This window comes from Amblyomma mixtum, chromosome 9, assembly GCF_055824585.1.
Source record: "Amblyomma mixtum isolate Tamu chromosome 9, ASM5582458v1, whole genome shotgun sequence".
Classification (NCBI taxonomy): Eukaryota; Metazoa; Arthropoda; class Arachnida; order Ixodida; family Ixodidae; genus Amblyomma; species Amblyomma mixtum.
In genome coordinates this window covers 100,241,245-100,481,838 of record NC_143020.1, presented here as the reverse complement: position 1 = coordinate 100,481,838, position 240,594 = coordinate 100,241,245, and the positions used below count along the sequence as shown (strand labels likewise).

At 46.2% G+C, this 240,594-nt stretch overlaps 9 protein-coding genes and 1 pseudogene across 9 annotated transcripts; 2 read left to right on the top strand and 8 right to left on the bottom strand.

The window, feature by feature from the left end:
* Positions 1 to 22,094: 22,094 nt before the first annotated feature.
* Positions 22,095 to 33,594, bottom strand: LOC149330349 (uncharacterized). Its single transcript, XM_089560243.1, has 4 exons — positions 33,513 to 33,594; positions 26,128 to 26,311; positions 23,274 to 23,415; positions 22,095 to 22,181 (listed from the first exon to the last, which is right to left on the bottom strand). Exons 1-4 carry the CDS (start codon positions 33,592 to 33,594, stop codon positions 22,095 to 22,097), a joined length of 495 nt encoding a protein of 164 aa, XP_089416369.1.
* On the bottom strand, positions 28,374 to 29,316 carry LOC149330350 (uncharacterized; annotated as a pseudogene).
* Positions 33,595 to 37,032: 3,438 nt separating the features above from the next.
* Positions 37,033 to 42,281, bottom strand: LOC149330348 (uncharacterized). Its single transcript, XM_089560948.1, has 4 exons — positions 42,200 to 42,281; positions 40,875 to 41,058; positions 37,987 to 38,128; positions 37,033 to 37,119 (listed from the first exon to the last, which is right to left on the bottom strand). Exons 1-4 carry the CDS (start codon positions 42,279 to 42,281, stop codon positions 37,033 to 37,035), a joined length of 495 nt encoding a protein of 164 aa, XP_089417074.1.
* Positions 42,282 to 45,695: 3,414 nt separating this feature from the next.
* LOC149330347 (uncharacterized) lies at positions 45,696 to 51,582 on the bottom strand. The gene is made up of 4 exons (XM_089560140.1): positions 51,501 to 51,582; positions 48,787 to 48,970; positions 46,731 to 46,872; positions 45,696 to 45,782 (listed from the first exon to the last, which is right to left on the bottom strand). Exons 1-4 carry the CDS (start codon positions 51,580 to 51,582, stop codon positions 45,696 to 45,698), a joined length of 495 nt encoding a protein of 164 aa, XP_089416266.1.
* Positions 51,583 to 62,828: 11,246 nt separating this feature from the next.
* LOC149330346 (uncharacterized) lies at positions 62,829 to 72,858 on the bottom strand. Its single transcript, XM_089559403.1, has 3 exons — positions 72,695 to 72,858; positions 63,941 to 64,082; positions 62,829 to 62,918 (listed from the first exon to the last, which is right to left on the bottom strand). The coding sequence occupies exons 1-3, from the start codon at positions 72,808 to 72,810 to the stop codon at positions 62,829 to 62,831; spliced, it is 348 nt and encodes a 115-aa protein (XP_089415529.1). The 5' UTR covers positions 72,811 to 72,858.
* Positions 72,859 to 82,783: 9,925 nt separating this feature from the next.
* Positions 82,784 to 88,729, bottom strand: LOC149330345 (uncharacterized). Its single transcript, XM_089559817.1, has 4 exons — positions 88,600 to 88,729; positions 85,472 to 85,655; positions 84,836 to 84,977; positions 82,784 to 82,880 (listed from the first exon to the last, which is right to left on the bottom strand). Exons 1-4 carry the CDS (start codon positions 88,685 to 88,687, stop codon positions 82,791 to 82,793), a joined length of 504 nt encoding a protein of 167 aa, XP_089415943.1. The 5' UTR covers positions 88,688 to 88,729; the 3' UTR covers positions 82,784 to 82,790.
* A 9,443-nt stretch (positions 88,730 to 98,172) lies between these two features.
* On the bottom strand, positions 98,173 to 143,234 carry LOC149330343 (ras-related and estrogen-regulated growth inhibitor-like). Its single transcript, XM_089560924.1, has 5 exons — positions 142,764 to 143,234; positions 123,615 to 123,671; positions 122,567 to 122,640; positions 109,728 to 110,006; positions 98,173 to 104,386 (listed from the first exon to the last, which is right to left on the bottom strand). The coding sequence occupies exons 1-5, from the start codon at positions 142,858 to 142,860 to the stop codon at positions 104,162 to 104,164; spliced, it is 732 nt and encodes a 243-aa protein (XP_089417050.1). The 5' UTR covers positions 142,861 to 143,234; the 3' UTR covers positions 98,173 to 104,161.
* Positions 114,962 to 118,793, top strand: LOC149330344 (uncharacterized). The gene has a single exon (XM_089561245.1). The coding sequence runs from the start codon at positions 114,962 to 114,964 to the stop codon at positions 118,406 to 118,408; it is 3,447 nt and encodes a 1,148-aa protein (XP_089417371.1). The 3' UTR covers positions 118,409 to 118,793.
* A 17,510-nt stretch (positions 143,235 to 160,744) lies between the features above and the next one.
* On the top strand, positions 160,745 to 179,099 carry Cdc37 (cell division cycle protein 37). Its single transcript, XM_089560923.1, has 11 exons — positions 160,745 to 160,898; positions 164,219 to 164,352; positions 166,578 to 166,725; positions 168,738 to 168,788; positions 169,603 to 169,668; positions 172,157 to 172,315; positions 174,570 to 174,685; positions 174,911 to 175,031; positions 175,361 to 175,429; positions 177,678 to 177,902; positions 178,654 to 179,099. Exons 1-10 carry the CDS (start codon positions 160,782 to 160,784, stop codon positions 177,861 to 177,863), a joined length of 1,167 nt encoding a protein of 388 aa, XP_089417049.1. The 5' UTR covers positions 160,745 to 160,781; the 3' UTR covers positions 177,864 to 177,902; positions 178,654 to 179,099.
* A 4,359-nt stretch (positions 179,100 to 183,458) lies between these two features.
* On the bottom strand, positions 183,459 to 236,811 carry MRP (Multidrug-Resistance like Protein 1). Its single transcript, XM_089560922.1, has 28 exons — positions 236,545 to 236,811; positions 223,529 to 223,705; positions 221,621 to 221,749; positions 220,947 to 221,117; positions 219,667 to 219,798; positions 217,873 to 218,078; positions 216,333 to 216,611; positions 213,848 to 214,022; positions 212,620 to 212,874; positions 211,478 to 211,681; positions 210,207 to 210,353; positions 209,897 to 209,978; positions 208,642 to 208,838; positions 207,487 to 207,663; positions 205,755 to 205,922; positions 204,059 to 204,300; positions 202,831 to 203,122; positions 200,179 to 200,395; positions 198,198 to 198,352; positions 197,180 to 197,335; positions 195,797 to 195,996; positions 195,067 to 195,193; positions 193,956 to 194,057; positions 193,661 to 193,807; positions 189,596 to 189,754; positions 188,825 to 188,991; positions 187,956 to 188,150; positions 183,459 to 186,334 (listed from the first exon to the last, which is right to left on the bottom strand). The coding sequence occupies exons 1-28, from the start codon at positions 236,581 to 236,583 to the stop codon at positions 186,223 to 186,225; spliced, it is 4,809 nt and encodes a 1,602-aa protein (XP_089417048.1). The 5' UTR covers positions 236,584 to 236,811; the 3' UTR covers positions 183,459 to 186,222.
* Between the last annotated feature and the right edge of the window lie 3,783 nt (positions 236,812 to 240,594).

Sequence of the window (240,594 nt, the reverse complement as noted above, 5' to 3'; positions counted from 1 at the left end):
CTGCAGTTGGTCAGGAATGTTCTACAGGTCACCGTCATCGTCTGCCTACATAGCCAACCATTTCGGACAAAACCATTTCTGAGCAGCAAACCGTTTGTTAACGCCGTTTTTTCATATCATGTAAGATTTCACTACAAAAATTAATATATACGCAGATCACCCGACCGCAGTCTTCTATTTTTTTTCTATCATCGTTTTTGATACTGTCAAAACGGTTCCCCATTCCTTTTTTGTGGCAGCCTTAATTGTTCGATGCGGGGGTAGCAAACATTTTAAAAAAGATTTCGCTGCATATAAGAAGAATGGACCATTACCTTCATTATTTCCATAGCAGTATCATACAGTTTTCCAGTTTTCAAAACTTTCGTCCGGAAATCTTGTACATGGCTAGGCCCACTGCAGGACAAAGACCTCTCCCACATACCTCTAACTAGCCCTGTTCTCAGCATGCTGCGGAGCCCTTTTCTTCGCAAACTTCTTTGATCGCATCTGCCATCCTGACTCTCCGCCGTGCCTCTACGTTTCCCTTGCCTTGTAATTATCTCTGTTGTCCTGGGAGATGATCTGTTTTCATTTCTTTTTCTTCATTTTAACTTAGACATTATTAATTCTTGTTTGTTCCTTGGCCCCGTCTCCTCTCTCCGTTTCTCTCAACGTTACTCGGAGCGGTTTCCTTCCCATAGCTCCCTACGCTGTCGTCAATTGATTTTCAAGAATCTTCGTTTATGTCCCGTTCCTGCATGGCTTACAAGCAAGATGCAACCTTTAAATGTTTTTCTTTTAGGGATGCTGGCAAACTGCTATTCATCTTTACGGATGATATTACATATATATAAAGCCCCAAACTGCATGCAGTCGCCGCCAAACAGCATTTCAAACCCACCCCACTGACGACAGTTTTTTCGCGCCGGGGAAAAAAAATGGCTGAGGCTTAGCTAAGGTTAAGCCTAGTCAGATGCGAAGCATATTGATGGCTAGGCTTGGTAATACATGTTCTTCAGTTGTTGTAGAACGCTGTCGCCGAGCCGCATATTGAGCACGCCGCTTAGCCAGACGTTCATCCCGCTCTTCATCGGTCTCTGTGGCACGCTGAAGCTTTCGCTTCTCGTTCAAATCAGCCCTGCTTCTAGGCGGCATCCCAACACCTGGCCGCCTCATAAGTGCCCGGAGAGCAAGGCAAGCTCAGCTTTATACCGCTCCTGTAGCGTCACGTGGTCAGCTGCAGCGCCTCTGATGTGGAGCCTCCACCGCCGCGGCCGACCGCGCGAGCCGGCAGCCTATCTCTCCTCTGCTGTGAGGTCATGTTGTCACGTAGTCAGCCGCCGCGCCTCTGATGTGGAGCCTTCACCGCCGCGGCCGACCGCGCGAGCCGGCAGCCCATCTCTCCTCTGCTGTGACGTCATGTTGTCACGTGGTGTCACATGGTCACGCTAAAGGTCAATGGTAGCTCCACCGCCGCGCTCGACGGGCTGTAGTGTAGCTCTAGTAATATGCTTCGCATAAAAAAGATCATAAAAGAATTTAGCCGGAAAAAGCAAGCATGTGAAAAGCAAGCATGTGAGGTTATCGCCTACATTCACTTTCGCCCTTATGGAAGTATGTGGCCTAATTGCCAGATTGCACGTAAACGTTTCGATGATTGCGCAAATAACCTATTTCTAGCAATTTCTTGGTAGCATTAATAGCGCCGAATTGCCAAAGTACTGCATTCCCAACAGATGGCACAGAATCCTTGCGGAGAAAAACAGAAAACAAGCCGCGTATTGCAAACTGGGGATGTTCTAGATCGAGATCAAAAATGGATTTCTGAATAAACTACGTAATGCCCGTTGACAACATTGGAATAATCACATAACTCCCTTCTTTATTTATTTATTTATTTATTTATTTATTTATTTATTTATTTATTTATTTATTTATTTATTTATTTCAGTATACTGCAAGCCAGAGTTGGCCCAAGCAGGAGGGGCATACAACTAAAAAAAAATTTCTATAAGAGCATCAGCTGCAACACCGCGAGTCAGTAAACAGGAGAATTTCTTTGGAGGAGAAATTCTAGAGGCCCGTGTACTGTGCGATGTCAGTGCACGTTAAAAAACACAAGGTGGTCGAAATTTCCGGAGCCCTCCACTACGGCGTCTCTCATAGCCTTAGTCGCTTTGGGACGTTAAACCTCATAAACCAAACCTAAATCAAACAAATCCAGAGTCATCAAACAAGATACTAGGAGCCATACAATAAATTCTCTAGCTCCTTCTCAAAATTCCTAGATTTACATAGACCCGAAGGAAGACCATTCCACTCCGCGACAGTATTCGGAAAAAAACTGTTCTTAGACCCACTAGTTCGTGCGAAAATTGGTGCTAATGACTGCTCATGTACATGACGTGTTCTCCTAGTGCTCGCCAGCTTCACACAATCAGGAAGATCTGCCTTCAGACCTGCCTTGAGACAGGTGCAATGGGCACCTGTCAAGGAGCACCGTAGTAGAGACAGGGCAGGAAGACGGTTGATTGTTAAGGAATTGTGTTGCCGACAAGAGCCAGTGAAAATCTAGAGACTGTCTAGTGTACCCAAGAATTACGAAGCGGGACCCAAAAGTCTATTAATGTTTCACTAACTGAATATAGCAATTACTATGAAATTTATTCCCAGGTAAAATAAAATGTAAAATGCATCAACCCTGTCTTGCTAAACCGAATGCCTGCCCCCTTCAAAACATTAAAGCGCATTCGAGTGTGTAAGATTCAGTGTGGTATCGGTGCAGCATCCTCTCGTTTGTTCATCATGAGAAGTAGCAGCCGAAGCTGCAAATATTAATACACTGCGGAACATAAGACTCTCGCAAGTAACTCCAGTTATCATTGTCTTGAGCCAGCAGAAGGAGCGGAACCAAGCTTAGCAAATATTCTGGGCTCACCACAAAACCTCCACTTTTGTTAGTGTTTGTTGCGAAAGTGCTGATACCCGAAAACATAAACTGGTCCCAGCACCAGAATCGCTCGCTCGTGTAGCTGCAAGGTTTTCTGAGCATCAAGCATGGTCTAATTTCTGGCCTGAGATTATATTATATATTGATTCCAGTTCATTTCATTTTTATTCTGTTCACCTCCTTCATTGGTTAGAGCAAAGCCACGATTCCGCTGCGGAACGAAAGGGCACTTAGTCAGGTGGATAAGAGCAATCAATAGAATTGTGAAAGGAGAACAGTTATATTCTAGCACCCAAGAATACTGGTTCACGTTTCTCCAAATAAAGTAAAAAGTTCCTATATTGCAGAGGCGCCGCTTCTCTTTGTGTATATTGGAGCTCGTGACCATTCAGGACGGTTTGTCCACCTTAAGAGAGTGCCTGTGTATTACACCTCCGACCACCTCTCTATTGTGTGCAAATTCCACACAAGCAGTTCGGGCTCTACGCCGTTTAGCCAGTCCCCTGGACAGTCGGCGACGTGTGCCGTATTGTGCAATCATGTCCATGCCTTTGTCCGAGTTATGTGCGCTCGACGCACTACGCACAATCTTTGGGAAGCTGACTGCCCCTTTTCCATCCACCACAGTTGATATACCTGCTTCCTACCCCCGGAGGTATACTCAGGAGATGCCGCATATGGTCTGAAAAAGAATTTCCTCACAGCTCCACACGTGCTTTGATTCCGCCGCGTGGATCCAACATTCCTGGCGGTTTAACACGCCGTGAGTAGGTGGCGTTGCAGAGAATCCAGGTGGGTGCCGCTCTGACGACTACGGCGAGGGCCTCCTGGACATCGCAGAATCCACTTCCGACCTGCCCCTTAGGCCCTGTTCTCCCGCTAAAGAGGCGATGGTAGAACAGTTCTTGCTAACTTGGATCGGACTTCGAGCGGCATGCAAGCCACAGCTCGTCAGCCAAGATTACTACCCTTGCCGACCACCGGTCACAAGTGTCTGGACACACGGGGCTTAACACCAGGCATTGTTGGCATTTGTCACCGTACACAGATCTGCAAATGTATAAGGGCACATTTGCCCTATTAAAGCCAAAAATAAAAATATAACGCATAAAATAGCAAGTTATCCTTCTGAAGACCGCGGGTCAATTGCACTCTAATCACGAATACGCCTATATAAGAGTAAAAAGGAGTAAACTGTGCTCTAGCGAGCACCCTTTTATGAAAGGGTGTGCGCTGAGGACAGTGAGGACTGGGTACTCTCTTTTTACTAATTTCTTTTTGGAGTGACAGTCGTAACCACGCCACGTTAATAACGCACTACAGTACAAACATTTTTATTTCAAAGTGAATTTAGCACAAATTCCTGTCGATGGCTTGCGCTGCTACTTTCAGGGCTTTCGCGCCCTGCCGAAGCAAGGCCCACAAAAGCCAGAAGCAAAACTTTCGCACTCATTGTCCCTACGAAGAGTTTCTTTCAGCCAATGCCTCCTCAACCCACACTCTTTTTTCCCAGTCGTCGTCAAACTCTGCAGCTGCACTTGCAACGGGGCATCGGCGTGGAACTATTTATACGACAGACATAACCCTTCCATACTTTACAGCCTGCGCTTGCTTTTTACTTAGTCCAGGCTTGGCACGTGCGTCCTGCACAGGACGGCATTGTTCTTGTCGCCGCTACACATACATGCAAAGAGCACCCACTCAGTACAGGTACGGGGTTAATGCTCAGAGAAGTTGCACTTATCTGTACTGGAATACGGCCTTCTGGAGCCTCCTCTCTTGACGCTATAGCAATGAGCGGCGCGGCGCCGTCCTCCAAAACGCAAAGCATGTTTGTGCGGGGATTCCTTCTGTTTTTCCTTTTAAATTTTCACATGACATGAATGACATCATTGGATCGAAAAGGAGCTATTTTAACTTGAAGCCCTTGTCAGCAATAGTCAAATCCTTTTTAAGGCGAAAGTCTTTAATGCCTCAGCGTTGTCGACAGAAGGTTGTCCGCAGAAGGTTGTCAGCAGTGGTGTCACGCTTTTTCTAGTCAGAAAAGAAAAGAAAAATGTTTGTGCACGATGGCATTCGATACAGTTTGACATTGAAAGCGCTCAAAAGGACAGGATGGCAGAGAAGAAGAGACATACAAAGCGCTTTGTATGTCTCTACTTTTTTGTCGTCCTTGTCCTTTTGAGCGCTTTCACTGTAAAAATGGCAAATTAACTCGCCCACTCAAGTCCATTATGGCATTCGAATCACCAATCTTCCATTCCGCTGCCGAGCGTGCTAATGGCCACGCTACTTCCTGCCAACGCATATGTAGGTCTCCTTGTCTATGACGCTGGAGAGTGTCTGCAGAAAGGCGTCGAATCAGACGGATGCTTCCCAAACGCCCTGCAGTGTCTCTGGCATTTCAGATTCACAAACAATTGTGTACTTAATTAACATCTTAACCACACATGAGTGACTCAAGCAGCAACACCGCGCTAAAGGCTTTCGCCTCACCGCAATTTAGGTCAACAACGTGCCCCCTGATTTTTTTTTTTATGGTAGACCACAAAGAAGAGAAAATCATCAGCGTCGTCTTGCCATGAGAGATGCTGGTTAGAGTTTCATTCAAGGTACATAAAAGCGAAACCGGAGTCTCGGCCTGCCCTGTCAAGAGGCATGTTGCGTCATACTGCTGAGCTGTTGGTGTGATGACGCTGAAGACGTAAGGTAAAGAGCACGACACAAGTACTCTAATGCGCTCTAAGCCCCGTATTAAATGCTCTGTCTAGGCTGTCTTCTCCAAATAACCTCGCACCGTCCAGCCCAGCTACTGACTATGATCTCATACCTGCCTGAGTGCTGTTTTACGACCATATGACGCCACATGAACTCACTGTGGGCACTGTCAGTGAGGGGTAACAATGTGATATGTGCAATGTGGACTCAAGAGCTACATGTTATGTGTTCCAACAAAAAAAGTAGTGGATGCCGCCAAGAGTTGCATGTCGCGTTTGTTGATTTGGGTGCATGTAAGCTTGCCGGTGTAGTCCGTACTATATGAACTGGCTGCCGAATCGCCGCGCAACGGAAGACAACGAGCTTACCTTGGAAAATGAAATTCTACGAATTGTTTTCTATATTTTTTCCTGGCAGGGCGGGAAAAACTCTAATGCAAGCGCAGAGATAGTTATGAGCCCTTAAATTTCATGCAGTTCGTTAGTAAGCGAACACTTATTAACAAGGAACCATGCGTAAAATCCGCCTGCAGAAGAATACGTCTGCGTTGGTCAGACAAACAATGTCATGGACTTTATTTTAACACAGCATTCGTTCATTCTTCCACAAAACCATGCACAATTCTGCTGGAAACAAGCGGTAATCAGTGACTTCTGGGCAGAGTTCAGTGCTACGTCTGTATCCGCAGAAGATAAGGAAAGCTCCACATGTCTCCATCATCGTCAGCCCAAGAGCCAACAATTCTCGATTAAACCATTTTTGAGCAGGAAACCACTTATGAAATCAATTTTTTTTTTCATATAACGAAAGATTTAACTATAACAATCATAATATCCACAGGTCGCCCGACGGCAGTCTAATATTTTTTTCTTTTTTTTAACGTTTAATATTTTTTAACTTTCCCCTATGGGAGCCTAAACTATTCGATGCGTTCGATGGAAACAATTTAAAAGAAACGTTTTTCTGCAGTTCAGCAGGACGCATTGTTGGGCAAATTGGTTCGTATTGCTTTAGAAAGATGGGATGCGCACATAGACAATCACAAGAAAGAATACGGGACGGGCGCAAGAAGCAGTTAAGAAGAATGGACCATTACCTTCATTATTTCCATAATTGTGTCTTACTACTTTCCAATTTTCAAAATGTTTGTCCGAAAATGTTGGGCATGACTAGGCGCCCTGTAAGACAAAGGCTTCTCCCATATACCTCTTACTAATCCTGTTCTCTTCCTGTTCTCTTCCGTATTCAACAGCCAGGAAGGCTGTTTAACACGCCTTAAGGAGGTGGCGTTGCGGACGCCTGGGGTGACGGCCTCCTGGACGACGCAGAATCTTCTTCCGACCTTCCCCTTAGGCCTTGTGCTCCCGCTGAAGAGGTGACGGTAGAACACTTCTTGATAACTTGGCCGGACTTTGAGCGGCCCGCATGCCACAGCTCGGAAGCCAGGATTACCACCCTTGCCGACCACCGGTCACAAGTGTCTGGACGCGCGGGCCCTAACACCAGGCATTGTTGGCATTTGTCACTGACACAGGTCTGCAAATGTATATATACCCAGGCAGCACGCCAGCATTGTACCAACAATGGCTCATTGTTGGAATACATTGGCATCAATATTGGGCTGGCATTGGCATAGGAGCACATTACTACATTTTCCAACCTTGGCCCATACTTCATACCAAGATTGTCCCATTGTTCAGCCATTCTGGCACTGCCAGTATGGGCATATCACTGGCCTATCCACTCATACTTCATTGGTCCTGCAAGTATCGGTCCAATGTTCAGCCATGCTGGTACTACCAATACGTACTGAATATCAGCTATTCCATTGATGTCCCATTGTTGATGCCAATATTAGTCCCATGGATAGCCATTTGGCCATACCAATATGTACTGAAAACCAGCTACTCCTTTCATATACTCCATTTATATCCCACTGTTGATGCCAAGATTGATATGTTCAGCCATTTGGCACTGTCAATGCAGACTAAGCACAGGCTTTTCCATTCATGACAGCGCATACAACCTGTCACATCAGTGGCTGAAAGATTGGCATGCCACTGCCCTTTTCTATTTACTACTCACCAGTAAAGCCTATGTTAATTTTTATCTTCAGTGGGCAACATTAATGCAAATGTTCACTCGTAAGCAACCACGCAAATATTCATAAAATGAGACAACCAAAGTATTCATGAAAAGAACATTTATTTTACGAAAAAGTCCAAATAGAATTAATCGTTAGGGGCTGGGAAGGGTGGTGGCAGGTGCTGTCGGATGGGTGATGGCCGGGGCTGTAGGGAGGGAGGGCCCTCGGGAAGTGGAAGAGGCCAGGGGATTGGGAGGCACACATGCAGGCACAGTGCAGGGGGCTGTCCCCGCACTCGCAGGTGGCGTGCTTGGTTGAAGGGGGGAGAAGACTTCGGCAAAGCGTCTCTTCCTTCCACCCGCTCTATCACATGAACCGGGCAGCTACCTGCGAATAAAACCTTGTGCCTCTGATGCATCAAATGCAGTTTTTCGCAAATGGCATCTGCACAGGAAAAGTGAACAAAGAAAATAGACATTATTTCCAAACACACAAAAATCATGTCCATCATTTTAGAAAAATGTAGAAAATTAATTCGAGGAAATTGCCAATGAGAAATGCTGTACTCAAGGGCTCCAGATTAATTTTGGCCACCTGGAGTTCTTAATTTAAGATGCACCGACATCGCTTAGCACACGTGCTTCTTTGCATTTAGCCTCCAGAGCAATGCAGCTACTATGGATGGTGTTTGATCCCTCACTTGGAATCAGTAGCTGAGCACCTGAGTCAGGAAGGACATCAGGTAAAAAATATAGTAAACAGATATATTATTACGTGCCTCATAAATCAAGGCAACATACAAAACCTTGACACAACTAAACAATCAAGTAAAGAATCACTAGAGGGGCCTCAATCCATTGGCACTGACTTCTCGTTGCGGTTGACCACCTTGCACCTGCTAAGTGGCATCATAGATGCCTATAAATAGAAGGCAAGTGACTGCAGCTTCTATTACACACCGCAGGTTCGAAGGGCATTTTCAGCTCCAATAAGCTTTCCAAACGATTAAAATAAAACTGTGAAAGCATGTTAATTAAAGGGAACATGAAAAACTATTTACTAAAGCTAGAATTTGTTGCCATCATTAAATACTTGTAAATGAAATCAAAACATAATTCTCTTTTCTATAAAAGGGAGATAATGCATCTGTCCAACTTCCATTTATGAACTGTGTTGCACTTCAACTGTCATGCACAACAATGAATTTTAACCTGACTCTAACTCTTTAACGTGGCTTGCAAGGCATGGGCTTTGTCAAGTTGCGACGACAGTCCACCGCTGTAATATATCGCACCTTGCGGAAATATTTTACACTGTAGTTCAAAAGGTGTACTGTCTTGTTCCCTTATTGCATCATCCTTTTGTTGATGCAACCATTCATGCTATATACACGACATTACCTTTACATTTACCACTTGAAAGCAACACAGTCACTCTACTTGAATTTGTCAAAGAGAGTACACATCACATTTCCTCAAGGCAAAGCTTTGATCAGCAGGCAACGGCACATAAACCAATCTAGGCGGTCTTAGAGGGCAGGTCTGGAAGTGGAAGGTATCAGAAACATTCCTTTCAACTGGACAACTCTGGCAGATCAATGCATCACTCTGGAGGAAGCACTTGTGACCATCACAAGGTGTACAACACATGTACTGATAGGGTTACGCATTACTTGCTTCTAGTCTAAGTGAGCATCATAGATGACCAAAGATATTTTGAATTACATAAACAATTATACCAGGTGTTTTCTGCAATATCCTGAAAACCGTGACACAGGACCAGAAGAAGTCACACACTTTTGGCAAACTTACAAATGATTCATTTTTGGCTCATCCATGTACTTGAAGCCATTTTCTCGCTCAAGCGCCGATGCAAATGAAAAAATCAAGTTCAATCATCTTTCCATCCAAGGCAAAAAACGGCAGTCTTTCACTATTATAAGGATAGATGGCTCGCTTATGCAGGATTGCTCTTTCTTTTTATTAAAAATGCTTCAACCAGTCCTCGCTCGGCAAGGACTTCCGTCTGCTAGTAATGAAACACGTACAAGCGCTAAAAACACGGACAGAGAAGAGACTTGGACAACACGAGCGCTTACTTTCAACTGAAGGTTTATTGATACACAAGCACAATTTTATACACCTTGCTGCATGACGTCAAACTGATAGCCCTGCCGACATCACGTGGCTGCTCCCAAAAACATTATTTCCTTTTTAGTCAGTGTGACAGATGGTGCGCTGACGCAGGATGGACCGGCTTTTCTAATCAAATCTGCCTCTATTATCTCTCTCACATCCTGACAACTATGTTTGGCCACAATCTTGCATGCGCTGAAGACAGGTTTACATGGTTTCTTATTCTTTACAGCACAATCATGACAATGTTCAGAAAGATTACCGTCTCTATAATTGCCTACCTTCCTCCTGTGTTCCAGTAATCTTTCGTTGAGACATCGGCCAGTTTGACCGATGTACCTAGAGCCACACGATAGAGGAATGTCATAGACCACACCAGAAACACATGGTACAAAAGGATCCCGGTGCTTGATACCGCATGGTTCTTTAGGCTTTAGAAAAGGATTAGTCAACTTGACTAGTTTTTCCAACTTCTCAGGCGCCGAGAACACTACTCTGACGTCACTGCGTTTCGCAATCTTCTTTAGGCGATGGGAGGTGTTGTGCAAATAGGGGATGACTACCGTTCTGTTTCCATTTGCTTCGATCTGGTTGTCTTTTCTCTTTACGGTTTTTAACATTCCTTCAGATACAGATACAATGAGGCTTGTCGGATACCCAGCTGACTGAAGACGCGTCACTTGCTTTTGGAAACCATGGCTCAGTGAATGGCAACACGATTTTTTTAGTGCATTATTTAGGCATTGCTTAGCGATTGCTCTCTTAACAAGTTTTGTATGAGATGAATGAAACGGTAAGAGGGGTTTGTTAGCTCTTGGATGGTACTCCCAACACGTAGATTTGTCAGTGAGAATTAGCTTCAAATCTAAAAACTGTAAAATACCATCTTTTGGAATTTCATGCGTCAGTACTAAAGGATTAAAACACTCACCAAAAAGGGCTAAAAGCTTACTGACAGTGGTCGAGAAATCACTGCACCCTTGTAATAAAATTAAAAAATCATCGACGTATCTAAAAACAGTCACATTGTTAAAAACCTTCAGGCGGTCAGAAACGACTCTGTCACAATGAGCTAAAACTGTATCGCTAAGAACTGGGGCAATACAAGAGCCTATACAAACCCCTTGCCACACACACACACTTCGAGCCGCCCAACCAAAACGGCCTTCCTCGACGAGGTGTGAAGTCAAGTCCTTTGGCCAAGTTCATCTACCGGACAACATGGATCGCATCCTCGGTCTTGGACCCAAGTTCGCCGTTGAGCCAAAGTTGAGTGCCCCGGAACAGTTGTCCCTTGTTCGACGTGTTTCACGTTCTGCTGATGTCAGTGAAGCCGAAAGGTGCATTTCGGAGGGGGTTGACGTGCTAAATCGCGGTAGGAGTGCAATTCCACGTGTTTCGCTAAGTCGTTTAGCTTCAAATTTGAGAAGGGATAATCTATCCGTTCTTCCTTCAGATAAAGAAGGTGGGTTTGTTGTGTTGGCAAGAGATCAGTTTGGAAAGAAGGCCATGGAAGCCGTACTGTCAGTCATGCAAAAGGCGCAAGCGGTATCTGGGAAGAAACTACGGTTGGCAGGCAAAGCTCTGTGTAAGAAACTTAACCTTGAAAGATTAGCGAAAAACATCGAAAAAAGCAATGCTGTTTTTTTGCAGTTCCTGTTCACCGCTAAAACACACAAAGTGGAGTGTCCCCTAAGGGTGATTGTATCAGAAAATGGCACGTGGCAAAAATCAGTCGCAGTCTTCCTGCAGAGCAAACTAAATCTTTTAACGATTGACGATCCCTTTCAAATTCGGTCCTCTGAAAAAGTTTTGGAGTTCTTGGAGGAGAATCATGACAAAGGTTTTCTGGCCTGCTCTTTTGACGTAAAGGATTTATACTATTCCGTGCCACAGGAAAAACTCCTCAGATGTGTGGAAGAGTGCATTGATTGTTTTGGGTCAATAGCTTTTCAAAACGCAGCAGGTTTGTCCGTAGAAGGTTTTCTGGAATTGCTTTCATTTTATCTCAGGTCAACTTACATTGAATGGAATGACCAGGTTTTCATTCAAAAGCAAGGGGTTTGTATAGGCTCTTGTATTGCCCCAGTTCTTAGCGATATAGTTTTAGCTCATTGTGACAGAGTCGTTTCTGACCGCCTGAAGGTTTTTAACAATGTGACTGTTTTTAGATACGTCGATGATTTTTTAAATTTTATTACAAGGGTGCAGTGATTTCTCGACCACTGTCAGTAAGCTTTTAGCCCTTTTTGGTGAGTGTTTTAATCCTTTAGTACTGACGCATGAAATTCCAAAAGATGGTATTTTACAGTTTTTAGATTTGAAGCTAATTCTCACTGACAAATCTACGTGTTGGGAGTACCATCCAAGAGCTAACAAATCCCTCTTACCGTTTCATTCATCTCATACAAAACTTTTTAAGAGAGCAATCGCTAAGCAATGCCTAAATAATGCACTAAAAAAATCGTGTTGCCATTCACTGAGCCATGGTTTCCAAAAGCAAGTGACGCGTCTTCAGTCAGCTGGGTATCCGACAAGCCTCATTGTATCTGTATCTGAAGGAATGTTAAAAACCGTAAAGAGAAAAGACAAGAACCAGATCGAAGCAAATGGAAACAGAACGGTAGTCATCCCCTATTTGCACAACACCTCCCATCGCCTAAAGAAGATTGCGAAACGCAGTGACATCAGAGTAGTGTTCTCGGCGCCTGAGAAGTTGGAAAAACTAGTCAAGTTGACTAATCCTTTTCTAAAGCCTAAAGAACCATGCGGTATCAAGCACCGGGATCCTTTTGTACCATGTGTTTCTGGTGTGGTCTATGACATTCCTCTATCGTGTGGCTCTAGGTACATCGGTCAAACTGGCCGATGTCTCAACGAAAGATTACTGGAACACAGGAGGAAGGTAGGCAATTATAGAGACGGTAATCTTTCTGAACATTGTCATGATTGTGCTGTAAAGAATAAGAAACCATGTAAACCTGTCTTCAGCGCATGCAAGATTGTGGCCAAACATAGTTGTCAGGATGTGAGAGAGATAATAGAGGCAGATTTGATTAGAAAAGCCGGTCCATCCTGCGTCAGCGCACCATCTGTCACACTGACTAAAAAGGAAATAATGTTTTTGGGAGCAGCCACGTGATGTCGGCAGGGCTATCAGTTTGACGTCATGCAGCAAGGTGTATAAAATTGTGCTTGTGTATCAATAAACCTTCAGTTGAAAGTAAGCGCTCGTGTTGTCCAAGTCTCTTCTCTGTCCCGTGTTTTTAGCGCTTGTACGTGTTTGCTATGAACCAACTAGCCCAAAGGTCTGTGCTCCTGTGCTAGTAATGCTCGTGTGGTGAAACAGTGGTAAACATTTGCTACAGTCCCTAACATGCAACGCCAGGTTGCTCCCTGTGCTCACATGCAATTTGTTTCCTGAGGCATTCATTCAGGCATTGCCCAGCCTGCTCGATGTATACTTTCCCACAGCACATGGGGTTGAATACACAAATCCCACCACACACTTTGTGAACCTCGTTTGGTGGTTGGTCTCGCATGCTTGTTCTCTGCACAGCCAGAGATGCGGGTGAAAAGACCAGATAGCTCATGAGGGGCTGAAAACACCATGTTGATACCAAATTTTTCGGACGCTCTTTACAGCCCATGGGAAATTTTATGGAAGAACAGGATCACCTCAGTGTTTCTTCTCATACTTCCATAAAATTTCCCATGGGTTGAAAGAGTGTCCGAAATTTTGGTATCCAGTTTGTGTTTTCAGCCTGCAAGAGCAACCACTAATTGGAGTTCACAGTGTGTGTAATGAGGGTTGTGTATTAAATCCATATGTCGAGTGGGAAAGTATACATCAGGCAGACTCGGCAATGCCTGAATGAACGTCGCAGATAACATGGCAAGAAGTTGCAAGCAGGCACCTGTAGCAACCTTGCTTTGTATGTGAAGGACTGTAGCAGATGCCAGCCTGTTTCACAGCACAAACATTATTAGCAGGGTTAAGTCAGGCATGAGCAAGAACTGCTTGAAACTCTTCTAACACATTATAAAAAAGAATAAGTGGTACAAACATTATTAGCAGGGGTAAGTCCAGGCATGAGCAAGAACTGCTTGAAACACTTCTAACAAATTATAAAAAAAGAATAAGTGGTTCTCTGTCCTTATCACAGAAAAAAAGTGGCGCTTTTTATCAGGAATGGAATGACGACTGGGCTTGTTTCAGTTGCATATGCGCTTGCAAAAATAAATCAGCTGTAAATTCGGCGGTAGTGTGTGTACCGTCTCATCGACCTGTGTCTCAGTTTTTGCTGTTTTTTTGCTAGAACACTGAATAACGTGTAACAAATTTGGTAAACGCTGTAAGTGATGGAAGGCATGTTGACAGGCTAGTAGGCTTTCCATCTTTAAACTTGGGAAAAAAAAGAGATGAGGAGACAACGGACAGGCGCCAACTTCCAACTATTTCTTGCTCGGGAAAAAAACACATAAAATTTATAGTCTCAGGCAACGCCCACATTTACACACCAAGTGCCTTATCGCAGCCCTGACTTATCGCCTAGCACGAACATTACTGCTCAGAAAATCGTACTCCGCCGCATACAACCTAACTGAAGTGTCACTCACGCACAAGGCTGCCTTTTTCTTTATGTGAAAGGCTTCCAATAAAAGCCTCGCCTGCTTGAATTTGCTTTTGCCCACAATCCTCGCCTTTTCCAGTCGAGGTGCACACTTGCACGTGTTGCACATCGTGCGGAATAGTTCCTTTCCGAAGGCAGAAGGCGTAGCGTCTTGCTTGGCACATGGCATTCACAATGGAGCACACCAAAAGCTGGCGCGTAGCACGGAGAGTAGACACACAGACACTTCTGCCTTCGGAAAGGAACTATTCCGCACGATGTAAGTCTACTATTTGGTGCTGTGAAGCCTTCTTGGGGACACGTTAAGCGGGTAGGCAAGATACTTAGATCTGAACTGTGGCGCCAGGTTCGTTTTTTTTCACGACTGGCTACATGTCATCTGCCGCAGTGAGTTTCCAGAGTGGCTTGCAGAGAAGAACTACGCTTTCTTCAAGCGGCAAGCTGCCCAGCGGACAGAGGACAAGTGGAGGGAGGTTCTAAAAGGTCTGCTCGGTGATGTTAACAAGAAAAAGGACAACAGCACGAGTCGCGTGGTGGTGTTAGGGGATGCAAATGTCCCAGACAGGTTGTTAGATGTGCCTGAGAGAGGACCAAAGTACGGCATTCAACCGGATGTGCCTGCCCATGAACTGCTCGCCACAAACAGGAACATTGCTGCGAAAGCAAAAGGTGAAAACCAAGAACGGTCTTTGTTGGAAGGAGTGGACTGCCTCAAAAAATCTGTTAAGATGGCTGTAACCAGTCGACTGGAACGTGATTCAGTCATGTTCCCTCTTTTTTTTAATAGGAATGAGCTGTGTCTCCTTCAGTCAGACAAAGATGGCAGGTTTGTGGTCATGAAAAAAGGACTTTACAATGAAAAAGCATTGCAAGCAGTAGACAAGAATTTTATAGCCAATAAAAAAGCAGCAGTGAGAGTTAAAACCAGGTTCATTAACTTTTGTAAGGACCTCCATCTGCCGAAGCTCGCTAGTGATATAGCGAAAAGCAAACGGAACTGTCTTTCCGTATTCTTTACTGCTAAAACCCACAAACCTGACATTCTGTTCCGCACTATAGTGAGCGAAAATGGTTCGTGGCAGCATAATGTTAGCGTTTCTTGCAAAGCAAGCTTAACTCTCTTAAACTGGACGACCCTTTTCGGGTAAAGAACTCGATAGATGTAGTTCATTGTTTTGAAACGCATCCAGAAATTCTATCTGCCTTTGCTGTAGACATAGAAGATTTGTTTTATTCCGTCCCGCATGCTGAGCTACTGGCGTCTGTTCTTTCGTGTGTTGAAGGTACAGGGGAAATGGACTTCCGGGATGCTGCTTGTATGTCTGTGGAAAACTTTTTGAATTTATTGGAGCAATATCTTAAGGTCACTTTTATCGTTTTTAATGAGCAACCCTACTTACAGAGAAAAGGCATATGTATAGGTTCCTGTGTCGCCCCTATTTTATGTGAAATTTTTTTAGTTGCTTTGGACAAGGAACTTGCACAATTATTGGTAGGAGGATCTGTTTCTAAAATTTTTAGATATGTTGACAATTTTCTTATCCTTTTATCCACTGGTTTTTACAATTCTTTTAAAGCTAATGTGTCCAGGATTTTAAGTGTTTTTAACTTCAAAGGGTGTGTCCTAGTTTTTACGCATGAGCTCCCAAGGGAGAGGAAACTACAATTTTTAGACCTAAGCTTGGCGTTCCGGGAGGACCATTTACGTTGGGGTTATTTTCCTCGTACTAGCAAGGAACTGCTGCCCTTCAATACGGCGCATTCAAAAATTGTGAAGCGCGCCATCGCCTCGTTATGCTTTGAGTCCTTGCTTTCGAAGTCCTGTCCGCACCAAATGCACGATAGCTTAAGAAATCAGTTTGGACACCTTTTGGCTGCTGGCTTCCCCTCGGTGGTGTTGACTGCTGTCGCTGAAACCCTCCTCCAAAAGACAAAACGCTGCACCAGTCCAAAGAATCTTGAAGAAAGGGGCCCTGCGGTAAAACCTGAAGTCATGCCTTATGTGCACAAACTGTCACGCAATTTGAAGAAGGTGGCTAACAGGTACAAGGTACCGCTTGTTTTTTCAGCCCCAAACAAGTTGAGCAAACTTGCACCCCGGATTTGTGGCACTGAGCGCCCTGGGTGCAGCATAAAACATCAGCGCACCTTTATACGCTGCACGGAAGGAGTGGTGTACGAGATACCCCTGACCTGTGGTATGTCCTATATAGGGCAAACGGGGAGGTGCATCAACAAACGCCTTGGGGAACATGACAAAAAGGTAGTGAATAACAAAGACAAATACGCCACTTTGGTGAGCCACGTTAACACGTGCAAGTGTGCACCTCGACTGGAAAAGGCGAGGATTGTGGGCAAAAGCAAATTCAAGCAGGCGAGGCTTTTATTGGAAGCCTTTCACATAGAGAAAAAGGCAGCCTTGTGCGTGAGTGACACTTCAGTTAGGTTGTATGCGGCTGAGTACGATTTTCTTAGCAATAATGTTCGTGCTAGGCGATAAGTTAGGGCTGCGATAAGGCACGTGGTGTGTAAATGTGGGCGTTACCTGAGACTATAAATGTATGTTGTTTTTTTTTTTTTCGAGCAAAAAATAGTTGGAACTTGGCGCTTGTCCATTGTCTCCTCGTCTCTTTCTTGTGTCGTGAAATCATTTGTGCCTAGGTGGGTTTTTCCCAAGTTTCAAGCTGTAAGCGATGATGCACGATATGAATAGTGCCAGCTTGCTGTGCTAAGGGCTGCCAAGTTATGAGATTACTCACTAGTGCATAAACCATAAATCCCTGAAAGAAAAGATTTCAGTCCTGCACCTTGTATTGCAGCACCCTATAAGAACCCACAAAGCCAAGGAAGCTGACCAGAGGTCACCTAAGCTTTAACAAAACTTCTGTTTGGGCTAGATGGTGCATAGCTTATTTTGAAACGAATTCAAGCGCACAACAACACGCACACAAGAGAGGAACAGGACAGGCGCTATCCTGTGTCTTTCCTCTCTTGTGTGCATGTTGTTGTGCGCTTGAATTCGTTTCAAAATAATCACCTAAGCTTCTTCGTTCGAAGAAGTACTCGATTTTAAGTCACGCATATTATTTGAATAAATATTTTACTGGTCCTGAAATCCCAACCTTTATAGAAAAGGTCCTTCTAATTATTTCACACTCATTTACCTCTGCAAACGTTCCATAGTGAGAGGGCTGCCGGGTGGATCACAGATGTTGAAACCAAGAAAGGCTCCAAGAAGGAGTCCCACTGCCTTGTCTAGACTTGTCCACTCCTCTCTGTCGACTGCAAGGGCAAGTAGGTGGATGTCGCCCATACCTGAGCCTGCATGGGAACAAAATTACTAGCACGTAATACTATTGAGTCAAAAGTTTTGCTGTGTAATTTCAAGACTAACACAAACTATGCATACGGCAAGCTTGGTGCCATAGGAAAGACATCAGAGATTATACTCGGTTCACCCTTAAGGTTACAGGGCAGCGAAGGCTCTCGGTCTGGGCTGATCTTTTGCTTTCGAATATGTATTCCTAGCAAGATGCTCGTTCTAGAAAATCGGGGCCCGCTTGCACGAAGCTATCACAGCTTGCTGCAGGCACAGCGGACCTCGGAGTTATCACGTCAAACTACGGCCAGTGCAGCAGGAACATAAAACAACCAGCGGGCCGACCGCCGCCGCCTCGCACGGCTGCAGCGTTAGGAGCCGGGGCGAGTACAGCCGACCGAAGAGCTGCAGGACAGTTCCGGACAGACGAAATAGGCGCGGCAGAGCGCGAAAGTAAACGATACAGGCGTGCTCGAGATGTCCCCGCAAAAAAACGAAGGAAAAGGCGAACGCACCTAATGCAGGTTTAAGCAATACGGCAGCGAACACGCGGGATCATCGCGATGCGGGCCGATCGAGCCCCTGCGGCTGTTCTAAAAACTGGAGGCAGGCCACGTCTTGAGCAATACGATGCGTGCGTGCTATACTTTTGGAACAGTAAAAGTTTTAAAACAGTGAGGACGATTTAATTCGAAAGCCAAATACGCACCGAAGGAGCACAATGGGGTAATAGCTGTCACATCACATATCTTACCAGCCGCGCGACCAGCAGTCTAGCAGACCGCGCAAAAGCACGACAGCGCGTTGTTTACAACAGCCACAAGCGCGCGATCGGCTCGCGTGTTCCCTTCACCTGAGTGTTGAAGCATACAAGGCCACCTCTCGCGTTAGGAAGGAGCGGGCTCACAGGGAACGCACAGAAGAAAGTTTGCATCGATGGTAACCCTTGTGTAGGAAAGCGGGCGAACACAGCGCGAGACGAATCCACGACGGGCTTGAGGCGAAAAACGTACAGGCGCGGACAAAAGTAAACGGAGCACGCAATTCTCTTCGAATATTTTTCACGCGTCACCTAATTAAAATTTCCAGCAGTGGTACGCGCATGCTGGTAGAGGAGGTTGGTGGGCTTTCTTGTAGACAAACAACGCTTCTTTATTACCAATGGAGAAAACGTGATTGCACTTCAAACGCACTAGCGTGCTCCGTTTACTTATGGCCGCGCCTGTACGTATGTACTGTACATACGCCGGCCGCCGCGGTGTGCACGCCACGACGGCTCGAACGAGACCCTCCGCGCTTGTGTCATACACCACGTTCCGAAAGGAAAATGTAAGCAAATATAGTAAACATGCAGTACACCTACCGTAATCAGGCGCACTTGGTTTGAGACAGCAGCCGCTTCCATGAATCCAAGCCTCGCCGTCTTCTCACCAACGCGGAAAAACAAAATGGCGCCAGAACACGAAAAAAAACAAGGTCCGCGCACACCGACGACGCCAAGATGGCACGAGGAGGCCAGAAATGCTTCACACGCAGAGTCCGCGCGACGCCAAACGCGACCGCATCGCGATAGGTCAACGGTCGTATGACGTTTGCGAAGAAGAGCTAATCAGAAGGCCGAGAATTTTGTTTATTTTTTTGTGCTCCTCGTTGCTCTGCCCTCTCCCCCCGATCCACGCCGAAGGAATGGTCTTTTCGGAATACGCCGCGGACCCGTGAAAATTGAGCAAAGGATGACCGTCAAAGTGACGGCTAGTTTTTACAGTGCAACTGTAAGAAAAGCGCATAAAACTAGGACGGCTGATAAGCTCCGTTTACATGAACGCGAGAGCAGCGCAACATGTCAACTTTCTCGTGCATCCCACTCATGTAAACAGGGAAAATGCGCCAGGAAAATGCACTAATCCCAGAGGCAGGGCGCAGATCGGCAAGTGCAAGTGGTGTGCTGGGGTGAATAGAAACAGGTGCTCGTAGCCGTAGGGCGCCTAGATGTGCGTGCGCTTCTCTCCGCTCTCCCCTCCCGCACATCGAGACACCCTCGTTTTGGGGCCCCCTCTTCCGCCCTGGGCGCCTACACAATACACTCTCGGAAGGAAAACAAAGCAGACCACGCTCAAGTTGTGACCGGCTGTCCCCCCCCCCCCCCCTCCCCCTACTTCCGCGTGCCGTGTGCTTACATGCGAGCATGGCGTCTCCCCTCCGCGAGGAAATTTCGGGAAAAGAAAATGCGTCACCAACTAGCCCCGCCGCTGGGAATTACGATGCGCTACTGCGGTATTTGTGTAAACGCGGAGCTCTTCTTAGAGAGCCTTCGTTCTCGCTCAACTAATTCTTTTTCAAGCTACAGGAGGGCTGTTGCCCCATTAATCTCCATATTTCAGAAAAAGCTTTCCAACATAGCTTCGTGACTTCAGAACGGGGATCAAGACTTTTTTTTTTGTTTATCTAACCCACCCTTTTTTCTGCTCCTAGACTGCTCTCAATGTCGTAGGCAGCGTCGAAAACGAAATATGCGCTTTAGTTCTATTAAATAGTCTCTTCTCTTCAGTACCGGTTGTAATCTGTGGGAAGCGCCGACGCGATCGCTCGCCTGAGAAGCACTTGACAGCCGGGTTGACATCGCGTAGGACCGGCGCTTCTCGCTAATTTTCCCGGCTTCCTCCGACATGCCCAGTACTTTATTTTAAACTACTTGATCCAGAAGTATGTTTGGCGACCGTTCGCGTTAACTGAAACGGCCTAACTTGTTACCCACAAGCTAGCGACGGCGACGACTGCTGCTGGCCGTAAAGCACGGCTCGGCAGCCCGAGTCACACCGCCGCTTCCCGTTCATCGTATGCGCGTCCTGCGATGTAAGCAATAGTTGATTTCATGTCACTGTTGTCAAAACTACACTCGTTGACCATTTGCATTCGCTAGAACTTGTGAATTCGTTCTTCACAACCACCGCAGTCACCGATCCAACCCTGCAGACTCGCTAGGCCTAGTCGTCGCGGAAGGGAACGGAGTCGTCGTCGACTGAAATTAATTTGTCAAGTGCTTATCGCTAGTGAGTGTCCAAGTGTGCACATGTGAAATATAGCCGTTCGTTTCGCTTATTTCCAATGCGGATAACGTATATGCGCACATGTATTCCCACCGTCACCTCATCAGCGTGTTTTCGCTTAGCCGCCGAACTCCCGAGGGCATGAAGGCTGACCGTCCGCCGATCGGATTCGTCGGTGTCGTTTAGCCAAAAAACTTGTCCCACTACAACAATATTAAAGTGAACTAGATAGTTCACTATAATCACATGCTGCTGTTCACCGTGATAGTGCCGTTGTCGGACTAGTGTGACCGTCGTCGTCGTTGTACACTGAAAACGAGCTGAGAATTTCGAATGCGTTTGGAAAGTGTCGTGTAGCACCGCGGGAGTCCATCGAGTTCGAATGCCATTCCAAGTCTCGACTGCCATTCCACTCAGATGTCATTCGAAAGTGCCCGTGTAGCACAGGTTTAGCCAAGGCGGGGAAAACACCCGAGAAATTGGTCCAAGACTGCCAACTTCTAGAAATGGCTGAGCCAAGGCAGGGAAAACGCCCGAGAAACTGGTCCAATACTTCCAACTTCTAAAAATGGCTGAGCCAAGGCAGGGAAAACGCCCGAGAATCTGGTCCAATACTGCCAACTTTTGAAAATGGCTGAGCCAAGGCGGGGAGAACATAGGCAACGCGGGGCCTTCATAGGACTGTAGTTTGCCAACTCAATTCCTACATTGGACCACTGTCATGTGCTGCTTGGGTAACTGTCCTATGCCGAAGGGCACATTTACCCAATTAAAACCAAAAAGTAAGAAAAACAACGCATGAAATAGCAAGTTATCCTTCTGAAGACCGCGGGTCAACTGCACTCTAAACACGAATACGCCTATATAAGAGTATAAAGGAGGAAACTGTCCTCTAGCGCGCCCCCTTTTATAAAAGGGTGTGCGCTGAGGACAGTGAGGACAGGTACTCCCTTTTTACTAATTTCTGTTTGGAGTGACAGTCGTAACCATGCCACGTTAGTAGCGCACTACAGTAGAAACATTTTTATTTTCCGGTGAATTTAACAAAAATTCCTGTCAGTGGCTTGCGCTGCTACTTTCAGGGCTTTCGCGTGCTTACCACAGCACCTGCAGAAGACAACGTCACGCACTGTTCCCAACTGTGGCTTTCTGTGTGGTGCCCATGCGCTGTTCGGGTGTGCAGAAGACTGACGGCTATCAGCGTTTCCTTACTGCTAGCTTCGCTACTTTTCGATGTTGACGTCAAACTGTATACATCCCAGCGATTGCCCATTGTTTGTGCCTTCAATTTTGACGTTTAAGGAGTCGGTCTGGAAAGCAAGAACAACAATAAAGAGAGGTTTCTCACATACTAAAGCACAACGACGGCGCTAAAAAAACAGTGCAGGTACTTTTAATAAACTACCAGATTATTCTGAAAGGTTCTTGCCTAAATCTTGCCGAAATCTTAAACACGAAAGCCCATGCAAAGTTTATTTTGTACTCGAGCTTTGAATTAAGTGCTGCATGTTTTCCTTGTACGTTATCCGCTAATCTTTGTGTTTATGCTTATCCATGTAGTTAATTACTTAATATTCAAGTTATAAACAACGATTGATTGATCGATCGATTGATTGATTGATTGATTGATTGATTGATTGATTGATTGATTGATTGATTGATTGATTGATTGATTGATTGATTGATTGATTGATTGATTGATTGATTGAGTGACTGACTGACTGACTGACTGACTGACTGACTGACTGACTGACTGACTGACTGACTGACTGACTCACTCACTCACTCACTCACTCACTCACTCACTGACTGTGACTGACTGACTGAGTGAGTGAGTGAGTGAGTGAGTGAGTGAGTGAGTGAGTGAGTGAGTGAGTGAGTGAGTGAGTGAGTGAGTGAGTGAGTGAGTGGACGAAAAAAATGTGCAAAAACAAGCGAATAAGGAAGTTTCTAGCTACCCCTCTGTACCCGAGTATTGGAATTTAACATCATACATGTCACTTAATGCGCCAAGCATCTCAAGAAAATTGGAAGGGACGTCTGCTATACTGCGCGTGCTATAGTCTGCAAGTGCTGTAAGTTTCATACCACAAGGACGCTCTCTTTTAATGGGGAACTTTTTCTAGCATTGAAAATGCAGCGGTACATGAGAGGGGATTGGTTGGTCGACATACATATGTCTTAGTAAGCGTACATGCCACTGAAGTCGCAAATTTAAATTAAATGCATTTTAACTTTCCCCCGAAGCTGTACCGCAGTTAGCAGTAGTCATCCCACATAAAAAAAATCCTCATTGTGTATACACTGCCACTGAACTCCAGCTGCAAACAAAAGTGGGAACCATGGCAGGTGACTGAATTTACGTGGGGCACAAAGGGGGACATCAGAACTTTACCACTCACTGTGATGAAGATTCCGGCCAGACTTGGTATCTTAACGTGCAGGCTGTTCGGATAGGTTCCCGGGGCTATGGGGCAGGTGTTATTCCAGGGAGCGGCGATCTGCGTCTCAATGTCCCCAGTGCCACCGCATACATCGTACGTACTGAAAGACGCGGGACACGAAAATTTAGGCGAGGATACTACGCTCTTCTACGAGAGGAAGCCGTGGAACGAAATGCTCCCAAGCTTTTTCGCCCTTTCATACCCAACAGTTACTGGCGGAACCATTTCTGAAAGCGAAAGAGTTTTTGAACGGATTTTTTACACATAGTTAATTATTTCATTAGAACAAACAATATATCCATGATCTCCCATCGGCAGGCTTCAATTTTTTTTTGCTATTAAAGGTTTTGCTGTCGTCGAAAACGTTCCCCATTGGTTTTATATGGCATGTCTTAGCTGCTCGAAGCGAGTGATAAAAAAGTTGGCGGAGAAATTTTGCTATAAATTGAAAGAATGGACCATACCTTCAATATTTTCATAAAAGTACCGTGCAATTCTTCAATATTCAAAATTTTTGCCCAAGAATGTTGCTCATGGCATAGGTGGGAAAAAGCATGGTTTTAAAAACCGCGTGAGTAAAAGTATTAATGCTTTATCACGCTGACGGCAGAAAGTAAATATACTGTGTTATTTCAATCAAATCAGGATTGCACTCCAAAGCTGAAATTGTTTTTTTTTAAGCATGTTTGCCATCAAACTCACCAGGGACATTTGTCATCTTGTGGTCCAACCAAAACTACCATTTAGCGCTCAAGAAGCACTAATTACGTGTGTGCTCATTGGCTGCAGTGTCGAGAAGATGCTCAGTATCAAATCGGGTTACTGAAATTCCGCCGCGGTGGCTCAGTGACTATGGTGCTCGGCTGCTGGCCCGAAAGACGCGGGTTCGATCCCGGCCGCGGCGGCTGAATTTCTTTGGAGGAGAAATTCGAGGCCCGTGTACTGTGCGATGTCATAGCACGTTAAAGAACCCTAGGCGGTCGAAATTTCCGGAGCCCTCCACTACGGCGTCTCTCATAGCCTTAGTCGCTTTGGGACGTTAAACCCCATAAACCAACCAATCAACTGAAATTCGCTTGCCACGCATTAAATGGGCACTAAGAACAGCTCCATCTAATTTCCGCTCATAGTAAAAACCAATTGTTTTATTCTTTGTGACCGCGTCGACATTTGTTTCACGACAAGTTGTCCATTCATGGCGGAGATTGAATTTGAACAGGAAACTTTTTTTTTCTAGGGTGGGGGGGGCTTGTTTCACACTCCTGACGTCAGTGATGCAAAGATCTCCGTGACTTGGCGCACTGATGCAGGCTGGTCAGTTATGCATAATTAATTATCAATGGACAGCACAAAACACGCCACAATGACCGCACAACACAAGTGCTGCCTTGGAACTAAGTTTTAACATTTTATTCGACGCACAGTCGCTTATACCACCGAATTCATTCTCACCATACCTTGACAACAGAACCGAAGAAGCAAGCGCCTATCACGGCACTTTTTCGGGGTTTTTTCCTACTTTCTAGTTTTAGCTGCTAAATGATCGCGGCAAGGCACTCTAATTTGAATTAAAATTTTATTTGGAAGTTAGCGCACTGTATTGTGCAGGCGTTGATTCTCGTTTTTTTTCTTGTGGCTATAAAATTAGCTATGGTAACTCCATAAGTGCAGCTGGAAAGTGAAAGACGTCGTAGCCTGTCAATGCAAACAACGGTCGTGACGTCATCATGGTTGTCTTGTAGACAGGGCCGCTGACAACTATACCTGTATTTCATTCTTGGCCTTTTCTAAATTATAAAAGCTCCGTTTTGAGACGCATTTTTTTCCTCTTTGCCATCAGAACGAGGTAATGTATAGGTAGACGTCGGCTTCAATTCATTCTCATCGTTCTTTTAAAGACTGCGCACGAAGAAGAGAGACAGATTCACCATCTTCATCAGCCTGACTACGCCCACTGTCCTTAGCCAGTTGCGGCCACTGTATCCCAGCAAACTTCTTGATCCCATCCGCCCACCTAACTATCTGCCGTCCCCTGCTACGCTTGCCTTCCTTGGAATCCACTCCGTTACCCTTAAGGACCAGGGGTTATCTTACCTTCGCATTACATGCCCTGCCGAAGCCCATTTTTTCCTCTTGATTTCGACTATGATGTCATTAACCCGCGTTTGTTCCCCCACCCACTCCGCCCGCTTCTGATCTCTTAAGGTTACACCCATCATTTTTTCTTTCCGTGGCTCGCTGCGTTGTCCTTAACTTAATCTGAACCCTCTTTGTTAGCCCCACGTTACTGACCTATAGGTGAGAACAGGTAACATACAGCTGTTGTATACTTTTGTCTTGAGGGATATTGGCAAACCGCCATTCATAATCTGAGAGAACCTGCCTTATGCTCTCGACTCAGTTCTTATTCTTCTAGTTATTTCCCTCTCATGATCCGGATCAGCTGTCACTAACTGCCCTAAGTAGACATATTCTCTTACCACTTCCAGCATCTCGCTACCAATTGTGAACTGATGTACCCTAGCTAGACTGTTTAACATTACTTTGATTTTGTGCATGTTAATTTTTAGACCCATCGTTCTGCTCTGCCTGCCTAACTCAATGACCATGCTTCCCTGTTCACGTCCTGAGTGACTTAGCGAGGCAATGTCACCAGCGAATCGCAGATTACTTTGGTATTCTCCATTAACTCTTATCCCAAACTGTTCCCAATTCAGGCCTCGGAATACCTCCCGTAAACAGATAGTGAATAGCATTGGCAAGATCGTGTCTCTCTGGCAAAAGAAGCTGGCGCAGACTTAATTTCACTCACCACGAACCGACTTCGAAGAGGCACGGCAGTTGCGTGCTTCCTGACGTCAAAGTGAAAATAAGTTGAGGACTTCCAGACACCTCTTCCTTCAGCTCGACAGTGTAGTTGAGGGTCACGGTCGAGCCAACCTTGACGTTGGACGCGGTTACGTTCTCGATGTCCAGGATCTTGCTTGCCGAACCAGCTGCAGGCAACAGTAACGTTAAAATTATGTGCTTTGTTTAACAAGCGGGTCGCACCAGTCGTTTCGTGAAGTTTTCGCGCAGTCCAGTTAGTTTCATATAAACTTTTATACTGCATTTTTTTCTACAGATGGCGTAAGTAGCGAACACAGCGCCTAAATAATTCTGCACGTGTCGTAGAGTTCAGCCGCTACCTTTGATTGCGCGGTGAGCGCAGAAGGCCTGGTTCCACGAAGAGCACCGGCAGTCAAACTCCGCCCTTTACAGAAAAAACACCCCTCAAAACGGAGCATGCAGTCCCCTAGTTGAAAATGCCGAAATTCTGCTCATCCTAGTTGACGGATAACTAACACTCTAATACCACAGGTAAAAAAAAAATTCATAGGGCACTTTGGCTCTCTAAAGTGCTGCAAGGCAAAAGCGTTGCCTGGCGCTCTGTTTTTTATTTACTTTTTTATATTTCATATTTTTATTTTTGCTCCTTGTTTTTCGTTTTTTTATTTTTATTTTCATATCCTATTTTATTTTGTTTTTATTTTTGCTTACTTTCTTATTTTTATTTTCCTTTTCTTGACTTTATTCCTTTTATTTTATTTATGAAACCTATGCATTCACTAGATGCGCCTTTATTCATGCTGGAACCTTGAGCCTTCGTGGCGTAGTGGTAGCGCCTTCTCTTCAAATGCCAAAGGCCCTGGTTCGATTCCGACCCTCGGCACAGTTTCTTTTTAAGCAGTGACGCCGAAAGGTGGACAAATCTGCCGACTCGTCTGTCGACACGGCTGCCGACGCGTCTGTCGACATTCCTGCCGACGCGTCTGTCGACACTCCTGCCGACGCGTCTGCTAACGACAGTATGAGGCATTAAAGGCTTTCGCCTTTAAATTCAGGGGGCACTTTGTTGACCTAAAGTGCGGTGAGGTGAAATCCTTAAGCGCAATGTTGCTGCTTGTGTCACTGGTGTGTGGTTAAGATGTTAAGCTTTGCCTCTAAGAGCGGAACGCGACAACGTCTTGCAACGTTGCCAGGGAGTGCACAGAACGCCATCGCCCGGTCGGCTCTACGCCTTGCTCGACGGTAAATTGGTTTTTGAGGAAAGGAAATGTATCTGTCTCGTATGTCTCGGTGGACACCTGAACCTCGGGAAGGAAGAAAGATAGGAGTGAACGAAGACACCGTATTTACTAGACGCGCCTTTGTTCATTCCAAACCATGGAACTGGCATGGCGGAGCCGCCTCTCCGTGCAAAGGCGCTCTTGGAGGCTTTGGAAAAAGGCACCCTTTCCTCAACCACATTCGGCGCGTAAACGGTAACAATGCGCCACTCAGTGCCTTTCAGACAAAAATCAAGCACAATGCACCGGCCAGACACACACGGAAAATAAGCCTGCACCTCTAGCCCCGGCATCTTCTTTACAGAAAGCACGCAGCCAGCCGATGTTCCCACTGCTTTACTGACGACAGCATAAAATCTAGTCGTGAAACGTCGCACCATGCTGTCGATTCCTTCGTTGTTGTCCACTTTCGTCTCCTGCACGGCCAATACATCTATCTCGCGCTCCGTAATAAGTCGGTACACCTGACCTTGTTTTTTTTTTCCTTGCCGCCCGGCCCCTCACATTCAATGTAGCGACTCTAAAGGCGGAGGCGGGAGCCATTTTTACGCAAGAGGAAGGAACCAACAGCATGGTGCTTACCTTCCACGTCTAGCGCGCAGCTAGACGCCACTGTTGCCGCCGGTATCATCCGGCGCAAGAACATCAGTCTTCTCGAGTAGTACCTTGCCTGCGGAGGAGTACCGTTTGTCAGCCGCATGGTTTGGGCGTGGCCGTAACGACGAACGCCGGGCTTGAGTCGTCTTTGCAGGGGGCTCCTCGACGCCGGGTGCTACCACTTTGTCCCCTTCGGGGCTGGCTTGGTCATGGGGACGCTTCGCCGGGGTGGTAACGGGGGGCGTGACGGCTTGTTGTGCGGGCGCCGGTATTCTCGTGGTGGTCCTCGTGCAGGTCCTTTCCCTCGACGACTACGGCCTCTGATGGGCACGCCCCGTTCTCTGACGTCTCGTTAGAGACGCCGAGCGAGCCTCCGGTCGGCTGTTGGCGCTCTGGTTCGTCGGCCGCTTTGGTGTCGTCACTGAGAGTCCCAGACGTCGCAAGCGTGGAAGCCGACTTGCCCGCCTCGTCCGTACCAGTGGCTGCTTCCTCCGCCTCGGCGATGTCCATGAGTTCCGCAGTGTCGTTCGCCTTTCCAAGCCCGGTAGCTGACGCGTAGGTACGGACGCAGTCCGCGTCCACGTGTCCGTAGCGCCTGCACAGGAAACACCTGGGCACCTTGCAATCGCGGCGAACGTGACCCGTGCCGTGGCAACGCAGGCACTGCATCGGTTGCCCAGGGACAACAACGAGGGCCAGCTCACCGGCTACTCGGACCTGGTGTGGCAAATCATCCACCTTAATTCCCAGCTTCAACTTCAGTAGCATGGTCCTGGTGGTCGAGCCTTTCTCCCTCAAGCCTTGGACACGCCAATGCTCCCGCGTCACCTCCGTCACGTTGCCGAACGCCGCGAAAGCAGTCCGGATGTCGTCGTCCGCCACACCGTGCAGCATCCAATGCAGGCGCAGCTTTACCTGCTGATCTTCAGGATCGAAAATAATGTACCGGCGCCCTTTCACTTGTAGCTCTTTGCAGGCAGCAAGTTTCTTCGCAGCTTCTGAGGTGCTCATCGTCACCGCCCACACGTGGTTAATCTGATACGCCCCCAACGCCACGACGTCGGAGAGCGCATCAGCGTTGGCCAGGGCATCCCGAAAATCTTCCACCCTGTAGGGCCTCGCTCTCACGTCTCCGTGAAGAAACACCGTGTTAAGAACAACACGTCCTGTAGGCAGGGTAGGCAAAACAATTTCGTAGTCCTGATCTGCGTCGGCAGCTAACCTGTTTCCGCGGCCAGCAAGTGCCGCTATCGCCGCTCCGCCGGAGCTCATGATCCTGCGTCCGTCACGCTCGGTGGCCGGAAGCTCATTGTATTAGGCGACTTCAATTGTGTTCTTAATGCGCGCGATAAGTCAAGCATCCGGGGGTTTCGAGACAGGAGCACTTAAGTGTTGATGCGAATGATCGAGAACGGAAACCTTGAGGATGTGGCTGAACTTACTGAGGGTGCGCGGACAGTGCAGTTCACTCATTTCCAGGGCTCAAGCCATGCACGGCTGGACCGCATTTACGCATCAGTCGACCTTGCCCCTGATTGCAACCATTATGAAGTTGTGGGAGTCTCCTTCTCAGACCACTGTTTAGTTGAGTGCTGCCTGGGAAGTGTGAACCGAAGCAAGGCATTTTCGCGGGAAATCTGGAAGCTAAACAACACGCTTCTTCACGACGAAATCTACTGCAGAGCAGTAAAGGATGAAATAGGGAAAATAAACCCGCGCCGCGCAAGAACCTGAAGATTTGGCAACAGTGGGAGCTAAGTAAAGAATCTTTGAAAATCAAAGCAATAGACAGGGCGACATGTATCCGTTATAAGAAAAAACAAGACGAAGCTGAGCTAAGGACACTGCTTCAAACGCTGATGAAGCAGGAATGCAAAGAACCTGGGAAATGGATAGAAGATGTCAGGAAAACAAAACAAAAGATAGAGCTTATGGAAGAACGGCGTTATCGCGGAGCACTAGTGAGGGCAAGGGCGGAAGACACAGCTGCTGGCGAAGCGCCATCGAAACGTGCTCTTGGTCTAGAAAAAGTGCGCGCTGAAAGAAATCACATCGATAAAATAGAATGGGGGGTATCTTATCGGCAGACACTGACCACATCAAAGAAGCCTTTAATGAATACTACCAGAGGCTTTTTTCATCGACTCCTGTAGACGCAGTAGCCTTTATGCATCAGTTTCTTGGTGCAATGCCACGGCTTGACGAAGAAAGCAAAAAGAAAATAGAACTAGCAATAACTCACAGCGAGGTAGAGCACGCGATAGATCAGTTAAACCTAGGAAAATCACCAGGACCAGATGGATTCAGTGCTGCATTTTATAAAGAATTTAAGCACGAAATTGCCCCAGTGCTGTGTACAATTTTCAATGAAGCCTATGAACTAAACGTATTGCCTCCGTCTTTTGGGATCTCCCATACAGTGCTCGTACCTAAAACGGATGATACAGAGAAATTACAATTGGTTACAGCGTATCGACCCATAGCACTCACTAATGTGGACTACAAAATTTTTATGAAGGTATTGGCGCGAAGACTACAGACAGTGATATCGGATATTGTTGGACCCCACCAGACATGTGGAATCAAAGAGCGCTCAATTTTTTCCAACATTCACAAAGCGCGCAGTGTGCTTGAAAGCTGTGAGGACATCAATGGGCGAGTAGCGATGCTTCAGATTGATCTTGAAAAGGCATTTGATTGTGTTTCCCATGAAATTTTGTTTACCGTTTTAGACCATGTGAACGTTGGTTCAGTTATCCGTAAGGGTGTAGCCCTGGCGTATCGAAACTGCACGACAAGACTGATTGTTAACAAGAGTCTGGGGGCCCCCATTAGCGCGCAGCGTTCGGTGCGTCAGGGCTGCCCCTCAGCCCTCTCTTGTTTTGTATTTACATCGAAACGCTGTGCATGAAAATCATATAAAACAATAGTATTAATGGCTTTAGGTTACAAGCAGCTGAAGTTAAGCTGCTGGCCTATGCAGATGACGTTGCAGTATTTACGGTTGATCAGGGGAGCATAAGTGAAGCTGTCGGGTGTGTACGCGCGTTCAGCGAAGTCACAGGTAGCGGGGTTAACTGGTCCAAGTGCCTTGGGCTCTGGCATGGATGGTGGCCATCCCACCCGGACCATTTCGCCAACGTGCCGTGGGCGACGACCCCGGGCAAGTATTTGGGCGTTCCGCTCATTGCTTATCGCGATAGCGAGGAGTATTGGAAAGAGCAAACTAAAGACGCACGTGACCGAGCTGGGAAATGGAAAGGCACCAGCCTTTCAATTTTCGCCAGAGCTACAGTCTGCAATCTTTTTTTTATTAGCAAACTCTGGTATGTGATGCAGGTTTTGCATTGCTCGCTTGTGAACGTTCAGAAGCTACACAGGATTTTTGCAGTTTTCATATGGGCGTCCGAATGGGAACGTTGTAGCAGAACGAACCTGTTCCGGCGGGTAAAAGACGGAGGGCTAGGGCTAGGGCACCTCTTTTTAAGGCAGCTGGTGAACCGTTTTTTGTTTTTTCGCGACGTCACAGACCCGTTCTTGCCCACTGTGTGCCAAGTGAAGCTGCGGCGATAGCTGCCGGAGTTTGTGGTATCCACAGAAGAGCTCTCTGGTGGAACTTTTGGTTACTACAAAGAGATTGTAGCAAGCGTTCGGTGGATTATTTGTGGAAAAGTAAAAGGAAAAAGTTGTACAATGATCTTTGTGATATTGTTTTCCCAGAGCCCATGTACAGTGGAGGCCCGGGAGGGGATGTTTTAAAAAGGGTGAAGGAAATGCAGGTGCCACCAGGAGTAAAGACTTTCTTTTTTAAGTTACACACCGGGACGTTACCAGTTAAAAAGTTTCTAGAGGGAAAGGATTTATTTTTACCGTGGGGATCGAACTGCTTAATTTGTAAACAGCCTGAAACAATAGACCATGTTTTTTTGCATTGCTGGGAAGGGGTTTATTTTTGGGACGTGTTACAAAGGACCATAAAGAAAGAGCTACCACTTGACGCGCACGGAATTCGCTATTTAAGCACTGATAATGAGGATGGGGCACCTTTTGATCTCATAACGGTCTTGGGCCTCCACTGAATATGGCGCTCCAGAATGGCAGGCTACCATTGTGACAAAGACGCACGACCGGCCCGAATTTATTTTCGGAAAAGCATGGACTGGTTTCTTGCAATCCAAAAAGCAGCTGCGGAGCCTCCCGAGTGAAGACTAGAGCCGTTGTGTATGTTGCAGGAATTTTAAGCTGACGAAGCCAGTCTCGTGCTGGCTGACCACGACAGGGTTGTATGTATATAGCGTTATGTGTAATTTTGTTGTGCAATGTCATGAGCCAAAGCCAGGCAATAAAGAAAAAAAAACTGCCATGGCGCAGTGGTAGCGTGCTCGTCTCGCACACCGGAGACCGGGGTTCGATTCCCGAGCTCGACCAATTTCTTATACTTGATTTTATTTAATTATATGGCCTGATTAGAAAGGTTAATTAGGCTAATTTGGTTATTAAGCAATTAACTAAACTCAGTCCCACTTACTTGGAGCATCACAATACGATCCCTTTAATTGGTTGCGTAGTTACTAGCCAAAGTACAATTGGCCCGGTTGAAATTCGCGCACTGGGATGTCACGACCGTTTCGACCAATTGAAAAGCGTGACATTTCTGTCGACAACTCCTGCTTACAACGATGAGGCATTAAAGGCTTTCGCCTTAATAGGAAACAGAGTGAAATTAAAGGTACTGCCTGTCCATCTTCAGCTCCTTTTCGCACTTCTTTCCGGTCTCAGTATAATCTCTCTCTCTCTCTCTACCTTCCTCGCACTACAAGTTTTGAGTGGGCGTTCTTTTTGGGTTCAGTTTGTTGTCTCCGCTAAACCTTAAGTCCTGCTGCAGCCCGTGCCAGCATTCTTTGTTATTGTGCAAGTTATTCTTGCGAGAGGAAACAACGCTTTTGTGGCTGCCCGCGTAAAGGTTAGGAAACACTCGACAAATGTCGAGAACACCTGCTTTTAATCACAATGAATGTAGCGAAAACGATCGGAATATTTAATTATTCCAAAGAAAGCGTACGGTCCTTTCCAAGCAATTCACCCTGAAAAGCCAGGCACTAGGCCAGGTCATGCCTTTTACCCAATGGAAGAAACCAGTGGGTAAAGGTCTGGAACGGCAGTCGAACCCTCCACCTTCCGAAACCGCGGCGGGTTATTATGAACCTACGACCTCTCGTATATCCGTAACAACGAACAGACTGTTCATTTGCAAAAGTCGTCTCTAACCCTCCTAAAAGCGTGGTTAAACGAGTGAATTAAGTGAAATAAATGAATTGGAGTAGCTGGTTCGATAAATTAACATAGTTTTGCAAAGCTCTTACATTTACCTTCAACGTGACATACAAAAACGGCAGAGCATACATAATGAACACGAACTCTACAATTTTTGTATTTTGAAATAAGTTTCTTGACTGTGCATCGCTCGAGAGGCAAAGCAATCGGAACGTACCAAAACACTCGTTGATGCTCGGAGTTTGAGTAGACGCCGACGCAAGGCCCACACAAGCCAGAAGCAAAGCTGCCACGATCATCGTCCTCACGAAGAGTTTCCTTCAGCCACAGTTTCCACAACCCAGACTCTTTTTTCCCAGTCTTCGTCAAACTCTGCAGCGTCAGTTCCAACGGGGCATCGGCGTGGAACTATTTATACCAGAGGCATAACTCTTCCACTCTTTGCAGCCTGCCCTTGCTTTTTACTTAGTTGTATTACCACGGACGTCCTACCCAGGACTTCATTGTTTTTGTCGCGGCTACCCGTACATGCCAAGGACAGCCGCCCAGTACTGGTAGGCGGTTAGTGCTCACAGAAGTAGAGCTTATCTGTGCTGGAATACGGCCTTCTGCGAGCTTATGCGCTCGCTGCTGGAATACGCGGCGTGGCGCCGTCCTCGAAGCTGCGAGGCATATTTGTGTTGTGGTTCTTTCTGTTTTTCCTTTTCAATGCTCACATGACCAGATGAGAAGGTCATTACAATGACAACAGTGGGACGGAAACGACCTATTTTAACTTGCGACCCACGTCAGTGATAGTCAAATCCTTTTTTATATATACAAGAGACCACAAAGAAGACAAAATCAACAACGGCATCATGCCATGAGAGATCTGGCTTGGGGTTTCAATCAAGGTTCATAAAAAGTAAAGCAACCTCTCTGCCTGCCCTCTCAGGAGCCATGTTGCGTCGTGCTGTTGAGCTGTCGGCGTGTTGACGTTGAAGACGTAATATAAAGAGCACAACATGAGTACACTCTAATGCGCTCTAAGCCCCGTTTTAAATGTAGTGTCCACGCTGTCTTCTCCAAATAACCACGCACCGTGCAGCCCAGTTACAGACTACCGTCTAATACCTGCCTGAGCGGTGTTTTACGACAATGTGACGAGTCATGAACTCACTGTGAGCACTGTAAGTGAGGGGTAACAATGAGATATGTGCCATGTGTTTTCAAGAGCTGCATGTTATATGTTCCAACAAAAAAAAGTAGTGTATGGCGCCAAGCGTTCCACATCGCGTTCGGTGATTTCTGTGCATGTCAGCTTGCCGGTGGAGTCCGTACGTTGTGAGCTCGCTGCCTGACCGCAGCGGAACGGAAGACAACGAGCTTATTTCGAAAAATAAAATTCCGCGAATTGATTTTTATGTTTTGTCCTGGGAGGGCGGGAAAAATTCGAATGCAAGTGCAGAGGTAGTCATGAGCCCTTAAATTTTATGCAGTTAGTTGGTAAGCAAACATTTATTAACAAAGAGCCATGCGTCAAATCAGCATGCCGAAGAATATGTCTGCATTGGTCAGACAAACAGTGCAATGGGATTTATTTCAATACAGCATTTATTGATTCTTCCGCACAACCATGTACGATTCAGGTGGAAGTAAGCGGTAAACAGCCATTACTGTGCAGAGTTAGTAGGAAAGATCTAAACGTCACAATTATCGTAAACCTACATACGAAACAATTCTGGACGAAAGTATTCCTCAGTACGAAACTATTTATGAATGCGATTTTTTCATGTAATGTAAGATCTCTCAATAACAATCGATATGTTCGCAATTTACCCGACTGCTGTCTTGTATTTCTTCTATTAACATATTTGTTCTCGTTAAAAGCTTTCCCCATTGCTTTTCTAACGCAGTCCTCACAGTTCCATGTGATCGATGGGAACGCTTTACAAGAAAGATTTCGCTACGTATAAGTTGAATGAACCTTTATTATTTCCATAGCAGTATATTACAATTTTCCAATTTTCAAAATTTTTATCCGGAAATGTTGTGCAGGGCTAGGCCCACTGCAAGACAAAGGCCTCTCTCAAATACCTCTAACTAATCCTGTGCTGTGCATCCTACGGTTCTTTGCAAACTTCTTTGAACTTATCTGCCATCCTGACTCTCCGGCGCGCCTCTACGTTCGCCATGTCTTGTAAATGTACATCGTCAAAGCAAGCATCCGAGGCTATCGACTAATCCATTTTCGTAGTTTGACAGTGGGTTCCGCATTTCATCAGCGTAACAACATTGCACTTATAGTTAAAGCTATCAAAAGAAACACACCCGAAAATGCCTAAGGTGGTTAGTAGAACTCAATATTATATACACAGGACTGAAGGTAACGTTTAGCCTTCCCTAGCTTCCCACCTCCCGGCCCTTCTCTTTGAGCTAGAAATTTTCTGTGGGAAAATGGCACACTTGAAAGCTTTTAAAAACATTGGTCAATTAGAGTCTAACTCTTCAGCACCCCCCCTCCCCCCTCCTACCTCCCACTGCTACAGGTTCTTCTAAAATGATATAAACCTGGCATCGTATGTCTAGTGGCCAAGATTCCTGGTTCACTGAGTCACGTTTCCCCAATCAAAGCAAAATTTCCTATATCACAGAGGCGACGCTTCCCTTAGTAAATATCATATTTTGTATCCATTCGCGAAGGTTTGTCCACTTTACAAAAACCGCCTCTGTACAGCATCACCGAACCGTTCTCTCCTCTATACACATTCCGCTCTAGCAGTTCGTGCTCTACGGCGTGTAGGCAGTAACCTGGACACCGTTGGCGATGTGTGTCGCAGTGTGCAATCATATCCATGCCCTTGCCCGAGTTGTGTGCTCTCGACGCACTAGGCACCATCTCACAGAAGGTGACAAATACGTCCCATTCACCGCAGTTGATATACCCGCTTCCTATCCCGGAGGTATCCTCAGGAAATGACGTATTGCCTGAAAAAGAATTTCTCCACAGCTCCGCACGTGCTTAAATTCCATCGCGTGTATCCAACCTTCCTGGCGGTTTAACGCATCGCGAGGAGGTGGCGATGCGGACGCCTGCGATGAGGGCCTCCTGGACATCGCAGAATCCTCTTCCGACCTCTACCGGCAGCCAAGAATACTACCCGTGCCGACCACAAGTTACAAGAGTCTGGACGCAGGGGCCCCAACACCAGGCATTGTTGGCATTTATAACCGACACAGGTCTGCAAATATATATATTTACATGTATATACAACTGTCTTATGCCGAAGGGAGCATTTGCCCAATTAAAATTAAAAAGTAAAAAAAAAATAGCGCATGAAATAGCAATCTATCCTTCTGAAGACCACGGGTCAGTTGCACTTTAAGCAAGAATACGCCTATATAGGAGAAAAAGGTAGTAAACTGTCTTCTAGCGCACACACTGGTATAGAAGGGTGTGCGCTAGAGGCAGTTTACTCCCTTTTAATTCCTTTCTGTTTGGAGTGAAGTAGCGGTAACCATGCCACGTTAGCAACGCGCTACAATAGAAACATTTTTTTTATTTTTCGATGAATTTAGCACAAATTCCTGTCGGTGACTTTCGCTGCTACTTTCAGTGCTTTCGCGTGCTTACCACAGCACCTGCAGAAGACAACGTCACGCACTCTTCCCAACTGTGGCTTTCTGTGTGGTGCGCATGCGCTGCTCCAGTGTGCAGAAGACTTTCGGCAAGCAGCACTTCCTTACTGCTCGGTTCACTACTTTTCGATGTTGATGTCAAACTGCACACACCCCAGCGATTGCCCATCGTTTTTGCCTTCGACTTTAACGTTTAAGGAGTTGGTCTGGAAAGCAAGGACAATAATAAAGAGAGGTTTCTCACTTACTAAAGCACATTGATGCTGCTAAATAAACAGAGCAAGTACTTTTAATATACTACCAGATTAATCTGAAAGGTTAACCAAAAATTGAGAATGATAGCGAAACCTTAAACGTTAAAGCCCATACAAAGTTTATTACTCGCACTTTGAATGAAGTTTTGAATGTTCTCCTTCTACGTAGTCCGCTATAAACTTTATGGTTATGCTTATCAGGTCAGTTAATTACTTAAATATCAAATTATAAACAAATAATTGATTGATTGATTGATTGATTGATTGATTGATTGATTGATTGATTGATTGATTGATTGATTGATTGATTGATTGATTGATTGATTGATTGATTGAAATGTTTAGATAGAATCGATTAAGGAAGGCAAACTACCCCTCTGTACTCCAGTGTTAGAAATTTATAATCTTACATGCCAATCCGCTAAGCATCTCAAGAAAATTCGAAGTTACGTCTGCTATACTGCGCATGCTATAGTCTACAAGTGCTGCAAGTGACATACCACAAGGATGCTCTCTTTTAATGATGGACTTTTTTTATCCGTCGTAATGCAGCGATACATGAGAGGGGATTGGTTGGTCGACTTACATATGTCTTAGTAAGCGTACGTGCTAGTGCCGTTGAAGTCGGAAATTTCAATTAAATACATTTTAGCTTTCCCCGATTCTGTACAGCAGTTAGAAGTAGTCATCCCACATGCAACTAAGTCTCGATGCTTGCACAGTGCCGCTGAACTCCAGCTACAAACGAAAGTGGGAATCACGGCAGGTGACTGAATTTACGTGGGACACAAAGGGGGACATCAGAACTTTACCACTTACTGTGATCAAGATTCCGGCCAGACTTGGTATCTTGACGTGCAAGCTGTTTGAATAGGTTCCCGGGGCTATGGGGCACTTGTTATTCCAGGGAGCTGCGATCTGCGTCTCAATGTTCCCAGTGCCACCGCATACATCGTACGTACTGCAAGAAACGGGGCAGGAAAATTTAAGGGTGAGGATACTACGCTCACCTAAGAGAGGAAGCCGTGGAACGAAATCCTTCCAAGTTTTTAGCCCTTTCATACCAACAGTTATTGGCAGAACCATTTTTCAACATTAAAAAGTTTTTGGAAGCAATTTTTCATTGTATTTTAATATTTCACTATAACAATCAATATAGGCCGCCGCGGTGGCTCAGTGGTTATGGTGCTCGGCTTCTGACCCGAAAGACGCGGGTTCGATCCCGGCCGCGGCGGTTGAATTTCTTTGGAGGAGAAATTCTAGAAGCCCGTGTACTGTGCGATGTCAGTGCACGCTAAAGAACCCCAGGTGGTCGAAATTTCCGGAGCCCTCCACTACGGCGTCTCTCATAGTCTTGGTTGCTTTGGGATGTTAAACACCACCAACCAAACCTAAAACAATCAATATATCCGCAACCTCCCGTCGGCGAGTTTGCATTTTTTTTACTTTTTAAGTTTTTGCTATCGTCAAAAGCGTTCCCAATTGGCTTTCAATATCACTCTTAGCTGCTCGAAGCGAATGATGGAAAAGTTTTGAGCAGAAATTTTGCTTCAAATCGAAACAATCGACCATTACCTTCAATATCTTCATAACAGTAATTTAAAATTTTCCAATGTTCAAAATTATTGCCCAAGAATGTTGCACATGGCATGAGCGGGATAGAGTATGGTGATAGAAAACGCGATATTAAAAGTATTAATGAAATATTACGCTGAAGGCAGAAAGTCCAGATACTCTCTTATTTCAATGGAAATAGGATTGCACTGAAAATCTGAAATTCTTTTTCTTTAAACAGTGTTTACTATCAAACTCGCCGAACACTTTTGTCACCTTATGGTGCAGTGATAACTGCCATTTAGCGCTCACAAGGCACTAATTACCTGTGTGCTCGTAGGCAGCTGTGGCGAGGATACACTCAGTATCAAATAGGGATCCTGAAACTGGCTTGGCACGTTTTAAATGGACACTAAGAACCGCTCCATCTAATTTCTGTGCATAGTACAACCAAATTTTTTGGTTTCTGTGACTGCGTTGATAATTGTTTCACGACAAGTTGTTCATTTATTGCGGAGAAGATTGAATTTGAACGCGAAACGTTTTTTCTTTCTAGGGTGAGGCACTAGTTTCCCTCTCGTGACGTCAGTGATAAAAAGATCTCCGTGACTTGGCGCACTGATGCAGGCTACTGGGTTATGCAAAATTAATTCTTAATAGAAAGTGCAGAATACGTCACAATGACCGCAACACAAGTGCTACCTTGGGACTAAGTTTAAGTTTTTATTTGAAGCAGAGTCACTTATACCACCAAATTCCTTCTCATCATACCTTGACAACAAAACCGAAGACGCAAGCGCCTATTATGGCACTATTTCGGGGTCTTTTCCTACTTTCTAGCTTTAGTTATTGAATGATCGCGACAAAGAACTGTACTTCGAATAATAAATTTTTGTTGGAAGTTAGCGTACTGTATTGTGCAGGCGTTGATTCTTTTTTTTTTCTTGGGGCTACGAAATTAACTATGGTAACTACATAATTGCAGCTGGAAAGCGAAAGGCGTCGTAGCTAAGCAGTACAAACAACGGTCGTGACGTCATCGTAGTTTTCTTGTAGACAAGGCCACTGACAACGACACCTGTATTTATTTCATTTTTGGCCTTTTCCAACTTGTAAATGCTCCGTTATCAGACACATTTCCGTATTTGCCATTAGAACGAGGTAATCCATAGAGAGATGTCGACTTCAATTCATCCTCCTCGTTCTTTTAAAGACTGCGCACGAACAAAAGAAAGCAGATTCATCATCATCAGCCTGACTACGCCCACTGCAGGGCAAACACATCTCTCATGCCTTTCTAATTAACCCTGTCCGTTGCCTGTTGCGGCCACCGTATCCCCGCAAACTTCTTAATCTCATCCGCCCACCTATACTTTCTGCCACCCCCTGCTACGCTTGCCTTCTCTTGGAATCCACTCCATTACCCTTAAGGATCAGCGGTTATCTTACCTTCGCATTACATGCCCTGCCCAAACCCATTTCTTCCTCTTGACTTCAACTAGGATGTCATTAACCGGTGGTTTTTCCCTCGCCCAGTCCGCCCGCTTCCATCTCTTAACGTTACACGTATCATTTTTCTTTCCATAGCTCGCTGCGTTGTTAACCTAAGCTGAACCCTTTTCGTTAACTTCCACGTTTCTGCCTCATTGATGAGTACTGGTAAGATCCAGCTGATATGTACTTTTCTCTTGAGCGATACTGGCAAACTGCCATTCATGATCTGAGAGAACCTGCCATATGCGGTCCACCGCATTCTTATCCTAATAGTTATTTCCCTCTCGTGATCAGGATCAGCGGTCACTACCTGCCCTAAGTGGACTATTCTCTTACTACTTCTTGCCCCTCGGTACCAATTGTGAACTGCTGTTCCCTTGCTAGACTGTGGAACATTACTGCGGTCTTCTGCATGTTAACTTTTAGACCGACCGTTCTGCTCTGCTCATCGATCATGCTTTCCTGTTCACGTCCTGAGTGACTTAGCGAGGGAATGTTATCAGCGAGTCGCACATTACTTTGGTATTCTCCACTAATTCTTATCCCTAACTGTTCCCAGTTCAGGCCTCGGAATACCTCCCGTATACAGATGGGGAATAGCTTTGGCGAGATTGTGTATCCCTGCCAAAAGAAGCAGGCGCAGACTTAATTTCACTCACCACGAACCGACATCGTTAAGGCACGGCAGTTTCGTGTTTCCTGACGTCATAGTAAAAATAAGTTGCTGACTTCCAGACACCTCTTCCTTCAACTCGACAGTGTAGTTGAGGGTGACGGTCGAGCCAACCTTGACGTTGGTCGCGGTCACATCGTGTACGTCCAGGATCTTGCTTGCCGAACCCGCTGCAAGCAACAGTAACGGGAAAATGATGTGCTTTGTTTCACAAGCGGATCGCGCCGGTCGTTTCATGAAGTTTTCGCGCAGTCCAGTTAGTTTTTTATGAACTTTTATACTGCATTTTTTTCCCGCTGATGGCGTAAGTAGTGAACCCAGAGCCTAAATAATTCGGCACGTGTCGTACAGTTCGGCCGCTGCCTCTGTTTGCGCTGTGAGTGCAGAACGCCCGATTGCATGCAGAGCTTCGACAGTCAAAATCAGTGCTTTACTGCAAAACCATAGGGTGCGGCCTACTACTTGAAAATGCCGAAATTCGGCTGCTCTTAATTTACCGCTAACTAGCACTCTCATCACAGGTAAAAAAAAAATTAAAAGAGAAAAGTGAAAGTATAAGTATTTTCTGCCCCTCTTCACATATTTTTCGCACTTCTATCCTGTCTCAGTATAACCTCTCTATCTGTCTTCTTCGCACTAAAAGGTTTGCATGGTCGTTTTTTGGGTTCATTTGTGTTGTCTCCGCTAAACCTTAGGTCCCGCTGCAGCCCGCGCCAACATTCTTTCTTATTGAGCAGATTATTCCGGCGAGAGGTAAATACGCTCTTGTGACTGCCCGCATAAAGATTAGGGGGGACACGCAAAATGTTGAGAACATTTGCCTTCTGTCACAACGAATCTAGTGAAAACGACCCGAATATTATTTAGCTTTTGTAAAGAAAGCGTAGACTACTTTCCAAACCATTCACCCTAAAAAGCCGATCACCAGACCCAGGTAATAGATTGTACCGAATGGAAGAAACCGGTTGGCAACCGGTCGGCAGCTGTAGTCGAACCCACCACCTCCCGAAACAAAGTGGGATATTTTGAACTACGACCTCTCATATATCCGTAATAACGAGCAGACTGTTCATTTGCAAAAGTCATCCCTAAACCTCCTAGCAGCGTGATTAAACGAGTGAATTAAGGGAAATAAATGAATTGGGCTCACTGGTTCGACAAACTAGCATTGTTTTGAGAAGATCTTATATTTACCTTCAACGTGACATAAAAAACGGCAGAGCGTAACGAACACGAAGTCTTCAACTTTTTGATATTGAAATACGTTTCTTGACTGCGCATCGTTCGAGGGGCAAAGAAACCGGAACGTACCAGAACACTCTTTGATGCTCGGAGTTTGAGTGGACGCCGACGCAAAGGCCACACAAGCGAGAAGCAAAGCTGCCGCAATCATCGTCTTCACGAGGAGTTTCTTTCAGCCAGTGCCTGCACAGCCCACACTCTTTTTTTCCCAGTCGTCGTCAAGCTCTGCAGCTGCAGTTGAAGTCGGGGCATCGGCGTGGAACTATTTATACCACAGACATAACTATTCCAACCCATTACAGCCTGCCCTTGCTTTTGACTTAGCGACATTGGCACGTGCGCCCTACACAGGACGACGTTAATTTCATCGTGGCTACACATACATCCCAAGGACATGCACCCAGTACAGGCATGGGGCTGATGTTCGCATAAATTGCACTTATCTGTACTGGAATACGGCCCTCTGGAGCCTATGCGCGCGGCGCTACAATACGTGGCGCAGCGCCGTCCTCCCAAGCTGCGAAGTATATTTGTGTAGTTGTTCCTTCTGTTTTTGCTTTTAAATGCTCACATGACCAGATGAGAAGGTCATTACAATGACAACGTTGCAACGAAACCAATCTATTTTAAATTGTGGCCTATGTGAGCAATAGTCAAATCCTTTTTTTATATATAAGACACCACAAAGAAGAGAAAATCATCAACGGCACCATGTCATGAGAGATCTTGGTTGGGGTTTCAATCAAGGTTCATAAAAAGCAAAGCGACGTCTCTGCCTCCCCTGTCAGGAGTCATGTTGCGTCATGCTGTTGAGCTGTCGGCATGTTGACGTTGAAGACGTAATATAAAGAGCACAACATGAGTATACTCTAATGCGCTCTAAGCCCCGTTTTAAATGTAGTGTTCACGCTGTCTTCTCCAAATAACCACGCACCGTGCAGCCCAGTTACAGACTACCGTCTAATACCTGCTGAGCAGTGTTTCACGACAATGTGACGACACATGAACTCATTGTGAGCACTGTCAGTGAGGGGCAACTATGAGATATGTGCCATGTGGATTCAAGAGCTGCACGTTGTATGTTCCAACAAAAAAAAAAAAGTAGTGTATGCGGCCAAGCGTTCCACGTAGCGCTTGTTGATTTCGGTGCATGTCAGCTTGTCGGTGGAGTCCGTACGTTGTGAGCTCGCTGTCGCACGTTGTGAGCTTGGAAGATAACGAGCTTATTTGGAAAAATGAAACTTCGCGAATTGTTTTCTATACTTTTTTCTGAGACGGCGGGAAAAACATGAATGCAAGTGCAGAGGTAGTTATGAGTCCTTAAATTTCATGCGGTTCGTTAGTAAGCGAACATTTATTAACAAAGAGCCATGCGTAAAATCAGTATGCAGAAGAGTACGTCTGCTTTGGTCAGACAAGTAATGCCATGGGCTTTATTTCAACACAGCATTCATTGATTCTTCCGCACAACTATGTACAATTCCGCACGAAGTAAGCGGTAAACAGCCACTTCTGGACAGAGTTAGTAGGAAAGCTCTACAGGTCACCATTATCGCAAGCCTACATACCCAACAATCCTGGACAAAAGTATTTTTGAGCAGGAAACCATTTATGAACGCAATTTTTTCACTGAATGTAAGATTTCAGTATAACAATCGATATGTTCACAGTTCACCCGACTGCAGTCCTGTATTTCTTCTATTAACGTATTTGTTCTCGTCAAAAGCTTTCCCCATTGCTTTTCTAAGACAGTCCTTACTGTTCCATGCGATCGATGGGAACACTTTATATGAAATATTTCGTCACATATAAGAAGAATGGACCATTACCTTCATTATTTCCATAGCAGTATATTACAATTTTCTAATTTTAAAAATTTTTATCCGGAAATGTTGTACATGCAAGACAAAGGCCTCTCTCATACACCTCTAACTAATCCTGTGCTGTGCATCCTACGGTTCTTCGCAAACTTGTTTGATCTCATCTGCCCTCCTTAGTCTCCGCGGGGCCTCTACGTTTCCCACGTATTGTAATCCTCTCTGTTGCCCTCGGGGATCATCTGTTACCTTCGCTTCGCATTACACGTTCTCTCCATGACCATTTCTTTTTCTTCACTTTAACTAAGACATTGCTACTTCTTGTTTTTTCAGTGGTCCCCTCTCCTATCTCCGTTTCCCTTAACGTTACTCGGAACTGTTTCCTTGCCATAGGTCTCTTCGTTGTCTTCAATTCATTTCTATGAATCTTCGATTACGTCCAATTCCTGCACATGGCTTACAAGCAAGATAAACCTTCAAATGTTTTTCTTTTAGGGATGCTGCTAAACTGCTGTTCATCTTTATGCATGATATCGCATATATATAATGCCCCAGACTGCATTCATTCACCGCTAAACAGCATTTCAGACCCATCCCAGCGGAAACGGTCTTTATCGCGGCGGCGAAAAAAATAATATGAAAGAATTTTGCCGGAAAGAACGCATAATGAACGTCGTCAAAGCAAGCATGTCAGGCTATCGCCTACGTTAATTTTCGAGCATATGAAAGCATGGGATATTGCACGTAAATGTAAAAGAAAATTTAAATGCAAATGTAAATGTAAATGTAATGTAATAGCGAAGGTACTGCACTCCCTAAACATGGCACAAAATCCTTGCGGCGAAAAACCCAAAAACCCGCCACGTTTTGCAAACTCTCGAAGTTTTAGATGGAGGTCAATAATGGATTTCTAAATCAACAACGTAACACCCGTTCACAAAATTAGAAAAGTGATATAACTTCCTTCTTTAAAACGTAATGGGCACCTGTCAAGGTGAAAATCCACAGACTGTCTAGTGCACCCCGGAATTACAAAGCTTGACCAAAGAGTGCATAATTGTTTCACTAACTCAACATAGCAATTACAATAAAATTTATTCCCAGGTAAAAATAATTTGCTAAAGGCACCTCAGGTAAACCCTCTCGTGTTAAAACCGCATGCCTGCCGACTTCAAACCATTAAAGCGTATTCGCGTGTGAATGATTCAGTGTAGTGCCACTGCAGCATCCCTGACGTTTGTTTAGCATCACAAGCAGCAGCCAAAACTGCAAATTTTAATACACTGCGTGACTTCAGACTGCTTCAAATACATCCAGTTATCATAGTCTTGAGCCAGCAGAAGCAGCGGAACCTAGCTCAGCAAATATTCAGGCCTAGTCACAAAACCTGCACTTATATTAGTGTCTGTTACGAAAGTGTCCTCTAGCGCGCACCAATTTATAAAAGGGTGTGCGCTAGAGGACAGTTTACTCCTTTTTAACTACTTTCTGTTTGTAGTGTGCAGTAGTAACCACGCCACATTAGTAACGCGCTACAATAGAAACATTTTTATTGTCCAATGAATTCAGGACGAATTCTTGTCGGTGACTTGCGCTGCTATATTCAGGGCTTTCGCACGCTTACCACAGCACCTGCAGAAGACAACGTCACGCACTGTTCCCAACTGTGGCTTTTTTGGTGGTGCGCATGCGCTGTTCGGGCGTGCAGAAGACTGGTGGCTAGCTGCATTTCCTTATTGCTCGCTTGGCTACTTTTCGATATCGATGTCAAACTCTACACACCCCAGCGTTTTGCCATTGTTTTTGCCTTCTATTTTGACGTGTATGCTGTCGGTCTGCAAAAAAATAACAAATATAGAAAGAGGTTCTTCACTTACTCAAGCACAGCGACAGTGCTAAAACCAAAAAAGGCGCTAAAACTTTTAACACACTACCATAGACTATTCTAAAAGGTTAATCGAAAATTTAACATGATACCGCAAGCTTAAACATGAGAGCCCATGCGGTAATTATTACTCTAAGAATCAGAATAAGAGGCAGTTTATTGTAATAAAAAAAGAAAATACAAGGTAGTTGAATTTATACAGAACGAGGTCCCGTAGTCAGTGGCTGCAGTTTTATATCACCAGTTGAGCGTTTTCTTTGAATACTTTCTGCTAATCCTTGAGATTATGCTTATCCAGTTAAATAACAGTCAAATTATAAACAATGATTGATTGATTGATTGATTGATTGATTGATTGATTGATTGATTGATTGATTGATTGATTGATTGATTGATTGATTGATTGATTGATTGATTGATCATAGTGTAGTTTTTTCTCAAATGTGTAGAGCAAAGCGCTTAAGGAAGGCTCCGGGTACCCCTCTGTACTCGTGTATTGGAAATTTAACATCTTGCATGTCACATTATGCGCCAAGCATCTCAAGAAACTTGAAGCGATGTCTGGTATACTGCACGTTCTATAGCCTGCAAATGCTGCAAGTACTATACTACAAAGAGGCTCTCTTATATGCCTGAATTATGTTAAGCATTGCAAATGTGGCGACACATTAGAGGAGGTTGGTTGGTCGATTGACCTATGTCTTAGTAAGCGTATGTGAAAGCGAACTCGGCAGTTTCAATTAAACTCAATTTCCCCTTTAAGCTGTCATGCCATGTAAAAGGAAGCCTAAATGCGTATACACTGCACTGAATGCCAGCTGTAAACGAATTTGGGAACCACGGCAGATGGCCGAATTCACGTGGGACACAAAAGGTGAGCAAGAACGTTACCACTCACTGTGATCAAGACTCCGGCCAAACTTGGTATCTGGGCGTCCAGACTGTTCGTATAGTTCCCCGCGGGTATGGGGCACTTGTTATTCCAGGAAGAGGCGATTTGCTTCTCAATTTTCCCGGTGCCTCCACATAATTTGTACGTACTGCAAGACGCAGGGCAGATAAATTTATTTAAAGATTTTACGCTCTTCTACGCCAAGAAGCTGTAGGAGGAAGAACTTCTGGGCTTCTTACCCTCAGAATGAGGGGACAATGTTAGGTGTTAAAAAAACGCGACGAAAAAGCTTTTACTCTTTTATTACGCTCTAGGCAGAAAGTCCATAAACGGCGTTAATTCAGTGGCATTGGTTATGCCCTCAAAAGCTGGAGTAAAAAAAAAAAACAATTTTTGCTTTTAAACTCACCGAAGTCTTTAGTCATCTGGTGCTCCAACCACAGCTGCCATTTAGCGTTCATAAAGCATTAAATTTGTGTGTCCTTATTGGCAGCGATGAGGGGTAAATAAATTCGTAAATTGGTTTTTTAAGGAAAGGAAATGGCGCAGTATCTGTCTCACATATCTCGGCGGACACCTGAATCACGCCGTAAGGGAAGGAAGGAAGGTAGGAGTGACAGAAGAAAGAGAGAAAGAGGTACCGTAGTGGAGGTCTCCGGAATAATTTCCACCACCTGGGGATCTTTAGCGTGCACTGACATCGCACAGCACACGGGCGCCTCTTGCGTTTCGCCTCCATCGAAACGCGGCCGCTGCGGTCGGGTTCGAACTCGGGTACTCCGGCTCGGTAGACGAGCGCCTTATCTATGAGCCACCGCGGTGGCCGATGAGGGGTAGATAATATCCAATTGGGATACTGAGATTAGCTTGGCACGAGGCCTCCCTGACAATTCTTAACTATGTGACCTCCTACAATACTAATTTCTTGCACTCAGCTTGCTTACATTCTTAATGCCCAATTAACTTGAGCTCGAACGTATTGTACTGACAAGTCCGTATAAATCCTGTGCTTAGTAAAAATGGATTGCTAAGTTCTTTTCAGCGATGTTCATGATTATACCGGGGCAAAACATCAATTTATTGCCGAGAAGACAATTTAAAAACGAAATTTTTTTGCGCCACTTGATTCAAACTCGTGACATCAATGAAAAAAAAAAGTCGCAGTGATTCCACGCCCTGATGCGGGCTGGTCTGTTATATATAGCTAATTCTACAATACAATGCACAAAGCATTTCACAGTTACCGCACAACACAAGTGCTGACTTCCAACTAAATTGTTAGTCGACGCACAATCACTTTATCGCTGGAAACCTCTTGTAGGGTTACAAAATAATCTCTAAACTTGTTCACACCAAACAGACATATTAAAACTTGCGTTTGGCGCATGATGGCCTTAGTTGCCTATGTGCCACAAAACCCAACATAACACACAACACTTTACCGCTTATAGCTTCCTCGCCATACCTAGACAACAGAACGTGAGAATTAAGCGCCTTTCATAGCTTTCTTTTCGGTTTTTTTTTCCGCTACTGTTGATTGAAAATTAAAGGGATTTGACTTCCTGTCAAATTCTCTGGCGGGTGCCAAAAACCTTAATTCTCTCTCTCTTCCTACTTTCCAGTTTTTCTTTCTAAATTATGGTGGCAAGGAACTATTCTTCAAATAAAATCTTGTTTGGAAGATAGTGTAGTGTATTGTGCTGGCGTCTAGTTATGTTTTTTTTCTTGTATCTGTAAAATTAGCTTAAGTAGCTCCGCAATCACTGTTTGAAAGAGTAAAGCGGCGTAGCCTGTCAGTACAAATAATTTTCGTGACTTCATTGTAGTTACTTGTGAACACGGAAACTTGCAACAATACGAGTATTTTCCTTCGTTCTTTTCCAGCTTTTCAAAAGTTCCGTTTTCAGATAAATTTGCCTCTTTACTATTTGAACTCTGAAATCTGTCATAGGTCGACTTAATTCGATTCGTCATTTTTGTTCATTTAAAGATTTCGTACGAAGAAAAACAAGCATATTCGTCTCTGGCATAAGAAGCAGGGCACGGACTTAATTTCACTCACCACGAGCCGACATTGCTGAGGCACGGCAACTTCGAGCTTCCTGACGTCATAGTGAACGCAAGTTGCGGATTTCCAGACACCTGTTCCTTCAACTGAACACTGTACTTGAGGGTCATGGTCGAGCCGACTTTGACGTTAGACGCGGTCACGTCGTCGATGACTAGAATGGTGCTCGCCGAACTCCCTGCAAGCAACAGTAACGGGATAATTATGAGCTTTGTTTCACGAGCAAATACCGCTGTTCGTTCCGTGAAGTTTCGCAAAATCCAGTTAGCTTTCAATAAACATTTAGGTACAGACCGCTGATCCTGATCATGAGAGGGAAATAACTAGAAGAATAAGAATGGGGTGGAACACATATGGTAGGTTCTCTCAGATCATGAATGGCAGTTTGCCAATATCCCTCAAGAGAAAAGTCTACAAGAGCTGTATCTTAGCGGTACTCAGTTATTGAGCAGAAAGGTGGAGGCTAACAAAGAGGGATCAGCTTAAGTTAAGGACAACGCAGACAGCTATGGAAAGAAAAATGATAGAAGTAACGTTGAGAGATCGGAAGCTGGCGGAGTTGGTGAGAGAACAAACGTGGGTTAATGACATCCTAGTTGAAATCAAGAGGAAGAAGCGGGCTTGGGCAGGGCATGTAATGCGAAGGCAAGATAACTGCTGGCCGTTAAGGGTGGATTCCAAGAGAAGGCAAACGTAGCAGGGGGCGGCAGAAAGTTAGGTGGGCGGATGGGATGAAGAAGTTTGCGGGGATACGGAGGCCGCAACTGGCGAAGGACAGGGTTAATTGGAGAGACATGGGAGAGGCCCTTGCCCTGCAGTGGGCGTAGTCAGGCTGACAATGATGATGATGAAACATTTAGCGCGAAAACCCTCATGCGCTAATCTACACCGACCAGGAATCTCGTCAGCGTATGTGCGTTCTTTCAAACTTGTGTCGTTTCTTAGCAACCCTAGTTAAATCCGAGCTTACTCAAGTAACTTCGGCAAGCTCGGGAAGTAGTGCAGGACCAACTCTGGATATATGGGCATTCATACACTAAAGATATCCCGCTATACGATTAAGGCGAAGCTTATGTGTATCCTCCAAAGAAAGAATGAACACCTGCTTTCGCACGTCTACTCGGTTTAACTACTTTAAACCCCTACAACTTTTATACTGCAATTTTTTTCCTACAAATAACGTAAGTAGTAAACACAGATCCTGAATAATTTTGTACGTGTCGTAGAGTTTGGCCACCACCTAACGTTTTCGCGGTGAGCGCACAACGCATGATTACATGTAGAGGTTCGCCGGTGATAATCCGTGGATTACTGCAAACGACCCCTCAAAACGTAGCATGCGGTCTCGTATTTTAAAATGCCCATAATCTGCTATTTCTAGCTGACCTCTAAGCAACATTCTGATCATCACAGCTAAAACATGAAAAGTGAGAAGTGAAAATAAAGGTACATTCTTTTCCACTTTAACTCTTTTTTGCACTTCTATCCAGTCTCAATATACCCTCTCTTTCTCTCTCCCTCGCGCTAGAAATATTGCATATGGCGTTTTCTGGTCTTCATTGCTATTGTCTCTGCTGTATCTTAATTCCCGCTGAAGCCCGTGCCAACATCTTTGTTATCGTGCAGATTATTCTTGCGAGAAGTAAAAAATGTTGGTTTGGTTTGGTTTATTGGGGTTTAACGTCCCGAAGCAGCTCAGGCTATGAGGGACGCCGTAGTGAAGGGCTCCGGAAATTTCGACCACCTGGGGTTCTTTAACGTGCACTGACATCGCAGAGCACACGGGCCTCTAGAATTTCGCCTTCATCGAAATTCAGCCGCCGCGGCCCGGGCCGAACCCGCGTCTTTCGGGCCAGCAGCCAAGCGCCGTAACCACTGAGCCACCGCGGCGGGGTGCACAAAGGTTAGGAAACATCTTCTTTCACAGTGAATGCAACCAAAACGACCTCGAATACTTACTTCTGAAGGAACCAGCGCACAAAACACAACGGACAAGAAAAAGGTGGTAAACGACGGACAGGAGCGCTCCTCAGCGCTCCTGTCCGTCGTGTACCACCTTTTTCTTGTCCGTTGTGTTTTGTGCGCTGGTTCCTTCAGAAGTATGTATTACCAACTAGCCCAACAACAAGTGTTGCTCGAATACTTAGCTATTGCAAAGTAGGCGCAAGCCACTACATTCCCATTCCGAGCTATTCACCCTTGAAATCCGATCACCAGTCCAAGCCATGGCTTGTACTCAATGGAAGAACCCGGTAGGCAACCGGCCAGCAGCGGCAGTCGAACCCGCCACCTCCCGAAACCAACGCGGGTTATTATGAAGTATGACCTCTCGTATATTCTTAACAACGAGCACACTGTTCATTTAGCAAAAGCCATCTCTAGGCCTCCAAAGAGCATGAATAAAGAAGTGAATTGTCAAACAAAATTGAATTAATTTGGCAGTCTGGTTGGATAAATTTGTTACCATAATCTCGCAAAGTTCTTATAATTTGCCTTATAACGTGACATACACAAAGGCAATCGAAAACTTACCCATTCAGTTTTGGGACTACCAGGAGTACTCCTCTTTCTAACCAAAAATTTTCGTTACATGCAGAACACGAACACAAACTTATTCCAACTTTTTGATTTTGAAATAATCTGCAGATGTTCAACCAGTCAGTCCCATGACTGCGTGTCTCTCGAGAAGAAAACAAGCCGGAACGTACCAGAGCACTCTTGGATGCTCGGAGTTTGAGTGGATGCGGACACAAGGCCCACAAAAGCTAGAAGCAAAGCTGTCGCAATCATCGTCCTCACGACAAGTTTCAGCTAGTGCTTCCGGAACCTAAACTCTTCTTCCCAGTCGTCGTCAAACTCTGCAGTTGTGGTTCGAACGGGGCATCGGTGGGGAACTATTTATACCACAGACATAGTTCCTCCACACTTCAGAGCCTGCCCTTGCTTCTGACTTTGCGGCAGAAGCACGTGCGTCCTACACAGGACGGCATTGATTTTGTCGCCGCTACCCATGCATGCCAAGGACGCCCACCCAGTACAGGCACGGGGTTAATGCTTACAGAAGTCGCACTTATCTGTACTAGAATACGGCCTTCCGGAGCCTATGAGCTCGCTGTTGCAATACGCTGCGCGGCGCCGTCCTCGAAGCTGCGATCCATATTTGTGTTTTGGTTCTTTCTGATTTTTCATTTAAATGTTCACATGACTATTCGAGAAGGTTGTTACAATGACACCCTTGGATCGAAAACGACCTACTTTAACTTGTGGCCCATGTCTGCGATAGTCAAATATTTTTTTTTTTCCTGAGAGGCCACGAAGAAGAGAAAATCGTCAACGGCGTAATGCTATGAGAGATGCTGGTTAGGGTTTTAATCAAGGTACATAGAAGCGAAAGCGACGTCTCTGCATGCCCTGTCAAGAGGCATGTAGTGTCATGCTGCTGAGCTGTTGGCATGATGATGTTCAAGACGCAAGATAACGAGCCTGACGCGAGTACTCTAAGGTACTTTAAGACCTGTATTAAATTGTTTTAAACCCTGTTTCAAACCAACTTATCCAACAACTCATCTTCCTGTTTTAAATGCTGTGTCCATGCTGTCTACTCCAAATAACCTCCCACCATCCAGACCAGCTGCAGACTAACGTCTAATACTTACCTAAGCGATGTTTTATGACCATATGACGTGTTATGCACTTATTGTGAGCACTGTCACCGAAAGGTCGCAGCCGGGGCTTGCCGAGCTTGCCCAGACGTGAACGCTGCAGCTTTCGCAATGATTTGCCCCAATTTTGGAGCCATAGTGACTTGTAAATTGCGCTGATCACACCACAGCCGGCTTGTCCGTATTGGGTGAAGATAAAGGGTCGACTGGCCTTTCCCAGCGTGCTTCTGTCTTCACATAGGGTGCGCGTTTCGCGTGGTGGCGCCTCTATCGCAATTAGTGTAAGGTGCCTCGATACCCTCGCCTCCACTTTCAGGCTTGGGCTGCTTTTGTGCCACCATGTGTGCCTGTTTTCGCCTCGCCGCGACATGTTAGGTCCCATTCGGTCTTCGCGTACTGCGCGCTATGCGTGTGGCGTGGTTCCTGTGCGGTGGGGTGGCGACTGCAATAATGCGACTCAACTGCAAAGAGACGGCAGATATTTTGTTTTGCTCGTTTGAGTAATGTTCTGGCTGCTTTACGCGTGCTTTATGCTTGTTTTATGCATGATGTATTAACTTGTACTACACGGCGGTCGAAATGACAATCGACAGTAAGTTTCCTACCCTGTATGCAGGATGCGCTGAGTATTGACCACAACTTATTTATTTTCCTTCGTATTCATAACTCAGAGCATTGGGCGACCGAATTGCTGCGTATCATACCACACTCAATGTTCAGACGTAACAGCTGCTCACAAGGACCTTAATTTCTCGGAAATAGCACGTGAGACAGCTAATCTCGGGCAGTTTATTATCGCAACTGCCTCCATTAGTGGCTTGTTCAACGAGATCATTTAGACAGCTCGATTCCTCTCCGGAGAGTGTTGACTGACTGTAGGTTGATGATAAGATGCCTATGTTGTGGAGTGGGGGCGTCTCGCTAATTCGTTGCTGATAATTCGTCATGTTACTCGAAGACGATGTTCATCACAAGGTTGATTTTGTTTTGTTTTCAAGGAACCATGAAACAAGGAGAAAACTGTGGCTGATCCACTGAGAAATCTGACTAAACAAGCCGCTTTAATCCAAGCGTTCTCGCATTCGGCATGAACAATCAATTAACTCACACTGATATCACGTGGCTTATAACTCATCGAATCAATTAATGAAAGGCAAGCACTTCTCAACCAGTGAGGTAGCCAACTACTATTTCTTATATGTGATTCTGGTATCCTTGTCATCTCCCATTCCGTGGAGGCACGCCGTCAATCTTTGCAGAAGCACTCGCCTTCCCAAGGGGGCAATATACTTTTTCACACTCGGCCCAGTTGGGCCAAAAAGGCCCAACTTCTGGCGTTTACACACGTGCGACGCTGCGGAGAGCAGGCAGATGTTATCCTGAATTGCCGCTACCATGTCTGGTGACAAAGGTCATCGTTTCCGGTGGCTGCCCTCCGGCGCTCCCGCCTGACGCATCGGATGTTATAAAGTAGAGGTGTCGGTAACACGTGTCGACCACCAGCTGGCCATGGAATAACAAGTGATGACCTACTGCAGCCTACGCTACCTTGTCGGCATCCTTCTCACCCTCAAGCTCAAACACGGGACGGGGGCATGTCCGCGAGTGAGAGAGTACGGGATCGTGCGCAAAGTCGAACTTTACAGGGCACTCCTTTGTTGGCACAGGCGCCCTCCATTTAGTACTTTAGGGAAGGAGAGCCCGATATAACTCGGCAACGAGTGCGGCCGAGAAACTCTGCCGTTTGCTTCTGACGCTGCACGAAATGTAAATAAACCTAGTCACGTTCTTTCACCCATCACCCAACTCCTTCACTCGATGGCACTCCTTTCCTGGTAGAACGGCCATCGACTTGACTGAGGTTCCGTCAAGCAGCGGCTCCCGAACCCAACCTCCAACAGGAGCTTTTGAGCTGTATATTAGCCTGTTTGAAATCGAAATAAAGAGGGAGAAGTAATCTGACCACAAATTGGCGGTGCTCGCCATTTACTTTGACATCGAATCCGACGGCCAAGAACAGTCTCCCGGGCAAAGTGTTTCCAAATAAAAACAAAAATCCATGCCAAGTGTACGTAGGCATGGGGAAGAAACGACAACGCACAGGCGTTCCCGAGTAATTCCCATTGCGGAGCAATGGATAAAAGCTTTTCGGAGTGTACGCCATCAGAAAGCATAGCGAAAGTATTTCTTATTGGTGAACGTTATGGTCTTGTATAACTACATCAAAACTAATTCACACTTCAAATTTTGCCTTGCTCTCGGACGGCAGATAATTTTTCTGCAGACTTTCCGCAGCTGTCAGCGCACTCTTCCTGTCCTGAACAAGAGGCGAAGCATGGGCGGACGAGAAATGGCGCTATCCGCTCAGCACTGAGTCAGCAATAAGATGCCGTTTGTTCACTACAAGAAATAAAGAAAAAAGAATGATCATCATCATCACCACCGTCATATCACCATCATCATCGTCGTCGTCGTCATCACCATCATCATCATCATCGTCGTCGTCGTCATCATCATCATGAATTTTTTTGGCCCAAGGGCATCGGTGGCCAAGGAGCGCCATGGCCGTAGGTATTTTTCTACTACGTAAGGTGGGGCCAAAGACCCATTTCCCTAGCATTTCACCCTGATTAAGCCAAGCACCACACCAGGGGAAAGACTGTACCCATTTTTGGCTACCCGACGGCACTGGGGATCGAAGCCCGCACCTCTCGCATGCGAAGCAGATGCTCAGGCCAATAGGCCACCGCTGCAGTAAAAAAAAAAAGAAAAATGTTCATGGGCGAGTCATATGACACAAGCCTCACATGCTTGCGACCTTGCCGCAAGTGTACCCGAATTTAAAGAAATCGTTTGAGACTGGAACTGAGGGCCGGTTTTGATTTTTTCATTTCTTTTGGCAAGTTCCACCGAAAAATCTTCAGAAGTTTTAGTTATTACAATCAAAAACTTCAAAAAAAAATAGGTGTTCATACAGTTTCTCTAACACGCCGTATGATAAACCCTGTCCGACACTCTACTTTCTGCACGAGCCGTTGATCGTGCATACCTTGTCCCTTGGGAAACGCGCGGTTCTACTTGTTTTCAAAGAGATGATTTGAATTTTATGTTTTTTAATTATTTTCTTGAGTTTCTACCCGTGTTACAGGTGAAATATACCTATTTTCATCTAGTACAATTCTTAGTACTTTTGCGCCTGACAACGGGTAAATAATCGCACAGGGCTTTCGTGGACATCCTACACCTAAGCAGTGAAATCAACAGCAACCAATTTCTCAATTAGCCTTGTTAGTCGCAACGCGTCATCTGCCTTTTCCGCTTTTAAATTATCCTAAACACAGGTTCACTCTTCAGACATCTACCAAAGGTGACAAATGCATAGAGTAAAGTTTAAAATAGGCTTTTGGAATAACTATTTAAGCGGAGCTTTTTGTGCGTATTAGTTTCGTCGGATGGCGTGTGATGCTCAGTTATCAATCATTTCCGAGCCTATAAAATGACTGACATTCTGGCGCCCTCTGCGTGTTGAATGGTTTGATGTACTAATGGGTCATTGCTCCGTTGCAACATTGGTTATGCCACGTGCACCGTTATGCATGTTTTCGCTTGTCCGCTGCCATCGACTCTTGCCCTTACGGTCTGTCTAAGCGAGCAACCCGCTTGGTATCATACTATCGATTTCATTGTCACTGTCCCAGCATTTCCTGGATGTCAGCGACATATCCGTCCATTGTTCTATACCACGTTCATGGAAGCGCATGCGTGGCACCTCGCCGAAAAACAAAGCACCTCTTCGCCGGCTATAGTGCCCCTATTTGACCTGCGCGTTTTTCCCTCATCGTAGGGAAAACAGGCCCATGTACTACGGGTACTGTGAGCCAGGCGCCGTGTTTATTTTCAGAGTCAGATAACTAGTAGGATATTTGGACATCTTGGAAAACCGCCCTTATAAAAATGGTCTATAGACAGACTATAGACTTCTTATTGACTCTGCTGACTTCCTATAGATATTGCTTTTTATCAATTCATACTCTATAGACTCTCCATAGACAAAAGTCTATTAAAATTGTATGGCCATAATTCTATAGATTGTCTATAGACTGTCTATGGCATTTGTATTGCCTATAGACTGTTCTCTAGGATTTGTCTACAGACAGTCTATAGACTTTATAGACAGAAGTCCATGGACAAACTACAGACTGTCTAAAACTTTTTTATAAGGGCGCATTGCTTCTCGAATGTGTTGGACACGTTGGAGTAACATCGTTCCAGTTTATTGTTATTGATCACTTCGAAATTGTCCGGCCATCTGCTTAGTTATCTGACGCGCAGATATCTGGGGTAACCAGTACGGCCAGCAGATAACAGGATAACAGGTGATAACAGGATAACAGAGGCCTAATTTCTCAAAACTGAATGTACAAGTTTATATGAGAAAGTGAAAAGCTTGAAGCACTTTTACTAAATCTGACTTGCCTGTTAGCTCGTTCACCGTTATATTCGACGAGTGTATGTTTTGTATTTTCCAAATAACTACAGTACGAAAGAAAAAGTATTGATAAGCTTAAATTCGAGAGCGGTCAACTTAGACACTGGCACCCTCTTTGTTCTCATCATAGGGGTACATTTTTTTAAGGCGGAAGCCTTTAATGCCTCATCGTTGTAAGCAGGAGCTGTCGACAGAGAATGTCACGCTTTTCAGTTGGTCGAAACGGTCGTCACGTCACAGTGCGCGAATTTCAATCGGGGCCAATTGTACTTTGGCTACTAACCATGCAACCAATTAAAGGGGTCGTATAGTGATGCTCCAAGTAAGTTTGAGATTAGTTAATTGCTTACTTAACTAATTAGTCTTAGTCTAATTAACCTTTCTAGTCCGACCAGATAAATAAATAAAACCAAGTAAGAAATTTGCCGAGCTTGGGAATCGAACCCCGGTCTCCGGAGTGCGAGTCGAGCACGCTTCCACTCCGCCATGCCAGCACGATGGTTTGGAATGAACAAAGGTGCGTCTAGTGAATACGATGTCTTCGTTCACTCCCATCTTCCTCCCTTCCCGTTACGGCGAGGTTTAGGTGTGCACCGAGGTATGAGAGACAGATACATTTCCTTTCCTCAAAAACCAATTTACCGACGAGCAAGGCGTATTTGTCCGCTTTTCAGATTGGTCCAAATTGTCGTGACGTCACCAGGCGCGAATTTTGACGGGTGTCCACCGAAATATGTGAGACAGTTACTGCGCAACTTCCTTTCCTCAAATACAATTTTCGACTAGTGTCTACTCAGATATGTGAGACAGTTAATGCGTAATTTCCTTTCCTCAAACACAATTTTCATTTTCTTCATTACGGCCCCTCTTTCTTCTTTCACTGACACTTCCTCCCTTCCTGTACGGTGCGGCTCAGGTGTCCACCGAGACGACAGAGAATTACAGCCCCATTTCCTTTCCTCAAAAAGCGTTGCGTTCAAAGGGCAACGCATCGCGCCGAACGGGTGGTGGCGTTCCGTGGACTCCCTGGCAGCGCTACAACACGCTGTCGCGTTCCACTTCTAAAGGCGAAGCTTAAGCGTCATTAATTGGCAGTTAATTAATGCACCAACAAAATGTGCAGTGAACAATCACGTAGCAGAATGCAGCACTCAGGCTTTCGCCTTTCAGCACTTTAGCCGCTAAAGTTCCTCGTAATTTTTTTTTCACCTGCAAATGTTCTGAGAAAGTGGCATAGCTTTACTGTGCAGCCGATCACTGCTCTCTGGTTGACAATAATTAATAATTACTTCACTGCTACAGGGTGCTTCCCATTGCTTTCTATAAACCACAATTACTTGCTAACAAACTCAAGGGCTTCTGAAATATCAGTGCGGTTGCAAGAGCAAACACACTGACTTCACGTCAGGGCTATTTTTTCTTTTTTTTTTTCAAATTCAGTACTTAAACCCACTTCACAAGCTCTCTCTTTCTAATCCCATGAAAGAAATTCCTCAGGTTTTCCTTCCTCAATATGCAATCTATTTGAAATTTAGTCACAGGATTTTACTTTTGTTCTAAACACTGCGCACTGTTTAAGTGATGTTCTGTTTTCTTTCCATTTATTTATAAAAACTGACAATCTTGTTTTCTTTCGGCTGAATTGTTTTGTTTTAAGCTAATTTTTTTTTATATTTCCGCACTGCTTAGCGCAGTGTAGTATGTATACGCATCTCTTTCACTCCTCTGTATTACCCACGCCTGAATGTGCGCCGGAAGCTTCCGATATTTATAATTACATGAACTCAGTGAACGCAGTGAACACGTGAATTTCGCACAGTATTGACACGAGGCTGAAAAAGAGGCCTTATTCGTCCTTTTGCGCATCCATAGGACTAGTGCTGTTCGCACTCAGAAAAGAACTGGAAAGATATGAGGCATCGTAAGCATTGACGCACAGGTAGCAAAGTGAAAAGGTGTTTCAAAAGAGTTTCAAAAGGCTGTGAACAAACATCCAGAGGTTTACAAAGCATCATAATTAGCCGCAATTTGGTGCCTACTACACACCCTCTAGATGACCGCTTCGTTTTTTTGCACATTAATAGTACCAGTGCTGTTCGCACTCAGAAATGAACTGAAAATATATGCGCCATGGCAGACATTTACATACACATAGCAAACTGAATAGGTCTCCGGCAAGAGTTACACGAGGCCGTGAAAAGATGCCCAGCGGTTTACAAAGCCCTAAGAGTTGCCACAATCTTGTGCCTACTACAGGCCCTTTGGAAGAAGTCATGTAGTAAAAACACTTGCACAAAATCCATCATTTTCGCAGCTAGCTCTCGGCTTTCTCCACAACTTTATTGCGAGACAGACCGGTGGAAGGAACAATTAATACAGAGATGTCAACTTCAGTACTGGAGTCTAAAATTTACATATAACGCATGAGTAGATCCGGTAGTTAAATCCAATCTCGAATGACAAGTGCTCTATAAGAATGTTCAGCAATGGTATTGTCATAAATGAGGTCAAGAGCTATACCTGAGATCTTGGCGAAATGTATCTAGATTACGCTTTTCATAAGGTACCTCAATTTATTTACCCGCAAGGTTGAAATGAATGTTGAGCGGCTATTGCCAAGTAGAACTTGGGTTGAACCAAGTTTCAATAACACTTTCTTTGATACTATTTTTCCTCCACAGTTGTTGTTCCCAGGATTTCATTTGATTTCTATTTGCGCCTTAAAGATAAGGGCAGGCTTAGGCAAAAAGAAAACTATTTTTCTCTCGTGAAGAATGTCGCCATTCCTGCAGCCCAAATGGGGCTGAAAATCAAACTGTTTAACCCGCTCTCAGTCATTGTTTTTTTTTTCAATAATTATACAAAAAAGGGGGTGCTTCTAGAGCGTATCTAATATACTTGCGTGGCCACGGTGAGCTGTAACAAGAAGAAGGAAGAAGCAAGAAGACCACACAGAAGAGCGCTCACTCGAAACTAAACTGGCTCTATGACGTATGCGACTCCTTTCTTTAAGTCTCTTAAGCCCAAACCACGCTTGAAAACGGAAGTTTGAAACCGAAACTTCAAAAATGTTTACTGGTGAGCATCGTTCACAATCGTTCATAATTAAATCAAAGGGTTCAGTCAGTATCCTAAACATCACGAAATAAGTTTGAAAACTAAAAAATAAGTGTAAGACTTTCATATAGCTACTTTCTCTGTCGTGGTTTCGGGATTGAAGTGCAAACCTTTACCCAACCTTGACTTAGCGAGAAAAAACTATGTTGGCAGCAATAATGAGTTGTAAGGTTGTAAGATGGCGGCTTACTAGTGCGGACCGCTTTGCTGGTTCAGTCCCAGGCTGCACACATGGAAGAAAAAACTCCTTCATGGCTGCACACCACACTGACAACTTTCAACTCCAAGTCCAGCATTCTTGGAGAAATAGTTTGGAATATTTAAATACTGTAAGGTACTGTTATGAAAATATTGATGTTAGTGGTATATTCTTCCGATGCGTATCAAAACTTTTATTTTAAAGTTTTTCCATCACTCGCATAGAGAAGTTAAAACTTCCATAGAAAACCATTGGGGAAAGATTTTGATGATCTCAAAAGCGTTAATAGCAAAAAAATGCAAGCCTGTAGAAAGGAGATTTGTTTGTATTGGCTGTTATATTGAAAACTTATGATATACGAAAATATCCCTACTGAAAGTTTTCATATGGCGAGTTCCATGATTCCATACGCTTCTGTAAGCAATTTTATGGAGTAAGTATAAAAAATAGGGTGTCGGTATGGGCTACAAGGTTCCACGCATGAAAAATTACGGACTCCATATGACGTTACGTACACAGAATGGAAATCACATGGAGATTATAAAGAATGCTTATAGACTCCGCGCAAACAAGGTATACAATTCTATATATTTTTCTATACCTCACGGACTCCATATTCTCATAATTCGATACGACCGGCTCATACGGAACATTTCAGTAGGGATGTGATGGCCAGAATATTTTTTTTTTTCTAGAACGGTCGCAGCACAGAAAACGTGGTGCGGAAAATGACCATCTGTTTTGCTACGCAGGTTAAAAGCGATTTTCAAGCATATATACATATGCTCTTGACAGCTAAGAATTGGATTTCCAACTTTATTAAGTGCATAATCATAGGGACGTCTGAGCAGACTGTCTTGATGATTTTGTTGCTGGGAGTGCAGGGGCGTAGCCAGGGGGGTGCTTATGAGGCTTCAACCCCCCCCCCCCCCGAAATTTTTTCGAACTGTCACCGACCTCAATATGGCCCAAGTATATATCGCGACTTCTGCTGTCATAGATTTCTTCTTGTTTTGATCGTCTCTCTTTCCGTGTGTAAAGTTTACTATCTGTTATTGCTCAAGATGTTTATTTGCCTTGTTTTACGCGTTATATACAGTGACTTTTGCTTAGATACGCAGATTTAATGGAGACATACGAGTATTTGAATACCTTGTTGCGAGGTTCTCTGTATACATAGTGGCTTTGTTTCCAGTGACACTTTTTTTGTCCTTTATCAAGTTGTATCTTCGCATTTCTAATACTCCATTTTATCTTCGCACTTCTAATGTATATTTTGCAGAACTCCTCGCTTATTCATTTGCTCGCTGTCCCGACTGAAATTTCGGCGCAATTACTCGCAATACATGACCGGGGACAGCTGCTGCTGTGCAGTACACTGAAGCGAAGGACAGCGTCATTGAGATTTTTTCCTGGCCGTCGCGTATGTACAGAAATGTAAAGGTTCTTGAACAACAAAGATTCATTAAAGGATTTGTCTTCAACTTGCTCATTTCATGGCCTTTACTATTTCATATCAGTGGCATGCACTGCTTCGCTGGTTTCGGACTGATATAGTTCTAGACTTCATATTATTTTTCTTTACTTATTAGATACGCAAAAACATGGAAGCATTGGTAGCAGTTATGTGTGCCATGATTTTTATGACATAAGAATACATTCTTTTATTTTAAAAATACATATTTCACTTGTCTAAACAGTGCGTAGCGTTATCTAATACACAGTGGCATTGTCAATATGCAGTTATTATTCTTGCGTTTGATCCCTCCACAAATTCTATAAGGAGGCGGTGCTGCAACATGAGCTCCCCCCCCCCCCCCCCCCTCCGAAGAAAATTTCTGGCTACGCCACTGTGGGAGTGTAGCGCTTCTCATTAGATATGTTGCCAGTCGCTCATGCACAACGCTACTTGTTCATTCTTACCTTCATTCTGTGCTAACCAAAGCACAGTTATGAGAAAGACAATATAAAGGCAACAGCCATTTTGCGGAGCCGCTTTGGTTGGCCTTTTCAAGAAAGAGGGATGACAACACATCTATACTAAGCAACATTTTATTGTGGATTCTTGACACGAAATAACTGAGTAAGTGGCGGAACGCAAAGTGACGGTAACTGTATTAGATTTATTCGAGGCACCAATTCATTCATTCTGTTCCGAGACCCAGCACCACTGTGGCGTTCGAAACTAATGTCATGTCAAGAACATTTAAAACGATGAAATCGCCAACACATAGAGTTCTCGAGGTTCCGAGATATTTCGCGCACAGACAGTTCGAAAGGTACTCCGCAATGTCTCCATGATCACGTGATACATAAGAATGCTGCGCACATTTTTTTATTGGTGACAGCGGGAAAGAGCTTATTACTAATTGGCTGTTTTATCTTAGTTGTATTGGTTATTTCGGATACAATGTATATCACAAAAAGCAATATGAGCCTGTTCTGGTTTTACACATGTGGCTTCTGACTACAAAAATCACACGATCAGGAATAGCGCAGGTCTTCTTCCGGCCTTATAATTCTTCTTAATCCATTTCTTGCCGCTGTAAATCCCTCCTTGGCTTCTTCTTCACTGGGCTTGCACAGTGACATCAAATTCCACGCACCCCAGAGTTTGATTATCAGTGAAGCCCTCAATTTTCACGTGGATTTTGTTATCCTAGAAATGAAGATGAAGAAACGAGTTTTGTTAATCATGTTGAATTAAAACGAAACTGTCAATCAGTATTAATGTACTCCCATACATTCCATATATGTTTACTAAGAAAGCATCAAAGAACGCAAAGTGGGAACGAAAAATAGAGCGATTTGAGAGGCGGTTATGTGTTATTAATATTGCAACTGTTGTGGTTGACGACGGTGGCGGCGATGATGCTGTAACCGTACGCTTTGAACATAACATAGAAATCGAGCTTTTCTCTTGGTTTTCCTTGTATACTGTATTGACCTAAGGGCGAATCTGACCCCTTAACACTGTTGGTATTAGACGCATTGTGCCAAATCGCACAAGTTCTTCATAGACACTTCCCTAATTTGATTTAAACATCCCTGAGTGATTAACTTTGTTGTCTTCCTTGTTGCTTTTACTATTGTCCTTCTTGTGAACGTTCACAAGGGGTGTAGTTGACTGCACGCCGCTGAACATTATACATTGTATTACTACGGTTGGCTTTTTAGCGTCCTTTGTATTCAGTCGTTATCATCTTCCCCTATCCCAGTGTGCTATTTTTATTAAATGCTTCAGCCCCAAAAACGTCAAGTTATTCTCTGCTTTTTCAACAATTCTCTTCAAACTTAGTGAAAACTTAGCGAACCATTTTTAGAGTTGTTCCTAGTGCTGCTGCTGCGACTGTTGTCGCTGTTTTTATGTCTGGTTTTTATTGGCTGTGGAGGTGGTTTTATTAAAGCGTTAGAGCACTGCTACTTCTACAGATTGGTGATTTTTTTCCTTGACGTCCGTGGTATCCAGCCTTTTATGTTTGCTTTCTATTGTTATTTTTACTTCAACCTCTAGCGAGGTGGGTTATTGTTGGACACTTCTCTAAACTTTATTAAGACATGATGAAAACATTGCTTTTTCTTGTTGTTTAAGTTGCTGTTGTCGCTCGTTAAATGTTCACCCCTATTGCACTGACTGCTGACATGTGCCAAGAGAATGAGCGCGACATCCCTTGCACTCACCTCAATGAAAAGGCTGGCCAAGCTCGGAATCTTTACGTCCAAATCTCCCGGATACGTTCCGGCTGATATGGGGCACTCGTTGTTCCATGCCGCGCCTACCTGTTGTTCTATCGGACCGTTGCCGTTGCACATCTTGTACGAGCTGTGATACCATGGGAGGAAAGCAAGGCAAATGGAATCATATGAATACTTACAGGGAACGTAAGCGCGAACAGCGAAGGGGTAGGAGGGGGGGGGGGGGGGGCAGGGAACAAGATATATCAACTGGACTAGGGTAAAACTGCTGGACATTTAAGGTCAGCTTGTGTCACTAGGTTGTCTCAAAAATTTGATTTCACTTCGCTAAGGCCGTCTTTCGGTGTGAAATGCAACCTAATCTCCTGTATTTATGGCGCAATAGAAATGAACACTTTGAATTGCCTTAGGCTCAGTGCTGGATGAAAACTTCCTAAGGAGGTATCTCGTCTACCACATCCCCAGCTTTAGTAGCTTATGTACAGACTACGGGATCAGAGTCGCTGACTGCACAATGCTGTAGTCGAGGCTACCCGACATTTTAAGAAGGCATTTGCTGCAATAATCTTGTTAATCTTGTTAGGCTTGTTAATGGTCTCATGTAGGCTAATGGGGTTTAACGTCCCAAAGCAACTCAGGCTATAAAAAAGAAAACATTCGACAGAAGTCTGTCTGGTTGGGAAATTTAATGTTAGGAGAAGGTAAGTGACGCCAACCAAGTAAAATACAGGAAAAACACGACGTTTCGGGACCGGCTCGGCCCCTTCTTCACGGTGTGACTACGGGCGAGCGCAGCTTGGCTTTTTAAGCCCCTGTGTGGAGGACCTGCGGGTCAATGGCCGCAGCCCATGGACGTAGGATGAGGGGAGAGTCCCCAGGGAACGATTAACATTCTCTCGTGTTTGCTGTATGTGCCACGACTCGAGTAGAAGCCTCCTGCGTGGGTTAGCTTCCGTTTCCAATACAATGGTGCTGTCGAAGTCAATTGGGTGGTCACACCCTTCACAGTGTTCGGCCACGGCGCTGCGTTGACGATTCATGTGACGGACGTCCGCTTTGTGTTGGTTCATCCTTTCCGCGAAGTTCTTCGTTTCCCCTATGTACGACGCCGGGCAGACGGAACACGGAATTTTGTACACGACGCCCTGGGCCTTTTCTCTGGGCTGCCGGTTTTTTGGGCGGGGGAGAAGGCGACCGATAGTGCTGGTCGGTTTGTGCGTTGTCAGCACCCCTTCTTTTCCGAGAATGCGACCGAGCGTCTCGCTCACGCCTCTCACGTAGGGGATGCAAACACGTTTCCGCTTCTGGCATGCGTCTGAGGAAATAATAGACCGGATTTTGTTTTGCCTTTCTTGCTTCCTGATAATGCGCCGGATGAATGAGCTTGGGTAGCCGTTCTTTTGGAGGTCAGAAATGACTCGGTTCTTCTCCTTCCTTTTATCTTCACTTGAGGAACATATGGAGTCGGCTCTCTTCAGTAATGACGTCACGACAGATGCTTTGTGCGGGATGGGATGGTTCGAATCGAAATGTAGGTACCGTCCTGTGTGGGTTGGCTTCCTGTGCACCGAGGACTGCAGGCCTTTGTCGTGCCTTGTAAGTAGGACATCCAGAAAAGGCAGGCTGCCCTGCTGTTCATGTTCAACAGTAAATTGTATGGCCGGTTCAACTGAATTTAGATGACTCTGGAGGTTTTCTATCTCTGAGGTTTTCACCACACAAAAGCAGTCGTCTACATAACGGAGGAATAACTTTGGCTTGGGATTAAAGGAGGAGAGGGCCCGGCTTTCGACGTCTTCCATGGTTAGGTTAGCCACTGTGACTGAAATTGATGCCCCCATAGCAGTTCCGGTTGTTTGCTTGAAAAATTCTCCGTTGTAGGTGAAAAAGGTACTGCGCAGACAGAGGTCGAGAAGGCGACATACCTCATCGACGTTGAGTGGAGTTCTCTCGTGCAGCGTTTGGTCGTTTTCGAGTGCGCGGCGAGCGACGGACACAGCAAGGGGAACCGGTACGCAGGTAAATAGCGACACCACGTCAAATGAGACTAGGCTTTCGTCTTCCTCCACGGTAAGGTTCGAGACAAGTTGGACGAAATGCCGCGAATTCTGTACATGCGTGGGTGTTCTGCCGGCGAGCGGCGCCAGTACCTTGTGCAGGTAGTCAGAGAGACGTCGCAGAGGAGACAGGGTGAAGTCTACAATTGGCCGAAGGGGGACGCCAGGTTTGTGAGTTTTAGGTAGCCCGTAAAAACCTGGAGCTGAGCCGTTTCTGGAGATGAGGCGGAGGTAAAGCCATTTGAAATCAGGATGCCGCTTGAACATCTCTGCCAGGGTTTTGTTGAGTGTTGCCTGAGTGTTTGAAGTCGGATCCTTGCGAACCTTCTCATACGCCCCACTGCTCAAAAGGGCTGACGCCTTCTCCTCGTAGTCGCGTCGGTCCATCACCACTGTAGAGTTGCCCTTGTCTGCCGGGAGTATGACGATGTCGGTGTCGTCCCTGAGACCGCGTAGGGCTTTTCGTTCCAGTTGAGACAGATTGCTCGGAAATTTGGGGGGTACCTTGGCGATGACACCAATCGCTTTCAGGCGGACCTCTTCCCTGACGTGCGGCTCCAGGTGCTGGACCGCATCTTCAACAGCCGCGACTAGTTTTGGGAGGGCGGGACCAGATGATATGTTGAATCCATGTCCTTTTGCGAGAACAGAGGATTCGGGCGGTGTTAAGCGACGGGAGGAGAGGTTCTTTACAAAGCCAGAGTTATGGGGGTCAGGCTGTTTCTTCTGCCGCTGCTGTAGGGCAAACAACTTCTTGTTTTGACACTCACGATGTTTGTTGGCTGCAGTGGAGGCCGCTTCCATGGCAAAGGCGTCCACCCGCGGGAAGAGCTCAGGCATCCTGTGTTCTAGTTGGCGGCGCGCGAAGAACCGGTCCAGCTCCTTTTTGCGGAGAACGGAATGGCACTCGTGTATCCGCGCACTTAATAACTGTTGCTCCGTTTTGGACACCAGCCGTAGGCCTTCTGCGGTGGTTACAGGGCGCTTTAGGCGAAGGCTCACGGGTATCACATCCTTTTCCTTGCAGGTCTTGTTGAAGTTTAGATGTGTCCGGAAGACAGCAATACTCTTGGTGATGTTGACGTATCGCTTCACTAGCTGCATGGTCTCGATGCCGAAGTCTTACTGAAGAGAGCCGACTCCATATGTTCCTCAAGTGAAGATAAAAGGAAGGAGAAGAACCGAGTCATTTCTGACCTCCAAAAGAACGGCTACCCAAGCTCATTCATCCGGCGCATTATCAGGAAGCAAGAAAGGCAAAACAAAATCCGGTCTATTATTTCCTCAGACGCATGCCAGAAGCGGAAACGTGTTTGCATCCCCTACGTGAGAGGCGTGAGCGAGACGCTCGGTCGCATTCTCGGAAAAGAAGGGGTGCTGACAACGCACAAACCGACCAGCACTATCGGTCGCCTTCTCCCCCGCCCAAAAAACCGGCAGCCCAGAGAAAAGGCCCAGGGCGTCGTGTACAAAATTCCGTGTTCCGTCTGCCCGGCGTCGTACATAGGGGAAACGAAGAACTTCGCGGAAAGGATGAACCAACACAAAGCGGACGTCCGTCACATGAATCGTCAACGCAGCGCCGTGGCCGAACACTGTGAAGGGTGTGACCACCCAATTGACTTCGACAGCACCATTGTATTGGAAACGGAAGCTAACCCACGCAGGAGGCTTCTACTCGAGTCGTGGCACATACAGCAAACACGAGAGAATGTTAATCGTTCCCTGGGGACTCTCCCCTCATCCTACGTCCATGGGCTGCGGCCATTGACCCGCAGGTCCTCCACACAGGGGCTTAAAAAGCCAAGCTGCGCTCGCCCGTAGTCACACCGTGAAGAAGGGGCCGAGCCGGTCCCGAAACGTCGTGTTTTTCCTGTATTTTACTTGGTTGGCGTCACTTACCTTCTCCTAACATTAAATTTCCCAACCAGACAGACTTCTGTCGAATGTTTTCTTTTGAGTCTATACGCCAAGACTTCGGCATCGAGACCATGCAGCTAGTGAAGCGATACGTCAACATCACCAAGAGTATTGCTGTCTTCCGGACACATCTAAACTTCAACAAGACCTGCAAGGAAAAGGATGTGATACCCGTGAGCCTTCGCCTAAAGCGCCCTGTAACCACCGCAGAAGGCCTACGGCTGGTGTCCAAAACGGAGCAACAGTTATTAAGTGCGCGGATACACGAGTGCCATTCCGTTCTCCGCAAAAAGGAGCTGGACCGGTTCTTCGCGCGCCGCCAACTAGAACACAGGATGCCTGAGCTCTTCCCGCGGGTGGACGCCTTTGCCATGGAAGCGGCCTCCACTGCAGCCAACAAACATCGTGAGTGTCAAAACAAGAAGTTGTTTGCCCTACAGCAGCGGCAGAAGAAACAGCCTGACCCCCATAACTCTGGCTTTGTAAAGAACCTCTCCTCCCGTCGCTTAACACCGCCCGAATCCTCTGTTCTCGCAAAAGGACATGGATTCAACATATCATCTGGTCCCGCCCTCCCAAAACTAGTCGCGGCTGTTGAAGATGCGGTCCAGCACCTGGAGCCGCACGTCAGGGAAGAGGTCCGCCTGAAAGCGATTGGTGTCATCGCCAAGGTACCCCCCAAATTTCCGAGCAATCTGTCTCAACTGGAACGAAAAGCCCTACGCGGTCTCAGGGACGACACCGACATCGTCATACTCCCGGCAGACAAGGGCAACTCTACAGTGGTGATGGACCGACGCGACTACGAGGAGAAGGCGTCAGCCCTTTTGAGCAGTGGGGCGTATGAGAAGGTTCGCAAGGATCCGACTTCAAACACTCAGGCAACACTCAACAAAACCCTGGCAGAGATGTTCAAGCGGCATCCTGATTTCAAATGGCTTTACCTCCGCCTCATCTCCAGAAACGGCTCAGCTCCAGGTTTTTTTACGGGCTACCTAAAACTCACAAACCTGGCGTCCCCCTTCGGCCAATTGTAGACTTCACCCTGTCTCCTCTGCGACGTCTCTCTGACTACCTGCACAAGGTACTGGCGCCGCTCGCCGGCAGAACACCCACGCATGTACAGAATTCGCGGCATTTCGTCCAACTTGTCTCGAACCTTACCGTGGAGGAAGACGAAAGCCTAGTCTCATTTGACGTGGTGTCGCTATTTACCTGCGTACCGGTTCCCCTTGCTGTGTCCGTCGCTCGCCGCGCACTCGAAAACGACCAAACGCTGCACGAGAGAACTCCACTCAACGTCGATGAGGTATGTCGCCTTCTCGACCTCTGTCTGCGCAGTACCTTTTTCACCTACAACGGAGAATTTTTCAAGCAAACAACCGGAACTGCTATGGGGGCATCAATTTCAGTCACAGTGGCTAACCTAACCATGGAAGACGTCGAAAGCCGGGCCCTCTCCTCCTTTAATCCCAAGCCAAAGTTATTCCTCCGTTATGTAGACGACTGCTTTTGTGTGGTGAAAACCTCAGAGATAGAAAACCTCCAGAGTCATCTAAATTCAGTTGAACCGGCCATACAATTTACTGTTGAACATGAACAGCAGGGCAGCCTGCCTTTTCTGGATGTCCTACTTACAAGGCACGACAAAGGCCTGCAGTCCTCGGTGCACAGGAAGCCAACCCACACAGGACGGTACCTACATTTCGATTCGAACCATCCCATCCCGCACAAAGCATCTGTCGTGACGTCATTACTGAAGAGAGCCGACTCCATATGTTCCTCAAGTGAAGATAAAAGGAAGGAGAAGAACCGAGTCATTTCTGACCTCCAAAAGAACGGCTACCCAAGCTCATTCATCCGGCGCATTATCAGGAAGCAAGAAAGGCAAAACAAAATCCGGTCTATTATTTCCTCAGACGCATGCCAGAAGCGGAAACGTGTTTGCATCCCCTACGTGAGAGGCGTGAGCGAGACGCTCGGTCGCATTCTCGGAAAAGAAGGGGTGCTGACAACGCACAAACCGACCAGCACTATCGGTCGCCTTCTCCCCCGCCCAAAAAACCGGCAGCCCAGAGAAAAGGCCCAGGGCGTCGTGTACAAAATTCCGTGTTCCGTCTGCCCGGCGTCGTACATAGGGGAAACGAAGAACTTCGCGGAAAGGATGAACCAACACAAAGCGGACGTCCGTCACATGAATCGTCAACGCAGCGCCGTGGCCGAACACTGTGAAGGGTGTGACCACCCAATTGACTTCGACAGCACCATTGTATTGGAAACGGAAGCTAACCCACGCAGGAGGCTTCTACTCGAGTCGTGGCACATACAGCAAACACGAGAGAATGTTAATCGTTCCCTGGGGACTCTCCCCTCATCCTACGTCCATGGGCTGCGGCCATTGACCCGCAGGTCCTCCACACAGGGGCTTAAAAAGCCAAGCTGCGCTCGCCCGTAGTCACACCGTGAAGAAGGGGCCGAGCCGGTCCCGAAACGTCGTGTTTTTCCTGTATTTTACTTGGTTGGCGTCACTTACCTTCTCCTAACTCAGGCTATGAGTGTCTCATATTTGTCCTCCGTTGTCCTTTGTTTTAGTGCTAATTTCTTTACATAATGCATCACCAAATAGCCCGACAGCACGCCCTTCTGAACTGTGTTTGCTGCAAAACCACTTAAAATGAGAAATTAGACCCTACTCCAGGATTACAAATATACATTAAAAGTGTACAATTTAATTAGGATATCAATTTTATACGCAGAATAGCGAAAAGCTATCTGGGTGAACAAAGATTCTGATTAGTAAACACGACAGGATGAAAATCCCGCCTGAAGCTGAGGCTTGCAGGCTATAGCCAAATGGTTTCAAATGAAGTTCAGGATGGCACCGCGAACTATTTAAAGATGGAAAGGAAAAAAAAAACAGGTGTAGCTTTAACACACACACAAAAAACATGAATTAAATAACATCCTAGAGTTAATCTTTCTCAGCTTAAATCAACGCGAGAAACTGATTGTCTTCAAGCTTGCTCTTATTCTCTCACAAAATAATCTATAGACTTTTTATACACTTCTTATAGACAATATTACCTTCTTGTAGATCTGTGGATAGCTCCTTTCATCTGCAGACAAAAGTCTACTAAAAGTGTATCGCCATAAATCTATACATTGTGTAAGACTGTCTGTATGATTTATATTTTTTATAGTCTAGTCTGCAGAATTTCTCTAAACACTTCCAGACGAACATCTATGAATGGTCTTTGTAATATATAAAAATATTTTTGTAAGGGGGGCTAGTTGGTGCATCATGAATGCAAGAATACGCACTGCCAAAAAAGCATGGACAGGAAAGGGCAATCGTCATGGATATCGACATGTACGTGTCTCTATAGTAATCTTCGGTCCAATTCTATTAGCACTATGTATTATTCCCTTCACAAGTAAAACCAGAGCCAGATGGAGGAACTGCATAGGTTTTAGAAATCGACGAGCTTCCAGAGGTCAAATGTGTGAAACTTGCAAGTAAAGCCTCCGAAGTCCTTTTCGGGCTAGCATATGAAATGGTGACATAATCGCTGGTTAAAATCGTGAAGTTCTTCAAGCTTCTTCAAAGCGCGCAGTGCCAAATAGGCGGGCGCATCATGACGTCATCATCGGTGCCGGTACATTTCCAATGCATAAACTATTGCTTGCAGCGGTAATTTGAAATCTTAACTTCCATGACGTCACACCAGGCACTCCTCACGCACTCCTTGGTGCTGTGAGGAGAAGCGTAAAATTTAATTGTTGATAACGTCACTGTTTTAAATTCTAGCGCAAAAACACTTGGCATGCTTTACCTACTTCCTATACAGATTTGATGGTTTGGTTTAGTTTATGGGGTTTAACGTCCCAAAGCGACTAAGGCTATGAGAGACGCCGTAGTGAAGGGCTCCGGAAATTTCGACCACCTGGGGTTCTTTAACGTGCACTGACATCGCACAGTACACGGGCCTCTAGAATTTCTCCCCCAAAGAAATTCCAGCCGCCGCGGCCGGGATCGAACCCGCGTCTTTCGGGCCAGCAGCCGAGCACCATAACCGCTGAGCCACCGCGGCGGCTATATACAGATTTGAATCCTTGAATAGCGCAAAACTATCAAAAGTTAGTGGGAACACATAGGCTCCACCTTAATGGTATGACGTGATAGCGTAATGTTTTAATTGCCATAAATGCAGACGATTATTCTCTAATTTTCATTAATAGATCCCTGGGAGTCCTCATGCCACTCCCTGGCACAGTGGTGCAGCGGTTAAGCGATGCGCCCCTGCCCTGCGATGGCAGGTGCTCCCAGCGGTGGCCCTTGTGCGACCCAGGTTTCTCTTCCCGAGCGACCAATCATTAATATAACTGCCACTTCCTATGGTGGGCCGTTTTCTCGCTATCCGATGGGCAGGTTGGGATGATGCCTTGAGGTCACGTGACCTAGGTGGCCCACCTGCCCCATAGGTTGCTCTCTAAAGACTACCTTCCAGAGCCGTGCCGTGCCCTTGATGTTTCGGTTACAACGCCTACGCCGACATCGCCAACACCGGATTTTCTGTGAAAGAGGCCGTTCACGCTATCGCGTTCAAAAGTGGCGTAGTAGCCCTTGAACGCGCACCGAAATCTCGACATACGAGTATTTTTACGTCTTTTCTCAATGAAAGTGTAGGTGCCACTACTGATATACGACAGCTGACCTAGGGCTGAGTAACCGAACGTCGCCACCACTGCGCACTATACTCACCATGATCCCACGTTGCTCACACACGGAAGGCTCGATCCACCCGACGACATAGTGAACGCCAGCTGGGGGTTGTTGTCCACATCTTGGCTCACGGTCAAAGTGTAGTTGAATTTCATCTCTTGGCCGACTACGGCGTTGGACACTGTAATGTTAGCGATAGACAGGATGTCGCTGTCCGAGTTGTCTGCAAGAAAAGATACGGACAAACATTCAGTATGGTTTAAGTGTGTTTTTTTTTTCGATGAAAGAGCAAATTTTAGTGACGTTATCCATCTACTGGGCTGATAACATTGCCATCCGTTACTTGATCTTCGCAGTGCTCTTGAATAACGTCAGCTTCCGAATATCTTCCCATATTCACGTGGTTATAAAGACGGGAGGGGAGGAGATGTTCAGAGATTGTAAACTTTACGAACCCTCTTTTCCCCTGAGTGAGAAGAGTCATTTCACCGGTTCGCATGCTACGAGGCGCCAATGGCAATTCATTTCTTTCTTTCTTCCCTCCTTTCTTCTTTCTTCTCTGATTTGCTCTACTTGCGCGTTTTATATGAAAGCTAAGGAAAAGAGACCGCCGCTCACCCCATTGGTATACGAGTGATCAGCACCAGCTGGTTCGCGCAATGTCCTATGAAGTGATCCCCTACAAAAATTTCATTAGACAATCTACAGACTGTCCATAGACTTTATCTATAAAGTCTTTAGACTCTCTATAGACCAATCTTATAGACTAGTGTCTAGTCAATACAGATCCTACGGGCAGTCTATAGGCATTTTATATATTCATACCCATACACTTTTCTAGACTTTCGTCTTTAGGCATTCTATTGCACAGACAAAACGAAATATTTATAAGAAGGAAATAGAGATTATAAGAAGTCTATAGACTGTCTATAGACCATTTTTATAAGAGATGATGCAGTCAGTAAAGAGTGTAATGGTGGTCGCCGTGGTGGTGATTTAGCAGTTACCCTTTAAATAGCATGAATGCATAGTATTGCGTTTCGCACCTGCGCATAGTGGCTTTAAATTGCTTTTTTTTAAGGATAGGAAATGAAGCAGTATCTGTCTCACATATCTCGGAGGACACCTCAACCGCGCCGTAAGGGAAGGAAGGAAGATGGGAGTGAAAGAAGAAAGAGAGAAAGTAGTACCTCCGGAATAATTTCGACCACCTGGGGATCTTTAACGTGCACTGACATCGCACAGCACACGGGCGCCTCTTGCGTTTTGCCTCCATCGAAACGCGGCCGCCGCGGTCGGGTTCGAACCCGCGTACTCTGGCTGGGTAGACGGGCGCCTTACCGCTGAGCCGCCGCTGTGGGTAGTGGCTTTCACCATTTCCATTTCTTGCATCCTGATTATACTGTATATCTATTGCTACTGGCTTTCACCATTTCCATTTCTTGCATCCTGATTATACTGTATATCTCTTGCTAGTGGCTATTCCTTATTAATAAAAATAGAAAATTAAAGGCAGAGATGATGTTAGCCGCGGCATCTGCTATCGAAGCCTGAAGCACCTAAGCTGCGGCCAGGGGGAATAAAAGGACAGGTCGAGGAAAATAAAGGAGGAGCGAGAGAATAAAGGATACGGGTTAGGAGCAGGGCGGTAATATACACTGTGCAGAAATACAGGATGCCTGCAATGCGCCGAAAGAAAGGCGTGCATATGAGTGCAATCGCTGTTACACCGCCAATCCCGTTGAGCTTGGGAACGCTGCACATGACTCGTGATGCTGTCGACAGCCTTAGGGTGGCATCGAGGGGGAAGTCCCCCGTTGAGACGTCGAGGGCGAATTGCTTGAGTTCCGTGATGTCAAAGTTGAAGTGTGCAGTAAGGATTACTGCCGAAGTGCGTTCTAATTCAGCTAGCGCATACTTCACGAATTTCAGGACCTTTTCCTGAAAGGCGACTCGAGACCTTTGGCGGAGGCATGCCGCGACTGCCCACCCCACCCGATTAGCAACAAGACGCCCGAGGTGCCTGTGCAAGGGATGGTCATGTGATCAATAGCGAGCGCGCTGTACCTGGCAATTACAAAAGTACCCCAAGACACGGGTCACGGAGCACAGGTACAAGGCACACAGAATGACACCGAATTCGTGAAACCGGGGTACAAAGCTAAGTCAGCCAAAGCTGCAAAAAAAAAAGAACGTCTCAGGACACTTAAGTTCCACCTTTAAGGAGTATAGACACCCAACTTTTGGCTGCGTGTTTTCTTGTTTATAAAGATGCGTAAGGCATTGTTATACATGGATACCACCTGGTATTCTCTTACAACCGCTGAATAATTTATAATCGAATTTCTTTCTTGTTATGTTTCCGTTTCGGTTTCAACAATCGAATGAGGACTGTGACGTCAAAGTGTGGTTATAGGTCACGTGGGGCATGAAAAACCGCAATGTAATCAATGTTTAAACATTCGTTGTCATTTTGGCTCTTAAGGAAGGCTGATTTCAGCACTATAATGAATTAAAACGATGAAGCAGCGATTATATCTGCGTTTTTCTATGCCTCACGTGACATAACAACACTGAAATCACAGCCATCGCTGGGCTGTTGGAAAGCCAAACCACACAGCAATATTCATAAAACAGTATTTTTGGGGTCAAACCTCGGGCTTACATTTAGTTCTGAGTACCAAACCTTTCCAATATTTCCGGGAAAAAAAACGGCTTTTTCTTCTTTTTTTTTCATCATTCAAAATTCACAGAAATGTTACATCTCTAAGAAAACCGCTTCGAATCTCGGCTCGACCACTTCCTCTTTAGGCGCAATTGCTTGCCTTTTTTCAGAATAATTACGTAATATGGTGGCGGAATGACACCACTACCCTATAGACCCATGAGGAATTGTGTAGTGTCATCATCACTGTTTTACTCTGTCATCGTTGTGGGCTGTTTAAATTACCCGTGTAAGGTCATGCGGTTGCGTCGTCACGACCTTCTCGGCCAATCAAATTTTCACCACACGACGCCAATTCCAACAAGTAGAACGCCGGCTTTTACGCTCCGCCCTCAGCGCTATCACGCTAAAATCTGGCAAGGTCGTGGTCATACCACTGCAGGAATTTTCGACAAAACGCATGAAGTTGAACAACTACTTCCCATTCCTCAGATAACTGCACAGGACCTGTTTCTCTCGCCCTCTCGACTCGCTGAGATGGCCTCGCGAAACCGCGATGGTGGCGCCATCTTTTGCCCCAATATGAATGTAGTACGTTTCTGCTGCTGTATTGTATAGCTCAGAAAGGAGAGGGCGCGTCACACCAAATGAAACTTAGGTGAAGCCAACGTTCATTAACGTTGGGTGAAGCCGAGGACCATGTAAAAGCGCCCAGTTGACGCGATGGGCTGCAAATCTAGGTTTCTTTTTTTATGATGGAGGGGGGCTACGAACCTTAGTCCACTAAAAAGCATTCGATGAATCCTTCCTTTCGAAGCGGGTATGCGTAGATAAACACCGACTTTCCGATCAGCATTCAGCCACCCTCTCGTCGTGAGAAGGCTGAGGGCTTTATTCGATTTGTTGGGAACCTTGCGCAGCCAAGGATGGTTGCAGAGGTTACCTGGCCGTCTTTAAAGCTTTTACCTTAAGTCACTTCTAAAATTTTTTTTTACATTTTTATTAGGTTACACAAATTAACTTTTTAGGCCCATTGCACCACCGCCGATTTACACTTTTGTACAACTTCCTATATAATACAATTTTCTTCACCCTGAGCTTGGCGCATGATAGCCTTAGTGGCTTATGCGTCGTTAAACTCAACTCAACTCAACTTTCCGATCAGCATGAATGCGGCTACTCTCTACTAGCACGACGTTCCTTTGCGAACGGAGGGCGTATGTTCGGCGTGCTAACTGTGAAATTTCGACCACCTGGGATTCTTTAACGTGCACTGACATCGCACAGTACACGGGCCTCTAGAATTTCTCCTCCAAAGAAATTCTAGCCGCCGCGACCGGGATCGAACCCGCGTCTTTTGGGTCAGCAGCCGAGCACCATAACCACTGAGCCACCGCGGCGGCGCGATGACTACAAGTGCAGAGAGGTATAAAGTATGCAAACTACGATATAGTAAATGTATGTTAAATGAAATTATTTACTTCCTTTCTATCAAAAATTAATTATAATACGCCGAACTTGAGGATTACAGTGTCACCCGTTTGTCCTTACTGGAAACTTGAAACCGGAAACATACCTACCTGAGCAAGACGTCACTGTTGGCGTTTGCGTAGACGCCGAGGCAAGTTGCAAGGCTGCATAGAGCACAGGTACTAAAATCATCATCGTGAAATGCAGGTACTGTTGCACCCCGACGTTCGAAAATTGAGGCAGTGCTTAGCTAAGGTTTCGTATAGAACTTGGTTTCAAAGGACGTGCGGGTAGCGTAATTTATAGCCAACACCATAGCCTTCGCTACGCATGTGTTTTGCTCCAAGCTACGTTCTCGTGACATTGAACCTTCGTTCAGAAAACCTTCAGAACAGAAAACCTTCGTTCCTTGTTACAGTGGTATACGTGTTCCACATTGATAAGCGCAGTGCTATGGCGGGCATCAACAGAGTGCCTCTGTACGTGCACATTTTTCAATGCTGCGCCTTGTCGTGTGCCCATGGCAGCACATATACGGCCCCTCTTCCATTGTGCGTATGGAAGACCTGTCCTTAGAAACCTTCCAGAACATATGTATGTGCAGAGAGGCAGCGGCACTGCATCGCAGCCAATTGTGGCCTCGTGTCAGAAAACTGCAGGGCTTCTCTTTAGCTACAAGGGCGCATGCGCCATAAAAGACGCTTTTTGAATGCTGGGCTAAAAAATGGGGCAAGGCGACAGGCTGAAGGCCGGAGCGGGATCACCGTTGCGAAGGCTTTCGGAAACATTTCCGCTGGTCAGATGAAAATGTTTGAAAATGTTATGACAATATTATTGGCTGGATGTGCAATTAAGTGGGACTGGTTTGAAAAGAAAATTTAAATTATGAGTAATTTGTACGGCAAATCATGATTGTTGAAGCAACTTGTGCTCCAAAAAGTGCGTGTCTAACTTATTGAAGCGCCTTCGAGTGACCTGAACACAGTATACGCTTAATTTATTGGTGTTGATGTGCATTTTGGAAAGCGTATGGTCGGGGCAAGCACAGTGGTGAGCACAAAAGGTTAGCACAGTGACTTATGACTACAAGGGCGGAGTCGCAATGCGGTCTCAACCACGCCGATAAAGTGCACAGTCGTCCCCACGTTTGTACTTAGAAGATAGCCGGCAGGACGCGACCTTTGTCAACTGTGTCGCTTCCCATGCGTCTGAGCGCTGCTGTACTCACTCGGGCGTTAGCCGGCTGTACAGTACGAATCACACTTAAAGGGAACACGGAAACGTGTGGTAGCCGAGCTTCGCTAAACGCTACCGCCGAGAGCCGGCGAGGATAGGTGATACCACGTACTACATATGGGCGGAAAGAGCAGATGGCTACGCTTAGTGCGCATGCCCCTTTGCCGTCCATTCTCGCCGGCTGTCGGCGGCATGTCGGCAGACGTGCTTGGCAGCGGACGCGGTGGTCAAGCGTTGCCGCGTTCCCTCTAAGTGTGACGCATACTGTACGTCTGGAGAACTCCACTTATAATGAAAAATGGCAACGGCCTGAAGCTCTCGTCTTCTGTATGGTCGTTAACCGCAGCGTCGCGCGTTGCCATTACGCCGCTGACGTGATCAGTCACTTGTGGTTGTAGCCAATCTTCTGTGTACAAAAGTTTACGGGATGCGGGATCGCGGGTATAAAATCTTATTTCCGCGTGCTCTAGCAAAGAAGGTCAGTGAAAACCGTAGCAGCATGAACGGAAATGTGTGCTACATCGACTGGAACAAATATCAACTGGCTGGCTAACGCGGCAAGATGGAATAAACCTTTTTCCTGGAGTACGCATCCAAGATAGCAGGGAGCGGCAGAGAGTTAGGTGGGCGGATGAGATTAAGAAGTTTGCGGGGATACGGTGTGCGCAGCTGGCAAAGGGCAGGGTCAGTTGGAAAGACATGGGAGAAGCCTTTGCGTTGCAGTGGACGTAGTCGGGCTGATGATGATGATGGTGATGATTCTCGAGCTAGAACACACGAACAACAGTGCCCTGGTTTCAGACAATATTTACAGGTGTCCGGCAAACACATAACAGCGAAGTGTCAACTCACTCCTCATAAACGGAGTTCTATGCGCCGTTGTTTCCACGGAAGAAACACAGTAGGAGCCCCGCTTGTTTTTTTTTTTTTTCACTGTCATCTTCACCGCAGAAATGCGGTAAACTGATGAGTAGCAACGAAAAAAATGTATTTCAATTTACTCGCTTCTATACATGAGCCATATTTTTTAAAAAAATGCTGATGTTGCAACCTTCGCGGCTGAATTACGTTGGAAACGGTGCATCGCGATTTCGCATCAACCAGCTGTAAGGTACCGCTTAAAGGCAGTTTTTTTGCTACCTGAATTGCGATGCAACATTATGAAATCACGTTGTACTAGCTTTAAGGCAATTTTTTTTGTTTCAAGGTGAACCAAAAGACTTCTAGAAGTAGTGTGCAATGAGAAAGCAGCTGAGGCATATTGAAAACAGCAGTCTTAACAATAGCTGTAGCAATTCTGTTCACAATCCCGCTGACAAAGCGGATGCTGCTGATTGGCAAACGTCACAACTGGAGCTCTTGAGAGCGACTTCTTAGGTGCAATTCGGGAAGTGGTACTGATATAAAGGAAAAAGGAAGGAGCAGTTGCCTCCTTTTGGCTCTCCTCACTGAACCCTGGCCTATCTCCCGTCGTGCGTATGTGCCATGTCACTAATGCAACAACAACAACAACAAATTTTGTGGTGCTATGTTTACTGAGGTAAACAACAACAACAGCCGATGTGACGGTCGCACTGGACAGCATAACCGATATGGGCTTTGCCAAGTGGTGCAAGAGATATGACAGGAAGGAAAAGAAAATCCGGGATGTGTTTCAGCCAGTAGTTGTTGCCACGTACAACTCATTTATGGATGGTGTTGGTTTACTTGGAGGGCTGATGGCATATTAGAGGATTTATCTGAAGCGATGGTGGTGGAAACAATTATGGAGATAGATAAGGCAAAGTTACCGAAGGCGAGTGGAGCCGTTATCACAGGGCTCCAGTGCTGAGCGCCGTGCAGCGGAGGACAGCGGCGTGATTTAAACGAGAAACGGCAGTGCTTCAAGCCAGCCAGGATTCATCTGTTGAAAATTTAAGTGTCACCATTGCACCAATAACAACCGTTTCACAAGTTTGCGCATGAATTTCAGCCGCAGCTCGTACAAGTAAAGGGAAACACTGCAGTAACCGAAAGCGACTTAATAGATGTGTTTTTGGCACATGACGCCTGTTTTCGCTCTTCGCCACAAACCTACAAAATGCACACCATGGCAGCAAACTGGCTGACAGTTTTTTAGTGAAATAGCACTACTTCACTAAAAATCCTGGAAAGCCGATGTCTGACTGAAGGCGCTCAAATACCTGAAAAAATAAAATAAATATTGCCGCCACTGGGAGTAGAACCCGCGGCGGCGCATACAGATCAGCTTCGCTGGCCACTGCAAAAACGCACTACGCTATCGCCACTCTTTTTTTTTCAACATGGTATTTATTACAATAAAGCGATGTTCTATGCGCATGAGCTATATACAAAAATTAAGAAGACAGTGGCACATCAACACTCATGAGAATCGAAGTACGAGAAAAGAGTCAATTTGACGCATAGGTAACACATCACAACACGACACATCTAGCAACAAACAACTAAAAAAAAGGTAATGAACAACACAGCACTAAGAGTGAGTGTTAATCCGGTTCAAACTCTGTCTGGACATACAATTCTTTTAGGTGTACAATCATTTTGCAGAAACAGTCTTTGCAGAAACAACAGATTCACAATCTTGGTCCAACATGTGTTTTCCACAGGCTCTGTAATCCAATTAAAAATAGCATATCTGACTTCGCCAACAAATGGCACTGCAGTGAGAAATCGTCTAGAATGCGGCATCAAAATTAGTCTCGTTTTCTAATATCAGTTTCTTGACGTCCCAGAAGAGTAATGCATCTGTGCAATTGATGAAGCAATGCTCAGTCGTTCAGTGATCGCCACAACCCATCCCGCATCGGGTTAAACTGCAACACTCTCGCACTTTACATTGTACGTCGTCGTCTCCATCAACTTCCATCAGTGCGCAAAAGTCACGAAAGGAAAGGAAACGCTCATAACTTGCTCGCTGGATCAGCAGACACCGCAAGCGCGCTTTCATGTACATGACATTGATGTCGACTGCAAATACCTGTTTTCGCACAATATGCCGTTAAGAACTTCTTGTTGGGCGAGTTGGTGCATACTGTTGTAGGTACGAATTGCGCACAAAAGACACACACAGGAAAAAAACAGACGAGGGAGACTGAAAGAGCGCAAACTATCAACTGGTGTTTATTGGATCCAGTGCCGCTTTATAGGCAGTGTGCACACGTGCCTACAAAGAGGGGAAAGAGAGGATAAGGAGGCAAATCAAACCCTGCGCGACAAACCATCAGAAACGCTCCAAAAAATTCTTTTCCGCGTTGTACAGTGTACACTGTACAACGCGGAAAAGAATTTTTTGGAGCGTTTCTGATGGTTTGTCGCGCATGGTTTGATTTGCCTCCTTATCCTCTCTTTCCCCTCTTTGTAGGCACGTGTGCACACTGCCTATAAAGCGGCACTGGATCCAATAAACACCAGTTGATAGTTTGCGCTCTTTCAGTCTCCCTCGTGTGTGTTTTTCCTGTGTGTGTCTTTTGTGCGCAATTCGTACCTACAGCACAATATGCCGTTCTTAGCAATTCTAAACCCCCAGCAATTTTTTCACATGCTTCTTGAACGCAAAGAATTCTCTGTACAAATCAATTTTTTTTCCTGGTGATTAAACACTCAGATCATGAGAGGTTAAATACAATGCTATCAAATAACCCCACTCACCAAGACCCGACACCACGGATGCACTGTTCATCTCAGTGGATACAGACTTTTCCGTATTCTTCGGCAATTCCGGTCTCATGCTAATTTTGATGTCGTGCACCAGTGTGTAACCACATTCTAATCTTCCATTAGAAAGCCTCTGGTTTGTGTACCATTCTCTACAGTCAAGGCGACTACAGTCAAGGCGAGAGTGGAATCCATACCATATCGAGTTAAATTTCATTTCAAACCTTCAAGTATCTGAGTCCTACCACTGATGTAGGCCAAATTGCACCCTAGGTAACCACAGCCTCGCCTGAAAGCCTTATTGCTTTGGACCCTTTAAGAGCCCACGTTGTCACAGAACAAAACGGCAAGGGTTCCCCTTACATTGCACCGATTTAAACCTGAAGGAGATCCGAAAGTTCTCCGCAATACTTTTTGGCAGAGACGGCACATTGCCAATTGCAGCTTTTTCTGGACGTTTGCCACAGTTTGCAGTTATTACTTTTCTTCAGAAAAATTTAGCACTTCATATCGCAATCATGGTGGTTTTTTTTTTCGCGATCATTAGCGAACGCAGTAAATAATAATTTTCGAAGCATTGAGCTTGGAAGCATGTACATACGTACTCGTGCAAATGTATTTTACTTATTTATTGATACCTCAATGGTCCCGTTGTGGGACAATATATGATGGCTAGGCTCTGAACATCCGGATTACCGCCACGCAGAAGACGCCGAAGAGCGGACTGTGCCGCTAGACGGAGCGCTCGCGCTAGGCCAGCTTCGAAAACCTCTTTCATGTACTGCTTATTGTTTCTCCTTAAAAATCCTGAACGCCTAATTTTGAGCACCTTTATTGCATAGGTTGTAGACATGTTATGAAGCTTGGATGACGCGGCATTTTTATTTTTATTTTAAGTCGCACGAACAAAATAGGTCCTAGGCGTGTACTTATTTTCAGTCATAGCCTTCATCAAAAAGCCACGCACCGCATTAGCGCGGAAAGGTAGTTCCAGTACAAAGCGCCAGAACCTCGCGAAGAACCTTTATTGCGTCGCAGAACAGACGAACAAAACCATGTTCTTGAGTCGGCTCCAATCAGTCCCTGTATTTAGTTTTTCTTAACCTGGACATCGAACTCAACACACAGCAGAGTCGTCCCGCCATTTTTGGCCTCAATTTTCACGTGGAAGTTTGGGTCCTGTAAAGAAATAGTAAATGGTTAGTCTCAACTTCTTATATCGAATAAGGACATATGCACAGCTTGCCTGGTCCCTAGAGTTCCTCTATAAGTATTTAGAGTCATGCGTTTGTTTCTCCTGCGCCGCTCCTGCCTCTATTGGCTAAACGGGATCACGTGGTTGAAAAGCTTCCATGTATTACGGAGACGCCAACTTATTTGCATCGTTTAGCACTAGACCGTTGCTGAGAGTTCGTTCGTGCGCCTACTGTTATCGTGCTTTGCGCCATTTTTTTTTTTTTGCCTGAGTGCACATGTCCGCCGAAAATGATGTTTTTTTATCAATAACACGCAATTTTATCGCAAATGTTCACCGATTGTAAAAAGAAAACATTTATAATTGACAGTGTTCACAACAGATGGCGCCACCCATCCGTCACATGGCGAGTGTTTTCGTAACTCATTGAGAAAGGCCTTGGTGCAGCCGACACAATACTAGAAAGCTGTGTCATTCAATGCAACAGACATATGCCCGGATTAGAGCAAGTTCGGCAGCCAAAATCGAGCGGATTCAGCGTGCACTTGCTCTGACCACTAGCTTGACCAATGTCTTGCTTGAACACCTGCCATTTACTTCCCAAGCAGCACAGGTAATCGACCCAATATTGGCTATGGATGGCTTCACTCTGGTCCTTTGTAGTACCGGCCTTTGCCAATACAATACAATACAATAGAAACCAATGGGTGCTATATAGCAATCTACAGAAGCCTATACAAATCAGATGATGTAGACCTATCGCATTTGCTTTTGGTTTCCAAGCTCTGCAATTTAGTTGGCACTCCGATCTCTCTACAATTGCTGAGTTAAGAGTAGCACAATTAAAGGCAGGCAGATGCCTTGACGTCGGTCCATGAAACCGATTTCGCTACTGTAACACTGAGTGGCGGATTCAGCTTCTGCCACGCTGCATGCAACTAGAGGGACACGGTATGTACTCTTATTAAGGCGAAAGCCTTTAATGCCTAATACTGTCGTGACCAAGACGTGTTAGCAAATGTGTCAGCGTTTCAGATTGGTCGAAATGATCGTGACGTCACTACGCGCTAATTTCAAACGGGGCCAGTTGTACTTGGGCTAATAACCTCGCGAACAACTAAACGGATGGCATAGTGATGCTCCAAGTAAGTGGGACTGAGTTTAGTTAACCAATTAGCCTATTAACCTTTCTAGCAGGACCAGATAAATAAATAAAACCGAGTAGGAAATTGGTCGAGTAAAGGAATCGAACCAGGGTCTCCGGAGTGCGAGACGATCACGCTAACCACTCCGCCTTGCCAGCTCGATGGTTTGGAATGAACAAAGGCGCGTCTAGTGAATACGGTCTTTTCGTTCACTCCCATCTTCCACCCTTCCCTTACGGCGTGGTTCAGGTGTCCACCGAGACATGCGAGACAGATACATTTCCTTTTCTCAAAAACCACTTCACCGTCGAGCAAGGCGTAGAGCCGAACGGGCTATGGCGTTCTGTGGACTCCCTGGCAGCGTTGCAAGACGCTGTCGCGTTCCACTCTTAGAGGCGAAGCTGAACATATTAACCCCACATCAGTGACACAAGCAGTAACACCGCGCTTAAGGCTTTCGCCTCCCGCGCTTTAGGTCAACAAAGTGCCCCCCTGAGTTTTTTTTTATTTGCGGTGTGACGGGTACTTCTGTGCGTGCAAAATGCAAAAACAAAGCTCATTCACTTATTTTTCGGTGCACGTTAAAACCCCCGTACAATGATTTGGAGGGCCTTGCGCTGCGCTCTACAGGGTTAATTGGAGAGATATGGGTGAGGCCTACGTCCTGCAGTGGGCGTACACAGGCTGTGATGATGATGATGACAGTGCGGTGCGCTACGTTGTCCGCAGGGTTGCTTTGACAGCTACAAATTTGGTAGGTAAATAACGAAAGTCAGAAGCTAGCCGCCAGATACCTCTATAAAGAACTTCGCTTCTCTCGGAATGTTGAGTTGCACGGAGTTTTCGGTGGTCCCTGCCGATGCTGGGCACTTGCTGTTCCACGGCTTGCCGATTTGCTTCTCGATTTCACTCCTGTCTCCGCAAAGATTGTACTCACTGCGATACAAACAAAAACTCAACAAGCATATTTTTGAAAATCTGGAAACATATCTTGCATGAAACACGCTGTATATGAAGGCAGCCAACAGTCACCGAAACCAAGTGGCACAGGAAAACATTGGCTCTTATTTTACGCTTTGTGGGCTTAATCAGTGGGATAATATTAGTGCAATTACTTTATCGCTGAGAGATAACCGGTTTGAAAGCAGAAGAAAAAGCAACCACATGCGACCGGCTGGATCCAAACCTACGACCTCCAAATTCTGCGTCCGGTGCTTCACCAACTGAGCTACGGCGGTAGCTTTGAGGGGCATGTAGTTGCACGCAACCTAACAAGGACTAACACAGGTGTAACCTAACCTAACCTACTACGTTTCTCCGCTGTGGACGAGGGTAGCGCTGGTAAACACTCTCAAGGTTTAGTTCTATTTTCTCTCCCTAAAATTTATTGAGTTCTATCCAGTGTCTCTTTAAGAAGTAACAGCACTCACCATGATCCGATGCCTTCATAGCAGGGCACCGTTCTGCGTCCAGACGTCATCAAGAATTTCACCATCGAATTCTCCGGCAGTTCTTCCTTCAGCTCCAGCGTGTAGTTGAAAGTTACCTCTTTGCCAGGCTGGAGGTCGCTCACAGTAAAGTCCTTGATTTTCGCAATGCTGCTCTCATCATTTCCTGCGGTCAGTATGACAGGAATAACGTCGTTACCATTTTGGTTGGCGCGTCGAGGAAGCAAGCTTCAAATATTTAAACGTTGATAGTTCATCGGCAGTCTCCTGCTTAGCTGGCCAAAACATCGCCTCTATGCACTTTCTTGGTTAGCGACCTATGGGAGACATCACCGATGATTGCGTCACAGATGATGGTCACGTGGCGAAGATCCCTCATACTCTTCTCTATACTGTAAAGTTCATTTTAAAGGAATAGAAACTGTGCCGTCATAACGAGCGTTTTATCGAAGTAATTTTATGTCGTTTACGCATAGGTCACACACATCACCCATAGCTTTCCATTAACAAAAAAAGACAAACCTGTGTGCGAAATGTATGGTGATGAGCTCACAGTTAATCACATTTTAATCTCTTTTTCGCACCTCGAAGAACTTAGAAAAAAATTTTACTGTATTTTGCAATGAACACATTCCATTTCATCCCGCATTGCTTTTAGCCGAGCAAGCACTCGTCGAGTTTTCACTTGTTTGTAAGTTTCTAAAGAAAGCCAATGTTTTAAATCTAATAAAATGTAACATCTATACACTTAATATAACAGATCATCTAATGTTGTGCTTGGCGTATGATATCTATAGTTGCTTATGCGCCATATATAAAACCCTATATAACAAACTATCCCTCATACTCAACTATTCTGGACAGAATAGTTAGCGGGAAACAGTTTATGAATACAGTTTTTTTATATAATGTAAGATTTCAGTATAACAATCAATAAATCCACCCACCGCCTGACTGCACACTTAAATTTGTTTTATTATTAGCATTCTTGATATCGTCAAAAGCGTTCTCCATTGGTTTTCTACGGCAATCCTAACCGCTCGATGCGGTCGATAGAAACATGTTTAAAGAAAGATTATGTCACATATCACAAAAATGGATCACTCCCTTCAATATTTTCATAAGAGCATCTTACCATTTGTCAATATTCAATATTTTTTCCCGATAATGTTGGACATGTTTCGTGTGAACAACGCCATCTCCGCGCAACAAGTCTTTACCTGCTTACGTTGTAAAATAAAAAAACGTCAAAGCAAAAGAGCGCAATATTTATCACCGTCCTTACATGAGCAGGAATAACAGCTTTAGCGAAAGTTGAAATTAATAATTCTAATATGCCCCGCCATGGTGGCTCACTGGTTACGGCGCTCGGCTGCTGGCCCAAAAGACGCGGGTGCGATCCTAGCCGCGGAGGTCGAATTCCGATTCAGGCGAAAGTCTAGAGGCGCGTGTACTGTGTGATGTAAGCGCACGTTAGAGAACCCCAAGTGGTCGAAATTTCCGATGCCCTTCACTACGGCGTCCCTCATAGCCTGAATCACTTTGAGACGTTAAACCCCAATAAAACAATGAACCAATAATTCTAATATGTAGCAATTAGCTAAATGCACCAAAATGTGGAGTTAGAGTACTTTACTAGTATAAAATTCAGCCGCACAACCTAAAAACACACCAAAGAATAGACGCATATTACACAACCCATCTACTGTGTGTTCTACGACATGCCTTTATCTACGAAGTTGGGTTTTATCCATGTGAATAGCATGTTTCTTAGAGCGAAAGCACTTCTTCACGAGGACTAACCGGCTCACCAAGTGTGTGTGAAGCTTGACCTTGAAGGTGACCTCGGTAAAGCCTAGCATAGCAGCAGCCCATGCAGAAATAAAAATTGCCGCGACTGAGTTCGAACCCGCGGTGGAGCGAACAGATCAGCTTTGCTGGCCACTGTACGAGAGCACTATGATATCAGCGCTTTCTTTTTCTTCTTTCTTGCGTGTAGAGCACTTACATATATATGCAACACTACCACATTACAATGGATAATAAAAGACGCCCGGCCCTCTTGGACGGTGCGTCCCTTAAAAACGCTTCAGGTTGACTAACTCATCCATTTCCGGTAGCCATTCAGCGGATCACCTTGGCTTTTCAACACTTGTTTGATGAAAACCACGTTTTCAATAAAGTACTCTCTCACGGGGCGAACATGTTCATCAGCATTTCTCACAGCCATACGCGTCTTCCATGTACTGTGCAAGCCCAAAAGAGTAACCTTATCGAAGGGTATCCCTCCTCCATCAGTAACCGGGAGGAAGCGGATGCCGCGAGGCGAAATTGTCAGCTGCTTTTATGCATAGCATATTGCAATCACTCAGTTCAGCCCTTGGGCGCAGCCGGGCAGCCACCAAACCACGTGCCGTGACGTCACGACAGCCTAAGGAAAAACCGTAGGTAAAGATGATGGCGATTCTTGGCGAGAATTGCAAACACAGTAAAATGAAGAAAAAAACAAAAAAGGAAAAAACAAAAAAGAAAAAAAGAAAACAAACAAAAAAAAACCGTTCAAAGGGGGCGCTCCTATCCATCCATCCATACGTCACGGAGGAAAAGCTGCTGAGAAAATCGAGTGCCGCCAAGCAATACCTCGCGCAAAAAGACCGTGCAATATGCAAGGCATTCTTGGCTTAACCAAGCTAAGCCTGGGCATCTTTTTAAGCGTGCGCTGTAGAATATCCCAGAGGAATATCGCGTCCCAACATTCGAGAAAAATGTGTTCTACGGTTTCAGGCTTTCGATAGAGTATACAGTTAACTTACCAGGGGACAAATATTCCCTTTTCCTCCAGCCACTGTTACTATGTTATCAGCGCAGTCGATCACGCCTCGTGTTAAACTGCAACACACGCTCGCGCTGTGCGTCTTATATTGGTGTTTTCATCAACTTCCATCTGACGGCGCGAACGGATCAGATCACTTTAACTTCGATCAGCTTAACGACTTAGCAAAGCAAAACTTTAACCCAACGAGGTTAAACACATGTTCTTGCATATCTACTCCATTTGGTTACCTTAAAACACTACCACTTTTTTCTTATTTCGTCTGTCATTAGCCTACCTGAACAAGGCTTCAAGTTCGGCCTTTGCACGGACGCAGAGGTCAGTTGCAGGAACGTAAGAAGGACTACTCCAGCGATGATCGCCATAGCTGTAGATCTGCTTATGGTTGCTCATACACATCAAGAGCCCCTAAAGCCTCACGGGACGCCCCAAGCACGCCATATATACCGCAGATTGTAGATTCAGCGCTGCTAGCATTGCATTGCGCAAAAGCATCGCGCAAAAGCCAGCGGATGCGAGACTGCACCACTTGTCTGACGCAATGACAGTTACGAACGATGTCTGTCGTGTAATGGCGACAGGTGTTCCCGACGCTGAATGCCTCGCTGTGACTCACAGCACGTTCACTTTTGATGTTCTACGCTTAATACGCAATTATTCGTTGCCAAGCTATGAAAACCATTAATCACGCCCTATGCAACGGTGATAAACGTGCTCGTCCAGCCGTTATCGTACTAGAAGATTGTGACCGAAAGAATGCAGAGCTAAATGTAACCGGAAGTTTGTTCTCGGACTAATTTTACTGCCGCCAAAAGAATGCAAAAGGACCTGCCAGCGTAAAGAGAATTGGATGGAAAAAATTAAGTTGAGACGGGTCTAACACGCAGTTTTATGCTGCTAAGTTTAAAACGCACACAATGCAAGCGTTTATGGGCAGCAATATTTTCCCTACCGAGACCAAATAGTGGGAGCTCTCAATAATCAAGCAAAGCCGTTTGCCAAAATGCTCTCCAAGGTTTAGTTTCTGTAAGACAAAAATTAGGAGGACAGTAGCCTCCTTAAGTGTATGGTGTGATAGCTTCCTGTGGTCCTATCTAATTACACACGTACTCATTATGATAATATATGTTCAGGCATAAAAATGAATAAGGAAAAGCAAGCCTCTCCTGTACCGCTTATGTATAGTGGGTATATTCTCATTGTCATAAAGTAGTAAGATGCCCATTAAGCCGCCGCGGTAGATCAGTGGTTATGGCCCTCGGCTGCTGACCCAAAAGACGCGGGTTCGATCCCGGTCACGGCGGTCGCATTTCGATGGAGGCAAAATGTGACCAGTGGTGTCATTGCGTATCATCAAGCCTGATTTATCTGCACCAAAAGCTAAGTCTAGAGCGTCTCTTGAGTCCTCACAAGTATTAGCCACATCCTGTGAACCACATTGCCTATCAGGTTTAGGTTTATGGGGTTTAACGTTCCAAAGCGACTAAGGCTATGAGAGTCGCCGTAGTGGAGGGCTCCGGAAATTTCGACCACCTGGGGTTCTTTAACGTGCACTGACATCGCACAGTACACGGGCCTCTAGAATTTCTCCTCCAAAGAAATTCAACCGCCGCTGCCGGGATCGAACCCGCGTCTTTCGGGTCAGAAGACGAGCACCATAACCACTAAGCCACCGCGGCGGCTCATTGCCTATCAGCTAATAATGCAATATCTCGAGCGTACATTATACCTTATATCCGCTACTATACGAACTTTCCGCCTATTTCTATGAGAGATTACATCCTAGATTACTTTCCTGCAGCCTTGAGCCAATATTACTGCATAAATCAAGAACAGCACGGCGATAACGGACAACTGTGCCCTAATCTTTTGCGGCCCTCAACAGTTATCGTGCTTCTTATCCGAAATCGATCTTTATTATCTCTGTAAATTTCCTTCAGCGATTCTATTATTTCATGACCGATATCTAAAACTCCGAGCATACTCCACGGGAGCTCTCTCCTTACGTTGTCTCACGCATCACTGATGTCCAGGAAGGCTGAATACAAAGGTGTGCTCTCCGCTCTAGCTATTTCTATGCATTATATTATCCCAGAGAGGCTGTCAGCTACGTGTGTAAGACTTCCGAAAACGTTCTGCAATTCTCGAAGTATTTAACTACATTTTAGCCCTGCCTTTAATTTAACTTTTCGGCTTCCATTTCTCTTTTCCAGCCTCTTGCTCGTTTATGTAACTGCTCTTTTTGTTAAATGTATTTATTGTTTGTTTTTCTTCTCGTTCTTCCCACTGACCACTGAGTGGGTGCCTTGTGCGTAACGCCATCTGTTGCCACATATTCGAACTTAAAATACGGATTGAGCGCTATGCCAGGCGTGCAGCAAACTTGGCGGCAGTCACATTCGCACTCCGGTCGGGAGTCCTTTTTCAAGTGCCCCGTTTACCGATATGGAAGTGAAGAACAACTTAAAACTTCTTTTTAGAAAAGCAAAGGCGCAGTAACTGTCTCAATTCTCGGTGGACACCTCCACCGCACCATGCGGGAAGTAAGGAAGGAAGGAGTGAAAGAGGGAATCGAGAAAGAGGTGTTGAATTGAGGTACCAGAATTCATTTCCATTTCCACCATTAGCGGTTCCTTACAGGGAGTCCACTGATAGTGAAAAAGTTACTGCGCATTTCCTTTGATCGTAACTAATTATCATATAATGACGGCCCACGATTTGTTCTGCGTGAGAGCTCGTGTAAACGCAGGCCTTACCATCCTTCTGTTCACCACTGCCGGGCGCACGGCTCAATGCGATCATGTGACACTCCAGAAAGAATAAACCGCTTGACTAATCACAAGCCCCTTAAGCGGCTGCTTAAAACAAAACGAAGATCCCGAGCCATGTGGATGCACAGTATTTGCACGACGGACTTGCACCAGATCGCAAACGGAAGGGCAATGTCTGCAAGGACACAGCGTACGAATTCTAAAGACGCTACGCATCAAGCACAACAACAGGTACAACATCAGCGTTCGTTCAACAGCATTTCAGGAGAACCAGATTCCGCATGCATTCGCAGCATTCCTTGTTTGAGCGAATGTTTCCGCTAGACAGTGGTGGTGGTGAAAAACTTTAATCAAAGAGAGCTTGAGGGTTTAAAAAAAAATAAATAACCCTGCTGCATGGTCGGTATCCTTAGTCCGGGACACCGCATGACGAGGCCCCGTCTCGCGCCCGCTTGACCAGAGCCCTTTGGGACTCCAGTGTGGAGCAGTTGAGGAGGGCAGTCTCCCATGCCTCTCGGGTGGGGGTGGGGGAGGGGGGAAGGTGAGGATTCTGAGTACATGCCCACACCATGTGAAAGATATCGCAGATCTCTCCACAGTGCGGGCAGCGCCCATCTGTGTTCGGATCGAAGTGTTTTGCTATTGCAGGACAGAGAAGGGTTCCTGTCTGCAGGCGCCGCAGAGTTCGCTCCTCCGCCTTACTCAGCCCCTTGGCAGGTGCCGGGTAGAGACGGTGGCTGTCGCAATAATAAATTAGGATTTCGCGGAACCGCAGAAGCGGTTTATGAGCTTCTGAGCCATGAGAGCTAGGATGAGGAGCCCGGTGTGTGAGCGCTCGGGCGGCCGCATCAGCGGCCTCATTGCCTCGTAGACCCTGGTGGCCAGGAGCCCAGATCACTTTTGTGCGAGTTGGATCGGCGAGAGCGCGTCTTAGAATTTGCGAGGCCAGAGGTGATATTTCGCCTGCAAGATAATGTTCACAGGCCCGGCGAGAGTCTGTAATAACCGTTTTCGATTTTGGATCGGCGGCAGCGAGAGCTATTGCGACTTCCTCCGCTCGTGTTGAATTTGGGGCCCGAAAAGATAGCCCATCGACATTCATTCCCCGGTGGACTACGGCAGCCGTGAAGAATCCCGCGGGCGACGGCCCTGTGATGTCCACGTAATAGACGCCCTCTTTATACCCATATTGCCTCTCAAGCGTGCGAACCCGCGCTTGTCGTCTGCCTTCATGTGAAGCCATGTCCATGTTACGCGGGAGCGGAGCGACCAAGAGCATGTGGCGCCACAGCACCGGGATGTTCTCCGTCCCCTCTGGTATGCATGTGTGTTGGATGTGTAAGCGGTTTAGCAGGCGGCGCCCAGGCACCGTCTGCGATAGCCGCGTATATTGGTTCACGAGGTGGGCCTCCCGCAACTCCTGATAGGAGTTTACCACTCCCAACGCCTTCAATTTGGCGTTGGAGGTAGCCACCGGAAGGTCCAGTGCTCGCTTTGTTGCCTTCCTGATGATGGCGTCAATGCGCTCGTCTTGTTGTTTGGTGGTGCGTAGGTACGGCACGGCGTAGAGGATCCGGCTGGTCACGAAGGCATAGGCGAGCCGTAGCGCGTCCCTGCCCCGCAGACCACCCCGCTTGTTGGAAACACGGCGGATCATGCGCCCTACCTGTTCACCTATGCTCTTGAGTTTCGCTATAGTAGAGTCCGGCCTAAGTTTGTTATTGATGAACAGACCCAGGATCCGGAGCTCCGCCACTTCTCTGATGGGACCGCCTGACAGAGATATGTGTAGAGACGTGTTGTCCTTGTGGTTTGTCCTGACGTGTAGAAGCTCTGATTTGGCGGGAGCACATTGGAGACCACAGTCGGCAGCATATGCTTCGACTATGGTGGCGGCCTGCTGAAGGCGGTCCTCTATCTCCCCAAGGCTCCCCTCGGTGGTCCAGATTGTAATGTCGTCTGCGTAGAGTGCGTGTTTTATGCCATCTACCTGAGCCAGTCGGCCGGGCAGGTGCATCATGGCGATGTTGAAAAGGAGCGGTGATAACACCGCCCCCTGTGGTGTACCTCGTGTACCCATAGAGTACGGGCCGTACTCCTCGTCCTCGATCCGGAGGAGTGCCTGACGCGCAGAGAGGAAGTCTCTGACATAGGCGAAGACCTTCACCCCGCAGTTAGTGGTGTTCAAGTTAGAGAGTATGGTCGCATGTTTAACATTGTCAAACGCCCCCTTAAGATCGAGGGCGAGAATGGCCTTGTCGTTTTGTTGCATGGCTGTGGGTCGTATTATGTCCCTGTGTAGTTGGAGTAGGACATCCTGTGCAGACATGTGCGGGCGGAATCCGAACATAGTGTCTGCAAAGAGGCCCTTACCCTCCATGTATGGAGAGAGGCGATCCCGAACCATCGTCTCCATGAGCTTTCCCACACACGAGGTTAATGAGATGGGTCTCAAGTTGTCCGTATTCACGGCTTTACCTGCTTTGGGGATCCGCTAGACAGTGTGCTAGCGAGAGCGCGCGCACATACGCGGCCGGTGAATAGAGGACGAGTTGGAACGGACGACGAGGAAGACTAAAATTTGAATCGTAAGAGCTTTTTTTTTTCCTCAAGATCTCTCAAAATTCGCGATTTTTGTTTTCACCGATTGCTCTATTTATATTTAAGAGCCGCTTGAGATAAACCTGTATTAGTTTTTTTTTTCTTTTTTTTTTCCTGTTTGGGTCTGCACCAAACCAATCCCCCACCGCGGGCATGTGCCAACGTTTTTGAGGCAACAACAACAACAACAACTCAAGGCTGACCGCGGACGAGATTCCAGGAACCAATTTTTGGTGCACCCGACACCGAGTCTAAAAGACGTGGACCCGAACGTTCAACACTGCATGTTGACGAAGCGCAGTCATTGCAGTTCGCGCTACATGTGGTCACCATGTTGTGGGTTTTTATGCGAAGCATACTACTTTAGCTACCACTTCAGCCCTTCACCGTGGTTATGCGCCTCCAAATCACGTGGTACATGACGTCACACCACGTGACACGATGACGTCACGACAGTAGAGAAACGGGGGCCCACCTCGCGCCGTCGCTGTGGTTGTGCGCCTCCAAATCACGTGATACATGACGTCACACCACGTGACACGATGACGTCACGACAGTGGAGAAACGGGGCTCCAACTTGTGCCGTCGCTGCGGTTGCACGCCGTGTGAATCACGTGGTATGGTGACGTCACACTCCCGCGCATTTCGAACGCGCGTTCACACTCGGTGTAGGTGAAACGCTCGCTCCACCGGGCAGGCGGACGCGGCTTCCGTGGAAATCCAGGCGCCCACCCAACGCGCGTCTCGGGGTTAGTCGGCGTTCCGCTGTAGCCATGCCGTTGTCTTCGTCGTTGCCCCCACGACGAAGGCTTCTAGTGGTTGTATTAAAATGACCAAGTATTCAACCAAGGAAAGCCATGTATTACCAAGCCTAGCCATCAATATGCTTCGCATCTGACCAGGGTTAACCAAGTTAAGCCTCAGCCATTTTTTTTTCTCGTTGCGAAAGCGGTTATCGTCGAGAGTTCAGATAACGCACAGTGTGTCGTGAGGCGCATCGCAGTGACTTACAACTTCCAGGAACACATGCCAGTGGTGGGGTGAGGCATGCCGCCACATGTGGCTGTGAAAAAGGGGCTCTCGTAGGCATACGCGGTTTGCCAGTTGCTTGGGAAACCTTCCGGGAATTTCCCGTCGCTCGCCTACGCACGCTAACCGTGACGCACTTCGTGACGCATTTCGCAAACCCTGTACTCATACTGTACCACAGGCTTTGTGAAAGGCAGGCGTGCCATACCCAAGAAGCCCAGGTAATCGGCCCGATATTGGAAATGTATTGGCAAAGTCGGGTCCTTTGTAGGACCGGCATGCCGTGACACATATGGTTTGGAAAGATGATGCGGAAAAAAGTGGTTGATATGTTCTTTTGAGAGGTAGTTTGCAGAGGAGAATTTCCGAGATGATACTGAGACGTGGCTCTGAGATGTGCCGTTATAGAAGCTCCTTTATTGCGAAATTGTTGATGCATTGTTTTTGTTTTTTTTCTGTCCTTCAATGATAAGGGGTTGGCCTTGTGGCCTGTGTAATATGCCTAAGTTCGGGGTCGGAACGGCGCTCACGCGAACTTCACACATGTTGTTCGCGGCCCTCGAGGTCATCACGAATTTATCGCAACTCGCTTATTGCCGGGCGCCGGGGGACCACATGGACGAGCCCACCGACGGAGCAGATGTTCAGGGCTTACTAACTCCCTGTCGACAAATACTACACGCAGCAAAAGTTGGACTTAGCTGATTTACCGCCGCCACACCCATCCTTATAAATCCGTGAAGCTCGCATTCCCCGCCGAATACAGTTTAATCTCCTACATACACCAGCCAAACTTTCTTTGTGCCGGTACACTTCCACACCTCAGTGCCCAAACTGTCCACACACATATGCAGACATAGAACACTGCCTTACACAGTGCCACGTAGCCTTCCAGTCCCCCGCCTATCCTTTCCCCCCACCCCCACCGTGGCCCATCTGGCTCGCCTCCCTGGATCTGAAGCTGCAACGTGCCCTCGTCACCTTGGCCCATGTCCTGTTAAACGCCTAACTTAAAGGCTGTTTTAATAAACGTGTTACATCACCGCCACCACCATGCACGGCAATCGTAGTCCTCTGTCGGTTTTCTAGAAAGCATTCCTTGTGTCGTGAATGTCCGCCGTGCTCTGCAGCTTCGGTGAAACTTGTTTGGATGACGCCTGAACGTGGTGCTGTAGCTGGCTGGAGAGACGTTCTCCGGGCCAGCCGAGACGAGCAGAAGGTCACAAACCCAACGAAGTTGTCGCAGAGGCAGCTTATCCTTCTGTCATCTCAAACGCGCGGGGATTACCTGACGAATGTTCCGTCGTTCCCCGACGAGTCTGAAGCTCGAAAAGTCTCCGTGCACAAGCGAGGGGTGGTCACACACACAGTGCCTCGTGTCGTGTACTCGTCTGTGGCAGACGTGCTTTCGCGCTTCATTCGCATGATTTTGCGGTCTGCGGTATGTGCAGTTAGCCCTAACTTGTTATACTGACGTATGTGACGGTAACGATGTGACTACGCAGTGCATGCAACTATGCTGACGAAGAAAGGAAGAAAATGTTTCGTGCCTGTGTGCAAATATGGCTACAAATCGTCGAATGTTTCTTAACGTGAGAACAAGTACCCGCATGTCGGCAAAAATTATCCGCCAACACTGCCTCAGTGTTCGACTTAAGAGCGTTAGCTACATGAGCTTCGAGTGATTACATCGGTGTGCTCAGCAAACATGGAGAAGGCCAAAGCCAAACATCCTTTCTAAAAGACAAGCAGCACCATCTACCTCATGGATTTTGCACTACTATTGTGATTTGCAGCCCCTTCGCTATATCCGGTATATATTTTTTCTTTTTTATATCAGTTAATAAATGTGATAACCGTGTACATCTCAACACCACGAATCGCTTTACATCATCCGGAACCCCCGGTGAGATGCATAAAAGCTGACGATGCATAACAAATCACACGGCGTGAGCCAGAAGCCAACCGCCTGGGCTTTGAACTTTTGACAAAGGCAGTGCCTGTCGTCCATGCCTGTGGGCTCATTATGCTCATTCTCGTTCGCCAGCGCCAAAGTAAGTGAAGGAGGACACCTTAACTTCCAAACGACGAGATTTAATTTTTTTTTTACTCCAAACCTATGATTGCATCCACCTGGGTAAACGCTGCCGCTTTTCCCTTCCCATATATAGCCACGAATGCGTGACGTGGCGCCACGCGATGCACCGTCCTCAGCTCAAGTCTAGACCTTAGTCGGTCCGTGGTGTAAACAACCCTTGAAGATCACATGGTCGGCTCGTTGCTTGCGCTTGTGTTTAGTACGTCATAGGAGAGGAAGAAGAATCTTCTACGACGAAAGGAAAGTGCTCTGTAACTGTCTTGCAGTGGCTAAACCGTTGAACCATGCCGTGAGAGAAGGAATGAAAGAGCGAAGCGAAAGATATGCAGGTACAGTATGTGTCATACTTAGAGGGAATATGACATAATAAATGGTTAAACCGGCTCTTAACTTCAGAAAAGTAGGTTTCCCTGGTAAGCAAAAAAAAAATTCAGGATGCACTTTTGCCCTCTAAAGTGCTGCAAGGCGAAAGCCTTTCCTGACGCTCTGTTTGGCATTGACTGCGAGACTGCTTGTGCTACACTAGCGCTTTATTTGACTACACGTTTTGACTACAAATTACAACTACACACGTTGACTGCCGACTTTGACTGCTTCTTCAGCACGACTCTCCCTCTGCTTCGATGAGTTCGGTTGTATCCATGGCTCTGTTCGCAGTAATGAGGTATGTAATGTGGTCACCCACGGACGCCTTACGCCCCTTGTCGGAGCGTACGACAACTATTTAATTAGTTGTCGTCTGATCCAAAAAGGGGCGTCAGGCATCCGTGGGTGACCTCATTACTGCGAATCCGCGCACTCTGACGTCATAACCAATTCACCCAACCGAAAAGCATGACACCTCTGCTGACAACCTTCTGTCGACCACGATAATGCATTAAAGGCTCCCTCCTTAAAAAGAGACCCAGAGAGCCAGACAGGAAACTGATGGCGCGCTCCTGCTTCGCGGTGAAGCCTACTTCTGTCCGAGGTGAAAGTAGGGTTAACTATTTCTCGCGCTCTCTCTAGATATGACACATGCTGTTCATACGGCACGCGATCTAGGGCACACAAATGAAGGTCAAAAGGTCATGTACCCACTGAGGAATTGGTAATCAAGATTTTCTCAGTGATGTCCTGTCTCACGTTCAAATTCACGTTTGGAGTCACAGTTGAGGATTTTTGTGGCAGAAATTAGCTCCCGCATGGTGTATAGAAGCTCTAAGAGCATGCAAGAATCCATTCCATGCAAATACTTCCATGAGGATTTTTTCATTCTATGAGGATTTCAGTTGGGTGTAAACCCGAGGAAGTCGTTACCGAGAAGTGCCCAAATATCTACTGTGGAAATGAACGAAAGAACACAGTGAAATAAGGCACTAGCCATTCTTTATTTTTGTTTTTTTTATATAGAGAAAGGGTTCCTTTCTTCATATTCGCAACGACAGGTGCCATCCATTCATCACGTTCGGTCGATCTGTGCGGATTGAAACATGGACAAATAGCAAAAAAAAAGAAACACACAAAGTTCAGACGACGTACAAGACACAGACGGATACACTGCGACGGCTACAAAGATGCTCAATGCACACAAAGGAGGTAATAACATTTTATAACTATTACATGCAACCAAGGCAAACCATTCCTTCGCAGCAAAAGGGAAACTGCGCCCTGTCAAACCTGCAGCATATTTATTCCTCAACAATTTGATGCTCCCTTCTGGCTTCATAGTGGTGTTTCATTTTGTAACGCGCCGGCAAATCTTTGCCTGGAATCTGCCGTGAATCATGGAATAAGTGAAAATTAATACAGTTAATAACTGAGTAACTAGTTACTTTGGCGTGCTTTCGTGGAAAGGTCGAGAAATTAGACACGTTTCTAACACTACAACTAGTATTTGATCATGACTGCAGGCTAGGAAATGCTTTTCATATTAGCTGGCTAGTTTTAAGCCTCATGGTATTAAGCTATCTTGTTTATCTCCTTTACACAAAGTGCCAATAGTTAAGAAACTCATCCAGACCTGCAAATTAAAGCCTTGGCCGAAGTCTAGAGCGATTGAGTACATATGCTGCAAGTTTCAATGCACCAATATATCTTTTTTTTTTTCATTTCAAAACAAAAAGCGCAGTTCCCAGTAAACCGTGGCTCATTTCCCGAACGCACCTACTGCTTTTTTCGCATAAGTAAAAAGATAGTTTAGCACACTGCCACGTTAAAAAGAAATTGTGTCAAAAATAATATAAGCAGGCTTCCTAATGCACATCACGTCTACATAATAAAACATTACATCTAGTGGATTGACACTACGTTAGAGAATGTATATCCAACTCTCCAGTTCATGTCCTGTGAATAGTGCAAAAATACGTCACGCATTACCACTCTATTCCTCCAAAAACACTCACGTGTGTTTGCAACTAAATGAATAGGCAATTAGCGCAAAAATAAAAAACAATTTAAAAATTTCAACATCACCAAAAATCCCATTGGAAGTTTTCTTCAACAAAGAAATTCCTGAATTTTACTCAAAGAAAGCCGCTACTATATCCAATGTTTCGCTGATGTAAGACACGACTAGCAAAACTTCGTAAAAGAGGAAAGAACCACTAAAGAATGGAAATGAAAAATGAAGATCAGTGTTGCCGACAGCACATCTTGCAAGGACACACCTTTAAGATACTACATTGCTTATATTTAGCACACCAAATTCGAAAATATGTTGCAATCATGCGAACCCCGTCGCAGTGTCATTGAACAAGATTACGTCAGGAAATGTTTTTGTTTGTATTGCCCAGGACAGCATGTATTGGCATGATGTGCTGCCTGCATAAAGATACACTTAACATTGTTTTGTCCGGTTTGACCGCACACAATACAAAAAGTGAAACAACACACCACCGTGTCACGTACACCAAGCGACAGCAAAACCGTGTCCTGTACAAATAAAATGGTGCATATATATTATTGTTTATACTCTAGCTTAAATAAGCGTGACTAGAGAACGACGTGCTCAACACAAACTAAACATCAAATCCCCTCGTTTCCGTCGCACGAGGGTTGGAAAAAGATACAAACACATATTTATGTACACATATACACACGCAGTGCAAATAACATTCACCTACGCATTGCACATGGCCAAATATGGGACAGAATATAGGTTTGTGTCTGAAAGCTACTCCGCATGCTTTATACGACGATGCAGAAAAAGATGGTGGAGTGATGTCAATCATTTACGGACACATAACTTATAGTCAAATGCCACCCTACATTGCGCCTCTACTGTCAGCAACTACAGAGGCAATTAGTCGAAACCTGGACCTTGCACTCGACAGCATAATGCTGCAGCAGCCACTGAGGCAGGTACGCCACAGCATGACATCTTCCCTCCTGTGACATCACTAGGCATCTGTTGCCCGACGACTGTACAACCGTGGCTCATTTTACCATCGTAGCCGACCTACATTCCATATGGCACTTTTCCCAGAGTAGCATAGTTAGAACACAATACGAGTGTAAGGCTAAATATATACACTTCCTTTTTGAAGAAAAGAAACAGAACCACATATTTGTGGAAGAATGCCACGTATTCTCTTGCGAAAGTTTCTTAACGAAGCTTACAATTCACAACTTATGAACATCCCATCATACCACGAGGCTACTCGAAAATGACTCTAACGCCCGTTATGTGCTCACGGGAAGTATGCCGACATATATTGTCCATGTGCAATGCGTGGGAGTGTAACTTATATGTATAAACACGATAGAAGGAAGTGCAATATAATGTTAAAAAGTGCATTCAGAAATACCGGTCATATTCTCGCGAGTGCCGTAGAGCATTGTATCGTGCACGACCTACCATATACTCCGTTTCACTTTTCTTTTTGGCAGTTTATTATACGGCGGTCCGCTGCAATGGATTATCTATAGATCACCACGTAAGTCGCACAAAATCTTGGGCTGGAGACACTCAAAGAACGCTCGATTTTACTGAGTCATTCGCTTAAAAGTATTGAGGTAAAAGAGGATATATGCACGCAAGTTCATGGAGCAACTGTTTTTTTTTTTCTTCAAACATAAAGAAAAAAACCTGCTCGTTGCATCGATGTGGGATGTGTAAAAAAATCGAGCTATGAGAACAACTAGTTCAGAAAATAAGTCGTGATGAAATCAAAGTTCGACAATTAATTACTTTACCACTTCCAGAACTTGCAGCGTACCGCTATATATGTCGTGAGCAGAACAGGATTGGCAGAAACAGCGTGAAAAATGCATTTTACAGCTCACATCGTGATCTGATTACACGCATGCATACAGGGAAAAGAATACGGCTAGCAATGCATTTCTGTGTCTCCCCCCCCGCACACAACACGGGCTGCAAACAGCCAGGAGAAGGCCCGCTGACAATTCATCTCAACTCACGGCACGATCATCCTCACAACACGTGACTAAAATCGCGAAGAAAGCAGCGCGAATCGCACCCGACAGAAACCTGTGAGCATAGACATCTCTCACGCTCTACTACGGTAAATTGCATGCATGGCTTGTGAGCGAACAACACCTATAGGTTACGACGGCAGTGCTAGAGTCCACTGCCGTCACAAAGCCACACTACCTCGGCACGCTTTACATCACATTGCTTTGCTGCATTAGAACGTCAGGTACAATCTCGAGATTGTTTAAGTGATGCAGAGTGGGTGGATGGTAACATGTTGAGCACGAGTCACGGCCGCTGTGCTGAAGTGTGCAATCCCTACAAATCTATAGCGAGCGCTGGCTACTTAGATTTAAAACGGAGTTACACGACAGAGTTATCATGAGAGCTAGCATGCACGAATGATCGCCCTGTAACGCTCTTAATACTCCCGATTAGTTTAGGCACACCTAAATGCATGCTAGACGTTCAGTCCCGTCTAGCGACAATGACATTCACTCACCAAACCCTTTACCGCTTTGGACAGCCATTGTTTCTACATAGTTCGAGCATAGTTGCATGAACTCGTTTTCTTCACAGTGCCGCGGCCAGAATACACAACGTCCCTATGTGTGACGTATCTACCATGACATCAGATTTATTTTTCTTTCTTTTCAAGGACTCCACCCTCATGAAAGTATGTAATCTATAGTTTCGCTAGACTTTATCGTATAGAGTAGATTCAGCCTACAGCATAATGTTCGATATTTTGAGCTCTTGAGACACTTGCATATGTATACTGAACAAAGTTCTCCGCTTAACCATATGTATGACTGCAAGTAGGAAATGTTCAAAGTGAGTGACTGGAGTGTGAGAAACACTTGGGTGTGAAGGGCATCCCGGCAAAGGACATTATACAATGCTTATTGCCCACTGTCTTGCCGTTCATTACGAACCTCCTGTGGTTTCTAACAGTGACTGCTAACACTTGCCGCTCGCCACTTCTCGACAGCTATCGAACTCTTCGTTAACTAGTGTGTATCACGTTCAAGTCGCGTCTGAAGAAAGAAGCTGCATAACTCGGTGAAGTGCATAAGCCTAACGTCACAGCTCCGATTTGTTGGACAGACGTCCGATAAATGCATGTCGCTTTTGGACAGAACGGTTTCTAATTAGTTCGATGTTCGTAACGCGCTATTTCAAGGATTCCTATTGGATGTGATGCACATATACGGTGATCACTGGCATAAGTACGCTGTCCAGTCCAGTCCTGGTGAACAAAAAATATGTATTGCCAAACAATGCCATGCGCAGCATGATCAGCATAGGTTAAAATCCGCGGGACCTTCCAGCGGCTTCGTTAAACACATGGCCGTAAACACCACGTAAGAGTGGCGAAAAGAATCAAGACGTTGAGAAATTGCATAGTTGACAGTGCATTGCTTAATTGTGCAGTTCTTGGGACAACTGAGTCTTCCCGTGCGGATCATTCTTCAGGCAGGAGGGTTCCCTCGTCCACCTTATACACCTATTACCAGCACTGCCGGTTTCCTGCAACACTTACAGAACAATTATCGTGTTCTGTTTGCATGTTGACATGCCCACAATAAGTAAGGGCAAGGACATTTTTTATCTTTAACAGGGCCACAGGAAATAAAAAACCTTTTTTTTAAGCCTTTCAATAATGTTGTCGAAGCATATTAAGACCGGTTTAAAACGGAGCCAAAGCATGACTTATTTTCTCACATGGGGACACCATTCTGAGAAGTGCACCAAAGTTATGGTCATGTGATTCCGACGAATTCTCAGTTGTATTATGCCGATTTAAAAAATACGTAAAGTACTATATCACTTGGAGCACAAAACATGTACAGTGTTATCCACAGCATAAGCAGGACTGGAGTTTCGAGATAGATGGTCACACACTGCAAAAAAAAACAAATACCTTACAGCGCAAGAAATACGAGAACGAGAAAGAACAGACACAGCGCTGTGTATAAGCCTTCTAGTCCTCCTTCTTGTAATATTTTTATGAAGACATTCTTGAAGAAAATTAAATTTTATCATTTTCTGCATATTCTTTGATCCCTCTTCTGATTAGGAGTAACCGTGGTAACCGTCTAGGCCTGTTCTTTTCAAAGCAACTTCCTAAATTCCGAACTGTGTGACCAGTAGAGAAACGAAATTCTAACACAAATAAGCCCGCATGGGATTCCGGTTAACCAGCCTGAAACAATTACAATACCTGCGTTTATTAGTGCACATGTTTTAGTCGATCCCCGAGGGTTTCGAATGAGACGAGCAAGCCCCCCAAGAGTCCTCTTTTGACAATGTAAACAGCTGGCCCGTACCCCTACTTGCCCACTGACTTCTAACAATCCCTGTACAACTTCAAACGATACAAACACTTGGAAAATTTTTGAACAATGTCTCTTTAGAGGGACGTCTCTTAAACGTTTTTGTTAAACCTTCTTTCCCGCTGGTTCTTCCTCTGTGCAACAATTGCAATGACCTTAAAACGATTTCTCGTAGATTTGAGCACACTTTCTGCAAATGGCCTATCGATATCAACTCTCCGGGCAGTCATTGCTTGTGAGCATTCATGTTCATTAAGCGAGTGAAATTTTTGTAGGCGAAGCTTTTCGTAGACTTCAGTGAAGGCTTTCTACCAACATTGTGCCTAATGAGAGATAGAATGATCAATCTTTTATTTATGTCGACGGATTTTAAGCCTTAGGTGAACGGCAAATATCGGTAAACATAATGTTGTGGTCATCACGCGTGTGGCATCATGTGGGCCTTCCACAGGCCTTCCATAGAGCTCACTAAATGCCACCGCCAATCCCGCATGTGTTTGGAGCTAATGCGTGAGCTCGGCCTCGGGAGAAGCAATCAATACGCCAGTGTAAAAAAAAAAACAGAGAAACGACAGACATCGATCGGGGCTTCACTTCCGCCCCCCCGGGTCGTTGGCCTTGGCCGCGATGCCCTTGGTGCCGGCGAAGAAGACCCGGTCAAGCAGCGACTGCTTGGAGCGCCGCCTGTGGGCGTAGACGTCGCGGCAGAGGTCGGCGAACGCCTGCGCCACTTGGTGTACCTGCTCGGAGGCCGTGAGCTCGACGAAGCCGTCGTCCGCGTCCTTGGCCAGGATTTCGCCTTCCTCCGTGCTGACCTGCGTGAAAATGACACCGAGCGCGGAAAGAAAAAGTTGCAGATACTGTGCACCAGCGAAACGCTTCAGCGCGAACGAATTCCGACAATTTCTGCTTTGTGTTTGTGACAGATTACAGCCTCTTTTCTCTCTTTTTTTTTGCTTCTGTACTGTGTGGGTCAACACGCGCCTGCGCGTTTACCCTGTTTCCTTTGGTTTTATTGTTAGTTGCCTTGACTTGCGCATGTGCCCTACAATCACGGGTTCTGGATGCTGTATAAAACGTGTGGATCACCCTCCTTCAAAATTAAAGTTGATAGTTCAGCGCCCTGTGTGTCTCGTCTCTCCTTGGTCCCTCGTCTGTCAGCGCTGCACGTTCAGGATGTCAAACCAGCTTGCCCAGCAACACACCCTGCTCTTTTCTCTGCTTCCCTCTTTATGTTAACGGCTTGCATTGAAGCTTATTTATTCCATGTATGTATGTATGTATGTATGTATGTATGTATGTATGTATGTATGTATGTATGTATGTACGTATGCATGCATGTATGTATGTATGTATGTATGTATGTATGTATGTACAGGTGCAGTCAAAAGTAAATGGAAGGCAATATTCACGAAAAAAATTTAATAATTGACCACCCAATTCATACATCCTTGAATACATATGTGCAGCCTGATTGTGATTTTGCGAATTGCACTGTGCACCAACAAGCATGGACAACTATGCTGTAGATTTAAATAAATTAAATTTTTTTGAGAAAGTCGCCTTCCATTTACTTTTGACTGCACCTGTATGTATGTATCCCAAAAATGAACAAGGGAGGGGAAAACCTCAGGTTGCTAGAGCCAACGTTTCGACAAGGGGACTTGTCTTCGTCTGGGCAAAGCGTTCATCATTGGCAGGGATTAAATAGGGCCTTCGCTCCGAGGAGCAAGGCCCCGGGGGTGGGGAAGGAAAGTGGTGTGAGAGGGGATACGTGTCAGGAAGGGGAGGGAGGTGAACCTTGATTCGTTAAGCTGCAATAGTGGAAAAACTTATATCCGGGGGGTGTGTAATGAACAAAGGCTTTGAAGGGGCTGCGACGGGGGGAGGCGCTGTAGGACCTGAAAAACTCAGATAAGAGGATTAGTCAGCGTGGTACAGGGAAATGAGAAGAAGGCAAACAACATAGGCTGGCGCTGGAAGGAGGGGCATTTCCAAGGAAGGACAAGGCAGGGGGGGGGGGGGGAATGGCTCGAGTTCAGAGAAAGCCAAAAAGGTGGGGCAGAGGGGGTAACAGGAATGTCATGGTTTCCGAGAACTGATAGTAGGGGATTAGGAGAAAAAAAAGGAAAAAAGGGGGGTGAGTCACAGGGAGACGGTGAGAAGGCCGGAAATGTGGTGGAAGATATGACGTGGGAAGGGTGCAAAGAGCGATAGTATACTCAGAAGTACTTGTATTTGGACGTGTTGGTTCATAACTTTTCAGGAGGACACAGGGGCGCAACAAAAGACCCGGACATAGAAGCCGACAGGGACAAGCCCTTGTCCCTGTCTACCTCCACGCCCGTGCCACCCATCCCGCCCCTGTGTCCTCCTGAAAAGATAATATACTTATGCGAGGTTCTAGGAAATGGTCTGACCACGTGGAAGACATTTGTTAATTTAAAATTATGCTAACCCTGGAATGTACCTGAGAGATTCCAGGTTTCCTCTAGACATGTTAATCCCTGTTGGTTGCAGTGTTTTAAATTTGTGGATTAGGAATGCTTCTCTGTATTTTCTGTCCCTAGTCGATTTGAAGCCTGACTGAAGAATGAACAATTTGAGTTCGTCGAATTTATGATGGCGTTGATTAAAATGGGTCGACACTGCCTTCTGTTCATTCCGTGTTGTGTCAGCCCGGTGCCCGTTTAATCTGGCACTCATTGTTTGCCCGGTTTCCCCGATATATTGTTTCTGGCAGAAGGAGCACTGGAGCATGTAGATAATATTGGACGATGTGCAGTCAAAACTAGTCTTTATATCGAAACTGAAATCGTTTGCCGTACTTTTAACCGTAGTGTCCCTTTGTAAATGTTTGCATGTCTTGCATCTAGGTCGAGAGCATGAAGTTACTGTCGGTGGTGGTTTCTTACCGAGCCTAGCATGCACCAGGATGTCCTTCAGGTTTGTGTTGCGTCTGTATGTTACCCTTGGTGCGTCGGGAAATATTTTCTTGAGACGGTCGTTACCAGTTAAAATGGGGTGGTATTTCCGCAGGATATTGTTTATGTTTGGAAGCGCGTTTTAGTGGAGGAGGAGGAGGATATAGAAGAGGAAAGGCAGGGAGGTTAACCGAAATAATAATCGGTTTGCTACCCTACACGGGGGAAAGGGGGTGAGGGGATAAAAAAAAAGAAAGAGAAAGGAGAGTATCAGAAAATTGAAGTCACTATTAAACGTCACTGTTCGTTAAAGTCACAGCCTATCATGCAGGCCAGAAGTTCTCAAGAAGCGGAGCAGTGCCTTGCAGGCCTTCTCCGCCAACGACCGCCGCGGCCAGTGGCCGAGAATCTTCAATTCCGTGAAAGGGCGTGTATCTAGGCGCTCCAGCGCACGGCTGAGAGACTGCCTTTCGGTGGTGTAGGCAGGGCAGTCACAAAGAATGTGGGTTATGGTCTCGTCATGCCCGCAGATGGAACATGCAGGACTATCAGCCATACCGATTAAGAATGAGTAGTGGTTGGTGAACGCTACACCAAGCCAGAGGCGACACAGCAAAGTTTCTTCTCGTCGTGGTAGGCCTGATGGTAGCCGGAGCTTCAGATCTGGGTCCAAGGATTGTAAACGGGAATTGCAAAATTGGCCGGAATTCCACGCGGCAAGCGTGATGTCCCGCGCAAGTGCGCGAAGCCTGCTCGCTGCATCTGATCTCGAAATGGGGATCGACACATAATCGCCGTCGTCGTGCGCAGTTCGCGCGACCTCATCCGCGCGGTGATTACCTGCTATGCCGCTGTGCCCCGGTAGCCATTGGTAGATAATGTCATGTCCTTTGTTGATGGCAGAGTGATGTAGCTGTCGAATTTCTGCGACCAGTTTTTCATGAGCTCCACGGCGAAGAGCTGCTTGTAAGCCTTGGAGGGCAGCTTTCGAATCGGTGAAAATAGACCACCGCTGAGGGCGCTGCTGACTGATGTATTCAATGGCGACACGAAGAGCGGTGAGTTCTGCACCCGTCGAAGAAGTGCGGTGACCTGTCCTAACTCTAATTTCTGTAGTGCTTGCGGGTATGACGACGGAGCCAGAAGAAGAGATAGGGTTCACTGAGCCGTCGGTGTAAACGTGCACCTGGTTTGCATGGTGCTCATGTAAATATTCAAGGGTGACTTGTTGTAGTTCTGTCGGCGATAAGTCTATCATCTTCCTGATGCCAGGTATCGAAAGAAGCACACGGGGATTGTGCAGGCTCCAAAGTGGCGAGGACGGTCTAGAGGCAGGTGTAAACTGGGACGGCAGAATGGCGGGATGTGCGTCAATGATGTCTGTAAACGATGTGCGCGGCCTGGTAATAGGAAGACTGGCGAGATGGTAAGAGGGAACCCGGGAAATGTGCCGGAAATGTGCCCTCAGTGCGTCAACTGTTAAGTAGGTAGGGATTGGATGCTCCTGGGCGACGAGTACAGATGCGGCCGTAGAGGCACATTTCGGCAATCCTAGGCAAGTCCGGAGAGCTTGAGCGCTTTGCAGACTTTGTATGTTTGTTTTTCGAATATTTCCAAGTACAGGGAGGCTGTAGCGAAGAAATCCCATGAATAAGGCGTTGTAGAGCTGCATCATCGACCGCACCGACGCTCCCCACGACTTTCCCCCAAGAAAGGCGAGAACGTGAGAAATCGCTGTCAGTCTCTTTTTCATGTATGAGATATGAGGGGTCCATGATAGATTTCGGTCGATGATTACTCCCAGAAACCGATGGCTCTTTACGAAGGGTATTGCTGTGCCGTTTATGCATACGGTATAAGGAGAGATGTTCTTTCGTGTAAAGGCAACCAGCGAGCACTTTTCGGTTGAAATCTCTAGGCCTTGCTGGCGAAGATAGGCAGCAAGAATACTTGACGCCTTTTGAAGTCTCGCTCCAACTTGTGGGCGCGTAACTCCAGATGCCCAGATACAAATGTCATCCGCATATATTGAGAGTTGCGCCGACTGTGGTAGTATATCGACAAGCCCGACAAGTGTAAGGTTGAACAGCGTTGGGCTGAGCACTCCACCCTGCGGGACTCCACGGGAAGTGAAATGAGAAGATGTTGGGCCTTCCTCTGTCTGCACAAAGAGAGATCTGTTGGATAAATAACTACGTATCCAGCAGAATACGCGGCCACCAAGCTCGGCAGCTTCCAGAGCGTGATGTCAAGCGCACTCTACCAGAGAAGAAGAGAAACTGCAATGAAAAAATAACATTATATCGACCACTGCCAACAGCAGTCGCTGAATCTCGCGTCACATAGTGCTAGGCATCCTGCGAATTTTTTTAGTGCGACTGCACCAGTTCACGGGGTCGAACCCAACCAAGAATCTTGTGGCGTCCCTGAACTTGAAAGTACAGAAATAAACTAAATATTGCCGCGACTGGGTTTTGAACCTCCGGCGGCGCGAACAGATCAGCTTCTACTGCACGAGAGCACTATGCTATCGCCGCAGCCGACCATGCCTCGTGTTAAACGGCAACACACTCTCGCGCTGTACATTGCACATTGTAGTCTTCATCAACTGCCATCTGCGGCGAAGAACAGATCGGGTCAACTTAACCACAATCAGAGCTTAACCTGAGTCTGACATCGTCACCGGACGTGGTCACCCACGGATGCCTGGCGCCCCCTTTAGGAACAGACGACAACTAATAAAATAGTTGTCGTCCGCTCCTAAAGGGGGCGTAGGCGTCCGTGGGTGACCACATTATATACCTCATTACTGCGAACAGAGCCATGAATACAACCGAACTCACCGAAGCAGAGACAGAGTCGTGCTAAAGAAGTAGTCAGAGTCGGCAGTCAAAGTGTGTAGTTCTAATGTGTAGTCAAAGTGTGCAGTTAAATAAAGCACTAGTACAGCACAAACAATCTCGCAGTCAATGCCAAACAGTGCGCCAGGAAAGGCTTTCGCCTTGCAGCACTTTAGAGGGCCAAAGTGTCTCCTGAATTTTTTGTTTGATTCCCAATCAAGCCATACACGAAACTGACATTTCCAGACATACCTGAAGTGGATATTAACGATCGCAGCAGAAAATATTTCTTTTACTACACAGCTATGTGAATCTCTACGGCCTCTGCCAAACTTGCGATCGTCACGGCCTCTGTTGTCCGGACGTACTACCACCATCCGCTGCCAGCTCACCTGCCTGAGGTGTATAAGGTCGGCCTTGTTGGCCACTATGCACACGGGGGCTGGACCGGACGGGGCCTGCGTCGCCTGCTGCTGGGGGGCGCCACCGGCGGCGGTGGTGCCTCCGCCGGATGCGGACAGCGACGCCTTCTGCAGGTTGGGCAGCGTGTTGTTCAGGTGGCGGCGCAGCAGCCCCAGGTAGCGGAAGCTGGCGCGGTCCACGATGGAGTAGACGAGCATGAAGCCGTCGGCCCACTGCAGGATCTCGTCGCGCGGAAGCTCGTCTTCACTCTGCGGAGTATACAAGACGGTCTCGAGTTACCCAGATCCATGCTGCTAGAATAGTCCGTTTGTATTCTAGCAGCATGCACTCCAAACAGAAAGGAGTAAAAAGAGAGTAAGCCCTCCTCTCTCGTACTCCTTTTTATAAAAGGGAGTGAGCTAGAGGACAGCTTACACTCCTTTATGAAAGGAGTACGAGAGAGGAGGGCTTATTCTCTTTTTACTCCTTTCTGTTTGGAGTGCATGCTGCTAAATATAAACGGACTATTCTAGCAGCATGCACTCTAAACAGAAAGGACTGAAAAGGGAGTAAGCCGTCCTCCCTCGTACTTCTTTTTATAAAACGGAGTGAGCTAGAGGACAGCTTACACTCCTTTATAAAAGGAGTACGAGAGAGGACGGCTTATTCCCTTTTTACTCCTTTCTGTTTGGAGTGCATGCTGCAAAATATAAACGGACTATTCTAGCAGCATGCACTCTAAACAGAAAGGACTGAAAAGGGAGTAAGCCGTCCTCCCTCGTACTTCTTTTTATAAAACGGAGTGAGCTAGAGGACAGCTTACACTCCTTTATAAAAGGAGTACGAGAGAGGACGGCTTATTCTCTTTTTACTCCTTTCTGTTTGGAGTGCATGCTGCTAGAATACAAACGGACTATTCTAGCAGCATGCACTCTAAACAGAAAGGACTGAAAAGGGAGTAAGCCGTCCTCCCTCGTACTTCTTTTTATAAAACGGAGTGAGCTAGAGGACAGCTTACACTCCTTTATAAAAGGAGTACGAGAGAGGACGGCTTATTCCCTTTTTACTCCTTTCTGTTTGGAGTGCATGCTGCAAAATATAAACGGACTATTCTAGCAGCATGCACTCTAAACAGAAAGGACTGAAAAGGGAGTAAGCCGTCCTCCCTCGTACTTCTTTTTATAAAACGGAGTGAGCTAGAGGACAGCTTACACTCCTTTATAAAAGGAGTACGAGAGAGGACGGCTTATTCCCTTTTTACTCCTTTCTGTTTGGAGTGCATGCTGCTAGAATACAAACGGACTATTCTAGCAGCATGCACTCTAAACAGAAAGGACTGAAAAGGGAGTAAGCCGTCCTCCCTCGTACTTCTTTTTATAAAACGGAGTGAGCTAGAGGACAGCTTACACTCCTTTATAAAAGGAGTACGAGAGAGGACGGCTTATTCTCTTTTTACTCCTTTCTGTTTGGAGTGCATGCTGCTAGAATACAAACGGACTATTCTAGCAGCATGCACTCTAAACAGAAAGGACTGAAAAGGGAGTAAGCCGTCCTCCCTCGTACTTCTTTTTATAAAACGGAGTGAGCTAGAGGACAGCTTACACTCCTTTATAAAAGGAGTACGAGAGAGGACGGCTTATTCCCTTTTTACTCCTTTCTGTTTGGAGTGCATGCTGCAAAATATAAACGGACTATTCTAGCAGCATGCACTCTAAACAGAAAGGACTGAAAAGGGAGTAAGCCGTCCTCCTTCGTACTTCTTTTTATAAAACGGAGTGAGCTAGAGGACAGCTTACACTCCTTTATAAAAGGAGTACGAGAGAGGACGGCTTATTCCCTTTTTACTCCTTTCTGTTTGGAGTGCATGCTGCTAAATATAAACGGACTATTCTAGCAGCATGCACTCTAAACAGAAAGGACTGAAAAGGGAGTAAGCCGTCCTCCCTCGTACTTCTTTTTATAAAACGGAGTGAGCTAGAGGACAGCTTACACTCCTTTATAAAAGGAGTACGAGAGAGGACGGCTTATTCTCTTTTTACTCCTTTCTGTTTGGAGTGCATGCTGCTAGAATACAAACGGACTATTCTAGCAGCATGCACTCTAAACAGAAAGGACTGAAAAGGGAGTAAGCCGTCCTCCCTCGTACTTCTTTTTATAAAACGGAGTGAGCTAGAGGACAGCTTACACTCCTTTATAAAAGGAGTACGAGAGAGGACGGCTTATTCTCTTTTTACTCCTTTCTGTTTGGAGTGCATGCTGCTAGAATACAAACGGACTATTCTAGCAGCATGCACTCTAAACAGAAAGGACTGAAAAGGGAGTAAGCCGTCCTCCCTCGTACTTCTTTTTATAAAACGGAGTGAGCTAGAGGACAGCTTACACTCCTTTATAAAAGGAGTACGAGAGAGGACGGCTTATTCTCTTTTTACTCCTTTCTGTTTGGAGTGCATGCTGCTAGAATACAAACGGACTATTCTAGCAGCATGCACTCTAAACAGAAAGGACTGAAAAGGGAGTAAGCCGTCCTCTCTCGAACTCCTTTTTTTATAAAAGAGAGTCAGCTAGAGGACAACTTACACTCTTTTTACTCCCATCTAGACATACTGCTATTTAAGAGTGTACGAAGTACGACTTTCCGGCAACTGTCGTCTCATATCAAGCACGACAGCGACAAGAGAAGATGATTGCAGCTGTTTTGAAGTTAATCTTTGGACTCAATCCACTGTATGAATTTGGCGCAAGAGGGGGGGGGCACTTTAAATGCCAACGCATGCCATGGTGGCAGCACCAGCCAGACGTTAAACGTCCTTCTTACTTTTGATGGAGGCTTCAGTGCGATGGGAAGCTTCCGGGTTTCTTTAAAAAAACCTTGACGACCTTCATCGGACAACAATTGTGACAGCAGCAACTAGACATTTCTGGGTGCTTATGCAAGCGGTGACAGAGGACTCGCAGGTTGCAGAACTATGCCACTAATGGCCGACCTTGATTCATTAGCCAAGCGTCGCTAGTTGGAGCAATCGCCGGTGGTCTAACGCAAAGCTGCTCTCCCAGGCTGCTTGCAACAACCTCAAGCTCAACTGCGTCGCTAGATGTGGACAGAGCGTCTTTCGCCACTTAGTGTTGTAGAGCAGCGAAAAACAAAGAGGAAGAAAATAAAACTGGCGAGACAAATGAAACACAAGAGCTTTTGTGTCTTCTGCGTCTTCCGTGTTTTTTTTTTATCCGTTTTTTTTACGGTTTACTAGAAGATGAACATCTCCCAGCATCTTTTTCCCAACCGGCTGTCTTACTCAAGTCTTCCGTCACTGCGGGCTACGCGGCCTTGTCAGAAGTGAAAGTCCACACAGCGCGTGATCGAGAGTTACGTCTGGCAGGTTTTGCAAGAACCACGCGGAACTAGCGGCGCCAACACGATTATTGAAGAGTGCGGAAAACGGCCTCTCCACAGAATATACAAAACTGGAGCGTCCGAAATCAGTGGCTACGCCAGACAAACTAAGCGGTCCAGTGAAGACAACGACGTTGACGCGCTTATTAAGCGCGTTTTATAATTTATAATTTTTATAATTAAGCCGTTTTATAATTTTGAGAGAACAGCCTAAATCTTAGTTCGCGGTGGGCTGGCTACGGTGCAGGTCGACCTTGACTGTTGGCAACTGGTGGTCATACTGCGCCACGCTGTATCCTTAGACTGCCTTTGATGGCGCGTGCCAGTTCTGTGGGGAGGTGGCTGACACCTTCCACATGGTTTGGGCGTGTCAATCAAATCCATCTATCCTCTCCCCAACCCCACCAGACAGGACTGGGAGGCGGCCCTGCTCGGCTGTCAAGACCTAAAGACCCAAAAGGCCTTGGTTCAACGGACGCGGGCGGGGTTGCTTGCCAATGGGGTCCCGGAATAGGGGCTCCACCTAGTATTGTGAAGGGGAAATGCCAATAAGGCTCTACCCCAATCACCTCTCTGTACAAAAAAATTAATCGACGATAAATGTTTTTCACCACCACCACCATCAACGGTTACATGACCCATCGAGTGCGTACCGCGCCTTTCGCCCAAACAGTTCTGGAAAGTTTTTACCACGACATACTAATGGGACGTCACCTGGAGTCGTTACCAATTTATTAACAATTAAGTTTTTTTCCATCCATCCATCCAACTGAAGCCCCATTGTAGATGTAGTGCCTTGGCTTGACTTGCCTCCCCTTGGCTTGGAGCCCATGGGGATCAGCGCCAAGCCAAGGCAAGCTAAGCCAAGTGCCAGGCCAAGGGCCGAAACAAGAGAGAGAAAAGGACCGAAGAAAGTATAAGAATAAACAGAAGAAAAGAAAGACGAAGAATGTTTAAACTAATCCGAAGCCTATTCAAGCCTATCAATCTACCTCAACACTTAGCATTTGTCATGCCACTGTACCTAACTGATAAGAATAAGTTTTAATTTCATTTATGAGCGTCTTCATTTCAGAAATGCATTTTAAACTGCAGATATGTTTTACATACGTGTAAGAAATTTATTACGTATAAACAATAAAAAATATGTAGCACGTGAATGATTGCTTTTGACACGTAGTATATGGCTTCCTGATGCTTAGGCAGCGAAGATATTTCAGTTGTTGTGCTGCAACCTGTAAATGTTACTTTTTTTCGTTTCTGTAACTTACTTTTTTCTAAGCATGCGTAATCAGCGTTACGCATGTTTAGCGCTGGTTAGGTTATGCACACCTCTTCACTGTCCACGCACGTCACTTATTTCACTTTCTCATCAGAAATTATACACAGCGCATCACACGCCACCAGGCGGACGATTATGCGACTGCTTTCGTGGTGAGATTTCTTAACAGCGAGAGTAAGAAGCTTCACACACAGAAACATCCCACCGATGGCAAAAGTGAAAGCTATTCTGAAAGCATCGTCAGCCTGTTCGCATGAAGTTGCTACTTCGTACAGAGGCACTATCTCCACAGCGACTACTGCTACAATAAAAAATTACACATCCACTGTTCATTTAAAGGTGTGAAACAGTTCGGTTCAAGTTAAAAAGATCGTAATATTGACCGGTATCCATCGGAAGCTGCGGAGAAAAAAGAAGGTGCGAAATTACACGCGCTGTGCCGAGCAGCAAGAAGACAAGAAGAAGAAAAGATCTGTTCGACAACAGGACGCCATTTGCATTCTGACGAGAACAGCAGCAGCCACTGATCAGGGCGGACAAGGCTGTACAAGATGCGACGCTCCTGCTCAAAGAGCAACGCGCGCGAGACCCCTTCGAACAGATCATCGGCTCCTTTGTCTATGGCCTCCTCGCCTCCCGAGGGGTCCCAGTCCCCCGGGTGGGCCCCGGCGAGCCCTGGCAACTCCTACGACGCAGATGGTCCGCGCTCCCCCACAGAGAACCGTGCTGGGTCGGGGCCAGGCGAAGGTCGAGTGTTCAGCGACGAAGAACTTCCAGTAGACAGCCCGCAACTTGCTTCTCAAGCTTCTCCAGGAGGCAGCGTCCATCCCCATGCCACGGTGCGTCAGTACCTAAAGAGAGATCCCGATGAAGACGTGCCGACCACACGGCGACGTGGCAGTCCAGGGGGCCATCGAGTCGAGCGCGATGACCGTCGCGGACATGGCCAAGCCCGTCTCAGCAACATCCCTGCCCCCAGCTCCCCTCCCAAGGAGTTCAGTGAATCGGACGTAACAGGGACGTCAACATCTTCGCCATCAAGGAACGCAGAGGGCTACGCGGAGAAAGCTAAAGGCGCGGGTACGTCTTCAAAATCGGTGAAGAAAAAGAGCAGACCGGTGCCTTCAATGAAATCAAAGGCGCACCGCCGCCATCTAATCGATACGCGCGAGCTTAAATCTCGCTGTAGATACCTCAGACGAAACGACGGAACTATTGGCTCGGAAACATCGCCGTCCACTTCTTACGGTCACGAGTCTCAAGGGTCCAGCAGGACGACAAAACGTCGACTGACGCCGCTAGCATGGAGGAGGCTTAGAAAGAAACAGGTTCTCAAGCCAGAGTCTTCGCCTACCCCTACTTCCCCCAGGGACATTCGCGAAATCGACGACGAGCCCATCTCGCTGAAGAGATGGACATCGACACCACAAAGCGGGCAGACTCCGGAAGAAACTGGAACGGCCAGTTGCGCTCTGACCCTGACCACACCATCTCCACCGTCGTCGTCGGCCGGCCGTTCACCGTTACAGTCGTGGACATCGATCTTAACCCGAGACGCTGGCGGTCGCGTGACGCCCCGGACAGCCGCCTTCCTGGCCCTTCTGAGGCGCGTGTCGAAGGAGTCGCCCAATCGCGACGAGCCGGCGCCCAAACGTTTCGATCGTCTCGCCACCGCGTCCCAGATCCAATGGGCGTGCGACGAACCCGAGCAAGAGACTCGTTCGCCCAGGAGCCCAGCGACCGCCGGCCGTACCAGCACTGATAACGAACGCAGGAACGTCTACTTCTGCGACGATAGGGACGACACCGACCTGCTGCAAGTTTCGGAGATCCCGCTAGCAACTGCTCCGTACAAAATTCGCACTTCAAAGCTGCCAAGGTTTGCAAACCTCAAGGAAACGGACGTCGGCAACCGCTACGGGAGATCGTTGTCAGTCATTATCATCGCCTCCGCGATTCTCTTGCTGGCCACACTCACTGCCGCCATCTTGATAAGGCGAGCCGCTCGATTTAAGCCGATAAGATTGCTGCACTTCGCCGAGGACCTAAAGAAGACTTGCACGCAAAGGGTCAAAGTGACGAACGCGAGCTGCCTCTTGGCAGTGGAGCAACTCGAACACGACATGGACGCGTCTGTCAACCCTTGCTTGAACCTTGACCAATTCGTCTGCGGCCGATGGCGAAAATGGAACCCTAACCGAGGTACCTATCGACAGGAGAGCGTGGACAACTTGACGGCCAACATTCACGATTCCTTTCTCTACCTCCTAAGTAACCTGCACCTATATGGTCACGAGGAAGGTAGTATGGCCGTCTTCTATAACAGCTGCCGCTCGTTCCTCGCCACAAGAGAAGACCGGGCCAAATCTACTGCCGACATCATATCAGCGCTGGGCCTCCGGCTCTATATGATCACTTTCAACTTGTCTGCAGGCCTGCAAGCTCTCCTCGACTTCTTGGTGGGAACGAGTTTGCGGTCCGGGTTGCAATCTGTGATCAGCGTGTCCTACAGGGCAGGAAGAGTCTACGTAGACATGGGCCAGAGCCTGCGCTCGTCGCTGGGTGGAGCTCGCGTCGGCCTGTACCTTGCAGCAGCCCTCAGCGAGATGGGACTCGGCAATGAGAGCCTCAACCCGCTTCTCGACATCGACAATGCCGTTCACAAATCCGTGCGAGAAGCGAACACGCTCGAGCCGTTCGTGAACGCTTCTGTCGAAGTATTGGGTACCCAGAGGTTATTCGGTGCCAGTTTCGTACAAGCCGTAAACGACGCTCTACCGCCGAGTGCCTCCGTATATGCGGCCGACAGCGTAGTTGCTGTGAGATGCTTAATAGAAATCAGGGCCACCTTGGCTACGCTGGCGGCCGCCAAACTCCACGGGGCCTTCGTCTACGCTTCAATGGTCCTGCTCGCCCAAGTCATGAGGTACGCTTACATCCTTCCACACTCAGCTGCGACCGGCGTCTCCACCCGTGACGTCACCAGAACGTGCGTGAAACTAACGGGTGACCACTTCAAGACGCTGTTTCCGCAGTGGGTGACCAGAAAGCTGGTAGGGCCGACAGCGCTCAAGGCATTTCACACCATGACGAAGTCGCTCCAGCACGCTTTTGCCCACAGTGCCGCCGCAAGGATGCTTCGCTTTAACGATAGCGATTTGGCCGATATAAGCGTTTTTGTAGTCGGCGAACGCAACGTCACATCATGGCCTCCGAGTTCTCCAGCAAGCACCACGCCGACGCACTACGACAACAACTTCCTTCTGAACGTCGTCCGGGCTTCTCGGGACGGCGTCGGCAGCGACTACGAAGACGACGCCGTCGAGCACCACCTCGGCGGAGAAATTGTCATCGGCGAAGTTAACCATCGCTGGGCCGTGTTCGTGCCAGCCGACTTCCTGTTAGCGGACACGATGTACGTCACTTCCGAGCCCGAAGTGAACTTCCCCACGGTTGGCGTTTGGCTGCTGGCTCAATGGATCAAGGCGGCAGTCTTGAACAAGCAGAAACAAGACGCTGCCTGGTCACCAATGGAGTTATCCGGAGGAGGATCGGCACTGGAAAAAAAGGTGCGGAGCAGCAGAGAACGAAGCAAAATATGCACAGTCATCAAAAGGCGGGCGGGGGACAGCCCGCTACGGGACGCAGAAACAGACCAGCTGTATCTCTTGGACGCCGTGGACGAGAAGAGGGAATGCGCGAGGCAAGAAGCGTCCAGCGCTCTAGGCAGGAACGTGTCTGCCGTAGAAGGGCAGTTCCTCTTCTTCGTGAACTGGGCGTTGGACGTGGCTTTTCTGGCAGCGGCGGAAAATCGGCGAGCGCACATGGCGTGGTGGCGAAGGGACGACCAGAAAGCCTGGCAGCTCTTCCTGATGCGTTTCTGCCACTCAATGTGCGGTGATGAAGCTGCGCAGGACACGTGTAGGTACCAGGTCCTCCAGTCTCGAGACCTGGCGCGGGCATTCCAATGCAACGAGCCGCCCGCGACACGCTGCTAGTCTTTTGGAATTTTTTTTTTCTGTGTGGCACATCACTGCGTTACTTCTCACTGGAGTGCACGGAGTTGGATTCAACTTCGAACTTTAAATGTATAGAATGTTTTTGTGCTTGTGGGGTATGAACTGCTAGTGCTCTAATTGCTATCACCATATTCGTGTGTTTTTAATAGCTTTTCTCATATCTGCCCGTGAACTGTGATATGCAGACCCATAACACTGATGTCTTCTGCCAACTTCGCGATTGTCACGGCCTCTGTTGTCCGGACATTCTGCCACCATCCAGCTAGCGCCACTCGGACAGCTGGCTCCGTCAATTTTGTATCGCACGTAGACAGGTATTCGTTTCGGTTATTCGTATACCCTAAAACAAACACGCTGCATTCGAGGCCATATTGTTCAAATAAATCGAAGTTATTTTCATGTCATAACCAGCAGAAAACATTGGTGCTTGTTATTTCGATATGCGGTGTGAGTCCGCTACAATAGTTTTTGCACCAACGTTTCGATCGCTAGCCTGCCATTTCAAGAACACTTAGTAATAGCGAGATACAACTGGTGCAAAAACATAATTCGCTGCTAACATTACGTTTGAATATAACTAAAATCGACGGGCATGGGCTCAATCTAGGAAGCGGACGCTAGACATAAGTGGCGTAATTTCGTTGTAATGTCACTTGACGTTACAGAAGAAGTGGCATCAGTGTGACGTGACCTCGGAGCGAAGCTAAGGGTGTTGCAGCAAAAAAAAAAAAAGAATGATGATGGTGCTAAGCATATTTTTTTCAACAAACCTCATAAATTCTTTAACGGTATATTTCACCTCATATAAGACATTTCTTGTTTAAAAAGGACATCAAACCGTAAATGAAAAGCAAAGCAGCGAAGGTTTGATGGCGAACACGAATAAAGGGTCGGGCGGCTTTTCAGTCATAGGAAAAAAAAAACGAACTACGCTCAGCTTAAGTAGCTGCCTGCCACGGCCAGCTTTAATCTCCGAAAAGCTTCTTTGCGCAGCCCCCAAGCTGGTTCACGGCACTCTGGCGCGGATTACAAACATAATTCCGTCTCTCCAGCCTATCATCCTCGCTATTCGTTTGAAAACGCGAAAAGCTTTCCATGCCATTTTTTTTTTGTGCAGTCTTAATAGTGTGCTTTATTCCTCCTCTATTATAGAAGTAAGAAAGCCCAGTTTTTTATAGAAGGACTCTAAACGCTGTCGTATCAAAAGGCCAGATTTTGAGAAAATAAAGACGTGCTCGTTGACTGGTCGACGACAAGAAAGGAAGGAGATGAAGCTTAGAGAGGATTACCACCGGCTCTTCAACCGCGACTAAAGAGAGCGCACTTGCTTTTTTTTTTTTTGCCGCATGAACAACTCACTGGGCCTTTCAGAACCGAAAAGCCTTACTTCTGGAGCTATAGGCACTCTATAGGTACCTGCGTCACCAAAGCCGCTTTGATTATTTAAAAGCAGAGCTTGTGGATGAAATTAGGTTCATTTAAATAATCTTTGAAAAGGATTCACAGTGTCTTTATTTTTCCCTTTGCTATCCTGTACGCTTATTTTCGGCAAGGCTATTTGCCTGGCTCTTACGAAGATTTATTTAATCCAGTTCCAGCAGTTCATTGGCCGCATGTGAAAAAACATTCAGAGAAACTTGCAGAGTAAGGAAACGTAAATATGTTTTTTTTATTATCCGAATACTATATAATGTAGTAATATGATCGAGCAACGACCTCTCTGTGATAAAAATAGCTACTTCAAGATTCTTTTCCATAGGGCGAGGGAGTTGCCGAGACGCCTCCTCTCTGTGCTGTTGCAAACCGGATTGGCTGCCGCTTCCACGTACGTCACGTGCGCACAAAAACCAAGCGAACAATATGGAGACGCCCAGGGAGCTAGTGCGCGCTGAAACAGTCTATAGACCGCAAACAATAATTTTATTCGTAACTTAATGTTCATTGAGTCCCGTGATGCAATTTGGTGCATTAAAATGCTGCAGTTGTCTGGTTTTGCGTGTTTTGAGTTGTGAATGGTATTCCATGCTTTCGGTAGATTAGCGCCAGTTATATGCATACAGTTTTGTAGAAATAGCCGACAGATAATTTATCTTATTAAAAATTAAGCCGGTCATTATTACAGTTTTACATTAAACAGATTTATTAACGAATCCTTTGTGCATCATTGTGCTCATCTTGTTGGTCTTTCTTTTCTTTCTTTTCCTTTCTCACTGCATTCTTTTGTGTTTCATGGTTGCTTTGTTCAAAATTTTTGCCTTCCTTCACAGCATTGTCCACTGAGCGACGTAGGCACTGACAATAAATAGACAATGTCTTGCCGTTCTCTCTAAACATGACTCACGCCTACTACTGCATTATAGTGTTCTTTTTTTCCTATTCTTACCCATTTCACTCATCGCTGCCGACTAGGAAGTTTCACACCGCTGAAGAACACATTACGGCAAGCGTGAGGGAAATGAGGCGACAGCGTCAGTAACACCGTGGAGTGACGCTGGGAAGTAGTTACATCGAAGTGACATCGGGAAGTGGCACTTCGAAGTGACTCCTGCTACTGACACTGCGAAATAGTGACAAGAAGAACTGACACCATGAATCAGCATTGCGAAGTGGCACCTTCCAGGGACACTGGAAAGTAGTTGCACCGAAAAGCTGACACCGTGAAGCGGCACTGCAGACTGACACCTACAAGTGACACTGTGAAGGAGTGACACCGAAGAAGTGACACCACAAATATGCACTGCGAACTGACACCTGCCAGGGACACTGGGAAGTAGTTACCTGGAAAAACTGACACCATGAAGCGGCACTGCAAACTGACACCTACAAGTGACACTGTGAAGGAGTGACACCGAAGAAGTGACACCACGAATAGGCTCTGCGAACTGACACCTGCCAGGGACACTGGGAAGTAGTTACCTGGAAAAACTGACACCATAAAGCGGCACTGCAAACTCACACCTACAAGTGACACTGTGAAGGAGTGACACCGAAGAAGTGACACCGTGATTATGCACTGCAAAATGACGCCTGCTAGGGACACTGGGAAGTAGTTACATCGAAAAATTGACACCATGAAGCGGCACTGCAAACTGACACCTAAAGTGACACTGTGAAGGAGTGACACCGAAGAAGTGACACCACGAATAGGCTCTGCGAACTGACACCTGCCAGGGATACTGGGAAGTAGTTACCTGGAAAAACTGACACCATGAAGCGGCACTGCAAACTCACACCTACAAGTGACACTGTGAAGGAGTGACACCGAAGAAGTGACACCGTGATTAGGCACTGCAAAATGACGCCTGCTAGGGACACTGGGAAGTAGTTACATCGAAAAATTGACTCCATGAAGCGGCACTGCAAACTGACACCTACAAGTGACACTGTGAAGGAGTGACACCGAAGAAGTGACACCACGAATAGGCTCTGCGAACTGACACCTGCCAGGGACACTGGGAAGTAGTTACCTGGAAAAACTGACACCATGAAGCGGCACTGCAAACTCACACCTGCAAGTGACACTGTGAAGGAATGACACCGAAGAAGTGACACCGTGATTAGGCACTGCAAAATGACGCCTGCTAGGGACACTGGGAAGTAGTTACATCGAAAAATTGACACCAAGAAGCGGCACTGCAAACTGACACCTATAAGTGACACTGTGAAGGAGTGACACCGAAGAAGTGACACCATGAATAGGCACTGCAAAGTGACACCTGCAAATGACACCGCGAAGTAGTGACACCGACGAACTGATACTATGAAGCGGCACTGAGAAGCGACACCGACAAGTGGCACAGTGAAGTAGTGACACCGGAGAAGTGACGCCATGAAGCGGCACTGCGAAGTGATGTGAAGAGTGGCGCAGCTGCACTGCGCTCACCTATCCGTCGCCCACCTCCTCGACAGCGCCCCCCTCGCCCCCTCGGCCCATCTGAACGATATTTCTCTCAACCAGCAAATAAACGAAGTTCATAGTCACAACATACTACGTATAAGCCGTTTGCACCAGAGTAAATCTCGTGTACAGTTATCACTGAAATACACTGCGCCGCCCACTGAGTGACTAGCTACCGACTATGTCAGCGGGATGCTTCGCTGCCGCCTGTCAGAGGCGAGAAGACAGCCACCACTCACCCTAGGGCAGGTGTCCAGGATTTCAAAGAGAACGGGTTCTCCATCCACCATCATCTCACTCTTGTACCTGTTTTCTGTGCGCAGAAAAAAAGAGAGCAGAAAATTAGATGGAGGGAGGGGAGAAGTGAGTGCCAGCGTGGTAGACTAAGTTAAATGACCACTAGAGATCACTCTAGCTAACCAATAAATAATCGAAGAGCACACAATGAATCCCAAAGCTTAATGTGATAGCATATCAAGGCCACAACGCCAGATGAAAACAGTTTCATTTCGACCTACCGGGCTCGAATGTAACATGCTCTAATAAAAAATGTTGACGTACAAATGATGGAACATAACTAGAGTTTTATAATAAGTGAGTAATTATTCACTGGCGTCCACCCAAGAGCAACCATACGGCTCGAAAGGAAAGCTATGCAGCTTCCACAGAAACTTCGTAGCTAAAAAAAAATTCATCCTGGTCTGGGGTTCGAACCTGGGACCATATCATCACCGAAGCATTTTTATTGCTTTATTTCAAGGCTGCTTCGCGCTAATGAACTGCGGGAATCCTCCTTGGTTAACAGATGACTTGCAAGTTGCCTCAAGCTGTGCACGCCTTATATAATGCTAATAGCTGCTAAGTTAATGCTAGGATAGTGCTAAGTTTCTGACCAGCTTTCCTCCTTTTATCAAGCCACCGCGGTGGCTCAGTGGTTACGGTGGTCAGCTGCTGACCCGAAACACGTGGGTTCGATACCGACCGCGGCGGTCGCAATTATAAGGAGGTGAAATGCCTGGGGACTATGTACTGTGTGACGTCAGTGCGCGTTAAAGAACCCCAGGTGGTCGAAATTTCCGGATCCCTCCACCACGGCGTCCCTCATAGCCTGAGTCGCTTTGGTACGTTAAACCCCATAAACAACCAAACTATTAACCAACTTCATAATGCACGAAAAATGGTGATAGAAGGAGTGAAGAGCTAGAACCAAACCACAAACCAACTTCATACTGCTCAAAGAACGGAGATATAAGAAGTGAAGAGCTAGTGTCGCCTTCAAAAACTTACCTGTTTGGTGGTCGTACTCTCCGATGTACCGCTTCGTCAGGAACCTCACAACCAGAGCTAAAAAAAAAGAAATAGGACACAGAAAGCTAAGTTACAGCAGGGGACCAGTGGACAAGAACACTGACTCGCTGTTTTTACATGCTTGTGATACCTTAATTTTTGGGCTTAGCCCGCCGCGGTGGCTCAGTGGTTATGGCGCTCGGCTGCTGACCCGAAATACGTGGGTTCGATCTCGGCCGCGGCGGTCGAATTTCGATGGAGGCGAAATTCTAGAGCCCCGTGTACTGTGCGATGTCAGTGCACGTTAAACAACCGCAGGTGATCGAAATTTCCAGAGCCCTTCACTACGGCGTCCCTCATGGCCTGAGTTGCTTTGGGATGTTAAACCTCCATAAACCAAACCAAAATAATTTATGGGCTTAATGTTTTCTGCAACTGTCGATTACTTTTTAGCGCTTGCAAGTTATCCGGCAAAAGCGCAAGTCGCGCTGTTTAAAAACAAGGAATGCTCGCGAATTGCAAGTCGTCTTCTCCGCCCGCGCATCTGTCTTGCGGAGAGCCTACTTTTAGTTCGGCAGTCGGAAGAGCGGGTGATTGATGAAGACTCGAGAAAAGAACGTCGCGGAAAGTTGTCTTAGCCCAGTTCTGGTGTTATTTTGACTTCGACGTTTGTTTCCACTCTCGGAGCTATATATGTAACTGGCGCTCGCTCTCAAAGCCCGGTGTTTTGTGGATACTGTTCAAATAGCACCGCCTTTTAGCAGTAGTGTCGACGGAGGCTGGTACGCCACGCGAAAGAAACTGGGCCAAGGCACTGCTTTGTTACGTAGTCATGGCAATGACTGAAAACTAGTTCGCCTTTCCTAACTTATTAGAACGGCCGCGTCCAGACTACCAAACTGTTTGGATGCAAACACCTCCGCACCTTGAGCTATCCCTTGTCTGTGACCGCCTTATTGGATGTACAGTAGCGCATCATTTTAACGGGAACACGCACTGCACGCTTGACTTGGTCAGTGGCAGTACAGCATGCTTGCTTGCCATGGGTTTGTCTCCCTCCTAAAAAAAAGGTAGTGTTCGCCGCCATTTTCCTATCTATACCTGTGTGTGTGTGTGTGTGTGTGTGTGTGTGTGTGTGTGTGTGTGTGTGTGTGTGTGTGTGTGTGTGTGTGTGTGTGTGTGTGTGTGTGTGTGTGTGTGTGTGTGTGTGTGTGTGTGTGTGTGTGTGTGTGTGTGTGTGTGTGTGCGTGCGCGTGTGTGTGTATGTTTGTGTGCGTGTGTGTGCGTGTGTGTGTGTGTGTGTACGTGCGTGCGTGTGTGTACGTGCGTGTGTGTGTACGTGCGTGTGTGTGTACGTGTGTGTGAGTGTGTGAGCGTGCGCGTGTGTGTGCGTGTATGTGTGCGTGTGTACGTGCGCGCAGGTGTTAACAGTGAACATTACGCGTCTTCAAACCACCAGCAGCTTGTTTAAAAATGCTGGTGTAAAATCAGTCGCGACTGTAGACTTACTGTTGTTAAATATTTAAAATATGCGGCCCTCTAAGCGCTTACTCCCTGCAGCTCCCGGGCCTTGCTGACAGTCTCCTGCCACGCCATTGCCGTTACGAGGTTGCAGAAAAAAAGGGGCCCCGTTTCCCCTCTATGCAAGTTTTACGAGGGCAGTAATGTGCCAAAGACGTCCCAAACCACCGCTCTAAAAAAAAAAAAAGAAACTTATTCGTGGTTGGCGACCAGGGCGGCATATTTATGGCAATGCCTGTGCACAAAGCATGTCGTGAAAAACATACTTAAATTAAGCTCTTATCCCGCGTATATTACCACATATCAGAAGGTCATTAATGGCACTGCTTTAGTTGACAATGATATGATGCGGCAGTTTCGCACTGCAATATATCTCCTAACGATCGATCGTTAACCGAAGTTTACGCAGTCGGTAGAAAATCAATATTAGGTTGTCATAACTACGAGGTGCTAAGGATTCTATAGCTCGCTTTCAGCACCTATTCGTTTGTTTATTAGTATACTACCCTCTATTTCAAAGGCATTGCACAGGGTGTGAGGTTGCAAAGCATGCGCAAAAACAAACAAAAAGAATAAGCTGCAGGGAATGCACGAGCTGACAGCGATATGGACACGTAAGTTCGGATAGAATAATCAATTATTCAAGCGCCGCGATAGCAATTGCAATAATAAATAAGGAGAGAGAATCAGAACAGTAGTATGAGCAGATCTTTCCGCAGAACACACATAAAACAAAAATTCCCGGAACATGTGCTGTCTGATTTCTTTTTTTTTTTACACCAAGGAAACCCCTGGAGTTGACGGCTTAAGTTCATTTTAGCCAACAGAAAAACAATGGAATCTAACCACTTCCTTCTTGCTGTGTGTACATCCCAATGGCACGAAAAAATAAAAGGCATTTAAAAATGTTTGAGTTCATATTCAAATAGGTTTTAGGCGCAAAAAACAGACGAGACACATAGGAAAGGTAACAGGACGAAGCGCCAACTTCCAAAAGAAATTCCTAGAGCGCGCCTCATCATGTCGTTCTTGAGCTTTAGGTGACCCTCCTGCGCATGTGACGACAAGCTTTATAAGTACGTTTCATGCATGCAATAAAATCAGTTGGAAGTTGGCGCTTCGTCCTGTTACCTTTCCTATGTGTCTCGTCTGTTTTTTGCGCCTAAAACCTATTTCAATAGGAACCAAAACCAACTAGCTCAGCAGCAAGTGCTCTTAAATGTTTGAGTTCGCAGACTGCTCCAAGAAGCTTGTCACTAGGCGCTGGCGCCTGAATTTTTCAAATGAATAAAAATGTCCTACAGTGACAGTTGCGGCAAGGAAAGTAGAAAAATACCGGCTCGAGTACCGCCAACGCTCCCCGTACAGCGTAGAAGGTGTCGACGCCCCCGAAATGTCGTCACCCAGTTTGCTGCAATACGAGTCCTTATAGCGCCGAGCACTTTTAGCATCCTTAAAGCAGTTCGCATCATTAAGCAACAAAGCAAGCAGTCCCGAATCTTGGTAGGAAGCCAGACGATCCCGCCGCGTCATTCCCGAACGCTATACGTCACGCCATTGTTGTTGCAGAGTGGGAAAACAACGTCATCACCCTTTCCACATTCACGCCAACCTCTTTCTCTCTCTCTGCACGCAACGCGTCTGTGCGACGCCCTTTGTGTTTTGCTTGCGCTGTTTTTCGTGTCTACGAACGGCAACCTCGACCTCCTGAGGTAATTAGGTTTCCTCTCCAGTAGTTGTGTGCAGTACGGCACAGAGTGTCTAAGTGCTACCCCCAGTGTTACCTTCGATTCCAAAACCATATGGAACAGATCACGGAATATGGCGCCTTCTCAAAAGAAGTCCACTCCCAATGCGCATGGTAGTTACAGACTAAGCACATCTCAATGCCATCTTCACTTAGAAAAACAGATGAGGGAGAAACAGTTCAGTTAGGGTATACTATTTACCATCCCGAATCTCCCTTGTAGAGCTGCTTCGAGTAGCTGTAAACGACTGACAAATCTGCTGGGAAAAGTAGCCTTCGCACAACAGGGCTGATTGGAGATCGCTTTCAAAGACATTTGTCATCCCGGCAGGTTTCCAATGACGCTGCTGCTGATGATGATAAATGTTGTTGTAAAACTATGAGAGAGCCCCTCATTCCCCTTCCCTTGTAAAACTATGCTATTCTAAACCTCCTGCACTGAACCCTTGTATCCAAAATCTAGTAGTCCAGTTAGTAAACTGCGCCACCTGTTCCATTGTTGCGTCCTTTAAAGGGTTAACCAAGCCCTCGTATGTGGATGATATGCAATTTTTGTTTCCCGCATAATCCGAACTTCCGGTTTATTCGAACCGACGCTTTGGTGCAATCAACGCCAAATGTAGTAAAACGTTCTCGTTAACTCGAACTCCACATACTGCGAACTTATCTTCAGTCCCCTTCAGAATGTAAATGTCGAGCGGCGACTCTACTTTTTTTTCATACCTCCGTCGTTACGGGTGACCTGTACGGTTGAGTCATCGCTTGACACCTTTACCGGTAGATGGCAGGAACCCAGCAGCAACACCACCATCGCCATCTAGCGGCAGGAATGCAAAGCAGGCTAAAAGCATTCCACGCCAAGCGCAACGCCCTCGGTATATTTTAGTTGCGCTCAGCGAGCGCAGAAGCCCGCGACGCCCAAACTTTACTACCCACGACCTCGCACAAACAGTGCGCGAAATGCCTTTAGGCCTAAACTTCACCGGCGTGCGTCCCTCGTCTTGTGCGCACTGACGACCCGACTTAACTATAAACGCGAGTGAGCCGAGCCACTGCTCGTTCATGTTCGCTCGACTATGGTCAGATTATTCACATAGCTTACTCGACATATATAGAAGTTCTGCACTCATTTCACTTCGACATTTCCCTCCTTGGGCGCCTTCCTTGAGAGTAAACGCCATCGCCGACACCGTCGAATGAACCAAGAAACCTCCCGTGAAACGAAAAACTCCCCCCAAAAAATCCCTTGGCTTTCAAGACAGTTATCCAGGTTGGCGCTGATATCTAGGGGGCTTAATCTGGGCGCTGTCTGGGAAGGGATGAGAAGGATGGATGAGGGTTGCAGTATGACCAGTTTTGTGCCATCTTCACTCAAAAAGAGGGCAGAAAGAGTGGAGTTTTAGAGACTTAGCTTTGCTACCAGTGTTATTCTGAAATCCAAGCCATTGTTTCGAAATGGCGGCCGCAGTGGCATTCGTCGCATAGCAACAGTCTAAACATACCACGTGACCATATGGCCACCGTAATATGTAAACAGGTGGTACGCCACATAGCAACCAAGTGGCACACACTATGTGACCAAACCGGTTGCACAGCAACAGCGTATACTTACAACCAGCACCCAAGTGCAGTATATACTACTATACTTTCGTTTCCCTACAGTCATAGTCAGGCTGATAATGATGACGATGGTGATGATGATGATGATGATGATAAATACCCCTGTGCGGAAACAGCCGATTTGGGCCACTGATTGGTACCATTGGTACACAGATTGTGACCCACCTAAACGGCGCAGAATATTCGGAGTGGTATCAAACGATTCAGCGCGTGATGGAGCATAAAATTACTAGTCGAATCAAAGCTTAGGGTATTATAAGGATTCGTACCGACAACCTTTGGTCTCCAGAACCTTAATTTGTTGGATCTTCAGACGTCCACTACTACCAAACTACTTGACGTAGGTCATTTGAAGTGGTGTCAAATGATTTGTCTTCTTACGCTGTATACGCTGACATCAAAAAGGTTTGCGCGAACAAAATACAAAACTTACAGCTAACGCTCGATCACACGCTGCCGCAGCGTCTGGAAATTTTTTCTGTATTTATTAAGGTCATTAAAAGCGTTCTCCAGCACGAGACTCCCACACCGTGCCGGTGTATAACGTCGAGCACAGTGCACGGAACTGCGGCAGACAAGTATGCGTCGGGCGCGCTAGAGAAACGCCGCCCACGGCACCGGCAGGGCACGTTCAGCGAAGCGTGAGCCCAGTCTACGGACGGAGGGCGCGGATATATTTAAAGTTCGCCGACGCGGCCGCACGACGCGCCCAGAAGACGTCACCGACGACTGACGCATCGGGGAGGTAACGGCGCTGTAGAGGAGGCGTAAGGGAGAAAAAAAAATGGGAGGGGGGTCGTAAGGCTAAAGGTTGGTGTGCTGAGGATGTGCGGTGTAACGGCCAAGTGAAGTGTGGAAATGCAAGATCGAGAATTTCTGAACGGTGGTCCACCGGGGGTTTTGAATTCCCCCAGCTCACCGGAGGTACACGCCCGCCAGGAAGAAGAATGATGTACACCATGGTGAATCACGGGAATTTTTTTTTTTAATTCCTGATAGGAGTGCTATCTGAGTCATTTATGTGACGGAAGAGAGTAGGGAGGTACCGCAAGAAAAATATATATATATAATTTTTCTTCGTTCCCGATAGGAGTGCTATCTGGGTCATTTAAGTGATGGAGAGTAGGGAGGCACCGTGGCGCCATCTATTTGAGCATGCGCGTCTTAGTCGTGAAGAAATTCACTTTTCTTTGCTTCTTTTCGTTTCTTCTTTCTTGGAACGATAGGTGACCCCCCTCCCTTTTCGAGCATGAGGAACTTATGGGCGGGAGGTTGTCGCTTTTAGAGTATGTACTGTTTCCGTTCACTTTTGGAGTATGTACTGGAGTATGTATGGAGTAGGGAGGGTTGCGGGGGCTGCGGCAAGAACTAGGCGTCGGTGGCATACCGACAGTTTGTTCCAGACTTTTCTGTTTCATGAAAGAAAGAAAGAAAGAAAGAAAGAAAGAAAGAAAGAAAGAAAGAAAGAAGGAAAGAAAGAAAGGAAGAAAGGAAGGAAGAAAGAAAGGAAGAAAGAAAGGAAGAAAGAAAGAGAGAAAGAAAGAAAGAAAGAAAGAAAGAAAGAAAGAAAGAAAGAAAGAAAGAAAGAAAGAAAGAAAGAAAGAAAGAAAGAAAGAAATAAGAAAGAAAGAAAGAAAGAAAGAAAGAAAGAAAGAAAGAAAGAAAGAAAGAAAGAAAGAAAGAAAGAAAGAAAGAAAGAAAGAAAGAAAGAAAGAAAGAAAGAAAGAAAGAAAGAAAGAAAGAAAGGAAAACTGTTCACAGACCCGCTGTCTTCGAGAGCGCGCCTGTCGCGAAGAGACGCGTGGGTTGACTGATGCGCTCGCCAACCTTCCTTTCATTCTTTGCTTCTTTTCCTCGTCGGCATTGACAGCTGCAGACTCGGGCGAAGCAACAACGCATGTGAAGGAGCAATCGTGACTTCTCACTCTTTGGACGAACTATATACATTCACCTCGCGGGCATACTACCTTCTTTTTTTTATCTACTGCACTCGAACAGTCGGGCCCGTCAGACTAGTCTTCCCGCTTGTTCGACGCGGAAAGCGTTTGCAGGGCTATTTCTGCATTGGGCGGTGGAACTCCTAACGGACACTTCTCTTCCCAACCAGTCCTGTCAACAGCAGCCATCCTACGCCCGTGAAGTACTAGGACGAAAAGGCTGGGAGTTTTTCCTTTTTTTTTTTTGGGGGGGGGGGGGGGCTTTTTGTATGCAGTCGGGACGATTAATGGGTACAACCAACGTAATATATTTCACAACGCCATAATTTAATTCTTCGCGAAATTTTGATTATAACCACAAAATTAAAATTAATAAGGGAATAATTACTCATTGACATCCACCCGAGCGCAGCCATACGACTACAAAGGAAAGCTATACAGCTTTCTCAGAAACTTCGTAGTTAAAGAAAAAAAGAATAAACCGCGGACCAGGACAAATTTTTCTTTAACTGCGAAGATGGCTGCGCTCGGGTGGGCGTCAATGAGTAATTACTCCCTTATTACAAACCTACTCCACCTTGGGGGACTGCCCTAAACATCTGACCAAAATTACAATTAAAACTCGGAGTTCAATACAGGCTCGGCGAATGCTTTAACTAAAGCCGATTAAAACAGGTAATTTAACTCCTTTTCTTTGTGACATTCCGAGATACACTCTAAACTGATAAGAGTAAAACGGGAGTAAACTGTCGTTTAGCGCGCACCCCACCCCCTGGTGAACGCTGCAAGGAGGTGTGATAAAAGACACATTGCTCCCTTTTTAGTCCAACGTAGGCGTATTTGAGTTTAGCGAGCAGAAAGTTGCCATAGTCCTCACCCACATCCCGCGTAATGAAAAGACAGCGAAGGCTGCTCGCGTTTCAAGACAATTATGGAGGACGATTATCGAAGGTATTGGAAGGCCGTGCTAAGAAGGGCGCATATAGATTCGATTGGCCCGGGTCCTTCCAATGCATCATCGTCGTGAGCCTGACTACGCCCACTGCAGGGCAAAGGCCTCTCCCATGTCTCTCCAATTAACCCTGTCCTTTGCCAGTTGCGGCCAACGTATCCCCGCAAACTTCTTAATCTCATCCGCCCACCTGACTTTCTGCCACCCTCTGCTACGTTTTCCTTCTCTTGGAATCCACTCCGTTACCATTAAGGACCAGCGGTTATCTTACCTTCGCATTACATGCCTTGCCCAAGCCCATGTCTTCCTCTTGATTTCGACTAAGATGTCATTAACTCGCGTTTGTTCCCTCACCCACTCCACCCGCTTTCGATCTCTTAACGTTACACCTATCATTTTCCTTTCCATACCACGCTGCGTTGTCCTTAACTTAAGCGGAACCCTCTTTGTTAGCCCCAACGTTTCTGCCCCATAGGTGAGTACGGGTAAGATACACCTGTTGTATACTTTTCTCCTGAGGGATATATTCCTTCCAATGCCATTTAATGAAAAGATTCCACACCATTGCAGTTTGTACGGGGGACCTGTGCATAGAATTTTCTCTGCGGAATACAATGCCGGCGTCTGTGTCGCAGTATATAAGTCTCTTTTCAAAACACAGAGACGCCGACCAGTAAAATGAAAAATTGTAATTGACGTTTCGGTGCCCAGAACGGGGGCCTTGTTGTGAATTGTAATTGACGTTTCGGCGCCCAGAACGGGGGCCTTGTTCACAACAAGACCCCCGTTCTGGGTGCTGAAACGTCAATTACAATTTTCCTTTTACTGGTCGGCGTCTGTGTGTTTTGAAATTTATCCCCCCGGCCAGACGAGATTGTCACACTCTCGACTTCATCAGTATATAAGTCGTAACCGGAAACTAGAGCGTCCACATATCTGACCAATGACAAAGTTATGAGGGAGTGCTGAGAACAAGTCACGTGATCTAGGTCACGTGATCAGGGTGTTCCTCGGACTGTGACCAGGCATGGGTAAAGAGGGGTAGAAAAAGAGCGCCATAACTGCCGCTATCCCTGTTTGTTCTAAAGGAGAACTAAATATCCGATGCTGTTTCTCTTTCCTGAGATACAAGCCCTCCTCTGTATCCTCCGTCTCACTCTTCCGGCCCCTCGCCTTCGATTCGCCCCTATTTCCAGCACACATCGCGCAACTCCAGATGCAAACTCTACCGTTGTTTTATTACTTATAAACACCAAGCGACGGCTACCGAAAACTCCCCAATGTTCGCCTCTTCCACTCCAACCCTCCATCCGTTCCGTACACGCGCAGAGCCCGTTTTTTCCAGAAGAAAACAACAGCACAGAGGAGAGAGCGAAAGAAGAGGGAGGAAAGATCTGCTTTAAGCAACATCGCACCGCCTCTCCCTTTCCCACTCCTGGCCGGAGGGAGCCGGAGAAGAGGGGAGAGGGTTCGAGGCCAGCGGGGGAATTCCCAAATGTCTTCTTCTTCGACCAGAATAGAGCCTCTCCTGCCAAGAGGAGCCCGTACGCCGGAGCTTGCTGTTGGATGTTGTCCTGCTGTTGCTGCTGCTAATGCTTTTTCTCGCGCAGGGGTGGCTCTATGCGGACAACGTTCATCGACACCCTTTCCCTTTGCTTTTTGCGCTTCTTTTCTTTTCCCCCGCACTCCCACCCTTCTCCAGGTGAGGGAGTTTTGGCGCCACTTTTGCCGTTCGCTTCACCTGGTCTAGTCTCGGCCCGGGCAGGAGAGGAGTGCGTTAGCGGTGTGCTTGCTGGTAAAGAAGAAATATACAACCGCATACATAGGCTTTGCATAGACAATGGCAAAAGATAGTTCCGCATGGGCAGGAAGGTAGGTTTGCGCGACAAGGCGAGAGCTTAAGTATTCGCTGAGGAGAAATCAAAGTATCGATTGATTAGCGCGTGTTCATGTCCAACATTCTCTGAAAAAAAAAACTTTGAAAATTGGAAAACTGCAAGATACTGTTATATAAATATTGAAAGTGGTCCATTCTTCTGATATAGCCGCCGCGGTGGCTCAGTGGCTATGGTGCTCGGCTGCTGGCCCGAAAGACGCGGGTTCGATCCCGGCCGCGGCGGCTGAATTTCTTTGGAGGAGAAATTCGAGGCCCGTGTACTGTGCGATGTCAGTGCACGTTAAAGAACCCCAGGTGGTCGAAATTTCCGGAGCCCTCCACTACGGCGTCTCTCATAGCCTTAGTCGCTTTGGGACGTTAAACGCCCAAAAACCAAACCATTCTTCTGATATGTAGCAAAATATTTCGTTTAAACTGTTTTCATCGATCGCATTAAACAGTTAAGACTGTCATATAAAACCACCGCGGAGCGCATTTGACGATAGAAAAAACGCTAATAAAAAAAATATAAGACTGCCGTCGGGTGATCTGCAGATATATCGAATGTTATAGTGAAATCTTAACATATACGAAAAAAATTGCGTTCTTAGACGGTTTCCTGCTAAAAAAAAAAATCGTTTGTCCACAATTTTTAGGTATGAACGGAAAACAATAATCCCGCCGCGGTGGCTCAGGGGTTACGGCGCTCGGCTGCTGACCCGAAAGACGCGGGTTCGATCCCGGCCGCGGCGGCTGAATTTCGATGAAGGCGAAATTCTAGAGGCCCGTGTACTGTGCGATGTCAGTGCACGCTAAAGAACCCCAGGTTGTCGAAATTTCCGGAGCCCTTCACTACGGCGTCCCTCATAGCCTTAGTTGCTTCGGGACGTTAAACCCCAATAAACCAATAAACCATAAACCAAAACAATAATGGCTTCACTGAAACGGGAGCTCGTATAAGCTCGGAAAGAATAAAAAAAAAATATTAGGCAGGTATCTCCGCCCTGTCCGTTGATCTACAGTTCAATGCAGCGAAGTTTACTTTTGCGCATTTGAACTTGACTCAATAAATAACCACCCTGAGTTTGGTACATTTTGGCCCCAGTTGCCGCTGTGCCATTAACCCCTAAAAGCACCACTACGTATGCGACTCCCTGCAACTGTTGTTGAATAAGGAACTTTCTCTGACGTCACGACTACAAACTCCCTCGTCAATCCGCTGCTCAATGGTAACGTAGACCAAAATGTCCTGAACCATAGCATGTGAGTCAGACAGTTCGTGCTCTTCATGACACGTCACCTTGTTCATGCGGGTTCAAGTGCAAAGTAGAACGGGAAGTTCTGTTTTGGGATGCCAACTACGCGACATACAACTTGATTGATTGATTGATTGATTGATTGATTGTTTGATTGATTGATTGATTGATTGATTGATTGATTGATTGATTGATTGATTGATTGATTGATTTATTGATTGATTGATTGATTGATTGATTGATTGATTGATTGATTGATTGATTGATTGATTGATTGATTGATATTTCTGCCAATAACAACACTGCCTGATAGAGAACGTCGACTAATGCCTGTACTGCAGCAAAAAAAAACAACATGCTTCGCCAGCGGTCGAATTTCTATGGAGGCGAAATTCTAGAGGCCCGTGTACTGTGCGATGTCAGTGCACGCTAAAGAACCCCAGGTGGTCGAAATTTCCGGAGCCCTTCACTACCGCGTCCCTCATAGCCTGAGTCACTTTGGGACGTTAAACCCCCATAAAACCAAGCAAGAGGCGTTGGTTGTATTGTAGTGCCTTATTTGGACATCCCTTCATTTTTCGTTCCGGCTCCTGCTAAACGTAAAAATTTGAAAAAAAAAATGTCTATCTTTATCATTAGTCGGTAACCATAACATGAACAAGATCATCCCGACAGTATAGTTACCAGCAGTTTTTGGCGAGCGAATCGGGTCGAACCAGGATTAAACGAACTTCCTGGTTCCTCTTTATCTTCTTTTGTATTTATAGCCGTCCAGGGAAAGCGCCGGGCCCATAGTGCCGAGTCTGTAACCAAATTTGGCGGGAATCCCACCGGAGGAGCATGCGGCTCACCGGAGCGAAGGTAGAATGTTCTTTCCATCAGGGGGAAAATGCCAGCGCCTAAAACATCCACCACGACGTCCACCAATCAGCACGCAACCAGGCGTAGCAAATAACGTCGCTATGGCCGGTCGTTCAGTGCCGCCGGCCCGGTGAGCCCGACAAATGACGACAGACGCGAGTCCCCGAAGTTGCATGCACCTAAGCGAAGGCTGACAGCTTGTAGATTGCGTTTAGCAGGTGCACCTTTGGCCAGATATCGTCGAGCCACATGGTTTGATTTTCAGACGTGCATCGATGGAGTAGTGGCACCCTTGAAACTCTAAATATCAGCAGGGTAAGGTCAAACTTTTGTCTTCACCTTTCAAGAGCCTTTGCTACTTAGGACTATAGGACTCAAAAGCAAACTACTGGCCGGAAACTTTTGTAGCGAGGCTATCCACACTATTACGCACCGCGATGTAGTCTCCTCCGTCATCACTTTGCAGCGAAGATTTCTGAGGCCTCTCCTGCCCACCAACATGCCCTTAGCAGAGAAAGAGGCGAATGAATGGACAAAAACCTGTGAGGTTAAAACTAAATTTGACATTTTAACTGAACTAGAGACCGAACTTGAGGTATCAGCTTGCATGGTACTGCACGCAACTGGTTAATGAGGATCCCCTTCGCTCTCTCCCTCCAACCTGAAGATTCAACCTTATCTAACGTAAATAAAAGGAAAGAGGATGGGATGTTTTAACTAAATCCGCACTGCCCTCGTTGTCATGACGACGTTGGCAGCGTAGTTATTACAAGTGAAGGAAACCAAAGACTATGCGGTTACAAAAAAAAAAAAAAGATCTTGATTGTGTTTCGTCACCTGGCTTCCTTTCGCTAACCAAAGAACAATAAAAGAAAAAAAAAGCTTCCAGACTGAACTCATTTCGAAAGCACCTGACGAACTTTATTATTTTTTTTTAGCCTGGGACATAGACATACGCTAAAAGACCCCATAAATGACACCGTGCTGATACTATCCAAAGCGAGCTGCATGAGGCAGAAGTCCACACAAGCATTCCAGGAAACTTTTGCATTCTTTGCAACAAATCTCATCGCAGCGCAGCGGTAAAGAGATGTCCGTTGGACTGTTGCCTTCGCAACAAAGCGGCCAGGGGTATTACGCGATGGACACTACAGCCGAAAAGCTAACCCTTGCGCAAACAAGACAAGGATGCTTTATCGATTTTGTTGGTTGCAATTATCTTCCTTTACCGAGAAACCATTGGCTTTGGAAGTTTCGCGGCTATCAAATGTGATCGGTAGCCGTATGTGCGCTAATTCTTGGAAGCCTTTCATACTGCCTTTACCATTGTCGTGGAACGCACACAGGTTCATATGTTGGCGTTGAAACGTATTGGTAGAGTAGTAATTGGGGCCTGTTGGTAGTTCATGATGAGGAAGTTAGAGCGCAAAAAAACAAAGACAAAGTGGAGACGTGGACTGGACAAGCGCCAACTTTCAACAACTGCTTTATTGAAGTGCGGGAAGGGAACATAGCGGGGCCGGCGCGCATGCGCTAAACCTCTTGTCTCCCAAACTTGCTGTTGTTAAACACTGAGGCGAGTGTGCAGAAGGTGGTGAAGGCATACACGGTTAAAAAATAGTTAAGATTATACACATTATGATAACAAAAATCGATGTTCTTTTGGAGTCATGTGCACTGAGGGCGTGCTGATGCATAGATCGTTCTGAGCGATCTTAGCGGCTTCAAACAGCTCACGTTCGAGCCTACCTTGATGCCTCCCGATTACCGAGGTGCTTTTCAGAAGCGGTAGACGTTTGCAGTCCTTACAATGGGGTGGGAGGTTCGAGCCGTAGCCTTTATCTAGTGAATTGGCGTGCTCCTCAATCCGTCGTAAATTATCTTTTCATTTTCTTCTCAAATCAAATCTGAGACGTTCCCAGAGTTTTTTTTTCCCCCAGAAACGCGAATGTGTTAACCTAATAGCGTATCTGAATTAGAGACACTTGAAAAATTGTAAGAATACAGCGAAGATGCTTCTTGTGCAGGGAACATTAGGCACCGCCGACCATGCAGCGTCTAAAGCCTGTGGCGCACGAACAAAGGTCACGGTACCGTGGGAGACTTTTTTTTTCCAGTGACTATCTACAATCCCCATCCAACGCATCCATGGGAATAGTTCTCAGTATACGCGTGCCTAGCGATTTCAAACAATCGTTAATCTTATGGGGGGGGGGGGGGGGGGGGGGGGATGTGAAATTTGCAGTGAAATTGGGGCCGGGGTTCTTGCACGGGTGGAGATGCTTGCTCGGAATTTTAAGGTAGTAGTGAGACTGAGATTTGGCCGATGTGGTGGCAATTGACGATGAAGTAAAGGAGCCCGACAGGCGATGGACAGTGAATAAGAAAGGTACAGGCAGTAGAGGCGGAGATTCGAGAAGGCCCAAAAAAATGGCAGCCACCCCAGTAATATTGATGGTCCTCTGCTGCACATGCAGAAGGTATGCACATGCAGGAGGTATATTTAGCGAACTATCAACGCGTCAACTGAACATCGGGTGAGTTGATATGCTGTACTGAAAAAGAATGTCAGGACAGTTTCAACGACCGGAGTGTTCAGTTAACTGTCAGTGAAACTGCGCTAGGAATGCAATATATTCACCGCCGTGCAGCCGCACGACAGCTCTTCTGGAACACACGATAACCAATCAATGACTTCCGTTTGTTGCAAACGATGATCGGGCGCTATCATTATTAACTCAAGTTCACTACGAGCTCAAATAAATATTTCACTATATATGAACTCAAAAGCTTGACAGTGCACTTGCGGTTGTCTGTGCCGAGCTAAACTCCAACTTTGCGGTTCATGAAAGAGATATGTGTCGCAAATTATGTTTCTAGACTCTCACTGTTTTTAAATGTGATTAGAAACGCGTAGTTGACCTCGATGAAAATGTGGATGCTTTTTCTGATGTGTCGTTCGGTGTATCAGAGCGTCGGTTCTTGTGTGGTGTCTAACTGAACCCGCTGCTCAAAAATTCATAACCTACTTATTTATACCATAAACCCCTTAATCATGGTCACTGCAGGCTTCTTTTCGAAATAAGTGCGAATTAAATTACTGTTCAGGCATATTTCGAACATAATGCACACTTCTTTCAAGCAAACCATGTCCAACAATTCTTGATAAAAGCATTTTCGAACGGGAAAGAGTTTATGGACTCAATTTTTTATATCTTGTAACAATTCACTATAATAATCAATATACCCGCAGATCTCCCGTCCACGGGCTTGGATTGTTTTGCTGCTAACGTTTTTTCGATCGTCAAAAGAGCTCCTTATTTCTTTTCTATGGAAGTCTTATATGTTCCACGCGAATGATGTAAAAATTTTAAAAGGAAGATTTTTCAACTCATCCGAAGAATTTCTATAACAGTACCTTACAATTTCTAAAGATTCAAAATTTTTGTCCAAAAATGTTGGGCATGCAAAAAAAAGCTATCACCGCAACCCGCGCTATAGTGTGTCATAATACATAGTTCTTATGTTTTTTCGATGAATCTTCTCTTCATTTGTAAACTTATTTCACATTTTGTTCGCCTCAGAGAAGGCGCAATATTGCTACATTCAGCATATACCATAACAGGTTCATTGGATGTAATCGGTCCTAACTCCTCCATTGGACAGACATTGCAACAGCGTACTTCCACAAGCTCAAAATAAGCAGGCCGTGTCTTAGGCAACAAAGCACGCATAAACTCATAGCGTCTAATTGCTGCTGTTATGAAACATGGACTCGTTTAAGGTACACGAGGTCGAATTTTGTGCGATGAGTTCCCAAAGCGCTTTTTTTTTTTTCATTCCTATTCCATTCAGCTCAGAAAAGTTAAAGCAATGCTCTTCGCTGAGAAAAAGTAAATAACCGTCAGGAAAAAAAATGTTTCGAGCACAAAACTGAATTTCCTCCATAGCCTACTTGTCGCGCGGCAAGGATTTAGTGCCTCGTAATACATCGCGCGTTAATTCATTCTTTGTGCAGAGCGAAATCACTTTCCTTGCATATCATTCTCGCTCCAAGCGCTCACAAAAAAGCTCCAAGATCTGATTTTATTTTTTCCTTAACCATCGATGCTCCCTGGTCGTTACTAGAGCGCTATATTGCTGTTCGCCAACTGCTTCATTACGTAATCTGTGCAGGTGCGAATATGGATTTTTTTCCTTCCGAGGGCATATAGCGTTAATGGTCTACGGCTCGAACATTGTATTCCCGAGTATCATTCTTCGAAGGCGAACATTTCGAAATCGCCAATATGAGTGAGGAAACAGTTACAGACTCTGGGCCTTAACAAGGTTGGTTGCGGAGAAAAACACTCGATTGACGATTTTTTTTCCTTTTCTTTCGATTACCAGTGAAAGCGATTAGCGAGTTAGAATCGCATAATAGCTTCAATCAAGTGAATGGTGTTCATCGATTTACTGTCTATATTTTATCTCATGAATCTGAGAGCCGTTATAGGATATAGGCAGCGCGACAGAACGCATGGTTAATGAGATAATTTAGGGTTTATGGTTTATGGGGCTACAAAGTCCCAAAGCGACTCAGGCTATGAGGGACGCCGTAGTGAAGGGCTCCGGAAATTTCGACCACTTGGTGTTCTTTAGCGTGCGCTGACATCGCGCAGTAGACGGCCCTCTAGAATTTCGCCTCCGCCGAAATTCGACCGCCGCGGCCGGGATCGAACCCGCGTCTTTCGGGTCAGCAGCCGAGCTCCATAACCACTGAGCCACCGCGTCGGATTGCTAACCTCGTGGTTACTTTCGACTTCGATAACAACTTTTCAGCTGTTCGACAAAAACATCGATGTTGTCCATAGAGCACGTACATCTCAGCTCTATTAATCTGCGGACAATTACTGCACAGACGTGGCAATTGCGATATCATCATCATCATCATCAGCTTGACTGCACCCACTGCAGGGCAAAGGCCTCTCCCATGTCTCTCCAATTAACCCTGTCCTAAGTGCAACATACACCTTCCCAGCTGCTTCATACAGTTCCGAAAATTTGAACAGTCTGCAAACTGTCTGTAGACCCACTGGATAAATTTTTGTAACAGAGAACCAAGAAGTGGAACATTCAACGCCGTCTAAGAATTTTAACGAAAAACTGTAGCAGTTGTCGTTTATATCCTCAACAAACTCTACATGCATTACACTGCACAGTTATCTTCAACGTCACTCATTCCTGCAGCTTACCGCTGAAAATTAGACTGCTTACCGTGCTCTTAACTAGCAACCTTTTTAATAATCACAAAGTGAACAAGGGAGGGAAAGCCTCAGGGTGCTTGCGAACGTTTCGACAAGAGGACTTTCAGACGAAGACAAGCCCTACTGCCGAAACGTCGGCAAGCACCCTGCAGGACTTTCCCTCCTGTTCACTTTGTCATTATCACGAACTATCTCCCCACCCTCTCTTTCTACCATAGCAACCTTTTAGGAAATTCTGCTTTCGCAGAAGAAAGGCGCTCTAAACATCCTTCCGAGGCGGTTGACTAAATTTGGCCAAATCATATTTATAACTACGATGGTTATGTAAGAGTGAAGATCCTTACTGTTTATACTAAGACATTGTTTTTGAAGTTTGATTTTGAATACGTAATTTTTCTGCGTACATTTTTAATTAGACACATTAGGCACAGACGTTTCTGTCAGCTCTACAAGGCATAAGGAGACCCGGAACACAGTACGTGTAGAAAAATCCCACAGCAAGCCTGTCAGACTTACGGCCACAAAATGCTTTCGACTTCGTTCAGAGGAAACACCGAAAATTTAAAAATGCGTTGCGATTTGCGCCGACAAACTGTACACGTGTTTTAGTTTAGAAAGATGGCGGCGAAATATAAAAAACGCCTCTTTACTGAGATTTCGGCTAAACTACCACAGGTGGTCGAAACAGACCTCGAGCTCAGCGCAAGGGCGCGCTTCACGGTCTTGGCGCGTAAACTATTATCAATCAGTCAGTCAGGTTGTAAGAGGACACACCTTACGAAACATAAAACAAACTGAACAAGAGTCGGGGGGGGGGGGGGGGGGGGGGGGTCTCAGTCCTCTAGCCAACGTTTTGACAAGAGGACTTACTCTCTGGAACTAGTAGATATTGGGACACTGCTATCAACTGTTCTTGTCTTCAACTGCCTGCAAATAATTATCTGCTGAAATCCTGTTACTTCTAAACCGAAATAACGTTTATACACAGAGTAAGCATTTACTTTCGTTTTCAAGCGATATGGAGGCTAACGTCTTTCCCTGCTTAAAATATTCCTCTAAATATCCCTTTTACCCACGTACAATTGAGGACTGGAACAAGCTGCCTTCTGATGTCATCATGACTATTGACTCTATTGACAAATTGTTGGTGTCTACCTCATAGTCATGTTTTGCATTTATGTATGTTTGCTTGAAAGAGTTGAAGATGTCTCATTGTGTTTTGGTAACGTATGTTTCGCGCGATGAATTCATATTCACAATGCTGTATTCTTTTCGCCCCTCCTGCTAGGGCCCACTTAGAGCGTGCACTATTTGTTAAGTAAAATAAAAATAAACAAAACTCCGAAAAGCGACCACGACGTCATAATGAAGGCACAGGAGGGGAGAACGGGGGGGGGGGGGGGGTCGACCTTGATCCCGAAGCAGCGCCACAGATTCAGCCGAAACTGGGCCACCTAAGCACCCACCAGCCAACACCAGGCTTGCGGGTGCTTAGGAGACCCATGCTACACACGCGCAGCCAGCTATAGCCGTCGAAGGACGAGCCGCAGGTGTTTCTAATTGGCTCCGGGGAGCGGGAAGAGCTCCGAGCCCCGCAAACATCGATTACTCAACGACCTCGCTCGCGCAACGGGTTGCCCAACGTCGACAATAAAACAAAAATAAACCGAAGAAAAGGCGCGAGGAGCGTACATTCGTTCATTCCCCAAACGTGCAACTCATCGCATCCTACGCAGAGCTGTTTCTCGAAACTCATGATCCGTAACGATCGATGTCGGCGTCGCATTGTACAACAATCGCGCGGCAGTGCGCTAAAGTATGCCTCACGAGAGTCACTAACGAAACAACCACGAGCATCATCTTCAAGCGATGGAATGCTCTTCTTGTAGAAGAAACAAATAAAGTGGCCTTCAGCAGGTAAGGCAGGCAGGGGGGGGGGGGGGGGGATAAAAGGGAAAGGAGAATAGAGGGGGAGAGGCGAGAGCCTTTAGCGCCAATAAGCTAACCGCGCTGGATGCCACACCGCGATGAACTCCGGTGTGTCCGAGAGAGCGCGCACTCGTGTCTAGGCCTAACGGCGAGGTGTGCAACCGTGCGCCAAGACGCCACGCACAACCACCCAAATCGACTCACCGCTTTTGCCGACTCCCGACGCTCCCAGAACGGCGATCTTCACCTCGGAGAGCGTCGACTTCTTGCGCCGAATGCCTCGGATGGCGTTCGAACTCATCTTGCTCTCTCCCGGTTTGAGCGTAAAAAAAAAAATAAAAAAATCACGCGATCAACGCCGTTCGCAACAGCCGTTTCTCACCGCATCTTGAGCCACCACCACCACCACCAACCGCCTTCTTTTCTTCGCACCGCCGTCTCAGAGCTGGGGAAGCGGCTACTGGAGAGAAGCCCAGGCCTCTTCTCGAGAACGAGGCGAAAAGATAGAACGCGAAAAGAAGCGGAAAAGAAAGAAATGAACAGACCACCGTCGCCCCGAAACCACACGCGCCCACCAACGCGCTTTCTAAAACACACCGCCCGTTCCGCGGCGGAGTCCTGTCGTCTGCTGTTGCTCCTTTCTCCTCCGTCGTAGAAGGCAGGAGGCCGGGGAGGGTCGCGAGGGCAGCGCGGTTTAACTGGTTTAACGCTGGGTGGCGTTGGTAGCGTCGGCTTCGCGTTCTAGCGTTGGCGGGAGCAAGCGGCGTAGCGGCGTCTTGTCTGCTCGCGCCGGCGCAGACCGGAAGTGACGGCATGAGTGTGTCGTCACGTCCGGTTGCCGCATCCTCATCCCGAGGAGCAAAAGCAGCAGCAGCGACAGGAGAAGAGCAGCGCGGAAAGTGATGGAGGGGAAAGGGAACAACACTGGAGCGGAGTCGCGCTAGACAGACGTGGATGGCTCCGTCGTATTTAACGACGTCTGTTGCCATGCTTTAGGGATCTTGTCTCTTGTTATGCGTTTTTAGTTTTTGTTTTAAAGCCTAACGTAACTGCGGAAAAGTGGGTCAAAAGAAAGAAAAACAGCCGGGCGTGATTCGCCTGACGAGCACTGACGTTTTTGCACCTGTATCGTGGGGACGTTAGCCCTTTCTTCGATATAATTTCTTTGATTTTCTTTTTATGGTGAGATGACGTGGTTGTGCTTCCCCCATAGAGACGACCACCACGGGCTGTTTCGTTTAACTCTGTTGCGCTTGCCAGGAGTTAGTCGACTCATGGAAAGGTTTTGGGGTGTTGTGACCTTAGTGAATAGGGATGGACATCGACAAATTGAAATTCCACCCATATTGAATCTTCCTCGTTCATCCAAATTTATTTTATCGTTTCCTTCACAAACCTGCTCGCAAGGCGGCAGAGACGAAGCCATTCTACCGGTTTTATTCTCGACCACGGAGTGGCTGATTCGTGCAAACCAATCTCATCTTATACGCTCCGCTGGACATAAAACTTCAGATATTAAACATTTACCAGGTTTATTTAGTTTTATTTTTATTTCAGTTACTTTCCTCGAAGCCGTGGATTGTCATTCGTCGTCTGCGTGTTTGGGCCTAGAAATAGTGCCAGCTTTGTAGCTCATCCTTTCTCACCAATGCATACCCCATCGCCAAATAGCACATATGTACTCTTTCGGTCACGCGATGCTATAAGTTTCTTTTTTGTGTATTTTTCTAACGAATAAAAAGCGCGGACCTAGCTAGGATCAAGCATTGAAAGTCAATTACGTCTAAATTATAGAAATGTTGAACAGTTTTGTATTTCTAACATACCTGATAATGATCATAATTTATGTCTATGTATCCCACTAACCTTGGTGTACGTACTGTGTTCTCGTGGCAAACATCCTGCTAGTAAAGGCTAACCAAAGCCCAACCGTTCCTTGAGTGCTCGTCGTTGACGGTGGTGATATCGCTGATAATATAGCCGAACTTCTTGCAGGTGTTTAGCTTTTGTTTTTGTTCTCTTTCTAAAGCTTGAAGAAAAATTAAAGCAGCCGTTCTTGTTAGATGCCGCAAGTTCTGCGACCACCGTGCAGTTTTACTTGCTCTCTAAAATGTCCTTACTCACCGGTTGTTTTTAGCATTTAAAAAGTACTACTTTATTAGAACTCGTAACCACAACAAGCATCACACCTTTAAAGAAGAAACATTTCTTTTTGTACAAAAATAACAGTATCAAAGTTACTTATCATGGCTTATAGTGCCGGCGTCGAGGTCGCGGTAATAGCAAGAATAGTAATAGTAGTATTAGCAACAGTAGTACAGTAGTAATTGTACTACAATGAGAACAAGCTGTACTTGTAGCAGTAGTAGCTGCTGTACTAATGATAGTTATTGTAGCAGTCGTTTTGCTGCTGTTGCTGTTGCTTCACCGTCAGAGTGGAAAGCTAAGACAGCTGGTTGTTCACCACCATTTTTAAAGACTGGTGCTTCAGACAGGGGCCAAGAAATTGAAGAAGCGTTCGTCCTATCTTCTTCTGATTATCGGTCCCCGTCTGAAGTGCCAATATCTTGTTGCTCTTCTTGTAGCAATGTCTGCCGCAAAAAAACACAGTCACACTAATTAATGTTTTCAGATCACGTGATCACCCACCGACCAATGAGAATGCGCCATCTGCAGTCACATAATTAGGGTGCATACTCTCCAAGCCAGGGCTTGGGAGAGTGCCCTCTCGACAGGAGACAAGCGGGCAGGGAACGGGGGTACCGAGGAAGGTCGGAAGTGTTCTTCTAGCTGAACCCACCTTTAACACCTTTATTTGGAAGGTTTAACCAGTTAAATGTCAATATTCCACTTAGGCACGGCATTCCGCCTGTACAATGTTTTTCACTGCACTGCTCGGTTTCAGGGAAACTCATTCCACGACAGCTTTTTAACGACCAGTGGTGAGCGTTGAATAATAAAAAAGTACGCGGCTGATTGCTGGTGTCTCGTCACATTATAGCCATCTTTTGAATCGCCTCCATAGAGCGAACTTTGAGGCGAAAACCTAGCGAGAAATGTTCTAATGAATGCTCCAAACAAAAGTAAGATGGCTTCGCCACAGAACGAAAATGTTTCACAGAAAAGCCTGATTGCGGTTTTAATGACAATTCCTTTTTTTTCTTGCGGTTTTTGTTGAATAGACGCAAATTAGTAATTAAATTTGTCCTGTATCAATATATTGCCGCTCTATGAAGTCAGAGGTACTACTTTCACTATCAAAGGAGCTTCTGTAAGTCAAAAAATACCAAAAATGTTATACAGCACCGGCCGATGTCGCAAGTTATTTCTAGTGAGTCGACAGTTTGTTTTTATGCGAAGCATATTACTAGAGCTACACTACAGCCCGTCGAGCGCGGCGGTGGAGCTACCATTGACCTTTAGCGTGACACCACGTGACAACATGACGTCACAACAGAGGAGAGATGGGCTGCCGGCGGCCGACGGTGGAGGCTCCACATCAGAGGCGCGGCGGCTGGCCACGTGACAACATGACGTCACAGCAGAGGAGAGATGGGCTGCCGGCTCGCGCGGTCGGCCGGGGCGGTGGAGGCTCCACATCAGAGGCGCTGCAGCTGACCACGTGACGCTACAACAGCTTGCCTCGCTCTGCGGGCACTTACGAGGCGGCCAGGTGTTGGGATGCAGCCTAGAAGCAGGGCTGATTTGAACGAGAAGCGAAAGCTTCAGCGTGCCACAGAGACCGATGAAGAGCGGGATGAACGTCAACCAAGGAAAGCCATGTATTACCAAGCCTAGCCATCAATATGCTTCGCATCTGACTAGGCTTAACCTTAGCTAAGCCTCAGCCATTTTTTTTTTCGTGGATCACAGAGGCTAACCTACAACTTCTTTATTTTTTTCTAAACTGGTAATCACGGAGTTTTTTTCACTGTGTATTGTACAATTTGAATCTAATGATGTAAAATTTTTAAATAAAATTTTCCGAACAATTAGGCCGCCCTCTGCTGGTGGAGAATATACACATGCTTAAAAGTAGCCATAGAATGAGTTTTTAATGTGAAGAAAAGTTGGAACGAGCTTCCCTCAGTCTGTCTCTAACAGGTGTATTCGCTGATAGAATTTTGTGCTTCTGTTAGTGCGATAACAACACGGCCTGCCGAAAACATGCGATTCATTTACACAGACTTATGTACCAGTGCCCTTCTCCGGGGTGAAGTATCGTATCATATCACAACCTAACTATTGGACGATTCCTAGCCTTGCTTGAGTAGGAATGCATTTGGGGCGGCTACAGTAGTGAAAGTTTCCATAACGCGAGTCTTATGGTTCCATATATTTCGATATGAATTATATGAAGTCAGTGTGGAGTGTATGGAGTAAGCAGCCACTTTATGAAAAGAGCGTGTGGAGTCTTATGGACTCCTTATGACATCATGCACACTTTATAAAAGCTATATAAAAATTTTATAGAAAGTTTATGGACTCCATACAGAAATCGTATCGATGTATATATATTATTGATATTATATGGACTCCATATTCCCATAATTCCATGCGAGATACTCGTACGGAACGTTTCAGTAGGGCACGCTAACGTATTTTGACATGTCATTAATTGAAGCGTGTTTGCTCTGCGTGTATACGTGGTTTGGTTTGGTTTATGGGGTTTAACGTCCCAAAGCGACTAAGGCTATGAGAGACGCCGTAGTGGAGGGCTCCGGAAATTTCGACCACCTGGGGTTCTTTAACGTGCACTGACATCGCACAGTACACGGGCCTCTAGAATTTCTCCTCCAAAGAAATTCTAGCCGCCGCGGCCGGGATCGAACCCGCGTCTTTTGGGTCAGCAGCCGAGCACCATAACCGCTGAGCCACCGCGGCGGCGGTACACGTGTTCACTGAGAGTACAACCATTACTGCACATTTCCTTTCATCAAAAAATATCCGCATTTTTGCAGCACCAATTAACGCGTAGTACTGGGTGCTGAACGCGGGCACATGTAGCGGATTTCATTGAAATGAACTTACAGAACAATAAATTAAGTATTAAAACTAATGAAAACTGCACAGAAAACTGTAACAAAGCTCTCTTGACGGCTGTACGCGGGACTTTTGTCCAGGAAAGATACGAAGAGTACGCAGAAGAACGGTGGGTGTTTAGAAAAAATTTATTTACATATGTACACATGCCAAGGTTACAAGACACATTCACATTTACAAAAACACATGACATTAAGCATGTAAGGTGAGCCAATTAAAGAGGTACCATAAACATTTCTAAGTAACTAACAGGAATGGGCAATGTAAAATAGGAATGCATATATACCGATTGACAGAAGAGCGAAAAGTCGATAATTAGACATTGAAACATTGAAAAGTTGACCTTAGCGCCAGTTTGGCCTAAAAACCAAGACAAGACGACCGTTATTAACAGAAATAAATTGGCATGACCATTGTCGGAGAAACTCTTCCTCACCCAAGAAAAAGAGTTCCTCGGACAAAAAACTGATCAGCTCCCGTCGGAGACGGCCGAGAATTGGCCACATAGCGCGGCGTCGAAAGCCACTAGCGACCGCGGCGCATCGACTGCGCCATAAACTAAAAAGACCTGCAACTATTAACAGGCGAGCAAAACGGCCGCTGGGGAAGCGGCCGCGGGAGACGAAGCACGAAATGCCCTGCCCACGAAATCCCGCATGAACCGCGCGCCAAAAGACACGCGCTACAACACAGGTGACTGTAGCGTGGCGATTAGATTCCGGGAGCGGGCAATTCGGACAGGTACTGGAGCGTAACACACCCCACCGCTCTAACCGATCACAAGTAGGGAGCACTGCCCAGCCAAGTTTCCAGACAAAGTCACGCAGATGATCTGGGAGAGGTGTCGACGCTAAACGCGCCCACTGAACGCGGCGCATAGGTGAGCGGCGAGACGCCGGCACAACAGGTAACAATAGCGTGCCCATAATGTCCACCACACGGTCTGCAACGATGTTGACAGCAGGTGCTACTGCTCTTACATGCCTGTAAAAGGCCACTGATGAAGCGTAGAAAGCGGTGGGTTGCTCTGACTGGGGTCCATGATTAACAGGGGCCGCCGGATCCAAAAAGCGTAAAGAAGGGCCCAAAAAGTACCGAGCCAGGATTCGCGCCGGAGACGCGTTTCCTAGCAGGATACGCAAAATACTCTTCAACGCTAACAGCGAGGACGTGACGGACAAATTTGGAAAGGCAAACCCTCCTCTCTCCCGTGGTTGTCCAAGAACAGCACGGGCCACAAGCTCGGTTCCGCCTGACCAAAAGAACGAAAAAACTGCAGTCTGCACTCGCCTTATGACACGGAGGGGTGGTTTAACAGTATAGCAGAGGTACCAGAAGGCACCAAGTATGACGGACTGAACCAGGTAGCGCCTTTCAAGCAGAGGCAACTCGAATGTCTGCGCCCTTCGCACACGAGCTGTAATGTCTTCGACGACCGAAGACCACACACCATTCCATATTCCAGCACAGTCGTAGGTCACACCTAAAATGCGCATCTGCGCGCACCACTGCAAAGGTATTGAAGATGTAATACGAGTCTGGGAAGACCCCACAAAAAAGTAACAACTCTTCGAGTAATTAAGAGCAGCCCCAGACAAGGAGGCGTACTCACGGAAAACATTTAAAGTTTCAAGCAGGCTGCGTTCATCAGCTAAGTACAGAGTGATGTCGTCTGCATAAGCAGTGACGCGTACCGCTTCGGTGCCTGGCAAAGCCAGACCTCTAATAAAGGAGTGGCGATTGACTGCCAAGAGGAAAGGGTCTAATGCTAAGACAAACAAAAGGGGGGAGAGCGGACAACCTTGACGGACGCCGCGGCGAACATCAAATGCGGTACTTTCCCGGCCATCGAGGAACAGAGTGCTTGAAATATCTCTGTACATCTCTTTAATGAGAAGCACGAAAGAAGGTGGGAAGCCGAAAGCAACCAGCATCCCGTAAATGTACTCGTGTTCTAAGAAGTCGAACGCCTTTTCCTGATCAAGAGAAACAAGAAGGCCCTGTGCGCGCCGTCGTAAAGTATACGCTAGGATGTCTCGCGTTACAGAAGATAAACTATGTATTTCACGGCCTGGAATGGAGCAAACCTGGTGGCAGGAAATAAGTGACGGGAGGAGAGCTCGTAGACGACGAACGAGTAATTTTGCTAATACTTTGTAATCTGAATTTAGCAGTGTGATAGGGCGCCAATCTGCCGGACATGTCGACATAGGAGACTTTTTAGAAATAAGGACAATGCGGCCTCTTTTGAATGATTCAGGAAATACGTGCTCAGTAAAGCATATTTTTAATACTTCCGAGAAAATAGGGCCCACAATATCCCAAAATTCTAAATAGAACTCCACAGGAAGGCCGTCTGGACCAGGCGCTGAGCCTCGTTTCATGGAGTCCAACGCCTCCTTGATTTCATCTGTTGTTGGCACAGCCATTAGGCCGTCATGGAGTTCAGTGGAAACCTGCGGCAAGCCTGCTAAAAATGGGGCTGCGGAAACGACATTGCGATCGACTAGAATGACCGACTGAGCAATACTCCTGAAATGGCTAAAAAACGCACTGAAATTCCTGCCACCTGGTTGGGACGTAGCCCCGGCGGAAGATGTAAACGCAGGGGCACCTTGAGTGTACAACAGCTCTTGGCGGGCCAACCGAAGTACCTCGGGATGAGCAGTTGGACTGCGTCGACAACGCCATGCAGAAGCTGTCAAAGAGGAGGCACGTAAAAGGCGCTGTAGGCGCTCCGAAAGCTCCTCTTTCCATGCGCACATAAGCGACGAAGTCGACGGGGTGCGTTGAGCAATACGCAACTTCGCCGTCACCACGCGCACCTCATCTGACACGCGAGCCCTAAGGGCTCGACCAGATGCGGCGCAATGGTGACGCCACTGCTCCTTCAGACGGTCCCAGTCACCAGGCACGGCCCCAACAACCGAAAAACGCAAGACGCGCGTGAGCCCCTCTTTAGTGCTGGCGTCGTGAAGGATGCGTGCATCCAACCGCCATGGTCTCTGAGGAGATCCTGCAGCTGCCGGAACCGCGAGCGATAGAAGAAAAGGGCGGTGGTCTGATATGTGCACCGGCGAGGATGGTAGCATCATTACATTGGCTGCACACACTGTCCGCGAAAGGCTCGTCGGAACATACGCCCTGTCTAACCGACTCGCCGATAACCCGCGACGCCAAGTCCACACAAAGACGTTGCCATAGAGGAGCTCATAAGCGTCCGTGAGCATAAAATGGCTGACTAGGCGGCGCAACTCGCGCGCATTCCAGCCTGGCCTACCCCTACCAGGGCCTTGCACATCGGCGACCGTATCGAGCACGCAGTTGAAATCGCCCAACATCACAACATTACGCCCTCCAAGAAAATACACATCTAAATCTTTAAAGAATGCGTTTACCAAATTAGAATGAGCAGGCGCATAAATGCAAAGAATTCTCAGCTGAAGTGCGTTAAACGTGCAGTCGAACGCCAGCACGCGTCCAAGCGCATCGTAGATAACATGATGATCTCGCAAGAGTGAGCGGTTCAAAACGAGAACGCCAACGCCGCTAGAACGCGTGCTGGCGTACGAAAAGAAGGCATCGACGCCAAACCTACGCTTGAAGTTCAACACGTCACTGGGGCGAAAAAAAATGGTTTCCTGCAGACAGACAATATCGCAACCCGAGGAACGAGCGAATGCGACCACCGCTGCCTGCTTCAAAACACTGCGGAACCCCTGTACGTTAAGAGTAATAATTTGAAGATGAGTCATTTTGGAAATGAAAAATTAAACCTGAAAAGTCGTGATGTTTAGGCAATATAAAGCGCGCCGCGAACGGCGCTAAACCACCTCACTTTTTGCAAAAATGTGGAATGCTCACGCTTCTTGCGTGTCATTCGGGCGCAGACGATGCGCACAATTCAATTTGCACCCCTGCCACACGGGAGGAGGCTCTTCGACATCAAAAGCGATACCACCACTGTTGAACTTCAGTACGTGTACTCGAGAGTCAATTTTAAAACGTTTTGGCTCCAATACTCCGTTACTCAAGGTCGCGTTCGTATATGAAACGCAAGACCATGCAAGTGGGACCAGTGAGTGGTACCACTGGTACACAGATTGTGGACCGCCTAATTGGCGGAGAATGTTCGGAGTGGTATCAGAGGATTCAGTACGTTACATAGCATAAGATTATTAGTCGAATCAAAGCGTGGTGCATCATAGGGATTCGCACCGACGACTTTTGATTCCCCAAACCATGACTTTTTTATTCAAACGTCCATTACGGCCAAACAATTTGACTTAGGACATTCGAAGTGGGATCAAACGATTTGTCTTTTTGCGCTGTATACGTTGCGGATATAACGAAAAATGTGTATCAGATGTAGCAAAGATGGCTAATGACGCAATATTCTTTCGATATTGCTAACACTCGATACTCATACGCTGCCTCGGCGTTTTGCTCTTTTTCTCCGGCAGCCGCAAATAGTGCGCGAAAAATAATGTGTTTCCGGAACTTTTCTCCCTGGTGGCCTGAGCTTCCAGGCTTCCCGAGAGAATTCATGGAGAAAATCCCGAAAATTGAATGCAATATAGCGGCAGCCCTCATGTAGTGTGGGGCTGAAATTGGAAGAGGCATCAGTTGCCTCACTCGGCGATCAGCTGGCGTCTCTTACGGCTTTTTTTTTTTACTGTGTAACATTTATAGAGTCATTGCGATTTACATTTATGAACTCACCCTCACCCCCCCCCCCCCCCCCCCACCGCCTCGTATCCAAAATGCATCATTAATTTATACCTCAGCCAGTTACAGGAACCGGCTGGCTTTCAAAAACAGTACTCAGCAATAGACTGTATTAGCGTCATCAATCGGAGGATAGGGAATAAAACCAGCTCCATACATGGTAGAGAGAGGTTAGACAGATCTTGACAATTGCAAAGCGAACAAGGGAGAGGAAAGCTTCAGGGTGTTTGTACCCCAAGGCTTTCCCTTCCCTTAATTGTTCATCTCTATGTATGACCTTTATAGATTACGGGAAACCACGTGACTCATTTGAAGCTTGGTTTATTGGGGTTTAACGTCCCGAAGCGACTCAGGCTATGAGGGACGCCGTAGTGAAGGGCTCCGGAAATTTCGACCACCTGGGGTTCTTTAACGTGCACTGACATCGCACAGTACACGGGCCTCTAGAACTCGGCCGCCGAGGCCGGGATCGAACCCGCGTCTTTCGGGTCAGCAGCCGAGCGCCGTAACCACTGAGCCACCGCGGCGATTTGAAGCATCACCAGTCATGCAGGCATTGAGTAACAAGGGTGTAGAAGAGGCATGCAAATAAGCTGGAAAATATCTATTTGGACTGCACAGAAACCACAGACTTCCCCAATGGAAGACTTGGAAGATCATCAAATCCAAATAACTTACAGTGTCAGGCAAGGAGACACTGTTTCTCCAATACTGTTCACAGCCTGCTTACGGAAGGTATCCAGACAAATGCAGTGCTTAGAGTTTGTGGCAAAAGTTAACAAATGATACCTTAATAATTTTCATTTCCTACTGACATTGCTCACCTATGCAACTCAGGAGACAATCTGCAGAGCACGGCTGAGGTCCTAAACAGGTGAAACAGAACGGTGGGTGTAAAAATTAACATAAATAAAACTAAAGTTCCACATTACAGGAAGGGAGAAACTGTTTACGACAGGCAGCAAACCATTGGAAATGGCAAGGGAATACGTCCACGAGTTGCTGTGCATTTGGCAGGCACTGTCATATCATGAATAGGAGATAATCAGTTTCAAGAGGTAATTATGCATAAAAAATATCGATTTCAAAACTGCATCGTATCAGTAGACACCTTTAGCATACCGTGTGTCGTGTTACCGCTACCGGATTACTGGAAGCCTGCCCACTGCGAGTGCGCACGCGCTGATTGGTCCCGATGCGGCAGGCAAGCGCACAGCTCCCAAGTACCTGGCGCCATCTGGCGCCCAGAAGATGATCTGCGCATGCGATCAAGCGCGCCGTTGCACTTGATCGCGGAGGCCACGGCGCAGTAACGGCGCGCGTGGGCGTGGTCCCGGTACTCTGGTAACGGCAACGGTAACAAGGTATGCTAAAGGTGTCTAATACACTCACCTATGGGGCAGAAGCCTGAAGGGCAGACGAAAAGGCTCGCAATTAAATTGAGGACAGCGCACTGGGCTATGGAAACGAAAATGGTAAAGGCAGCGTCGAAGGTGGCGTGTATTGATAGATTACCGCGTCAGCTTCCCAAAGACGGCACTTTTAGTGAAAATAGAGCTTTTGTGCGCTACAAAAGGTTCAAAATAATAAATACAGGTGCCGCCATCCCTCGGCCGTTTTCTCAGGCAAACTGCGGTAAGACGGATGATTTTTCGCAAACCCTGAGGCTAGGCAACTCTGCCGTCTGCCACTCACTTCAAAATGGTGATCACGAAGTCCTTTTTGGTATGGAAGTCATAAGCCAGATTCGAGTGGAGCGGTATATTTAAATTCAATTTTTTGGGCAATAAATTCGTCTTTTTCTGCCGGGCTAACATCAACGTAGCAGAAAAGAGAAAAATAGTAGATTTTTACTAAAAAAAAAATTGGTTTTTGCTTTAAGAAATAGGAAGAGAGCAGAGTAAGCTACATGGGAACAAACGCGAGTTAATGATATCGAATTTGAGGACAAGGCTAGGCCATGTAATGCATAGAGCAGATAGTCACTTTGGGAAACGGAGTGGATTACAATCAAAGGAAAACGCACCAGACCATAACAGAAAGTCTGTTGGGATGATTTAATACAAAGTCGCCCTGATTATCATCAATACTCTACTGTCGGGGTGACATCTGTGCTGTACTTGCTGGGGTTTGTGAGCAGTGCACATTAATAATGAGTGGTCTATAAGCCGAGTCGAGGATTTCAATTTGAATAAGGTGGTTGCATGAGTATATTTATTTATTTATTTCAAGATACCCCTAAAGGCCCTCTTCACGAGGGTATTACATAGGGGGTGGTAAAAATTACAAATTGTATACATAGAAGGAACATTTAACATGAGTAACAGGGCAAAAAAAAGAAGCAAGAAAAGAGCAATAACTGGTAGTCAGCAACAATCGAAATGTGGGGGAACAACAAGACGCAAAAAAGAAAGAAAAAAAAGAAAAAAAGAAAAACATCGGAATAAACAGAACGAAAAGCGAAACTCAAACACATTACGGTGAACAGAACAGAACTAGAAGAAAACTACACATCGCTTTGATTTTTTAAAAGTTCATGAAATGATGTCGCGTTAGTTTCAGTTGCGATTGTGGAAGGCAGCCGGTTCCAATCAATAATGGTTTTGGGTATGAATGATTTGGCAAAACTTGAAGTGTGACATGTGATGCGTTTGATCTTGAAATGATGGTCACGGCGTGGAAACACTGCTGTGGGTAAGTGAAAGAAATCGTCGTGAAGCAAAGGATGATCGTAAATTTTGTGAAAAAGAGTTAATCGGGAGAGTTTACGACGATAGGAAAGGCTGTCAAGACCAGCACGAGCTTTTAACGCCGTGACGCTAGTAAAACGTGAGTAGTCAGAATAAATGAAACGAGCAGCACGGTTTTGCAGGGATTCTATGTTATCTTTCATGTAGGCTTGATCTGGGTCCCATATGGCGGAAGCGTACTCAATTTTAGGTCGAATTAGTGTAATATAAGCAAGTTTACGCAAGTGTGCCGGAGCATGTCGAAGGTTACGTTTTAAAAGGCCAAGAGAACGGCTAGCAGCTGCTAGAATGAAATTAATATGATAGTTCCAGGTTAAGTCTGATTGAAGGTAAACTCCTAGATACTTGTAAGTGGAAGTTGTTTCAACTGTTATGTCATTAAGAGAGTATGTGGTTGGGATGCGATAAGAATTTCTAGTAAAGGAGACGAGCTTTGTCTTAGAGGGATTTAGGGTCATAAGCCACTGCTGGCACCAAGTGTTAATAGAATCGAGGTCAGTTTGTAAAGATTGTCGGTCAGAGTCATTTGTAATGGTTCGGTACACAACACAGTCGTCAGCAAACAGTCTAATTTGTGAAGAAATGCAATTTGGTAAGTCATTAATAAATATTAGAAAGAGAAGGGGACCAAGAACACTTCCCTGGGGCACACCAGATGTGACATGCGCCAATGTGGAGTTAAAACCATTAACAGAAGTGAACTGAACGCGAGATGAAAGGAAGTCTTTAAAGGGTCAGTCTACTGAATTTTATCGACCATATTTTCTTTGCGGCAACCGATAGCTCTTTACTCAAATTACCGTTTAGCCAGCTGTGGTGCCAAGGAGTGCGGTAGAACATTTTAAAATAGAATTTATTAATGTGGGAACACATCTGTATGAGATGGTAGTCTCATCTGGCAACCATCTGGATTTCCGCCGCGCGGCGACAAACATGGCGGCGCCCGTCGAAGCCGGACTATAGTGCCTAGACTATAGTGGCTATAGACCTCCTCCATGTTTGCAAACAAGCGAGGTGGCGCTGCAGTCGCTGCAGGCTCGCAGTAGGCAAGAGGCCAGGGAGTGGTGTCGAGTTGAGGTGGCGCAGCGCCTGTTTTCAAGGCTTGTAGGCGCATTTTGAGTTTCTGAGAATCATAGCAACGGTTGATGCTTTCAACTTAGTATTCCTCGAAGTACACAGACTCGCATTGGTCATGTAAGGCGTATTTCGCCACAGTGTATTGTAGGTACCTAGTCATTGAATAAAAAGATAAGTTTTTGACACTATGCACCAGCCAGAATGATTTTACCTCAGGACAGTAGTGAGGTAAGCACTGGCGTTTTTTTGGCAGAGCCGACGTGCGCTCACCATCTGTTGACACACGTGTCGCGCAGTGCGAAAAGTGGGGACAGCGTCGATCGTGTCCCGATCTCATATGTCTCGCGTAACCGCTGTTTTTAGCCGTCAGATCAGGCACCAGCCAGGCCAACTTCTCCCCTTCTTAAACTGGTCGATTTAGTGAAAAGTTTGAATTCCTGAAATTATATTCTTTCCTAGCCCTGGGCCTTTGGTTTTGTGACGAAAAAAATATAGCAAAATATTCAGTAGAAATTCATAAAATTACGGTTTTTTGATCTGTGGTCGTAAAAAATTGTGAGGTAAGGGGGTTTCTGATGGTCCTCGCACGTCGCGAATTCTGCGGGTTTCCGATGACGGAGTACCACAATGGTAGCATCACTACGAAGAGAGATCAGAGGTTTCGTTGATTTCAGTGCCTCATTTCTTTGACCAAAGCGAAAGCGTAGAGGCCATAACAAGTGAGTGAACTTAAAGGTTTGTTTTTTGATCTACCACATTTTCAGTGATTGGCATCCCTACCCCCTTCGTAAATTTGTAAATAATGGAAATAGAATGATTCTATTTGTCGCGAACGGTTCCGGATACGTAGAGAAGTGCAATAAATGTCCCGATTTTTTTCCTACTGGAGCAGTAGTATGTTAGTTATTTTTATAACAAAAGTTTTCATGTGACTATTCGAGCATAAGTACTGATAATCTAATAAAAAAAGAAGTAATACCGCCATCATAGAGAACAGAGCTTTGGGGACATGCCGGCATAAAAACTTTCCGCACATTATACTTAATTATTCAAGACCCGGGGTGACTTGACGATGGTGTTAATTGTAATTACCGAAGAACTGTACCAGGTATAGCTGAAAATAAAACGCATTACTAAAATTACCAGAGCGATTTCATATTTGCACCAAATTTGGTTACATATATCATGCATCAATAAAGAAAAAACTTTTCATTGCCTCATCCCCTGTAAATCTCGCTACGTGCTCTTTTGGTAGCCCGCCTGCGGTTGCTTCTTTCCAAACAGGCTTCGCGATCATGTACTACTTCATGAAGCAACTTATGATACATGCATGATGCAATGAAAAGGATGTGGTTTTTAGCACGCTTAAAGTACGCGGTTCGAAGCATGCCAACGTGACCGCGCAAGATTGTCACAACTTACCTGACTGCTTTCTACTAGAATCAAATGATCATGTCGGTCATGTTAAGAAATAGTTTCAAGAATATATTAAATGCCCTAAAACGCGCCATTATATTTTCGTATAACTTCTACACACGTTAAAACATGATGTGCTATCAACAAAATAATGCACTCGTTGATGGTGAATGACCTTGCCGGCGCCCGTGCACACCAGCGCTGAGTGATAAGTACGTGCGCAGCTACATGCTTTTTTTTCCTTGCGCAGTTTTAAGCGTACCATGCTGTTGTTCATTTGAATGAGCGCAAAAATTTCCCTGCTATGAAGTACGTTGACTGGCAGCGCCTGTCGACACCCAGACTTCGCGCTTTTACTACCGCGGCCCATTTCCTCATGCGGTATTTATATGCGATAAACCTATTAAGGCTAATCTAATTTTCCGTTTTATGATACTACGTGGATAAACAACGACACAGCTGGTCAGTACATGCTACTTCTGCAGTGCGTAGCCACGATGCAGCCGCCGGTAGCTGCGGCAGCTGCGGTAGGCACGGGCAGGCGGAACCTGTTTTGCCTACCACGCGAAAGTCGCTACTGACATCAGCGCCACCGCATCTCCGTGACGTCGCGGGGTGAAGGAGGACCTCTCGCTTCGGACTGAATTCTCGTTGTTGCTGCCTTTTTCAGTGCGTTCACTGGCCATAAATGGGGCGCCTGTCTTTCGCTTCGTCTCATCTCGCCTATAAGAAAACATATAAGAGATAAATTTGCTCTATTTTAATAATTAGTGCGACGATTCTGCCGCTCCTAGGCTTAAGTGGAGAGTCGGTTTGTTTACAGCAATGGTTCCCGTCCTGACGACCAGATGGCGCCACTATAGGCTCAGTTTATTTTTGCATCTCTGCTAGCATACGCTGAACTAAAAGTGGGAATGTGCCTGCGTTTTGCGTACGTGTAACTATAAATATTCATGTGATTTACAGAAAAACCGAGCGGTACGCCTTCTACTGATTACTAAAACAAAACGTGCATTTCTCTGACATTGGGGCATACAAATCGTACGTATAGTAGGATACAACTTAAAAAAACAGCAGTTGCTAACACTGGGCCATAGTCCGCGGCGTCTTGTATTACTCCGCTGCCTAATCGCAACAGTAAACGAAGTCATCTTTTTAATGTTTGACTATATCAAACAATCCACGTATCAAAATTCTAGAGCTCATAATTTTTTTCCTGCGATAAGCTTTTTGTTTAGGTAACAAGAAACGTTTAAACAGCGTACTACTTTTTCGTCGTGGAGGAATTCTGTGCGCGGAGGCTGAATGTGGGCGGATCTTCACTGCAGACTTAAGTTGTATCCGACTATAGTATATTCACTTATGCTTCTACAAAAAAAGACTACCACTTTCTTGAACAAAATGAACGTTTGGGGTCGCCACCATGCATTTTTACGCGACTTTTAACGCCGAAATAAAATATAAATTCCCGCCTAAACCGGGCGCAGATCCCTCGTTATTGATGTTATAGGGTGCCAACTACCAGAATATGCCATTATTTATATACTCATCTCGGTGAGTAGACTGACCCTTTAATCCATGCTAGTACCTGAGGGTGAATATTAAGATGCGATAGCTTGAGAAGTAGTCGATGGTGTGGAGCCCGATCAAATGCCTTTGAAATATAAAAGACTTGAATTGCTGCATCCAAAGAAGTAAATAAGTCGTTAGTAAATCCGGCGAGTTGTGTGTCGCAAGAAAATCCCTTGCGAAAACCGTGCTGATATTTAAATATGATGTTATGCTCTTCAAGATAATGAATGATCTGAGTGTGTAGGACGTGTTCAAGGAGCTTGGAGAAGGTGCAAGTCAATGAAATTGGTCTATAGTTTAGAAGATCAGAGCGGACGCCAGATTTGAAAATTGGAATTACTTTGGCTATACGCCAGTCGTGAGGGATGGAGCCAGAGATAAAGACTGAGAAAAAAGTGCAGACAAAACTTGGAAAATACTGTGAGATATGTTTTTTAGTATTATATTGTTAAAGCCCAGTGAATCCGTGCTTGTGGTAATTTTAATGGTGGCGTATAGTTGTTGATTGATTGATTGATTTATGGGGTTTACCGTCCCAAAGCGACTAAGGCTATGAGAGACGCCGTAGTGGAGGGCTCCGGAAATTTCGACCACCTGGGGTTCTTTAACGTGCACTGACATCGCACAGTACACGGGCCTCGAATTTCTCCTCCAAAGAAATTCAACCGCCGCGGCCGGGATCGAACCCAGGCCGCGGCGGTTGATTGTACTGCGTATGGTGGCGTATAGTTGTACTGCGTTTAAGTGTTTCATAGTGTAGCCCTTTTATTAGCTTGCTTCATGCAGAGCCAAGCATGCAGTGCGCGTGCATAAGATCTCGCAACTGGCTGGTCTGGTCGTGCAATATAATTGAATAATGGAATTGAGTGGGCGAGTTGGTTTTTTATCTTGTCCTTTTGAGCTCTTTCACTGTCAAGACGTGCAATATAGTTACTTTAACATTATTTTGGTTATTTAGTTAGCTACATGGTGCTTCGGCAATCTTAGGAAAGCAATAAATTAACGTTTGTGAGCAACTTTGCAGAAACGTAAGGAAAAACTGAGGTCCAGAACATTGTATTTACATCTGAACCAAACAAAGAAGTAGAGCTATTATGACGTCTCTGTGCTAGCGGAATGGCCCACTCCAGGCTTTTCTGTCCCGTCTACAGCGTGATTGCCGTTTGGCAGCGTCTTCATCGTGTACGTGTCCAGAAGCTTCCATGAGTTTTAACATTTTCAGCACAGCAACCATTTTCCACATTCGTGGTTTCACACTGCTGTCGAGGACAAGGTGTCGCTAGCTGCAATCAAAATTTTGTCTTTGCTGCCTCAAACTTTGGCCGGACGATGTCCTTTAAAAGGCAGTGAGCCGGTTAGATCAGCTTCTTAACAGAGTTGCGCGGTTTGTCTGATATAAGCATGAAAGGACGGTGATATCACCACTTGCCCGAACGAAAATTCAAAATTCCCGCTTTTCAACGAACCATTGCCGTTGCATGGCGGTGGCACTAATGTAGACAGTGCTGTTCATAAGAACCTTTATTGTGAAAATATTTATACTTTGTATCTGCAGTGGCCTCAAAAACTCATAGTAGCGGCGCTTTCTTTTACTACACTGGGTTAACCGGCTTGTTAGTTTTGAATAGCTTGTTGTATGTCGCAATCGTCGCGATCGCGCCGACTAATCTTGGCCGCACGACATACCGTTGTCAAGCAACTGGGTTCAGTGAAGTTCAAGATGGTGGACTACAGCAAGTGGAAAACAATCGAGGTAAGTGATTAATGCTGTCGTTTTTGTTGTTAAACCGAGCCGCGCGAACCAGAAACGCCCTCGAGAAGTTAGGAAGGCTAGCAGAATGGCTTTGATAGATGCCGATTGTCTTCGAGGTTGAGAAGTTAGTGTGTACGCATCCCCAACAGAAACCCGAACTGACCCCGCGTAGATCCTTCTAGAATATCTGTTCTTAACGGCCGATCGTTGACTGTTTGCCTACACAAGCGCTCAGCTCTAAAAGGGTTTGTCTTACACGTAGAGAAATAGCCATTTGTGGGCGCCAAGGCTAGAAAAACTGGTGATTCGCGCTTGATCGGGTCGGCGCGAACTGAAAATGCCGTCATGCCCATAAAGGTGTGCTTTTCGATCTCAGATGCGCACGCTGTCTTCATTGAGTCGAAATTAAATGAGTAGACTAGTTAAACTTGCCCGTCTCTCCTATTTCAATTTATATTGCGTTAGGCGCTCTGGCACAGTTGTGGTACTTGACAAAATGGGATGGACGTAACGGTTTGCTCACTGCGTACGTTGGATGGTGCTCAGAGTTCCGAGACCGTTGGTCGCGCTTGGATAGGTTGAGGTCTTTAATATTTCCGTGCCTGAAACTACGATCCGTTCTGAATAGTATTGAGCCCGGTTCGGAGCCCAGTTTTGGCTGTGTTCTTTTTATTTTTTGCAATATTCGTGAACCCACCGTTTTAAACTGGTTGTCGGTCACACCGCGGGTTCGCTGACTGATGAACCTCGCATCACTGGGGCGAACGTTGACTTTGATGACCACCGAAATCGAGGTCGGTTGTTAGCGCAGAGTACGAGAAAAAATCGTGGGGTTCATGGGGAGAACGTCGTTATTTAGCGCACCGAGTGAAAAGGAATGAAAATGATTGAAAGTTTTGAACAGGAAAGTTAAGAACGCGGAACTTCTTGATTTCACTCGATTGAGTTTCGAACAGGGAAGTTAAAAACACGGAACTCTGTTTGCACTCGATTTCACTCGCATTTTTGGAGCCTGCTGGCGGTATTCTCTTTGATCATACAGTCTTGTGTGGTTTTCCGATTGCTACGGCGCTTTTTCTTTTCCGTCACCTTGAACTAGTTTGCTATAACCTGTTGCGATCTCGGTACAGATTAGCACGAACGAACGCCCTTAATCGGTATTCCAGACGTTAGAGTCGAAAGCTGAGACGTTTGCCAAACCACATTTTGTGTAGATATTTGAAGCTTTCGCTTATGAAACTAACGTAACGTGTGTGGGAATCTGGCTTTCCGCCGTCGCCTTTGCGCGGCTAGCCGGCCTCCCGCGTTGTTTCTCCTCTTTCCCTTGCTCCCGCCTCAGGCGGTGGAGAGGCGGCTGGGTGACTAATCACTGTCATTTAGCCACAGCTCCGCCCCGGCTCCCCAAGGGCCTTTGCCATTGGCGCCTTTTGGCGGGAATTCGGGACACCGCTTTGGTGGCCGCGCACTGCGCGACCGTCCGAGCGGGGCCCGGAGAGAGAGAGATCCCTCCGAGACAGCGTAAGGTGCGTACGTTACTGTTTGTCCGTGCCGGCCTTTGCCGCTCGGACCAGTGCTTACTCGAGCTCGCCCGCACGTGTCCTCTGACCTGCAGCGGCTCGAGCCTGTCCAGCGGGGTCCAGCGATCTCAGACAGGCGTACCTTGCGTTGATTGCCCACTCTCTCTCGCAACCGGCCCAACGGTCGACACGAGAGAGATCACAGCACTGCCGCGGGGACATTCTCCTGCAGCGGCGTGCTAGCGGCGCACATTGCTCGAGTCGCTTCGTGCGCGCAGCGGAGCCTTGCTCCTCGCGCGCCCCCGGGACGGGGTGACTATTGAGTGCGTGTGTACCTGCTGAAGGACGACGTGAATAAACGTCTCCTTTGTGAACTTGGAGGCCTATTTCTTTGCGGCGAATCGCTCTCCTCCCAGCGGAGGTTGAGTGCACCGCATCGGTGTCCCAGTGTGTGTGTGGTGACGGCTGATCGGGGCCCTTGGCTCGCGCGAAGCTCGAACCCGCGGTGGGTGGTGGCCTGTGTCCACGTAGAAACCCACACGTGTTTAGTATGCGAAGACTTTGCATGCCTAGCAAAGCTCACTTATTAGCATACATGATGGCACGAAGCGTAACCACCTCCTTGCATTTAAAAATTTTCCATAAATAATTAAACTTAGGGCGAGCCGAGTGACCTGCGGCCAGCAGAAATTGAGTGATATGTTTTTTGACAAACCCTTCAGCAAAGGGTTTATCTTGTGGCCACTTCATTTACCAGTGAATTAGATAAACGCGAGCTTTTGTTCGGGGTTATTTTTGGGCACTTAAGACAGCACCTTGCAGAATTTATGGCTTATCGGTAAGTCGGCAGCACTGCGAAAAAAAAAAATCTGACTTTCGTCTATTTGTTTTCCAAAAGTATCCTCAATGCTCAACATTTATAGGGCCCTCACAACTGAGAAGCTAGTGACATTCTCCTGTTTCATCGAGCTTGCACATATAAATTCCTTGCTTATGACTGTATGTGAGCACACCCAGAACGTTTAGAAAGCTTTGCAATTGTTTTGCAACAGTTGCTCGTGCAACCGCTTGGCACTATTCTTGTTAGGAATGTATACCTACATCCCCCCCCCCCTCCCCTACCTACCCTCTCCCGTTCTTCCCGTTCAGGAAATTACTTTGGGCCCCTACCGACAAAAATTGACTTACGTGCTTACAAAAGTGTGTTATTAAAGGAGCTAATAGTTATGTCAGCCTAGAAATAATTTTCATTAATTCTTAATAATTCTGCATTTGCTTGACTCAATATTCAGCTCCTTGTGATATATAGATGTTAGCATGGCAAGGCAAGATGACTAGATGTGCGACCATGTTTGTGAGTTGCTATGACATTAATGAGGAGTCCCTATCTTTGGAACACATAGATTACCTTAAGCATCTTGCAAGTCGCAGTGTTCTGCCATTCACCTGACCAACAAGTTGTGTTATTGCTGATAAAATACTAATCACAAATGAAAGTGAAGTTGGTTAGTAGGTGACAGTATAATGCTGCTCATGTTTTCAGAGCAATTAGCTGATTGATTTCATGTCAGTGCACGTTAGAGCTTATATACAAAGTATTGTAAATTTTAATTAATCTGATTTTCAATTATTTGAATTTAGGCTTTGGTTTCATCAGCACCAAGTGTATTAAAAACGCTTCCCTTCATTTCGACTCCAGATATGTTATACGAATTCGGTCCTCTTCAAGTTTGCATTATCAATAGTCAACTGTATTGCGCTGTTGACTGGTGTTGCCTAATACGGAGCCACTGCCGCACGCAGGTGTCGGACGATGAGGATGACACGCACCCCAACATCGACACGCCCAGCCTGTTCCGCTGGCGGCACCAGGCACGCGTCGAACGGATGAACGAGTTGAAGAAGGAGCGGGACGAGTTCAACAAGAAAAAGGCCAAGTCAGCAGCACCCCTTTCTTAGTCTCACCGGCGAAATCACAATACAGCAAAGCTCAGGCTCAAGTGAGCCGCTAGTTATTTTGTCGTGTCAAAGAATTTCTCTCTCAGTGAGAGTTAGCACTCTTCTCTACAGTTATGAAGTGTTGCAATGTGCTTACTGAACCTTGAAATTGCGGTTTCCTTGTAAGACCACAGCCAGTTGTGCTGTAATGTTTTTCAAAAATCTGTTGTGCTGTCTAGAACCTGGCCTGTTTGCTTAAATGTGGCTAAACGTGATGAAATGTTCTAGCGAGCATATTGTGTCACTTCTGTGTGTCCTTCTCAACATGAATGAGGCAAGTGAGTGCTTAGCTGCTCAACAGCTGCAAAATTTTTCTGCACATCATATAATGTGCTGTCGTGGACATGAGAATACATCTCCATATCTTAGTTGTTAGGATAGAGAGAGAGAGAAAGGGACGGAAAGGCAGGGAGGTTAACCAGGCGATGCCCAGTTGGCCACCCTACACTTGGGGAGGGGAACAAAGCGGAAAAAAAGAAAAAGAGCGGCAATGAAATGAGTTTTGCAGGTGTCCATCGACCACTATGTCAAGGGGACAGAGGGCGTGCACTAAAAACTTAAAGATAGACGGGAATACAACCCCGAGTCTTTAAAGAATCGTAGGAGTGCTTTCACCACTCTCCTTTGTGTGAAAGGTTGTGTCCAAGGCCCCAGAACGTTGGACTCTGTTAGAGGACGCGAGTCCAAGTGGTAGAGAGTAGCAGTCAGGAAACCGCGCTCTCACTCAAAGCAAGGGCAGTCACAGAGGAGGTGTGCCCGATGGTTTCGTCGCAACCGCACTGCTCACATACTGGAGAGTCTGCCATTGCGATGAGATGGGAATAGGCGTTTGTGAACGCCGCTCCCAGCCACGGGCGGCACAACAGCATAGTAAGTTGTTAGGATAAGGCAACATCATCACTGGGTGGTTGTAGAGGACCAACGCCCCTTGGAATTAGGCCACTCAAGTCATGACTGTGAGTTATGAAAGTGTGCTCATTGCATTAAAAGCATAGAAATTTTTTCATCTATGGCATTGCGTTTGTCAAGAAGATGATGTATAATGTATGATGTATCTATATACTATATCTATACACTATATATATATATATATATATATATATATATATATATATATATATATATATATATATATATATATATATATATATATGAGAGAAGCCAACAGCCACAGAAACCAAGGAGCACAGGGGATTTTTTTTTTTAATTCATTTATTTTTTTTGTGGTGTTGATCAAGTAAGAATATTACTGAATATGTTGTCGCTTAAAGCTAATTGATTAGAAAAGCAGAAGAAAAAACAACCACATGCCGCCGGTGGGATCCGAACCCACGACCCCCGAATTACGCCCGGACGAGCACCGGACGCGTAATTCGGAGGTCGTGGGTTCGGATCCCACCGGCGGCATGTGGTTGTTTTTTTTTTTTTTCTTCTGCTTTTCTAATCAATTGGCTTTAAGCGACAACATATTCAGTAATATTCTTACTTGATCAACACCACAAAAAAAAACAAATGAATTAAAAAAAAATCCCCTGTGCTCCCTGGTTTCTGTGGCTGTTGGCTTCTCTCATATTTATAACGAGCCCCTCATTCCCCTTCCTTTGTTTGATTAATTGCTTAGCGAAGGCCTCGGTTCTGGCAACCTTGAAGCCATAGGAAGCATATGAGGGTTCTCACACAGCTTGCACCCTCGCCGTTCGATGGTGTTCTACGTCACACCAGCGGTAACTCAGGACGTTCCACGTCCGCCGCTTACGAACGTGGGTGGCGCTGATGAACACTCTGAAGGTTAGGTTATTTGTAAACATAAATACCCCCGAAAGCAGAAGGTTTGACAGCCGTCGCTGTAGCTCAGAGGTAGAGCACCGGACGCGTAATTCGGAGGTCGTGGGTTCGGATCCCACCGGCGGCATGTGGTTGTTTTTTCTTCTGCTTTTCTAATCAATTAGCTTTAAGCGATAACGTACTTAGTAATATTATAAATTGATCAACACCGCAAAATAAATAAATAAAAATTAAAAATCCCCTGTGCCTCTTGGTTTTTGTGGCTGTTGGCTTCTGTCATATTTATAACGAGCCCCTCATTCCCCTTTCCTTGTCTCCTATGATGTATATAGTGATTTGAGGTTCTGCCCTCACGAGTCTTCTTTGTGGTTCTTCCCAGGAATGACAAGTTGCTGCTGGAGGCCCGAAAGCGATGCGAGGGCAAGACGGGCAAGGACCTGGAACAGGCAAAGCGGGACGTCGCCAAGCTCGAGAGGAAAGACAAGGAGCTGCGCAAAGAACAGGAGGCGCTGGACAAAAAAGAGAAGGTGCGGAAGTGTTCCCCTCTTTCGCAGCGGTGTTGAAAGGCGTTGGTGTTGTCTCTCCCGCCGCGTGTGCACGTGCAGAACGAAAGAAAACAAATTTTCCTCGTTCCTGCCGTGTCCACCCTCGCTGTCAGTGGCCGAGGTTTAACCCCTTAGCCGACTGCCATTTCTGGCTCGTGAGGAGTGCCGCACTTGTATGTTTTTTTTTTGGCACTCAGTGTCCGGTCTAAAACGAGCAGGGCTGGTCCAAAGCATTTTTCTGGGTTTATTTAGATTATTTAGTTTATTTAGATTAGTTAGTTTATTTAGATTACCAATGAAACAAACAAGAGCTGCAACTAACAATCTATTTAATTTACCACCTTGTTACAATATGTACAGCCGGAGACTCCTAGAATGCAGCGGAGCCCATGTGTGGAATGAAATCCCGAATGAAGTTAAAGAAAAAAATAACTTTTCGGCATCTTTAAAACACTATTTAATTTCCATGGAAATGTAGGAATCAATTGTGTGTGTTAATCTTGAAGTTTTTTATTTTACACGATCTGCAGTAGTATTGTGCTTGTTTTGTATTTGGACCCCTCACTAGCCGTAAAGGCTATGCGTCCAACCAACAATTTGTGTACTGTTTCTGAGAATAAATAAAGAAAAAAATTCAAAAAAAAAAAAACAGATGGAAGCAAGGGTACTAAATGACCATTTTGGTACGTTTTCAAAAAAAAATGTGTGCATTTGGTGGTTAAAGAACTATAGACACCTCGTCCTAGTTGCATGTTTTCTTCTCTGTAATGATGCATCAGACACTAGAATGCATGGAGCGCCATGTGGTATTCGCTTATGGCTGCTGAATAATTTACTAAATGTCTCCTTGATGCTGTTTCGGTTTTGGTTACATCAACCGAATGACTGCCGCAACGTGTGAGAAGTGTTCAAAGTATGTGAGGCAGGCAAAAAACTGCAGTTTAATCGCCGATACATTGTTTGTTGTTGTTCCAGCTCTTGAAGCAGGCATGGGAGTGAATCGATACAGTTTAGCAGCGATTATATTGCATTTCCTTTTTTTGACTGCGGTATCTTCTTGGTACAGGCCAGCTTCCTTCAGCACCCTCGTCCTCTATAGCATGGCTTATAGTCCACACTATTGTCTTTTGCTTGTTAAAGCCTATTGCTGTTATCATCATCGTCGAACCACTTGCCAGGGTTGGGAGTTTCATCTCTCTATACACATCTATGAGTGAGTGTTAACCCTTTGAAGGTTTTTGCCGTATATGTACGGCGGCGGTTTTCTGTCCCGCAAGGTCTTTGCCGTACGGGCACGGTTTCGATCTTCCGTTTGAAATTTTGCGCCAAAAGAACAATGCGTGCTCACTGGGGGGTGCTGCCACCTCTTAGGACTTACAAGAAGCGTTTGAAATTTGTGCTGCCTTCTTACGGAGTTAAGCAGAACTTATGTCTAGCTTTAGCGCGGCGGCACAGACTGCGGCAACACCCCTTTTGTAGTTATGGTTTCGCCGCGGGATCGCAACGGAGTCGCGCGAAACGTGTTTTCTCTTTGTGGGCACTGTTTTGCAGAGGCGGCGAAAGTTGATTTCTATCTTTATTGGTGCTGCTCTTAGCTTGCTTATCACCGTTGCTATTCTATTCTATTGAACATTTTCCAGTTGTGAGTGATGCTGTCACCAAAGTACTGTTCCTAATTTTCTTTTACCATTTATTCTCGATTATATACATTTTGTAGATTCAAGATCCGCAATAAAGTAATTTGACCACGTGGGAAAGTTTTCTTCAAAATAATTCGACCCTCAAAGGGTTAAGACAAAAAAGCTTTTAACATGGGCAGGCGATGCGGATTTTTGTTAGGCATGTTTGTATTGCATATATGAGATCACTTAAATAGCAGCTACCGCAGACACTGTCTTCTGCTCTTCACAGGCATTGCTTTCTTTAGTGTGTAGTTCGGGTTCTGTCCTTGTTCGCTTAGTCACACTTCCCTTTCTGTTTGTTTCCTCGTTTAGCTGACACCATGGAACGTGGATACAATCAGCAAAGAAGGTTTCACAAAAACGGTGAGTTGTTGTCTTGCCTTTCCCCTAGCACAGAACCCTTCAGTGAGCATGCATGAGTGTTCTAGCAATCATTTCTACTCTTCTGTTCACAGTAATTATTCCTCTCACTTATTTCTCTCACTTATTAGTGTTTGTGATCTGACCTGCAGCTGTGTGGGGAAGGTCCGTGGATAAAAAAAATTTTTTCGGTAGTTTTATGCTATGCAGGAAATTTTTACTTTGGTGGAGTTGGGTGCATTAGACTAGAAGCTTTTCATTTGTGCTACAGAAGACACAGTTCCTGCAAATGAGCTGTTGGATCTCTGTCTAATTCCCACGGTTTTAATGCGAGAACATTAGGGCCCCTATATCGTAAAAAAATCATCTGACATCGTGAGTAAACTGACCACCGTGGAAGGTGGCAGTTAAGTTAATGACGGGTCACTCAGCAAGAGCAACCTGGGTCGCACAAGCCCTACAGGTGGTAGCACCTGCCATAGAAGGGCAGTGATGTAGATACCAATTCCACATATATGGGCATTAACCCATTAACGCTATCACATCATACCCTAAAGGTGGAGCTCAAGTGTTCCCTACAGTTTTTTTTTTTTTTATTCCTTGAGCATTAGTAGCTGCAATTTCATTTCATTGAGGACAGTAGCAATCCCTTTTTGCCTTGATTACATTCGTGTCTTGCATCTGGCAGATTCTGAAAATTGTGCTGAAAGTCGTATTGCATGAAGCAGATGTCATTCTGCGTGATTGAAGTTTGTACAGATGTCGGAGCGAAAGTGGAAAAAAAAATTAAAAACAGATTGTGACCTCTCTTTTTCAGATCCTGAACAAGCCAAAACCGAGGGAGGAGGTTGTTGTGAGTGACGAAGAGAAAGAGAGGGCACAGGTGGGTGTCGGAGATCTTGTGTTGTAGTCTACATGAAGCCCAGTAGATAGGAACTGCCACAGTTGTTGTTTGAACGCATCCTCGATTGCTGATGTCGAGCGGTCACGAAAACCTCGCATATACCGTAAAAACCCGCATATAATACGAACCCGAATATAATACGGGGCTAAGTTTTAGAGACGCGAAATGGGAAAAAAAGTTTCACCCGCGTATAATACGAGTAACACAAGCTCATAGAAGACATTTATTCAAATCGCATCCCGCACTTCACTTCAATTACTTTGTTCTTAAGTAGCGCTTTCTTCGGACATTTCTTTGTCCGACAAATCATCCCAAATGTACTCATCTTCCGTGCCATCGAGGGCGTTTGAGATGCCGCACTTCTTAAGCCCGCTTCAGCCGCCCGGTTGGCGTCACTGCAGGCTCACCTGAGCGCATCCACTCTGCGTAGCACCGCCTGACTACGTCCTTGAACGGTTTGTTTACACAACCATCAAACGGCCGCGAAAGCTTTGTCGCGTTCCGCTGCACGCGAAAAGGGCTTCTTTCTGTTGTGGCCATCCACGAATGCTTCCTTCGACAACACCAAACTGCCTCCCGGCCGCACCGTTGCCGATGTTCTCTGCAGCCAAAATCGCTTGAAAGTAGCCGAGTACTGTTTTCAAGACCGTGACATCGTGCTCTCTAAAACAATATCCACTTCACGAAGCGTGCTTTACATGCAAGCACGTGCGTTGTCAACAGGCGCACCCAACGGATCAACAAAGAAACGACGTCGTGACGTCGTTTGTCGAGAGTAACGAAGCCAAGCCGTAGCCACGCGCCAATAGCGAAGCCAAGCCGTAGCCACGCCGCAAAAACGAAACCAAAACTTCGAGCAACTTCGAAAATTTTTGTTTGAATCCGTAAATAGTACGAAGCGGAAATTTAGGACGCTAATTATGGGAAAAAACCTCATATTATATGCGGGTTTTTACGGTATGACAAGATATCCACATGGCAGCTGGGCACAAGTATTCTCGTTCTTTCTTTTCCCCCTTTCTTTTTTTTTGTTTGGATTTTCTTGGCATTTAGATGCACCGAGGAAAATATATCTAGGGACTATTTCTCTGTCGTAAGATCAGATGCGCTTATTTTCAAAGCTTAGCTGCTGTACATAGTGTTATCATGCTCTGGGTGTAGGCCCAGTCTCCCAGTTCGAGGAAGATTGTGGAAATCACTTTTGAAGTGATGCCGAGCATAAGTCCATCCAGTTTTTGTTCACGATAGAAATCGATGTTGGCTGTGTTGGCGTTTGTCGAGCAGCAAAGCACGCATTGATTGCTCGGAAAATTGCGTTTACACCGAAAAAGACTCCGCAGTCATAGTTTTTAACTGAATGACAGCGTAGTGCCATAGTTTAGTTGTGGCATTTGCCAGTGATGGTGACACCTGTGTTTTATTTTTCACTTTTTATGTCTTGTAAAACATCTGCTGTCAGTGGAAGTGTCCCTTTAAAACCGGTAATCAACTTAATGTCTGTTAACCCCTGCTCCATTTTTTTTTTTTTTAGGTTGTGAAAGCTGTGGGGAGTTGCAGCATGATCAATGATAGGTGGAGCAGAATGATGGGGCTAAATATTAACATGCAGAAAACCGAAGTAATAATCAACAGTCTAGCAAGAGAATAGCAGTTCGCAATTGGTGGCGAGGTGCTGGAAGTAGTAAGAGAATATGTCTATTCAGGGCAAGTAGTGACCGCTGATCCGAATCATGAGAGGGAAATAACTAGAAGAATAAGAATGGGGTAGAGCACATATGACAGGTTCTCTCGGAGCATGAATTGCAGTTTGCCAATATCCCTCAAGAGAAGAGTATACATCAGCTGTGTCTTACCGGTACTCACCTATAGGGCAGAAACGTGGAGGCTAACAAAGAGGGTTCAGCTTAAGTTTAGGACAACGCAGCGAGCTATGGAAAGAAAATGATAGGTATAACGTTAAGAGATCGGAAGCGGGCAGAGTGGGTGAGGGAACAAACGGTGGTTAATGACATCCTAGCCGAAATCAATAGGAAGAAATGGTCTTGGGCAGGGCATGTAATGCGAAGGCAAGATAACCGCTGGTCCTTAAGGGTAACGGAATGGATTCCAAGAGAAGGCAAGCATAGCAGGGGGCGGCAGAAAGTTTGGTGGGCGGATGCGATTAAGAAGTTTGCGGGGATATGGTGGGTGCAGCTGACAAAGGTAAGAGTTAATTGGAGAGACATGGGAGAGGCCTTTGCCCTGCAGTTGGTGTAGTCAGGCTGATGGTGATCAGTTTCTTTTTATTAGTGTGGCTGCCTTTGTTTATATGTATTATTGTTACTTAATAGGCTACTAATTTACCTACTGAGGTGACATCTACTGCTATCTTAATAGTTTCCTTCTTGGTCCCTTATTGGAGTGAGGCTAGGTGTTCTCGAGTGACGCGTTCACTCACATTGTTGCCTGCGTTCCGTTTTCCCTGCAGAAAAATTTTGTGGCCGAGAACGAGCCCCTGCTGAAGCAGTATGGGATGCTGCAGAAGTACGACGACAGCCGGCGCTTCCTCCTCGAGCAGCCGCACCTGGCGTGCGAGTACACGGCCAACTACCTCGTGCTGTGGTGCATAAGGCTCGAGATGGACGAGGCAAGTGACCATACCTTTGTGGGATCACATACTTATTGTCGGTTGCACGGAGTGCTTCGTATTGTTACATTTTCAGCATTCTGTGTCCGGTTTCCCCCAAGTCAGCTTTTTCGTGCGTTAGCAACACTATGCCAGGTTTTCGCCTCGTCGCGTAGCTGGTGGCTGGTACGCACGAATGGCCTTGAACAGCCGTTGCTTAGCAACGGTTTCAGCCGAGCTCCACCAGGTGGCGTCGCTGTCTTCGGCGCTGCCGCGCACGTAGTCGCTCGCTCCCGCCAGATGCATGCTCTCCGCCGAGGTAGAAGGTGAGGAGGTGGTGCTTCGCGGGGGTATATGCACGCTTCACCTCAGTGGAATCTTGTCGTTATGGAGCGCACTAAAGAGAAGCAATGGCAAGAGGACCAAGCTAGAAAGAGACAACGCGCTCGAGAGACAGCAGAAGAACACGCTGCACAACTCGAAAAGCGTCGCAGCTAACGTAACTGACCAGGCTTAGCCAGAGCTAAACCGTGCCTAATTTTTTCTGTTTTTGCACTCCCTTTGTCTGTCTGTTCGTGGACGGGCCTCGATAACAATCAACTGCCAATCTGTGTGATAATAAATAGCACTTAACTGTTCACATGTGTTTATGACCGTGTATGGCCTATACCGCGTGTGTTCAACCTTTAGCCTGAGAGGCGGGATTTTGCCCCTGGGAGACAATGGAACAGAAGCACTGAGAGGTGTTTTTGGGAATGTTCCACGGTTTCGGGTAGCGCACTGAAACCAGCACAATTTTATCAGCAAAAGTAAGGAAAAACTGGCTGTCCTAGGAGACTTTGAGTTAGCACCATAAAGCGTTGCAAGTGCCTGAGTGGAAGCTTTACCTATATATGAAGCTGCAAAGAAGTGAGGTGGTGCAGGCCCTAGTAAAACTGGTCCAGCAGCATCAGATACATAATGCAGCTGAGTTCGTTTCACAAGTTGCAGACTCTCTAAAGCTACTCACTCTGTAGCTATTTCAAGCAAAGAAAAAAAAATCCTTCCCCCTCTTCTTTCCACCTAGAGAAACACGAAAACAGTATGTTCTATAGGTTCAAGCAATAGGCTACAATTCGGAAGGAAATTCTTTATTAAAGGGGTAAAAAAGTCTTTCAAGCAGCATTCTTCAAAAAGCCGCAACTGAATTATTGCTCAACATTCTGACCTTTTATTTGTGTCCTCTTGATGCGTAGCGTTTGATGCGTTCGAGTGGACTTCTGAACATTAATGTTCGTTTGTATTAAAAGAGCATTTGAAAGAGCCCCCCCCCCCCCCCCCTCTCTCCTCCACCTCCTCCCCCATGTTCCGAAGCTTACTGCTCTGCATGGGGATGCCACCTGACAAAGCCCACCTTTTGTCAAGACCAGCGTATGGGGCTTCATTGGAGAGCTTCATTTGGTGGCACCCAACGCAGAGCGGCACGCTTAAAAAAAGGGGCAGGGGGCTTTTACTTTTGCCCGCAACTGTACATATTCAGTGTTGTGTGCTTCTCGCTGTCTTTAGGCTGTCTAGCTAAAACTGATGCAAAAGAGTTGTGACTTGGGAGTCAGTGGGTCAGTTTCACACTTGGCATGCAACGTTGTGGAAGCCACATGAGTAGTGCGCCCAAAAAAGCATAACCACTACACCACATATTACTCTTCCATCTCAAAGCCTCACTAACGGTTTTGATTGAGACATTGCAGCAGCATAAAACAATGTGTTTGGCATTGCAAATCATGGACAAGGCATGCCAGTGCTCATTTATTGAATCCTCTAGTTATAACTTTCACTGATGACGAACTCATTTTTGCATGGATAAAGTCTGAATGAATAGGCGTGCCAGCCACATGTCACTCCACCGCATATCACTCTTACTTCTCGAGGTCTTGACGAAGGGCAGGACGGTGCCAGTTGTGGTACTTGAGCTTTGTCAGTCAATCAATCGATCAATCAATTAGTTAATAAATCAATTTATTTTCAACATCAACGAAAGGTGATTGTCTCCGCTTTGAACATATGGCAAACTACTTTTCAATCATGGGCTTAACCAGCGGGAAGAGGTGCGCTAATTTTGGAAACATTGCACACTATTTCGACCACCGCCTAATCACACCAACATACCATGGCTTGCTCAGCTTGCTAGCAACAGCATGTCAGTGTTCATTTGTTTCCTCAAACACTAGGAAACTAGATCTACAACAGGACAGGTGCTTGGCATTTCATAGTGCACATTCTTGAATCTCCCGCGCAGAAACACGACCTCATGGCACACGTCGCCCACCAGTGCATCTGCATCCAGTACATCCTGGAGTTGGGCAAGCAGCTTGAAGTGGACCCCCGCTCCTGCATTTCCTCGTTTTTTACACGGTGAGCACACGCTGGTGTCCGCCTGGGCAAATGATGAGCCATGCAGTTGCGAAGAAAAGGCGAGAGCGCTCGTCAACTTTGCGGTTTGGGGTTGGAATGCGTGGCGATGAGCATTTCGTCTTGATTCTCCTCCGCTTTCTTTTGCAACTCAGCTTTGTGCCGAGGTTTTTGAAAGACGTTAAAGAAGGTGCTGTGTCGATTTCTCCCGTCCCTTGTCCTTTTCAGAATCCAGATGGCCGACCAGCAGTACAAAGATGCCTTTGAGGATGAGCTGAAGGGTTTCAAGGAGCGTGTCCAGCTGAGGGCAAGGGAGAAGCTGGAAGAAGCGCTGAAAGAGATCGAAGAGGTGAGAGATCGCCGTCGCCCTGTCTATGTTGCACGTGTATGATGAACCTTGGGGGGAAAAAAGGAAAAAAGTGTTCTTCAGCATGCTGGGAGCGCTAACCACCAGTCATTGTCATAGAAACATTTTTTCGCTGAAACTCAAATAGACTTGTACAGCAACAATATATGTGAATAGGGGCACCAGTGGCGTCCCCTTGTCGCGCTAGGGGCCATACAAGAACCACTGGCACGTGTTTGACCGCGCTTTGCCACCTGTGTTTTTGTGCTGTTGCTTAGAGGCGAGAAAAAATCTGACTGGGTTGTTTGGCTGTGGCTTCAAAAACTTTCCAGAAAGAGCGGCAGGAGAGGCTAGGACCTGGTGGTCTTGACCCGGTCGAAGTGTTCGAGACGCTGCCAGAGGTGAGTTCAGTTGTTTGCATCACCAAGTGGGGTCTGACTGTCACAGTTGAGTGAGTTTGTGCTGAGTGAATCCTTTGAGCGACAAAATGAAACGTGTCCCAACTGTATACGCATTTTGCCTTGGGGCTCACTGTTTTTTCCTGTCCTCATTTTGAAGGACCGCTCTGCCGTTTTTTTTTTTTAATGCAAAAGCATTACTTGGCAATGTCAACGATTTCGTGTCTGCAAAATGTGTCGGCAGCGATTTCTCCATTCGTGCGAGAGTTAAGCGAAAAAGAATGAGAGTGTGTGATAGAGAATGATGTGAGGATGGTGCACGTCAGAATTTGGTCGATGTGGAATAATTAGTGAATTAATTACGGCCAAAATGTCACCTAGACGTCAAAATAGTGTTGGACGTCGATATAGTGCGAGGACGTGAAAACAGTACCAGACTTCAAAATTGCAAGGAAAATGCAACCACATGACCGAGGTGGGCGAAATGTTGTTGTACACCAAATTTGGTTGATGTGGAGTAATTAGTTAATTAATGAAAGGCCAAAAGGTCATTTAGACGTCAAAATAGCCCCGGACGTGCATCTAGTGCGCGGACAGTAAAATAGCGGTAGAAGTCAAAATTGGAAGAGGCAAAAAGAGAGGCAAACAGCCTAAAGTGAAGCAAAGAGAAGCGACGACTGTGACGGAGGCATCAATGCGGGTCCCCTCAGTGATCTCTAACGTTTTTTTTTCTCTACTTCCATAAATCTTACTGAAACTTTTGCAGCACATTCTCTGCAGTGTTCGGAACTTCTGTGCCAAATTTCGCAGCTGGGTAGAGTTCTTGTTGCCGCACAAATTGTTTTTAAAGTTCTCTCTTTTGTGGCCTCAGCGGGGTGATTTGTACGGCCAACCTTGCTTTTGCAATGTCACAGTTTGCATGCTCGTTGATATTATCTCTGCATTTGCTGAAGGATCATATTTTAAGCTTGTTTTCGGTCGTTTCAGACAAATAATGATCTAAGCTGTCGCCATTTTAACCAGTCCATGGTGTGCATGCATAAGTTTGTCACAGAATCAGTGACATCATAGTTGTTTGGTCGAAACCCTGTTTCTTCAGTGTCCTGGTATTTGTTTTTTTAATATATTTTTACTTGGTATTTGAAGAGTGGCTTTCTATGCCTGATAAAAGGGACTCTTAAGAAATCTGATGTGATTATCAACTCGGAAATGTTCGTAAAACCTACCGAGTTGCCCTCTGAAATAATTTGGAGACATCAAATTTTTCCGTGCTTGTTTTTCCTGCTTTGAACTGTACACAAGTCTTTAGCAAACATGGATCATCACATGGCATTCGCCTGCACCTGGATTATTAAGTTTCTTCACTTACGCAGTTTTGGTTTCAGTTTCAACAGCTAAATGCTACTTATGACTTTGCAAGTACAGTTAAAGTCACATGAGGCAGATAGCAAAATAACAGCTGTTCATACACTTGAGCTAGCATAAGCATTCAAGCGAATTAAAATGATGAAGCAGTAGTTATAGTCGAATACAACTTAAGTCTGCAGTGAAGCTCCGCCCGCATTCAGCCTCTGTGCACAGAATCCCTCCACAACGAAAAAGTAGTCCGCTGCTTCAGTGTTTCTTGTTACCTAAACAAGAAGCTTATCACAGGAAAAAAAATTATGAGCTCCAGAATTTCGATACGTGGATTGTTTGATAAAGCCAAACATTAAAAAGCTGATTTCGTTTACTGTTTTCGGCTAGCATAGTAATACAGGACGGCTCGGACCGTGACCCAGTGTTAACAGCTGGTGTTTTTTTTAAGTCGTATCCTACTATGGTGCTCGCAACCTTCTTAGTCAGCTTCTCGTCAGTACCAACCTATGGGGCTGAAACTTGGGAGGCTAGTGAAAAGGCTTGAAATTAAATTGAGGACATTACAGCGAGGTATGGAAGGGAAAATAATAGAAACAGAGAAGGGAGCATGGGTTAGAATGCAAAATAAGATTATGATATCGTAGCTGAAATCAAGAAGAGTAAAATGACCTCGGGCAGGACATCCAATGTGGACATCGGACAACTGAGGGTCAGTTAGGGTAGCGATGTGCATTTAACTAAAGGAATCGCAGCAAGGCATGGCAGAGAGTCAGACGGGGGAGAAATGTCTGCGGAGATAAGGTGGCCGACGATAACGGTGGTGATGAACGGGTAGCTTTGGAATTGTCTCGTGTTTTTCCTTTGACGTTGCTCGCATTGGGTGTTTGTGCAGTCGCTGCAGAAGTGCTTTGAGTCACGTGACCTGGAGATGCTGAAGGAAGTGATTGCCACCATACCCGAGGAGGAGGCCAGGTACCACATGAAGCGCTGCGTCGACTCCGGCCTCTGGGTGCCCGACGCTAAGGCCGCCGAGGAGGGGGCCCCGGAAGCCTCTTCCGAGACATCGGGCGCCGAGTGAAAGGGGGGGCAGGGATGGCAGTGATGTGCATTGAATTGGGTGAGCATCCCTGGTGGAATGTACTGTTTATGTCGGATTTGTAATCTGTAAGCCGCTCGTTGTTGTATTAAAAAAAAAACTTTCCACCTCGTTCAGCTTCTGAGCTAGGCACTTGGGATTATTGAAGCTCCAAATTTTGTAGACTGTACTGAACGACAGCTTTTTTTGGCAATAAAAGGAAGGCTTCAGGGACTGAGCATCCAAGACTGAGTCATTCCGCGAAAAAAGTTCAGTTGCACAACGGTACGCTTGGCTGCCTAGCACATTGGTTTCTATATGGTACCTAAACACCGTCGTTAGGACAGCTAGCGCCATCTATAGAAGCTTCTTGTAACTAGAGGTGCCTAGCAAATTTGTTTTAGTCGAGCAAACTGTTTTTTTGCTTGACTTTCAATGTTGATAGTTGGCAGTTGTGTTAAAGATGTGCCTTAAATAATGAATATTGGCAGTATGTTTTGAGAGAAAATTGAAAACTGCAGGGGGGGGGGGGGGGCTATATATTCTGCTGCATAGAAAGAGAGGGTGTGATTTCGCTCAGCAGCTTCGGCTCTGTTGCCAGACAAAGTTGCCGCAGAGTATAGTCTATGATTTACTTGAAACTTTGATAGTTTGTGGTTTAGCTGCATTCTAGCATTACCATTGCAAATAAATGCTGCATCTGCTACTCTAAGGAAAATATTGTTACAGCGGCTTTAGTTTTATGAAAGTAGTGATCAAATGAATGAAACAAGTATCTTTTCTCGCTTTGCAGGTGTGGCCACTTAGAGTGAAAGCCTCAAGGAAACGAAAGAAGAAAAAAATTGCACGTCTGGAAAAATGTCCTGATGCTGCATCTGTTGAAATACTTCAATACAAGGACACTAATTTCCGAGTTCACTTTTGCGCTCCTTCCTATGTACATAGAAAGTATTAGTGTCCCTCCCTTGTTTTCCTATTTTGCTACTAACAAATTGTGTTTTACTATTTTAACCTCGACGATTTGGTTTATCTAGGAGGAAAGAACTGAGCAAGTGACGAAAAAAAGTTGTGCCAGTAGCCAGGAAAGAGTATGATTTTTGTGAAACTTGTGTGCCTGCTGGAAAACTATCCACAAATAAAGTGCAAATTTTCGTCTGTCATCAACGCATCCGTGTGACGAGCTGTCATACTGTGTAAATTTTTGTTAGAAGCTTTGCTGAAATAAATTGTGGCACAGCAGCGTTGCATTGCTTTGAGATACCACATGCTGTCACTTAGCAAGCATTGCTACGCATTCTGTAGTGCGGTATGCTGCAGTTTTGCAGACACAATGCCCTGCTGCTACATTCCCGGGTGCTGCATTTTCACATCTGCTTTGTTTTGATGCGCCAGTCTAGGTATATGTGGTTTATGGGGTTTAACGTCCCAAAGAGACTCAGGCTATGAAGGATGCCGTAGATAAGGGCTCCGGAAATTTTGACCACCTGGGGTTCTTTAACTTGCGCTGACAAAGCACAGTACACGCGCCTCTAGAATTTCGCCTTCATTGAAATTCGACCGCCATGGCCGGGATCGAACCCGCGTCTTTCGGGTCAGCAGCCGAGCGCCATAACCACTGAGCGACCGCGGCGGCCCAGTCTAGATGTAGCTTCCCGAGAAACCCTTTCAGAGCAGACTCTGCTGTTACGTTACAATTGTGGCACCGTTCCCGCATGGTACGTCGTGAATATCACCTTGCGATATTAAGGACATTAGGGACTTTTAGAATAGGGTGACTCTATTGGCTAGGGGAATAGGGGCCTATTTCGGCTGCGGGAGGTGGTTGGTTTGAAACCCACCGCTGGTCACCCACCGGTAAAAATGGGTACAAGCCGCCCCTGGCCCAGCGCCCGGCTTCCTCAGGGGTGTGCGCTTCGAGGAGGCTCCACAAACCCCGCTGCGCCCTTTCGGGGGCAAACCTAGTTTCGAACACTCAGCCTGCAAAGGTGGTTAGTGTTTTACTGCAAAGTGAAGAGTTCAACTCGAAGCTCGTACGCTCTAACCAGCGTGTCTCAAGACGTACAGGTTCAAATACTACCATAAGCGATCCCTCGTTCCGAAGAGAAAATTTCATAGTAGCACAGCTTACCAGACAGTCCGGTTTTTCCAGCTGTCTGACTTGCGAAAAAAAAAAGGGGGGGCCACAAGTTGGGCTTCTACCACACGAGGTGGATTTAGGGTTGCTTGACGGCAGAACTTATCTCTGATTCGTCAAGGCAACTGTGGTCTAGACCCTTTTCCCAAGCATCCCGCCCTAGAAGAGCCGAGCACCAGGCCAGGGGAAAAGGAAACCGGTGGGCACCCGGCGGCACTGGGGATGAAACCCAGCACCTCCTAAATGCGAGGCGGATGCACTACCACGATGCCACCGAAGCGTGGCGTTGTGGTAGAGCACCCGCCTTGGCTTCGGGAGGTGATGGGTTCGACTCCCGCCGCCAGCCGGGTACCCGCCGGTTTTCTCAAAATGGTTACGAGCTATGCCCCGGCCTGGTGTTTGGCTTCTCAGGGTGCATGGCTTGGGAAAGGAGCCCGCGCCTTCAAATCCCAACACTGTGAGACTGCTGCTGATTCTGCTGCTGTGAGCCAGTTGATCAGTGCGAGTGTAAGACGCTGAGGGAGTTCTTTCCTGGGCAAGGGCTGCTTTGTCCTCACGTATGGGGAAAGGCCGTTGCCCTAGGGCGTACGCTCGATCCGCGTTGGCCGAAGGGTACCACACCTTTAGCAAGGCTGCGAAGGTCGTTCGAAACTGGGCTCAGCCCGCGAGGGGCGCAGCGGGGTTTACGGAGCTTCTCCCAAACGTACACCCCTAAAGGAAGCCGGGCGGCAGGCCGGGGCGTGGCCTCCAACGGCGCGCCGCCGGAGCAGATCGCGGCGGCCACGGCCGGGGGACGCTTGTACCCATTTTTACCGGTAGGTGTCCGGCAGTGGGTTTCTAACCAACCACCTCCCGCAGCCGAGACAGGCGTCCAAACCACTGCGACCAAGCACCAGGCCGGAAGGATGCTTGTACCCATTAAACCGGTGGGTACCCGGCGGCACTGAGAATCGAACCCAGCACCTCCCGCATGCGGGCGGGTACCAGTGCGTACTGGCACCCTGCTATGCCCCTAATCAATAGGGTCTCCCTATTCTAAAAGTCTCTATGAAAGTGTAGCACTCGCCGTGTATATCTCGGTCAGTGGGCATGCGCAGGTCGCCTCGAGGGCGCCAGATGGCGCCATGTGCTGGCCGTCTCTAGAGTTACTGTATATGCTACCAAAGGTACCAAAGGTGCTACCTAAGGTAGGTTCCTGTATATGCTCCCTGCGGGAGCATATACAGGAACTCTAGCCGTCGCATCAGGACCAATCGGCGCTTGCGCACTGGCGGTGCGCAGCGAGATGTAGCGGTACACGCTATGCTAAAATTCTTGGTTTACACCGTCCTGCCACTGTGAGACTGAACTCTTCTCGGAGATTGACAGCCGGTGTTCGGCAGCTTCCTGTGCATGGTGCTGCAATTTTTTTTATATTTTTCGGTTTAGTCCAGTTCCATCACCGCTGCGATGCCAGCGCGAATGACAAAAGGTGCAGCAGACGCTGTACACGGTGGCTGCACAGGCAGCGCTGACGAAATGCATTTGCGTGGTTTGACTCTGAGGCTTTTTTCGTGTCTCCTACAGCTTAAAAGACAGAGTTTTTGTAGATCCAAGTAGAAAAAGATTGCGTAGGATTAAGCGGCCGCAATGGAAACACCATTGAAGCGTATGCGTGCCGCAACTTCGCCCGCTCGACGCGTGTTCCCTCCGTTCCTTCGACAGCTGCGCAGGTAGACCATCAGAGGGCGCTTCGGAATTTCTGTGGCCCTATCTGTGGCTGGGGCGCATTCCGGATACAAAAGGGGACAGTCAACAAATCATCATCAATCAGCAGCAGCAGAATGATCATGAGAGCCAAAAACCTTGTATATTCCTGAAAAACATGTTGCGCAGATGAGATATTCACGGTTGCATTGGGTAACCATAATCGAAAGTGACCAATGTTGATATAGAACGCACACACCAACTTGCCGTTCGGAATCTTGATATTAAAGTCTATTTTGGATAAATCGAAGGGGATCGCAAATTAATTTCTTATGTCGTTGATTCTAGAGAGCAAATATTGACACCTTGGTTCGGCGATGTAAACCACGGAAATCTGGGGCAGCTTAAGCAGCAGTTAAATGCTTTCGTCAGCCTTCTCATGGCCAGCTTAGTCTGGAGTACCGTATATATTTTCCGATGTATAAGTCGCAGTTTTCTATGTCGTTGCATACATGAGCTCGAGGGGCTGTTTGGCGATGTGTGTCATACCCTGGCCGATGCCAAGTGTTGTGAGGAGCCCGTTGAGCCGTTTTCGCGGCGTCTGTGTTTCCTCACAGTCAGTGTGCATGAGGTACAGCCGGCCAAATCTTTAGCTGGCGTGCGTGACGGCCGTGTTTTCCGCGCTCCTGTAGCACAGAAAAAGCGGCCATAGTACACGCCAGCTAAAGATTTGGCCGGCTGTACATCGCACATGCCACGTGGTGCGGTCGTATGTATGTGACGTCGCGTAACACACGACTTCACTAAACTGGAAGTGTTCAGACAACGCCTCGATGGCCGCAGGGGTCCTTGTGCTGTCACAATTCAGGCTGGGCATCTTCTAGGTATTTGCGAATTTTTCATCGGTGCATCTTATACAACGAGACTTATATATGATGAAAAATGATGCTCCACCACAGTTACTATCTTTTGCTGTGCCCTAAAATAGATGCGCAAAAGAAAGAAAAAAATCGTTATTAGATAGCTTTAGTGCAGCGCGGGTTTCTAAATATTCTAATATAAACCCTATGTGCACCTGTACATGTGTGCGCTCCTCTGGGATATCTGCGCATGCCCAGATATATCTTTCCGTCAAAACGGATCATAGTGCGGAATGCGTAACTATTTGTTCAGCGAAAAGCTCTTTTAGGAGCTCATCCACATCGGAAGTTCGGTCCAGTCTCTGGTGCTCTCTTACCCTGCCTTCCACAAGTCGTGTCAAGCTGCCGAGAGAGAGCTAGGGTACTGACATCATAGTAACTGACACCCTGACAGAGGCTTTCGCCATAAATTATAGCCGCAGTCGTGGCATCGGCCAGGCCCCAGCGCGCCTCCATAGTTTCGAGCAACCCTCCCTGTGCTCTTCATGTTCGTGATCAACAAAGCCAACCAAGTTGTCGCGATTACCCAGTTTAAAATTTTTGGTAGCTCTTAATAACAGTCAACTGTCGTGAAAAATAGGGAAATGAATCCTCCTACATACAGCGTCCCAGCCCCTATAAGCATGTGCATTACTGCAAATTAGTCTTCGTACCAGGTGCCAGTATCATGGAGCAACAGCTAGTGCATTTGGCATGGCAGTAAACATTTTTACAGCCTTTCCGTAAAACATAAACTTGTGCAAATTTTTTTACGGAAGATATCAACAGGTATTTTTATCTGGTTATTAAAGGAATCGTGTGCAACACAGAAGCGAGCATTGTAGCCAGTTAAACCTGGGAAGAAAATGTTAACAATGCTTCATGCAAACATCATGAAAATGTCATTTTATTCTTTCAAGTGTTGTAAAAAACAACAAAAAAGGACATTCGTGCCTCCACCCGTCTGCACAGTGCAAGCAGCAGTTGCAGGTCGTCCAACAGCCTGCAACTCCTATTAATAATAAAGTACAAACGTCCTAAAACTATGGTACAAAGTACGCGTTGACATATCACACTGGCTTTAATACAGCAGCCCTTTTTTCTTGCACGCGTACTCGCAGAAAAATGCTTATTAAATATTATTACAATAATATATCCGAGATATTGGGAGAGAATGACACGCTCTCAATGCACTAACGCTGCCTACAAACAATCCTTTGGCAGCAATTGAATACTCTTGGCCGGAATGGCGCTCAAAAGTCTCTGCATGCCAAGTACTCCACTTTCAAGAAGTACGAGTAGTATAAAGGATGCAAGACTACACCGTCATATTGCCAGATCTGCCACCCGTGCTCTAGGCACCGACAAAAGTTGTGGAATATTTTGATACTTGAAAATTGTTGACTTGTCATACACCAAAGCCACTGCATCAGGCTTTTACTGTCGACTAAGTCAGTACAACAGATTGCGTGCAGTCTTCGTCAGAAGTTTATAATCCGCTGCAACTGTGGTTGGACTGCTGCCGAGCAATGATGCTACCCGGTACCGAGGTTGCGATTGGCGAGGAAGGCGGTCGTGATCGACGAGCACGAGTGAGATGGAAAGCCTCCTCGTCTAGCACAACCTCGGTAGTGCAAGCACCGCCGATAACAGCGCTCCCGCTCCGGCCATGGGAGCTACAAACTTTTGACAAAGACTGCACTTCATAAAAAGTGATTGCGACAGCATGCGTCGACAACACAGTAAACAGAATGCTAAACTGACAGCCAATTTCTGAAAAGCAATCAATTTATGCAAGCAATGTGAAACCAGAGTGCAGAGTTGAGCTTGCAAGAACATGCACATCACTGTTCATGCGAAGCCAAAATTGTTGCAAGTAACATTTCCAGCAAACTAAAAAGAAAATCTAATAATGTTCCTCAAATTAAATCGCACAACTCTCAGTCCTTCCAAACAGGCACAGCTGGTGCATAAATTCCCCAATTTCTTTGAAATTATAAACCGCAGAAAATGTAAGCAAAGAAAGTGACAAAAACCACCCGCACACTGCAAGTCTACTAGCACTGCAGAAAAACAAACCAGGGCAGCGTTGGAAGAAGTTTTTCCAATTGCACGATGCTGACGACTGCACAATAGCTGCTTAAATGTGAATACAATGACATGCAACAACAAATATCAAACAAGCCAGTCAATGACGTTTGTTCGCACACAGTAGTCTACAAAGAAAGCACTAATACAAAAATAAATAATAAGCGCTACAAAAAATGGCAGTTAATTCAGCGCCATAGCTGTGACACCAAGAACAGTACCAATCGTTCATGGACACTTAGTGCAAGAAAAAGCAAAACAGAAAAGTTACAAGCCTTTTTACGCATTCGACTGTCGAGGTACAACTTATGCATGACAACGTCCAGTGAGTGAATGCCCAACTGAGGTGAGTAAGCCATGACCAGCTTACTTAAAAAAATAATAAAAACAACAGCACTTCTTATAGCTGTATTACAGCTGTGACGTAGACAGTGCCATCTATGGCCTAAAGCACGAAATGAAACGTGACATCATTGTTTACGTTATGATCCAACAGAGGGGGCCACCTGCAGCCTATAAACATCAGAAAAGTAGATAGTAAAGAAAGTGAACATCGTTTTTAAATAAATCAAGTAAAGCCAAGGTTTTTTGATGACTACTGAACAGTGCTACCTGGTGGAGAGCAAGCGAAGCTTTTTAAGAGTGCTGTTAAACAGAGCCACTAGAGGAGCTTCGCTGCAGTGAATGTGATGCCTTGAATGCCTTGCACAAGTACTCCGGTCAGGCTGATTATGTGACGGACTTGAACACGATGTGAAGAGGGCTTGAACAAATACCGCATTAAAGCGACTGCAGGCACTTTGCATTGAATCTTGGCCCTTGCGACAGCTCCCTTTCAGGGAGTCTCTCGCTTCTCCTTTTTACACTAAAAGCCTAAACAGTTTTCCATACGAATCTGCAGGAATTTTACAGAAACCTTGCGCAAAACCTGTTCGAGAAATGCCATAAGGTCTTGAAAGCAACAAGACCTGTCCTTTTCGCGATGGTACACATCAAACTCTTGGACGCCATTCTTTCGCAGAACCTACTATCTTACAGTTTTGTTTTTATACTATAACAAATAATTCAATACAAATTGTCTCGCACGCCCTTGGGTCAGGAGATTCCTAGAACACAACTCGCTCGTTTACCCCATCAACCGCAACTATTTCAAGAGATGGACTTTGGACGTGACAACCCTTTGAAAGACGCATGAAAGAAGACAAGAAAAACCCTCGCGCTCTGCTGATGCTTTGAACAGAAGAGCTCGAGTGAGGAGGAAAAAGTCACAAGGGTCGCCTGTTTCCCCAACTCCGACGGCGTGAAACACCTCTCAAAACTGCAGCAAGTTCAGGGGAGACTCGCAGGAACTCGTTCTCAAGCAGACCAAAGAAGAGCGCGCATCTTCTCGCGAACAGGAACCGTCACACCTTATTAAAAGGCACAAGTGTGCCCACAATATGTCCGGCGAGATGGAGAGGGGTGCACGTAGGAGGTGAAAAGAAGAAAAAATAGGGTTTCTAGAGAGCGGAGGTTGGTGACGATGAACGATGTGCATATAACATAGGCTGTTGTGCTAGGCCAAGCCCGCATCCTTGGCCATGCCGTGAAAGATGGAGTTCTCGGCGGCCAGGAGACTGGCCGGACTGTCGAACTCGGCCACCCGCCCCTGCTCCAGCACCAGGATCCTGCGCAGTTGATAATACGAAATCTTTGAAGCATGAGGCGACGTGAAACAAAAGTGGAGTTCCCTCCTCCACCGGGCATGCAGTGACTCACATGAGTTGCCTGAATACTGTCGCGGTTATATAGAGCGATTGTGTCAGAATTTCAACTGCTGGAACAAAAAGACTTCGCGTACTTCACAGGCAAGTTTCACACATTCAATCCTCACGGGCTTGATCTAATTCTAAAACCTCTTCAGTTGCCCTTTAAAGACATACTATGCGTTCACGAAGAGGTTTCACACTCGTTTAGAGAAATCTATGACATCTACCTCCAAGACTGACCCAACGCCCCAAAACCGTTGCCGTCACTGTGTCGAGCTTTGCATGCAGCCTGGTGTTTCACAACACCTGTACAAATACGGTCTCTATATAGCCATATTATAAGGCCCTAATGTTCCTCAAAGATTAAACGTGCAGATTAACTACTGTTGCCCTGTTGAGATGCACAATGTTTTCAGCTGGGCAGACAAACAATGCCACGACTACGCCAGGAAAAAGTAAGCACAGTTAGCAGAATAAGCTTACAGCGTAGTGTGTGGGGCTTCACAAAAAAATATTCTGGTTCCCTTCAAGTTCAAATTATCAAGAACTTCCATTTCTGATATCAACTGCATTTGCTGATACCAATATCAAGGAAATAGGACACGAAGCAGTAGTGGAATAAATTTGTCTCCGAGCATACCGTAAAAACCGGAATATAGGTTGAACTTTTTTTTGCAAAAACCATGGAAAAAAGTCGACCCCCATCTTATATACCTGTCATTGGCAGAAAAACTATGGAAGTCTTGCAACAATGGGTGGCTGAAGTCAACAGCCTCCATCACCATCGCCATCAGCAGCAGCGTGGTATGGCAGCGTTGTGGCACCGCCGATTTGCGTTTCAGTTGTCACAATGTTATTTTGGTTTGTGGCTGGGGGTGTTGTCGGCGTGGAAATCTCTCCCCGCAGAAATGGTTCGCAAGTCTTTTAGAAAATGCAGCATAAGCAATGCGCTAGACGGCACAGAGCATGATGCTCTATGGGACGTGGGCAGCGAGAAGCAATTGTCATCTGACTCAAGTTCGGATGAGTCGATGACTCGAAGCAACGCTTGTAGTATACACCCAGCCAATTCTTTAACAGTATCCCGCGACCATTACCTCACGTGTTTGTCAGCACCTTATCACGGAGCGGCGAAAGAAGCGAGAGTAAGCGCATGTGTACACATGTAAGTATCTCGCTTCTTTCGTCGCTCAGCGCCGTTAATAAGGCGCTGACAAGCACGCGGGTCGATGTTCGCGTGATAGTGTTAAAGAATTGGCCGGGTGTACATACGAGCAGCATGTAAATGAAAATAAACATGTCACCATTGTGCAGCCGGTTGAGTCGCATTTGTTTCAAGGTAAGGGCGACAGTTGCTGCTCACTGTACAGGATGACCTATATTCCGGTCCAGTCTGACCTACATTCCGGTTTTTACGGTACATGTTCCGTAAACGCTTGCTGCTCACTGTACACTTGAACAGGATTCTTGCAAGAAAGCTTTCCGTGCTGAAGTGTACACCCATGCGCAATGAGAGGAAGAAGGCACATTGCAAGCTGACCTGTCGTAGTCCATGATGGTGTTGAGGCGGTGGGCAATGGTGAGGATGGTGGAGCCCGCAAACTCCTTCCGGATGGTCTGCTGGATGAGCGCATCCGTCTCGAGGTCCACGGCTGCCGTCGCCTCATCCAGCACGAGCACCTTGGACTTGCGCAACAGCGCTCGTGCCAGGCAGAGGAGCTGTCGCTGGCCCACACTGTGCAAGGAAGAATGCGTTGCGAACACGTTGAAAATGCGTTAAGAATGCACTGAAATGACATTAACGATACGCTTACTTAACATTCAGAAAGCATTAAAACTGCGTTGAAAGCACACTGAAAAGGCATTAAAAGAGCACTGAGAATGCACTGAAGTTATGCTAAGAGTGGGTGGGAAGAATAGATGCATGTTGAGGAGGTTGGAAACCACGCGGGAAATGTTCAGGATGTTCATAGAATATGCTGAGAACACGCTAAAAGAACACTCAAAACACCACAAAAATATACTTTGAATGAGTTACCGTCGTTTGTGATGCTGAAGAAATCTGTTCAATAGCTGCACCTTTAGCTGCTGTTACGAGGAGTACGAGTGAGGTTACAAAAATTGAACCCTGGGTGCGAATTTTAATTTTCGCCCAGATGTTTCTGAGCATGATGCGATCTATAAAATTGATTAATTTATTTCCCATGCTAATGCTGCAGTCTCACACCAGAGGGCATGAAGTAGAGAATACAAAATAAAAGAACTCTACAACAAAAGAGAAAAGAATATGAAAAACGTGGCTACTTCGACAAACTAAACAGCTCATACAGCAATGACAGGACGCAAACTGTAAAAAAAGAAAACAAAAAACGTGGCGGAAATTGCCAAACGGAGTGCAACGGAGCAGACCTGAGGTTCTCGCCGCCCTCTTGGACTTCGTGCTCGAGGCCCTTGTCGAGGCCCGAGATGAACGCCTTCAGGTGGGACAATTCCAGGGCTGCCCAGATGTCCTCGTCGCTCTTGGTCTTGAATGGGTCCAGATTGGTGCGCACGGTGCCCGAGAAAAGCACCGGGTCCTGGGAGCACACAGCAGAACAAGCGATAATGACAAAATGCTCTAGATCCAGATTTGTTCCCCAGTGGCTAATCAATGTTGGTACAGAATGACAGAACTAAATGAACTCGAGCAAGCTACACACTCAGCAACAAGTTTTCTCGGCAATGGAGGGAAGGGAAAACACAGTTATCACCAGGGTGGTTCATTTTGCCACTGGAGCAGCTGGCCTTTAATAATGAATATTAACAATATATGATGTTTTAAGTAAAAACTAATATATTATACTGTGTTTGAGGCAGGCATTGATGGATAGTGACTTTGCGACACAGGCCGATAGCTTGAACGTGACAAAGAGTGTTTAAGCAATTGATGAACTGCCCCACTGCCTCAAAATTTTTTTTTTGCAGCAGCATTCACATTATTCGCACACATCTGCTGCTACATTACAGAGATGGTGTATTCTCAAAGCTTCAGACTACCACACAAAAAAAATGAGAGCAGAGCAACTAAAACAAAAGTGGCAGCAAAAATGCCCCAGTTCTGCGTGCATTACTGATGATGAACCCGGGTTAAAGCACAAGATATGGCTACTGCCCATGCCGAACACAAGGTGTGAAACTTGCCTGTGGGATGATGGTCAGCTTGGAGCGGAGGTCATGCAGGCCGATCTTGGTGACGTCGACGCCATCGATCAGGATGGTGCCTTGTGCGGGCTCCACGATGCGGAACAGCGACAGCATCAACGAGCTCTTGCCTGCACCCGTCCGGCCCACAATGCCGACCTGCAGGACATGGTGAAAACAGTCACCTGCAGCACACTTTATGCACAAAAAAAAAGCTAAAAGAACATTACCGTGATGTGATGAGATTTTTAACATCAAGTGTACGGGAGATGGGGAAACGGAATGTGACAGCAGAATTGGTCACCCTCTCTCCCTGGATATCTCACAATTGTCATTTGCGTGAACTGTGACCGATGTGACAACCAGTTCACACTGTGACCAATGCATTACATGACCCACGGACCATGGGATAGATGAAAATGGTTCATGCAGTGATGAATTACCGTATTTACCCAATTCCAACGGGCACCTTTTTTCGGGAAAAATAAGCCTTAAAATCGCATGCGCGTTGGATTCGGGTGCAAACCGAAACTGCCCTACAGCTGCCCATCGTCATTGCCATCATACGATGTGGGAGCTCACTAACTGCTGGCAACCATGGGAGCACATTTTTCTGCGTCGCAGGAGGTCGCAGGAGCCATTTTGCTTTTCTTTGCTTGTCGTATCTGTCAGCGAGCGTGGAACAACCGTCTCGCCTTGCTTTTGCGGCGTTTACGACGCGAGTACCAAGCTACAGTGTCTTCCGTGGCGCGACGACGGTGGTGTTCTCCGGCGGGCTCTCCGTGCGATATCGTTTTCGGCAATGGATACAGCGGCCACGAAGATGCGTCGTGTCCGCCACGAGAATGGCTTTAAGCGGAAAGTTATTCTGCACGCAGAACAGAGCGGCAATAGGCATGCTGCCCGTCATTTTGGTGTGCCAGAGACGTGTGTTCGCGACTGGCGAAGATTGAAAAAGTCAATCTTTGAGTGCAAGACATCAAGTAAAGGTCGCCACGGTCCGCAAGCGGGGAGGTTTAACGACCTTGAAGACGAGCTGGCCGATTTCACGCGGCAGCTTCGCGTGGATCTCATGCCCGTCACCACCGAGGTGCTCAAGGTGAAGGCCCTTGAGCTTGCGCGCAATCGAGGCCTCTCAAGAAGCCAGTTCAAAGCGAGCCGGAATTGGATCACTAGATTTATGAAGCGGAAAGGATTTTCGCTTCGTAGACGGACTGGTGTGTGCCAGAAGCTGCCGGAGGCTTTTGAAGAGAAGCTGATTTCCTTTCAGAGATACGTTCTGTCGTTGCGTCACAGTAACGATTATCAACTTGGGCAGATTGCAAATGCTGACCAAACGCCTGTCTATTTTGACATGCCCGCCAATACCACTGTAGAGTCAACAGGGGCGAAGCAAGTTCGAGTGCTAACGTCCGGAAACGAAAAGACCCGGGTAACCGCTATGTTGGCCTGTACCGCAGATGGTAGCAAGTTAGCGCCTTTTCTTGTTTTTAAGCGCAAGACACTCCCCAAGTCTGTGAACTTTCCACGCGGCGTTATAGTGCGCACCAACGAGAAAGGTTGGATGGACACGGATCTTGTCATCGACTGGATTGACTGTGTATGGCGCAAGAGGCCGGGTGCTAGCTTGGGGCTCCGCTCCATGCTTGTCCTAGACGCCTTCAAGTGCCACTTAGACCAGCGTGTCAAAGACAAGCTTTCAGCTTGCCACACGGACCTTGTGGTGATACCGGGTGGAATGACTTCCCAGCTGCAGCCACTTGATGTGTGTATCAACAAGCCCGTGAAAGACCGCATTCGAGCTCTGTACAATGAATGGCTAATGAATGGCTGCCACACCTTCACAGCCAGCAATAGGCTGAAGCGTGCCTCAATCGAGGAAATTGCCAGGTGGGTGGCCGAAGCTTGGCTTGGAATTCCATCTGTTATGGTCGTAAAGGCATTCAAAAAATGCGGAATTTCTAATGCCATGGACGGCACTGAAGACGAGATGTTGTGGTCGGAGAGCGAGAAGGAGCTGTCCGAAAGTGACAGTGAATGAAGTGGCTGATCCCGGGCTGGCGTTGATCTCGGGCTGGTGTTCCTCTTCTCTCAAAGCTGCTTTGGCAGCTTTTTTTTTTTCAACGGTCCCTCTCGGGGCCACCAATCGCGCTTCGGCAGAGCATGCAGGCACGAGGCTTCCAGCTGTGTCTCACTCGAGTTCCTCTCTCTACACCAAGTCGCCTATGCGCGCACATGGTGCAGTTGTTTCGCGCCACGCACTTTCACGTGCGCGGCGACGTAAGAACAGTCGTGTCACGTCATAAAAAACAATTGTGATAATGAGGTATAAACAGTGTTGTAGGCGTTGGCGAAAAAAAAGGAACAAAATACTTTGCTCGTTAGGGTAAATTACTGCTTATTCGTCTTAAAAGTTCGGGTCAATAAACAGCCTGTTCTCACCTAAATATGTAAAAACGGTTTCAAATTATTTTGTTCGCGGAAATCACATGCACGTTAGAAGCGGGGCTTGTAGTTTTTTTTTTTTTTTCGTCACCGAAATCAGGCGCGCGTTAGAATCGGGGCTTGAAAAATTTTTTTTTTTTTGGTGCCGAAAATCGGGTGCGCGTTGGAATCGGGGGCGCGTTGGAATCGGGGACGCGTTGGAATTGGGTAAATACGGTATGTCATGATCAATATTTCCATCTCGTGACAACATTACATGCAAATGACAACCACGAGACCATGAATGGTGAAGAGGCTATAGCAGCTAATGCAATAAAAGAAAGTATGAAGCTAAGGGAAGCTGCATGCAATTATAACTATACCCATAAAATCAGAGGCTTATAAAAAAAGAAACTGCAATGCTGCAATGGAACTGCATGTGCCAGCCGAGCATTGTGTGAAAGCGTAGTCTTCTCCATGCAAAGAATGACGGCATGAAGAGCCTTAAAAAAATAATTAATGGCAATCGCAACTGTCGTAATGTGGACCATCAGCACTATCTCATCTACCTTGTACTTTTGCAACTGTTGCACTTGCTTGGAAAGCTGCTGAAAAAGTTGACCATGTGAAGATTGTGTTTTGGATTTTGGGGTGGTTACAACGACTGCTTTATGTTGTGCGAAATGTGTTGGCACGGACTTAAGCATCTTGCAGAGCAGTGCGTTTGCAGGCGGGGTCCCGAGCGCGGCCGTCCTCTGTTTGACCCGCAGTACATTTGTGGCTCTGGCCCCCCGCATACGTGCAGTGTCCAGAGCACAACATCCCACCTCAGTTCCATTCATGGCCCTCCTGCAACACGACTTAAGTTCCAAGTTGCCGCTGGCAGCCTTATCATAACTGCTGCGGATGCTACCACGCAGGTGCAAAGCAGTCATCTCAGGACGTAAAACTGAGTAGCCCTTCAAGGTGTGTGGTGCCATCTTGTCACGCCTGCACGCTCCACGTGATGACGTTGAGCACGTGGCATCAGCTATGCGCGCATGGAGGTGGTCATGTGATTGCAGATGCATTATGGTGACGAACACTAAAGATCTGCTGGAAATCTTGACATTAACAGCTGGTGCTGTAGAACTCAATAGAGTGGTTCTTGAAGATACTCTGCAGTAAGTCTTTGGGGATCCACTATGATCTGTCCATAGACTGGAGTGAGTGTGAACACTCACGCACTAAACTGTGCTTGCAGAGTGACCTCTGCCAATGTGTGAAGATGACACCCACGTCTGTGAACATGAAATGTCACATGACCAGGAGTGAACTGAGTCACCTGGAGGTGACAGTCCGGAAACGCACCGACAAGCTGCAACTTCCACAGGCCACAGCAACAAACGAGCAATGGGATAATAGACAGAGCTAGGAAAAAAATTACAAAGAGAGTGGTCTAAGGGACGAAATAACAGTAACAAAGTAAACGCAGAACAAGACGCCAGTCCTATCTTCCAGTCCTCGGGACCTTTCTGAGTTTCCGTCCCCTGTTGTGCCATGCTTTGTTAAGACTACATAAACTAAATCAAACTAAACTATTGCTACAGAACGGGGACACACTTCAACAGGCCCACTAGTCGGCAAAGGTCAAAAGAGCACCTTCTCCCCAGGGTGAACGGAGACCGTGATGTCCTTGATGATGAGCTCCAGGCCCTCACGGTAGCGGGTCGCATAGTCCCTGAATTGCACCTCTCCACCCTGGGGCCACTCCACAGGGGGCTTGGCCTCAGGAACCTCCCAGGCAGCCTGCGTACAGTGTCACCGCGGCGGATATTATACGATCAAATACATAATGAAAAAGTTGTTACTAGTCGCCCATTAGATACATCCAGCTCCCAGAAGGAAGCGTCATGAGGCAAAGCAATCGCACAAAAGAAAAACACCGTGCACTCACTTCGGTGGGCGAGCGGGTGTACTCCATGATCCTCTCGACGGCCACAATGTTGGTCTCAAACTCGCAGCTCATGCGGACCATCCAGTTCATGGTGGCTGTGATCTGGGACACAGAGAGACCGTCCGTGACTCAGCGCATTCAGTCGTACGCACAGTTCCACCCAAACCAACCTATTGTGTCACCCAACACCCAGCATGTAGTATAGGGCAAAAAGAAAGTACAGATCTCTGTGCAGCTTGGCGAGTACAGCTTAACCACGAAACTGAGCAAAGTCCGCGATTTTTCGTCATATGCAGTTTTCGTGTGAAGAAGTGTATGCAGAATGGGAACCAAAATGAGAAATATAAACGTAGGTGAAATTGCCTCACAAATATTTACAGTAAACCCAGGTCACTTACAAAAGCGAGAGCTGTGGAGACTGCCGCATTTGCCACCTAGAGGTGCTGACAGCATCGATGCCCAATGCGTTGAATCAACTCTGTTGAGATCATGGATGTTCCTCTCATGGAGGTTCATATTCTACTGTCATGAAAACTTTCGTGTGGCTCAGCCCAATTTCAAATAATGCAGCACTAACCAATAGACAGTCGGTGCAGAAAGTTTGTGATTCAAGGTCTGGTACCACAACACCTTTGCTACACTGAGTTCACAAATACACGCACTTCAGGAACTGAGAAACTTTGTAATATTGAGAAATTTGCTACACGGAGGTTCGTTACATCCGGGTTTAGCTTTACTACCACAAGTGCATCGGAATAACATAGACCCAAAAGAGTAGGCACGCACTGACGTGTTGTGCAGTGGGCAGCTTCGTTGTAATCTCGTATAAAACCTAGCTGCGTTAAGTTCAGCTTAGATGGAGAAAACATCTAAGTATGTTAAAAGTTTTACCAGGACGATGGTGATTCAAACATGTTCCCCGAAAAGCACAGTAAACACAGATCTGGTTCACGGGAGTTCGAAAGCTTGTTTTACTTTGCCAGCCGCCAATTCAACACTAGCACAACTCTGACATCTCAACTTGGGACAAATTGTTTAGTTTGGTTTCCTTAACACATAAAGCACTAGTTCCAATCACTGATTTCGTGTCGGACGAACAAATAAAACTCACAGAGAGTGCGTAGGAGAGAGACAGGCCGACGAGGCCACCGTCCAGGTGATCGCTGCCGAAGACGGCAAACAGCGCCGCAGACAACACGATCAGGTTGCCACAGAACTCCAGTCGCACGGCAAGCCACCTTGAAAAAGAGAAAATAGAAAAATATGAAGCGATGCAAAGGCCTTCCTCTCACGGTCCCTTGATGCAACAATGCACAGATTTTACATTGCAAGATTTTTAAAGGAATTGAACAGTGCATTTGCCCACAATGGTGTGCGAAACAGGAACACCATTTTTTTTTTCATTTTTTTATACTGTGTGTTGAGAACAGACACAGGTACACTTGATTCCTGAAACATACCATGTACAAGATACCTGAAGCGCAAAAACTGAAAATCTGAACTACACTCTCACCACCAGATGAGCAACATCCCTTTCTCACACGCATGAAGCCCGCTGCTCTGAGAGTTCGTTAGTGAAGAGAAAAAAAAAAGTTTCACGCCAGAATATGCCAAACTCAGCCAAGCAAAAGAAAACAGGTGTCGCACTTATGCAATCAGTTCACCTTACTTCTATTTCCTTTCTTTTAAATAAAAAATAAAAAAAAAACCTCTAAAATGCCAGTGATGTCATTACGTTCACATCCTAGCCGAAAATTCTGTCCTTTAAAATCCTCAAGCAATGAGCTCGAACGAAAAAAAAAAAAAAAAAAAAAGACACCGGGAAGAAGACTGCATGGCACCTGTTGGAGATGGTGGACGGGTAGTAGCACATCTGGTTGTGATCGACGCGCTGGTTCGACTCCTGAACGAAGCGCTCCTGTGCGCCGTAGGCTCGGATCGTGCTCACGCCAGACAGCGTCTCCGAGAAGTGGGTGTAGATGGGCGACCGCGTCACGGACTCGAGACGCTTGAGCTGTCGTGAGGTGGCCACATAGAATGCCTGCCACCACCAAGGGAAGAAAGAGGAGCAGGATTATGATGACATACATCCAGTTGTGGCAACTAATTCATGAGCTCCAGAGTGTGTAGCATCATCATCAGCCTGACTACGCCCACTGCAGGGCAAAAAGGCCTCTCCCATGTCTCTCCAATTAACCCTCTCCTTTGCCAGTTGCCGCCACTGTATCCCCGCAAACTTCTTAATCTCATCCGACCCCCTAACTTTCTGCCGCCCCCTGCTACGCTTGCCTTCTCTTGGATTCCACTTTGTTACTCTTAAGGACCAGCGGTTATCTTGCCTTCACATTACATGCCCTGCCCAAGCCCATTTCTTCCTCTTGATTTCGACTAGGATGTCAGAAACCCGCGTTTGTTCTCTCACCCACTCCGCCCGCTTCTGATCTCTTAAAGTTACACCTATCATTTTCCTTTCAATAGCTCGCTGCGTTGTCCTTAACTTAAGCTGAACCCTCTTTGTAAGCCTGCACGTTTCTGCCCCATAGGTGAGTACCAGTAAGATACAGCTGTTGTATACTTTTCTCTCGAGGGATATTGGTAAACTGCCATTCATTATCTGAGAGAACCTGCCATATGCACTCCACCCTATTCTTATTCTTCTAGTTATTTCCCTCTTATGATCCAGATCAGCTGTCACTACCTGCCCTAAATAGCCAGACAGTAGCATTACACAGCCGGAAATCACTCATTGAATCATGGCCTGGCTTTATTTCTTTTCAATGCAGGAAAATAACCATAACAACATCAAGCAACTGTTATACGGTCACTTACTCATGACAATGGTTCGTTTCAGTCTCCACACGTTCTGCTCACATTCGATGCCTCTGATTCATACTGCTTTGGCACCCTCCTATTCTTGGTGCTGTTTTTATTCATTCGACAGCTGTAGGCTTGTTTGAAACATGCAGCTTCCGTGTATGCCAAGCATTAACTTGTGAAACCAGGCATTAATGACTTTGATGCATTTTGTGCCACTCTCCCTTCTTTGTGGGCCTTTTTACCTTACACCCTTGTGTGTATTGTGAGTTTACTATAATTCTTTTCTTTTAACAAATGTCCCCTTTCTCACTTAACACCCCCTCAGTGGGTCTTTAAGGATGTTGTAAACAATCAAAAATCGGCAACTTTTCAACAGAACAAAAAAATAAAAAGTGATTCAACCTCACCTGGATGAGGTAGTAGAGGACAAACACGGGCACCGCGACCGCGAGGAAGATGGGCGTAGTCAGGGTGATGATGAGCAGCGTGGAGATGACTTGCAGGAAGCACATCAGCCACGACCGCACCGTCATCGGGATGGTCAGGTCCATCGTGTCCACGTCCTGCACCGTAACGTGCACCTCATCATCACCGTCCCGCCCTTTAATGTTCATCAATAGGCCTAGCAGTTTGGAACGGGAGTTGGTGAGATTAACTTAACAACAAAAACGATGACCAGGAAGATCTAAGTGAGGAGAAAACTGCAGGACACATGCTATACTAAAGATCGTCAACATCTGACTCTGTATTCCCCATCTAAAGAGAATGTACTTCACGAATGGCCCAAACCCCAAAGACACAATTAGCAGTTTCTGTGGATTTTCTCGGATCGTGTTTAAACCATAGCTTCAAAGATGTTGAACACTATTCAATTAACTATTCAACTGTTTCTGAATGGTTTGGTTTATGGGGTTTAACGTTCCAAAACGACTAAGGCTATGAGAGGCGCCGTAGTGGAGGGCTCCGGAAATTTCGACCACCTGGGGTTCTCAATGACTGTAACATTTAACTATGAAAAGTGGATGCATATTCAGAAAGATCACAGTTAGTTTTTTTTTTTTTTCACACAGATAGCAAGTGGCGCCCTCTACTACAATGGACACTCGAGTCTGCGTGAAATAACGCCTTTTTACAAATTCTTTCCAGACTCAAAAGAATATCTCAATGTTCAGCTTACACGCTCACACTACTGACATACCAAACCATACTTATTAAACCCTAGGTTATCTGTAAGCTATAACACATCTGTCAAGACCGGTCGTTTCATCTCCTATTTGGCTGCTTTCCTTCATCATTGATATCCGCCTCAGTTAGCTGCATTCGCAGTCATACACACTGCATTTCCACACTAGATAGACAAGACTTCCACAAGTCCTTGTGAGAAGTGAAGCCCCTTAAGTAAGCATCAATCAAGCGGGGCCAAACCTTGGAGAAACGGTTGACGATGCGGCCCAGGGGTGTGGTGTCGAAGAAGGACATGGGCGAGCGCAGGATGTTGTGCAGCAGGCCATTGTGAAGCAGCATGGCACCCTTCAGGCTGCCCAGGGAGAGCGCCAGCGAGCCGAGCAGGATTGTCACACCTGCACATGAACATGCATCAATGAGCACGGAAACGGGAGCAGGATTGTCACACCTGCACATGCATGTACATCAGTAAGCACGGGCATGAGGCAAGGAGTTCTTGCAACGCTCTTCACAAACACACCAGGTTTGGGTCTAGACCAGCGCACTGCAATCGCGTGAAAACTGCACTCAAAAGACAACAAAAATGAAGAAACGAAGACTGTGTGCCATCAGCAGCTGCGAACGAACGCCATGACAGCCAACAACTGGGAAGCAATGACAAAAACCTCTTCATGCCATAACTTTGTTGCAGCATCATCACTCTAAGTTAATGCAGAACCATGTGGCCTATACAGTAGCTGACCAATATTCCGGACTCCAACAATTCGGACTAGCACAATATTTCGGACTTCACTGAGGAACCGTCGCGCAGCTCATAGGAACGTGTACATTTTCACGACCAATATTTCGGACTTTGTGGAGTATAAAAGTTCGAATTTTCGGACTAAAACAGACTCCAACAACATTGTGGTTATCGTTCTTCAACCGAAAGCTTGTTATTTCGGCCTAATATAGACAGGAGCGGGCATCGCTGTCACAACCAACCTGTTCCCCGCCACCGTGAGAGGCGTCATCTTGGATTTAAACGGAATCGGCTCGGTGGGCACAATCGGACTGGCTTGAATAGGATTGGCCATTTGTTCTCTATGGTTGCCATTCTAGATAAGGGATGCTCTCCATTGCCATCGAGATGGCCTACAAAGGGCGTGCGATCGCATTGAAAACGGGACAGTGGGACAGCGGGAGAGCCGCAGTGTCCACTGCGGCTTGGACGATGCACTCCGCGGTGCGGGGCAATAAACGCGGCAGACGGGGAGAGGGGGGGGGGGACTGCACTCGGAGGTCTTCCCATGGGTTACCTCGGTCTTTGCTAGCGTATCTGGTATCATCTATCTGGTATCATGATAAGGAAAGCATGGCTATGACTCAGATAGCATCTAATATTATCTCTTGTAGGGGGAACATGGGGAGCGGCGATTTTCGCGATTTTGAAAGCCAGTTTTTCGCAGAAAAGTTAATTTTTTTAAGTTCACGGATTTTTCGGACTTTGATTATTCGGACCATTTTTCGAATACCGCCGAGTCCAAAAAATTGGTCAGCAACTGTACTACAGTAAGTTCTAAATAATTTGAGCGAAAGAGAACTAAAAATGTTTCAATTACGGGGAGTTCAATTTAACTGGAGCCTCTTATTGCCCTTGACATTAATGGCACAGAAGTGTCAGAATAAACCAGCGGTTCAAACAAGGAGGGTTCACATTAAAAAGAGTTCATTGCGTTGTTTTTCTCTTTTTCTAGAAGCAAAGCCTACATCATAAAACAAAAACTCTTAGGCAATCCTCGGTGGACTGTTTGAATGCATTAGCAGCCAAACGTTCATCCTATACCCACTACATGTTGTTAGATCTGAGGTGGTACACTAAGGTTCGTTACAACAGAGGTCCAGACATGAAAGTTTGTTATATCCAATGCGGCATACTCGGGTTTACACATGAGGTTGACTCATGAGGTTGACTCATGAGGTTGACACATGAGGTTGACACATGAAAGTTCATTACGTCTGAAGTTAACACATGAAAGTTCATTATACGCAAGGTGGCATACTTAGGTTTGGTATGCCTAAGGTTAACATACCTAAGGTCATTATATCCGAGGTGGCATACTAAGTTTATACAGACAGCGTACTAACTTCATTTGTAGCCCAGTGGGCAGGCTGCCATCTGCCACAGCCTACTGAAAGCTGCAGTGTGACTGATCAGTCACCGACCCCTACTCTCTCCTACCTTGCCCCAGGCCGAGAGCGCCGTAGACTCCGAGCCGCAGGTCTCGCTTGGCGATGTCCTGCGATCCGTCGGGCAGGGGTGGGTCGTTGCTCCATGCGGTGAGCCAGAGGTTGGAGCCGATGGAGAAGGCTTGCGAGGCCAGGTTCATCACCACAATGGGCGCCATCCAGGCGGCCCCAATGGCCCCAAAGTAGGCAAAGTACACCCGCCACTTCACCTGCGCAAGGGAGTCAGACAAAGGAGTGTTAAGCCTGACTCTAACTCCCAAAAGACACCGCCACCACAACTCTCCAAAACCCCCTCAAAAAAAAAAAAAAAGACTGAAAGCAAAGCACACATTCATTCAAAAGCATCAGCGAGCGGAACTAAGCAGAACACAGACAGCTCTGAAAGCAGGCTATGTACTACACCCATCACTTAACCTGCGCTTTATAAGCAAGAAAGTAAAAAGTTCATAAGCAAAGGCCTGGTGACGCAAACAATGCTTCTTCAAAAACTCCCAGAGATACTCCCTCGTAATTCTTAAATCCAAAAAAGCACCAATGCAGATTTCCTGTACTATTCTCATTTAACCATTAAAAGGCTACTGTTACAGCTCTTGAGAACTGAGAAAAAAAAAAGGCAGTCTGAAAGAAAAACACATTCCTTCAGAAGCATTAGCGATGGCAAGAAAACCAGCACAGGCCACTCAGACAGGCAATGTACAACACTCTGCTACCCCTGTGAATTACCAAGGCAAGAAGCAGAAAGTCCAGCAAGGTGAGATGGCATGAACTCTGCCGGCTCTTTCCCAAAAGCTCCCAATATATACACCCTCATAACTCCCCAAACCACAAAAATACCAAGAAGGGTGTTGCTGATCTGGCTACGGATGCTAAGTGAACCGACACAGAGAGTGCAGCACTTCAATAAATTTTTACAACTGTTTATGTATTTGCTGGCGTTTACATAAGCACAGCTCAAGACCTTAGTCCCATAAAATGATGGTGATGGAATGAAAGGAAATGTGCTGTTTATATTAATGCGTAAGCATTGCATGGCTATGTTTGCGGAGCTTGTCCGCATGATTACGTCCGAACGAATGGGTTTAGGCGAAAAAGAAGGGTGCCATTGGATAGAGCATCAAAAAATCTCATATGGGAAATCGAGGGGGGGTTGAAGCGGGTTAATTAGTTAATTAATTAGAGCCAAAAATGTCCAAAAAGTTAGCGGGGCCGGAGCAAAAGTGTACCAAAGTGGCGGGAAGTGTGGCGCCATGTGACCGAAAGTGTGGGTGGAGCCAGCGCGTGGCGCCAAATTTGGAAACAAAGTGTGCCGCAAAGCTTGAAAACTCATGCTTAGGCACTCCTCTAATGCGGGTGTCAGCCATATTTCTGGAGAGAAACACTTCTGCATGGCCATCCACACGCAACCTCTCTCGACGTGCAAGATTACGCCTGTTTTCACTATTGACCAGTAAAGGTTCACCTCCACGTGAATACAACTGAATACAACAGTGAATACAAGTCTTATACGCTCAACCTATGTATCTTTCAGCGACTGCAGTGCTGTGTACTTGCAATTTGTATGTAGTTATTCTTTGTATTTGTTAACTACTGTGTGCCAATAATCTGTATTGTGTTGTTTTCATGCCCCCCCCCCCCCTTCTATGTAATGCCCACTTGGGCCTTTAGGGTATATACCGTATAAACGCGTGTAAGGGCTGCACCCGTGTATGGGCCGCACCCCGTTTTCCCGAAGGAAATGTTTAAAAAAAAATAAATCCGTGTAAGGGCCGCACCCGAACTTTCCATGACCCAGGCGGGAATAGCCTTCTAAATGCACGCGCCGTGGCCTCCGCGATCGGCTCCGGCTGCAAATGGTGCTCTCGATCGCGGAGGCCAAGCACGCGCACAAGAGCTTCCAAAAACCGTCCATGGATGGCGCCCGAGGCCGCAGCCATCATCATCGTCAATTTTTCTTCCCCCCCCCCCCCCCCCCCTCCCCGCGACTTCCCGCTATCTAGTCAGCATCAGTATCGCCAGCTCCAGCCTTTTATGGCGGATTAGCACGTTCGCAGTAGTTGTGGCTTTCGCGTGCTGCGGCCGAGTAAGCACCTTATCAGCTACACGGCTGGGAGTTAGCTCTCGAACGCGGCAAGCGTGCGGCGGGCAGGGAACTCGGATGTGGCCGAGAAGTGCGTCCGATGACCGTGCAATCAAAAGGGTGCATTGAGAAACACAAGCTGCAAAAAACGCGCTTTCCGAGGCGAGCCGTGTGAGTTTCCGGAACTGCTCTGCTAGTGATGGAAATGCGGAACAACGGCTACGCGTTGACAGCGGACATGCTGCGCGGCTTCTTTGGGATGAGCATGCACCAGAATAAATGCCGTTCATTCCCCGATTGCTGTGTTTTTGCTTAAAAAAAATTCTTTTTTTCTAAATCGCGTGTATGGGCCGCACCCCGAAAATTGGCTCCCGAATCTGGAAAAAAAAAAGTGCGGCCTTTACACGCGTTTATACGGTAAATAAATAAATAAATAAACTGTCATTTCCTCAACACATGGCCATAGTGATGAGAGGAAAGGTCAAATAACTGCTCTACTCTGATAAAAAAAACACACTGTCATCTCGGTGGACTTACACAACACATGCACTAAAGAGAACTGCTTACCCGTCCGGTCTCGGCCGCTTCAGCCTGCACCAACTTCGTGCCCGCCTCTTGTGCCGGTGCCTTGTCACCAGTAGCGTTTCGCAGCGTCGACTGTGAGCGTGACAGTGAGCGGCCCGACATCGACTCGGAGCCGGCGCTCGACCGGCGGTTCCCACTTTCTGCCCCTGCTGGTTGTGTCGGCGCATTGGAGTCCTGGCTGTGCGTTTCGGACAGCTGCCGTGACAAGTTGCGCAGAAACTCCTTGCGCTCGGACAGCGAGAGCTCCGACGCCGACGTGTGCTGCGACAGCTGTCTGCAGTTCGACAGAGCGAAAAACCCTGTGTGAGAAGCCCAGGGATGGGATAGTGCTACTGTTTCACACGTTTGCGAGACACTCCATTTCTGGGGACATTACGTATCACCTGTTTTCGCCTTGTTTTTACATAGCTCCAAACCACATTTTCCGGGTAATAATCGGTACGGTAATTTCACTTACCTTTTGAATCGCCAGTATTCAAATTCTGAATAGTTAGCAACACAAACCATGACCGCAAAAGATGAACATGTGCTCAATCTATGAAGGCAATGATGTAGGCAGCGAATCTATCTTGAAGGCTATGATATGCCGAGGCCAAGATAGATTGAAGTACACACTTTATATTTTTTTTAAGAACTTCCCAAGTGCAACTACATCTATCATTTTTTCTTCCAAGCTTTCCGCGCTGTCTTTAACGCAACATACGACTGGTGTCAAAAGTTTGTAGAATACGACAATGGCAAAGAAATCTGATTTACTTGCATTCAAGGCGTATCGCTTGAAATTTGATAGCTCACTAAGTAATATGTGCTTTCAAATTAGGCTGATTATATTCATTGCACACTGCATGAAGAAGTCGAAGCGCTCAAATCGAAAAACTTTTTTTTCAGTAATATTTCGTTCTTTGAACTTTTTGAGCATTGTGCTCGTAGCAAATCTGAGGGACACTAACAACTAACACATTTACTCAAATAATGTATGCACCTGCCCCCCCCCCCCCCCCCCCAAAAAAAAAATTTATAAATTTAGGGGTGCGTTCATAACGTGGGACAAAATATTCAGAAAGTCTGCACTTCTATGAAAGCCGAAGTGGGAGGTTCATGCATTACACGAGTGCATCCAGTGCGAGAATCAATACGGTGCACAAATTTCCAAGCGAAGGATCAAGCTGAGGTGGAGAATGCGAGAGAGAGAGCAAGACTGCTGCAGCACCTGCTGATCTCGGGTGAGGCAATGTGCAGCAGCAGGTCCTCAACCACGTTGGGGTCCTCCTGGAGCAGCGCATCGTCCTGGCTCTCCTCGCGGAGGAAGTGCAACAGAAGCTCGGCCAGGGCCCCCTTGCGCTGTAGCAGCTCCTGGTAGGTGCCCTGCTCCTCGATGCGCCCGTCTCGCAGCACGATTATCTGGTCCACTTGCGGCAGGTACGAGATGCCGTGCGTCACCAGCAGCCGCGTCTGTGGTGTTGGTCATCATTAGCTCGTTACAGTGTCACATGATGCATTTAAATTCGTCACATAACCTTTAGTTTAGTTTAGTTTATGGGGTTTAACGTCCCAAAGCGACTAAGGCTATGAGAGACGCCGTAGTGGAGGGCCCCGGAAATTTCGACCACCTGGGGTTCTTTAACGTGCACTGACATCGCACAGTACACGGGCCTCTAGAATTAAACTAAACTAACCTTTCCGTCACATGCCCCTTTCGTCACATGACCATTTGTCACGTTAATGGATTATGTGACTGAACCCAAGCTCGTTCTCATGAGTCGTTCCTTCTTCTACATCCCCTTTATATACACAGCTGACACAAACTCGGACTGACCTAATACAAATGCCCCTTCAACATTTTCCGCACATGCTTATATGTCCTGTGTATACAGCACGTGGTCATCATTAGCTCATTACAGTGTCACGTCATGCTTTTAAATTCGTCACACGACCCTTTTGTTACGTTAATGGGTTACGTGACTGAACCCAAGCTCATACTCATGAGACGTTCCTTTTTCTACATCCCCTTTATACACAGAGCTGACACAAACTCACACTGACCTTATACAAAAGCCCCTTCAACATTTTCCGTACATGCTTTACATGCCCTGTGTATACAGCATGCGAATGCAACTAAACCTAAGTGAGTACTATTTTGCCGTAATGTGTGGAATCTGTTAATATATATGCCTAGTGTTCCACATGTAGGATACCGCTTTCTTGCGTGGTAACTCTAAGTTAACCGTGTAAAAGCTTGTGCACACATGCATAGGTTCAAGAGGGTCTAAAACAAGAGGGTCTGTGCGCCGTGTGCATTGAGGAAGATCCGGCAGTCTTCTCTGGGTGCCATTTTTGAAATTCTACTCCGGCGACTACATTGCAATTCTGCAAGAGAAATAATTCTTGTGCGCTGTCATAAGGAAGCCACTGTGCACGATAAGAAATGCGATTTTAAAGCCGACGCCAAATGGTTGAAGCCTTACCACTTGTAACCGGTAGCAAATCTGCCTTGTGTCCTTATTGTAGGACGGCTTAAAAGTTGGCATTGAGAAATTTACTTCCATCAATAAAGGATTCTAAATTGTGAAGTGAAATAAACATTTTACATCGAAAAATATTTAATTATTCGAATTTATAAAGTTCCAGCATATATGGGTTAACTTCCATGGGAGATAGCCACTTGATCAGTCGTACAGTTGCCTTCCCAGTAGCTTTCTTGACAACCAGTTCATTACCTCAACAAACCTACTTTAAAGCTCTAAGTTCAAGAAAGAAGACATTAATAAGGCGAATTGGTGAGCTAGATGGTTCATGATCGTACAATTGAGCAGCAGAAAGTGAACAAGCACGTTGAAGAAACATACAGACGAGGACCATGCTGCAAAGAAGACCGAAGAAGAGAAGGCAGAGTGGAAGTTTCGCACCTTGTCCTTGAGTACGCCCTTGGGGCCGATGACGTGGTCGAAGATGTGCTTGCCGACGTGCGAGTCGACGGCACTGAGCGGGTCGTCCAGTAGGTAGATGTCGGTGTCGCTGTACACGGCACGGGCCAGACTCACACGCTGCTTCTGGCCGCCACTGAGGTTGATGCCCTGCAGGTGTAGGCGAGTATCACCACTGTCATCACCCCATCCACCAACAACAGCGACGACAATGTCCCAATGCTGCATGATGCATGTCCCAATGCTGTATGATGCATGTCACAATGCTGCATGATGCATGTCCCAATACTGCATGATGCATGTCACAATGCTGCATGATGCATGTCCCAATACTGCATGATGCATGTCCCAATACTGCATGATGCATGTCACAATGCCACATGGTGCATGTCACAATGCTGCATGATGCATGTCACAATGCCACATGGTGCATGTCACAATGCTGCATGATGCATGTCACAATGCCACATGGTGCATGTCACAATGCCGCATGATGCATGTCCCAATGCCGCATGATGCATGTATGCCCCAATGCCGCATGATGCATGTATGCCCCAATGCCGCATGATGCATGTCCCAATGCCGCACAACAATGTCCCAATGCCTCACGATGCAACACCCAGTTCCTGGCCCGGACACTTTACGTTTGCAGGAATTCCTCAAGAAAGGGAGCACAGGGACAAACTGAAGTCGGCCAGATTGCTGGATCAGCGATTTATTATGACAAATGGGATACCTTCACTCAAAGAGGAGCTCAGGTAAACTAGAAAAAGAGTAAAATTTGAGAAAAAAGTACTATCGCCACCACAGGCTGTCTCTGCAAATGAAATTCAGTGACGTGAAAGAATATTTTTTGTTGCACAGAAAAATCACAAGCCTGAAGTACAGATACAGAAAACAAACACTGAGTTAGATCAATGCACATTCATGAGTTAAGCATCTCCATGCCAAAAATATACCTAAACTGCAGAGGTGGGCGTAACAGAAAATAGAAGATTAAATTCACGTATTCGACGTAATCTTGATGGAAGCTTTAACGTTCTACAGAAGAAAAACTGTAGCAGCCAGGAATAAAACCTAAGATGCCATGCCTGGCAAGGGAATGCGATTCTAGCCAAAAAGTTCAACACACTTCCTAATGCACTTAGAAGAATCTAGCGCGAAGCTTTGCTGTCCTTCTGAAAGCAACTCCCCAACATTCTCTCTGATTTTGGTACACTATAGGCAGAAAATTAGGCCTTCTTTGACATAATGAACACTCCAGAACATCGCACTCCAAAAACACCATAAGGGACAAAACGCAAGAAAGAACATTGCAGACAAATAGTCACCAGTCCCCAACTGTTAGAGTTAACGGTAAGTGCTGGTTTATTTTCGATATTCTTTATTTCTTTTCATTGGTGTGTCATACTTTGAGCTGCCTGTCAGAATACTAATGAACGAAACACTAACTTCCACACCTTGGGCTATGTTGTGGTTTGCACCAACATCGACTATCAGCTCCAACAGTTAACAGTCACTACCTGCTTTCCTTCACATTTCTTTCATGCCTTGTCTGTTAGGCTGGTTTCTGGAATATTCGCAACCAATTGCTAATTATAGTCCAAACCCAGGTTTTGACTGACCTTAACATAGTCAGACCACTGGCTTTCAAACCGTTTAGTTTACGGAGAAACCACCAACTGTCCTCTGCGAAGTTTGAACAATTCCCGACCTTCTCTCCGATTTCGGTTTGGTCCCCGCCGGGAAGGACGTTCAGGTCGGTCTGCAGGGCGCACTGCTCGAGGGTGCGGTTGTAACGATCCCGCTCCATCTTCCGCTGGAAGAGGATGTTGTCGCGCACCGTGGCGTTCTGTATCCACGCTTGCTGGGCCACGTACGCCACCGAACCCTGGGCGAGACACAAGAAGAGGGGAACATTCATTCGCGTCAAACGATGCTTTTCATCAACTGGGCTCAACTACACACCAAAACAAAACAATGCCATTGATTGTTCGTTTGCAGTAATGCCACAGCACTGAGAAGCAAAGTCCTCGGGAGCAACATGACGACACAAAACATTACAGCATATATAGCTTTCTTGGACAAATGAGAGGTATGCACGCTAGCACATCACATTACATTTCACTTTTGGTTAGAAGACAGGGTTTCAAAGTCAGGCTTCAGATAAAGTTTGGCAAAAGCAGTGCTAGGAGACCTCAGTTGTTGAGCACCATAAAATTTTGGGACTGCATAATACACTATAAAAAGGGCACTGAGACAGCAGTGTAGTCTGGATCTATTGTGCATAGATGGAAGTTAACAAAGATAATCACATGCAGTGCAGCGAGCGAGAGAAGCAGTTAAACACAAGGGGTGATCAGATGCGGTGATAGCAGGGTGCTCTCGTACAGCGGCCAGCTAATCTGATCTCTTCGCACAGCCGCAGGTTTGAAACTAAAGCACGGTGCAGTAGCGGCAAAATTTATTTTATTTGTGCATGTCTAGCTGGAAGCCAAGACCGCGTTACCCCCAACCATAATTAATCCCAATGGCATGGATGAATAGTCCCCATATGGCACGGACAGTGTACTGTTTCAATTTTTGCACTAAGTTACCTCAGAGTAAAGATACCAAGCATTCTTTCAGTGTGCCTTAAGTATGAAACGCCCTGTATAACACCACTAATAAATCCTAGTTTGCTGCAGGTGAACATGTTGGCGATGAGTGAAAAGAAAAATTGTTTAATACAATGCCCACCTTTAACATTCAAGCAGCACGCCTGGTGGGCCACCCACGAGTACTCGATCCAAGTGCTTTTTGAGTCCCAAATGAGAGCCAATAGAGAATGCGTATAATGGGAGATGAATGATCTACTGCGGGAACACACCTGGACGTTGACAGCGCCATCGATGCGTTCCATGTCACCTAGCAGCGCAGAGAGGAGGGATGACTTCCCGGCGCCCACCTGGCCAACGATGGCCACCAGGGCACCCTTGGGCACCTGGACGTCCACGTCGCGGAGGACGGGTTCCTCGTCCTTGGTCCATGCGAAGGAGCCATTCCGTATCCGGATCGGGGTGTTCACTGCCAAGGGACGAAAAGGAAGACAGTCCCTTCGGGTTTACACACAGTGAACAGCCACAAACCCAACCCAATTAGAGCAAGCAGATTAGTCAAAATTTAACCACACAAAGTTAATGGGACTCTTGAAATTCCCATTAAACTATGCCTTCACTCGCTCAAAAACTACAACTCTCGATGGTGGTCTGTGGGCACTGTAGAGACGACTTAGCAGGTCTGTGGCGCTTTAGTCCGCAACAACTTCTCGCTGGAGAGCCGAAACATGCCTTCTCTTCCTATGCAGTGAATATGGTCCCCACTTGCAGTTACTACTTTCCACTTAAAGCATGGCATAGTTATAACACTTGCCATTTAAGGTGTATTTCTAATACAAATGTGCTTTTGAAAATTAGAGGGACACAGAAAAAAAAAGTTTCTTCTATGGTAACGAGTTGTTTAGGCGCATCTGGTTCCAAGTAGCATCCATGGATTGCATCAGCTGCTCCAGCAGCAGAGCGGTGGTCGTCCTGCGACCAAACTCTTAACACGGTGACACAGTTACACAGGCTCTGCACCTGTACCCTTCCTTTCATTGCTAACAAAAGCTGTCACCGATCGATCACCGAATAAAGTTTGTGCATTCTTATATCTGCCTTAATGACTAAGAGACAGCATCACAAGGCAATTCCCTCTTTTCGTTTCAGCCACGACATTTAAAACAGCCGAAAAAATTGAAGCAACAAACAAAGCTTTGGCTTGAAGCTCAGTGAGTGAAAAGTTCAGTGGGTGAGAGCTGGTTGTTCGTACCATGCACACACATAAGCTGCCACAAATGTGCACACACAATGCTCCACACATTCATGCTGCATACATTTCAGAAGAAAGAAATTGTAAGCCGAGAGTTTTCAATGTGAACAAACCACTGAGTTGAGAGCCAGATTCAGAACTGTCTCATTGATAAGTTGATATAGAAGAGGCAGAGCTGTCCTTAGTCACCCCCCCTGTTTATAGGGTCATTTCCTGCCCCAAGAGACGGAAAAAAACAACACCTAGAAAGAGAAAGACAGTTTAGTCGAGCTCACCGTCATCCTTCTCGTGAGTGACATACTCGTCGAGCTCCTCGTGGCCCAGATACTTGTTCATCCGTTTCACCGACACGCTGGCCTGCATGTGAGACGGTGAAATTGTCATTGCTGCTGCTCAAGAACATGTGCTCAAGAACATGCAAACCTACCCCCTGAACAATATAATGAACACAGAACAAAGTTGAAGGCAAATTGTTGATGGGGGGTTAAGAATGAATGGTGAACTGATTGTGAGATGGTCATGGGTGAGGGATCAGTCATGAGACCTGTTAATATGACTAATACAATGTCATGTGTTATAGCTCACCTGGACCAGCATGGAGATGAGCATGGGCAGCATGGACAGCGGGAAGCGGAGGATGTGGAACAGTGTCAGCGAGACGAATGCCCGCTGAGGGTCGAGCACATTCTGGTCGCTGATCAGCACGTACGTCATGAACGACATCAGCGACACCTGGGTGGAAAAATGGAAAAGAAAAAGAAAAAAAGTGAACAAGCTGGCATGTTATGAAAAGCTAGCAATGGAACTGCATTATGACATCATCATCATCATCAGCCTGACTACGCCCAGTGCAGGGCAAAGGCCTCTCCCATGTCTCTCCAATTAACCCTGTCCTTCGCCAGCCGCAGCCACCATAATCCCGCAAATCTCTTACTCTCATCTGCCCACCTAACTTTCTGCCGCCCCCTGCTACGCTTGCCTTCTCTTGAATCCACTCCGTTACCCTTAGGGACCAGCGGTTATCTTGCCTTCGCATTACATGCCCTGCCCAAGCCCATTTCTTCCTCTTGATTTCGACTGGGATGTCATTAACCCACGTTTGTTCCCTCACCCACTCCGCCACTTCCGATCTCTTAATGTTACACCTATCATTTTTCTTTCCATAGCTTGCTGCGTTGTCCTTAACTTAAGCTGAACCCTATTTGTTAGCCTCCACGTTTCTGCCCCATAGGTGAGTACCGGTAAGATACACCTGTTGTATACTTTTAGCTTGAGGGATATTGATAAACCGCCATTTATGATCCAAGAGAACCTGCCATATGCGCTCCACCCCATTCTTATTCTTCTAGTTATTTCCCTCTCATGATCTGGATCAGCAATACGCAACTATTCGTGATGAGGAACTGGCTCCTATTGGTTGCATTGCACTTGACTGTGCTTCTAGCTGGACATGCAGTAGTACTACACGAGTATTTCTGTTGGAAAAGAAGCAACTCACACCAAACGCAGCTGATTAGATGAAATAAGCCCTTAGCACTAATTACACAGGCCAAACAGCCCAACAACACGTAATGTATATGAGTACATTTACGTCATTTGAAAAGCGAAAGGGGCTTCACCTGGCCACACTTCACATTCACTTCCCCCAGCCCACAAACGTGGACGTGCAAAATTTCAACAAATTTCTCGTTTATAAGTTGGTACTTGTGCTAAATGACCACCTTCCTTCTTCGTGCTCGTCTTTTCCACTGCATTCAGCGGTGGAAACACCAGGATAAAGTCCGCACACAAATTGTGGCCCCAACCACACTCCGAACCTATGCTGCTGAAGGTCAAGGCCAAGGTCGTAGCCTTACCAGGAAGGGGGCGCAGGTCCAGAGGAAGGAAAGGACGCCCGAGACGTAGGCCATCCGGCGGAGGTTGCGGACCTCCCGGCCGCGGATGTGCTGCACGTGCTCCTGGAACGAGGGCTCCCAAGCGTACAGCTTCAGCACCTTCATGCCACCCAGGATCTCGTTCATCAGCTTGATGCGCTCATCCTTGTGCTTCATTTGGCGAGTCTGCGCGGAGGAAGAAACAGCAAAAAGCACTCGCAATCCATTGGCGATTCATTGGTCATTCAGTAGACATTAATTTGCAATTCATTGGTTATTCATTATAGATTTCTCAACCCGATTCCCGCAACCGCGCCCCCAATGGCCACCTTCTTGGTCCCGTTTAAAAGCTGCCGCTCTTAACAGCTTCCCGGTATTTAACTCAGTGAAATCCTCTCAGAACGCCCCCATTCTGCCAGTTCCTGAGGCCTCTAAAACGACCTCCGAATGGCTGGCGCGTCCACTTCAAATGCAATTTTCTCAGTTTTGTCATTTTTGGCTACAGGACTAGCCTTACGGACGTTTTCGTGCTGTTTTTATGGAGCAGCTTCAATTAATCTTACACCGTTGAATCCAGAAAGAACTAACCTGCGGAGCTATGCCATTTTTTTATGGCTGAGTCAAACAAATCAAATTTCATGAACGATAATGTCACCTAATTAGAGTTAATAATTATGGTGCTCCGACAAAATTAAGCGTTTTGTGTAATAATATACAGCACTAACAATAAAAATAGCGTAGCTCCACATGGCAGGTTATTGGTTACAATTCCAATTACAAGCTCTATTATTGGTTACAATTATTGGTTACAACTGGTTACAAGCTCCATTTCAATCAGAACCAAGAATTATTGAGAGAAAATTTCTTATGGGTCACTAAGGGACTATCATAATTAGGCTTTACTTATTTTTCCACAATATGGGAACGAACTGAGATATACTGAAACAAATTATATTTTTGAGAACAGGTGGAAGAAATACATACATAAAACTAATTTGATTATCATATCTCAAGTAATGATGACAAATAATGATAGCAGGACTAGGATACTAGAGCGAAGAAGGGCTTTGCAACCCGCCTTAAAATGCCACTGCAAATTCAGTGCACAAAGCAGAGGGTCAAACCTGCAGCTTCTTGGAGTAGGCGGCCAGGAACCCGTTGATGGGCACCATGAGCACCATGATGCCAACGCCCGAGAGCACGGCGACACCTAGCCGCTGCCAGAGGAAGTAGAGCGCCAGCGCTATCTGATAAGGTGCCGACCAGAGCATGTTGAGGAACACCATGAGCTCCATGAAGCGCTGCGCGTCGTTCGACATCAGGTTGACAATCTCGCCGGTCGTCGACTCCTTCTTGGCCGCATTGGACAGCACCAGACTCTGCACCCAAGACGTGAAAAGAGCAGCGATTCAAGTAAACAATCCAGGAATTTTTTTGAATGAAGAAAGAGAGAAAGAAAAATGAAGGAAAGAAAGGAAACGAAGGCCAGAAAGAAAGAAAAGGAAATAAGGAAAGAAAGGCAGAAACAAAGAAAAAAGAGAGAAAGAAAGAAATAAGTTAGCATGACAATGTGGCAATTCCTAAAAAAAATAATAAAAAAACAAAGCCAATGGCATAAACAACTACACTTGGTGCTAGAATGAAAGTGAAAGAATGACTCTACAGGATGGCGCACACAGGGCAACTAGCTTGGAAAAGGCACGTGCGGTGTATAAAGCCACACACTTTACGGAACATAAAAAAAGCTAACTTAGACTCTAAAAAAAAGTCACAAGAACTAGACTCACATGAGCACGAACTAGCTTAGACTTGCAAGGAGTTGCTTAGACTATAGTAGGATACTAATTAAAAAAAAACAGCAGTTCTTGACATTGGGCCACGGTCGGTCCGCAGCATTATGTATTACTCCGCTAGCCAGTCAAAGAAGTGAACGAAATCAGCTTTTTAATCTTTAACTTTATTAACAAGCCAGGTATCAAAATTCTAGAGCTTGTAAGTTTTTCCTTGTGATTAGCTTCTTGTCTAGGTGACAAAAAAAAAAAGTTTTAACAACGGACTACTTTTTTGTCGTGGAGGAATTCTGTGGGCGGAGGCTGAATGTGGGCGGAGCTTCACTGCAGACTTATGTTGTATCCGACTATAGCATGGACTTGCTGCAACTAGCATAGACTCAGGCTCATACTGACTTAAGACTTGAGAAAAAAAACTTGTCTGTACAAGTAACTTCAATTAAAGACAAACTCTAGGTTTGTACACAAGTCACTATAAGCCTTGAGCAAGAGGATTTAAGAGTGAGCCCCCCAGAAACCAGTTCCCGCAAACCTCACCAGGGGGTGCCACCCCTGTTCTCACCTTGCGGTAGATGGCCGAGATGAGAGAGGTACGGATGCGCATGCCGACAATGTACATGCGGTGGAAGTACCGCGACAGCACCAGCGACTGGACCGATGCCGTGACGAACATCAGCACCGCGTAGAACACCCCCTTCCAGGCAGGCTCGCCCGAACCCACAAAGCCAATCATCACACTGCAAAGAGGGCAGGACGGGGAGAAAAGATGAGCTCATTCACTGGGAGACTAAGCTAAAGCTGTGGCGCTAAAATGTTGACCGCGGAGGAAAATACAGGGAGGGGCACTAACGACGCAGAGATCACACTGGGGCTAGAACAATGCCCACTCTGAGTCAGTAACTCGGTTTCAGACAATAGGCTCAGAAGACAAGAATAGAAGATGCCCAAGACGTCCTTACACCATCATAATCAAAATCAAATGAAGCTTGTGCATGTCAGCATTGTACCAAAGCAGCCAACTGACCAGTCAGTCCAGAATGAGTACTAGCTGAACCTTATTTCCACCAAATTTTACCTAACCAAGCATACTATAGGTCCAGGATGAGAAAAGATACAGCAAATTTACTGCACCATTGGCATTTATGTGTAGGCTTCGTGAAAGTAAGGTTTGGTTTATTTGGTTTATGGGGTTTAACGTCCCAAAGCAACTAAGGCTATGAGAGACGCCGTAGTGGAGGGCTCCGGAAATTTCATCCACCTGGGCTTCTTTAACGTGCACTGACATCGCACAGTACACGGGCCTCTAGAATTTCTCCCCCAAAGAAATTCTAGCCGCCGCGGCCGGGATCGAACCCGCGTCTTTCGGGTCAGCAGCCGAGCACCATAGCCACTGAGCCACCGCGGCGGCTCTTCGTGAAAGTAAAAGCATGAAAACAAGCCCTGTGTTCTCAGCATGCAACAGAGCCATATTAATATTTACAAGACTAAAAAGGCATTAAGTAAACAACTAGTATATACATAGCGGAGAGTGTGCTACATCTAGTAGCTATGGTTTTTTTTCCACTTATGGCAAATTCAGCACCCCTTGCATTACAAACTGGACACATTATTTTATGCCAACCAGGACCAGGCAAAATGGGCAATGCCTTGGCGTGTCTTAAGCAGTGTCTTAAAGGTGCACTGAAGAGGATTCTGAACTGGTCTTTTTGCCGCGGGAACTCGATCTACACGTTTCTAGCATTCTTAGAAACTGCGACTTATTGCCCTCTGTGGCCGATTTCCCTAATTAAATCGAATTAACGTCCGGCTCCCGCCTTTACTTTTTGAATTCTCCGCGTACGGTGGGCGGAGTCGACCAACGCGTGAAGTGCCTTTCAGCCAGCTCCATGGAGGCTTTGCTTTCGCTTTATTTTGTTTTTTAGGTTTCCATGAATAAATAGTTTCATTCGCAGATAATATAGCCACAAAATAAGCCCGCAGAAATAAAAATACGCGCGGACTATTTGCTACTACGGACTACTACGTATTACTCCGCCGATGGCAGAGCGGCTAGCCGCCACGGGACTGGTTGAAAGGCGCTCCACGCGTTTGTCGACTCCGCCCACCGTACGAGGTAGAATTAAAAAAAAAAGGCGGGAGCCGGACGTTAACTTGATTTAGTTAGGGAAATCGGCCACACAGGGCAACAAGTCACTGTTTCTAAGAAAGCTAGGAACGTGTAGATCGAGTTCCCGCGGCAAAAAGACAAGTTCAGATTCCTCTTCAGTGCACCTTTAAACACGCCACTGCTGCGAATAAAAGCAACAAAAGAAGAATGACGCAGTGTGAATAAGACGATGGCGGAAGTGGTTCAGCACAAGTTAAGACTAAAGAAAAGAAGGTGTTTGCTATGGCCAAAAAAAGTTGTTTGCAGTGATATGAAAAATAGCCAAGCAGTCATTGATGTCGTCAACTGCTTGCTAGAGCATTCAAACCTTGCTACTGCAGAGCATGACCTATCATTTTTTTTACTCTAATTTTTTTCTTCTTTCAAGTGATGCATTAAACATTAATACACACAGTACTCTCTTTACGACCACTAAATAATTTATAATTTGATTTCCTCTTTCATGCTGTATCGGTTTTAACTACCGAACAATGGCTATGACGTGTAAGGTGTGTTTAAGGTCACATGAGGAGTGAAAAATGCAATACAATCGCTGGTACACAGTTTTCATTTGGTAATACAGTAGGCCCACCTACAAGAACTGGAATCGCAATGAACAACTTATCAGTGGTTATACTGCACTTTCTTGCATGCTCACGTGACCTAAACACCTCTTGCACATCACAGCCATCATTCGTTTGACGAAACCAGAAAAAATCATCATGAAGTAATTCAATTATAAATTACTTAGCAGTTGTAGGTGAATATCACATGGTGATCCATGCACTCTCATCCCTTATGCACCAATACAAAGAAAACATGCAACGAAAAATTAGGCGTCTGTAGTCCACACAAACATGTATGCACACACAGCAGATTTTCACAGGCAGAGCACACGCACCTGAGCAACTGGGGCGACACAAACTGCAGCGTGTCGTGCACCAGCTTCAGAATGCTGCCCACCACGAACATCGGCCCGTACGTCTGGATCAGGGCCTTGACAATGCTCAGCCGCATGCGCCGCTCCCCGCCGGCGCCCCCTGGCAGTGATGCCGAGCTTCCCATCTTTTTGCCGTGCGAGCCGGGCTCCGAGAACTTCACCTCTCCGCCGTCATGGTTGGCGTGGTTGTGGTACGTGGCTGCCACGTCGCCCCCTGGCGCCGGTGGCGAATGCACACTCCTGCATGCACAGCGTAGCGAGAGATGTCAAGCATGCTGCGCCACCATTCTTTAGCGAAGTGGAAACATGAGTACAGTCGTCCACGTACTTGTCTAGAACACTCCAACGGTGCGCTCTGTTGTGCAGTTATGAAAGTCACTGCTGCTCGGTTGGACTGATACAGCTTTTAAGGACATGAGGTGTTAAACACAATCCACGGAAATGTGCATGCGCGATAAGGTCTGGCTTCAAGCCCTAGGCTTCTCGTAAATGACACTAGTGTACTTGCCAGTGCAGCTTTCGAGCGCTCTAGACAGATGTGTAAGAGACTGTACAAGCCATCACTCTCAACATATGCGTAACCTACTGCTGACGACAGGCTCCTCAAAGCAAGCATACCAACCTGGACCTTTTCAAGGCTAACAGCTCACATAACCAAACTAATGACTATGAACAAGCCTTATTTTTGCTAAACCTTACCCTAAACAAACTTCATCTATCCAAGCCATGCTCAACTCAATTTCACCATCCCAATGTGACAAGAAACCAAAGGTAGTTCAGCGATCCCTTTGTTAAGTGTGAAACCAAATTCCAAAACACTCCAACTTGTTTGCCCAGGTGCTATCAAGAGAAATGTGAATAAATTGCCATTCTGCCCTTCACCTTTCAAGAAAGCCACATTGATCGAAGTATACCAAACTGATGTAACCTAACTCAACTTGCTCCAATGTTGCTCCAAGAATCCAAACCAAACAAGAAGCTACTCCCAACCAAACTAACAAAGCTACACTCTAAACAGAAAGGAGTAAAAAAGGAGTAAAGTCCTCTAACATACACCTTTATAAAAAAGAGTGTGCTAGAGGACAGCATACTCCCTTTTTACTCCCATATAAGGCTTATTACTCTCCATATATTACTGCCTTATTACTCCCATATAAGGTGCTAGAGGTCAGCTTACTCCCTTTCTACTCCCATATAAGGCTTATTATTCTCCATATATTACTGCCTTATTACTCCCATATAAGGCTATAGAGGATAGCTTACTCCCTTTCTACTCCCATATAGGTGTATTTGTGATTACGGTGTAGGACTGCTACCAAGGCCCAATTTCATGCTTAATATTAACACTTGGTAAAAGCAAAAAAAGGCAGTAAGAAACAAATAATAATTTTGAAACTGTATAATTTAGTATTTAAACAAATTACATGTTATATAATCTTATACCTCTTTTCATAAGCTGCAGAATGAGGCGAGCGACAAGGGAGAGAGAGTGAAGGCCCACCTCTCCTTGAGGAGCTGAGCGGCGGCCAGCTGCTTCTGCCAGTGGCGGTCGAATATCGGCACCACCTGGTCAGTGCGGTCCTTGAAGTTGAGCGCCCACAGGTCGGACGTCTCCAGGGGCCGCCGCCAGCCCTGGTAGGCGAGCGAATCGAACCACGAGAACAGCAGCTGGGACAGGAAGGACGCCCCGCTCTCCGGGCACTCCTTCTGCAAGGGGGAAGACAGTCGGCATTCGACGGCCGCGGGAGCAGTCAGAACGTGGTGCAAATTGTAAAGGGGCCTTACAGGCCGGAGAAACTGAATGTTTTTATTTCACTCTCGTGATCCGGACTATGGTCACTACCGGCCCATAGTAGACGCATTCAAGCTACCTAGATTTCTTTCTCAACTCTGCTACAATCACAGCTGGGCTACTTCTAAAAAAATAAACAAAAATATATAGAGAGAAACTGAAACCCAAGCATGAAACAGCCGGAACAGCGCACTTTATCACACTGCAATGGATGAACATTCAAGAAAGAAAAAAGGGAATCAAATCCTTACCCTCCACTGCAAGAACAACAATAAAATCAAGAATTAATTTCCCCTCCACAACGTAAAACCAATCATGAAACTTTAAGCATGCATGAGATTAGACATATGTTACAAAGGGCTTTAAAAGGAAAGAAAAATTCTTTGACAGCAGGAATGCAGGAATGCTGTGCTGTCTCATCAGCTCTTTTAGAACACCAGTTCAAGTGTAACAAATCCTTACCTTAAGCTGCGCCAAAGAATCAAAAGGTAGATTAGATTTCTGAAGTTACAGACACTGCCAGTATCGAATCCATACACTCCCATAAATTCAGCCTCAATTACCTCTTTATTTTTTAAGTTTTCTCAATTATAAGCGTCATCCACATCACTGCTCTCCTCTGTCTTTTCTTTATTGCACAGACCTAATAAATTAGCAGATTTTTCTCGCTAGTGAAGGGTGAACAAATGATGCTAAGAAAAATCAGGATACAAAAGTCAAATAAATTTTAATACACTTCTGCCTTTAGCTAAACACACAAAACTAGAATGTAGTTCTCTTAACTACAGCTAACCCCTAACAAGCAGAAATTAATTAGCCCACTAAACACAACTCTTTGTGTGCTAAAAAGAGAGTGCTCAAGATGACGGCACCTGGCAACCAACTGCACAAACAGTGAAATATGAATCACTGAGCTCAGAAACAAGTAAGGTGTTTTGGCCAGTAAGACAAGATCCTCGTATACTTCACTTTAACCCAAAAGTAACCCGACCTTCAGTCAATGTTCCATACAACTGGCATGAATACTTCAAATAAAACCTTCCCTTCACCTGCTCAGCAGTTCATTACAGTGAAATTCTGGCCCTGGAAAACAGTTTTCCTTGCTGCAAGATGTGGCTTCTTGTCATTCCTACCTATTTTTCCATCGGGAGCTGAATTTCTCATACCTGTCCTTTATTTCCTGCTTTTGTCACATAAGCTTACATGCCATATTCTAGTGCCTTCTTCTTTTATTACCGTATCCTTTCGGAGACTCGCTTCCGCAGGAATGCCCAGCAATGCGGTTAGGGTAAATAATAAGATTAATTTATTCCCAGACCTACATTGAGAATGTGCCTGTGCTGTCTAGAACAAGTGACCATTCTTCCTGCATTGCTCATGCACAGCGATTGCTGAAGAGTGACAACCATGCCTGCGGTGACTATTCGTATCAATCAATCAATCAATCAATCAATCAATCAATCAATCAATCAATCAATCAATCCAGAGCAGCCTGAAACTTACCTCTTCAGGGGGCACCACGTGCTGCCTGTAGATGGGCCGGGAGTCGGCGAAGCAGTTCAGAAGGAACTGGATCACCACCAGCGGGAAGTAAGCCATGAAGGCCCCGAAGAACAGCGGCTCCCCTATGCGCTCCTGCACGGACAGGGCCGTGGTTCGGAGGTGGAATTACAGGGAGTAAAGTGCACCACAACACAAAAACCCTTTTAGATGCCACAGCCATTCATGAAAGTTGCGTACCGGGCCTTTTAATTTTTTTTTTACACCAATTTGGGGAAAATGTTGAGTTGCTGTTACAGTCTCCTATTACTTCGCATGGCTTATAAATATGTAAGCGATGTACTGTCAGCATCAGCTGAAAAGTGAACGGGACAACTGAAACACGAACACAAAAACAAAAATTAAACAAGGTACTTCAGACAACTTATGTGCGGCAATGCGAGAGCATTTGTGCTTGTATTGTGGCGCCATCTGCTGGGCCAGTGTGGTACATTGCGAGGGGGGTTTTCAGTGGGTGCCGCATGATGGCGCTATGACACGCCAAGCAAGAAGTAAATTTACCGGAAACATACTTTTGTACTCGGTAAATTGCGGCATCTGTAATTTATGCGCTCATAATTACTCATACATGCTTCTAAGACAACTCAGCATTTGCTAGACGCGCCTTAATTCAGCAGCAAACGTCGAACCGTCGTGGCGCAGTGGAATCGTCCCAGTCACGCACGCCGCAGGCCCGGGTTCGATTCCTGCCTAGACCCAAATTTCCTTTTCTTAATGTTCTTTATTCACTGTTCGTGCCTTTTTGGATTATGGATTGGAATTGTGGATTGGCTATGGATTGGTGAAAGCGTAACCCATCCTGTCCACTGCACTCATAAGCCATTAAAGGCTTTCGCCTTAACAACGTAAGCTGCTAGTGAGGAAATGCAGGCAGGATCCATAGACACTTTCGAAGGCCAGTTTTTGCACAATCGAGGTAACAATAAAGTGCTCTAGCATTCATCTTTCCTCAAATACGATCATCTCCTTTCTCCGTTTGCATTTCAACTCTTATTCGTGTTTCACCTGACGCTGACAGCAGGTTACACTTGTGGCATTACAGATGCATGCCGAAATATATATGCGATGCACATGAGACATATATGTGACAAGACGTGACGGTGTGCTCCTCAAATGGCTCGGTTCTTGGAATCTTACTGGCTGGCTTCGCGGTGTCGCCACAAAAGCCAGCAAGCTGCATTATCTGTTTCATCACGCGAGATACACACCGCGTAGACACCCACCTCTTTGACATAGTCGGGCGCATCGTCATCGGGTGGTGCGAGGGCGTGCCGGAGGTGTGACCGGTACGCCACGATGCCACACCCCGCGAGCAGGAACCAAAAGAAGAAGAGCACTGCCGAAGACTGGCTGCCCCGCTTGCGACCCGCCAGAAGAAGCAGGCCTGCCAGCAACTGCACGTACCGGTACCAAACCAAATCAAACCGTCAGTACTGGTCAGTACACCACAGTATACCGGTTGATACGTGACATAATTGCTGGGTATGTGACATTACCGATTAACTATTGCAACAAACAGATCAGTCAGTCAGTCTCCACTGTTAGCTATACAGATTGAAGTGTTGGCTTGGACAGCCAACCAACCAGTGTGAGAACAAGATAGACGGAATGAACCGATGTCTAAGATGGATCATCTGCATTGGTATCTTGCCACTACTGTTCCGTCAGCTGTTCCAAGTGCGACCACTCCCAAGATCTCATGGCCTTCGTCCACATTAAGTGGCATCCCTCAGCGTGGCTGCGTGACTTCGCTACGCGATGACATCATTGCACCAAGCTCGAGTCTACATTTCTCTGTCTACAGATACCCTTCAGCACAATGCAGCGACAAAAATTCGAAAACATTCAGTTGATGAGATAATGCAACAGGCATAGAGGATCCCAGGGGGGAACTCACAAATGTTGCCAGCTTGATGAAGGGCGTGTAGAAGTAGACGGACGGGAGGGCGATGCCTTCCGAGAGGGCCGCATGGCCTGCATAGCTGAACTCAACCAGGGAGATCAGAAAGAGCACGAAGGTGATGGCCTGTGGGCAGAGAGAGGGCAGCAAGGGCGGAAGGATGATGTCATTGGCACGCATTTCTCGCACAGTTATCAGCAACAACTTGCCTAGTGTTCACCACAATGCTCAAACGCTGTATCAAACAGCAATGTTATTTACCTCTAGATGCAACAACAAATTTCACGCCTAGTTTATTGTTCATTTTTTAACTACAGAGGAAGAAAGCTTTATTTGACGTCAACGTGTAAAGCCTACGTCCAGCATTCAACACTTCATCCTAATGTTGAACTGTTCAACCACACCTACTCCAACCAACTACTATAATGCAAAAAGTGCAAATAAGAGTTTAGTGACTCAGCAAGGCACACTTGGCAACTCTGCCGGAACTCAGTGTCGCTGCTAAAGCTACTGCTGATATCTCTCTTTGTCAACGGCACTGGCAGGCATGCAAAAGAAAAATTTGCATTTGGTCACATGACCCGACCTGGTGCTAGAAAATGCAATGAGGTAAGCAGCTTAATACCACCTGTTATCGTGCAAAGAAAGTTATCCTGTCACATCTGATGTCACCATACTAATGTCCTAGCTGAGGTTCTGCAGTTGCCTCACACATCTCTGCAGTAGGTCAGGTGTGCCGGCGCCATCTGGCACTGAACACTGTTACCGGTAACTAGATTGCTCAACCCCACCCCTTATCAAACAAAGAGCACTGTCAAGTCTGAGGTAACCGGTAATCTCCCCAACCCTAATCAACCAACCACTCCACAGAGAGCAGTATGATGTGACAAGAGTTTAATTAGCCGGCAGCAAGTTCTATGCCGCCATTCAAAACTCACGCGACTAGACAAACCTGTCAAACAAATGTACCACAACTGCTACTGAGCTTTACAGTGTTGCAAGAAAATTTCACTCCAGCTTCAGTGAATTTGTTCATCAAAAAGTTTGGTTTGGTTTGGTTTATGGGGTTAACGTCCCAAAGCGACTAAGGCTGTGAGAGACGCCGTAGTGGAGGGCTCCGGAAATTTCGACCACCTGGGGTTCTTTAACGTGCACTGACATCGCACAGTACACGGGCCTCGAATTTCTCCTCCAAAGAGGAGGAGGAGGAGGATATAGAAGAGGAAAGGCAGCAGGGAGGTTAACCGAAAGAATAATCGGTTTGCTACCCTACACGGGGGGGAAGGGGGTGAGAAGCAGCACGTCATGTGACATGCTGCATTTTTTTGATCCTGCCCTTCCCGTGGTCGTAACGACTGACGCTTCTGGATATGGCCTTGGGGCAGTGCTTCAGCAAGACAACGGCCATTCCCTGCAAACTGTTGCGTTTGCCTCCCGTACCTTGACACCCCAAGAAAGAAAGTACTCTGTTGGTGAACGTGAGGCCCTAGCTTTCTCCTCCAAAGAAATTCATCAAAAAGTGTTCCTCTAATCCTTTTATGCTCAACTTCCAAACTTGTTCACGTTCTGTACCAAGCACACAGTTCCGCATTAACTCCAAGCAAAGCCTGTTCTCTGCATTAACTCTCAGCGAAGCAAAGCCACAGGGAAGCAGAACTCATCATCATCAGCCTGACTACGCCCATTGCAGGGCAAAGGCCTCTCCCATGTCTCTCGAATTAACCCTGACCTTTGCCATATCCCAGCAAACTTCTTAATCTCATCCGCCCATCTAACTTTCTGCCGTCCCTGTAACATTTGCTTTCTCTTTGAATCCACTCCATTACCCTTAAGGACCAGCGGTTGAAGTGGAACTACTCGCTACCTTTTCCATCAGAACAGTGATTCAGGAGTGTATTTACTAACCAGCTTGGCGAGGTTGAGTGCCGTCCACGGAATCAGGCGGTTTGTGCTCTTGAGCAGGAGGTAGGTCTCGAACGGCGCTGTGAGCCATAGAAACCCACAGGGGACCCACACGAGGACCGTGTCTTGGAAGCAGATGCTCAGGTCCGGGTCTGTCGTGTTCCATGTCTGGTTATAGTCCTGCGAAAATTTAGTTCAAGGGCCAGGTTAATGTAAAAAGAACCAAGCGTTTCAAGACAGGGGAGTTTGTTTCAGATCCCAGCGGTGCATCATGCCGAAAAGGCGATTCGGGTACTGTATTTTCCGGTGTATAAGACGCACCTTTGTATAAGACGCACCCACCATATATGCAGGCTGTCATTGAAAAAGTTGGTATATAAGACGCACCCGTGTATACGACACACCCCAATTTACCCAGTTGGGCTAGTGAGACTTAATTAAACACGCTTGCGCGACCATCGCGAAATTCACCGTACCTGTGAGAAATTCTTAAGCAACGCTAAGTGATCTAAAAAGGTAACACTCACGCTATACCCGGCCGTGTTTTAGAAAAAAGAAAGAAAAAACAAAAGAACGCTCCCATATGTCCGTAACATTTCATTTCTACTTAAAACCTTCGAAGTCTTCATCTTCAGATGTGCTATCAAAAAGTTCGCCCATTTATGGAGGCAACGCGGCTGAACATTCTCTTCACACTACGTACACGGAGCAAAGATGCAAAGGGTGGCTAAAAAAGAACGCCGGCTTGTCTTGACAATGGCGAGAAGTGCGATTGTCGCCATCTTTTGGCATTTCACATTACTTTTACTTGGGGCCTCCGAAACGGTCACGTGTTTGTGATCCCGGAAGTCGTCATCCCCGCCGTTTCATGATAAACTTCACCTAAGAAAAGTTGCGCACGGCGGTCCCCATATTGAAGTAGTAACCGTGTTACAACCACGTCATTGGTAGTGATAATTTTTCGGTGAAAAAAGCTTGAACATGAACCTGAGTGATTTCTGAACTTGCAAAAAAAAAAATGAAAAGTTTGCTTATAAGACGCACCCTTGTATAGGGCGCACCAGCAAGATTTTTGAAGAAAAGCCGCGTCTTATACACCGGAAAATACCGTAAATGCCACTCAGATGTAGTGCCACATTGCCCGGAAACTGTTCCTCATCCTTGCACAGCTGCGCTTAGTGACAGCTGCAAAAGGAGCATTAGGACAACAGCACCGGTGTCGTAGTACGTTGTAGCTGAAAACTTCCGGGCTCGCCGCACAAATGCTATGTTGCCCTGGCAAGCCTGAGGAACATGAGCGAGAGAATGAGCACTCTTGACAATGAGCCAGTTGTGATCATACGGCGCATGCTGTTTTCGACCAACAAACAGCAGCACATAAAACAAAAGAAAAAGGGTTACAAAGACAGGAAAAAAAAAGTTCAAAGTTTGCATTTAACATTGAAAAATTACTTAGCTATGCGAGTTAGAGAATGACGCAGCAGAAAAAGCTGGCTATCAACATCCGAGTACTTGGACGAGGTTATTTGCTGCATGTAACCTCTACCAAGGGTTACAACTTACCGGCTTAAGCTAGCTAACCAACTGTTATGCAGAAGAGGCTTTTGGATTGAAAGTTGACACTCACCAAGCACACATCATATTAAATACATAAAATAAAGGGCAGGTCATTAATTCCTGAGAGCAATTCCATAATCTTATATTTAAGTCCATGGTTGTTGTTTCTCTCTGCATCCGTCTCATAATGAACTCCACTCTACAATTCAAATATCCCTACCCTAGGGCCACAATCTAGCTTGCTGATCATGTCACCAACAGTTAAAAACTGTCAAGTAGTTTCTTGCTACATGATCTTATAATGAAATGCCTACCATTACTCAAGCCGGCAATTTATTATGAATTTTTAAAAATCGTGTTTTTTAAAATTCGCGGGCCGCTTGGTGTCTTCGTAGGGAGCAATTCTGAAACCAAAATCGGGAAAACAGACGTCACTAGTCCCATGACGTCGGCAGGCCACCACACGCTGTCATTCGCTAGAGCCGCGGCAGCTTCGACGTCACGGGCACACTTCCGGTAGCGGCATAGAGTTTCTTACTATTACCTAGAGGGAAAGCTGGCGGCCCGTCTATGGGAGTTTGCATGGCGACCCCTCGAGACCACTTCAGCCACCATGGGCGCTCAAAGCATCATGGGGCGGTGAGCTACTTGTTGCGGAACTGCAACTTTTGGCCAAAAAATAATAGAAAAATAAAGCTGTTCGATAACTACGAACGTCCTAATATTCAATATCTTGTCTAATGATTGCAACAAACGAGCAGAAAAGCATTTAAGTGCAAAGTTTGCCCAAAATAAGAGATGACTAGCTTTCCTATTGGCCAAGTGATGAACACTACAAAAACAAATATTTCGTAATTAACAGGCGCACTTTTAAAAGTAAATATGTTTTAAAAAAAAATGTTGTTGCTTAGATACTTTAAGAGGTTTTTTTAATGGCATTTCGGAAGAGTAGAACCTTTTATTGGCGTCGTGTGTCATCGCGTTTTCACTACTATGACTTTTGCACACTGTGTTCGCGCGAAAGTCGTCTGCGCACACGCGAACAGCGTTTTTGGAATTGAATATCTTAGTAGCCCCACTCTGTGTTTCCAAAAAAACTACGACTGTCTCGCAACAAGTAGCTCACCGCCCCATGATGCTTTGAGCCTATGGGTAGCGGTGAAAATCGTCTGCTCGAGCTGCCGCGCGACCCCCTCGGGCAAGCGCGAGCGAGGGCATTGCCTTCGCGCATATGGTTTTAATTTACCTCTGCCGCCTCTTTCTGTCGCGAGTTCGGGAGCCACTCGCAGTGCCTTTTTCGACCGCCCAAGATGAATACGCCTTGCTGTGTCGTCGGCTGCAAACCCAGTGACTGGCGAGGTGTTGAACTCAGGCATGTTATTCCTAGAGACGTGCGTGAGCGAGCAGCCTGTATGGAGCGCATCGGACTGCCAGCGTCGCACGCCCGCCGAAGACTCCGCGTTTGCGGTCGACACTTCGCACCTGACGCTTACTACTCTAACCCAGCGCTCGTTCGACAGTCAGGCATGAATGTCAAGCACCTGAAGCTTCGACCGAAGTCGCTGCCGACACTGTTTCTTCCCGCCGGGAAGGTGAGTTTCCAGCTTACAGCGATCGGTATGAACGTTTACACGATATGATCTGCGATGGAAGACAATTTTATCTACGAGAACTTAAAAAAAGGTGCCGCATTTACTTAGGGCACAGGACGAATTCGAAGCGTTAGCTGTCGCGGAGGGCCTTGGCCTGACGGCTACGTACTGCTGCGGTTCACATTCGGCTGCTGCTTCCACATGCAGACTCGGTCCCGACCTTCTTTCACTCTCCCGTCCGTTTTACGACCGTAATACCGTATGTTCCTTGTGTTCTAAGTCGGGCGGCGCGATTTTGCGATCCCGCAGCCGGGTGTCCAACATCATTCGACAGCTAGGCTCAGTATATGCACGGTGTTTCACGCCAAGACTTGCCAGCATCGGTGTGACGGCCAAACCAGCGCACAAAAAAATAAAACATTGTGTGAGCCGGGAACAGGTCCGGGTCCATTCTGCCAACTAGCAAAGAAACCCGACGCGCGCCGCAATCGAAGAAAGCGCCGAGACCGGAGAGACGCTGCCGACGCACGCTGCTCCTCGGGAGTGCGACAACCGAACGTCAGCGAATGACGTTTTCATGGGCGGAGCCCAGTCCCGGAGCTGTTTTCTTTATTTTTTTTATGGTGCCCCGCGCGTACGAGTTGAGGGGGGAGAGGAGGAGAGTGATTTTTAATCGCCTATAACTTCGTTGTTATTGATGCTAGCTCAAAAATTCTTGCGCTGGAGTGACGAGTGATGGATTGCCTATCTTTACATAATCTCAATTAATTTGTTTCATAGTCCCTTTAATCAACCTAACAATGGCTGTCATGCGTAGCTGGTGTTTAGGTCACACGAGGCACGAAAAAAAATGCAATATTATCGTTGATATGCAGTTTTAATTCACTACAAAACTTTAGTCAGCTTGCTTCGAGAGCTGCAATAACGAAAAATACGCATCACCAGTTATATTGCCGCTTTTTTTCATGCCTCACATGACTTAAACACCAACTACACATAACAACCGTTGTTAGGCTGATGAAACCAAAACCGAGACAGCATCAAGAAGAAATTCAATTATAAATTATTTGGCCATCGTAGGTGAATATCGTGAGGTGATTCATGTGTATAAATGTCCAATACACCATTTCAAAGAAGAAAACACGCAAGCAAAAATTTGGTGTAAATGCCTGTCAACTACTTCACAGCTCCGTTTGTGTTGCACGCAAGCTCTGTGTAGCGTTGTTCAATGAAATGGAATGATAAAAAAAACAAATGAACCGAGATGTAATCAAGAGTATGGTCTTGGCTGTCAATGCAAGCTCAGAAACTATGCAGTCTTTTTTCGACAACCTCTAAAATTCCCCGCAGGGTATTCTCCAAAGACCCATCCAACCAAACACGCAAAAATGACTGTCGATTTGCTTAGTTCACAAAAATCCGAATTAGATGCGCTAGTGCAGTGTGGATATTGTGCATTGTTTATCGTCCACCTACCACCTAGGTTGCATGACGAAAGAGAGAGTGTGAGTGAGTGACTGAGTGAGTGTGTAGATACATATCCATATATATAGCAGGCTTCAGAGAAACACATAATGCCTAAATGCGGGGGGTGGCCACCATAAGTGCTAACGCACTAAGAGAAACTCATAATGCCTACTCCAAAACCAAAAACATGGCAACTACGTATCACAATAGGACAATGGGCGCATAACAGCTTCTGAGCAAGCAAAAACGTATATCCTATAACTGATACTTCATTATCAGACCACTTCCAAAACTTTTCATTAGGAAACTAGCATGCAGTCCTCAGCATAAATGTTCTGGTCCACAACACATGCACACTACAACAGCACATTCTTGGAAAGGCTTATCTTAAAATTCATTAGCAGTGGCTTATCAGGACTCACGCACATCTGATTACGGCATCACCCTCCCACAAGAGTACTGCGTAATTGAGCTGCACTAAGACTAATTGCGCCCGCCACTCGAAGGCAGCAAACAATGCAAGGACACACTGCCGAAGGGAACCGGCACAAAGGGAACGTCACACACATTGTTACACACAAAGATGCCAAACCTACTGTACGAGACAAAACAGCTCCCCCCGCCAATCTCCAATGCGCTTTCTCCTGATCTCGTTCGTTGCTGCTTCTGTGTGCGCACCTAACAATGTTTAAACAATGAGAGGTCCTTGTTAGGCGAACGGCACATTCGCTCTGTCCTTGTGCTGTTTGCTTTTGCTTTTCGTGTTTGCTTTCCTTAATCGAAGAATAAGCTCCCCTTGTGCCTCTGGCAAGAGGACAACATTCCAACCTTACGCAAACGCTTCCAGTTTTCTGTCCTTACACAGCCAAGTTTTCTTAGTTTTCTTAACGACTATCAATTCTGAGTGGCCCATTTATCCATGACATACAAGTAAACTGGGACACGCTGCTTTCAAACATGATCAAACTCAATACAGATCCAGCGTTGCTGGACAGCTAGTTCAATCACGATCGAGCCCGATTCTGCTCGACGCCAAACTAGTTCATGAAGCACAGCTGCTGCGTGATTCCGGTCGAGGGCTTGCGCACAGGAAACCTTCAAGTGCAAACTAAAAACGAAATATATACAAACATAATTTGTAAATGTAAATGTTATAAAATTTCAAAAATAACATTTTATTGAGCGTGCCTCGATTTTAAAAATGTGATAACACTCTCAACACCCTCAACCTGCATTGACAGCAGTGAAAAAAACATTTTTTTAGTTAATACTATGTATGCGTACATTACTTTCTGTTCCTTAAGATGGTATTTCTTCACATCAACCTCTTATTTTTGCGCTTCCTAAACTGGACATGCAGATGCAAATCGGGTACAAGGGTGTAGCCCAGCTGTAGCTAAAGAGCTTTCTACCGTCCCTATGCCTGCGGTGCGGGTCAGAACTTTTTCTAATGTGACAACGTTTAATGCTCTTTCTCCAGAAACTCTGGTGTCAGCGCTGCCAGCAAAAAAATCTTGGACATGGCTCTGGCAGGTGATCCCCAGAAAGCAACCTAGGAGCAGGTGGGACACCTAGGTCACGTAACCTAGGTGTCCTTTTTTCCTTCCTTTTTTTTTTGCTTCATTTGCTTTTTTTGCTTTTTTTTGCACGTTCTGGGGCCTTGGACACAACCTTCCAGACAACGGAAAGCGGTGAAAGCGCTCCTGAATTTCCTAAGGGACTCGGGGTTGCATTCCCGCCTATAATCTTTAAGTTTTCAGTGCGCGCCCTCTGTCCCTGTGACATAGTGGTCGCTGGTCACTTAGAAGACTCATTTCCTTGCCGCTCTTTTTCCTTTTTTCCCCTTTGTTCCCCTCCCCAAGTGTAGGGTAGCCAACTGGGCATCGCCTGGTTAACCTCCCTGCCTTTCCGTCCTTTTCTCTCTCTCTCTCTCTTTTTTTTTTGCTTTCTACTTGTGCCTAAATTCCTGCTTGGAATTTAGGCCTGATTGCGTGCGAGAATCAGAAATCAGCAAAAAACAGATAAAGCTGCTCGTGCTTCCACCGCACCGTCTTAAAAAACAAAACTATGCTGCAAGAGGCACCGCTGTACGAGATACTGCGGCACGGGGTGGCTCTGAGGCTTTTGTTTCTTTCATACACTTCTTTTTTGTCCCCTGTGGCTTAGATTAGTTCCCCAATTCTGGCAGATCAAAAAGGAGCTTAATTAAAAGATTCGCTTCGATCCCTAGGAGTGCATGAGTGCCACAGCTTCCTTCCCTCTTCGCCGCTACCTTTATACAGGCAGCTGCTCCAGCAGACATGCAGAAACTTAACACGACGTTCAGAACATTTTCCGCCAGCATAACTATCATGACCGACAATCGCTGCAGCTAAAAAAATGGAGGAAGGGTACAACGCGATAGCGTTAAGGAGTTAACGCCTGTATATATGTAATTGGCCATTCTCTACATTCATAAATAGCTGAGAGTCCTCATACCACTCCTGTCGCATTAGAGCAGCTGATAAGCGACGCGCCTCTGCCCTGCGATGGCAGGTGCTCTCATCGGTGGGGCTTGTGAGACCCAAATTGCTTTTCCAACTGCCAGGGCAGACAGTTTGCTCACATTCCAGAGGGCCGGTTGTGATCAAGCCACAAGATCACGTGACCTAGCTGACCAACCTGCCGCCTTGGTCGCTTTTCTGAAGATTTTTCGCTGACGCCGCAGCCAGACTTTCTGTTGAACCAGGGCCCTTAACACTGGCGCGTTAAAAAAGTCTAGAAAGTTTTACAGAAGCGTGTTGCCACTGGTAGCAAATAGTTTAAAAAAGTGAGAGAAACCGACTTGCGATTTTTTTTTATGCCCTGAGATTCAATCAACCGCAACAGCTTTGCTTTTCAATGAGCTCAGCTACTATGTTTACGAGCTAGTATCTTTTTCCTCTGGGTCTCACGAAAAACGTAATAGCGAAGTTCTGCTCCATTACCATTATTTTTAAAAGGAAATTGCATTCTTGCACAATTTTCCCAATAGTAAGGCACGCAAACTTCCGAACCAAACTTCAGAACAAAAGGCGACCCCCCTCCACCAACAATGTACACCTTCCAATAATTTCTCGAGAGAAAGAGCCCTGGTCACATGACAAATTTAATGTGATTTCCACCTAACGGCATTCACCTGGCATACTGCAACTTTCTCTGTGAAATGCTGCAAGATAAAAATTATGTTTTTTTTTAATGCACGCTCCTAATAGAGGTGCATTGCCACCTGAGACAAACTGTGTGCATGAAAAATGTTTTTCAGAAGCCATGAAATATATAGTTTAAAAGGTTGCAATAATTTTAAACAACCAGAACCTAAACAAAATGGTTCCAAGACAAATGTCAATGATCAGCAGGATTGCAGAATTTTGTCACAACAGCAAAATGTTTTTCAATATTTCAATACCTATTTCTACAATGAGAGTAACATGAAAAATTAGAGTACTTAAACGATTTCAATAACTTCTAATGAGTAAGTTTTATCAGAAAATATAAATTGTGGCACAACCAGCTGACTTGAAGAAAAATCTAAAACCTAGAAAGTACAATAAAACAGGTAGTATAGGAATAGAGGTACCTAAATAAAATAATTTCCACATCAACATACATACAGAAGATTATGCACGCCCCTTCCATTGAAACTTCAGATTGCGCTAACTACTAACTTTTCAAATCACATAACATGTTATCAACGATGAGCAAAGTGTTATAAATGTTCACACATGCATGATGATGCATATACAGCACCAAATGAGCACTCCAATGAGCCAGTATTCGAGCACAACGGACAGCAAACACGACAACCCGCAAACATTGCAAGGCATCTCGATTGCATTGTATTCTCGCTTGAACTTGATATCACACCTGAGGAGAGCCTCTTGTGAACACTTGAAATGATAAGGGACACACCTCCCCCTATTCTTCAAACACAACCATTGTCAGTCAAGGCACTACCTCTAAGCACACCGACCATGCAATCTGGAGGGCTTTACAAGAGTGGGGCAGTTGGACGTGCTGGAGAATTTGGATATTTGTGTTTGTTTGTTCATTCACACATTTATTCACGTAGGCAATCTATTGCCAACACAAGCATTCTAACTGTTGAGAACCTTTCAAGGCTCGGGAGAACTAGCAGCCCACAAAGTCTGACTGAATGGTCACTTTTCAGCAGTGTGATTGCCCAAGTCTCACAAAGGGTCACTTTATCAGGATCCGACAAGCACAACCAACTGTACCTACTAAAAGCTAACATGGCGTTCTGAGAAAACAAAGCTAAATTCCTCCAAGGTACCACATCTAGATCTTTCTGGCAGTCCTGACAGCATTAGCAGCTCGCTAACAAGCCCAAGCAGCTATCAGTGTGCCAACAGCTCTCATGCGGCTGTGAAAAAAACATATATATATCTAACTGCTCATATACTCTTATCAAAAGGCCACTTCCTCGTGACGGCGCCTCGGTGTTTATCAAACGCGGAGACTCACGACGAAAACCAACTGCTGTCGAACATGCTTGTTGAAGCATTTGCTTCACAACTGCTTGCAAACCACACCAAGACACTGATAAACTCTCTTATCACATGCTTACTGTTTTACAATTTCCCACAGGAACTGTCTCTGCGAAGAAAGTCTCTGATTTCATGTTTGTAAAGGGAACCAAAGGGTGGATAAGACTAGATCTGAACTGTTTGAAAAGTTGGATGCATGACAATAGATGGAAAAAACTTCAGCAGAAATTAGTAGCCACTGCCTGAACCTGTGAACCATGACACAGGTCCAGACAAGGCACTCATATTCAGACTTTCCAAGTTATAACCCGCACCCCCACACATTATATACTCCTAAAAAGATGTATGTAGCCTGTTCCCAATTACTACCAATAGCCGTAGCATGGTTCCTAGACAATCAAACAAAAACCAAACGAGTATGGCACTGATGTGCTCCAACATAACCTGCACTCTAAGAGAACCCAGCTTTTGCAGTAGGTTTTAACTATTAAGTTAAAATCAGCCCTATTTGAGTGCCAGCAGGCAAATTTCCTGAGAAATGCAGCTCTTATGTTTCCAAGGTTTGAGCAATGACAGGCATTTGCAAGTGACTCCAAAGTGCCGATTCTGAGCATTGCCAAAGCAAAATTAACTTACGCAAACAATGGCTACACTGAAGCGCAAATAACGAAATGGTTATTTACAACAAGGATTGCAAATATTTAATACTCCGCATGAAACACAACATTCAAGCTTGTTCTCACATGGAATAATTGGTTGCTAAAAGAGAACGTGTTCACTACTTAGGGTCACTGCTAGGCTAGAGCAGGAGTACTCTAATGTAAAAAAAAAAAAATATGGTTTTAGGGAAAGGGAAGAAGCAGCAACTGTCTCGCTTTTCTACAGAAACCTCGACTCTGCCCTGAGAGATGACATCACCAAAAATATTTCAAAAGGATATAAAAAGATATTTTAATGAATATCCTGTATAGTTGCATTGATTTGTACTCACTCTATTAGTTTTTTCCGGAATATGTGACAAAAAATTCTGTAGCATGAAATTTATGTTACTGACGCGTATGCAGTGTTGTTTTCTAAGTGAAATCAGTATACGTATTACTTCTTTCCTTGCAAATTCTGTTTGGGCGTGTACAGCTATCATGTGATATGTTTAATTTATGCTTTTCTTCATGTTGTATGTACACTAGAGGTATGTGCTGCTGTCTGTATAAGGGAACCGAGGCCTAATCAGGCCTACCACCCTTCACATTGGCTTGCGTCGCCACTGAGCCACTGCGGGCGGTGAACTACTGTGAAAAGTGATAATTCAGTCAACAGAAGTACGCGTGGGATGGGATTGTTTCTTTCCAGAAAGTTTACAGTAAAACCCTTTGCTTGAAATGCGAAGAGAGCAACATTGTTTACAAACTGCATGAAAGATAATAAGGGAGTAATTAGGCTGCTCATTAAGTGGGGCGACGGACTCGTCAAGCCGCCTATTGACGGCTTTTTTCCGTCGTCCTCCATCTGTGTACTGCACATGGTGGAAATAAAGTCTTCTTCTTCTTCTTCTTCTTAATTACTCATTGGCATCCACCCAAGCGCAGCCATACGGCTACAAAGGAAAGCTATACAGCTTTCTCAGAAACTTCGTAGTTAAAGAAAAATTCGTCCTGGTTGGTTGTTGGTTAAGATGTTGGTTAACTCAGCCATTTCAAACAAATGCAAAAGGGACCATTACTGGCAAGTGAAAACACACGGCAGTTTTTGCAATGAAACTGTACGACAAACTATGGGGCTCTCTTCAAACAAGTTTGTCTGGTGATTAAATGACTCGCGGCACGCTGACAAGGCCCGAAACAAGGACGACAGAGACAGATTGCGCATCTGTACCTGCTGCCAGCGTCAGTGGTACGTTATCATCCGTCTTTGTTTCACTGAGATTAAAACACTTCATGCCTCAAGGCACTCCAAGTAGTTCAAGGCACTTGACATAGATCTAATGAGATTCGTGCTTGTGTTTGCTGACGCATACTGGTCAAGCCTCAACAGTCGTTCAAAACCGGTAATTTAATGGCCTGTGATGCTTGAAACAGAGGATTCTGTTGATAAGTATCAGCAAAGGCTGCGAACTAAATGACAGTATGGGATAACCGTGTTTTCCTAGGTTTGTGCAAAGTTCTTTTTTCTGTAGCACAGTTATTAACTTGCAAGAGCTTTGACGAAAGCTAATAAGCCATGAATCATTTCATTGCATTGTTGGCAGGGTTGGATCTGAAACATCGCTGTTACTCTAAGTTGCTACCAGCAGTATTAACATTCAGAGTGTTGCTGCTGTTTGTGCAACACATGCAAAAAACTCACAGGATCTGACAGAGTAGCAGTGTGGGCTAAAGAAAGAATGTTGTTCACTGAAACAACCATACGTCACGGAGATATCTCCAAGTAAGACACAGAATAATAACTGACACCTCATTCTGGTCAGAACAAAGAATCGTAGATGAGAGATTTCAGTAAGTTGTGCACCTTGATCTGAACTTCATACACACATTTTGTGAAGGCCCTGTTCAGGCAATAACAGCCAGCAGCTTATTCAAATGGATGATGAAATTGAAGGGTTTCAAAGAGGGTCGCATAATGGTTATTTTATTATATTCATAAAATGTACCGCTACAGAAACGCTATTCACAAATCGATCTTGAGCACATGCCGGCAGCTACGCGAATGACGCAACAATGGGATATCAGAACTGGGGATCAAACGAGTGAAACGCTGCTGCTGAGTATACAAGTACGGAGCCAATATTCTAATAAGCCTCAAGGTCTGCGCCGATCCTCGACAGGATTTTTGTTTTTTCAACCTCGAAGAAGGCTGCACAAATATAGCTGAGTCACTCGCCTGTGTTTTACATAAAAGCTCCCTCAAATTAACGGTCGCCGTCGAGTCCGAGGCGCAACAGACAATAAACTCAATCAAAACTCTGCGCGACGGAAAATCCGGAAAAACAGAAAAATCAGAGCGCGCAGCCGCTACAAAATGCGCCGCTCACGAACGGTACAAGGACAGAAACCGAGACGCAGCTGTAAAAAAAAAGGCTGACATTTTCTGTTCGACCACGACACCTGGACTCTATTCATTTTATTACTGGTACGTGGAGTTTTGCACTGAATAACCATCAGTCCGAAGGCGGATCGTTTGAAGACATCGCAAACACTTCCGTCTCGCAGCCTTTGTACGTTGTCTCTGATTGGGAGTATTTATCCTTAAAAAAACAAAGCCGTCCAGATTAGACCAATTGAGAGGAGACCGTGGCGTGAAGAACGGCGCTCAAAATATATGTTGACAGATGAGCGCATAGCGCGCCGGAGGCTATGCCGACAAAAGAAAATGATCCAAGACGGCGCTCTCGGGTGTCCCTCCGGTCGACAACGGGGGGCGTACGTTGCACGAGCGGCGACTACGAGAAACAAGTCGCAGCTAACGAACGGGTCATGTGTCAGCAAACGCACGTGCACGGTCATGGCCCGTCCGAATGTCAATCGATGAGAAGGAAGTGAAAAGCCAACGTCCTTGGGACAAAATTAGAGGGCCTCGTATTTCCGAAACTTTAGCCTGGCGTCAGCAGCCAAAAGAACATAACGCTATGCGCCGCCGAAACACGAGTTCTAGTTTCCGGCGAAACCAAAGTTTCCTCAGAACAACCCCCTACCTCCCGAGGCAGCATACAATCGCGCCGGGATCAGCTACGCCGGCATCGCAGCGTAGCGTCGTTTCCAGAGATCAACACCGCCCTAAATCCAAATGGTTAGGTAAATGTGGCCTAGCTGCGTTCGTTAGAGCTGAATCTGTCCCGAACAAGCGAGTACAAACGGGCGAAAATCGCCAAAATCGTACTCACCCAGAACCGCGAGCCGCAGAACGCATCCATGGGACTCATGCTTGCCCATGCGACGCCTGGTGACCGAAGATGGAAACACTCGGAAACGAATAATTCAAAGCGAGCGCAAGCCAAAGGCGAACCGCCGCTACTGCCGCCTCCGACACAAGTCTGCGCAGCGCTCGATTCGACGTGCAACTACAGGCTCTCTTCTGATCAGGGCGCCGAACTGCTCGCCTGGCGTTGTGTCATAGCGGTGACAGACCCCGTGAGATAAGAGAACAGCGCGTTGCCGGTGTTGCTAACTATTTACGCAGAGCTTGCGTGTGACGCTCGATCGCACCCCGGAGTTGTTGCATCAGTCCTCCCCCACAACCTCCCCCTACCCAACTGCCGCCCGCCTGATAAAGCCGGCTTGGTAGCTTCCGGTGACTAAGGGTCGACGTTGTTGAGACGGGATATCAAAGGTCGTGAATAAGATCGAGAAAAGGGGAGCGACTTAGGTGTGACTAATTCCGGTTGCGTTTTGGAACACTTGACAGCCGGCTACTGAGTTCGGCAGTTCGGCTATTCATTCCCATGGGGCCGAGTAAATAACCGCCGTTTTTGCCTTTATAAATCTATACTGCCAAATAGTAGCGTCATAGGGAAAACAGCGCGGAAAAATGAGACGAATGAAGAAAGACACAAGCGCTGACTCGCAGCTGATTTTTATTCGAAGAAAACGTTCGTTTAAATGCTTTCCTAACCAGGAAAACACCAAAAGTAAAGGTAAACAACCAAAACTATTGATCATACATGACGGTGACAAGACACACACATCTCAACGCCGCGGTGCATGCGAGTGAGACAGTCAGATGTCTTTTCCAGACAAATAAGAGAACTCTGTGCGATGTCAGTGCACGTTAAAGAACCACAGGTAGTAGAAATTTCCGGAGCCCTTCACTACGGCGTCCCTCATGGCCTGAGTCGCTTTGGGACGTTAAACCCCAATAAATCAAATCTTTATCATTGAGAGCGATAGAGGGATCGCTGATGCACCCGCCACTGTTATCGTGAATATGAAATGCCTCTATGATTTCACATTTCAACCTGTCTTAGTGTTTGGCGAGGATGACGGTGTTAGAGAAAAGAGGAGTGCATGTACCTGTCTTTCAATGACGGGCAAGATTGCAAGAAGAATCATTGAAGCGGCAGTTGTAACGTTCACTCAAACGAACATTTATGCATCGTCCCGTCTGGCCTATGTAAACCGCTCCGCAAGTACAAGGTATCCTGTACACCACTCCTACACTGCATGATACAAAACTAATTTTCCTTCCTCCAAGATACTATAAAGATACAAAACAACTCTGATGGTTGTGCTGGCAACCACCCATCTTTTTTTGTGTGTGATTGTTCCTTTCGCTTTTACTTCCACTTGCCTGCACGCACGACGAAGTTTGCTCGGTGCTGAAAACACAACGCCAACGTTGTATCTTCCCGCAACGTTCTTTAACTCATGCGCTACACCATGAGTGTACGGCACTACCCCAAACTTCCTTTTTTCACGGGCATGTGATAAACTTCTTGCATGGGGTAGAACGCGATCGTTCCAAAGTGAATGATTAATGATGCCTGAAGGGTGATGAAAAATTTTTTTTTACTAAAGCTGGCCGTTTTTTCGCGCGTCACAGTAATGATAGCCAGAATTTTTCGCGTTAAGTGTTTCTTACAGTTAACTACCAGTGACGCTGCATTTATGCATTGTTCAATAGTTGACGTATCGGGTTCAATGGTTGAAAATAGTTGTGACATGCTGTCAGCGGGATTCCGGAATGAACCTGCGGACATGGGCCTAATAGTGATAACTGAAAAGGCATCGACCGAGGCACAAAAAATGTGATGCTTTGTGTTAAAACAATAGTAATGAATCATTAATTACATGTACTATCGGTTTTCCACTCTATGTGCCCTTTAAACTAGACGCGTTAGCAGGACAATGAAAATAAAGGTATTTGTACTCTCACGCAGTTTTTGAAGGCTGCAAAAGAAATAAAATTACTTCAAGATCGCTGAGAGTTTGATAGACGGGCGGCTTGCACTGGCATTGCATCAGTCCCAAATTTGTGTGCAAAACAACCATGAGTGGATAAAACATGAAGGGCACTCCCATAAGCTTATCGGAAAGAATGGAGGCGAAAGACTACGGGCATTTCAAGAACTCCAGCGTCAGTCAGCTGCAGAGACAATCTCCGCGCCCGACGAAAAGTTTCAGTCACTCGAAACGAAGTTTTCGCAATACACTGCAATCTCATGAAGGAGCCTACATATTAAACAAGTGTTCTGTTGCACCAGTAACAGCGAAAGGAGCACTCCACAGAATTTGTGATTGATGGGTACATTTTCGCTCTCGCCCGACCACGAGCTTGCCATCTCTGTAAAATACCAAATGAATGCCTTTCTCTACCACCCGATCAGCTCAGTTGGTAGAACGACTGCTCCGGTGTAGCGGTGGTCCCGGGTTCGAACCCCGGACCAGGATGAATTTTTCTTTAACTGCGAAGTTTCTGAGAAAGCTGTATAGCTTTCCTTTGTAGCCGAACGGCTGCGCTTGGGTGGATGCCAATGTGTAATTACGCCCTTATTCCATGAGCGGTAAAGGGAAAGAGGTATGTTCCCTCCACCTTCGGGTTCTGGGCGGCTGAAATAATACTCTGGAGTTGCTGTGCACTTAGGACAATGCTATGAACTCAAAATCATCCCAATATACCCCTTAGGCTTGAAAATTCAGAACGCTTGTGATAATATGGATGACCGCACGAAGAGGTTAACATGGCTATGCATTTCAGTCATGATTTCAATGTCCCCTTTTATCCGAGTGAAAGCATTAATTAAATTTAACCTACGTTCAACGCAGGGAACTGTTCAAGAATAATATGATTTGGCAATAAAGCAATTTTCCTGCGCGATACGGGGAACGTCTTGGTGCATAACGGATCGTCGCGACTCATGTACGTACTGAAGCTGGTTATGAGTGTTGCCAGGCTTCAAAATAAGTGCACTTACCTGATCAGCAAAAGTAAATTAATAACTGCTAATACGTTGACTATTTAGTAGGTGGGTCGCAATTTTTGTGAAATGAAAAACGTAAATGAAGATCCAAGAACATGGTTTCTTGTCTTTGGTAACCTGTCATTTGTGAATACACACAAAACTAACGCTGAAATACTGCAGCCAACCTATTTCTCTCTGTTAGTTTCGCGTTGCTGAAAACGATTTCTTTTAACGATGTGAAATTAAACATCGTTACAAGGACGTCATTAAAACCAGAAGAAGCATGTATTTCAAAGTGCGTGCATTTCCATGTTTCTCGCCATATAAGCGGTCAAAATTTGATCGGATTCTTACACCACTTATATAAATCGTATATAAGCAAGCTAATATCTGGTTCTTTGAACTTTGAAAGTATCTTACTAAAGCAAGAATTCAGTTTTTTCTTGCGTCATATGCCATATATTCCTACCCGGCAGGAGCATACAGTCCAACCATCCTGTAAGATCTATTCATTTGTATTTCACCTCCCAATGATTCACACTCGCTTCACTTCCAGTGACTCACGTTTCCCTGTTGACAGCACAGCCGCTAAGCTAACCAAACGCAAACCCCTTATCACAACCTCTCCCACCCCCTACGCCTCTCGGCGAGTCGCTTGTGCAATGGCTAGACAACGGCTGATGACGTCACCGCCTGCACAGGGTCGATAACTCCTTCGAACACCTGCGGCGGGCCTTGCGGTGCACTCGAGACTTCGTTTACTGGCACACCGTGTTAATTTGTGAACGTTACGGGGTTTATTAATTTTTGGTGCAAACATTTCCCGCATTTCTAAAATGTGATAGTGTTCGGAGTTGTGGTTGTTAAACCAGCAGCACACTGCAAATGACGTAACATCTCAGCAAGTGACGTCAGCATGATTACTGGCCAATAGGTGACCTGTACGTGACGTCACGGGTGCCATGACTGTGCACCACGCGCAGGCCGGAACAGGTGGCGGCAAGCGGATGTGACGTCCTAAAAAAGCGGACGATG

Excerpts from the sequence above, each read along its gene's own strand:
- LOC149330349 (XM_089560243.1), bottom strand. The coding sequence starts at position 33,594 with ATGATCGTGGCAGCTTTGCTTCTGGCTTGTGTGGGCCTTGCGTCGGCG. Across the intron at positions 23,416-26,127 it reads CTCTTCGAAGTCGGTTCGTG|TACGTACGATGTATGCGGTG; the intron begins GTGAGTGAAATT and ends CGCGTCTTTCAG. Across the intron at positions 22,182-23,273 it reads TGGCCGGAATCTTCATCACA|ACCGACTCCTTAAACGTCAA; the intron begins GTGAGTGGTAAA and ends CTTGCTTTCCAG.
- LOC149330348 (XM_089560948.1), bottom strand. The coding sequence starts at position 42,281 with ATGATTGCGGCAGCTTTGCTTCTCGCTTGTGTGGCCTTTGCGTCGGCG. Across the intron at positions 41,059-42,199 it reads GAGCATCAAAGAGTGTTCTG|CGGGTTCGGCAAGCAAGATC; the intron begins GTACGTTCCGGT and ends TGTTGCTTGCAG. Across the intron at positions 38,129-40,874 it reads CTTAACGATGTCGGTTCGTG|TACGTACGATGTATGCGGTG; the intron begins GTGAGTGAAATT and ends CGTTTCTTGCAG.
- LOC149330347 (XM_089560140.1), bottom strand. The coding sequence starts at position 51,582 with ATGATTGCGACAGCTTTGCTTCTAGCTTTTGTGGGCCTTGTGTCCGCA. Across the intron at positions 48,971-51,500 it reads GAGCATCCAAGAGTGCTCTG|GGAGTTCGGCGAGCACCATT; the intron begins GTACGTTCCGGC and ends TGTTGCTTGCAG. Across the intron at positions 45,783-46,730 it reads TGGCCGGAGTCTTGATCACA|ACCGACAGCATACACGTCAA; the intron begins GTGAGTGGTAAC and ends ATTTTTTTGCAG.
- LOC149330346 (XM_089559403.1), bottom strand. The coding sequence starts at position 72,810 with ATGAAATTCAACTACACTTTGACCGTGAGCCAAGATGTGGACAACAAC. Across the intron at positions 64,083-72,694 it reads GTGAGCAACGTGGGATCATG|CTCGTACAAGATGTGCAACG; the intron begins GTGAGTATAGTG and ends ATGGTATCACAG. Across the intron at positions 62,919-63,940 it reads TGGCCAGCCTTTTCATTGAG|GATAACAAAATCCACGTGAA; the intron begins GTGAGTGCAAGG and ends CTTCATTTCTAG.
- LOC149330345 (XM_089559817.1), bottom strand. The coding sequence starts at position 88,687 with ATGGCGATCATCGCTGGAGTAGTCCTTCTTACGTTCCTGCAACTGACC. Across the intron at positions 84,978-85,471 it reads TATGAAGGCATCGGATCATG|TGAGTACAATCTTTGCGGAG; the intron begins GTGAGTGCTGTT and ends TTTGTATCGCAG. Across the intron at positions 82,881-84,835 it reads AAGCGAAGTTCTTTATAGAG|GACCCAAACTTCCACGTGAA; the intron begins GTATCTGGCGGC and ends ATTTCTTTACAG.
- LOC149330344 (XM_089561245.1), top strand. The coding sequence starts at position 114,962 with ATGCGACGCTCCTGCTCAAAGAGCAACGCGCGCGAGACCCCTTCGAAC.
- LOC149330343 (XM_089560924.1), bottom strand. The coding sequence starts at position 142,860 with ATGAGTTCGAACGCCATCCGAGGCATTCGGCGCAAGAAGTCGACGCTC. Across the intron at positions 122,641-123,614 it reads AGAGTACGACCACCAAACAG|AAAACAGGTACAAGAGTGAG; the intron begins GTAAGTTTTTGA and ends TTCTGCGCACAG. Across the intron at positions 104,387-109,727 it reads ACCTTATACACCTCAGGCAG|GTCAGCACGGAGGAAGGCGA; the intron begins GTGAGCTGGCAG and ends ATTTTCACGCAG.
- Cdc37 (XM_089560923.1), top strand. The coding sequence starts at position 160,782 with ATGTCGCAATCGTCGCGATCGCGCCGACTAATCTTGGCCGCACGACAT. Across the intron at positions 172,316-174,569 it reads TAAGGCTCGAGATGGACGAG|AAACACGACCTCATGGCACA; the intron begins GCAAGTGACCAT and ends TCTCCCGCGCAG. Across the intron at positions 175,032-175,360 it reads CGCTGAAAGAGATCGAAGAG|AAAGAGCGGCAGGAGAGGCT; the intron begins GTGAGAGATCGC and ends AAAACTTTCCAG.
- MRP (XM_089560922.1), bottom strand. The coding sequence starts at position 236,583 with ATGAGTCCCATGGATGCGTTCTGCGGCTCGCGGTTCTGG. Across the intron at positions 200,396-202,830 it reads AAGCGGCCGAGACCGGACGG|GTGAAGTGGCGGGTGTACTT; the intron begins GTAAGCAGTTCT and ends TCCCTTGCGCAG. Across the intron at positions 188,992-189,595 it reads AGCTGACCATCATCCCACAG|GACCCGGTGCTTTTCTCGGG; the intron begins GCAAGTTTCACA and ends GTGTGCTCCCAG.